At 38.6% G+C, this 288358-nt stretch overlaps 7 protein-coding genes, 2 long non-coding RNA genes and 1 pseudogene across 22 annotated transcripts; 4 read left to right on the top strand and 6 right to left on the bottom strand.

The window, feature by feature from the left end:
- Window positions 1–10023: 10023 nt before the first annotated feature.
- Window positions 10024–27294, top strand: thop1.S (thimet oligopeptidase 1 S homeolog). Its single transcript, XM_018243600.2, has 13 exons — window positions 10024–10172; window positions 12441–12641; window positions 13640–13788; window positions 15462–15569; window positions 16075–16177; window positions 20238–20398; window positions 20486–20621; window positions 22532–22898; window positions 22992–23193; window positions 23268–23454; window positions 23578–23706; window positions 24637–24773; window positions 26651–27294. Exons 1-13 carry the CDS (start codon window positions 10160–10162, stop codon window positions 26807–26809), a joined length of 2052 nt encoding a protein of 683 aa, XP_018099089.1. The 5' UTR covers window positions 10024–10159; the 3' UTR covers window positions 26810–27294.
- A 9147-nt stretch (window positions 27295–36441) lies between these two features.
- Window positions 36442–37502, top strand: LOC108706199 (annotated as a pseudogene).
- Window positions 37503–41361: 3859 nt separating this feature from the next.
- LOC108704666 (adenomatous polyposis coli protein 2-like) lies at window positions 41362–72688 on the bottom strand. Of its 2 annotated transcripts, none has more exons than XM_041579898.1 (16): window positions 72585–72688; window positions 71336–71408; window positions 61761–61919; window positions 58976–59060; window positions 58697–58856; window positions 57452–57560; window positions 56932–57033; window positions 55442–55525; window positions 54264–54341; window positions 53689–54067; window positions 53402–53491; window positions 49963–50102; window positions 49790–49867; window positions 49578–49694; window positions 48688–48902; window positions 41362–47887 (listed from the first exon to the last, which is right to left on the bottom strand). In XM_041579898.1, exons 2-16 carry the CDS (start codon window positions 71339–71341, stop codon window positions 42739–42741), a joined length of 6951 nt encoding a protein of 2316 aa, XP_041435832.1. In that variant the 5' UTR covers window positions 71342–71408; window positions 72585–72688; the 3' UTR covers window positions 41362–42738. The 2 variants fall into 2 exon arrangements, with proteins under 2 accessions (XP_041435832.1, XP_041435831.1); XM_041579897.1 differs by having other exon boundaries at window positions 56932–57045.
- A 7538-nt stretch (window positions 72689–80226) lies between these two features.
- LOC108706840 (gap junction beta-2 protein) lies at window positions 80227–81523 on the top strand. The gene is made up of 2 exons (XM_018243602.2): window positions 80227–80265; window positions 80809–81523. Exons 1-2 carry the CDS (start codon window positions 80227–80229, stop codon window positions 81454–81456), a joined length of 687 nt encoding a protein of 228 aa, XP_018099091.2. The 3' UTR covers window positions 81457–81523.
- A 10466-nt stretch (window positions 81524–91989) lies between these two features.
- rps15.S (ribosomal protein S15 S homeolog) lies at window positions 91990–105933 on the bottom strand. 3 transcript variants are annotated; one of them, XM_041573338.1, is made up of 4 exons: window positions 105835–105933; window positions 95859–95944; window positions 93363–93597; window positions 91990–92139 (listed from the first exon to the last, which is right to left on the bottom strand). In XM_041573338.1, exons 1-4 carry the CDS (start codon window positions 105916–105918, stop codon window positions 92026–92028), a joined length of 519 nt encoding a protein of 172 aa, XP_041429272.1. In that variant the 5' UTR covers window positions 105919–105933; the 3' UTR covers window positions 91990–92025.
- Window positions 105934–108392: 2459 nt separating this feature from the next.
- dazap1.S (DAZ associated protein 1 S homeolog) lies at window positions 108393–133087 on the bottom strand. Of its 11 annotated transcripts, XR_005963616.1 has the most exons (14): window positions 132911–133087; window positions 129254–129294; window positions 128904–129070; window positions 126111–126176; window positions 124780–124893; window positions 122872–122920; window positions 119802–119884; window positions 117992–118142; window positions 116227–116256; window positions 115992–116141; window positions 115686–115862; window positions 115267–115324; window positions 111591–111690; window positions 109262–109392 (listed from the first exon to the last, which is right to left on the bottom strand). XR_005963616.1 is itself a non-coding variant. In NM_001088619.1 (13 exons), exons 1-12 carry the CDS (start codon window positions 132937–132939, stop codon window positions 115287–115289), a joined length of 1083 nt encoding a protein of 360 aa, NP_001082088.1. In that variant the 5' UTR covers window positions 132940–133055; the 3' UTR covers window positions 108721–109392; window positions 115267–115286. The 11 variants fall into 11 exon arrangements, 9 of the variants coding, with proteins under 9 accessions (XP_018089868.1, XP_018089854.1, XP_018089860.1 ...); NM_001088619.1 differs by lacking the exon at window positions 111591–111690 and having other exon boundaries at window positions 108721–109392; window positions 115992–116129; window positions 132911–133055; XR_005963617.1 differs by lacking the exon at window positions 115267–115324.
- On the top strand, window positions 132973–152528 carry gamt.S (guanidinoacetate N-methyltransferase S homeolog; the record flags this gene model as incomplete). The annotated part of the gene is given in 7 exon segments (NM_001087223.1): window positions 132973–132993; window positions 145219–145466; window positions 146691–146836; window positions 147143–147206; window positions 147304–147371; window positions 148488–148598; window positions 152031–152528. Coding segments are annotated over 6 exon segments (702 nt in total). The 3' UTR covers window positions 152172–152528.
- Window positions 152529–154405: 1877 nt separating this feature from the next.
- ndufs7.S (NADH:ubiquinone oxidoreductase core subunit S7 S homeolog) lies at window positions 154406–167228 on the bottom strand (the record flags this gene model as incomplete). The annotated part of the gene is given in 9 exon segments (NM_001095461.1): window positions 154406–154648; window positions 157062–157150; window positions 157288–157334; window positions 157694–157873; window positions 158912–158982; window positions 158985–159029; window positions 163746–163814; window positions 163915–163951; window positions 167082–167228. Coding segments are annotated over 7 exon segments (540 nt in total). The 3' UTR covers window positions 154406–154550.
- A 21435-nt stretch (window positions 167229–188663) lies between these two features.
- LOC121399365 lies at window positions 188664–198918 on the bottom strand. The gene is made up of 5 exons (XR_005964958.1): window positions 198186–198918; window positions 190860–190971; window positions 190065–190129; window positions 189233–189303; window positions 188664–188731 (listed from the first exon to the last, which is right to left on the bottom strand). It is a non-coding gene; the product is annotated as an uncharacterized LOC121399365 (long non-coding RNA).
- A 73-nt stretch (window positions 198919–198991) lies between these two features.
- LOC121399366 lies at window positions 198992–218121 on the bottom strand. Its single transcript, XR_005964959.1, has 4 exons — window positions 217244–218121; window positions 215332–215406; window positions 212593–212720; window positions 198992–199214 (listed from the first exon to the last, which is right to left on the bottom strand). It is a non-coding gene; the product is annotated as an uncharacterized LOC121399366 (long non-coding RNA).
- Window positions 218122–288358: the final 70237 nt, after the last annotated feature.

Below are 288358 nucleotides of genomic sequence, written 5' to 3' on the forward strand. Positions count from 1 at the left end.
TCTGGACATTCGCATCAATGGTGCAAACCAACTTCTTTTGGGCCAGAAAGGTGCTATCAGAATAGTTCTCACCTGCTCTGCTTTTATCTTTTGAAGCACCCTGGGTATCATAGGGATCGGAGGAAATATGTATACTAGGTGAAAATCCCACCTGAAGGACATGGCATCTAGGAAATCTGGACGATCCAATCTGTTGATTGAACCAAACATCTCTGTTTTGCGATTCTGTCTCGTAGCCATGAGATCTACAGCAGGAATTCCCCAGTGAGCTATGATCCTCTGAAAAATGCCTTGATCTAGGGACCATTCCCCTGGAGCAAAAGTCTTCCTGCTCAGACAGTCCGCCAGGATGTTGTCTTCCCCTTTTATGTGTACAGCCATCAAGCGAATTGCATATTTCTCGGCCCAAGATAAGATCTTGTAAACCTCCTGACTGAGGACTGGAGCTCTGGTTCCCCCTTGTTTGTTCAGATATGCCACTGTAGTGGAGTTGTCCGACATGATCTTTAGATTTGTGCCCTTCAAATGATGATGAAATGCTTGAATAGCCTTGAATACCGCTCTCATCTCTCATCTCTGAAGTTTGATGACATGGAACTCTCCATCGGATTCCATTGACCCTGAGCCATCATCTCTCTCATGTGAGCTCCCCATCCTATCTGTGATGCATTTGTGGTAAGAACATTCCATTCCACCTGATGGAAATAAGACCCCTTCGAGAGATTGCCTCTCCGAAGCCACCATTCCAGATGTATTCTTGTATCCTTGTTCAGTATAATCTTCTCCTCCAAAGATGACAACTGACGATCCCACCTCTTTAATACTTCTGACTGCAGAGGTCTCATATGGAATTTTGCCCAGGGTACTGCCTCTATCGCTGCTGTCATCAGGCCTATTACCCTCATCAATTCCCGAAGAGATGATTGAGGTCTCCTGAAGATCGTCTGGACTGCTTCCATCAATCTGTCTACTCTCTCCGCCGGTAGATATATTTTCATCTCCTCTGAACAAATGCTGTATCCCAAGAACTGAATTGTCCTTGATGGGACCAGGACAGATTTCTTCCAATTGATTATCCATCCAAGATGTTGCAACATCTCTATAGTCTGCGCCAAATGCTTCTTCACTAGAGAGGCTGATATTGCTGAGATCAACCAGTCGTCCAAGTAAGGAATTATCGAAATTCCCTTCTTCCTCAATATTGCTACCACCAATACTGTTATCTTGGTAAAAACCCGAGGTGCTGTTGTAATTCCGAAGGGTAATACTCTGAACTGCAGGTGGATCACTGAACCCCTGATTAAGACCGCTATGCGTAGGAATCTCCTGTGATGTTGACAGAGGGGTACATGCAGATAAGCATCTTTGAGATCCAAAGAAACCATGTAGACTCCTCGTTCTATGATGCTTTTTATCGATTTGATGGTTTCCACCCGAAAGGATTTTTTCCTGATAAACTGGTTTACGAACCGTAGATCTATAATGGTTCTGAAAGTACTGTCTGGTTTGGGCACTAAAAATATCTTTGAATATGTTCCCTGGAATCTCTCTCCAAAAGGAACTAGTTCGAGAACCCTGGAGTCTATGAAGTCTAGAACTGCTTTTTCTATAGCCAGCTGTCTTTCTGGTTGTGCTACTGTAGTGAGGAGAAATCTGTGAGGGGGAAACTGTTGAAATTCTATCTGATATCCGTGCTGTAAAAGCTGGAGGACCCAACTGTCCGTAATGGTTTCTTCCCATTCTGGAAAAAAATCCTGTAATCTTCCTCCCACTGCAAGAGCATTTCTGGCGTCAGAAAGTCGACTTCTTTTTCTGGCAGGATGACCTATCTCCTCCTTTATTAGATCTAAATGGAGTCTTTCTATAGGGTCGAAAGGAATCCTTCTCCGGTTTTCTTTCCTTCTGAAAATTCGTCTCCCGAACTGGAGACCTTCTCGCTCTAAAAAAGGATCTCCTGTTCCTTCTTAAGTTTTCCTGAGGCAAACGTTTCCCTTTAGAACTTGACAAAGATTCCAATAATTTGTCTAATTCTGCTCCAAACAAATGCCCCGGCTCAAAACTCATTGTGCATAGACTATTTTTGGACACCGCATCAGCTGACCAAGTCCTTAGCCATAAGGCCCTTCTAGCTGCTGTAGATAATGCCATCGCCTTAGCTGATAATTTAATACCTTCCATTGTAGCGTCACAAAGGAAGTCTATCGCCATATTGATCTTGGAGAGTGATTGTAATAACTCCTCTCTAGCTATACGGTTAGAAATGTCTTCATCTAGTTGTTTCAACCAAAACCTAGTAGATCGTGCAACCCCCGAGGCTGCAAGTGCTGGTTTACATGCAGCTACTGCTGTGGCATAAGCTCTTTTCAAAATGCAACCCGCCTTTCTATCCATTGGATACTTTAATCCAGATCCATCCTCTACCAGAATGGACAGTCTAGCTATGGCTATATCCACCTTGGGAGGTGCTTCCCATTCCTGAAGTTCCTCCTCTTGTATTGGAAATAGAAGCTTATGCCTTTTAGTTATGGTAGGTGCCTTCTCTGGCTCTTTCCATTCTCTTTTCATAAGATCTTTCATTACAGAATGGACTGGAAAGGTTTTTGACTTCTTTACAACGTGAGAAGTTGAAGATTGTGCTTCTGCTTCCTCAAAGGAATCTATAGTGGATCTGACTCTTTTAATCAGTCTAGCCGTATTCTCAGTTGCAAATAATGCTAACGATTCCTCCTCAGATGATGAATCCTCTCCGGAAACTACAGGAGAATCTATAAACCCTTCTGATCTAGAATCTTGAAATTCCACCATAATCTCCCTCATTGTGGATTTTATGAAATCCTTTATCCATGCAGAGGAGGGTGTATTCTCCGAATCCTGTTTCTGAGCAACACACATCATGCAGTCTGCACACAGTCTCTTGTCATAGCCTTCAGGAAAAGGTTGATCACATGCTCTGCATTGCAAATGTTTAGACTTCTTAAGTCTTTTGGTATTTGGTTCATCTTGAATAGGAGTGGACATCTGTAATACAAAACATATGTATCAGAATTTAGATTGTAAAAAAATCAAACTACAAGATCCCACTCATTCACACTACCTTACAGTCTAACCCAGGAGGCTGCAGCCTAGGCAGATAGAGACGCTTGAATTCTGTGTCTGCAAACCACTTTGGCGCCACCAGAATTCAAAACCGCAGTTTAAATCCCCTCACTTCCGCATTCGCGATGACGTCAGAAGATCTCGCGGTACTCAGTGCACGCTCTTAGCGTCGCGTACATTATGCGGCCGCCATCTTGGATTAGGGCAGTCCTTGACTACCCCGACTCCACTGCAGCCAAACCTCAGGGAAGATATGCCTGCGCTCCCCGGATCTTCCACCCCTAGGGCAGTTAATCCTACGGTCCTCAAGTCCCCTAGGAACTTGGAAAAAAACATCGTGCTTGATTTTTTCTGAAAGAAAGAGAAAAAACAACAAGTTGATTAGAACTTCTACTTGCCTACCATAGGACAAAAAACACTATGGACTGATTGAGGTAACTCCTACTTATAGGTGGGGCCATGGTAATTATTAACTCTTTTTTTACTTGTCCTACCAGTCAGGGGAACAAAATATCTCTCATGGTTGCTGCCGTATGGGACGTAAGGGAAATAAAGAATATTGGCCTGGAATATAGTATTTGTACCTGGACCAGGCCTCTGTACTTGGTCCTTTGCTTTTCAACTTGTTTATTAATGATCTGGAGGTTCTGGTTCTGTTTCTAGTGATGCTGATGATACTAAATTGTGCAAAACTATAAGTTCCATGCAGGATGTTGCCACTTTGCAGAGTGACTTGATTAGATTATAAAACTGGGAACAAACTGGAAAATGAGGTTCAATGTTGATAAATGCAAGGTTATTCACTTTGGCAGAAATAGTATAAATACAAGTTATACACTAAATGGCAGTGTGTTGGGAGCCTTAACTGAGAAGGATCTTGGGGTTTTTGTGGATAAGTTGTCTAATTCCGGGCAGTGTCATTCTGTGGCCATGAAAGCAAATAAAGTACCGTCTTGCATAAAAAAGGGCATTAACTTAAGGGATAAAAACATAATTTTGCTTCTTTATAGGAACCTGGAAAGGCCTCACCTGGAGTATGCAGTGCAGTTTTGGACTCCAGTCCTTAAGAAGGATATAAATGAGCTGGAGAGAGTGCAGAGATGTGCAACTAAACTGGTTAAGGGGGTGGAAAATGTAAATGATGAGGGTAGACTGTTAAGGTTGGGGTTGTCTTCTCTGGAGAAAAGACGCTTGTGAGAGGACATAATTACTCTTTATAAGTTCATTAGAGGACATTACAGACAGCGGGAGATCTATTTTTCCATAAAATAATTCATCGGACCAGAGGCCACCCCTTTAGACTAGAGGAAAATAACTTTTATTTGAAGCAGTGTAGGTGGTTCTCTACAACGAGGACAGTGAAGTTTTGGATTGCCTTGCCAGATGTTGGATTTGGATGATTTATTGGACAAGCATAATATCCAAGACTATTGTGATACTAAAATCTACAGTTAATATAGATATTGGTATATATAGTGGTATATTTATCAAAAAGTTAAGTTAGAGATCTCCACAGTCCACTAGAGTGAAATTCTACCACACTTCATTCATTTCTTTGACATTTTTAAAGGAGCATTTTTTCAAAGGGTGAACTTTCACTTTTACCCATTGATAAATACCATAGAAAATGGAACTTGTGTTTGAAATGGAATAACAGAAATGACAGTGCCCTACCAATACCAATGCTTGACATACCTACAGTTAATATTCTGTGTCACCAATATGTTACAGATTAAATGGAGGTCTGAAGTTTACAGGAATGTGAACCTTCAATAAACAGTACATGGCATGAGGCTGTAGAGATTTGTGATAAACTGCAGGAATCTCACTAGCACTATTAAGTGGTTATTTACTAAAATCAGAAAATGTTCTCACTATTTTCTTAACCAGTAACATCAAAAATTGTTTTGGTGTAATAAAAATATAATGTAGTGTTGCCCTGCACTAGTAAAACTTCTGTGTTTGCTTCAGAAACACTACTACTGTTTATATAAATAAGCAGCTGTGTAGCCATTGGGGCAGCCATTCAAAGGATAAAAGGCTCAAGTTACACAGCAGATAACAGATAAGCTCTTTTTTTTTTTTTTTTTTTAATAGTTGCAAAAACAATTGTATTTCCAATTATAATTATGAGGAAGGAAAGAAGAAAAATCAAGAAAAGATGGCTCTGCAGATCTGGTTTGTCTGAAAAGCATTGTACCGTAAACCTGGTAACTGCTGATTGATTCTCTGATGTCATTGTTGTCATCTTCTGTCCTACAGGAAAACAGATAAGCTCTTTTATCCATTATTCATCCTGTGTCATATAGCCTTTTTTTTTTTTAATTTCCGCCATTGCTACTCAGCAGCTTGTTTAGATGAACTGTAGTAGTGTTTCTGAAGCAAGTTGGTCAGTTTAACCAGTGCAGGGCAACACTACATGATTTTTTCATTACTTTAAACACTTTCATTTTTTGGCGTTACTATTCCTTTAACCACTTTGACCAAATTCTGTTCACATTTTTACAGTATCTAGCCATAAATTCACTTGAAAAAATCTGGTGTGGGAAAATGGAGAAAATCTAAATCCAATTTTTTTAGATTTGATGCCCGAAAACAAAATTATTGTATGAAACCCAGCTCAGATCATGATATCTTCTAATAGTAAATGGGACATCTGCCATTGACTGCTACTTGACCTTGACAGGTTTAAGACTGAGACTTTTTTGGGGTTTAATAAATCATGAAAAATTTTAATTTTTTTTTCTTGAAAAAATAGTTTTTCCCCTTTAAAACTCCAACCAGAAAAAAATGGAGTTTTGTAAATAATAGTATTTGTTGTTCTTAATATGTTGCCAATGTGTCCATAAACTTTCCAGCTTGTATGGTACAACTGTGTACGGGAGCTGAATGCCCTTAAAAGAGAACTAATCCCCAATAACATGAGTAAAATATGAAATATGGGTAGAAATTAAGTATTTTATTACTGCACCAGCCTAAAGTTTCAGCAACACTATAAAGGATAATAAACCTTTAAAATAAGTGAATGTAAAATGGATGAGAATAGTATTATAATCATTTTTGCAATTTACATTCATTACAGGTATGGGACTTGTTATGCAGAATGCTCAGTACCTAGGTTATTCTGGATAACGGATCTTTCCGTTTAAATCTTCATACTTTAAGTCTACTATAAAATCATGTAAACATTAAATAAACCCAATAGACTGGTTTTGCTTCCAATAAGGATTAATTATACTGTATCTTAGTTTGGCTAAAGTACAAGTTACTGTTTTATTATTACAGAGAAAAGGGAAATAATTTTTTAAAATTTGGTTTATTTGGATAAAATGGAGTCTATGGGAGACAGCCTTTCCGTAATTCGGACCTTTCAGGATAGTGGGTTTCAGGAAAATGGGTCCCATACCTGTATTTATTTTTAATTTCAAGAAAGGGACACATGCACCTTACCTCCCAACGACCCCTTTTTCTGCAAGATAGTTCTGATTTTAACAGCTCAGTCCATAGTCCCGGCTGCCATGTAATTAGAATTAATTTCTGGTCAGCCTTGTGTTGTGACTTTTTTATTCTAGATATGCAGTATATTTTGAGTATATATTGTGGTGTCTAAGCTCTGTAAGTGACCGTAGCACAGAGCATGCACTGTGAATCAGCAGAAAAGAAAATAGGGAGATACTAGGTATATTTTTGGAGTCTCGGGTCTTCCCTGCTAAAGGGCTGTGCTTGGCTAGTAACTAAATCACAAAATATAATGCAAAATATAATATGCATTAATAGCCATCATCTAATAAAAATACCATCCTTTAGGACATATTTTCCAAAGTGATGATGATGGGTGGGGTTTAGCACTTTTCTAGTAAAAAAGTGTGTTCCTATCTTGTTTATATATATATATTTATATTTTTACCTTAAAGAGGTGGTTTACCCAGGGGCGTAACTATAGAGAAAGCAGACCCTGCGCCTGCAGGGGGGCCCAGGAGGTATAGGGGCTTCACGAGGCCCTAATTCATATACAGTTTCAATAAATATTGGTAAAACAAGTCAACTGCTAAAAATTTTGGGGGCCTGAAAAATAGTTTGCTGTGGGGCCCAGTAATATCTAGTTACACCACTGGGTTTACCTTTAAGTTAACTTTTAGTATGTTATAGAATGTCCATACTTGCAACTTTGAAATTGGTCTTCATTATTTATAATTTATATATAATTATTTGCCTTCTTCTTCTTCTGCATCTTTCCAGCTTTCAAATGGGGGTCACTGGCCCTGGCAGCCAAAAAACTACTGCTCTGTGAGCTTACAATGTTATTATTATTGATACTTTTTATTTCTTATATTTATACTCAGTCCCTATCCTATTTATCTTCTAGTCTCTCATTCAAACCACTGCCTGGTTGCTAAGGTACATAAGACCCTAGCAACCAGATGCTAATATTCGAAACTGGAGAGCTGCTGAAAGCAAAGTTGGGTAAACCACATCTAAAAAATGAAAAACTATTGCAACTTGTTTCAGAAAATCAAAGTTTATGTCATACTAAAAGTGAATTTAAAGGGGACCTGTTACCCTAAGAAATAATTCATGTTAGTTGAGCAAAATATAATGTATTTATATTACACTTATTATTTAAAATGTGTTTCCTTCAGTCTTTCCATTCTGTGGACGATGTTATTAAAACAAGTTGTCTATCACCTCAAAATCTTGTGTATGCACCAGAATGGGGGACCTAATGCCCATACATAGTGCCTGACACAATTATAGAGCATTAGATGGGGGGGGGGATGGTAAGGTGGGGAGGGCAGTGACATCTATGCAGTGCTGAATGGAAAGTGAAAGTAACTGACTGCCCCACCTCTATGCCTCAGGCATAGAGGCGGGCAGGTAATATTTGATTGACACCTCAGATATTTAAACACCTTTATAATAAGTATGGATGCTTTAATGAAAAAAAGAATTTGGTTTCATGTTTAATTTGCAAATTACTTTTATTATACAGGTTTTTATGTGTAGGTGACAACCCCTTTAATGGTGGCAGCTTAATTTGGCAACAGCTGAAGTTCTATAATAGTAACCTCTATGCACACAGACATGTAACTACAATAATAATATTGCTGTACTTTGCATACATAGAAAATGCTCAAAAACTTGAACTTTGAAGAATGTGCATTTTTATAGCCCTACCATATAAAAATCAATTGTACACAACTATAAGAATCGCCTAATGAATGAGAGATTTAGTCCAATACAATTGAATTAACAGAGAGTCACAGTAGATATAGCCATTATAGGCAGATCTGAGGTATAAACAGGGCCACTCCTGCCAAGAGGCAAGGTGAGAGGCTAGTTTCAGTGGCGTAACTACTCGGCGGCAGGCCCTGGTACATGATGGGCACCCGGGCCCCCCTGACAGGCCCTTCCCCCTATGAATTGCACGCCAGAGTGCCAGCCGGCAGGGCCAGGCCCGGATTTCTGATGCCAACGCCTCCTACGCGCATACCATTTTGAGCACCAGATCGGTTGTATGGTGGGCCGCAACGCTAGTGCAGAGAGCACTGCGATTTAAAAATCTAAATTTTGGCTTTTTACATTACCAGGAGTGGCTTTTTTGCTGTCCCTGGTAACTTGCAGGCTGCTACCACCTGAGGCAAATTTCTCAACTCGCCTCGTGGCAGCAGTGTCCCTGCAGGGGCAGCAAAAAGCAGACTCTGGTCTGATAGATGCAAAGATAAAGCCATACGATAACTATATCAATGGGTGACTGTTACTACAATTTGTCGGACATAACTTTAGTACGATTGCTGTCACGTCCAGAACATCATCTGATTTGTTCTTCTACTACTTTGTTTAATCTGAATCTGGTTAGTGGCAGGTCGGAAGATTGTGACGTCTGATCATCAGTCAGGTACAAGGCTAAAATCTGCACATCTATGGCCAGCTTTAGCACTAGGTGGAGTAATGAGAAAGGTTCTGAACACAGGAAGGGAAAGATAAGTGGAAGAGCAGGGGATGAGGGGAGAACAGCAGTCTGGTATCTCTGTGCAGATTATTCTATTTCTGCTACACCCTGTACTGGATCATCACAGTATGTTGGTGCCGGCAAGTCCACACTCACACACATCACTGGCTGCGGACCTCAGTGTGGTGGACTTAGCAGGCCGTGAAGGTAACCATGGGGTTACGCTGCACTGGCTGCTGCTCTCTAAGCTGGCGGCCAATCAAATAAATGCCTACAGGCCCCGATTTCTAATTGGTCCCCTCCCCTAGGCCAGTGCCCATTCCCTGCATGTGAGCACGTCCCTTGCTCGCAAGTGCGTGCACATGAGCCAGTTTGCGATTAGGGTTGCCACCAAATGATGGTTGATCCCAATGTTATTCATAGGGAAAAAAGATAAATATACAGGAAAATATATGGGCAACCCTATTTGCGATGGGGCACTGGGGATTAAGCATTTAACAGACTTAAATTGTTGCACGTCCCCAGTGCTCCTCAAAAATAGAATGCGGCTGGGCGGCATGCTGCACCTAAAATGTTGCCACCCTAAACATTGCCACAAATCTGGGCCTGATTGCCTTAAGTCCCACACCATTGCAAGTCCCTGAATTAAAATGGCAATTTTAGTAAAGTCAGGACAATGCTTTAGCCAGTATGAATTATAAGTCACTTTCAGGTGTTACTACTAAGCAATACTAAAGTGTCACATTCTGTAGCGCTGTACAATAGGACAGAGGTGTTATTATGCAGTAAGAGCTGCATCTGCCACAGCTAGAAAAGGGGGAAGACAGGCTAGAGACTGACAGAGTTGTAGTTGGACCATAGCTGGAGTGGATTACCAATAAATGGACACACTAGAGAAAGTCAGTGCTGTGCAAACAACATTGCTCTACCTCTACGTATATATCCCCAAAAGCTCTGGGTAAATTTGACGGCTCTGTAGCTTTAAGATGAAAGCCCTCCCCCGGCCGCCTACAACTGCTGTCATTCATAATATGCGCCATCCTCCCTCTTCCCACACTGCACCGCGCCGGCCCCTGTACCAGAACTACGAGACAGATTTGGAAGAGAAAACACATGGCGCCTACAGGTAGCGAAATCTTTTGGCTTAGCAAAATCCCATGGACTTGTGTGGTGTTCTCGATTGCAGTTGGCTATCGGGCGTACAGTTTACTAACCTAGCATAGACATTTTATTTGAATGTGGCGCACGTACCATGCCTGTCCTCTGGCAAACCGGCTAGACGTTCCCACTGGTGGGCAATGGAATGGGTTGGGTTGGGTTGTACAGAATCATTACTCAAATGGAGATGTGCGCCCAAACAACACAATTGGTACATTCTTACATCACTGATCTGCTCTAGGTGCATACACTAGAAAGCTGTCCTTTCCAATACATTACAGGCATTCCCTCTTTGTGGATGATCTATTACACGTATGGGATCTCTTATCTGGGAATCTGATGACTAGAAATCTTAAAGGGATACTGTCATGGGAAAAAAATTTTTTTCAAAATGAATCAGTTAATAGTGCTGCTCCAGCAGAATTCTGCACTGAAATCCATTTCTCAAAAGAACAAACAGATTTTTTAATATTCAATTTTGAAATCTGCCATGGGGCTAGACATTTTGGCAATTTCCCAGCTGCCCCTGGTCATGTGACTTGTGCCTGCACTTTAGGAGAGAAATGCTTTCTGGCAGGCTGCTGTTTTCCTTCTCAATGTAACTGAATGTGTCTCAGTGAGACATGGGTTTTTACTATTGAGTGCTGTTCTTAGATCTACCAGGCAGCTGTTATCTTGTGTTAGGGAGCTGTTATCTGGTTAACTTCCCATTGTTCTTTTGTTTGGCTGCTGGGGGGGGGGGGAAGGGAGGGGGTGATATTACTCCAACTTGCAGTACAGCAGTAAAGAGTGATTGAAGTTTATCAGAGCACAAGTCACATGACTTGGGACAAAATGTCTAGCCCCATGTCCGATTTCAAAATTGAATATAAAAAAAATTGTTGTATATAGTCACATGTCTTGGGGCAGCTGGGAAATTGACAATATGTCTAGCCCCATGTCAGATTTCAAAATTGAATATAAAAAAATCTGTTTGCTCTTTTGAGAAATGGATTTCAGTGCAGAATTCTGCTGGAGCAGCACTATTAACTGATTCATTTTGAAAGATTTTTTTTTCCCATGACAGTATCCCTTTAAGCTGGCCATAGACGCAAAGTTTCGATTGTACGAATCCTCGATTCGTACGATTTTCGAATTGTGTCCCGACATTTGTCGTGCCACTCCAATCGGCCGTTAAGTCGATCGGACAGGTTAATAATATCTCTGCGTGTATTGCCCATCTGATGATCTTTTACTACTTTATTTGATCTGAAAGTGTCAGGTCGAGAGATGGGAAGTCCGATAAGTCAGATCGTTCGAGGATTCGAACAATCAGATCTTTGCATCTATGGCCAGTTTTAAGCTCACTATAGATGTGCGATCCAACAAAATTGATTGTGCCAGTTAGAAGATTTAAATCGTTCACAGTGAAATGTATCCATTGTCCAATTGTTTGGGCCAAGCAGGCAACTACACACAGTTTTCCTAGCTTTAACTAGATGGTATCGCTTGAAATGGGCTTTTTAGTTGATGGACAAATACATTTATACATTTAAACAATCTTTTCAAGATGAGCTTGGTCTTACAATAACGAAAAGATCTTTTAAAAATCTTAACATCTATGGCCACCTTAAAGGAGAACTAAAGCCTAACTAAAGAAGTAGGTAGAAATGTTGTACATTATGTTTTGGGCTTCTGTACCAGCCCAAGGCAACCACAGCCCTTTAGCAGTAAAGATCTGTGTCTCCAAAGATGCCCAAGTAGCTCCCCATCTTCTTTTCTGCTGATTCACTGAACATGCTCTGTGCTGCTGTCACTTACTGAGCTTAGGGACCCACTCACAATATACAGTACATATAGAATAGAGATGTCGCAATTTAAGGCTGATTAGTAATTAATACAGATAATTACTACATGGCAGCACAGAAACCAGTGCAATTAGCATCAGAATTTAATAATCAGCCCTGTAGCATCAGCTTATATTACACACCAGACACATTTTCTGCTGGATAATTAGTGACCACTAATGAACGTATATTTGACTATTCTTATTTTTTTACATGTCCCCTTTTTGTATCAGCAGTGGTATAAGGGTGGTGTTCCATGAATGAATCAACCATATGAGTCTGTAGTGTTGCTTGTAAATATTCCATGAGTAGTAACCACAGCTACCTAATGTTTCCTTTACATAAATGTCACATTTAGATACACTGCAAGCTCATGTTATTAAACATTGTAACATTGCCTTGACCTGCAGGCCACATGATGGAGTCCCAGTTTAAGAATGATGGAAATCGTCTCAGGTGGGATCTGACTCCAGAACAGATTGAAATAATGACTGGTGAGGTCATTGAGCAAACAAAGAGAGTTTATGACCAGGTTGGAAGCCTAGACCTTAGCAGTGTCACCTATGAAAACACACTAAAGGCCCTGGCTGATGTGGAAGTGGAGTATTCTGGTATGTGTATATTTGTAAAAATTCAGCTTGTCTGTGTTTTGTGTTTGTTTTCAGTTGAATCTTTACTGGAAATAGTAGCAGTCAGTCTATTTTTTTTTACGTATTGTATTTATATATTTCCAAATCAAAGAGCAAGACTAGCAGAATTGGATAGAAAATGATTACAATTCAGTTTGTGACCTTTTACCTTTAAAAATGTTATTATATTTCCTCTTGTTTTTTTTCTCCCTCTCAAACCCTCTACAGCTTGATTAATCAAAGAGAGAGTTAGGGGGTAGGATGGTGAACTCAGCAGTTGTATACATAGCTGAATGCCTAGAGAACTCTATTGTGTTTGCAGAAACATTCTAGAAGTGTCATGATGCCAGGGATTACAGGTTTTACAGTATGGATAGGGCTGTTATTTATTACCCTCAATTAGCTCCAGTCAGCTAAAAAAATAAATAATTGTGCTACACAGGGTATACATTTTTTTAATTGTTTGATTTTGCTTGATTTCCTTGTATTTAAAAAATGTCTTACTTCCTTAAAAGTTAGAATGCACGTCAGGTGTACAGTCAGAAGTGAAAGATGCAGTTTGATTTCTCTTTTCCTGGCTACAACTAAAAGATATGCCCTTCAGAGCAGTTAAGGTGGCCATACAATGGCCTGCCTGAGTTTATCTAGACACAAAACAGCCAGAAATCAACTGGGCATCTGTTCATTAATGTAACCCTTGTCGGCAAAGGGGGCAAACGTTGAAATCAGCCTAATTTGGCCCAGAGCGTGGGAGGTCCAGATCGGCTCATTTGGCAACCTTGGCAAACAAGCGGACAATCATTTGGCACTGTATGGCCAACTTCAGTTACACTTCAGGCTTTTCATCTGTACCTTAACTAGTTGACTCTGATATTCAAGTTATGAACTGCAACTTCTTGTAACTTCATCTTGGGGGGAGGGAGGTTGACACCTTTTGCTGTCAGATTTAATGTGTTCTTTTGCTTTGTATCCTATTTTAGTGAAGAGGAGCATTCTTGATTTTCTGCAGCATGTATCTCCCTCAAAAGAAATCCGTGCGGCAAGCACTGAGGCTGATAAGAAATTGTCAGAATTTGATGTTGAAAAAAGCATGAGGGAGGATGTTTATAGAAGAATTGAACACTTGCAGGTAAGATGGTTATCACTGCAAAATGCTTGTTGCAAAAAAGTACAACAAGCATTTTATTTTAATACTGACATGATTTATTAACTTTCATTGTACATGAAATGGGTTGTCCGTTGGTTGCGGTACCCTGTTATCAATGGTCAAATATTAATACACAACTGATAAATAAACAAGCGGAGGGGGGGGGGTTGAAACTCAAAAGAAGCAAGAATACATAAAAAAAGAAAAAGCGTGCATATTATTAGCATATGTTAAAAATAACAATAGTTGTATGGTGGTGGGGTATTATTGTTATTACTTCTATGTTGGTTTTAGAATATTTGGATTACTGGCTTTTCCTTGAATATGTCCCCTCGTCGCGAGTGTAGGGCCAGATACAGCTGAGAGTCATTTTCATGGGCTAACCAAGGGAGCCATATTTTCATATAGGCTGCCATATCATTCTTCAATGTATATGAAAGCTTTTCATTGGTGGCTATACCAATTTTCTTTGTCATACAACAAGCATTTTATCGAACCCTTTTGAGTTAGGAGAAAGATCAAGCACTGCCATATGATTACTATGGTCTAAAATCTGTATATCACTTTTGCCTAAAACCAATATCCTTAATTCATTCTGTCATAGAACCTTAAAGGGATACTGTCATGGGAAAAAAATTTTTTTCAAAATGAACCAGTTAATAGTGCTGCTCCAGTAGAATTCTGCACTGAAATCCATTTCTCAAAAGAGCAAACAGATTTTTTTATATTCAATTTTGAAATCGGACATGGGGCTAGAGATATTGTCAATTTCCCAGCTGCCCCAAGTCATGTGACTTGTGCTCTGATAAACTTCAATCACTCTTTACTGCTGTACTGCAAGTTGGAGTGATATCACCCCCCTCCCTTTTTCCCCCCAGCAGCCAAACAAAAGAACAATGGGAAGGTAACCAGATAACAGCTCCCTAACACAAGGTAACAGCTGCCTGGTAGATCTAAGAACAACACTCAAGTAAAAACCCATGTCTCACTGAGACACATTGAGTTACATTGAGAAGGAAAAACAGCAGCCTGCCAGAAAGCATTTCTCTCCTAAAGTGCAGGCACAAGTCACATGACCAGGGGCAACTGGGAAATTGACAAAATGTCTAGCCCCATGGCAGATTTCAAAATTGAATATAAAAAAATCTGTTTGCTATTTTGAAAAATGGATTTCAGTGCAGAATTCTGCTGGAGTAGCACTATTAACTGATTCATTTTGAAAAAAACATGTTTTCCGATGACAGGATCCCTTTAATACCTGTTAATTATAGGGCCGGGCTGCAAACACGGAGCATTAGTCAGAGTTTCCTGATTACTATTTCAGGTTTGGGTAGGGCCCTTTTTTTTAAGCTGTTTATGTAAATCTGTATGTACAGTGTTTATACCAATTTATTGTACAGCACTGTGTATAAATATGTGATGATAAACATATACTAAATAAGTTTGCCCTACTTGCACAGGACAGGACTGCTTGTAAATGGATATGGAAAATAAGAATGACCATTATCATTTATTTATATAGCATCAACAAGTTACATGTTTGCTTAACATTAATTGATAACAATTAGGGTCCTGCTCACGAGCACTTATTTTTTTGTCTCTCAATTATAGAAACTTTTTTATTCTGACTCTTCTGTATTATGACTCCTCTATAGACCATTATACCATCTGATACTCTAAAACCTGAAGCAAAGCGATTCCTAGAAAGACTGATCAAACTGAGCCAGAGGAATGGACTGAATCTCCCTTCAGATATCCAGGAGGTAATACGTTTTGCTGATTGCTGAATTATACAATACAATAAATGTACATATGAACATTCATGTCATATAAAATGTCTTGTATAAACTCTTTTTAGAACTATTCCGTGCCTCATATATGATTAACAAGTAAAGATTGCTGCGGAAAACTATACCAAGGTCTATCATTGCAAAAAAACTTTTATTAGTTTGTAACGGCCAGTTCAGCCTCATAAGGAGAAAACTATGTTTCGTCACCAACACATTGTAAACAAAAAAATGTTCTCCATAATTACTTCCATGTCTTGATTTCCCAAAATCTTCAGTACGTCATAGTTTTGAGATTTTACTGTATAATGTAATTGTCTGTTGAATTTTTTAGTTTTAGTTTTCCTTAGAAGTTATTTATACTAGATATGAAGGTTTTGTGTTTAAGCATTAACTCTGACTATAGCATTAATTTTATGTGTGGGGCATGCTATTTGTTCTCTTGATGCACACTACAATTTCCAAAACATTTTTATTTCAGAAAATTAAATCCATTAAGAAAAAGATGAGTACACTCTCCATTGATTTCAATAAGAATTTAAATGAAGACATCACATTTCTCACCTTTACTAGGGAAGAACTTGGTAAGATTCATTGGAACATTTAATTTCAGTATGTCAATCTGATGAATCCCACACTGGCTATTTCTGTTCTCTATTATATATGTGGAATCTTCTAGTTTGTCTGTGCAAAGAATCCCTTTCAATGCATAACTGGTCTTATGCATCCATGTAGGAGCCACTAAAATTCTTGCCTCAGCCGAGACTTTCCTTTTGAATGAATGGCAACATTTACTGATCAGAAGTAGCTGGTCATGTTTAATGTCTCGGTTGAAGAAAGCAACTCCTTGTCAATCATGGTACTAAATGGATAAATATAGATATATACAATGGCTTTTCACTGTGTATAAGAAAGGTGTCACTAAGTTATAACTAAGAATGTCGTTGATTCCAATTTATCATGTAAATATATATATATATATATATATATATATATATATATATATATATATATATATATATATATATATATATATATATATATATATATATATATATAAATTTTGTATCCAGCTAGAAGTTTGGCTGAATTAAATGATATATTTCCTTACTGGTCAATATGCAATGAGTTGTGCAGCAAAGCCTTGGGAATTCCGGGAGCAGGATAAAAGGCAAAACCCTGTTTTTCGGACAACATCCACATCAGTAATTCATACCCACATCTTTTATAGTTCCCATCCTGCTGCAGGGCCTAATTACCATCATTCTGTTACGGCTTGGCTCTTAAAGATGATACCCAAGTGTCATCTGAACCATCATATTAGCACCATTCTGCGTTGGGATGTTTGCATGCCTTTTTTTTGTTTTGTTTTTAATAGAGCATACTGTTAAAGGAGAAATAGAGGTATTTACAGTATATAGGTTAGTACTCTAGTGAGACCTCCCTCCTTCCTGTTATGCCTGTCTGACCCAGCTCTACATATTGTGAAATTCGGACATTCCTGCTGGTCAATTTGACCGTCGGTGCTCTCTTTTTGCTTATGCATTGACCCTTGCCTGCCAGACTTGCATTCACTCATGACTTTTTGAGCCTTGGACATTCTACCTGTCTTTTCTAAATGTGCCTCTGCCTACCTTCAATTAAACCTTCCTCTGCCTGCCTTTATCTCCTGCTTAGTAAAAGCAACTTTCAGTTGTGTAACTCGTGCCTGCCTGTTTTCCATCCAGCCTCTTACTTTGTATTACCTATTACAAATGCTGAGATCAGTGACCTCTAAAACACCGCAGTGGCTACCTGGTGGTTGTGCCAGTATGACCGTGACACCACCTCCTGAACTGAACTACTGCACCCCCAAAGTACTGGCCTGTTTCCCTTACCTGTTCCAAAAAATCAGAATAGCTTAATCTTTTCTTCCAAGTATGTGCCAGCAGACGAAGCAATGTCCAGATCAGCTTCAATAGTGTGTGCTGCTTGAGCAAGATGCTGGTAAAGAGTTTATGCAGTGTGAGAATGCCCAGCAACCCCACTTCACTACTCTGCAATTTTGGAACAATTAACGCAAACAGGCCAGTTGAGGGACACAGTACTGCGGTATGGGGGACTGGGGGAGGCCTCACCAGGGCTAATAACATTTAAATAGCGAAGCAGAGAACCTAGCCTGATTTCGGTGAGACAGGCTAAACAGGAGCCAAAACGCCCTTCACGTGCAAGATATGCAACAAAAAGCCTTATATATAAATACCTTTTGTTCTCTCCAACTGTGCTTAATCTTTTCAAGTTTACAATCTTTACCAAGTTTGACATTTGTCTGTCATTTTACACAAATAGGCACATATGTAAAGGTGCATCAAATAGTGGTGTTTTAATGCCATGCATCCTACACAAAAAGGAGTGGCTCACCTTTAGGTTAACTTTTGGTATGTTATAGAATGGCAACTTTTCAATGGGTCTTCATTATTTATTTTTTCTCTGACATTCGTCTGTGGGACACAGGGACAATGGGGTTTAGCATCTATCAGTAGGAGGCAGGACACTAGAAGAATAAAGTGAGAGGAGGCCCCTCCCCCTTCGCTATACCCCCACTAACTGTAGGAGTGAGTCAGTTTTTCTAGTGTCCTTCAAGGAGATGGGACCTGCTCCACGCAGGCTGGATTTCTTTGGCCTTATGGCACCAGGGGCTGTCCTTGAGGACTCTGGCCAGTCCCACTACAGGGGTCTCTCTCTCTCACTCTCTCACTCTCTCTCTCATATATATATATATCCGGGGGAGTGGTCTCTTCATCAGGTTATATTGGAAAGATGGGGAATGCCAGAAATAGATCTCAAGGCCTCACAGTTTTGTGCCCGCTATCGAGACCCTCTAGCACTAACGGCACATGCCATGACAGTTCCCTGGCGGTTCAACCTAGCTTATGTATTTCCTTCATTACCTCTCCTTCCAAGGGTAATCCGAAAAATCAAGAGAGAACAATGCAGAGTAATACTCATAGCACCCCGGTGGCCCCGGCGAACTTGGTTCTCAGACCCAATTCTCATGTGCAGGACCGAGCCATGGACATTGCCTCTACGTCCGGGTCTACTGTCGCAGGGGCCAGTGTATCATCCCAACATCAGGATGTACGATGATTGCGGCCAGAAAACCAGTTTCCGCCAAGTCATATTACAGGGTCTGGAAATGCTTCAAAGACTGGTGTCGAACTAATAATCCTCCTTTTGACACATACTCCATTACACAAGTTCTTGAATTTTTACAAGCTGGCCTAGAAAAAGGACTCTCACTAGGTTCTCAAAAGTCACAAGTCTCTGCATTATCTAAACTTTACCAGTAAAGACTGGCACTTAACTCCGATATCCGCACTTTTCTTCAAGGAGTCAAACAGATTAATACTCTGTTCAGGAATCCACTTCTCCAATGGGATCTGAATCTAGTTCTATCTGCTCTCCAGAGTCCTCCATTTGAACCACTGGCATCCATACCTATGGAATGGCTATCTTGGAAAGTGGCCTTCCTCTTCGCTATTGCCTTAGCACGCAGAGTGTGTGAATTAGGAGCTCTGTCATGTCAGCCACCCTTAGTCTTTCACCCAGACCAAGCAGTGCTTCGTACTACGCCTTCTTTCGTACCAAAGGTCAACTCAGAATTCCACATTAATCAGGACATCACAATTCCTTCCTTCTGTCCACAACCGAAGAACCCTAAGGAAGTCTCATTGCACTCTCTGGATCCAGTCAGAGCACTCAAGTTCTATCTGAACCGTTCCAAAGAATTTAGACAATCCTCTTCGCTCTTAATTCTTCACTCGGGTAGCATGAAGGGCTCCCCGGCTTCCAAAACCACCATTTCCCAATGGATACAGGAGGCCATTCGCAGAGCCTACGTGGCAAAAGGAAAAAATCCTCCTACACGCTTAACTGCTCACTCAACCAGAGGCATCAGTACTTCCTGGGCCTTTTGGAACCAAGCCTCGGCTGAGCAAGTTTGTAGGGCAGCAACTTGGTCTTCCCTACATTCATTCACAAAATTCTACAGTTTTCAAGTATTTGCAGCATCTGATGCACACTTCGGTAGGAAGGTGCTGCACTACTGTAAAAAACCTGGCCTCAGTTCCTCCCTCCCAATAGTTTGGGGGACAGCTTTGGTATGTCTTCATTGTCCCTGTGTCCCACAGACAAATGCCAGAGAAAAGGAGATTTTTTTGTACTCACCGTTAAATCCTTTTCTCTGTAGCAGTCTGTGGGACACAGGGCTTCCCGCCTGGAAGAGGCCAGCCAGATTGTTTTTTCTGCAATGGTTGACTTATCTTGAAAATAGTTAAGTACTCAAGTTATATTATTCTGTTGTTAATCAAAACTGAGTACTCCTACAGTTAGTGGGGGTATAGCAGGAGGAGGAGGGGCCTCCTCTCACTTTATTCTTCTAGTGTCCTGCCTCCTACTGATAGATGCTAAACCCCATTTACTTCAGACCCTCTTCTATTCATATTCTAGCCTCTTATTTAAATCAGTGCATGGTTGCTAGAGTAATTTGGAACCTAGCAACCAGATTGCTGAGACTGCAATCTGGAGAGATGGTGAACAACCCCTTTAATTTGAAAATGGAAATTTTAAAATGTCTATGCTAATTATATAGTATTATTGTTCTAGGGGGTCTCCCAGATGATTTTCTGAATTCCTTGGAGAAGACAGATGATGATAAATTAAAAATAACACTAAAATATCCACATTATTTCCCCCTGATGAAAAAGTGTTTTATTCCTGATACTCGACAGAAGGTGGAAACTGCTTTCAATTCCCGTTGCAAAGAGGTTGGTTTGAGTATATTTATTTACTCCTAAGATTAATATTAATAATTTCAGTGACTTATTGTCTTTTTCTCTTATCTCCTTTCCCAGGAAAATAGCAGGATACTTCAAGAGTTAGTGCAACTAAGGGAACAAAAAAGTAGTCTTCTTGGCTTTAAAACGCATGCTGATTTTGTTCTGGAGATGAACATGGCAAAGAGCAGTGGAACTGTGGCTTGTTTTTTGGGTAGGGATCCATCACATTTTATAATGTAAATGTATAAATATGCATACTACTATCTTTAATTCACATTAAAACAAGTATTCCACCTATGATCCACCAATCTTCCTGTTTACTTCCCTGAAAATATTGCAATATGTCACCAGACATCAGTCATGTATTTCATATGGCCAGGAAACTGTCTGCATTATAACTATGACCATAAGCAACTTTCCAATGTACATTCTCTTGTAACTGCAGTTACAGCAGTGTTTATTTTTGTTCTCTGGATCTGACCCTTTACAATGTGACAAAAGGAAGTTCTCTTCCAGGTCTTTTAATTAGCATTTATCAGCTCGCTAGCAACAGTGGGCCTCATTTATTAATACTGGGCAAATTTGCCCATGGGCAGTTACCCATAGCAACCAATCACTGATTTAGCTTTTTAAAGCCAGCTGCAAGTAGAAAAATTAATGCAAGAATTTGATTGGTTGCCATGGGTTACTGCCCATGGGCAAATCTGCCCAGTGTTCATAAATGACCCCCATTGTGTGAAGAGGCAAAGCCAGGAGTGCCTTTAAAGGAGAAAGGCTTCGTGCATTTTGGGTGCCAAATGTTAGGCACCCCCAAGTGATTGTATTGACTTACCTGAAACCCCGGGCCGGTGCACCTATCGGCAGAAAACTGCACTGGCCAGGGGTTATACCAGTGAGCGATCCTCTTCTGTCTTCTTATTTCGTCAAATTTCCCGAGGCAAACTCATGCGCAGTTGAACGAAATAGCCAACTTTTTACTTAAAGTACGGCTTTTTGTTTTACTGCGTATGCGCAGTCACGTGAAGAATGAAGAAGACGGAAGAAGATCGTTCTGTGGTGCTCACTGGTATATACCCGGGGCGGTGCAATTTTCTGCTGATAGGAGCACCAGCCCGAGGTTTCAGGTAAGTCAATACAATGACTTGGGGGTGCCTAACAAGTGCCCAAGTGCACCAAGCCTTTCCTTCTCCTTTAATCAGTCAGCTAGAGCCTATTTTTAAAGGGCTTCTTTATGATTGCAAAACTGTTTCCCCCATCAGAGATGCAGACTAAACAAGCCCACACTCAGATTGGTAGAAACCATTACATTTTGGACAGAAAATGCCGCTGGTGGCTAATGTGCTACCTGAACAAGCTGGAGTGCAGGCTTTGTTAGCTTCCACATTTGGTAGGGGAAACAAGTATGCCTTTTTAAAGAAGAAGGAAAGGTATAATCACTGGGGTGATTACGAATCTTAGCCCCCCCCCCATAATTATAATGACTTACCCGATACAATGGTCTGTTCACTTAAAACTTCAGCTGCCTGAGGTATTTCCTGTAGGAGTTCATTAACCACAATTCTTCTGCTTCTTTACATTGAGCCCAGGCAGAAAGATGAGTAGTTGAGTTGAAAAAGTTCACAGTTGAGTGTCGCTGATTTGCGTCTTAAGTTCAGCCTTTCACGCTACTGCACATACTTCTGCCTGGACCAAAATAAGGAAGAGACCGAAAAAGCCAGAGAAGATGACAATAGTAAGCTTTTACAGAAATACCCCTGACCCAGTTGTATTTTTAAGCCAACAGGAGCACCAGCCTGGAATATCAAGTAAGCAATTATTAGAACTGGATGGACACCCCACCCCAGTGATATCTTAACTTCTTTAACTGCAATTAAATTTACAAATTGCTATAAAACCATTAAAATGTGTAATGAATATTGGGAGGTTTCTTAAAATTACAATTCTTTCACTGTGCAAAAATGGAGGCAGGCCCCTTTAAATATAAATGTATTTATAAAAATGAGAATTAGTAAAGGATCTGAATGCTTTTACTAGGCTCTGTATATCATATTGTATTACCAGAAGATAGGTGTCCTTTATTGACAATATATTTTATATATTTGAAAATATATTTTTTTCCAGAGGAATTGTCTCAAAAATTACAGCCACTGGGTGAGCAGGAAAGGTGTATCATGCTAGAACTTAAGAAGAAAGAGTGTGAAAAACGTGGGCTGAATTTTGATAACCAGATTAATGCCTGGGATATGCGCTATTATATGAACCAAGTTGAGGAGACCACATACTGTGTGGATCAGAACTTCTTGAAGGAATTTTTCCCAATTGAGGTAGTAACCTCTGGTCTTCTGGCCATATATCAAGAGTTGTTGGGTTTGAACTTTGTATTGGAGAAAGGTGCTGCTGTTTGGCATGAAGATGTGTCTTTGTTCTCTGTAAGGGATGACGCAACAGGACAACTCATAGGAAAGTTCTATTTGGACTTACATCCACGGTGAGTTATTCCTGACTTTTGTTAGAAAACATTAATGTTTTCTATGTGAGAAAAGAAACCAAATAGGTGTTTTTTGTCTTTATCCCTCCGTAGGGAAGGAAAATATTCACATGCAGCCTGCTTTGGGCTCCAGCCTGGATGTTTACTGCCTGATGGCACCAGGCAGATCTCTGTGGCTGCTATGGTTGCCAATTTTACTAAGCCCACACAAGATGCTCCCTCTCTTTTACAACATGATGAAGTAGAGACATATTTCCATGAGTTTGGGCATGTTATGCACCAGTTATGTGCTCAGGTAAGTGACCTTGCCATTTTCAGTATAAGAAGTATGTTTCTGATATTTAAACAATGCTTTTGTCTGTGTCACAGGCAGATTTTATACTGTTCAGTGGAACACACGTGGAGAGAGATTTTGTAGAAGCTCCTTCTCAGATGCTGGAAAACTGGGTTTGGGAAAGGGAATCTTTGCAACGCATGTCACGCCATTACAAAACTGGTAAAGCAATTCCTGAAGAGACATTGGAGAAGCTTATAAAATCCCGGCTGGCAAACACAGGTGAGAAGGGTATATTTGCAAGTTGTGTCCATATACACACAAGGTGTAAGAGTGCCTGGCTTTGACAAGCAATTATAAATATACCATGTGGATATATTTGTGACTTTCAATTTTATCTTTCAGGTCTCCTAAACCTTCGACAGATTGTTCTTGCCAAGATAGATCAGGTGCTGCACACCCAGATTGGTGTAGATCCTGTTAAAGAATATAGCAGGTTATGCAATGAGATACTTGGAGTCCCAGTTACACCTGGTGAGAGACTTTTCTTTTTTTAATAAGTATACCCTTAATACAGTTAACATGCAACAAAAATTATATGTGCTAAAAAGGCAACAACATTACCTCCATTATCCTTCATTGCTGTCCTGTGTTTGTGCTGGACAGTAGGAGTAGGGGTGGAAAATAATTTCTGAGCAGTGCACTGACATATATAATTATATACATTAATATTGTATAACATTGCTTCATTGCTGTCCTGTGTTTGTGCTGGACAGTAGGAGTAGGGGTGGAAAATAATTTCTGAGCAGTGCACTGACATATATAATTATATACATTAATATTGTATAACATAATTACTGACAGGTATTCAAAAAATGTAGTTTAAAAAAAAATCCTTGACTATATAGATCCTTTCTTGTATTGACAAGAGCCAAGTGTTTTTTTTTTTTTGCCTTAACTGAAAGGAGAATGAAAATCAGCAACACATTTGTTATTGATCTTGGAGACCAAACACCCTCAAACACGTTTAGTAAACTCAACAAATCACTGTAAGCATAAGGCCCACCTTAGTAGTCTGTGCCAGTACCTTAGTGGCTCCCATTTTGGAGTTTTTCTGAATCTGGCAATGCTGGCAGTGGGGAAATGCCATGCTCATTGGTGGGAAGACTGATGATGCCTGCAACTTGCTTGCACGGATGCATCAGTGCAGCCTTTATTTTGGACCTGCTAAGTTGCCGAATAAGCAGTGAGTAATGTCAGAAAACTATCAAGATTAGGTTCAAGGTTGCTGCCACCATTTCCACATGGGAAGTGTAGTTATTTTACAGGTACAAAGAAAATTACACTGGAGGGACATTCTAAAAGGGCATTTGTTCTCTTTTAAAATCAAAAAAAGATCTTTGTGTATAATTTGTGCCTGCAGGCTGCCTTTCTGTGTCTATAATCATTTCTTTTCTTTCTTAGGTACAAATATGCCAGCCACGTTTGGACATCTGGCAGGAGGATATGATGCTCAGTATTATGGATACCTGTGGAGCGAGGTATATTCTATGGACATGTACTATGCACGCTTTAAACAGGAAGGAATCATGAGCAAGAAGGTAAATGTTCTTATATTTATAATATATATATTTGTGTATATGAATACAACTTAAAACAACCGGAAACAGTTGGGACACTGCGTAAAATGTAATATGATGCCAGCAACGACTGATAAAGTTCAGTAATGCTAAATAAAAAAACATTTGGTGGATTATCTCACCGATTGGCAACAGGTCAGAAACCTGATTTGGTATATATAGAGAGGATCCCAGAGAGGCTGAGTCTCTCTGAAGTAAAGATGGGGAGTGGTACACCAGTCTGTGAAATGCTGCAAGGGCAAACATTGCAACAATTAATAATGTTTCTTAAATTGCTAAGAATTTGGAGATCTCATCATATAGAGCACATCATGTTGTTCAGAGATTCAAAGAATCTGGAGAAATCTGTGCACAAAGTACAAGTCAGAAAGCCAACATTGGATGACTATGAGCTTGGGGCCCTCAGATGCTACTGTGTTAAAAGCAAACAAGATTATGTAGTGGAAATCAATGCTTGGGCTTAGGAATACTTCCCAGAACCATTGTTTGTGAACATATTTCATCGCTGCATCCACAAATGGAAGTTACAATTCTACCATGCAAAGAAGAAACCATAAACAGTTGTGTTCAGAATAATAGCAGTGCAACATCACTAACCTGATCAATCAGTTTTTGGTAGAAATTATATTGTCAGTAATATTCGTTTGAGTTTTAGACTTTCAAATTTTTTCTTAAATAACCTTCCAATCGAATTTCGAGTATATATTCGAATTTATTAGAGTAAAAAAAATTCAAACGAATTTGAAATTCGACCTTTGATAAATGGGCCTCCAAGTGTTGTTAAGAGAAGAGGTGATGCACACAGTGGGAAATAGGCCCCTGTCCCAAATGTTTTGCTAGTATCAAATTCAAAACCAAGCATATATTTTTCTGTCTTAGGTCTGAGGTTAGACCTCACACATTTCTTTAAAAACCCAGAACTTACGTTGTGCTCAATGGCGTGACTATTAAGAAAAGTTAATATACCAGTATTGTTGCATATAGTATATTGGCCCAGAGAGAAAACAATTACTTGGCTAAATGGTGTTACTTATTGTTCACTTTATTTCTATTTCCCCTGTTCCCCCTTCTCTCTCACCCCCCCCCACCCAACATCTGTATGCTTTGTTACTGTATGTGGCTAATATCAAGAGTAAAAATACAAAATCAAATTTAAAACACAGTAAATTTAAAACCCGGAACTTTGTTGAGTGCTGTTATTTCATGTTGAAACTAAGATATACTTTTGTGTGATTGTACATGCAACCACTGCACCTTGAATGTGAGATACACAGGGCAACAAAAATAAGACACTTTGGTTTGGTAGAAGCTGCCTTAACATCTTTTATAACAAAAGCTGTATATTCAATGGAAGTTCTGCAAAAAGTTTTCCTTATTTATATAAATTTTTCAAAATGCTAGTGTCTAAATGTTATTCTGCCAGGAAAATTAACTTAAATCGGCTGTATTAAAATGCCTAACATCCATTATTAACACTGTACTTAACAACTCTACTTGGAAATGTTATTTCTCCTTTTAATGTAAACTATTGATGTTTAGTACAGGTATGGGATCCTTTATCCAGAAACCTGTTATCCAAAATTACAGAAAGGCAATCTCCTATAGACTCCATTATAATCAAATAATCCTATATTTTAAAAAATGTCCTTTTCCTCTGTAATAATAAAACAGTACTTTTTACTTGATCCAAACTAATTTATAATTAATCCTTATTGGAAGCAAAACCAGCCTATTGGGTTTATTTAGTGTTTACATGATAACAGATCCCACACCTGTACATAGAAAAATTTTGGTATTCATTTGCTTTTACATCTGTTTTTTTCCCCCCAATTCTTTAGGTTGGTGCAGATTATAGAAACTGTATTTTGAAGCCAGGGGGATCACTGGATGCCACTGACATGCTAAGGAATTTCCTAGGTCGTGACCCAAAGCAGGATGCGTTTCTTCAAAGTAAAGGACTGGCTAATATTAATACTCCTGCGCCTCTTGCTAGTTGATCGATTAACATACAGCACTATCTGTAATGACTTGAAAGTAGACACAAGACCAGGGTCATAGAACTGATTTCACAACATTTAAAAGTTGATTTATGGACAGACAATTTTGTTTTCAAATTAAGAAGAAATGTGTTCTTCAGTAAAAGCTGCAGTGCTGGGATTCCCTTTGTAATTGTAAGGCTTGGTTGCTGAACATTTGGATCAAGTGCAATATGATTCTCAGCCCTTTTATCATATTGGCCACAGATTTGGTTCAGTGGACATGTCGAATAACATGTTTAGCCAGCTAACTGATTTCTCTTTATGCAATCAAGACCTAATTCCATTTAGATGATGGTGACACACCATCAAAGGGAACAAAAAATCTTAACACAGTATTTGATAACATAAGTGTAACAATTCTAAATCTTCAGGCTTAGTAAATTATTTCCATGGTGTATCCCTGCTCAATGAATATAATTCCCATTAAAACACTTATTTCACAATTGTCATTCTTCTTTTTGTAGCCAAGAAAGCAATTATATAAAGATTAAATAATAACGGCATATAAGCACTAAATGGGTAAACATTTGGATTTTTGTGTTTTAGGCAACCATTATTATAGCAAATGGTGCTTTCATAAACAACTAGGTCTCAAAGTCTTACATAATTGTTCTAACCATACCAGTTTCAATGCAAATGTTCTAGCCTTTCGAGGCCTTTTAAGCTATTTGCACTACATATGGTTTCACATCTATCCTCTGTTTTACAGCTTGTTGACTTTTACACAGCAGAGACATATTTAAAAGTCAGTTCAGCAAATATGGCTCCAAATGTATAATACATCCATATTCCTGACTGGTTTTGGACCACCGATAAATTCTTTTGTTTGATGAATAACGGGACAGCAACCTTGATTTTTGAAGCAAATATGTTATTATGATTACAAATACCTTTTAAAGGGGAACTATCACGAAAATGAAAAATTAATATTAGTTTCAGCATTCTGAAATAAGAAACTTTGTAAATACAATCAATTAAATATTCTGCATAGTTTCTGAAATAGTCAAGTTTATGTTCACTATCCCTCTCGCAGCATCTGCTTCTCTTCATTCTGTCTTCATGAAACAGTACAGAATATTTAATTGTTTGTATTTAGAAAGTTTCTTATTTCAGTATGCTGAAAGCTTATATTAAATTTTCTTTTTTGTAATAGATCACCTATAAGGGAAGTTACCTATACAAAAAGCATGCACCACCATAAAAATAATCAATAGAATGTGCTGCACTAATAACGGAAGCAGCCATGGGTATAATATAAATAACTAATAGTCAATGATAGGCAAGCATTGCAGAATCCTTAGGAATCATTTAGGATACATTACACGTCCCCAAAAAATATTAAATGTATTGAACCAACTGCAGGTGGGAAAGCATTATAGCGGTGATAGGTACACTTCAAGCCTTAAAGATGGAGAGCCTTGCTCAGATATATTTTTCCACAGTAAATAATTGTGATGTGTGAATGTACAATATAGGTTAAGCTTAGACTGCTGGACATTTTATCATCATGAGTTCCAAAAATATATATTTAAGCAATCGATCCACATTGATGAATGCATTCCAAGTATTGGTAAACTGCTACAAAAAGACAGATGTAAAAAATGACAGATGTCCAGGCTGCAAGTTTACTTTCACATTTATAATCAGACAAGCAGAATTGCTTGTATTTGTCAAAACTATTGATTTTTCAGCGCATGAAAGATTAAAGCCCAGCAGATACTTACCACCAGCTGCCAGCATAGTTTAACATATTTTAAAACTTCCAAATACTAAAGCATTTGCCTTCTGGTTTTTTTTTCAATTGCATAAAAGCCTTGGATCATTTTCCATCATCATTCATTTTAAGGAGAGGAGGTTAAGACCTTTTAATGTGAGGCACAAGTGGTATTTGTGTCTCCAAGAGCATCCTAGTGTGAAGAAATGTTTATAGCACAGAGCAGTCGTCTTGCTTACTTTGCTTCGGTTTATATAAAAAAATGAGCTGAGGCACATGTCATTTAGTGACTCGACAGTTATTTCATGGAATGTGTTAGGCAGATTTAAATTCCTATAACTTGTATATTCCAGGATTTTTCAGATAGAAATGTTCGTGAGAGCTCGTAGCAATTGTCCAGCAGACGCATAATCCACAGAAAGGCATGTCACATGCTAGGATTGCCTACTGCAAACTGCAGGATGTTGCTGTCACTATACTTGTCCCTTCAAGACATGGACTCCAGTATATTCCAATGGACACAGAGAACAGAAACCCATGTTACTTTTAAGAGATACCTTTCTTATCAATCTTTTATGTTTCACATTTGTGAACAGTATGATAACAGCAGTGTGATTATCCACCCTGGTATTGTCTGATGTCCTTTTAATAGTTTGACTAGTGCCCTCCTGAATCTGCCATGCTTTCGAAACAGCACAGTACATATGGAGGCATGCAGTGCTGTCTCCCAACGCTAAGGACTGTTCCCTCCTTGCTAGCAGTTTGCAGCAAGTGGAACATTTACTCTTATAGAATCATGTATAGTGGCTGTTCACTCCTTGCTGGCAGTTGCAGCAAGTGGAACATTATCCATTGTCATATGGATGCATGCTTACTGTCTGTTCCCTCTTTGCTGGCATTTGCAGCAAATGGAATTATGACTTCAGAAGTCTTGGACTCCTAGCATGTAGCCTACCCTCCTTGCTGGCTGTTGCAGCAAGTGGCCAGGCGCAGACCCATCCAATACCCGTGCCCTATGGTATGGGGATAGATAGGAAGGCGCCATTGTGCAGAGCTATCTATTTAGCCCATCGGCTGCAGCGTAGTGCTCCCCAGGCTTACAATGCCTGAGGGAGAAAGCGATCACTGACAGGGAGAGCAACGGCTGTTTTGCATCGAGAAGGCGCCATTGAAAGAAGGGCACCGCGCCTCTCTTGGCGCATGGGCGCCGAAACATAACGCGTGCAATGTCATGACGTCATGGCCGCCAGTTTTCTGGCTGAAACTGCACGCAGCCTGCTCTATCTCACACGGATCAGTTTATGAGTTAGACGCGCACGCCTGTTATGCTATTCAGCCTGTCCCAGCACTTCAGCAGCATTACTCAGAATTCTTCACTGTACTACAAACCAGTATCTGGTAACTATTCCACTTTATTAATGATGGATAGATCAGATTCATTGAAAGACTTAAGGGATGACAGTCAAGCTGTTAAATCTGTTAAGAAGTCAGCAAAAAAGCCCCAGAAGGGGTTGAGATGCAAAAAATTCAAGCACTCACTTAGGAGGTCAGAGTCTGTCTACTGTACGGATTGTAAACCTATGGAACCACCAATTCTATCTCCACATAATATTGAAACTAATTCAGCCATAATGGAGTTACAAGGCATAGAAGGATCCTTATCTCAGGAACCAATCAGTTTACCTATAACTGCTAATGCAGTTCCACAGATCCCTCCTTAGGTGGGAGACTTCTTAGAATGGTTAATAACAGCACTACATCCAATTAATCCTCAACAATCTAAACGTAAAGCACAGTGCTCCCCTCCTGACATGTCAGACACTGAGGAAGGCCCATCCTCGCATATTGATGCATTTTTCGTTCAGGACTCCCTAAAGATAGACAACAAACCTGGGAAAATAGTACACCACAGATCATTACCGATTTCCTTGCCTCAGGCTTTGGGAAAGGTCTGGCTCTAAATACACTGAAAGCGCAAATCTCAGCCTTGTCAGTACTTTTCCAATTTAAATGGGCAGAACAACCTGATATTCACCAGTTTTTACAAGGAGCCTTGAGACTTAGACCACCTTTTCGGAGCCCTACGCATTCATGGGATCTCACAAGTAGTACTCTCAGCTCTTCTAAAGAAGCCCTTCGAGCCTCTCCATACTTGTGACATGAAATGGATGACCCTCAAGGTGGCTTTTCTTATTGCAATCACTTCTGCAAAATGAGTGTCTGAGATTGCAGCATTGTCCCATACTGAACCGTGGTTGGTCATACATGCAGACAAGGTTGTCCTGAGGACAGTTCCTAGTTTTCTTCCAAAAGTAGTGTCCGCTTTCCATATCAATCAGGACATTGTCCTTCCATCCTTCTGTCCTAATCCTACTAATGACAAAGAAAAACAACTACACAAGTTGGATGTTGTCAAAGCAATTAGAATCTACAAAAAAAGAACGTCTAAGATAAGACGTTCAGATGCACTTCTGGTCTCATACGCCCCGATGCACAAAGGCTTAGCCGTGTCCGAACAAATTATTGCATACCTACTCATACCTACTCAGTCATGAATTGATACCATTCCGAGTGGTAGCTCACTCGACCAGAGCACAGAGTACCTCTTGGGTGCTCCACAATTTGGCTACTCCAGAGCAGATTTGCAAGGCGGCCACATGGGCCTCACCACACTTTTGTCAAGTTTTACCAGTTGCACATTTTTGCTTCTAAAGTTTTACAAGCTGCAGTTGCCGAGAGGTGCACTTAAATTGGCATGTGGGTAAAAAAAAAAAGAGAAAATAAGACTCTGTGATACCCACCCAAATTTTTAGGGACAGCTTTGGAATGTCTCCTACGTCTGCACTGACAGGAGGGCCGACTAGAGATAACAGAACTGGGGAACAGAGGTGGAGCCATCTTATATATCCTGAGGGAGGGGCCAAGAGACCAATTCTTCTATCCTGCCTCCAGAGGTGAACCTGGACATAACCAATAAGTCTGCACTGACAGTTCGGGCCTACTAGAAAATAATTAATTGTAAGTATAAATCCCTTTATCTTTGGTATAAAGGGAGCCGCTATACAGTGCTTCACATAGTCTGTAATAATTACCAGACTAAATAATCTACTCTCTGCTCACACACCACTCAACAAACGGCTCCACGGTAGAGACCGTAAAGAACACCAAATTCCTGGGAGTCCACATCTCTGATGACCTCACCTGGACCACCAACACTGCCTCCATCACCAAAAAAGCTCAGCAGCGTCTTCACTTCCTAAGACGACTGAAATGGGACAGCCTTCCGCCTCCCACCCTCACAGTCTTCTACAGGGGCACCATAGAGAGCGTCCTGACGAGCTGCATCTCCATCTGGTACAGTAGTACCAGCACTGCTGATTGGAAAAGTCTACAGCAGACTGTCAAAGCAGCTGGCAACATCATTGGAGCGGCTCTTCCATCACTGCAGGACATCTTCCACAAGCGCTGTGCAAGAAAGGCCTCCTGTATTGCACTTGACTCCACACACCCCTCACACGGACTGTTCATGCTTCTCCCATCCAGCAGACGCTTTCACAGCATTAAAGCCCGAACAGCCAAGCTGTGCGAAAGCTTTTTTCCCCACAAGTGATCAGACTCCTCCGCTCACTGCCTGCCCTCCCACTACATTCCAGACACACCTGAACTGTTAATTTATTTGCACAATTCTAAAGGTTTACACATGTATAAATCCAATTCTGCCAATATATTGAACATTTCAAATGTTTACATATTTATTGTGTATTCTAAGTGCCTTTTTGTGATATGTATTAGCTGGAGCCACGTTGTCTCGTCTCACTGTGTATTTGTATACTGCTGAGATGTTTACTTTGACTCCTTGTTACTTTTAGAATACCTCAAAACACCTTTGTTTTCAATTGTGTTTGTTTTCTGCATTTCAAGTTTAGTTTAAAATTCTGCTTCTTACTAGTAAATTTAAATTCAGAATATACAGAAACTACAGGTACCATAATGATTTATTTAAAAATGTAAACATTCGAGAGCCACTGATGTTAACATTAGACGCTTATATTCAAATATGCAAACACATCATGATAATAAAGGCTCCAGAGTCGTATTCTCCCTTGATACGGCCAAAGCATTTGACACGGTCGAGTGGGCTTACCTTTGGGAGGTGCTGGCCCGCTTTGGCATCGGAGCTGGCTTTATTAGGTGGGTGAAGGGGATATACAAGTCGCCAGTGGGCCAAGTCAGAGTTAACTCATATCTCTCACAGATCTTCGAACTACGTAGAGGTACGAGGCAGGGATGCCCTCTGTCTCCCTTCTTGTTTGCGCTCGCTATAGAGCCCCTAGCTATTCAAATCCGTAACAATAAGGAGATTGTAGGTTTGCTGAAGGGCCAGCTAGAAGAAAAGACATCCCTCTATGCTGATGACATGTTGGTGTATTTGGCTGATCCTGAGGCTTCTTTGTCCACCCTGCTTCAAGTGGTAAATGAATATGGGACTTACTCGGGGCTTAGAGTAAATTGGGAGAAGTCTACTATCTTTCCGATTGATGAAATTGCCACTCAGGACCGAACTCCATCTAGATTAAAATGGACCACCTCGTTTAAATACTTGGGTATACTTATCTCTAGAAACCCGGCTAATTATATACGGGACAACCTGGAACCGGTTCTCCAGGAATATCGCAGGAAAACTACCTCTTGGGTCAATTTGCCTCTCTCTTTGGTGGGGAGAGCCAACATTGTCAAAATGATTTTCTTGCCGAAATTCCTGTATCGCCTACACAATGCCCCGAATTACTTACCCCAAAGCTGGTTCAAACAATTAGACAAAGTTACCAGCTCTTTCATTTGGGCGGGTAAGGCTCCCCGCATTAGCCTAGCAGCTCTTCAATCCCCAACATCGAAAGGGGGGCTTTTTTGCTTTATTATCATGCTTCTCAACTGGTGTATGCCCACTGGTGGCTAGTGCCTGACTTGAATAATCCTGCCCTGATAGTGGAGGCGGCGAGCGCCTCCTCGCTGGAGGCATTGGCTAATCACTTATATAGGGGTCCGCACTCTGCCTTCCCATGCACCGCCTCCATGATTCCAGTCATGAAGATCTATGATGTGTATATGAGGAAGCTATACCAGCGCCCAGAAACTTGGTCCCCGGGCACCCCCCTCTGGGAGAACCCAAAACTTCCCCACTTTAAACAGCTTACTGATGCCGGACTCTGGGCCTCTTTGGGTGTTAAGTATCTGGTGCAAATTGTCGAGGGGGGGCAGCTTAAGGCATTCCCAGTCCTTAAGGAGGAATTCCAACTACCAGCTAGAATGATTTTCCGATATTTACAACTGAGTCATGCATTTCAAACCTGGGCTGCAGAAAGTGGTTTCCTGGATTTATGCTATTTTACTAAAACCCTTGGACTCCCACTTAGAGAGGGTGCGTTTGAAATGGCAGGCTGATATTCCAGGAATACATGAGGAGGCATGGAGTGAGGTCTTGGAGCAAATTCCAATAGTCAATATCTCGAATAGGGACAGGCTTATTCAGATTAAATTCTTCCATAGAACGTATCTGACCCCTCATAGACTTGCTAGGATATATCCGGGAACCCCGGACACTTGCTACAAATGTGGGACTGAGGCGGGAACTTTGTACCATGTCTTTTGGGAGTGCACTCACATGCAGAGATATTGGGGGAAGGTCTTGGGTTTTATTCAGGAAAATTTTGCACTTCCCAATATCCTTTCGCCGGAACTTTGTCTCATGGGACTTATTGAACCTCTCACTCTTCCCCCGTACCGTAGGCAGTTTTATCTGCAAATGTTATATTTTGCTAAAAAGGCCATTATTCTCGCGTGGAAAGACACAGCTCCCCCTACTTTAGCCAGATGGAAATCTTTGATTAATGATGTTCTGCCACTGCAAAAAACAGTATATCTAGCTAGAGGTTGCCCTGGTAAGTTTCGGGAAATATGGGGTGACTGGATTGACTTGCCGGATACTGTAGTTCCACGAGTGTAAATGTGGGTGATACCTGATTCTCCCTTTCTGCAGCTATGCGATATTTGTAGTAAACTACTTGTCTAGAATTATGCACTTATGGACCCAATGTGATTGTACTGATGTGAGACATTGCAAATGTTTGTCTTGTTAAATTGAAAATTGTTAAATAAAAACTTTTAAAAAAAAAAAATGTAAACATTCTCAATTCTCATAATTACAAAAATTTATTAAAACATATGTATGTAAATAAGAATTTAACCCCATATATAAGTATATTATTTCTATAATTCATTTAACCACAAAAATCCAGTAACTCCAACCCCCCCACACACGCAATAACAAAGATCTTAACATATCTGGGAATTTTGGTTTGTGCTTATACGTGCCGTTAAGGTTACTTCTATCAATTGGAACAAATTCCTATAGCTAATAAAAAAAACCTAGAGCGAAATTTTTTTTTAAAAAAAATCCAAATATTGGTTTTTAAAGAAAATTTTATAAAATTAAAAATTCTTCATTAAAAACCTGCAATTTTATAGTTCTCTCCTTGAACTGTAAATAATTTAAGGGACGAGCTTGTAACATTAGCTATTATACAAAAGAAGTATCCTGTATTTTATTTGTTCATTTACAAATGCAGGAAAATAGATTTCTTTTTTATGCATACTTTTAAATGTCACAATTTACATGAATGAATGTACTTATTTGGAGCATCATAGTTTCAAAATGAACTCCACTTTTCCAAAAATTAGCTAGGGTTCAATACTCTCTATGGGTCATCAGACACAAGTGGATACATTTGATAAAATAATGCATATATCAGCACTTGGCTTATGTGACAAGCGATCCCTGTTAAAGCGGATGGCTGGTAGTTTTGAAACAAAACCAATTCACAGTTTTTGCAACAATTGTTTCATCAAAACTATAAAATGCAAGCCCTGGTATACCTCATATACTTTGGTAAAAGCAACTCCTGTCATACTACACTTGCTAACAATAGCTATATCCAGGTATTATCCACGTCCTTGAGATCGTGCTAATAGCTGCATAATCATGGCTTTGAGAATAAATTATAACCAACACTTCTATGCAATAATGTAATATATACATTCATGAATTAAAGAAGGGATATACTCATTACATCACATACCAACAGCAGGTATTTCCCAGAAATAGACTTTTTTGAATTACTTTCCATTATTTATTTTTAACTGTATTTCCAAAATCTAAGTTTAAAGTTGAATGTCCTTAGTGTTTCAGTCTGGCAGCTCCGTAATTCAGGCGCAAACTCTAAACTGCTACAATTTTGCATCATTTCGTTGATACATTTCTCAGAAGCATCTCTGGTGTATTTGTAACTATTATATCAATTCGAACAGCTGCCTGTAATGAAACCCAGAGATTCTGTTCAGCAGGGACAAAGATAAGAAATATATCAACTAAATGTATCAATTTAGAACAGACTAGAGACAGGAACATTAAACTTTACTTACATTTTGTGAAAACAGTAAAAAATAAAAGATGGAATGAAATTGAAAAAGTATTTGCTTATGGTGAACAAAAACAAATCATCTGAAAAAAGTGTCTGGAAGGTGAACAACCCCTTTAAATATCTACTGGCATAGCGTAACCCCCTCTTCTCAGAGTCTTCTGGCATAGTGTAACCCCAGAGCTCAGAACTGTGTAATCCCCTCTCAGAATTTATATACTAGTATAGTGTAATCTCAATCTCAGATTCTACTGTCACAGTGCAATGCCCTACTGTCACAGTGTAATCCCCACTCAGAATTTTCTGGCACAGTGTAATCCCAGCGGAGTATATACTTGTACAGTGTAATCACCATTTAAAATCTTCTGAGTGTAACCCCCCTCTCTCAGAGTCTACTGGCACAGTGTAACCCCCCTCTCAGAGTCTACTGTCAGTGCAAAGTGTAATGGTCTAACCCCCCCATGCAAAGTGGTACATTCTGAAGCATGTCCGCTGGGCAAAGTGATACGTTCTGACACAACCCTGCTGTGCAAAGTGGAACGTTCACACCCCCCCCCCCCATCCTGTCAGGAGTGTGCCGGAATGTACCATGTTGCTTGGTGGGGTAGAGTTGGAATGTACCACTCTGAGTGAAAAGGGTTTTTTTCCCCTGGGTCATTTTTTGGTCTGTGAGTATTTTTGGTTATGACCTCTAGAACCAAGAAGCGAATTGTCCTACCCACCTGACCTGAGCCACCCAGCATTGAACAAATTCTTCAAGATGTCCATGGAACTGCAGCCTCTGACCCAGTGTTTATCTGTGACTTTAATGATGGTAAGTAGTGCTGGTTGATCTCCAACATACCTGTGGTGATGGTTCAGTCACCCCTCCTCCTTTTTTTTCAAATTATGTTTGTCTTACAGATTCCATGCTTTCCAATAATGCTACCGAGGGGGAGAAGCAGTATTGGCAGAGCTGTAATTATGTAGATATGAACAAAAAACTAAAGGAAGTTCTAATCCAACTGAAGACAAAATGTGATGCATTGAGATCTGCAGGTGAAAAACTAGAAGAAGGCATCCAGAATTTAAGAGAGGCAACCGTGTGAAATATCTCCAGAGGAAGTTCCAGTAATGTTTTGGGGGGAAAGAGATATCAGTTTCATTGCTTCATGTTTTGTTGGGAATTTGGTTTGACCTTGCATTGCAAATATACCATTGATGTTGACTGAGCATTGATTTGAAACATGCAAACTGAAGGGACTGGGCCATTGGCCATGCTAACAAGCTGCTGTGTGGTGCATGTTATACAGTTTTATAGCTTCAGACATGTGCCTCTGTTTGTTTATTTTACTATTTCCTGTGCTAATATTTAGTTAATGCACACTTGGCCCCCGGGATTACCAACATGCATTCAGATTCACTACACTGGCCACAATAAGAACCATAATAAAATTGCTGGAGCACTGCTGACTCCATGAAAATTCTACAAGTGGTTTTTGGGAAGATTTATCAGTAGATAGTATTGACTTTCTCCATGTTCACCGAGTGTTAAGTAAAGTTTTGATGGGCATTTCCTACTTTATACACAATTTTGATATTTCATTGGCCATTGCTTTGAAACATGCAAATGAAAGGAATGCCATTATAGCCCATACTAATAAGACAGTGCTGCAGAATACGCAATAATGTATATTTAGGTCTCAGACATGTTTGCCACTCACAACTTTTGTGACTTCTCCCTGTGGTGTAGTTTAAATGATGCACATGTGGCCAAGATAATCGACTTGTTAGAGCAGAATCACTACATTGTCTAAAACGAGCACCGTGGCAAAATTTCTGGGACACGGACAATTACTGGGACAACTCATGTCATCCAGTCCAGCCGAATATCATTTCTTATTGTGTCCACTACCTCCCTACCTGACCCCTGTTTCATGCATGTCTCTGAATGGAATCTAGTGAACTTCATAGATCGAGAAGATGTTAAAGTTCTGCCAATCAATGTTGGAATAGACAAATCACAACGACCCCTTATACTACGTTTTCAGACTAGTCATAATTGTTTCCAGGTACTTTGAAAAGAAACTTCTTAAAAGCATGAAACTGAGAAACCATCACTGACTGCAAATGGGGACTTTTTTGGTACTGCTGTTATTTTTTTCAGCAGCCACTAAAAGAAACATACATATAATTATTTAACAAAGCATTTTTATATATATAGAGAACGCCTATACTGTGATTGATAGATCTTATTGTCACAGCAGAATATAAACCAGACCCCCATTGTCCAGAAGTATTTGCATTTGGTCTTCCTCCTCTTCTTTGGTCCATTGGAAGGAAGTGAGTCTGCACTTCTAAGAAATTCAGAAACTGAATGATACATTTGATGAAAGCCTTGCCAAGGAGTGATAGTATCCATCAGGAACCCTAATGTAGAATCCAGGAGCTGGTAGTTTAAAAGGCTACAAGTTTTTATTTAACATTATGATTAAAAACCACAACAGCCTTATGTGGTTTGTGTCTTCGGGGGACACTTAATCGGCCTATGAATATGTGTCCCCTGGAGACATGAAATACACAAGGCTGTTGTGGTTTTTAATAATAATGGGCATGAGCAACTGGACCCACGTTTGAAGCGGTAAGCTTATACTATAGTCCAGTAATCAGAACTTTTTATTTTCCTTTTTGATGTATAAGGAGTGATAGTATGCCAAAACCATTAGGAAAAAAAAATACTTTGTGATATAGTAGTGTGTAGTTTTAGGATGCTTTGTAAAAAAAAGTTACAGCCATTTTTATACTTGTGGGTGAGTCCATTTGTTGTACCATAAACCATATTTATGTCCTTTTCAACTTTATTTTATGGCATAGATTCTATTCACTCTCAGGATCAGAAACTGTGTTCCCACCAGGCTAAGCAGAATCAGTTAGCGTTGCACAGATATACTTGCACAGTGCAAACACCAATTAAGTAATGCCTTAGGGCAATTTAATAGCAGGCATTTTGTCAGCCCTGCAATTGCTCAGTTCCAGTTGTAGCAAAATGCTAGCAAATCACTCTAAGACCTGCAACATAAGCTATTTTTTGCTTGAATTATGTAGCAGTGAGCATTTTCAGGTGTGAAAGCTTTTATTAATGGCAGTGCCAGAGCAACTACTACTTGGTCATCTAAATGTCCCATGTGTCACTGCCCTTAAAGTTTAAGTGGCTACTCATATTCAAAATCTTTACAGGAATTTAGACCCTGATACTGGATGGTTTTGGTGGGGTGGGAAAACTGTAATTTTAATTTATAGTAAAAACTCTAGCTTCTGCATTGTGTGTTATGGAGATAATTTAAAGCAGGCGATTCAATTGTTGATCAATTGCCCTATTAACATTATAGCGATATATTGCCATTCTGGTAATGTACATAGTTCTGTTGCATTAGTTTTTATTGGTGCACACTATAATACCGTATGTCATTTGAGAATGCTGTTTCACTCTCTTAGCAATAGGGATTACTGGTGTAGATTGAATCTGCTCACTGGGACAGACCTTAACCCCACTATACCTCCCAACTGTCCCTTTTTCAGAGGGACAGTCCCTCTTTTGACAGTTCAACCTGCAGTCGCTCATTTGTACTGGAAAGTCCCTATTTTCTCTGCACTGAACAGCCATAAAAAGAAACAAAGAACACAGAGAGCACAGAACAGCTAACAGGTGCAAATAAGATACTTTGTAACAATGTTGGGACACAAAAAAACAGTTCAGATAAGGAGAATTATTTTCATAACCTGCCAAATTTTGTAAAATGAACATAGTAATTAGGGGGTGTGGCCACAGAAAGGGGCATGGTCAAAAACACACATGTATAATTCAAGATAAAACCTTAAAAAAATATATTGGGAGTATTTTCTCCACTGTAGTGAAACAACCTGCAGTTCATTTGTATCAGACCTCTACTTCATGTACTGGAAAAGCTGCCTCCAGGGTGTTCTGAGGGTCAGTGTTTTTATATACATGCCAGATCAGAGCTACCTTCCCCAACATTCCCACTCAAAAAAGCAAATGTATTGCTTTGGAATAGTTGTGGCCCATCCACACTGCACTTCTGTCCCCTACTTCCCCTTTTAGGGCTAAACTCCACAGCGCTTTTGTAGGATGGTGTTGGGTTGATAAACTCATCCAACAAAACGGATGTAGTTGCAATATAAAATATAACGGATCTGATATAAAAATCTGATGCATAAACTACATGTACAAATGTTTCATCCGATACGACAGGGCTTTCTGATGTGAACACTGCATGGTGCATCTACATCTGACAAGATAAAAATGGATGTTGTCGGAAATACTTTTTTTTCCTCATTGGAATATATTGACTTTCAGATGTAAATGCATGAAGAAAAGACTCCATCCAACTTTATCTGATCTGACTTTACAGTCTAGCCTATGGGGTAGCATCCTACACAGCCACATGCAGGGGTCTCTAGCCTTTTTTACCCGTGAGCAACATTGAGATGTAAAAAGAGTTGGGGAGCAAAATAATCATTATAAATGTTTCTGGGTGGTACAGGTATGGGATCTGTTATCTGGAAAACTGTTATCCAGTAAGCTCCAAATTATGGAATGGCCATCTCCAATAGATTCCATTATAAGGTAATAATTTAAATTTCTAAAATTGATTTCCCTTTTCTTGTAATAATAAAACAGTAGCTTGTACTTGATCCAAACTAAGATATAATTAATCTGTATTTGAAGCAAAACAACCCTATTGGGTTTATTTAATGTTAACATGATTTTCTAGTAGTTCTGAGATTGATCATTTGGTAGCCTCTATGTGGACTTACAGCCTACAGGAGGCTTTGTTTTACACTATACCTCCATGCCAGGAATTCAAAAATAAGCACCTGCTTTGAGGCCATTGAGAGCAAAATCCAAGGGGTTGGTGAGCAACATGTTGCTCATAAACTACTAGTTTGGAATCACTGCTATAGAAGAAGCCAACCCTGCTGTCTGGGACCACTGCGACTGTGGGGTCTGCTTCCTCTATCGTTTCACCACTGCAAACATGGATCTATGACTGCAGTCATAGCCAAATTTGTAGGCACCTTTGCACTTTATCCAAATAATGCAGTTCTTCTAGAAAATTATTGAAAATAAAATTTGCCATTAAACTTAATTTTGTAAGCATTAGTAAATATATAAAGGAATTAGTAAGCTTTGTAAACAGCCTTATTGAAAGATGACCCAAACATTTGTACATTAACAAAATGTATATATTATTTGCAAAAGTAACAATAACTTACAGATTTTGTTTTGTTTTTTAACTTTGGGTACCAATAACCAGGCAACATTTTATTTTCATAAATGGTGGATTTTATTAATTTTTACATTTCATACATATAATAAACTCAAATGGCATTTGAATTTCTTTTCTAACACTGGAAAATGCAGACATAGTGAGGAAAATTCTTGTTCTGTGCTAAGGTTACACTTTCTCAAGTCTCTTCAATGCATGTAAAAAACCTGGAATTGTTCATGTTCCTCCCTTCCCATATATATTTGGGTTGAATAGTTTCAAAAAGGGAGCAAGATATACCCTGAAATTGACTGCAGGCAGGAACAGTTAGCTCATTTAGTTTCCTCGTTGTCCAATTCACTGTCCATGAGGCGTAACAAAGATTAAGAAGACACTGTAAAATGGCTGAAAGAATGAAAGAAGGAATGAAAGCTGAGAAAGCGCATGGTTAAATTAAAAATATTCTAAGCACATGGAATTTCAATATAATAAGGAAAAAAAAAAAACCCAAGTGCTGCAACAAATGCTCATAAAATGGCCAATGATCGTTATTCAAGTTGCCTGGAACGCCAGCTAATGCCCAAAGCCATTCATTGTTGGAGCTTTAAATTTGGCAATAAGAAAAAGTTTGAACATTTTTTTCATTCTCTGCTCTTATAGTAGTTGGAATCTTCTCATAAGCAGAGCTGTGGTTATACTTTGTTAGGATAGCCAGTATGTGTAAGAAACATGTAGCTACACTTATATTAAGGCTTTGCTTGAAGGATTATATGTAGGCATTTTGTCAATAGTTTAATCAAGGTGCATTATGGCAAGTACCAACATTTCACCTGGACCACCAGCCTTTAATGTTGGTACTAGTAATAAAGCACTTTGGATGTTATAAGTCCTGTGAAGTGCGGATCGCTCTTCTTTTTTGGATATGTCTTGGCATATGGACTGCACTCAGGCCCAGTGACTCATAAGTGTTTGCATTTACTTGCACATTTTATATTGATAGTTCTTGATTGCGTCCACAGGAAAGGGAATCTCTTTTAGCACACATTCATACAGGAAGAAAATATGTTAATTTTACATATAATATCCACATTTTCACCACTATCCTTTAATAAAATAACTTGTGCTCCAAGTTAAATCATATGACAAAACATTTCCATTTCCTGGCAATTAATTTGCTTCAATACATGTCAAATGTGCAGATGTGTCAAATTTACATATCCATAAAGTGCCGTTATTTGCATTACACATTATAAAGTCAATTCCAATAAGAAATATTTATTATTCCAAAGTGCACAGGATTCATGGATCAGTGACAAGACAGGAAAGGATAGTTTTAATATTTGGGTTCTGCACTTATGAACCATGCATGCCTTGGGGATGGCAATAAACTCTGTTCCACCAGCTAAGAAAAGTAGACTGTAATTGCTTCACTTATTCACTAGTAACTTTCCCTGCAGCTTCCTCTGTTACTGTCAAGATTGGGCTGGGCACATAGTTAAAAGGTGTTACACGTGCAGCACGGCTGGGAGAGCTATGCCTACTGGTAGGTAGGTTTACAACAGCAACTGCACTTTTTCCCAGCTCTGGCAGTAGCGATGAGGCTAAGCCAGGTCTGTTTCTACTTCCCATGGAGCTGCTCTCTAGAGTGGGTGAAGTGCTGGAGTTAGTCTTTGTGACCGTAATGTCTTCAGTCTGTACTACAGCATCACTTGTTTTCCGGCGTGGCTCGGATACATCATCAGTAAGTGGCAGAGCACATGCTGGAAGAGTGCTCCTGAGAATATGGGGGATATCTTCATCTCTAATTCTTCTCCAGGTTGCTCTGCCTTGGCTAGATGCAGTGTGAGTTCTTGGGACTCTTGTGCCCTCAGCTTTGGAACCATTATGGTCTTTCCTAAACTCACCACGTGGCCCTGGGAGATTTATGTGAGGAGAAGAGGAGTATCTCTTAAATGGTTCAGGAGGGGGAGGAAGATTCCTAACTGGAAGGCGGGAGGGACTTTCAGAGCTTGTTCTTCTAGGAGGGCAGTTAGGAGAAGTGGTCATTTTTGGCTTAGTTTGTTTGTGGACTTTTAGTTCCTCACATCGAGAAGAACAGAGAAAAACAGCAGGTAGAGCTGAGTTTTTGTTGGGAGGAATATGGTGTTGTCTCTGTGACACTGACAGGTCAGAGTGTTGACGTCTCATACTTCCTGAAGCTTCCTTGATGAAAGTTACCTGGCGTAACATACCAGATTCATTGCTCTTAACTTGGTTAAGTCTGCTACCTTGAGGACTTAATCTCCTGTTGGGACTCTGCCGAGGGCTGACAGTTTCTATAGCAAGTGGTGAAGTACCAGGGGGGCAACGTGGTGTAGGCTTTTTCATATATGGAATTCTTACAGGGGACTTCTGAGTCTTATTACCAGGAAGAACCTGGGTATTTTTGGACCTTTTGGAAATTGCCTCTTGTGCTTTATGTGAAGAAGTTGCATTTCGAGAGGAGCTAGAGGAGGATGCATTTCTGATACAAGCCGGGGGTGTAGCACTTCTTTTAGGCAATGTCAATTCCACTCCAAGGTCTGAAGATTTCCCTAGGCGATGGAGGCTTCGAGATCGCACAGTGGTCGCCACCTTTGTTGGATCTTCAATGTGAGGAGTTTGATTTTGAAGTAGTTTGGTTGATGATTCTTTCTCCTTGGCTGGTACGTAAATAACTGTACGACCTCGGAGAACCATAGGGATGTTAGATGCTTGCTTTTGGTTAGAAATAACTTTTCTTTCTCTGACATTTTTAGCTTCTTGATTACAGTTTGTGTCAGCTTTGTTGAAATTCTGGATCCTGTTACGCAAAGGCCATTCTCTGCTTTGTTTATGATTTACTTGTAAAGGTTGATGTGTCAATGTTGATGGGCTAGACATAAGAGAATCAGATGAAGGGCCTCTTGATAGAGATGAAGTGCTCCCGGAGATAGAGGAAGCAGCTTGGTGTATCCAGCTGACAATGGAATTAGCACCTTCTTTGATTGCTTCCCAGTCTATGTTGTCTAAATCCGACATCTCACCTCCGTCTGGTGATCTGTCTTCAACAGAACTTTGTTGAAGATCACTTTTACCAGAGAGTTTAATCTTGTGTTTCCTTTTGCGGGCTGAGGTTCTTCTTCTCCTAGGTAATACTGAAGAGGAGCATATTTCCTCATCTGAAGTTCGACTGACAGAGGAATCTCTATTTCCAGCATGAATACTTAGACTCCTGCACTGAAGCCTAGCTGAATGTCTTTTGAATTTATCTACCTTTTCTGTGGCACATAAAAGTTCCATGTCACTGAGTGAACTCATAGATGAACTGAGAGAGTAGAAAGGGATGGGTTCATCCTCTATTAAATTTGAGAATGTAGAAGTAGAATTGCTGGATTTGCTAGCTACTGGAAGCTTATCGGTTTCTCTCTTTGACACTCGTTTATGGAGACTTTTTCTAGGAGATTTTGATGGCTCCTGTTTTATTTTTGGAGAATTTTTGTTTGAACACAGTGTATCTGTGTCCTCCTCGTAAAAACAATAAACTGCCTCTTCAGTTGGTGTGGTGTGGCAGAATGACTGAAAAGCTAAGTTTCCATGGACATATTCACACTGATTCAAATCCAGTTTTGATGGATGACCAGGAGAGACAAAAGTCATAGAATCATATTTTACTTTACCCTGTGGTTCAGGGCCTCCAAGGGTTGTTGTTTGTTGTGCTTTTAATGGATAAGCTGGATTAGTGGGTCTCTTTCCTTTGCTATTAATTTTGGCTTGGTTTGCATAGTGAAAATGTATCCTCATCTCCTCATGATCTGCTACATTTTCCATTGTGTATATTGGTTTTCTCTTTTTTTCCAAATCACTATCTAACATGGTCCCAAATTCTCTTTTTTCTTTCTGGATTCTCTGCCTTTCTTTCAGATCTTGGTCTTCTTTAAGAGGGTAATGTAATGTTTCATCACTAAGGGATGCAGCACTGGAGAAGTTAACTGGTGTCCCCTCTGCTGAATCAGTGTAAGAAGAGTCATCCTTAAGCAAGTCTTTCTTTGATTGGAAGATCTTTGGTTCTGTCAGCTGTGTATGTGCTGGAACCAACATATATACTGGGAGATGAGTGGGCTTTGTACTTGATGAATTAAGTATATGTCCTGAAAGGACTGATGTTTTAGCATTACGTAAATGAGAGGGCATGGCTGAATTTATGCACTCTTTTAAAATATCAATATCATCATCGGAAACAAGTTCGAGTTCAGACTTTGACATCATTCCCAGGATCCTTTCCTCCATATTTTCTGCTTGTTTCTCATGTGCAACAAAGTTTAAACAATTTTTGTCAGAAAAGGGAGGAATGAGTTTCAGCTCCACGTCTTTCTCAATGTAATGTTCATGCAAAGGCAAAGCACTCAGACTTGAGGCACAAGAGAAATTTTCTGTTGGTTTTTCCACTGTGAAATAAATCATGGAGTCAATATCTCTTGGAATCTGAAACCTTTCTTTAAAATCTGTTATTTCCATGAACTTTTTTACATTGTTCTCCCACTGTATATTGAACTGGCTAGTCTCTCTTTCTGGGTGCCCACTAGTCTCAAAGCTTGGAGTTTTGCTCCTGCTTGGTGGCATGGTCTGTCCAGGGCTATCTGGCAACTCACTTGGGCTTATTGTTCCACTAATCATCTCACTGCATGGATCACTCTGAATAGAACTGACAATGGAAGGACTCTCAAAGCTACCAAGGGAACTAACTGAGCTGCAACGACTCATCACCAAAGGAGTTTCCTGAATATAATTATCTGAAGAGCTGGAAGGAGTCATGTCCTCATTCCTAGAAGGTGAAATGTCCCGGAAAAAATGTTTTTCAGGTTTTGGGATAGGAATAACCATGGTTTGGGATGTAACAGGAGAAACTGCTCTTTGTTTTACTGCTGAATATTTTATTTCTTTGTACTTGCTTTGTATATTGCCTTCCTCCATCTCTAGTATCTCTAGGGATGAGTCGCTGTCTATCTCATTATCACTACGGCTTTGCCCATCCAGTATGTTATCTCCCGATGATAGAGAGGAAAGAGAACTGCATCGAGAGAAACTTATTGGGGTTCCCTCTACTGCATATTTTTGTAGTGATTCCTGTTCTGTTGAGGAGTGATTAGAAGCATTTTCAAAAGTCTTTATATAAGAGTCAGGTATCTGTGATGTGAGCAACCATGATTTTTTTTGTTGTACACTACTTCCAGGAACCCCTGACACATTACTCGATACATTTCCAATGTGCTTATATGAAGGAGATAGCTTTATGGTGTGCACCAAAGGATCTGCTGGTAAAGGGCTACTTGTGTTTTTTACAAAATCTTCAGTTTTCTCAGTACCCTCTTTGTTCTTCAGACTTTTAAGTGATACACCTTTAATTGCTGGGTCGTAAAGCTGCCTTTGATCTTCTATGGGAGGCACTTCTTTTTTCTGGTGTTCAGCTAACTCATTTCTTTCTGGTTTGAGGACCAAAACACTCTTTAGATCCAGACGACTTGGGCGTTTTTGATACCTATGCAACTCATCCTTGTAATCCATAAAGGTAGCTCTGCTGCAGGGTTTCATATGTTCCTTTGGACAGTATCCATCACTTGTGCTGCCACTGTTTAAACTGTCATTAGAGAGGCTTGTGTAAGCAGTTTTCAAGCGCAATAGAGCTTGTGCTCTACTTATATTATTTCGCCTTAATAGACCACTGTTGTCTGATAATCTACAAGGAGAACAGGAATGAGCTCTAGCTTCATGTAGCTCATGTGTACCACAGGGCCAGTCAATGCAATGATCCTCTGAGCTCAGGCTAAAACTGTCATCTGAAGATGTATGCATTGTAGAAACATCTTCAAAAAGTCTGTCTATCTTAGATATTGCAGAAGGCATTTTAGTTGCCAATTTATCAGCTGTTGAGACATTTTCATGTGGTTTCTTAATTTCATTTTTACGGCTGTCAACCTTCTCTAGCTCTCCTGCTCTCTTTAGGGACCCTGTTCGTGGAATGTTCTGCCCTTGGGTATAGGACAGGTTAAGATACATAGAAAGTACAGAGGAGTTGCCAGTTTCTGCACTGATGGACGTATTTGGAATTTCATCATCATCAAAGCAACCAGAATCTGATGCATAATCCTTAACCAGGCTTTCAATGTGCCTCAGTGGACCCTTCACTGGCTGTGATTTAAGGCATTGTTTGTCCATAGAGTCAATGGTTTCAGCCAAGTGCCTTGCATCCAGCTCAGCTTCCAGCGCCTTCTGCTTCCTCATATATAGAGAAGGCATACAGGAACCAGGAGAGATTACAGAAGCATCCTTGTACTTCAGAGGGCGGTGTGCAAGCAAGTTTCTTAGTGCAGCTGCACTGCCCATGGCAATCATCTTGTGCTTGGAGTGAATGAGGTTTCGTAACATACTGACAGCTCCTAGATCCCACAAAAGCTCCTGATCCTGAGCACACCGTGCAGATAAGTTCCATAGAGTTCCACAGGCATTACTGACTATGGTCAAGCTGTGAGACTTGAGATGCTGCAGAAGAGTCTGGAGACAGTTGTGATCACGCAGGATCTGCCTGTAAGACAAAAAAAGGCATCAAAAATATATAAAGCTAGTATAAATGTCAGATGCTGTTCAACATATTCAACTTGTTTTTGACAATTATATGTGACTGGACTGTGCAATATTGACTGTTACAACGGTGCTGCTGCCATGAGATTCAAGCGGCCCCATCATGTTAAAGAGCTGAAATTCTGATTTAAATCAGAGTACATGAAGTAAAATCCAAACTACTTGCAAATGCCCTGCATGGAATTAAAATACTTAGGATCCGTGTGTGTGTGTGTGTGTGTGTGTGTTTATGTTTCTCTATATGTATAGAGATATATGATTCATAGACAATAAGGTATCCATTATCATAGCTTAGGATTTCAACCTCCACCTGCAGGCTGTGAGAAATTGTACTAAGAAAATAAAATAGTCATATGCCCATGCAGACACAAAAAAAATGGGAATGGGTGCTCTAAAATACATACAGCAAATATTGACAAAATTTGTTAAGGTACTTGCATCCACATATCCTTCTACGTTTCCACGGGGGTTGCCAATACATCAACCCTGTCTCTTCTGATGTGCCTATTGGTGCTGGGGAACCCTAAAACTACCTTCTACCCAGGGCCTGGTAGAAGCTCCAGGGTTCCCACAGGAGGTTGCCCCAATAGGTGCAGCAACTTATGCCCAGTGAATCGGCTGCAAATGCCCCTTTGAATGCAATGCCTACACCTAAAATTGTGCACACAATTGTATAGACATAAGTAGGAGCGCAACTGCAATTACCCTAGAATTATGGGGGAAGAGATGCATTTCATTACTAACCTGTAATCATCACGTGTAGCAATCAAACTGGATATATTACGCAGGATTCCTCCACCACTCTCAATGATTGACAACGAATTGCTCTGGCACTTGTAGGTCAATGTGCTGACTAAGAAGCCCAGCGATCCCTCCACTGAGCAGACAGAGGCCTTGTTCTCAGTGCTGTGTGCAGAGAGATTCCACAGAGCACTGAGTACACTTTTCAGTGTTGACTCCTTTACAAAAAAAAAAAAAATTAGATAAATTAATACTTATACATTCAGTAAACAGGTAATATTCTACAAGACAAAATAAGGTCTGTGTTTCTTCTCAATCATGATTTGGTCTCTTAGTCCAGTGACTTGGTAGGTATGTTCTACACAGTATTTGCATACCCTCCTATATGTATTTCCGTGACATAGTGGAAACGTGGCATGGCCAATATTTCTAAACTATTTTAAACTAATAATGTTGGGAGATGTGACTCAGTAGGAACCTTCATCCTGATTTTTGTTGGGCAGAAGTGAGGTATAGGTTCATGCAGTGATTTATTATTGGTTATAATACATTTTAGACATTTATAAATAGGGCAGACATTGTGGTTGCATTTTCATAAAACCTGATTTGCTTTCATAAAATTATACTGCTATAAAATACTTGCCATTTTGAGTTGCACAAATATTTAAATTATTCAGACTCTTGTTACTAATTGTCCACCAATCCATAGTAACAACATTAATGAGCCTGAAAGTGCAGAGACATAAACTTGTAATAGTAAATCCCACCATAGTTTTATTCATATTAAAAGAGTATTTTATGCATAAAGCTGTACTTTGTTGTTCCTGCTGCTCTGCACTGACATTTTAAATTAAACATGATTAAAAAAAATGCAATGCCTTCAAGATGCTTACCTTATTGGCCCGCAAAGCGCATTGCATTAAGCTGATCACACTGCCGACTTCACGCAGAATTTTCTTACTATTAATATCTGCCCTCCATGACAGATTTCTTAAGATACTGGATGCCACCTAGAACATATGAGAAATTAACATTAGTAAAAATATTCTCACATCCCCCCCCCCCAAAACTCTTCTGCTTCATTTTCTTTTTAATTTAATCTCACCTGCTGCAATTCTTCATTTTCAGATGCCAGATGAGCTACAATTGCCTGCATGCAACCTCGGCGGGAACATAGTGTCGCCTGTTAAAGAATGCAGGACAGGTAATGTATTTGCCATATAAAGAAATAAACTATGTCTTGCAGTATCTTGTGTTATATGTTAATGATCCTTCTACCTTGTTCACTACATCCCCGAAAGTAAGATTAGTGAGAGCCATTCCCGCATAGCGCCTTAAGGCTAAGCTAAGGGGATCACTTGTCATTCTGTTCATCAGATAGTCCATCTCAAGGAGCTCAGCAATAGCCTGTAGGCCACCTAAATTAAAAACACAAATTGCAAATACATTTCTTAAAAATATCAGATACAAAAGTGATTGGTTATTAATGAAGTCAGTTATAAAACCTTGACGGGTGCTGATGTGTATAGGACTTCCCCAACTCCTGTAACCTAGGTCACTTATCTGGACTCCTTGGGTGGTAAAACGTTTGTTTTACACAAAACTCCAACACCCCAACACTAAGCTGCAGAAGTAACATTTTGCCTTCACTCCAAGTGTTCTGTCCTCTGTCGACACATGCTTGAGTGTGCCAGGCAGAGTGCATGTAAGCATGCTTTGCTGTTTACAGCTGTTATGCGCCAAGCCAATGGCAGCACATTATACACTTGTATTATACACTTGTATTATTGTTAAGACAGTACTGCTGCATATTAATGTAAAGTAAAGTGGTGAGTTTCTCAAAGAACAGAATAGACATAACGCACTTAGGAAGACCAGGTTAGTGACTGGGGTATGCATCATCAACCCCAAAGTTTTAAAGTTGACTTTGCCTTTCAAATAATACTGTAATAATATAGTATACACCTTTTTGTCCTTCTATTTCAATACATACACAGGGTATTATAAGGCAACTTACTGTATAAGTTTTTGGATTTTCTATATCTGTATTTTTAAAAAATATAAATCTAATAATATAATATGGATCAGTTTCTGTAAATAACCTTTTATATAGGAATATTTGGTTCTACTATTTATCCAGTCAGATGTGCTTTGTTCTTCAGACAGCAGTGTAAATAAGAGTCAAAAATTAGTGCCAGAAGATATATTTCATCACACAAACACAAAAAGGATTGATATTGTCTCCGGACCTAAAGAAATATTCCTCCCTCCAAAAACTGCCATAGTTTATAAAGTATTAAACAATGTTTTTGAGTAATAATTTTCTAAATATACTGTTAATGGTGAATAATCTATGCTTACTGCTTGTTTGTTCCCTATTAGTTTGCACTGGGAATTTAAAAATGAAAGGGTTGTTAGAGTCTGGCACCACTGTTGAGCTTTAAAGGCAGTTACACACAGAATGCTTTGTGGCAATTAAACTCAACTACATTGACGATAAAACATCCTTAGTTTTCTCTCCAAAGGCTAACATGCAAATCACTGCTGGGGAAATTTACAAAAGTTCTGTCTGTCATTTCCCTAACACCCCATAGCAGTCAAACTGTAAGGTGCTAGGACCATGTGGCTGTGGTTGTCCTGGTCCTCAGCAACGTGTGTATGCCAGGATTTGTGCGTCGTGTCATCTGTGTGCATGTGTGCGTCGAACTCTGTGCATGCACACAGTATGTTTAAATAGATGCCGAGGCCTGCACTTCCTTGAGAAGTGATCGTTGCCTTCCAGCGCATTTCTAAGCCTTTGTTTGTGATCTCTCTGCACCTGTTAAAGACCCCAGCCTAAATTTAGCTGCTGTATCCTTGCTGACCTCTGCCTGATTCCGGGTTTTGATCCTGAGCTGCCTGCCCTTGACCTTGGCCCATCCCTGACATCCCTATGGACATCATAAAATTTCAGCTATCCTTGACTGGCCTACTGCAACTAACAGAAAAGCAGACCAAAGATTAAGTGACTTTGCTAATTCTTATCGAAATTTTTTTAAAGACCTTTCTCATGTGATAACTCCCATAATCTGCCTTACCAGCTCTTCTAAAAGGTTTCTATGGTCTCCTGAGGTGCAGCTTGTGTTTGAGTTATAAAGTCTTGTTTCACCTCTGCATCCATCCTCATTGACATTGACCCTGCTCAACCCTTTCTACTTGAGGTCGATGCTTCTGAAGTAGCTATTGAAGCTGTTCTTTCACAGAGACAAGCCCCTTATGGTCAACTCCATCCCATAGAGTTATGAATTATGATTTCAATGTTCATGAACTCCTGGCTATAAAATCTGCTTTTGAAGAATGAAGACATTTATTAGAGGGATCTTTACATCCAATTCTTGTTTATTCTGACCATAGACATTTGGAGTATCTTAAATCAGCGAAAAGTTAAAACCATGCTAGGCTAGGTGGGCTTTATTATTCTCACGTTTTAACTTCTACTTTTAGCTTTTAAGCCAGGTTGCAAGAATAGTAAGGCTAATGTGCTTTTTTGTCTCTTTATGGACTCTACTGATCAAAAAGATTCTGAAGAACCTTATATCTTTAAAAGTTATCCTTCTTCTTCTTCTTGAACTTCTGTCCAAGTTTAAGGATGCTTCTCAAGAAACTGGATCTCCAATCTCTAGACGTTTTTCTGATTTATTAAAATAAAATATTTGTATCTCCAGCAGCGTGGCTTAAATTTGTGTACGATAATCCCACATGGGAATCCTTCTCCATGGATTTATTGTAGATCTGTAAAATCATCTAGTATGAATGCCATCTTTGTAGTGGTGGACAGATTTACTAGAATAAAGTTTGAGGACCCCCGCAATAGAATATCAGTATCTAAACTCTCTGCAAACTCTCAGAAACATCTACTATAAAAACATCAGAAACATCTACTAATTATTCCTATGAGAAATCATTTGCAAAAACACATGGTCTTTCACACAGCTTAGAAGGAAATTTAACTCTTTGGGGGCCATTTCTAAAACAAAATGACTGGATCCAGTAAATTGTTATTTACAGGAGATCTGTTATATTCACTTAAAGGGGTGGTTCACCTTTAAGTTAACTTTTAGTATGTTATTGAATGGTTAATTCTAAGTAACTTCAATTAGTCTTCATTATTTATTTTTTATGGTTTATTAATTATTTGCCTTCTTTTTCTGACTCTTTCCAGCTTTCAAACGGGGGTCACTGACTCCATCTAAAAACAAATGCTCTATAAGGCTACCCATTTATTGTTATTGCTACTTTTTATTACTTATCTTTCTGTCCTGGTCACTCCTATTCATATTCAAGTCTCTTATTCAAATCAGTGCATGGTTGCTAAGGTAATTTGGACCCTGGCAACCACAATGCTGAAATTGCAAACTGGATAGCTACTGAATAAAAAACAAAATATTAAAAAATGAAGACCGATTGCAAATTGTCTCAGAATATCACTCTCTATATCATACTAAAAGTTAATTTAAAGGTGAACAATCCCTTTAATTATTGACATTTACTGTGTTCTCTTATTAAACTAAACATCCTCTTTCTGTCCTTATTTTTCCTTTCTTAAGGCAGATGACAATTTTTTATTTCTGTCTTTCCTACATCTTTTCCCTTTCTGTGTAAAATGTGGGTCTGTAAAAGTAAGTGATGGCCAGCAATGGTGCAAACTGATAAAATGGAGATTTATTGTGCATCATACCAAGCTCATTCATTGCCCTGCGATATTCCTCATCAAATGACAGCTTCATGATTGCACAGCTTGCTTGGCAGATCTGTGGCTCCACAGGGACTGGAAATAGAGTAATGGGCAGAGCTTGTTATGAGATAGAGACATTAAGGGTTGGTATAAAGAATTGTTTAAAAACATTTTTGCACAGTTCTTTTGACTGCTCGTGGTATATGCCCAATATAATTCCATCCTGTATATTATAGCTGTATGCTCTGAGAAATTCTTATGGCTTATACAGTTAGACTAAACTTTTGTACCTGGGTTGCACTCATGTATGTTCCCTCCTCGTTCATGCTCTAGCATCCAGTCACAGCAGGTTTCTGTGTAAGAACGAATCTGTTCCAAGATGTGCAGAACTCTCATCTCCTTCTTAGCCTGTCCTTCGTCTGGCTGAGAAAAAATAACATTGTGCAGGGTAGCATTTGCACGCATCCTGGCATCCTTAAATGCAGAAGAGTCTTGTGTACTTTCATCTCGCTCTGCCTCATGCAGGATTTGAATTAGCAAGGGGAGGCAGCCAGATTTGCGCATGGCCTGACAGCTGTCCTGGGAGCTGGACATTGCCAAAAGGGTACGTGACATGTCATCCTTATCTCGGGTAGCCAGCATAGAGAGCAGCCAAAATACAACTTCCACCTGTTTGGGAAAAATATGCATTGTATTATGCATTAATAAATATGCATAAACGCATTATATTGTTCAATCAAACTCTTTAATGTATTTATTTACATTCCACTTGTGTACCTTGTGTTATTTCTTCGTGTCACATAAGCATATTGTTCCTATATTGCACACTACCCTGAAAATAAAATCCTGCTTTGCACCAAATTACCTTGCTTTCTTGTTGCCCTGAGTTGTCATCGGGAGGAACAACAACCTCTGTATTCATCTTGTCTGCCATGCATTTTTTCTGTGGAAAAAAGTTATAAACTGTGCAACATCTTATGCATATACTGTGTGTGTGTATATATATATATATATATATATATATATATATATATATATATATATATATATATTTGTCTTTCACATTAGGTCTCAGCAAGTAAACTGAAAATTTAAATTTAATGTGCAGAAAAATGCCAATTCACACCATGTCAGTGTACAAGGTTCAAGCAGTTTGCATGCTATTACCTGACTGAGGCTTCTAATACATTTCTAACAATTGGCAGTAGGCTACAAAAATACACATGGTTACATTGTTAGTGAAATCTATAATGAACATCCCATTGCAATCAAAGGTGCAGCTGTAATAGCAAACATAAGTCAGTTGATATTGCCACCACAAAGCGTAGAATGTTCCTTGTAATGAACTTCATTGTGTTTACTTTCCATACTGAGTTGTAATGTTCTAACAAGCACAACAATTTTCCTGGTGTAATAACCCATAGCCAACAGCCAAATGTTTGCTTCCAGAAAGCAAATCAGCAAGTTAAATCTGCTGTATCTGAAACAAGACCCTGCACAAACTTTGTACCTGTGCAGTGGGGTAACTAGAGTGCACCCCCATCCTCCCACCCACTTCCTGCTCGCCTCTGCCCCGCCTACATCCCTCCTCCACCCGCCCATGCCTGACCCCGCCCACCTTGCGTCCCTTTCCTCGTCACAGGTAAGAGCAGCTGGGGAGGTGTTTTTTTTTTTTTAATTAGCTATAGAGGAAGCAGAACCCGCAGCCCAGGCCCCCCTGTGACTGTGGGGTCTGCTTCCTCTATAGTTGTGCAACTGTACCTATGTTTCAATGAGATTCCAGAAATGTGTAGAGTTTGACCCAGGTTAAATTTTGTAAGGAGATACTATGTTCTTCCTATGCTTGTGTGTGTTTCCTCATGCTACTCAGGTTTCCTCCCACACTCAAAAACGTATGGGTAGGTTAATTGATAAAAGTGACCCTATTGTGTGTGAATGTGATAGGGACCTTAGACTGTAGGCTCCACTGGGGCAAGGAATGATGGGAATATCATCTTTCTAACTAAAGGACAATAAGAGAAGACTTGAATTTTCAAGTGTTACCTCAACAACTTGATGCTCTTTCACTTCTTTACTTTGCATTTCTTCCAACTGTTGGTCTATTTGCTCTAGGTGAGATGCCCGAATCTAATAATGGAGAATTATTTTAGAATCAGTCACCAGTTCTCCTTCACACTCAAATTTAGCACCTTGGATTTAGAATGCTAGCTGCAAGAAAAATTGCCCACCCTTGACCTCCATTAGTGCAATAACATAACTGCTACATATAATATATACTCTGGGCTCATAAAAAAAAATAACCTGAAACATTACACCTGCATTAATGACTCTAACATGTTCTTCAAAAATATTTGCAGAGGTTGTAAATAATATTCTGTTTATAAATATGTTCCACAGATTTTTTTTAGTTCAGGCTCCACTTTCAAACAATTGCCCAGGAACTCTTTAGCTCCTAACAGGACCACCATCAGAAATCGCAGGGCCCCATACGACAAAATTTCCTGGGCCCCCTGGGCTGCACCCACCGCAAGCCCTACCTACAGGTCCGCCCTCCCCACCCCCACAGGTCCGCCCCCCCACCACACAGTAAAAAAACAAAAAAATATTGGTGGCTAGGGTTCCCACATGTTAATAAAAAGATATTGGTGGTCAGGGCCCCCCATAAAAAATGATTTGTGGCCAGGCCCCTCCCATTAAAAATATTGGTGGCTTGGACCCCACATGAGAAAAGAAAAATTGGTGGCCAGGGTCCACCCCCACATAATGAGAAAATTGGTGGCCAGGGCCCCTTAAACATCCATGCCTTCCTGAAGTCAGCAGCTCTCAGAAAGATGGGGGGGCCCGGCTAATCAAATAAGTGTGGCGTGGCAGGGCCCCCCTTACCCTCGGGCCCCCTACAACTCTCCCCCCTGTCCCCCTCCTGATGGCTGCCCTGGCTCCTAACAAGGTTACAGACATACACAAAAAAAACAGATCACAATTACTCTAGGACAGCAAATAAATCTTAACCCCTAATCTCAATTGACCTTCAATCTATATTTCCAGGAATATCCAGCACACAAACAAGCATTTTCAGTACTTCTCACACTAATTAAACATAAGGCTGCCCCCCCCCTTCCCATGGCCAAGGTTATAGAATATTAAAAAAACAGACGTATAAGTAATTCAATAATGATTATTAAACTGTACCATGGGCAGCAAATAAGTCTTCAACTCAATTGACCTTCAAGCTAAATTTCCAGGAATATTCAGGAGCACAAATAGGCTTTCTCAATATTTCTCAGACTAATTAACCTAAAGGCTTCTCCCTTCTCATGGCCACAGTTATAAGACTCCAGGGTTGTGGGGGGGCTGTTCCACAGTTTTAAAGCAACTGGTCTACAGGCATTACTTATTGTTTTTTGTAATTGTATGTACTAATATATACTGTATATTGGTTTATATAATATGTATATATAAACTGGAGGTGCAGCCAAGTTTTCTATGTGATAAAAATAGTTTCCAATGACTTGCTGAAGTGTTGTTGACCTGACCTGTGCTCTCTGCACCATCTCATCTGCTGTTCCAAATCTCTCTTCCAAAACACAATGCAGATGATCTGATTCAAACTCAAGCTGCTGTCGGATAAGGTCAATCTGTAAAGAGAACTAAATAGTAGGGAATACAAAGCATAAAAAGAGAGGAATAGAAATGGGGGTGAAACAAGGAAATATAAATTGTGCCATTATAAATTAATATCTATTAGAATGCTTATTTAAAACCATGCTTAGGGTCAAGGATTTTTTTGTTTTCTGCTTTTCTATGTTTTATTTGAAGCATTATTCTTTGACATTCAGACAACAGACACGGTTTTAAGGGCATAACAAAATTTAACTGCATTTGAAAATGCTTTGCAAACGAGAAGTATATTTCTTAGGTCTGCTCATCCTGTACATAGTATTTATTTGAAATAGCTTAAATATATATATATATTTTTTTTAAATATGACTACCCTCTAAATCTGTCACAATAAACTAATAGAATGTTGGCTTCAGCAGCCTATGAGAGTCTCACCGTCTCAGTACGTGGCAATTCCTCTAGCCGCTTGGACAAACTTTGAATTTGTGAGTAATACCACAATTTTTCTTTTTCCTCCTTATCAATTTCCCCTAAAAGCGACAATCTACAAATAAAGAGCAAGCAAATACAATTTAAATGCAATTAAATTGTGAAAAAAGGCACATATATGCTCTGTATAATACAGTGGGTTTTGTTCTTACACAGCAAAATAAACAGGGGTCAAATTCATGGCTCTCTCTCTACAGACCAGTGGCGTAACTTCCCGTCTCCGCCTACTTCCAGCCCAGACTCCACCCACTCCCCCACCCAGACTCCACCCACTATCCGCCCCATGCCAATGTGATCTGCTTCTCAGGCGCAGGTAAGATAGCGGCTGGGGAACAGCCCCCACAGTGGCAGAGAGGGCACTGTTAAATTTCCTGTTTATTTAAGCAAACGCTTGATTGCTCTCAGGTGGAAATCCGAACACCCACCCAAGAAAAAGCAGTGGATAGAATTGGTGAACACCTCAATACCCCTATATCAAATCACCTATATGCGTAGAGGTTGCCCTAAGAAGTTTGAAAAGATCTGGTCCCCATGGTTATCCGAACATATGCCATCACTGTTACTCCACACAGATGTAGATCTTGGGAATCCCTCGCCAATCCCTTGAGTACACCCCCCCTTTTTTTTTCTCCCGACAGAAACGACAAATTCCAGAACAAGTTGGGTAAATGTTTTTTGTTTAATTTTTCACTGGATGTCTTGCTTTTGATTACGACTCTACTCCATAACCTCATACTGTAGGTTGAGATACTCATGTACATCCTTGTTGACGCATTGCACCGATTCTGATTTATTATTTTTCCTTCTTGTCTTTTTTTTTCTTTATCACTTTTATTGTGTGTATTGTTTGTTTTGTTTGAAAATTCAATAAAAACAACTTTTAAACAAAAAGATAGCGGCTGGGGAAGGGGAGTGTTTGTTGGCTATAGAGGAAGCAGACCCTCTATAGTTACGCCACTGTTACAGACTGAAAACCGTTCTCAGTGGAAAAAATTGAATAGATATGTTCAGTCAAAAATAGTGTATTTGTAGCTGCTAGATGAACTAATATAAACTTTAAATGTAAATAAAAAGTTTACACATTTTAACATTACCAATCCTTTAAGAGGCTGCTTACTTGTAGCTAAAAGGGGTAACCAATGGTAATTATCATGGATTTTTTATATTTATTTACATTAAACTGATTCTCACCTTTCTTTCTCCAGCTCCTGCATTAGAAGTTCACTTGTTCGGCTTTCATCCCTTGCTCTTTTTTGAGGGATCTCCAAATGCATGGGGGTGGCAGGGATATCTGGGCCAATGGCAGGTGAGGTATATGGATTATAAAGACCAGGCATATCATCCTGCAAAACTGTAAAAAAGACAGTCTGTATTTAAATTATTGCTCAAAAATGTGATTAATCCATATGGTCCTACAGCACATTTATGTAATAATTGGAACAATTATGCAATTTTGTGACTTTCTCTTACCTTTAAATTGATCCAGCATTTCAGTGTGACCTGCTGACCCCCCAACATCCTGTTCAAGCTTGACCTGAAGATGCTTCAAAACTTCCTAAAATAGATAGAGCATAAGACAATAAATATATATATATATATATATATATATATATATCCTTGATAAAGGCCCTAAGGGGGGCCGAAACGTTGGACACTATATTAATGCAATAAAGGTGACATGATTCACTAAAAATTTGGAGTGAATTATACATTAAATATTTGATCCAACACCCACAATAACAGAATCCAGATAAGAGTGAGGCTGCCGATGGATACACACACACACACTGCTTACCATGAATAAGCTTTAAAAGGTATCACTACAGAGATTAACTGGCCCCTGCATCGTTTACGCCTCAAATTCAGACTATAAACTCCTGCATTGTTTACACATATAATCCCCCCTGCATTGTTCACACTTGTAACATCTATATTGTTCATTCCCTAAAACTCTGTACTGTTCACACCTGAGACCCACATTGTAACTGTCCGCATAGTTCACCTCACCTCACCTGTTCACACCTTATATGGGGCACCAGCACTGTGTCACTGTATGTATTATATCGTAGAGTGGTCCTGATAGGTTTCCCTGTCTCCTGCTCTGTTCTGCATTCCCTATGTTCTGCATTCCCTATGTTCCCTGTGTGTGTCATACTCTGCCTACCGATGCTCCATGTGTGCCATACACTGCCTGCCCTGTGCTCCCTTTGTGTGCCATACTTTGGCTGCCCTATACTCCCTGTGTGTGTGACATACTCTGCCTTCTCTATGTTCCTTGTGTACCATACTCTGCCTTTGTGTGCCCTACTCTGCCTTCCCTATACTCCCTGTGTGTTCCATACTATGCCTGCCCTATTCTCCTTGGGTGTGCCATACTCTGCCTGCCCTATGCTCCTTGAGTGTGCCATACTCTGCCTGCCCTATGCTTCTTGGGTGTGCCATACTCTGCCTGTGAGTGCCATACTCTGCCTTGCCTATACTCGATGTGTGTGCCATGCTCTGCCTGTGTGTGCCATACTTTGCCTGCCCTATGCTCCATGTGTGTGCCATACTCTGCCTGCCCTATATTCTCTGTGTGTCATACTCTTCCTGCCCTATGCTCCCTGTGTGTGTCATACTCTGTCTGCCCTATGTTCCTTGTGTGTGCCATACTATGCTTGCCCTATGCTCCCTGTGTGTGCCGTACTCTGTCTGCCCTATGCTCCCTATGTGTGTGCCATACTCTGCTTGCCATATGCTCTATGTGTGTGTCATACTCTGCCTGCCCTATGCTTCCTGTGTTTCTCATACTCTACCTGCCCTATGTTCCTTGTTTGTGCCATACTATTCTTGCCCTATGCTCCCTGTGTGTGCCGTACTCTTCCTGCCCTATGCTCCTTGGTTGTGCCATACTCTGCCTGTGTGTGTGTCATACTCTGCCTTCCCTATGCTCCCTGTGTGTGCCATACTCTGTCTGTGTGTGCCCTGCTCTGCCTGTGGAACATAAGCCTGGTAGAGATTTGTTCTGGGGGTTTGTTAGCATTTGAAATTTGTTGTTATGGGCCCCTACAGGGCCATCATGTGCTGAGGGTGCTGTGTTTTCCACAGGGGAGGAGGAGGCATATGGATTTAAGGGTATGTCTTAATGTGACAACTTTTGGATGTCTGGGAGGAAAGGCTGCACCGTATGATGGCTAAAAAAATGTTCACTTTGCACCATGTGTTGTGTTAGTAAACAAGCATTATTAGCCTTTATTTTACTGATGACAGTCTAAGTCAGGGATCCCCAACCAGTAGCTCGTGAGCAACATGTTGCTCTCCAACCCCTTGCATGTTGCTCTCAGGGTCCTCAAAGAAGGGGCTTATTTTTGAATTTCAAGCTTGAAATTAAGTTTTAATTGCATAAAAACTAATTACAGTCCCAAGTATAGCTTCTTGTAGGCTGCCAGTCCATATAGGGGCTACCAAATAGCCAATCACAGTCCTTATTTGGCACCCCAAGGGACTTTTTCATGCTTATGTTGCTCCCCAACTCTTTTTACATTTGAATGTGGCTCACGGGTTAAAAAGGTTGGGGACCCCTGGTCTAAGTCCCCTATCACAATAATACAATTTGCAAGTGTCAATTTCATCAAGAATCATTTAAACTACCTGTATGTTTTTGGAGTCCAGGTACTTGCCAATGGAACTATTAGTGGTGTCATCACCCATAACAAAAATTGTCATGCTTCAGTGTTCATTACTAATTAAGATAAATGATTCATGACTGCTTAGTAACCAGGACAATCTGTAAAATTACTAGCCAAACCTGCAGCAAATGATTTTCTAATCTGTTTGGTGCCACTCTTTACATGCCAGAATCTATGGCACAGAAACAACTTTTGTTCTCCAGCCTATGGTAGAATCATATAACACCCCCCCCCCCATAAAGCATCATCTATGGAAGCATCTCGCTCCCCACTTTGCTCTCTCTGTATTGAGATGTGGTAAGTGCCAATAAACAAAAGGTTACTTGGGGCAGTTGTGTTACATAGGAACGTTTGGTTTCTATATAAGGTTATACTGCCACATTTGGAATCATTTTGGTCCTTTTTGCCAGATGCCAAAATAAAGTATGCTCCATCAGTAGCGTCATTCATTTTTTTCATATTCATTATTGTATATCCATTATGTAGTGTTTACTCAGCTCTTATTTTTGCAATATTATTTTCTTCTCAATCTTAGTTTTGTATGTTCTCATATTCCCACCTCATTTAATGTAATTGGCTTTGCTTACCTTCATATCAGATGTGTCATGTTCAAGTCTGTTTAGTTGGCTGCTATTATCCTGCAGCTCTCTTCTTAGGTGGGTATTCTCCTTCTTAAGATCCTCCACCTGACGAACAAGCTGGTCATAGGAGGCAGCAGTTCTTGCCAATCCGACCCTTGCACACACCTGTAAGGATCATAGAGGTTACCTATAGTTCCTCCCATACAAATATAAACAGAGCAACACTGTTTTTTATGCAGTATCTAGCATATTCATCATTAAGGTAATAGAGGTATAGGATCTATTATCTGTAATGCTTTGGACCTGAAGTTTTTCGAATAAGGGACTTAAATGGGTCTACATACCTTAAAGGGATTCTGTCTTGATTTTTATGTTAGTATTTATTTCTAAATTACACTGATTACACTGCAAATAATTCACTCTACTGTATAAAATAAAACTCCTAACCCAAAAAGTGTATATTTTTTAGTTGTTATATTGGTGTGTAGGCAGCCATCTTAAGTAATTTTGCTGGATCATGTGCTTTCAGAAAGAGCCAGCACTTCAGGATGGAACTGTTTCAGGCAGGCTATTGTTTCTCCTACTCAATGTAACTGAATGTGTCACAGTGGGACATGAATTTTTACTATTCAGTGTTTTACTTATATCTACCAGGGAGCTGTTTTCTGGTTACCTTCCCATTGTTCTGCTGCTGGGGGGGGGGTGGATGATATCACTCCAACTGCATTGCAGCAGTAAAGAGTGACTGAAGTTTATCAGAGCACAAGTCACATGACTGGAGGCACCTGGGAAACACAATATATCTAGCCCCATGTCAGATTTCAAAATGTAATATAAAAATCAGTTTGCGCTTTTGAAAAATGGATTACAGTGCAGAAGTCTGCTGGAGCAGCACTATTAACCAATGTCTTTTTGTTCTACCACCAATGTGTATTCATGCAGCTCAGTTACCATCAAGTACAAGTATTGTTTTTATTATTACATAGTATAAGGAAATTTTTTTTATAAATTAGAATTGCTTAAAATGGACTCTATTGGAGTTTGCCTTCCTATGCAGAGCTTTCCAGAAATTGGAGCGAGTGTGCCGGGGGGGGGGGAATACAAGCATTCAGTGTGTCCGTAGTACAAGACAGGCAACAGCCAATTGCAGGCAGGGAAAAAGGCATCCCAATATATACAACTAGACTGCACTTCTGGTTAAAGTTTGCTGATAGGATTCCCCTAACGTATTTCGGGAAGGATTAAAGGAGTTGTTCCCGTAATAAACCTGTTGACATTGTACAGGACTCAGCTAACAGGCAGGAAGGATTGTGATGGATGCTGGTGCTGCAGATTCCCCCTCCCCCCTCATAGACTATGCATGCAGAAAGAATGCGGGCCAGGTAGGCCATGGTAAAATAGGTGGAACCAAAGGGGCATAAAATTTGCCGCTCCCTTTTCAGCCCCCCCCAGCCAAAACCATGTTCTGCAGCCTATGGATCATAGCTATGTTGTTTTCTAGCCATCATGCATTTAGGCACTAATCTATCTATCTTGGCAGAGAATGTGTTAATCCATGACTGATCTCTCTGGCAGAGTAGGAATTAATCAGTTCTATAGCAGTGTATATGTGATGTCACTGTCTGAGGATAGAAATCCAATTCAACCCCCTTTTTCTAAACTGTTCTTACAGACAGAAAATCAGTGATAGTCAACATCTAAAAGATACCATGGTAACAGCCAATCATTATGCAGTGATCAAACTCAAGCAATCAGATGAGACAAGGAGAGACAATCCATGCCCTGTTACTAAGTGACAGTTTGTTTTTCTCTAATTTACCGTCATGAAAAAAGTGGGATATTCATAGCTCATTACATAGTCTCAGTTTATGCAAATCCAAATGAGGGGAGCATACTACCTCTCCAAACACCACTCTCCGTGCTGCACGAACCATCCGTCCCCCATCGGAGAATATCTATACAGCAAAGAGCAATTTACGGAGCATCCGGAGGAGTGTTAAAAATTCATAAACTTTAATGGTCCATATTAAAAAATTTCAGCATGTAAGCATACAAATTAGTGGATCATACACGTTACACGTTTCGTAGCGTCTCGCCACTTCTTCAGATCACTCCTTAAGAAGTGGTGAGACACCACGAAATGTGTAAAGCGCTATCATCCACTAATTTGTATGCTGACATGCTGAACATTTAAAGTTCATTAAAATTTATACATTTTTTAACACTCCTCCTGATGCTCCGTGAATTGCTCTTTGTCTCATTATGTAGTCTAAATGACCTAACCATTGCAGACATTTAGGGACACTTTTCGCTATTTTTACAGGTCTCATATCTTAGGGATATATCCATACTATAAATGTATCAAATATAACCCACACTCTTTTACAATGCATACAACAATAACAATAAAGTTACAATTTTAAAAAATGGAGGATGTTTAAAAATGCTGTAACGTAGAGCATTGCAAAAAAATAGGTCAAGTCCATTTTTAAAATTAAAAATCTATGGCCCTGCAGCTATGCTGATACACAATTATGGTTCATTCATGTAAGAAGATATACAAAGCCCTGGCACAAGCCTGGATTTAGTGAACATCTGCGGTACATGTCGAAATGAATGAGTTTCCCTAAATTAGCTGTCACTATAAAGAATTCTCTTGGGCCCTGACATCTAATAACCAGTGAATGCCCTTCATGGGGATATGTCATTATGTTTTAACTTTAGTTGTTTAAAAACAATGCTGTAAAGCATTTATTTCAAAATACCTGGGTCATTGCAGTAAAAACATTGCAACACTGCCCCTGACAAATGCATTTTTCATAAAGGATAAGGTGCAAATAAATTTCCAAGGCAGAAATAAAGTGTGAGGGGGGGGCGGATTGCCAGCGTTCCCTGGGCAGCTCTCAGCAACAAAGAAAAGATGTGTCCAGGCAGAAAACAGAACAAGGCGTCCATTATAATAGGAATAAAATCATCTGTGTTAGCGCCACCTCCTCTCACACAGAGACAGTTCTCTCCCAGCCTCTTCCCTCAGTCTCACATGCCTTAGCTCACCAGATACACATTAAAGCATTTGCATTAGAAACAATTAGAGGCCATCCTGGGACTAAGGAAATGCACATAAAGAATGCAAGAGTTTTGAAATGTGAACGAATGTTTCAGCACAATGGATAGACTCAGGGCCACAGAACCTTAGGGAGCTATTTGCAAAGTTCAGCAATATGGAGACAAGCAATTTCTATTCAAAATATACTGAGCAAGACTAAATGATACATTAGAGCAGGTACAAAAGTCCACCTTGTTAGAAATGATTAGAAACTAATTGGATCCTATGTTCAGTAATTTGTCTTGCAGCAGATAAATGAACAAGATTCATAGACAAACAAAACTAAAATATGTGCAGAACTATAGGTTCCACGCATCAGAGCACATTCTAAGATAACCGGAGTCAGACTGGGAGATGCAGACTATAAATGTGTACTACACAGACATCTTACTTTCTATATCTAAACCAATGACATCCCTTCCGTATTTATATGACCTACTGCAAGACTTTGCAACGGCTTCAGGCCTCAGAGTGAATGACAATAAAACCGAGGCCCTTAACATCAATCTCCCCCACAATTTAGTAAAACTCCTTGAGATTAACTTTCAGTTCCAATGGCAGCCAAACAAACTAAAATACTTAGGAGTGGAATTGCATCGAGACTATGAATCACTATCACAATCTAACTATAATAAAATCTCTCAAAAAATATATCATATGTTGACCTCCTGGAGTAACCTCAAATTATCGTGGATTGGGAGGATTAACGCATTAAAAATGTCAGCTCTGCCTCACCGGCTGTATTTGTTCAGGACTCTCCCGGTCTCTCCGCCTGCTGGTATGCTAGGATCATTACAAAAAGCTATAAACAAATTTGTGTGGGACGGAAAAAAAGCCAGATTAAAATTTACAACAGCTGCCAGACATAGATCTAAAGGAGGCTTGGGAATTCAGGATCTGAGAAAATATTTTATAGCAGCTCTAATCAGTCAATTGATTAACTTACATAAGTTATCAGACAGACCACTGTGGACAATAATAGCGCAAGATATTCTTCTAGCAGGATCCCTCTAAAATTTGTTATGGACCAAATCCCGCACAAATAATATCAGCCATAATCCAATTATACTACACTCATTGAAGGTTTGGAAATCAATCCCTCAACCTAACAAAATTATTTCCCAACACACACCAGTGGCCAACTTTGGCCTCAATAATGATTTCCTGCCTGGGTCTACGAAGGTCTCTCTGGTGGGAACAAAATAACCTCTGTACTATTCATGCTCTAACCAGAGCCAACAAATTATTATCGTGGCAACAACTTCAGGAATCCCATAATGTTCCGCAAAGAGAATACTTCAGATACCTTCAAATAAGAAGTTACATAACACCCCTATGGAAAGAGAAACAGTTTCCTAACCCAACAATATTTGAGAAAATGTGCCTTCAAATACTCCCTCAGGAGAGGGCAATATCAACATTATACGATCACCTAACCCACCTAACCCCTCTGAAAGAGTTAAGGTTTATACAACTCTGGGAAAAAGACCTACGAATATGTATGGAGGAAGACCAATGGTCCGCATTATCAAAGACAATGTACATTACTCTATTAATGTGACAATACAGGAAACATCCCAAAAAAGTATTGTATCAGTGGTACCCGGTACCTTCAAAATTAGCAAAATGGTACCCCACATGCTCTCCATTAAGCTTCAGGAACTGCGGCCAGCACAGATCATTCATGCACATCTGGTGGGAATGTCCAAAGGCAGTCCGATTTTGGATCCGTATATACACGTTAATTACAAACGTTACAGGTTTAACCCTTAAAAAAGACCCAGGAGAGGCCTTAATTCTTAAAAGAATTCCAAGAAGAAATAAGTATCTAAGGAAGCTGATAATGCACATGTTCTCAGCCTCAAAACAGGTAATAGCAGCAGCTTGGAAATCCCCCATCCTAGACTTCCCTACAGTCAAAACTAGGTTGGATAATGTGCTCATATTGGAGAAACTAACTAGCCAGAAAAAAGACTCACAAAAATCTTTTAATAAAGTCTGGAATCCATGGCTAACATACAGGAATATCACAGTAAGCTAAGGTCTTATCCCTTTAGCACTTCCACTCTGACTTAGCGGAGAACCCAAATTCACCCAATGATTAGCCCACATTATGTAAGTGCAGAAAAATGACAGTACTCACATATAATGGAAATATATGTTCATTGTTAATTATTCTATGTTATTCATCTAAATAACTCAGGAAATCGATATATGTTGCAATGTGACTACATAATTCTGCAGTCTGGGAATTGTCCAGTAACTGCAGCCCCTTAGTAATGTCAATGCTACTGATTATGCTTTATTTTATAATTGAAAATAAAAAAGTGTTAAATTGAAAAAAAAACATAATTATGCCTCTTTATAGGTCCCTGGTAAGGCCTCATCTGGAGTATGCAGGGCCGTTTTGGACTCCAGTCCTTAAGGGGGATATAAATGAGCTGGATATAAATGAGCTGGAGAGAGTGCAGAGATGTGCAGCTAAACTGGTTAGAGGGATGGAAGACTTAAATTATGAGGGTAGACTGTCAAGGTTCGGGTTGTTTTCTCTGGAAACAAGGCTCTTGCGAGGGGACATGATTACACTTTACAAGTACATTAGAGGACATTATAGACAAATAGCAGGGGACCTTTTTACCCATAAAGTGGATCACTGTACCAGAGGCCACCCCTTCAGACTAGAAGAAAAGAACTTTCATTTGAAGCAACGTAGGTAGTTCTTCACAGTCAGGACAGTGAGGTTGTGGAATGCACTGCCGGGTGATGTTGTGATGGCTGATTCAGTTAATGCCTTTAAGAATGGCTTGGATGATTTTTTGGACAGACAGAATATCAAAGGCTATTGAGATACTAAACTCTATAGTTAGTATAGATATGGGTATATAGAATATATGTGAAAGTATGGAGGGGTGTGTGTATGGATGCTGGGTTTTCATTTGGAGGAGTTGAACTTGATGGACTTTGTCTTTTTTAACCCGATTTAACTATGTAACTATGTAAAAATACACACCACACATTTACATTCTTTTTTTGTTACACAAAACCCAAAGCATTGAGATGTATGCATTATATCCCAGGGGCATTGCAGCCAAATTGGAATCCTTCAAAGTCACAGGTTCATAGTGGGAGCACAGCAAGGTCTTCTGGTCCTAATGATTACTGAGGAGTAAATAGGCGCCTCCAGCAACATTAAGGCATTTGCAGAGAGGATTGAAATGTAATGGAAATGCTTATTGAATTTCAAGCCCTGGCAGATCCCAATTGCATCATATAATGAAATTAACTGTACAAGCCCAAGCATTGCAATAAAATTAGTTTTGGACAGAAACAAGGAACTGCAAGGCAAAACTGCAGCCACAACCTGCAGTAATCTACCAGCAGAAAGCAGAACTATATAAACAATAACCAAACAGTAGGAGTCTCTGAGTGAAATACAAATGGGAAGTTTGTACCACACAAGGAAATAAGTGAGGAGTGGATTGCCAATATTCCTTATACAACTGTAGGCTGGTAAAGGATGCCATGATGTATAACTGACAATTCTCTCATAATGTAAATGATACACCTAAAATCATATGCAACTTGTTTTCCAGCTAAATCACTAGCAACCATCCCTTACTTCATTGACTTCCATTTTAGTACATACTGACACCAGAACTTTGCAATATACATTAATCATCTAACCTGAAAACAACTCTTATTATATCAATAGAAAACAATTCAGGATAAACAATTTAAAGAAAAAAATATTTTAAAAAAAATTGCACAGTAAAAGTTAAAGGGAACCTGTATTTTTGCACTTTAAACATTTGTACCTATCTAGCAAGACCATTAGAAAAATAACAAATAAAACAGAACATCAATAAAATAAAATTTAAGCACAAAGGAAACTCTTGACCCACATGGCACAAAACACAGCAGCATTCAAATGCCATGCAAAGAAAATGGCCACATTAATTCTGCAAACATCTTAAATGTCAATGTATAAAGCAAAACAAATGTATGCATAAAATACAGTGAAATTGAAGCTAAATAAACACAATTTTAGAAGCCACAGGGGGTAAAATGGGTGTTGTTCACACCGTTGTTTTGCTATCTGTCAATAAAAAGTCAATAAATCATTTTTGTTAATTTAAACAGATGGGCAGCGTCTGGGGGCAGTGTTATAGTCCAGAGTGGAATAAATAGTAACTCTGCCCTGGTGTTTGGATCATTTATTGTAATAACTCATTTGGAATGCTTCTCCATATGCTCTTAATAAACAATCCCATCATTAATTACATCATCCCGTTGTTCTGAATCAGTGAGGGCATACCACACAGATACAAAAGAGCACATACTGTAATTTATCTCCTTACTGAGAATATACAAACAACCAGAAAGAATATCCATAACAGCCTCTCCATGACTGCATAGAAATTTACTTTTCAGAAACATTTAGGGGGTTATTTATTAAGCTCTGATTTTTTTTCGGAGAAATAAACCTTGATTTTTTAAAGTCCAATGGTGATAAAAGTCAGATGAAAAAAGTACTCCAACTCAGTCCTGCCGAGAAGATGTAAAAGTCAATGGCAGATGTCCTGTTAACAATCGGAAGATCTTCTGAGTCATGTTTCCGAAAAAACGTAGCTTTCAGCCGCAAAATCCGAAAACAATCGTAGGATTTGGATTTTTTTAATGATTTTATTGTGACTTTTTCTGCACAAGAAAAATTTGTGAAAATGTATTGATAAATAGGGGGGGGGAGTCCGTGCGGATTTGGTTGGAGTGGTTTTCAGAAACAACTGAGAAACTTTGTAGTTTGATAAATAACCCCCTAAGTATATTCTAAAGTGGCAGTGGCATAGAAATATTGCAGGATTGTGGGTCCTTTGAAAAAAAATATTTGTGCTGATCACCATGTCAAGGGTAAATGTTTGACTTTTGTCCCTATACTTGTACTACCTATGATTAAAATCTATAAGAGTGATAAAAAATCATGTGATGAATTATCACTTGCCTGTTGTAAGGTGAAAAAATTTTACTTGGTGTGAAAACGTGACTCTTTTTCTAGGTGTTAAAGCTGTTTTATACATCTCTGTATTGCTTCCATATATTTTTATAGGTGTTAATGCTGGCAATATTTTCCAATAAGACATTTTTTTACACCTTTTTGTAAATCGATCAAAAATACTAAAAGATTAAAGATCTATATACACTTCTTGCTTAGAATTAAGGTCAGAATAGGGTTTATCAGTTGCCATTAAAAACACAGAGACCTCCAATATGTGACTTATTAGCTTCTATTGAACTATAACATGTTATGAGATGCGGAGGTTATAGATGAACAGCAGTTATGGGGCAGACTGGATAGCCATGCGTTGCATTCACTGTTACTGTACAATTTTGTTATTTATGTAATATATATATATATATATATATATATATATGGGAAAGTATTCAGCTCTCTGTTTAGTCTGTAGAACTGTACCTTCCATTTACCCTGACTGTTCCCTGTTTGGATGCTTATAATTAAAACTAAAACTGGGTATGTAAGAATAGCCTTAATTATGCAGGCATAAACCTTTATAGAAGAGACAGAAAATGTATACAGTCGCCAAAGTTAAAATAAAGTTACTATACATGATGGAAAAATGCCCCCTTTATCACCATGAATGCCAGTGCAATTTACTAGTATTTCTCTCTAGAACTATCTTCTACACTTCCAATGATTTACTTGTAATAAACTGTGACTTGAGTCAAAACAATTCAAGCAGCAGACCCACTGATAAATACAGAGTTATAAAAGCATTCTGAAAATATCAGGCTGATTTTTGCATTTAAATAAATAATAAAAATAGAAGGGCTGACACACACATGCCCAAATGAAAATAGATCATAGGGGACAGCAGACTGGACTTACATTAAAATAATTTTACATTGTTGGCAGAACTAATCGGCAGTTCATATGATGAATCATTAAACTGGTACAGGGTAAAATAAATAATAAGTGGTGAGTTATTAAATTCACTAGGAGTTAGCAGTCAGAGTATGGGGAGAAACATAAAGTGTAAAAATGGGGATTAATATCTGCCAGAACAACTTCAACCAATTCTATACTGTATACTATATATTACAATTAGTTAATAAAGTTAAAGTGCTTTGTGAGACTGGACTGTTTTACAGGGAAACCTGGTTACATATGCATTTAAGCTTCATTAACACCTTCACAACTTTTTTGTAGCTGAATAGGGTCAAGCAAATCACATAAGATCTCATAAAATAAGAGTCCTGGGTAAGACAATATCAGTCATATTTTTATCTTCATTATTTTGGCCAATGCATCTGGAGCAAGCAAAACAAAGAAAGCCAAAAGCACAAATAGTGTCTTGTGAAACAATATTTCTCTCTGTGGTACCTCTTATACATAAGGTCACTGTTAATATTAAATTATATAAGAATCAATGGGCATTATATGTTTCCCTTTCCCTCATACCTCCATTCTGTACACGAGACGGCAGCTTGCCAATTGTTACAAACAACCGAAGGAATCCTCCTGGGGCTTCATCCTGTTGAAAAGACAATTCAGAATTTAGATTTACAAGCAGAAATAGTCCATAGTCCATTTACATTGGAAATAACCATCAAAACATTTCAATGGCTGCGACCTGACAGACAGCATGGACAGAGTTACTATTTTACTTGATGCTTTTAAAAGAGGCCTCACCCATGTATCCTGCTGCACTGTTAGGCCCCATTTATACACACAGCTATATCAATACACCCATTTCTGTTTCAACAGCTGATGCTATCATAAACACACATAACTCCCTGGGGAACAACATCTCCCCCAAGCAGACATAATTAAACCATCTGATTAAACCACCTATGCATTTAAACATTCAGAAATCTGTTTTTAATCTCTCTGATATTATATAACATTTCATTTCAAGAGCATTGTTCTGCTTGTTTATAATCATTTACCCTCATAAATATACCACTAGTGATCCTGTCATTAACCTTCAGTTGGTTGTCCACATATATATCACTATACCTTATTTCCTTACCCCCCACCCCAGATACAAACATTTAGCTGTTTTGATACTATGATTATACACCTCTTTGTATTTCTTTCATATCTTTTTATCTCAGATAAACTGCCCTATGGACACCTGGCGGTACTGCTGCACCTCCCTACTGTTTCAGATGCACAGCTCCCATACTACACCTTTCTGCTATTTCTGGCTTTTGTATGATTCAGTCAGTTAGCCTCAGTATTATACAAGATTAATGAACTTTAGTCATTGAAATACGCTTCAAATAATCTATACAAGTCGTCCAGCACTGGCCCTGTACCCCATTCCTGCACTTCCGTCTGCTATTGCAGTATCCAAGGGAGACTGCCTATTCACCTTTGGATTTCTTTGTCTAATAACAACATAAATCTGTTCTGCCCTGAGCAATAGGCATCAAGCCAAACAGATCTGCCATGCCCTGAAATCTCTTATCCCATATTTTCTGCCCCTAAATTCTCCTTGGACCTTTAAGGTAATAAAAAAAATCAGTTTATATTCAGGATATGGTATCCAGCTTACTCCATTATTAATCAGGATGGCTAAGCCAGAATCAGCTTCTATTTAATATGCAGCTCAGAAGAAAATAACAGCAGGAAGTAAATTAAATCTCCATATTACCAAATTATGCTTTTTTCTGTACATCAGAGAAAATAATATTCTGTTTCTCACCTGCTCTGATGCAAAAAACAGGAGGGATGCTGAAATATCCTATATCCACAGCGGAGTATTTTGCTGCCTCCATGTATTCCTCCTCTTCTCTCCCTCCTCCTTTCTCTCAGCCTGTATATTCCTCCTCCCTTTCCACTGCATCCCACAAGCCCTCCTCTGTTACTACCCCCTTACTGCTTCTGTATCATGCTTTCATTCCCCATTCCCCATCAATCTCTTACTAAATCCATTAATCCTTTACAATTATCTCTGTCTCTGAATCATTTCTTCTTCTTCCTTATGCTGTACATTATTTACTCACCTATGTAACCTTTGTCACCCTGTTTTTCCTTTCTCCAAATCCTCGATCTGTTTCCTACATGTTCTGCCTCCCCCAACCTCAGCTATCTTTCTCGAATGTAGCCTCTTCCTTGCCTCTCATCTTTTAATCTTTTAATATTGCTAAGCTTGTCTGTAATATTTTTAATCAGAACACAGAACATGACAGCAGAAAATGAACACACATATATACATAGTTGAAATGTATGTAATTTTTTTATTGTTTCATCCTTCAACATTTTCATCCATTGTTTCACCATATTTCAAAGCATCAAAGCAGAATGTCTCAAAAACATCTCAAACTCAGTTTACAACTCCTGTGGGGAGCTATAGAATATCAATGTTAACCTATGCTTTGCCAATGAGATTATTCAGAAAGCTCAGAATTACAGAAAGGCCATCTCCCACAGACTCCACTGTAATCAAATAATTCATATTTTTATTTTATATTTTTCTTTGTATAAACAAAACATTATCTTATATTTGATCCTATATTGTATATAAGTATAGGATCTGTTATCTGGTAACCCCTTATCCAGGAAGCTCTGATCTAAGGAAAGGTTGTCTCCCATAGACTCCATTTTATCCAAATGTTTAAAAATGTAGTTTTTCTCTGTTATAATAAAACAGTACCTTGTACTTGATCCAGGCTAGGATATAATTAATCGTTACTGGAAGCAAAACAGCCTATTGGGTGTATTTAATGATTTAACGATTACATGATTACATTTCTAGTAGACTTAAGGTATGAAGATGCAAATTATGGAAAGATCCATTATCCAGAAAACCCGGGTCTCAGGCATTCAGGATAATAGGTCCCATACCTGTGCTATCCTTATTTGAGGTAAGCAAAGTTTATTCAATGTTTATGTGTTTTAAAGTAGACAATGTATGAAGATCCAAATTACAGTACAAGCCCTTATCCAAAAAACCCTAGGTCCCGAGCATTTTGGATAATAGGTCCAGAACAGGTTATCCAGAAAGCTCAAAATTACAAGAAGACCATCTCCCATAGAGGTCCCATAGGGGAGTTAACAGATTTTTGGGCTGTGTTCCCAGGTTTCCTGTCACTCTTAAGCATTCCCCAATTAATGATTTTCCATGATTTCTGCAGATTAGCAGCAATAATGAGATGTGCACTTGCGCAGAACAGTTTAGTAATGTCAGCAGAGCAATGTGCGCATGTACAACATGGAATCTGTGGCTTCAGGAGTGGTTGTGAACATGCATGTGACATCACTTCCACTTCCAGTTCCCCGGAATTCAGCTACTGAAGATTGACAGCTCTGTTTTACACAGATAAATCTAATTTATTTATATTTCAAAATATTTCCTTTTTCTCTGTACAGGTATGGGATCTGTTATCCAGACCTGGGGGACCTGGGGTTTTCTGGATAATGGATATTTCTGTAATTTGGATCTTTGTACCTTAAGAGAGTGATATTCTGAGACAATTTGCAATTGGTCTTCATTTTTTTATTACTTGTGGTTTTTGAGTTATTTAGCTTTTTATTTAGCAGCTCCCCAGTTTCCAATTTCAACTATCTGGTTGATATGGTCCAAATTCCCCTAGCAACCATGCATTGATTTGAATAAAGGACTGAAATTTGAATAGGAGAGGCCCTGATTAGAAAGATGAGTAATGAAAAGTAGCAATAACAGTAAATTTGTAGCCATACAGAGCATTGGTTTTAGATGGGGCCAGTGACCCTCATTTGAAAGTTGGAAAGAGTCAAAAGAAGAAGGCAAATAACATACTAAAAGTTAACTTAAAGGTAAACCACCCCTTTAAGTTTGCTCGAAAATCATGTAAACATTAAATAAACCCAATAGGCTAGCTTTGCTTCCAATAAGGATTCATTTTATGTTAGTTTGGATCAAGTACAAGGTACTGTTTTTAAAAAAAGATGTGATTATTTGGTTATAATGGAGTCTATGGAAAAATATCCTTTCCGTAATTCGATAACAGGTTTCTGGATAATGGGTCCCATACCTGTAATAATAAAACAGAACCTCATACTTGATCTCAACTAAGCTGCAGAAATCCATTTTGGGAAACCAATCCTTTTAGGTATATTTAATGTTTAAATTATTTTTTGCAGATGTATGGTGATCCAAATTACAGAAAGATCCCTTATTCAAAAAAACCCTAGTTGCCAAGTATTTTGAATAATAGATCCCATACCTGTATATGGTAACAAGTAATGTTATCAAGATGACACAGAGCATGCTAATAGGCTGAATAAATACTGTTAAGGTTTATATGTACTGTATGTATTTATTTAGTTGTATAGCACCACAGTTATACACAGTACTTTACAAGATGTGAACACAAACAAGGTATAGATATATTTAGTAATACAGTAAAAAATAGACAACTTTATGCTTAAGAGCTTTGAACTTTCAGTACCCAGTTAGGATGAGGTCCCTGCCTCAAAGGATTTACAATCTGTTGGAGGGTTGAATTTAATATACTTGTGTCTCTTTTAATTTCCAATATTTTCACAATATATTACCATAACAAAGAACTACACCAAAACGCAATAAAACTTGTAAAGATAGCTGTGCTAACAAAATTCAAACTTGTGAGCACTTTGAAGGTCTGAATCATTACTAAAGTCCTATAGATATGCCGAACCTTTAGGCTGGTGCAGTAAATCCAGTATATTAAATTTGGCACTTTTACCCATATTAATTTTTTAAGGTTTAATTCTCCTTTAAAGATGATATATTTCTTTCCAAAGGCAATACATTGAGAACAGCAATGGTTTAATAATTAATAGTCATAACTTGAAATGACAACCATGCCTATTCTTGGTTTTCAGCTGCAAACCTATTGTCATTCTATTCAGTGGAAATAATAATCTTACGGGGGAATGTAATAAAAGTCTGTTACAGAAAAACTATTCGCAATGCAAAAAGTTAAGCCTTTGCGCGAACTTTGAGAACCCGGACACTGTTTAGCGACCACTTCCGACAGTGGAAGATCATTTGCGAATTCTACAGTTTGTACCAAAGCGCAGTCAATGTAATAAAACTTCTTACTGAAAAAGTCGTCATGTTTGCTCCAAAATATTACGACACCTTTAAGCACTTCTAAAGAGTTCGCAATTAAAATTTGCAATGCGCTATTTTAAGTCCCAATGCATTAACAGTTTAAGGAACAATATTGCATTGCAAGATGTAGATTTTTAGTCTTATTGGTGTGAATTGTTTTGCTCTTTGCATCTTTAATTACATTCCCCTGTTAAAGTGTTAATGTTCCTTTCCTGAAATTTAGTCCATAGTCGATATTGCCCAGGAGTTTTAGTGCTTCGTTTGTTCTGGATTGTTAAATCCAGCATAGCATCATTTTAGCTTGGGTAACTGGTTAGGATTGGTTTTGTTGAGATGAAAAGTTAGGTTAGGATTGGTTTTGCTAAATGAGCATTGGGACAGCCCTGTTTGGTAATATTTAACTTTAATATAGGTAAATTGGCATAGGATGTGTACTTTAATCAAGCAGTAGTGTGGTCTGGTCACAAAAAGCAATATGTACAGGTATGGGACCTGTTATCCAGAATACTCGGGACCTGGGGCTTTCTGGATAACTGATCTTTATACCTTAAGTCTACTAGAAAATCATGTAAACTTCATAGTACCACATTTAAAAACGTTTTTGTTCTGTGATGTTTTCTAAAAAGTCTTTTCCCTCCGCCAGATCAATCTTCCCAATAGGTTAGATACAGTTTACATCCACTTATTAGCTATCACCACGAAGCTCAATGTGATGGTTCCAACAGGCAGAGAAAAAAGAAAGCGTGTCAGAGGTTGACACAGTAGGCGTGTGTTGTGTGAAGACAAGGGAGTACACATTTTATTTGAACCTTTTTTTTTAAATATCTCTTTTATTTAAACATTATCCATAGATATAAAATACAGTCATTGATTAAACAGCTATATCATAACAGTATAATATTTTAAGATAACAGCTAGAATTACAATGTAGGTATTTCACTTTGGGAATAAGGGAGTCACCAAATAAAAGAAATCGGAAATAAACTACTGGTACAGTTTCCTATTGCTCTACTCACTCAATGTATTCCATGGAGAGGGAGAGCATACTTCTGTATGTTTGACAATCTGGTCCATTAATAAAGCAGTTAAATACAACATATTATGCATTGTGTTTAATCTTTCTACTATTCCATGAGTCGTGATGGATTTTAGTAACCATTGTTTTTTCTAAATTGATTCTAGCCACTGCTTATTTTGTGGCTTATTTAATTCTTTATTAGGGAGAGCTAATAGAACTAAGCGGACATCTATATGGGTTTGTCAAATATCTTTTCAGTATGTGGGCATGTAGAAAGTTTCCAACATTTTCATAGCCCCGAAAGCAAATTGGAGAAGTGGAGAAAATCATAAGCCTGTGTTGAGGTGGTAGTATCACTTAGGCAGGAAATGTGATAAGGCAACTGCATCAAGCAATTCTGGTTGCCAAATAATAACTCATAACCTATGAGTAACCTTGGTAGAAACTTCTGGACAAAAACTTCCTTAAACGTACTTGGCTTTATATGTAATTATATATGTCAAACATCTCTCCTCTAAGACAACCCTTTTTTTTCTTTTATTTTTGAACAACTCGCACTTTCTCTATCCTTTTATTTAGTTATCTGAAACTCTACACCCTATCATTTAACTTTTCCTATCTCATTAACTGTAATGTGCTTATGGAGCTTTTTGGCTATGTATAATGAGGCATCACTAACCCAGGCATTTTGCTCAGGCATACGTGTGACACAATCCTTACCTGGACAGCATAAATTGTTTAGTTAATTTTGCTTGGACTACTGTCACTTAAACATTTGCCAAGCCATACTGACCATCAGTGTGCTCATTTATGTTGCATGCATTATTTACTGCAACTTCTTCTTTCAAGCATTGACAATCTTACTTAGTGGAACTGTGCTTATTCAGCCATTTGCCATTTCTTAATGGGCTACATACACTAAAGTATTTTCTATCCTTGTATGCTAGGTATCTTCCATATATCTTCCACCAAATTATTTCCTCCCTTCCACCCAAAACAACATTTCTGGTGTATTCACCATTTGAGAACAAAGCAAGGCCATTATACAAAGTTTTTTTTTTTATAAAAGCAAACTAATAGCCTGCATGGCCTCATTTTGAACATATGGAGCGAGTTGAGCAAGTTTGGTATATCAAGTGGGTGTATAGCACTCAAAAGCATGCATTGCATTTAAATAGTTCCCCACTACTATTCGTGGTTTCTTACCTACCCAAATAAAAGTATTGATATGTGCTTTTTAAGGTTTTGATGTACAGTGGCAGGAGTTGTATTTGAGGAGGTAAATGAATGATCCTGATGAAGGGAGGGTTTTCCCATCCGAAACATTGATACTGTTGGTTACATAATAAAAGGGGTAAGCTCCCCAGGAATTCATTAATTTCATTTAAAGTTGATTCTAAAACAGCATAAACAGTGACGGAACAAAAATTATGTTTAATCTGCTTTCAGTTTGTTAATACAGTAATTTTATTATGACAAAATATTTAGTGGTGTTTTATAAACAGGTAATACACCCACAGGCAGTAGTCAAGGCAAGTAGTACTGTGCGTGCAGCTGGTGGAACAGTGCTTTTATTTTTCCACCTGTTGAGGGCTCTGACCTGTAAGCCATAGTTACCATGTATTGTTATCAGCAAATGAAAGGAACCTTCTTGGTCTCCACTAGTTGGTTAGCAGTACACATTAGTGTCAGGTTTCCTTACTTTCTTGCAAACTCCTTTGCTGTTCTCCCACATTCTCCTCCCAACTGCAGCTTCTGTTTGTGGATAAACAAACAGCAAAGATCTGAAATGAGGAGGAACCAGGTCATAAAGATCATGTATAAATATAAACCATAGGCACAGACCACAAAGTGGAGCAGACATATGAATAAGTGTGGAAGGCACAGTTATAGAGCCCTTGCATCAGAAACATTCTCAGAAGATCTAGAGCAGTGATCCCCAACCAGTAGCTCGCGAGCAACATGTTGCTCTCCAACCCCTTGGATGTTGCTCTCAGGGTCCTTAAAGCAGGTGCTTATTTTTGAATTCCAAGCTTGAAAGCAAGTTTTGGTTGCATAAAAACTAGTATAGTGCCGAGTAGAGACTCCTGTAGGCTACCAGTTCACATAGGGGCTACCAAATAGCCAATCACAGCCCTTATTTTGCACCCCAAGGGACTTTTTTATGCTTATGTTGCTCCCCAACTCTTTTTACATTTGAATGTGGCTCACAGGTAAAAAAGGTTGGGGACCCCTGATCTAGAGAATATTGCTCAGAAGGGATCCCCATAATTCACTGCAATCAAAACTATACAAATTTATGTGAATACAGGTAAGCATTATTATTTATAGAAGGTAGTGCTTAGCAGAATCTCTTTGTGCTGACTCTGTACTTATATCACTCTTTAATTATAATGGCCCCTGATTGCTCTATGGGGGTGTAATATGTGTATATACTGTACATATATAAAGTTTAAATATACATTTATAACTATAAAGTCAGTTGAGCACCTGCACTCAAACTCACTTTGAATAGGGTGCTGAATCAAATAGAATAGACACATGAAGGAGATCAGCACACTGTTTTGTGAATATAGTAATGTTTCATTTCCAATTACTGTGCAAATACTTGATAAATGTCCCAGCGAAGAAATAGAACAAATATCTCACTATATTTCCATATATTTCACTATATACACAAGATGTGCTGATCTTCTTGTTGGTAAATATAGGATATTTATGGTTCTTGTGTATTATATATCTGTGTCAGGCCAAGAATGTGGTGCGCCTAAAGCAAGCTGGTGTTTGCACCAACCACACAAACCCCCAACCCCCTGCATGGGAGAGATAGTGATGAGTAGTGGAGCCTCAACATGTGCATCTTCTGCATGACGTTCAGTGGCTTTCTCGGCATGGGAAGTTTAAGTTGAGGGGTAACTACCATCACCTTTCTAGACAGGACAGGGTGTGCCCCTGGAGATGTGCCATTGAGGAGACTCAAAGGCAGTTTCGGTTCATAACCCAGTGTCAAAAGCCATCAGATGTTCCCTAGCTACAGAGTTAGTTTTCTTCTCTGAAGGTGGCCAGATATCTTCGCATGGAAAAATTGACAACTCTGTCTAAAGTGCTCACCATACCTACCTCATTGTGTCTGTGTTTAAGTACTTTCTTTGGCAGTTCCAATGCAATCGTCCAGACACTTCTGTAAACAGTATATATAGTAAGGGCAATTGTAAGTGAGCTGACCAAGCTTCACATTCCAATACCATGATGGCAGACCACCCATTTGCCACCCTTATTTTTCTTGTGGTTGGCTTCCTTGCCAGTTTTTCTTGGCCTCGGTTTGGCTCACTACCAATAGGGCATTGCTCAGGTACCATTGTGCTCCTACCAGGCATAGGGCATTGCTCAGGTACCATTGTGCTCCTACCAGGCTTTCTAGGAGTTTTAACTTTGTTGTTCGACTTTGTTCTTACATGTGACTGGGATTTTTGTTCAGGCCACCAGGAGCAATAAATTCTTCTGGATGTATATATTTCTGCTTCTTCATTGTTCCCTCCTGGAAATCCATGGCAAAGGAATAGACTCTTCATCAGACTAAGACTTTGTCCCATTGTCAAGCTATCGATCAGGACATTTGGCCAGTGGACAGGGGGGGGGGGTTTCTAACCAGTAAAGGCTACTTGCTTATTTGGCCTGTAGGTTATTAGATGAGCAGTCAATTTTCATGTTTTAATACATTACCCCTAGAAAGCTATGTGGCATAATTCATCTGTAGTGTCTTGACTGTTGACAGACTCTGCTATAACGTACATTTCTCAGTACAAAAATGTTTTTTTCCACATATTCCAGGAAATGGAGACAGTTGTCTGCCTTCTTAGCGGAGCATCACATTTGATTTCAGAACTGGGCCAAGCAACCTTAACTATTCTATGTTTCATCCGCTTTGGTATCTTGGCTGTTGGAAGTCAAACACTGTGGAAGGATGAAGAGAAGCACTACACTTGCAATTCTACCCAACTACTTTGCCAACCCACTTGTTTTGATGAGTACTCCCCCATCTCTTCGTTTAATTTATTTTCTCTACAGCTTGTTGTTCTCTTCACTCTCTCGCTGTCGCTTGTCTGCTATAACCAGTCTCGCCACAAGAACAGAGAGGGCAGTCTACTTAGCCACTTCCAAGGAAGAAATCAATTGAAACTACACATCCTTCACCTCCTAAGTAGGATGCTCATTGAAAGTATTTTCATTTTCACCTTCTTTAATGTGTCTACAGGACAATCCGGGGCAGCACAGTGTCACTCAGCGCACTGTGAGGCATTTGTCTCTTGCCTGGATCTAAGAGAAGGAGCAAAAAAAATGGTCAGCCTTGGTTTTTGTACAGCTTCTGCTGTGAGTGGTATGATCTGCTTAGGAGAACTTTTGAGCAGTCTGCAAACCATCTTTAAGGCAAAAAGGACATCACATACTAAACAGCCCTATAACAAGCAGCTTTGTTAAAGGATAAGTAAACCTTAAAAATAAGTGAATGTAAAATTGACCAGGGTGCTATTTTAAGCACTTTTTCAATGTACAATTGTGTTACAACAGTGCCACCTGCTGGTCATTTAACAAACAGTCTGACCACCAAATAGTCAAGGAACTTGTCAGGAGAAAGAGAGAGGGCTGGTGTGATGTTTTTCTGGTTAGGAAACATCTGAGAAAGGTTTCTATGTTTTCCCTAACCAAAAAAACATCAGAGCAGCTTCTTTCTTATTCCTGACATTGTCATTGACTACTTGATGGTCAGACTAGTTGGAAAATGACAAGCAGGTGGCACTGCTGTAACAAAATTCATTGATGTTAACAGTACATATAACCTTTAATATCTTGAAATTTATTTAAAATTTATGTAAAAACCCATCTAGTCTGAGGAGATTTTACTAGGGATGCACCAAATCCACTATTTTGGATTCGGCTAAACCCCCAAATCCTTTGTGAAAGATTCGGGCTGAACACCAAACCGAATCCTAATTTGTATATGCAAATTAGGGGTGTGAAGGGGTATAACATTTTTTACTTTGTTTTGTGACAAAAAGCCACGCGATTTCCCTCCCCGCTTGCGTTTGGTCGGACTGAAGGATTCGCCTAATCCGAATCCTGCTGAAAAAGGCCGAATCCCGAACCGAATCCTGGATTCGGTGCATCCCTCTAGTTTTTACATATGCTAGATGTCTCCATTAATGAATACCAACATGCATCTGAATAGGTAGATACAGCAGGTACAAAAAGCTTTCAGGGGATTTGATATTAATTGTTTTCAGGCCCATTTATAAGCTGTTCTATATGTACGTAGTATTTATATACACACAAGGCAGAAGGACAGATGGGAGAACGAATCACCACTGTAATGAACAAAGTCCAGTTCAACATCTTAAAATGTGTTCTGCTTCTGCTGCCTACTGACTTTTTGTTCAACTAACCAGTAAATACTTTATAATAATAAAACTTAATAATCTGATGACATTTAGTCGGGCTTATTTATTATCAACATTCTGCAAACTTGCATCTAATCAGTAACCCATAGCAACCAGTAATTTTTTTCTAGCCTGCTGAAGGTAGGAGACTGCATTAAAAAAATGATATGGGCTCTCTCTGGATGGTTTACATTGGCACCTATTCAATCATTGTCCTAAAGGCCAATTTTATCAGATCAGCATAATAGGGCTAACATGGCAAAGTAATTGCATGTGGCGTTACCTGCGTGATTTATTTGTGAAATGAAACATTTTGGGTGCATGCTTCCTCATCAAGCAGGGGCCATGAGGTGTGCCCTCCAAACATTGCACTTTAGAAATAAAACATGCAGGGGTTTACTCCAAATGCAATTGCTTTACCATGCTGGCCTTTTTTCTACATTTGTGAATTTTAGTGCTGGGAGGTAGACAAACCTCCAGACTGAGCACCAAACTGTATCAGGCAGAGGGTTTGGGTGCGCTAATGAGTCCCTCCAGGTGTATGACCACCTTTAAAGAACAAGGAAAGGTAAAGTTAATCCTTACTGTATAATCTTTGCCTGTCACAACACTGCACGGTTTTCCTTATTGGTAGCATTATTGCTTTCACTAAAGCTGCTCCTTTTCTTTTCATCACAACACATATGGCCCTAGGCCAGTGCCTGCAGAAAAATGTGGTGAGACTAAAATGCATGCGCTTAAGAGAAGTACAAGAAAAAATTACAGAAGAATCTAAAGTGCTGCAAAGTAGTTTTAATTGGAAATTTTTTTATGATATAGGGGGCACTGATAGAGTAGCAATTTGGGGAGAAATGGAGAGCCACGAGGAGTATCTTTATTGTTAACAGGCAATGTCTTTCCTGGCCATCCCCCGTCAACATGGAAATTCTATACTTATGGGTATCTCCTGCTGCTTCCCAGCCTGGACAGAAGAAATGGTTAATTTCACCACCCCATAAAGCCCACCCCTTCCTATTCCTCCTCAGTCTTTTCTTCTGTCCCAGCCTGGATGCAGTAGGAGATTGTTCCCTCTGTACTTCAGGTGAAATTTATACTCACACTTAAGATTACCGGGCACAGTTCTTAGGGAGATTCTCTTTGCCCGAAGCCCCTATCCCGTGTGGCAACTGCGTTGTCTGGAGGGGGATTTCGGCGGAGCTGGATGTTGTTGCCGCATTTGCGGTTCAAGTTGCGCTCCAGTGTGCGCGATGACGTCATCACTCGGCGACGGCTGAGAATTTAAAAGTTTGGCGCTAAGTCGCAGCGCTGCCTTGGATATTGGCGTTTATTCTGCCTGTGCAAAATGGATCCAGCTGCCCCGAAGAGGACTGCTTCCAAGGTGATAGTGTGAGTACTCCAATCTACTGATGTTGCGAAAAGAAATCTCCCCTATATAGTGGCTTATGTATGCCCTTATTTTTTATAGTGCCTCTGCTGAAGAGCCTACTAAAAAGAGAGATAAGCAAGATGCTGAGAAGAGGTGCCGAGCATGTGTTAATGTGGCTATGAGAGATAAGAAATTTTGCCAAGACTGCTTTGATGATTATCTGTCTAGGCAGATTAACCCCTCTGTGGCCAGGGATTCTCCTCAGGATATGCCTATTCCTTCAACATCTGCCACTTTGCCTGATCAGCAGTCTTTGATGTCATGGATTAAAACTGCAGTATCTCAATCTCTTAAAGAGACAGTTCTCTCTAACCCAGATTTGTCTGTATTTAATAGAAATCCGTCTATTCAGGAGGATTCTTCGGATGACAGCTCTTCATCTGATGAAGAATTGCCTAGTGATGAAATTTCAGTATTCGATCAGAAACATCTTACTCCCCTTATTAGGGCTATTAGGCGCACCTTGAATCTGGAGGATGCAAGTCAGCCTTCTACCTCCCTTCTATTTTCTAAAAAAGCGAAGATGGCTTTTCCTATTCATATGGAAGTGCAGGATTTAATCCGTTTGGAATGGGAGAAGATTTCCAGGAGAATTCCAGCGGAAAGAAGGATTGAGAAATTATATCCTTTCTCTGATGATATTCAAGATACTTTGAATAAACCTCCTTCGGTGGATGCTCCAGTGGCAAGATTGTCGAGGAAGACGGCGTTGCCGATAGATGATATATCTGCTTTAAAAAATCCCATGGATCGCCGCATGGAAACTGAGCTGAAAAAATGCTAAATTTCAGCAGGAGCAGCCTGTAAGCCTTCTATTGCATTGGTGTCAGTTACCAAGGCACTTTCCCTTTGGGCAGAAAACTTAGAGCAGGCCGTTAAAGATCGAATGCCCAGAGAGAAGATTCTGGAAGGTCTTGAAGATTTCAGGTTGGCCTCTAATTTTTGCCTGCAAGCATCCTTGGATTTAGTGCAATTGTCTGCTCGCTCAATGTCCTTTGCAGTAGCAGCCCGTAGAGCCCTTTGGGTAAGATCTTGGTTTGCGGATACCGCTTCCAAAAATTCGCTTTGCAAGATGCCTTTTGAGGGCAAGAAATTATTTGGCAAGGCCTTGGACGACATTATATCAAAATCTTCTGGGGGCAAGAGTACTTTTCTGCCGCAAAGTAGAAGATTTCCTGATAACTTCAGGAGGCGGCCAGAAAGTTCCTTTCGAAGAAGAGATGATACTAGAGGATTCAGATTCGGAAGAGATTTTAGAACCTCGAATTGGCGTGCAGGCCAAACATCTTTTAGGGCCAGAGCTAGACCTCCAAGGTCCCCCAAGTCCTCTTCAAAGGGTCAATGACGGTCTCTCTACCCATCCTCCTGTAGGGGCAAGACTTTTGGCCTTTCAAGGAGTATGGGCCAAGGAGTTCTCAGACACATGGGTAGTCACTACAATTCAAAGAGGCTACCAATTAGAATTTTCTTTAAAGCCTACGTTAGACCATTTTGTTGTTTCAAGCATACCCATAGATCCAAAAAGAAGAGAAGTCCTTTTTCATTATGTTCAGCAGCTGCTGATGAAACAAGCAGTTACAGAAGTTCCTTTCCAAGAAGAAGGAACAGGATTCTATTCTCCTCTTTTTCTAGTTGTCAAGGCAACAGGGGACTTTCGTCCAATTTTGGATCTCCGAAGAATAAACAAATTTCTAAAGTATCAACCCTTCAAAATGGAGACATTGGCGACCATAAAGAGGGTTATTCATCCAGGGGATTGGCTGGCATCCTTGGATCTGAAGGATGCCTACCTTCACGTGCCCATTGCTTTGGAGCATCAGAAATTTCTGCGGTTTTGTCTTCAGGGTCGGCACTACCAATTCCGCTGTCTCCCGTTTGGTCTAGCAACCTCGCCCAGGACCTTTACCAAGATTCTTGTGGTAATAATAGCCAAGCTGAGACGGGAGAAAATCGAAGTCTACCATTATCTGGACGACTTGCTACTTGTAGCCAGAGATCCAGAGAGCTTATCTGCCAACCTTCAAACGACCAGGGACACTCTGGAGAAGTTTGGGTGGATCATAAATACGGCCAAGAGTCAGCTTATACCAGTTCAGAGGATGATCTACCTGGGCGCTCAGTTGGATACAGTCCTGGGCATAGTATCTCTTCCATTGCGGAAGATCCGTCATATTGTACTTCAGGTCGATCAGTTGCGGGGGAGGTCCTACACCTCAGCGAGGACATTCATGAGTCTTTTAGGTCTCCTCACTTCAACGATAGGTCTGGTGAGATGGGCCAAATGGAGGATGAGACCGGTTCAACTTTCGTTTCTCAGGCAGTGGAATCCAGTTGTCCAGGATTGGTCTCGGTTAATCCAGATCACCAGAGAATGCCGACAATGTCTTGTTTGGTGGACGGTTCCGAGCAACCTTCGGAGGGGATTCCCTCTCAAAGAACCAGTTTGGATGGAGATATTTACGGACGCTTCTGGTGTAGGTTGGGGAGCTCACCTACTAGATCACTATGCTCAGGGAGCTTGGGAAGAGAATCTATCCGAGACCCCATCCAATGTCCTGGAGATCAGGGCGATCTCACAAGCACTTCGGGCATTCGAGAAAGTCATCCTCGGTTCCTCAGTGAAGATCAGGACAGACAATGTCTCAGCTGTAGCATATGTCAAGGGCCAGGGAGGAACGAGGAGCAAGACCCTTCTCAGAGAGATGATACCAATCATGCAGTGGGCTCAAACTCATCTTCAGGACCTTACTGCTCAACACATTCCGGGTGTTCAGAATTCATGGGCGGATTGCCTGAGCCGTCACCATTTACCGAAGGGAGAATGGGAGCTGAAGCAGAAGGTTTTTCTCTGGATAACATCTATTTGGGGCTGCCCGCAGATAGATCTGATGGCAACAGATCGGAATGCCAAGCTTCGGGTCTTCTTTTCCAGAGCCCCTTGTCCAGGAGCAGCAGCACTGGATGCCTTCTCCCAGAATTGGAAGGATCTGTTTGCCTATGTGTTTCCTCCAATACCGGTAATACTAAGAGTATTACAGAAGATTATGAATACGAGAATGGAGGTGATAGCAATTCTCCCCGACTGGCCCAGGAGGCCTTGGTATCCGCTCTTGAGACGCCTATCAATTGCGGATCCGTTGCCAATCCCACACTCCAGGGACCTCCTACTTCAGGGTTCTCGGAAACATCCCAATCCAGTGAGTTTCAAGCTAGCGGCTTGGATATTGAGAGGAGGATCCTGAAAGAATATGGTTGTTCTGGCTCAGTCATTGAGACCTTGGTTAGGGCTAGGAAGAGTAACACCAATTCTAAGTACCATAAGGTTTGGAGGACCTTTAGTTCTTGGGCTATGAGTAAACTCCTGGATCCTTTGACACCTTCAATAGCAGTTATATTGGAGTTTCTCCAGGAAGGTCTTCAAAAGGGGCTGAGCCTTAGTACTTTAAAGGGTCAAATTTCAGCTTTGTCAGCAGTTCTGGGAAAGAGATGGTCCAAGGAACCCCTAATAGAGAGATTCTTTCAAGGAGTGAAAAGAATCCGGCCTCCGACTAGGCCTCTTTTTCCTTCCTGGGATCTTCCGCTTGTCTTAAGGGCCTTATCGGCTGAACCTTTTGAGCCTCTGGAACAGATATCTTTCTAGTAGCTATCACGTCAGCTCGCAGAATCTCTGAGCTCCAAGCTCTTTCTGTGGATCCACCTTATACAATCTTTCATGAGAAGAAGGTGCACCTTAGGCCAGTTCTTAATTTTCTTCCTTAGGTGGTATCGAAATTTCATATTAATGAGCCGATTGTTTTGCCTTCATTTGAGAATCTTACAGCTTCCCAAGAGAAAGATCTGTCGCTGGATGTCAAGAGATGTTTGGAAATCTACATCAGAAGAACAGAAACTTTCAGGAAATCAAGAATGCTCTTTGTTATTCCCGCTGGGAAAAGAAAAGGGGAGCAAGCCGCTAAGTCTACTCTAAGTTCCTGGATAGTCAAGGCTATATCGAGATCATATAAAGAGCAGGGCAACTCTCTTCCCAAGGGAGTTAGAGCACATTCGGCCCGTGGTGTGGCAGCTTCTTGGGCAGCGGAAGCAGGAGTCTCCTCTGAGGACATTTGTAGAGCAGCGACCTGGGTCACGCCCAATACATTCATTAGGCATTACAGATTGGATGTGATGTCTTTCTCAGGCCCAGTTTGGGCAATCTATCCTTCTTTCAGCTACTTCTGTATAATAAATTGATCAGCATTAATCCCGCCCTTGTATTGATTGCTTGGGTATATCCCATAAGTATAGAATTTCCATGTTGACGGGGGATGGCCAGGAAAAGAGAAAATTAAATAATACCTACCGGAATTTTCTTTTCCTGGCCATCCTCCCCGTCAACATGCCCGCCCTATTGTGACTTTATAATCAGACTGAGGAGGAATAGGAAGGGGTGGGCTTTATGGGGTGGTGAAATTAACCATTTCTTCTGTCCAGGCTGGGAAGCAGCAGGAGATACCCATAAGTATAGAATTTCCATGTTGACGGGGAGGATGGCCAGGAAAAGAAAATTCCGGTAGGTATTATTTAATTTTCTCTTTTCATCCTCCTCTAATAAACAATCTCGGCTTTGTCTAGGTGCATCCTTTGCCATGTAATCTTGAGTAATGTGTCATGTGATTACTGTGACGATTAATTTACCTCTGTTTGGGCCCTTACATGGATATTTCACTGTGCAGTATCCTGCAGTGGATTCCCACCACATATATAGCAAAACAACCGTGTGCAAGGGCCTTTGAAAATGCAGTGCACCTTTTAAAGAAACAGTAATACAAAAATATGAATTCTTTAAAAAAAATAGCAATCATTGGTGCCCTGCGCTGGTAAAAATAGTTTGTTTGTATCAGAAACACTGCTATAGTTTATATACCTGTAAACAAGCTGCTGTGTAGCCATTCGGGGAACCATTCAGTCTGAAAAGGGAGAAAAGGCCCAGGTTACACAAAAATGTGTGTTATGATATAAACTCAGGGAATAAATTACTGTGTCCTTTGTGCCGGTCTTAATTGTTCTGTGATTGTGAACTTTTTTATGAGCCTGGGTGTGTGGCTGCACTCTTGCTTTGGCTCTCATATAAAATAGAACAGATACAAAGCATAATGTAAAAATATATATATATATATATATTATTACTGGTCATTTATAAGCAGGTCTCAAAGTTATCAATAGACAAACTTACGGTGCCTTATAACAGCTTGAACCTTCACAATATACAATCAGCCTAAAGCCAGTGACAGATGTTACAAGTGGCCAAATAAATGTGTTCAGAATAATGGCAGTCCAATGTCACTAACCTGATCACTGTTTTTGGTAAAAATTATATATAGCAAATAATTTACTAGTAGGTGTAGTAGAGTAATAGAAAACCAACAGACCCAACAGTCATGACATGCATGCTCCTGATTCTGTGTAATTGAATCATTAATTGAGTTGTTCAAAATAATAGCAGTGTTCAAACGTCAGTGTGGAGTTCTCATTCTGTGAAAAAACAGGTGTCAATTTCAGCCCTTGTTTAATGAATGAAGGCAGCAAATGTTGTGCATGTGGTCATAGTGCATTTCTCTCTATCATTTTACTCTCTGAGTAAAATGGGTCTTCCAGAAATTGTTCAGAAGAACAGCGTACTTTGTGTATGTAAAAAGTTAGTGGAGAAAACATATAAAGAAGTGCAGGAAATGATAGGCTGCTCAGCGAAATGATCTTAAATAATTTCGAATCAAATTAAAATGGCAACCAAACCCTGAAAGACGTGGAAGAAAAACTATCATTCAAATGGATCGATGAATAGCCAAAATGGCAAAGATGGTCAGCTCCAAGATGATCAAAGAAGATCTAAAGTTAAACCAAGCTATTAACCAGAAGCCCCTGTTAAGTCTCATTGTGCCGAAGACACAATGCCCTTGAAAAGGGAGTTTCAACAAGACAATGACCTCAAACACACCAGTAAACAAGCAACATTTTGGTTCCTGGCCAACAAGATTGATCCAATCCCCAGACCTTAATCAAATAGAAAACTTGTGGAGTGACATCAAAAATGCGGTTTCTGAGGCAAAACCAAAAGAATTGTGGAATGTAACAGGTGCCAGCAGTTGGTGGACTCCGTGCAACACAGATGTGCAGCAGTTCTCAGAAACACTGGTTATACAACTAAATATTAGTTCAGTGATTCTAACTGAAAGGGAAAGGAAAGCAAAATCTTGAAACATTTTCAATTCATACATAGAATGTTTGAGTTTTCCCTTTTTTACTTCTTGTAAAGATATGACAAATTCAAAATTTTTTTTAAAGTTTTGATTTGGAATAGAATGTGCAGTGTACCCAATGCATTTGCATGTATGGAAATAAAAGCTATTACAGGGATTTTGAGTTAATACACACACACACTGCTATTATTTTGAACACAAGAGTATCCACCTTAATTTGCTTTGTTTTTCCAAAAGTGCTGGAGCTCCTCTTCAGTTTCTTATCTGGTGATGCAATTCCAAGCAAGGTTATCTACGATCAGACAGGGTCACAGGATTGTTGTATATCACCATGGTAAAAATGGACTAAACTGACCAACAAATCCTGCTAGCTTTAAGTGTTAAAACAGTAAAGCAGGAGTGCCCATACTTTACTAATATGAGGTCTACTTTCAGTGATTATGTCCCATTATGATCTACATCCATAAAAGTATTGTTAGAATTGTTACATGGAAAATATTAATTATATTGATTTATTAGAGAATTTAGATTACTATATTTAACTTTATGTAACCTTGACAATTATCTGAATGAAAATCATGATATAGGAGGGTGATATAGTCAAGCTGTTTGTTGACAAGTGTTTTGAGATCTAATGATCACCAGCTAAAAGTCTACTGGTCCCGATCTACCATTTGGACACCCCTGCAGTTAATTACAACGTGCAGCTGAAACTTACCAAGGATTCAAACTGAAACATAGGTCATTTCATAGGACTCTGCAGACAGTAAGAGATGGGAGGGAGTTGGCAGCTGCATGAGTAAATGGGACATTTAATATCTGCAATGCACAACTTAAGTTCTGCCAATAAAATCATACATTTTGACACTGCTCAAAATAGACCTCTTAATCGCATATATTCTAGTACAAAAAAGTCGAGTTAAATATTAAAACTGCCAGATAGGACACAGCTGTATTGAAGGCTTAAAAGATCTGGCAGAAGACCACCTTCAAATAGTAAAGGAGGGCAATGGGGAGGGCAGAGCCTAAAAATGCTAAACAGTATAAAGAAGTGTGCTTCTGTGCATCTTTCAGCACCATTATTCCCCAATGTACAATATCTAACCCTTTTGCCCTGAAGAAAACTTGAATCAACTGAAGTATAATGTGGACAGTGGCAGCTAGGCACAGGGTCAGACTGGGGTGGTGGGACACCTGGAAAAAAAAAAAAAAACCACAATAGACCCTCTTGCACTCCCTCTTCTATTCGCTGCAGCACCTGGAGCGCACATGCCTGCGCACGCAGAGGGGGTGCAGGAGATATCCACGGCACAGAATACTTTGTGGCTGGGGGGGCAAAGGGGGACTGTGTGGTGCCCCCCCAGTCAGACACTGACTGGGCAATTTGGTCTCTTATTTTTGGTTTTTGAATTATTTAACTTTGCTCAGCAGCTCTACAGTTTGAAATTTCAGCAGGACCAAAATTTAAAAAAAAAAAAAAAATCACCTGCGCTAAAGCGCACGCAGCGCTGCATTTTCCGAAGTCGCCCAATGTTTCCGCCATGAGGCAACTTCGGGCGACTATAATGAAAAGTCGCCTGTGCTAAAGCATAAGCGGCACGTTTTCTGTAGCCTATGGGAAGACACGCTGAGGCAGTTCTCCCCGAATCTCCTTGTGTGAACTAACCCTAAAACAGTTTGCCTTGTCAAACAAGCTTAGCACCATAAACTGGAAACAGCACAGATTTACCTACATACCTTTACATAATACCACTTATTATTGCACGTGGTAAGTAACATGTAAAATAGCTGGTGTTCTGAATGTAGTGTTGTGTATAAAGGGTGGAGAACTGTCTTTGCCAACACAAAATAAATTTGTTTTGCATTTTTGCTTGTATTAAAACATGTTAAAAATAGTAATCAAAAACACAGCAAATAGACTGGAAATTTCTTTATTTACACCACTAGATGATTACTTAAGCGGAATGAAGCGAGAGGAGTGGGTGGCACCAATACCAGGTCTGCCGTGTTTCACAGGCTTGTAGGTGATGGAAAACTCGCCCAAGTAATGGCCAATCATCTCAGGCTAAAGGAGGAAGGATAAATATCAGTGACAAATCTCAAGACACTATGCATTTGTTAAGAGGCAACAGACCATATATTCAAAGTGACAAACCATCACCATTAATAAAACTGTGCCCTCAAGTGGGGGAAAAAAAGCCCACCACAAAAAATTAAAAAAAAAAAAAAAAAGACCCCCCTTATGGAAATGTTGCATTTAATAAATATTGGGCAAATTTTACAACACTTATGAGATGTACCAATATGTATCTCTTAAAAAAAAATAAAAACAACACTATTCCTGTTAAATAATTTTCCATGCTGATAATAGGTTCAGTGTAATAGCAATGATTCAAACAGGAGAGTAGCAATTACTTAAAGCCTTCTACTTTGACCAGATTCATCAAAAACTGCAAAGATTAAGCCAGTTTGGAGCACCAAATTGTTTTCCCCAGGTGTCCCTTCAATGAATAAAGGGCCACACAAGCTCAGGGTAGAAAGTTTGCAATTTAGTCACTGGAGAATGCAAATGGCACAGTGATTTCTTCTTTTGGTATTTTCTAGGTTCCAGACTCAATATTTTAGCACTAGTAAGTTGCAAATCTGACCCTTTTCTCCAAAAATTTTGTGATACCTCAAAAAAATCATGGAAATGCATTGAGGCCTATAAGTTGCAATTTTGACAGGCAACCATTTTTTCATCCATTAAAGTATGTGTCATTTTCTCTGTGAAACTTTGTGAAAAATTGCATTCATCACTAGTACATAACTCACACACAATCACAAATTGGACATGTGCAAAAAAATTTGTGTACTTGTCCACAGAAAATCTCAAGTGTCATATGCAATGAAATTTCAGGTAATGCAAATTTAACAGCATTCTATAATTTACATTTGCAAATAAGGGTTACACTTGGTATTATGGAAGAATTCAGCTGAAACCAAGAACTATGAGAGGTCACAGCCGAGATGAAAAGCAGTACAATTCCAATTTCCATGTGATACATCACTGTGCTAAATAATCAAGTGCACTTTTGACTGCAACGTTTGTTTGCAACTACATGGGGTCCAATTTGACACTGGGGCCCAATTGCTTGAACTCCCAACTGCAGACATGTGTACAACTAAAATGTAATTGCCAAATATAATTTCCACATTGTGTCAATGGGCGCAGTTATGAGAGGTTCCTTTAGGAAAAAAAATTCTTCTTGACCTCAGAGTGTACTGGGGATTTTGCAACAAGCTTACCTTGATTTCCACCTGGTTGAAGGCTTTGCCGTTGTAAACTCCCACCATGCTTCCTACCATCTCTGGCAGGATGATCATGTCCCTCAAGTGAGTTTTAATGACCTCAGGTTTTTCCATGGGTGGTGCCTCCTTCTTAGCCTTTCGCAGGCGCTTCAGAAGAGAGTTCTGCTTGCGACGGAGACCGCGGTTTAGACGCCTCCTCTGCCGAGCACAATAAAGCTGCATAACCTGCTCACTAAAAAAAAAAAAAAAAAAGTTAAAAATTTAAATAAAAGGGTTGGCGTGCATTTAAAGGGCTTGCATTTCCCAATCTGCACATTATGATAAACATTGGCATAACCATCTTAAGGACACAGTGTTATGGCTGAACACAGAAACTTAATGGTTTGCCACCCTTAAACAAAGAGAGGGGGTTACAAAAAAATTTGCAGAATAAAAGAAATGCAGGTCATCCTTATAAGAAAACTGCCAAATAACACGCAACAATCTTGCTATAGCGTATACCAGTTTAATCCATAAGAAATCAGTTGCCAGACCAAAGTGGTCAAAAATATGTTATTTTTGGCCCCGTTGAGCAAAAGCCCTGAGCTTCATAAAAGCAACTTTTTGAATTGATACAACAATGTCAGAGATACTGCTAAGAAATGTTACTATGGATATTTATATCAATTAATGTAGTGAAAAAAGTTCAGAATCTGCTCCTGGATCACTGTGCTGCCAGACTGAAACACTAGAGACAGGAACATTAAAAATGTACTTACATTTTGGAAAAACAGTAAAAATAAAAGATTTAAAGAATTGGAAAAAAAACCAAAACAAAAAAAAAACTGTGGTAAAGAATCTGAAAACCCCTCAACTGAAAAAGGTGTTTGAAGGTGAACAATCCCTTTAAGAGTAAATTGGATTGTATTAATGGCTGAAGTGCAAATTTATTGCAATTCAACTGCAAAATAAATTATACATGGGGATGGAGGTCATACTGGCTGATCCAATTCTAGAAGAGCAAATGCAAAAGTGATTACAGGCAAGAGCAGAGTAAGAGTGACTATCAAAAAATTAAGCAAGGCAGTTGACCTGACTGTTTACTCTTCGAAAGGCCCATTCATTATCAGTACAGGGGGAAAATGTGTATAATTTTTCACAAATTGCTACGGTTTGGAGATAAAGTACACACTCATCTGTGTTACACAACCACACCCTCTTATGCGACAGCTATATTTAAATCTGCAATCTCTACTACTCATATACAAAATAATCTCTTACATTACTTTTACATGCCAAATACAAAATACAATGGATTGCAAAACAGACTGCAACACTTTTTTTAGCCACTGATCACACACTGGCAGATGTTAACAGTTCTTTTAACGTTGCAGACTTGCCAGTACTTAAAGGGTAAGTAAAGTCTAAAATAGAATAAGGCTAGACATGCTGTATTTTGTATAGTAAACATAAATGTGAACTTACTGCACCACAAGCCTAATCAAACATATGATTTATGCTTTCAAAGTTGGTCACAGGGGTCACCATCTTGTAACTTTAACATCTTTGCAAGACCAAGACTGTGCACACATGCTCAGTGTGGTCTGGGCTGCTTAGGGACCATAAATCAAAACAGCACAAGTCAAATATTATCTGCCAGAAGCCTATACAGCAAGACTGATTATCAGAATAGGCAGACTGCAATGGGTCCTCTGTTGTCATGTAATCTAATGTAGATTTTAGAACTTTTGTATTGCTTAATACAAACTTTCTCCAACTCTGCAGAACCAATGGCTGCAGCAAAATAATCCTCCAAATAGAATCCCGGTTTCTGTTTAAATCTGGCACCATGATCTTTGTCCCTGCAGCTGGAAACAGTAAAGGGGATGTAAAGGCAAATAAAATCCAATACAAATCTACACAGACGACGGCTGCTCTACAGGAAAATAAACAAAGCTGCTTGAGGTCTGTATGGCTGGGAAGGCAGGGGCTCACCATGCTGTTCATAAGTACAATTATTTCCCTGCAGAGCAGTTAGGGACCGCCTGACAATTCCTATCCACAGCAATAAACTACATACAGTCAGGTTAGTGGAGACGGGTTTCTTTTTCATTAAAGTAAAAATGGGATTTTATTTTTTGCCTTTACATGCCCTTCAATAACTACTACTACCAGGCTTATATACCTCAACCACTCCTCTTCCAAACACTATAATTTCAACTATTGTCCAGGGCGAAATTTAAAACTGGCCTTCAAATCTGTTTTTATACCTCTCGCTTTCCTTATTGAGATGTTTCTCCATCCCTTCATTAAGATGTTATGCTGCAATGACCAGAACACCATTACAACCTGTTTCTTGCAATGTCTTGCTATATATCCCACCAATAAAAAGTACTGCAGAATACTTACAGAAGTGTAAAAACTAATAGACCAAGATTTAAAGAAATTCAAGGGAAGAAACAGGAGATGATTATAGTGCATTATAAAGTAAAAAAAACAAAACAAAAAGCTTACTAGGACATATCGAGTAGCTGGTCGAGGTCCACCCCTCGATAGGTGAATTTCTTGAAGGTCCTTTTCTTCTTCTGCTCAACTTCCGCCTGTAATAGACAAACAGTTAATCACCACTACACAATATCCATTCCTCAGATGTGACCAGAGCTGCCATTTGTGAGAACCAATGTAAACTGCCAATAAACCAAACGATGGGCCTGCCAGTGCCTACAGTTTGCCCAGACATGTGACTGCCCTCCAATTGGCAGCCCAATAGAATATGGAGAAGCCGCACACCACACACTCCCAAAGGTTCTTATCCTGGTGCCCAGTGATAGAGGAATCGGCAGCCTCACAACAAGGGTAAGAAGAATTTCACCGGCACACAGGAATTGTAGTAGCAGGGCAAGCCCTTGCAATTTTATTATGCAGTAGTGCACTACTGCATAATAAAATTGCAAGGGCTTGCCCTGCTACTACAATTCCTGTGTGCCGGTGAAATTCTTCTTACTCCAATTGGCAGCCACAAACAAAATGCTTCTCCAGTACATATGTTTATACACAAGGCTACCGATCTATCAGGAGCTGTTACAGGCGATGCCATTTCCCATACAGAAGGAAAACGGAGCAGGAACCAACAAGGCGCGAACACAGAAGCAAAAGACAGAAATTCATTGACAGCCTACAGCCAAAACCTACATCTCTACAACCCGACAATATACACGGACTACGGCCGCCTAACTAAGGGGAAAAGTGAATACTACAAAGAGGATGGCGATAGATTGTATTCACGCTGAATGTTCAGCACCCACCATTTTGCCAGAAGAACTGTAAAGAGAAAGATCTCGTTCGTGAGCAGGCAGATATCGCGAGAAAGTGGGAAGGTTCCGGCGATTTTACAACGTCATTTCCGTTCAGTCCCGAATAGAATGACTGTTTCTCACGCTGCAATATGATCTGCGAGGGTGTAGCTATGTATTTTTGTACACAATGGATGTGGAGTTAGGATGATGAGAAAGCCATTGCAATCCACATTAGCAAGGGGGATCTTTTACATCTGGAAGGACTGTGGGCTATGGCAAATGGAAATGGCATTTAGTCAGGGGTTGTTCACCTTAACATTAACGTTTAGTATTATAAAGTCAGTCATACAGTCTTTTTAAATTATTTACCTTTTTGTTTAACAGCTTTCTAGTTTCAAATTTCAGCAGCTATCTGGTTGCTAGTGTCATGGGAATTCACCAGAAACGAGCTAATTTGTGGTTAAGAGTGAAGTTTATTGACATGTGTGTATTCTGTACTCACAAGAGGCAGAATACAGAACAAAGTGGGGGTGTTATACTCCTTTGCACAACACACTTACAAGATAGAAAACCAGTGATGATGAAACAATGGTGTGGGAGCAGTATGTAGGAACCTTAAAGGGAATTGTACCTCCAAATCAGGCCTCAACCATAAAACAATGAAACCATACCTCCCAACATTTTGGAAGTAAAAAGAGGGACTAAAAAATTTTTTCCACCCGTAGCGCAGCAATTTTTTGACCACACCCCTTTATGTGGCCACACCCCCTAATTACCATGTTTGTTTTACAAAATTTGACAGGTTATGAAAGTTTGAAAATATTTCTCCTTATCTAAACTGTGTTTTTGTGTCTCAGAATTGCTACAAAGTAACTTATTTGCACCTGTTAGCTGTTCTGGGCTCTCTGCTAAAAGCCAATTAAGTGAGAAACTTTGTTTCTTTTTCTGGCTGTTCAGTGCATAGAAAAGAGGGACTTTCCAGTACAAATGAGGGACTGCGGGTTGAGCTGTCAAAAGAGGGACTGTCCCTCTGAAAAAGGGACAGTTGGGAGGTATGTGAAACCATACATAGTACTGATAAGACCCCGCTCTTGAGATGTTACACCAATGGTACAGCAATGAAGAGGTCATTTATAACCGCTTCACTGTGTCCTTGATGGGCGACTTAGAACACAACTGACTACTGAAGGGGAGGCATAAATCTGCAAGGAGTACTCTGTGTATACTGAGTCAGGCCTGCTAGACAAAAGTTAACCCTTACAGTAAATTTAATCATTACACTAGCTATCTGGTACCTTAGCAACCATGTAGCATTGGATATAGTAAGACAGTGGATGATGAATGGGGGTCTAAATAGAAAAAAAATTATACGTAATAGTAGCAAAAAAATATGTTGCTTAATTCATTTTGAGGGTATAATTTCTCTTTAAAACAGAAGACAATAAAAAAAGACAAATTAAAAAGTTATAGAATAGGCCATTCTATAACAGACTAAAAGTGACATTAAAGATGAACATCCCCTTTAAGTACATAGGAAGTGATCTGCAGTGAGTAGTGGATGTTAATACTGCTACAACAATTAGTGCCAGTCAAAATGCTCTGTTTTTGGTTGATACTAGCAGAGAACATGCTAATTGTATGACATATATAGGAGAAAACCTTATAAAACAGAGACCATGAACTACTTGTAAAGTATATCCCAATAAATGGTGCTTAGTCACTTGGTTATCTCCAGTGAGCCTTGGGGTGCCCTGCATGTTGCAGAGACAGTTTTCTTCCAATAACCAATCTGCATTGTGACACATAAAATCTGATCAAAATCTCTTCTACTTTAGCCCTTAATCAAATTGCATTGGACTAAATCACTCACTCCTCATGATTATTTTAGTTATAGTGTACAATTGATTTGCCCATCTTTTTTTATACCTGCTCATATTTAGTTAATAATACAAGTGGAAACTAGGAAACAACTACTGCAGCGACCAACAACAACAACCAACTTTAAAAGACAGCAACAAAAAATAATATTACCGGTAATTGTGGAATGTGCAAATGTTTGGACACATTTTCACTTGTCTGGTGATAAACACTGTTTTTGCATGGTCTCTGACCATAATTACCTCATTAGGCTTCTAGGAGATACCTATTAAGAATTGCAGAGTTTTATAAAAATAAGATCTGAAAATTAACTGACACCTGGAAAGCAGGGGCAGGCTATAGAAAGATGGCAACACTTCCAGCTTGCAATTGTCTATAATGCTATCAAGAAAGAACAGGCAAATGATTGTTTTTGTTCACCTTTAAAGAACAGGCAAATGATAGTTTTTGTTCACCTTTAAATTTTTATTTAGTATGTTACAAAAAAACTTTTCACAAAATCTCTTTAGCTTGGCTCGAAAGTTTTCCTGTCTTTTAGCCGTCCTCCTCTGTTCTTCCTCTCTCAAGACAGGACATGGTGCAATGCAAAACCCATTGCCATAAACTCTTACTCTCTGAAGCTCTTGTTGCCAGGTTTGGTTTACATTCAGTTAGCACCAGTGCAATGAAAAAACACTTTTCCTAGGTATCCTACTTTAAGGAGCAGATTTATTAAGGGTCGAATTGAAAATTCAAATTTTCAAAACTGTCAAATTCAACTAGGAAACTATGCAAACTCAATTCGAGTTTTTTTTTATAGAAAAATTTGGATTCGATTTTCGAGATTTATCATACTCTGGCCCTTTAAGAATTTGACTATTCGCCACCTAAAACCTGCTGAATTACTGTATCAGTCAATAGGAGAGGTGCAGTGACCAATTTGGAGATGTTTGGAGCCTTCCTGACATTCAAGTTTTATTCAAAGAAAAAACTCTATTTGAATTCAAGTTTGCGGGTCGGTAAAATTATTCAGAGTTTGAAATACTCTATTTTTTTAAATGTTTCCCCAATCAAATTTCAAGTAAAATCAAATTCATGTGAGTAAAAAAAAAAAAATCACATGAATTCGAATCTGGATAAATGTGCCTCTAAATATACTGTTTCTATAAAATCTATATATTAGGAATGCACTGAATCCAGGATTTGGTTTGAGATTCAGCCTTTTTTGAACAGGATTTGGATTTGGACTAATTCAAGCATCTGGCCAAATCAAGGGAATTTTTGTCATACAAACAAGGAAGTTGAGATTTTTCTACACTCTTTTCTCTTTTACCCCTTCTAACTCTAATTTGCATATGTACATTAGGGTTTGGATGGGAAATGCCTGGACATATGTTGTATGGGACTATAGATTGATTTTAGCTCTCTTCATCTCAGAGGGAATGCAAACACTTCCCAAAACATATGTATCAAAAATAACTGCTCTCTGTAATTTACACTTACATATCATTTAAACAGTATAACAATATAGGAAACTCCGTCATAGTAAATTTATTTTACAGCACATGCTCCAACATATTTTGCAGCACTGTGCAATAGAATTATATGGATTCCATACAAGTACAGACTGAAACAGGAGGTAAAGCAGCCCCTTCTCATTAGAGCTTACAATCGAAAAAGAGACATGAGTAAGATGACATGTGTGCATTAAAGGAAAATTCTGAGGGATAGAGAAATGTAGGGAAAAGTATGCCGGAGAATTTAGAAGAATGCTTTGGGAAACTATACAGAGGGGTGAGAATGAGGCTTGCAGAGGAACATACACTGACATTCCAATGGATCTGTCCAGTACTTTAGGGGGTTATTTACTAAACTCTGAATGCAATAATCATGAATTTTCGGAATTTATTAAACCCCAAGGATGTAAAAGTTTGAATCTGAAAATCCGGCATCTCAGACCTGTTGAGGTTGCATATAAGTCAATGGGAGAAGTCTCCAATGATTTTTTGATGTGCGCTGGGTTTCATGCAATATCCCGAAGTTTACAGAGTTTTTGGGTGAAAATTCCAAACAAAATCGTGAAAACCGGATGAAAAAATCAAATCGTATTTCTTCCCTCGAAGCAAATTTTTGGGAAAATGTAATAAATAAGCGTAAAAAATCCGAGCTGATTTAGTTGGAGTTTGTAGCAGAAAATATTGAGATAAATTCGGACTTGATAAATAACCCCCCTTATAGATGAGCTCTGCAACTCATCTCTAAAAAGAATGAATATCATCAAAGCAATCAAGAACATCCGGGCAGCTTTCATCTTGTTTAGGGTTGGAATGTCCCACTTGAATACTGGTGAAAATCCCAGTATAACCTCTCTGCACCCAACCAAAACAGTTTCATTTTTTTAAAAGGCAAATAAAAATATTTCATGAATTCTAATGTGGAATGCATGGCCACCTTTTAGTTTTTTTGCAAAATTTTCATCTATACAGGAGGCAGAGTGAGGCAAGTAGCATGGGAGAAATGGAAGAGAAGAAAAGTTTGTAGTTTTCTGCTTGTGCTAGTGAGGTATTGCTTTAATCTATCATTTTTTCTGCTGTGATCATACTGGCGTGTGATCAAACTGGGTTTATTGTACTCGTTTTCCATTTTTACAGTAATCCTACAGGTATTACTGGGGTTAATATTAAGGATCTAGGTACAGGTATGGGATCTGTTATCCGGAAACCCATTATCCAGAAAGCTCCGAATTACGGGAAGGTCGTCTCCCATAGACTCCATTTTATCCAAATAATCAAAATTTTTTTAAATTATTTCCTTTTCTCTGTAAAAATAAAATAGTAGCTTGAACTTGATCCAAACTAAGATATAATGAATCCTTATAGGGAGCAAAACCAGCCTATTGGGTTTATTTAATGTTTACTTGATTTTCTAGTAGACTTAAGGTATGAAGATCTAAATTACAGAAAGATCTGTTATCCGGACAACACCAGGTCCCTAACATTTTGGATAACAGGTCCCATACCTGTATTATGTTTTTGGCAAGTAAAGTGATAGCTAGACAATAACAAAATGACAAACACCAATTAATAAGAGAAGTGCCAATTTAACTTGTGCAATCTTCAGCTTCATCACATAGAAGACATCCAGTTAATGTCAAAGTAAAATGTGTGTCATGCAAATGGAAGTGTATAGACACTTCTCATAGTACATTAGTGTAATATAGTAGAACCCCCATTTTATGTTTTTCAAGGGACCAGGAAAAAATTCAGTAAAATCCAGGAAAATGTGAAATCAGGGAAATACTGTATGTTAAAGTAACTTTTTCTTCAAGTACTGAAAGGATGTGCAAGACATTTCTGTCAGTCACATACACAACCTAAAGCAATAAGTGATTGGTGCAGGACTGTATAAGGGGCAGACTAATTGGAATTGACCATTTACAGGCAAAATATACATCTGGTTAGTATTTTAAGTAGGGATGCACCGAATCCACTATTTTGGATTCGGCCAAACCCCGAATTCTTCGCGACAGATTCGGCAGAATACCAAACCAAATCCTAATTTGCATATGCAAATTAGGGTTGGGAAGGGGAAACATTTTTACTTCCTTCTTTTGTGACAAAAAGTCATGCTATTTCCCTCCCCACCCCTAATTTGCATATGCAAATTCAAATTTGGTTCGGCCTGGCAGAAGCATTCAACTGAATCCGAATCCTGCTGAAAATAGCCGAATCCTGGCCAAAATCTGAACAGAAACCTGAATTCGGTGCATCCCTAATTTTAAGCCTCTTTATTTCACAAATAATATCATTCATAGAGGGGAAAAAAGCAGTTTTTTGGGAACATCAGGACAAAACATTACTTAAAAAGAGGCAAATTCACCCATTGAAATGCATTATAAATTGGTGGGACCACAGATAAAATGTAAAACGCGGGAAAACTTAAAATCAGGGGACAGGGGCGTAACTATAGAGGAAGCAGACCCTGCGCCTGCAGGGGGGCCCAGGAGATATAGGGGCCCCACGAGGCCCTAATTCATATACAGTTTCAATAAATATTGGTAAAACAAGTCAACTGCTAAAAAGTTTGGGGGCCTGAAAAATAATTTGCTGTGGGGCCCAGTAATATCTAGTTACGCCACTGTCAGGGGACGTAATCGAGGTTTCACTGTATTGGTAAATTCATGAATGAAGTAACAGTGATGTAGTGCAAACCATTATTTTGCAGCATGAAATAAAAACAATTTCCTACTCACAGAAATAGGTACATGTCTAATATATTCACAGTCCATAACAATCCCAGTGATTTACATGATTTGGCAATGAAGTTTGACCTATTTTTCCAGGTTTAACATTATGCTATGGGAAAACGCTCTTTTTTCTAAGTGTTCCTATTCCATGAAAATCACTGAAGGAGAAATGTTAGATATTTTGTCTGTAACGCCTTTTTATATATTGCAAACATGTTTAACCATTAAAAACATAAAATGCTCTTCCTGCCAACAATGTAGATGCTAAGTTATTGGTATATATATATTTATAGCAACACACGGTTAATGATATACTGAATATACTGTAGAAAATGTGTTACAGGGTTTACAGGAAATAAGATTTGTAATGCATTGGCCTTATTTATAGCGCTGGCATGTTTGCATAATATGTGCGCTAGTAGAACTTGCAGTTGAAGGTCCCTCTAACAGAGTCAATTTCATTAGAAACCTGCATCATTTTCGATTATAAGGGCTGCTGGGGAAACGTATGTGGTGCAGTCTGAAGTCTCCTTGCAAGTAAACTTTGGGCAACATCTCATCATGGGGCAAATTCACTAACTTCCGAAAATTCTCCAGCGATGGCTTCGCTCACAGCGCAACACTTTGCCAGGCGTAGATTTGCCAGGACAATGCTAATTCACTAAAATCCAAAGTTGTGTCCAGGGCACCAAACGCTGGCGAAGTTGCGCTAGTGTTGCCTAATTTGCATATGGCAGGAAGTTAAAGTTGAATGGACGTATATGTTGCAGCAAATACATTAGCCCGGGAAACCTTTTTAAAATAAAGTTGTTATATTGCCCTACACATGTACCCCACGGTATAGTTTATGTGCCATATGTTAGGAAATGTAGGGGGGAAGCCGGTTACCCCAACAAAAATTTACGGTATTTTTCAGCCTTTCACCCTGAAAAAAAAAAAAGGAAAAGTCGCTAGCGTTTTTTGGAATAACTATTTTTCGAGGAACTCCTATCTACTCTATTGCACTTCGCCTGGTCTGAGGTGGCGAAGGCAAGTCTGGCGCAAGAGGTAACATTCAATAAAATCCGCATCTTAGTGAATTTGCGTAGTTACGTCCATTCGCCAGAGCACAAATTCGCCAGGCGTTAGACTGTAACGGTACTTTGCTCCCTATCTCCTTCACTAGCGAAGTTACAACAGCGACTGTTAGTAAATCGGTGAAGTACCGAAATGACGTCACGCTGGAAAATTTTTGCCCGCATTAGTCACTTCGCCCTTTAGTAAATTTGCCCCCATGTATGTCACCCCAGTGGCAATTTACGTTAAGTGGTGGAGCGGAAACAAAGGACGTTTTGTCACCCCCTGTAGCCAAGATTAATGGTGGGCAACAAAGTATTCCATCTGTCATTGCCCTAACAGGAAGTCCACGCAGACATGATACTTGCAGGTGATCCCCAGGTTGGAACTGAACACAAGTTCCCAGAATTAAAACAGAGTTGCTTTCCCCTGAGCTACCATACAGTATTCAGTAAAAGTTACTTATGTTTACCAAGTCTAAAGCTGTGCTGCCTGTACAGTCATTTATGAATCAGTATTGCAATAAAGTATCTTGATGCAAAACAGTGCAAAGTGGTTGTTCACCTTCAAACACTTTTTAAAGTTCACTTGGTTTCAGATAGTTCACCAGAAATAAAGACTTTTTCCAATTACTTTCTGTTTTTTATTTGTGACCGTTTTTCTGAAGTGTAAAGTTTAATTTTTCACCTTCTAAACCAGCACTGGGGGGCGGGCTCTAACTGTTTTAAATGTATACATTGTGTTGATTCATTTGTTATCTTTGTCCCTGCTGAGCACAATCCCTGAGTTTCATTAAAGAGGAACTCCACAAAAACATAACTTGAGCTTTTTGAAAAGTAAACATAATTTCAAGCAACTTTGCAATATACATAAATTAAAAAATATGCAGACTTTTCATGATTTTAATGGTTTCTGACAGTTCCTAAGCCCCCTGCTCTCCTGCTGATCTCTCCGACTACGGTTACTTTGTATCAGCAGCCAGCTGTCCTTAGACTGCATCCTCCAAACCCCACAATTCCCTGCACACATGATTTCAATAAGGAAAGGAACATCACAGTGCAATGCATTGTGTGTTATGTAGTTCCTGCATGCTGTCTGTAAGCTGTGGAGTAGTTGTTACAATTTGTAATATCAGTGTTTAGTCCCTCCTTCCCTGTCAGGATTTCAAATGATGCAGAAAGAGAAAAAGAAAAAAAAAACAGCTGGATTTCAGCATAAAAAATGGAATTTATTCATACTTTTTGAAGAAACAGGTAACTGTGATGGGTGTATTAGGAGTTTCTGTGTTATGTGGGCCTCTTTATAAAATTTTGGTTTGGAAGTCAGCATTCCCCTTTAAAGGCAGCTGTTGGAATTGATACAATAGTTGTAAATATTCCAAAGCTACTGCTGAGGAATGTATCAACTAATGTAGCAAATTTTAATAGTTCAGAATCTGCACCTGGATCACTGAGCTGCCCGACTGAAACACCAGCGACAGGAACATTAAACTTTAAAAGGGACATATAGTATACATTTTCACAATACATCAAACAATGTAAAATATTTTTATGCAAATAAAACTTGCTTCCAAGCCTGGAATTCAAAAATAAGCACCTTCTTCGAGGACACTGAGAGCAACATCCAAGGGGATGGAGAGCAACATGTTGCTCGTGAGCTACTTGTTGGAATCACTGGCTCTTTCTGCTTAAGTTACAAAGCAGCAGCCACTGAGGGAGGAGTGGGCATGTCTGTGCAGTCCTTCCCTGCAGACATCTATTAACTTATTAATATATAAGTTAATATATAAATTAATATATTAATATATAAATTAATCTATAACTTATTAACTGCTTGTTTTCCCTTCCCTGATCCTTTCTGTCCCTCTCTGTCATGTTCCTTTCCCCTCCTCCCTGCACTATTCATTTCTCTCCCTCTCTGCCCTGTTCATTTAAAGGACCAGTAACATCATTTTTTTTTATTAAACAAATAAAAATTACAGCCTGCATATAATACCCCTGACCTAATAGATATTCCATATTCACCCTCCTTTTACCTGAAAAGTCCCCAGTAAAAACTCCCCTCCATGGTCTGACCTGACTTTAGAAAAACGGCGATTTGGCGACCAATCTTCACTCATTGCAGTACGTGCGCGTCCCAGGCAGTGCTCCTCCCCCCAGGACTTCCGGCAGGAACCCGGAAGTCAGAGGAGCTTCAGAGCAAAGCCGGCAACCAGCGCAGACATTCTCCCTTTTCTGGCCGTGTATTTTTTTTTTTTTCTTTTACTTTGTTTTACGAGTTGGTGAGGGGAGTGAACGCTACAGTGACAGCAGCGATGGTGAGAAGAAAGGTGACGGCAGTGAGAGAGGAACATGGAAGGGGGAGGAAAGTTGCAGTGAGAGGCACACAGAGGGGGGAGAAAGCTGCATTGACATGGGACGCTAAGAAAAGGAGCCGGCAGTAAGAGGAACATGGAGAGGGAGGAAATGAGAAGGCGGCAGTGACAGGAACACAGAGGAGGGGAGAAGGCTGTATGAGGGAACGGCAGTGAGAGGAAGGGGGGGGGAGAATGCTGCATTGAAAGTGGATGCTCAGGAAAAGAAAAGGCTGGGTGAGGGAATGTCAGTTAGAGGAACACGGAGGGGTAAGGCTACATGAAAGGAGGCAACGGCTGTGTGACGGGGAAAGCTGCATAGACAGACGCTGAGGGAACAGTAGTGAGAGAGGAAGTGACGTCATGAAGACCAGGAAGAGGCACACAGCTGCGCGCACGTAGAGGAGAAGAAGAAAGATGAAGCTAGAAGATGGCGGAGACCCTTTGGACGCCGTGGGACAGCGTCGGTTTGATTTTTTTCGGATGTCTTACTGAAACAGCAGGAAAGAGCAGCATATTGGGGGTAAGTAATGTATATTAATTATTTTTTTTTGTGAATAAAAAATGATGTTACTGGTCCTTTAACCCCCTCCCTGCATTGTTTGTTTTTTGCTCCCCTGTTCATTTAACACCTCTCTGCCCTACCCTTCACTGCTTGTTCCCTTGCCCTGGAATAATTGGGGGAAAAAAGAAAAAGCAAACTTCTGTTTAAATAAAACAATCTGCTACTAAGTATTTAGTTAGTGTAAATAGCATAGACATTTTCTACACAGTATTATGTTGTATACAAAAAGCAATCATTTTCGGTTTTCCATTGTAACTCCCTGCATTTGTTATTATATGTTATACAATTCCAGAACATCAGCTGCATTTATTCCCTTGCAACTCCCTGCACCTCAACATAAATTGTTCCATAACAACTGCATTTTTACCTTGTAACTCTGTGTACCTGATCATAAATTGCTCCAGAATAGCTGCATTTATTCCCTTGCAGCTCCCTGCACCTGATAATGAACTGTTCCACAACAGCTGCATTTTACCTTGCAACGCCCGCACCTGATCATAAATTGTTCTAGAACAGCTGCATTTATTCCCTTGCAACTTCCTGTGCCTGACCATAAACTGTTCCACAACAGCTGCATTTTTCCCTTGCAACTCCCAGCACCTGGTCATAAATTGTTCCAAAACAGCTGCATTTATTCCCTTGCAACTCCCAGCACCTGGTCATAAATTGTTCCAGAACTGCTGCATTTATTCAGTTGCAACTCCCTTCACCTAAACAAATATTAGTATATAACCCCTAAATGTATCTATTTTAACTAATAGATAATCAATCCTTATTGGAGGCAAAACAATGCTATTGGGTTTAATTAATGTTTAAAGGAACAGTAACACCAAAAAATTTAAGTGTTTTAAAGTAATGAAAATATCATGTAGTGTTGTCCTGCATTGGTAAAACTGATCTGTTTGCTTCAGAAACACTACTATAGTTCATATAAACAAGCTGCTGTGTAGCAATGGCGGAAATTGGAAAACGTCTATATGGCACAGGTTAACTAATGGATAACAGTTAACATCATTAGACAGACAGAGCTTATTTGCCATCTGCTGTGTAACTTGAGCTTTTAAATTAAGCCCATAAAGGAGGTTTCTCATTCACCTATCACAACAGCTCTACTACAAATGAAGCTGGGTTACGAAATACAATGCCAAGGAGAAGTGATGATTGATACATTTGTCTTATATGATGGATTTAAAAACCATATACAGTTCTGGATTAACAAATCACTAAAAGAATCAATGAGGTGTCCATGGGATTGTGACAGACCTCATTCCTAACTCTGAGAGGACCCCATGGGCCCTTTCAACAAAGAAGTGAGAAACAGTGTAGCATTATAAATCCAATTTTTTCCCCCAAATAGTTACCAACGGATATGGGCAGAGAAGGGAGGGGAGATTAAGAAAGTGAAAGAGGATATTGGGGAGAAGAGGAGAGGCCACTGTACCAACTATTATATTGTGTTCATGGTGTTTAGTTATAGCACTACCAGTTGTAACAAAGTACCTTGTTTTTTGATCAAACCTTGCCAACAGCTTTAAGTAAATGGTCTGAAAAGCAAATGTAGAATGCCGAGAAAACAGCAAAGTAAATACAGTAGACATGGAAATAAGGATATTTTTTTCAAACATTATTCCTATTCAAATGAATCATTGCCAGTATGTAAAGGACATCACAGTTATTCATCCAAAAGGATTATTTGCCTTTATTCAAACAAGAGGTATACACTTTTTTGTGCAAAATGCACTGTACACCTTTATCCTGAGGAAATTACATCTAGAAATGGCTCTGCTACCCCAGAAATTTTGCGGATATGATGTCACAGGCTTGGGGACAAAGTCTTTCCATTGGTAACCTCGGAGCAGTTGGCATTTCCAGCCACTCAATCTCAAGTAACAAAAGCAAGAATTACTCAGTAGGAAGTCTGTGAACACAGAGATGCTGACCAACTGCACCCAACAACCCATCTCCCCATTCCCTCCAAAATAATATTAAAAAAAATAGCTTTTTTTTTTTTTTTTTTTTTAGAAGCAAGGAGTTAAAATCTGAACTCCAGTGTCACCGGAAACCCTGCCATTAAATTAAAAAATAAACCTGAATACATAGTAGAAAATTCATTTTTTAAAAATTCACAATCTGTAAATGTATATATTTTCATCTTTAAACATAAAAGTTTACTATATGGTAAAACAAAGGCTCAGAAATATCCCTCCCAAAACAAAAAACTAAATAAAAAGAACAAAAACAAACCCCAAATTAAACCTGAAGAGTTCCATTAAAGCTGCAGATGTTTTCAAACCCTGTTTGGAACCAGTGACTCATTGGCTTTATTTGTGCTGATGGGTCAGAGAAAGATCTGAAAACTGTAGTTCAAATACCCACAGCTTCTCCTTCAAACATAGAACTATAAGTCTATAAGCAGGATGTGTCTTCACCACGTGATTGTCACAAGTTCAGAGGTGGAAGCATCAGCTCATCGCCACTTTGCACAATTCTGCCTGCCTCATATTAACGCCTGTAGGGATGGAATCCTTGTACATTGTGATTCTGTCCTCTGCCCAAACCACTTCCCACGGCGGCTGGGCCTCCCGATGCTGGTGTGGAGGGTCCTGTCGTGTAAGGGGGCTGCTGGTTGAGGTCCGGGAAACTTTGCCCAAACCCACTCATGTCTTGTCCATAACCTATGTCAAAAAAAGAAATAATGAATATGGAAACATTCTATTGAAAAACACTTGGTATGGAGGCTTTATACAACCACATACTGTATAAATACAAATCTACTCTACACACCCAATATATAAAAAAAAACACGCAGTATATCGCAAAAGTATTCAGACCCTTGACTTTTTTTCATTTTATTGAACGTCTACACCCAAAAGCAATGATCCCCAATCAGTAGCTCTTGAGCAACATGTTGCTCTCCAACCCCATGGATGTTGCTCTCCGTGGCTACAAAGCAGCTGCTTATTTTCCAATAAGGCAAGTTTTTGTTGTTTAAAAACCAGGTGCACTGCCAAACAGAGCCTCAATGTAGGTTGACAATCCAAATAGGGGCTACCAAATGGCCAATCACAACACTTATATGGCAGCCCAAGAATATTTTTCATGCTAGTGTTGCTCCCCAACTCCTTTTACTTCTGAATGTTGCTCACGGTTCAAAAGGTTGGGGATGCCTGCCCAAAAGTAAACTAAGCTCATTTTTTTGTGATAGTCTACTTTAGATTATAAATAAATATAAATAAAGCATGCTGTTTGCATAGGTATTCAGTCCCACACATTTGCTGAAATCAAATCTTGAAGTATTTTAGTGTGACTATGCATCAGCTTTGTATATTGTACACAGGCAATTTTGGGAATAGCTCCAATTTGTACCCATGCATCTCAATTTTTAAATTATGCCAGAGATTCTCAGTGTAGTACATTAGAGAGCTTTAGGAGTTTGAGCCACTCTAGAACACTGTTTTTTAGCCAAATGAGGGATCACTGACCAGCTTAAAGATAAGCCTTTTGTCTAACTTTACATTTTTAGCGGACTAAAAAAGGCATTTACCTGTAATCTGAATCATCCATAGTTATTCCCTTTTATCAAGATACATAGTTCCTGCTAATATAAAGAAGCTCCACAGAATATACTACCTTCACTTATATTGCGTTGAGCAAGTTTGTAATTGGGTCCTTATTTTTTGTTTTATAGATTTTAAATTAAGTCTTTTTGTTCAGCAGCTTGCAGACAACTTCTCTTGTAGGAGTGTCCCTATAGTCACCCATAGTAACAGCTCCATCATTAGTTTGCACATTAAATTGTTACCCAATGTCCTCAGATACTGGGGCATGACAGGTGCAGCTGGGATGCCCCTGGATCACTTCCTGCAGTTTGGAATTTCAGCTGCTTAGGGTAAGGTCACACTGGGATATTCGGGGAGATTTAGTTGCCCGAAATGCTTCCCTTCCGCCTGCTAGAATGAAAAATTGCTTGCAGCATGGCACTCGAGACACTTTGTTTTCCAAAGTCCCCCAAAGTTTCCCCGTGAGGCAACTTCGGAAAACGAAGCACCACGAGTGCCATGCCTGCAGGCAATTTTTCATTCTAGCAGGCTGAAGAAAGGGGGAAGCAGTATGGGGAGATTAGTCTCCCCAAAGAAGAGGCGATTAGTCTCTGGCCGACTAAATCTCCCCGAATCTCCCAGTGTGCCCCAACCCTAGCTGGTATAGAAGGGGTCCCCAACCTTTTTTTTTTTTTACACATGAGCCACATTCGAATGTAAACAGTTGGGAAGCAACACAAGCATGAAAAATGTTCGTAAAGGAGAAGGAAAGGTTAAAACTAAGTAAGCCTTATCAGAAAGGTCCATCTAAATATACCAGTAAACCCTCAAAGTAATGCTGCTCTGAGTCCCCTGTCAAAAGAAACACTGCATTTCTTTCCTTCTATTGTGTACACATGGGCTTCTGTATCAGACTTCCTGCCTTCAGCTTAAACCTTATTGCCCTGGGCAAGAGCATGCTCAGTTTGCTCCTCTCCCCCCCCTTCTCTACTGTAATCTGAGCCCAGAGCAAGGAGAGACTCAGGCAGGAAGTGATGTCACACAAAGCTAAAACTGCAGCTGCTATCTTAAACAAACAGAGTTTCTAGAGCTTTTTACTCAGGTATGGTAAAACATTCTACAGAATAAATGTAGCATTCTAGCTTGCACTATTGCAGCTAATCTATTGCCAATAAAATGCCTCTGTAGCTTTTCCTTTCCTGCCAAATAAGTGTTGTGATTGGGTGTTTGTAGCCCTATGTGGACTGACAGAGAAGGCTCTGTTTGGCATTACATCTGGTTTTTATGCAACCAAAACTTGCCTCCAAACCAGGAATTCAAACTTAAGCACTTGCCTTGAGGCCACAGGGAGCAACATCCAAGGGGTTGGCGAATAACATGTTGCACATGTGCCACTGGTTTGGAACCCACTGCCCTAGAGAAACAGGACAGGGCCTAAATAGAAAGATACATATAAACAATAAATGTATAGTCTTAAAGAGCAATAATTTTTTGCTTCAAGGGCACAACATACTAAAATGTGAACTGCACCTTTAAGATAAAATAATTATATCAATAGAAATATGGAATTAATTATAGCATTATTATTTATAGCAGTTGTTTTCCAATTAAATAAGAGTATGTCAACGAGTCTAAAATACTTTTGCAAGGCACTGTACACACATACATACAGTTTGACTATTATTCCTAGAGTTCCCTAACAGCTATTGTTTGATGGAAGGTAAATTTGTGGACGAGTCAACTATCAATTATATCTAAGGCTAGGTTAACATCCATAAAAACAGATGAAAGATGTAGGGGGTCAATTATTAATGCCGCAGACACAAAAGCAAGAGTATTAAGAGGTGCTCATTCAACAAGCAATTGTGTCAAGGGCATAGCTCTGCTGTGCAACTTGCTTTTTATTATTAAAAAAACAAAAAAAAAAACCGCATGAGGTTCAGAGCAAAGTTCTGGAGGGCAGGCATAAGGAAGCCCAATGCTTCCCCATAGTCAATAAGTCCTGTGGACCCCAATGCCAGTAAATACTGGTTATATTATTTATTTATTTTAAAGAATAGTTAAACACATTTTTTCAAAGGAATGACAATATAATGTACTGTTGCCCTGCACAGGTAAAACGAATGTGTTTTCTTCAGAAATAACTATAGTTGATACAAATAAGCTGTTGTGTAGCCATGGGGGCAGCCATTCAAGCACAGGATACACAGTGGATAACGAATAAGTATAATACAAAGCTTATCCATTATTTACTGTGTATCCTGTGCCTTTTCAGCTTTGACTGGCTGCCCTCATAGCTAAAAAACAGATTTTTTAAATTAACTATAGTAGAGTTTCTGGAGCAAACACACCAGTTGTACTAGTGTAGGGCAACAGGACATTATAATTGTATTACTTTTTTGTGTGTTACGGTTTCTTTAAATGATTTGAAGTGTTAATCTACATGAAGGCAGAGGCACACTGGTTGTTTGCAGAGAAAACAAGAGTTATTTTTTGATATGCAAAAAACTTTTGTAAAAGGAGTATTCTTAATCTTCAGTAAGAACATTTAGAGGCAACCTGAGACTCTTATGATCAGAAATGTAATCAGTTCTGGTAAATGTTTTATCAAAAAGAATGCAATGTAGAAAGGCCTACTGTATGTCATAAGGAGTTTTAATCATTGCTACTTGTTAAAGCAATGTAATTCCACTAAAACTGGAAGCCCCATGAGTCTTCTGACAACAATGATTAGCTCTCAAAAACATGTGGCTGTGCTTTTTTATATTAAATATTAATTCATACAATGTATGTCACTTTTCTACAATTGATAGAATGCTTGCTTGACTTTACCAATAAATAATTGTAACCATTTTGCTGGAAACTAGTTGTTAGACAACATGCTTTGTATGAAAAATTAAGAAATGTAGGTTCTACTTTGGCAGAATTCTGTAACTCTCCTTGTCAACCATGAGTAATCTAAGCAGATGGCATGGTAGTTATACCAGGCATCTCAGATATGGAAATACCATTACTTAGGAAGCAAATCCATCCAAACAATTCATTCTTAAATCAAGTAGTTGGCACAATGTAGCTGAAAACTAGTCTTTCACATATAGGATGAGTGATGACTAACACATGCTTTTTTTTTTTTTCCATTTCTTAGAGAACTAGTTTTTAAGGACTGTAGCTGTGAGAGGACTGTGTTTAAGGACAGTAAGCTGTGCAAAGCACATGAACAAACAGTAAGAAGTGGAAAGGAGCTTCATGGTGCGTAGGCTGTCATGGTGTGTCAGCAGATTGTGTATCCGATCCTCAAATAGAAGGTTTGGGAAATGGTTTGCAAGAGTCAAATACAGACTATAAAGGTTTAATCTGTGGAATCGGTTATGTCTGTGTAATAAAGCAAATAATTACATTTTTTGGTGGTTCAGATAGTATTTATTTGCAATCGTAACCGAATGAGGCAGTATATTCTGCTTTTAACGGGCTATTCATTGCATCTTTGTGCACACTAAGAAGGGTTGCTGTTAATGCTGTGCCTAGAGCACTCCATTACTGGCTGTTTTCAGCTAGCAATGCCCCTGTTGTCATAAAGAAGACCAAGCCCACTGTCTGGAAGGACGTTTCCTGCTGGGTGACATGCTACTGGATTCATGGTCCTCTGTGCACCAACACTGGGAAACACAGCTTGAATTATAGAAGCCCACAAGAAACTCTGTAAACACCCAGCCAATAAACAATAGCGCATTAGGCAAAACTGAAACTTGAGTCAGTAAAACACATTTATACTGTATAAGCTACGGAAGTTATATCATTTGACAACGCATAGCAAAAAGATACTTAACGCAGTAATATGTACTTTAAAAAAATATATTAAGCGTTTAACAGCACAAGGGAACATTCAGAAGGAGAAAAAAAAAGTTAACCTATATTTAATCCGTTGCTTCCTGAACATCATGCAGTATAAATCAAAATAAAAACCTGCTGTGCTGGAAGTGTGTATACAAATGAGTCTCACCTTGTGGCAAGCAAGTAATGCATGATAAAATGCGATCATTTTAAACAGGTACACCAATCAAAACTGCTTTCCAATATACATTCATTAAAGATTTGCAATGGTCAAAGTTATTTGTAGAAGATATTGCTATCAAAAGCAGTGTTTATGTTTTCTGATTCCAATTCCCTAAGTATGAAAAAACTGTAGGTGTACTTTCTTCAGCTGGTTTCAGGGGCCAAAGGCAGAAGCATAGAGATTGTAAAAAGTCAGACATACTGTATTTTGCTTTTAACCCTCTCCCTGCTGACAATTTCAGGAGGTTAAATGTGTTTCCCCCCCCATAGTGTAGCCCTGGACACAGAAATGTATGTACTATGCTGTGGGCAGAAAAAGGTTAAATTGCAATAACATTTGCAAATAACTTTAAAACCAATCAACATTTTAATTCATGTAATAGGAAATGTTGCCTAAAATTGCACTCTCATTATGAATGGGGACCTCTGATTTTTCTTTTCTGTAATTTTATCTGTCTCTTATAATGAATAATGAATGAATGTGCTGAGTAACTTGGTGGCACTATATAAATATATGATGATTGTGTGAACACAGAATTTGGGTGGTAGGCCACTTTAAGGCCCATAAAAGGAGTTATATTTTCACAATATCCTATTTTTAATAGAAATTATGAATACTGTAGTAATTAGGATAATTTTATATGGAGCATTTAGGTGTATGAAAGAACTGGATATACGTATGTCATGAACTTAATTTGACATTCATCTGTGGGGATCAAAATACTCAAAAATCACTAACTTCCTTTAGAATTAAAACAAATAAGAATTCAAAATCAATGCTACAGACTAGTTAAACAGGACAATAAGCACATACTACAAGATGCAAATGCCACTAGGCTCAAAGGTGTAAGGCCACCCAAAACTCTCAATTTAGTACTCAGGCTTTTGCCATTTGCAGATGCTTCCCTTAGTTCTGCAGCATAAGGGACCATCTAACACTACCTACCATCTTCTTACCTTTGATGGACTTCGAGAGGTCAAATCCACTCGGACAATTTCACAAAGCAGGCATTTCCTGGAAAGAGTGATTTCTTCAGGCTTTTTATGAGGCATGGTTTAGGCATGCAGTATAAACCCCACTTGATCTCCCACACAGCAAGGCAGGAGGCTTGGTGTTTTGCAGAATCAGACATAGAGCTGTCTGCCTAGTTTTACAGCACTGCATGGCATTTGAGGTCTCAGGTCATACAAAGTTTGAGGAGCAGAAGTGCATAAAGCACTTCTAGCTTCAACACAATATCTGGAGGACTACAGGACATGCTAGAACCCCCTCATATGAATTTTTAAATTTGCAGAAGCATGAGGGGTCCCTTTCCCACCCACTGAACCAACGGATGTAAACAGGGACGGAGTTGGTACAGAAGGACAGCACTTACCAAACTGGCTAAAAGGAAAATCCTGCTGACCACTGGGGGGTTTGCTCAGATCCTGAGCTGACTGCCCTGGGGGAGGAGGGAACGCTAACGGTGCTGCTCCTGGTGTACCAGGAGGTGGTGGAACTCCTGAAGAGACGAACTGATCAGGAGGGGGAGGGGGTGGCCCATAGCCATAGCCTGCAATAAACATCAAAGGACACAGAAGAATACACAGGGATTCAAGTACATTTTTGAAGGGCATAACTATCGTACAAAAAAAAAAAACCCCAGAAGACAGAATGGCCAGAAAAACAAATTATCACTTACCAAAGGGAGGCGGTGTGGCATATCCAGGAGGAAAGCCCTGCGGTGGTGGGAAAGGTCCAGGGGTTGTTGACACTAGGAATGGCGCAAAGGAAGGTGGTGGAGGAGGACCCCCCCGGCCTGCAGGTTGCCCATACCCGCCTGTGGAGAAGACTGCATTAGGAAGAACCAAAGCAGAGGATGAAGTGAAGAGCTCCTGTATAACACAGAAATCTCATATTCAAAAGTAAAAGCTTACCAATCGTCTGTCCTGTTGGCATCCACATACCTAAAATGACAAGCATAGAACAGCATTTTAAACACAAATCTCATTAAAGTATGCATAGCATCGAACGAAAAATATATCCTATATAGTGCTATTCTCACTTTCACTTAAAAGTTCACATAATTACAGTAATATTAATTACTTGCTGAAAATAAAAAGAAACAGTGTATTGCACAACAATAAACCCACATTGGTGGCAAATGAATTATAATGGCTTTATTTATATTTATTCTAATATACTTTATGTATGGAGATCTAAATTATGGAAAATACCCTTATCTGGAAAACCCCAGGTCCCAAGCATTCCGGATAATAGACCCCATACCTGTACTGAATTACATTTAAAACTGAAAGACTAGTAATATCAGGCTTACTGTTAAGTCCTATTACAGTTTTAGTAGTAAGTGGTCTCTTATTTCAAATCCAATAGCCAACTGTAGACAGACCTTCATAGTGTTTAAAAGAGAAGTTACATCAAAAAAGTAAAATTTCATGTAATCTAATTATATTTCATTAAAATACTTTTACTTTGAAGTGATAAATATCTAATATATATTGCTACAATAAGAATAAAAACTGACTTTTTGATTAGGTCACACATTAAAGGGATACTAAAGGGATAGACTTGTTTTATAGCTGTGGTTCTAATCTAGATACACATACATGATCAGAACACAAACTATGCCTAAACCAGTAACACTAATGGAATCTAGGGGAACAAGTAGAAGCCAGTTTTCAGTTCCTCAAGCACTAAGGACCACTGTAGTAGATCACAACAGTTGCCAGCTTTTGAATAAGTGATCTCTGACCTCTGGTTTTGAAACTGCTTTAGTAAACAGCTGTTTCAAGTTCCAAATATAGTTCTGCAACAGAACCCCAATGTCATTGTCAGATTATAATGATAGTTAAACAGATTTTGGCACAGAACCTGTCCTGACTGCTTTTTTTTGGGTAGAGTAACGAAAATGGGAAGAGATATAGAGGAAATTATCTACTACAAGCAAGAGACAGTTTTATCAGCATAAAAAAAAAAGTGGATACTGCTTTACTTATTATGCGACACTCTGCTTATACCAACCAGTGGTTACAGGTATAATACATAAAGCCAATTCTGACAAAAGAACTAGACTCGAAAAAAGAGAAAATGGACAGCACTCTGGTTAAAAATGTATTGCAGCAAACTCAGGATAGGTGTAACCTAATGCGTTTCGGGAACAATTCCCTTAATCATAGGCTGGACTGTAGTTAGTTATCCATGCCAATTTATGTTCAACAGAAATGTCAATATGTTAACACAAGCACTGGCCATTCACGAATTTAGCCATTTATGGTGAGAACTCAAAGCAGCCTGCTTTTGACGGACAAAGAGAAGTTCTGGCCTTAAAATGCTTTTCATCAGGACAAATCAACAAATTCACACCATGGAGTGGCTTTCATTCCAGGACATCAAAATGCCACTATTTGCTGAAAGCCAATGTCAGGGGAAAATCAACTAAATATTCACAATAAAGATACAGAAATCTCAGCTGTTGACGGATCCTTACATGACCATCTAATAGCTTCCTATGAAACAAAATACATATCTAGATATAGCATTGTTTCGATTCAGCTTTGATATTAACTAATGTTCTACCATAGTAATTGTTCTGCGTGGCATGTACACAAAAATAACAGTACAACTGTGCTATATGTATTATGTGAATTATCCCGAGATAGCTGAAAAACAACTGTGGAGTACCTTGTGGACTGTAGCCCTGCCATGTTTGAGGAGGTTGCCCTGTCCATCCATTAGCTGTGCTTTGCATTGCTCGGCTTCCCCATTGGTTTGATCCAGGAGGTCCTGGAGTTTGGCTTTTGCTATCACGTGGTTCTGCCCGTTTGACTTCAACCTGAACAAAATGTGTTATTAGTTAAGGAGGAGTTCAGTGGTTCTTGCCACCAGCCCACCCCTTTGACCCAAATTGTACTTACAATTAAACTTAGCACTTTACAACTTAACTCCTTTACAACTTAATTCTAACTATTTAAAGGACATTATTTAGGTCAGTAAAATGATTGTTAGGTACAATAAATGTATTCCATTAAACTCTGTAGAAAAGATATTAGTGACAGAGTGGTTTGGGTGAAAAAATGTTTTTTCCTATACTGCTGTGCCTTGTGGGTATCAGCAAATCTTAATACATCAATGGGCTAGTAGGTTTAATGTTGTGTAGTTTAGCTGTCAGTAAGTAAAACAGCCTTGACTCTGCCCATACCTGAGAAATACACGTCTGGATTGGAGAGAGGGAAACCGGTGGTTGTATCAAATATCTAATGGAAGATAATGACTTACCTTCCCCAGGCTAACGCTTTAAGAATCTCAAATTAAATAACTCGCAAATAATGTCAGAGGATATGGATGTGGTAAGAGAATCTTACACTATATCTAACAAAAAAAGTAAACAAAACATGCAAGTAATACAAAATGGACAGTTTGCTCAATAGGAAGCATAGTTGACATACTGTGTTGATAAGTCACATCATACTGTAATTTCCTGATTCAGCTAGCCATGCTGCTGAGTGAGCTGTGAACCCTGGAATGCTCACCAATTTTAGTGATTTCATTGCAAATAGAAATGGAAATTACTGTACATGAGATCTCTTCACTGTATGAAATCTTTATAGGACACAATATAAGACATAATCCAGTGAGAATCACTATAACCTGGTAAATCTTTGTTTTTCCAGCAATATAAATGGCTTGATTTCATAACAGTAAGATGGGTCTAATTATTAGCTTAAACACACATAACTATATGGCCATGCACTATGATGCCATTAACATTTGCATAATGTTATGTTTAAGTGAGAGACAATGATGCCAGTATTTAAAAACAGTCCAAGTCTAACCCTATATTAAAAAGTATAGACTTGTAACGGAGCATGGAAGCATATCAGGGCATATGCTGGAGTTCCCCCTAAATTGTTTGAAATTACTGTTACAAAGGAGTGTTTTTCACTCATAATCCCCAGCAGGATTCCCTGTGATATAGTTTGTATTCCTAGGACTCCTCAAGGAGTAAGGCTCAGCTGCTTTTGCCCAAAGACCTGACAACACAGTATGAACAGATCACTTTACTGCAGAATTGTTAAACTACTTAAAATATGTTTTTTGTACCAAAGATTCACAGTAAGTGACCCAATAATGAAACAATAACAGCAACCAGTCCTTCTTGAGGTCTCCTTTAGAAAACACAAAACATGGTTTTGGAAATGCTGAATAGTTCTACAACATGGCATGCCCATTAAAATATCTGTAGAAAGTATGACATCAGAAGGAGTGGTATCAAACTAAACCTCAGGCAGCGACGGTGTCCTTGGTGGACATTAGGAATTTTTAATAAGTATACTCAATGTACTTCATTGGAAGAATCCTTTAAGGGGGAGGTTTTTTTATTTTAAAATGGGACTTGTGCCTTTGTTATACAAAAAAGTTGCTAAAGAGGAACACTAACTGCTGCCCAAGATTTAGTTTCATCTTAAGGTAAAATAAAACTACAACTACACACTTTTTTGCCCATGATGTCGTGAAAATGCATGTTGACAGCCTGGTCCACTGATTGTTCGTCCTCGAAAGTTATAAATCCAAAACCTAGCCAACGACGGAGAGTGAATCAAGGTAGCAGGGTGTTGTGACACAAAACAGGATGATGAACAGTATTAGGAGCAGAACCAAGAATTTAGCAGCAAGATCAAGGCCACAGTATTAAATTCAAAGCTAATTTGGGACAGACCACATATGCCATAGAAAGCAAGAGGGTGGCGAGATAACAAAACAAACAAGTTTAAAGGGATTCTGTCACGATTTTTATGATGTAATTTTTATTTCTAAATTACACCGTTTACACTGCAAATAATTCACTCTACAATATAAAAATATTTCCTGAACCAACAAGTGTATTTTTTTTAAGTTGTAATATTGGTGTGTAGGCAGCCATCTCAGGTCAGTTTGCCTGGTCATGTGCTTTCAGAAATAGCCAGCACTTTAGGATGGAACTGCTTTCTGGCAGGCTGTTGTTTCACCTACTCAATGTAACTTATGTGACACAGTGGGACCTGGCTTTTTCTATTGAGTGCTGTTCTTAGATCTACCAGGCAGCTGTTATCTTGTGCTAGGGAGATGTTATCTCCTTACCTTCCCATTGTTCTGTTGTTAGGCTGCTGAGAGGAAAGGGAGGGGGAGGACATCAATCCAACTTGCAGTACAGCAGTAAAGAGTGACTAAAGTTTATCATGACTTGGGGGCAGTTGGGAAACCGACAATATGTCTAGCCTCATGTCAGATTAAAAATTAAATTTAAAGATATCTGTTTGCTCTTTTGAGAAATGGATTTCAGTGCATAATTCTGCTGGAGCAGCACAATTAACCGATGCATTTTGAAAAAAAAAAACAAACAACATGTTTTCCCTTAACAGTATCCCTTTAAGCTCTTTTCTAAAAATTTAAATTATCCTCTGGTTACAGCAGAATACATGCTTCAGCTGCCTTGGGGATTTTTGCTGCTTCCTCCTTGGTTAGCATTTTGCATTGCAGCTAGTGCTGACAGCAGCCATATATTGCTCTAAGGCGTTAAACAGAAATACAATACCTAACACAGCTAAGGACTCTCAGAGCTTTTCCAACATAGTTGGGGAAGCCCAGAGTTTGTCCTGGAGAAAGAAAGCTACATGAATACACAAAGATACAGGCCAAGCTGAGTTCCAGCAGGACAACACCTGCTGTTAGCAGCATGGGCAAAAGATGTAATGAAATATTTAAATAGAGAGAGAGGTTGGCATTTCCCACATGTAAAGGCTCAAGTACAAACAAAGTTTCAGTAGTCTATTGATAAAAGGAACCTGCATATACTCTTCTTCTAATAACAGATATATTAAACAGAAGTTGATCTTGGGGGGAAAAAAAGACATATTGTAATCAAGTTGAACCCTTTGCCAAGTATATGCTACCTAACTTTCAGTTAATTAAGAGAATAGCAAAACTCCTATCTGAAGCAGTCTACACTGCCTTTCTGACCCAAAAACAATGGGGTCACTCACTGGATCAACACTGTGCTAAGAGTACTAGTATTAGGGTAAGGCCAGACGAGGAGATTCGGGGAGAGTTTGTCGCCTGGTGACTTATCGCCACGTCTTTTGCGCGACTATCTCCCCGAACTGCCTCAGTGTCTTTTCCCCATAGGCTACAGCGCAAAATCGGCTGCGCTAATGCACACGCGGCGATGCGTTTTCAATAGTCGCCCAAAGTTGCCTCAGAGCCTCAACCAAATCCTGAAACTCTCACGAACATCTGTAAAGAGAACAGCCTGGAAAGAGATAAGGAATCCTTAGCCATCTAAAAGCAGGTAACTGCCCACAGCAACAATGAATTCAGACTGGAGTTATGTGAAGTGATGAAACATTCCTATACCTATGCTAAATGGACTTTCACTGAAATAAAATAGCATGGCTGTTGGTCATTCGGCATAGGAAATTGTTAGACAATAATGCATAATGCCCAATCATATTTTTAAGCAGAGCTCCCTGGTCTATAGGAAGTCTTCTGTGGTAGGTGTTGGCAATTAACACGCTGTATGAAAGAATCAAAATGTCTTTGCTTGCATTAGGCAGAAAGATTACATTTCAACATCACAGCTTGGTGATATAATGACAATTCTAATGCTAGTATGGCATTGTATACAAGCTTACTATGACACTATCACTGCTAATATTCCAAAAATGTATTTTTACAAATGTAGGTACCAATGGAATTTAGGTAAGGATAATAATAAGGCACTGAAACTTTGTTTGTACACAATAAAATAACCCCATCCCTGACCTAATCCTGAAATGGCCTGTACCTGAGTGATAGAACTTAAACCTAGAGAAAAGAGAGCTAAAGAGATAACATTAATCACAGTCAAACAAAACAAAAAACTCAATACTTTACTGTAACTTAAATAGGACTTAAAATGTAACATGAAAAAACTATGACTTAGCATAAAATATAAGTTGTACTCTATATGTCAATATCTTAATGAAGTGAAGAGGACAACATTCAGATGGCAAACAATTTTTACAGCATGTAGGAAAACATTCAATGGATGTACTGCAGCCAGCATGTGGCCAGGCCCTTATGTAACAAAGCAAAGGCATCAAGGGGAAACTCAAACTATCTTTCTTAGACACAATGCATAATGCCTACATTTGCATTGATGTACTGACAATCTCTCAGAGGGCAGATTCAAGGTGTAGATTGTCCACATGACATGTTCAAAGAAACCAAAAGATGATAAAAATAAATAAAAACAAAACATTTACAGACCATGCTTCTAAGACACCGTTTTAAATTATTAAAATTGCACCAGTAGAAGGACATGGGCTCCTGCTATGGGAGTTGATATTTTTAATATGCTTTACAGTTGCTCTCATTGTGAATCATAAACCTGTTCAGTGCAAAATGGTACGAAGGCTTATGCCCCAGGAAATGTGCAGTCAGGAAATGTGCAGAGCTTTTCTATATATTTGTAAAATTCTTTGCCATCTAAATAGAAAAATAACGGTAAAGTAGCTCAGCAGCACATTGGATTAGCCTTTATTTACCTCTTGGCCTCTGTTTTTCGGCATCATATATCATAACCACCTCAGTTACCTGTAAAACAAACAGACTTAAAATTAAATCCTGGATCAACAGATTCTTTGATAGATTAATTAAATATGCTAGGTGCAGATACACATCTGATTATAAGCCTTAACAATCAATTGTTTTCAAAACATCTTCATTTTTTAAATTCAACTCTGACCTACACTCAAGATATGCTGCCTGTATACTTTGCTATGCTCTACTAAACAAGTTTAATATTGCATTTCCCAAATCACAGATGCTTCACCCACTCACAAAAATGGGCTGGAACGACCAGCAGTCCATATCTGTGCAGTGGACACCAGAGATATCCCCAAATAAGCTGTAATTGACAGCTGATAATTTTGAAGTAACCCCTAACCCTTAAGTGTACTTCTAATCAGCCCATACTATGACAGTTACATTATCCATCACTTTACATGGATATCTGACTCTGGAAGTATTAAACATCACATACTGCCCTATGACTCCAAATCTACCCAGACATGCCACAGACACTCTGACATACCTCCACTGCCTGAATTTGTTAGGTCATCAGACAGGACAGGGATAATTTGGAGAGTTCATGTTGGATTCTGCATTCAAGTACTAGTAATTTTTACTCCTAGAATTATTTAGAATATTAAAAAGTGCTTCATCTGCTCTAAAAGTACTATAGGTTCTGTCAAATGTGAGTGACCAAAACTATTTCAAGGTGCACAACTAAATAATATTTTTTTTTTCCCAAAAGAAACTTCATTTAAAAGTATGTCGTTTTTAGCATTGGCGTTTCATGACCTTTAAAGTGTCTTAAACAGTCTCCCAAATCTATGCCCCCCTCGATGCTCCTTCCATACATCTACTTCGTTCAAAATTTCCCTGTATGGACGCCATCTTCTCCTGTCTTCAAATACGCTGTCAGTTTGCCAGCACAGAACCTCCTGGAGCATGCACGGTTGAGGAGGTTTCTTAACCTGGTTTCAACATGCTCCTACAAGATCTAGATCAGCGAACGGACAGAAGAGGATCTGAAGACATGAACTCCATTGCAGTTTTATGGCACATCCACACTTTTAAAAGAAAAAGATGTCGTGGGAAGGGAGTTTGATGGGGGTTGGGGGAGAGGGCCGAGTTATCCTTTAAGACTTAAAGTGATACTGACACACAAAAAAAAAAAAAATTGTTCAAAAGATTAATCTACATTAAAAGTTACATATAGGTCATGTTGATCATTTTTTGCTGATAGTTCTGCTTTTGTAAGTAATTATTACTTGAAGTTCCTAAACCCGACTGTTTTGCCAACCTCACTGTCCCATCTCAGCCTGTAAGTTAAGAGTTTCTAATGCTAACGGAGTACTGCTGCACAAATATGGCAGCCCCTCAGAGGAACATGGGGGTAAGAAAGGTAATGTAAAAGCATTAGGCAAATACTTCTATGGCAAAATAACAAATAGTATGCAAAGATGTTATGATGGATATAAAAAAAAAGGTTATTTTCTGGTGGCAGTATTTCTTTTAGACTGAAGCAAAACACACCATCCAGCAGCCAGATTGCCACAATGACTTGCATGCTTCCTCAAGTCTCTAAATCCGTTGCCTTTGGCTACACATTTGTCAAAAGCAGTAGTACAGTCAGAACATAGCTACATAAGCGGCGATCATTAAAGTTAGTATGAAAGCTAATACAATAATGCAGAGTTTCCGTATAATAGATCCCATACACCAACTTTTAAATTCACTTTGGGCAGATTACAAGGGGAAGAGGATGACAGTGCAGCAGGCAGTTCACACAAGCAGCTTTTATAATGCAACACCATAAAAATGTATGTTATAGAAAAGCAATGAATTCTTTCTTGGCAAATAATTATGTAGGGTGAAACTTAACTTACCACTCCAAATCTATTAAAATATTCCTTCAGTTCAGTTTCTCCACAGTTGTGTGGAATTCCTCCCACAAAAATTTTGTTGGACCTACTGTTTTCAGTTCTGGGTTCTTTTTGCTGCTGTAAAAATACATTCCAGTTAAATCTTTTAGCAATGTTGAATTTCATTCCACTGAGTATTTTAAGCTACAGCAATGTATGCTTCCATCCCAGTCAACAATGTTCACAGTTTAAATTGGATCCATTGAATCCCATGCATGTCTCTAGAATGCAGAATATATATATTGCATCCTTACTACCAGTCACCCCTGGGCCTTGAATGCAAACATTCAAGGGTATCTACTAAAAGGGCACCTATCACAGCCAAAATCAAACATTAAAAATCTGACCAGTACAACCTAAACACGTTTAATCAAACTACATATATAGTTTTTTGAAACAAAAAATAAAATAAAAAATACAGATTCTAAAAATCCCTTACTTTGTCAAACGGGTTCTTTTACGGAGGGAGCCCATACTATGACTATAACAAAGACTATAACATGCAAATTTCAGGAGCATGCCCAGATTGTAGCATTGCCTTGTACCCAGAATGCCTTGTTTTAGTAAACTTCTCCACTAGTATCACGTGATTTCCCTATCTTGTCCCCTGCTGGTGATGTTATTATGCAAATGAAATGCACACTAACTTCCAGAAGGTGGCAACACTACTGAACAGCAGCTAACACAAAGGTTTGGCTCATTTAAATATAGTTTAGAAGGGTTGATAAGCAGCCAAGGAATTTCAACTGAGCATATGCGAGATTTCAGAGCTACAGTTGGCTGAGAAAATAGGTAGGAGGAGCCAGCCAAATCCAAGATGCCTGCCTCAGCTACAACTGCAGTAGAGATAAGCGAGATCTTGCAGAAGGTATAGTGAGCTGATGATTTACATTATACAAACAATGCTAACGGTTTTAAAAATCGGATTTCTTGAACTTCACCATAGTGTATTTACTTAGTAAATGATTTAATTATAATTGGTGCCCTTTAAGGATAGAATGGGATATATAGATAGATAGATATATAGAGATATAGAGAGATATATATATATATATATATATATATATATATATATATATATATATATATATATATATATATATATATATATATATATATAATACATATTTCCCCTGTTTCTAAAAAAACAAAGACAATCAATTAGTTCAAGGTTGACAAGGTCAAGGGGTGGGTATACAAGATCCTTTTAACAAGCACCTTTAAATGCATTGGGACAAATGCCCTGCATTTTTTTTTCTATACTCCCAATCTACTAATTATTCACATATACTTACCCAGCCTTCTCGTGGCCGGCTTCTTTCAGGCTGCATTCCTCGAGGGGTACATGGCTTTGGATCAATCTGTGTAACAAAATGCTCAAGTGTTAGAATAATGCATTGGCATGTAATGACTGTATATCATTAAGAGAACTAAAGCTTGAAGGAGTAGGGTAGAAATGCTGCACAGTATACAGCTGATTCACAGGAAACCCTTTGGCTGCTGTTTTACCCAAGCTTAAATGCCCATGTGGCTTATTGTATGAGGGACAGACTTCACGTCCCGTTAGAGCACAGATGAGAATACATAAATTGCCAATTAGGACTGGCAAAAAGGAACAAGCAGTTGCTTCCCACTTTTTGTAAGTGGGCCACGGTATACATCAACTCAAATACCAGGTGCTGTAATATGTGCCTAGTCCTAGACGAGGGTGAGATAACAGTGCTTGAGGAAAGAGGCAATATGGATAAGGAAATTGGAGACAGTTGCCCCGCAAGGGTTAAATAGGGAATACAATTTTCAAGGTTTTTTTCGCTAAATTTTGTTTTTAATTGGTTTTTAACATTATGTCTTTCAGATGTTTTTGAACAAGTGATTGGGCCTGTAACCTATACAGAATAAAAAAGTTCCTACTGCACTTTTGTGACAATTATAACAATATTGCATCAATGACATTTGTAACAATTTGTATGAATAAGATGTATCTTTATGTCAATTTGTAGCCAGTAGGTGGCCAACTTAAAATATGCATCCTATATACAGTATAAAATTCCCAATACATGGCTAATTAGTAATTACTTAAATCTAATTACATAGCACCCAAGAAACTAGTATAATATCAAAATTAAATAAGCAGCACAAAGCACACTGGGCATTTGCAGTGTTACTAAAATACCGAACAAAATAAAAGATGGTAAGCTCTGATCACAACTTTGAAGGCCTGGATTATTACAGTTATGGTGCTGCTGGATTTGGGCTGCAGTCCTTAGGAGGGATATAAATGAGCTGGAGAGAGTGTAGAGACGTGCAACTAACTGGTTAGAGTGATGGAAGATTTAAATTGAGGGTAGACTATAACAGTTGGGGTTGTTTTCTCTGGAAAAAAAGTTGCTTGAGAGGGGACATGTTTACACTTTACAAGTACATTAGAGGACATTATAGACAAAAGCAGGGGGCCTTCTTACCCATAAAAAGGATCACCGTACCCTTCAGACTAGAAGAAAAGAACTTTCATTTGAAGCAGTGTCGGTGGTTCTTCACAGTGAGGACAGTGAGGTTCTGTAATGCCCTGCCGGGCGATGTTGTTATGGCTGATTCTGTTAATGCTTTTAAGAGGGGTTTGGATGATTTCTTGAACAAGCATAATATCCAAGACTATTGTTATACTAAAATCTATAGTTAGTGTATGTATATTTGGAGGGGTTGAACTTACTGGTCTTTTTTCAACCCGATCGAACTACGCAACTATATGTAACTATATATGGTATGGTATGTTCAGTATATAAAATGTGGCATTTTGAGCCATTCATTTTAAGAGTTAAATGTTTTTGTAAGATTTTCTTATTGATTTTTTTATATATAACAGAGAAACAGAGAGAGCAGAGAGAATGGGAAAAGGAAAGAAAGGAGGAAAAACAAAGTAAAGGTAGAAAGATTAATTTTCCATAACCCATTTACTGTGTGATTGCGACACTACCGGCCAAACAGTTAAAAAAAAAAACGACCATATTTTGTAAATGTTGGGTTACGTAAATGAATGAACAAGCACAATGGGAAAATATGCTTTAAAGGATCACTATCACCTGAAATAATATTTCCTCCTGAAAACAATGTTTAGCAAATTAGATTAGTGCTTAAAAAGTGTTTATAACTTTTTATACATCAAGCCACATCAACTGACAAGGGTGAAATATTTAAGGACCTAAAGCACAATACTTGCACATGAAGACCAATGTCTCACATGAACACTGCATATCAGCATGCACATGGTGTGGATTTTTCTTAACAGTTCAGGCCGCATTTGTTTTCTATCCCAGCAGAGAAATGCCAAGCATGATGTTAGCCTAAACTCATATACAAATACTGGGCAAGACTGCATCTGTGCAGTAACCCACAGAAACAACCAAGCTGCAGAATTAAATAACTACCAGGATTCATTTATTTTAATGAAATATAAATCCATACTTCTTTTACATAATTCATAAAAAAACATTTAGCATAGTTGCAAAGCAAGTATTTTTCAAAGTAATGCTACTGAATGTATGCAAAAGGCTTTTACAGTTGTAGTACTTTATTATCAAGACCAAATTTTCCCAGCAGATGCACATTAACATTGAAAAAAACAGCAATGTTGGAAGTAAGACTGGTGACCTGAAAATGTCCACCATTTAATTACAAATACTGCTTGACCTCTGAAACTAGGTAACACAGCATCTCATTTTTCTTTCCCTCCCATGGAGTTTTATCACCTTGTAGACACAGGGACATTTTCTTCTTCCTGTTTTACAACCCTCATTCCTTTACCATTTTCTTATGTTAATGTAGAAGTTAACACCTCGATTAATTTAATTAGCGATACAGTAAGGATAAACAATGAATTATTACATTAGATGGGATGATTTATGCACAGCTGTTGAACGAACGACAACAAAAAGGAAAGAAGCAAGCTGGAGTGCCTGTAAGATCTGTACAATAGTAAAAATACTCAACGGTGAAAAAATAAAATATCCTTGTGTCTAAATAATTTAGTAGTATTAGGTAGTAAAAAAAGAGAAGTACTTTACATACAGTCAAAAACATCAGACACTTACATTCCGGCCATCCAGTGTGTGTGGTCTGCTGGCTAAGACTGTTCCTACACAATTGGGATCCTTAAATTTGACAAAGCCAAAGCCTCTTGACTGATTTGTTGTTTTATCTTTCATTATTACACAGTCTACGACTTCTCCATACTGAGAAAAATAGCTGCGCAGGGTTTCTGCAGAAAGTACAAAAACATATTTACAAATACAGTGTTCTTGCATATTTGGCAAACATTACAAATAAAGCAGGGCCTGAAATATAAATGCTATATTCCAGCACAAGTTTTGTGGTATTTAATATTTATCAGAAAACAAAGATGGTTATATTAGCAAAATTAAATAATGGCAATGCAACTCACCCTGCGTTGTGCTCCAGTCAAGGCCACCAACAAAGAGCTTTCTGTAAGAGAGATGAATTTAATAAAAAATACACACTTTCTTTGAGACTACACTGTATCTTACAGTAGCCCAATCACACTTCAGTTCCACTTCCTTATTAAACATCAATTCTTCCATATATTTTAGTTATGCTTTAACACCAAAAGGGTGCATTTTTTTAATTTTTGGACAAGATTTATTCAGTCACATCTTTTCTAAACTCACACAACTTAATTATGACAGGAAGTCACAGGATTAGAATACATTAGAAGCCACCCCATGCATTATGTTATAACATGTTTAAAATAGAACAGGGTTGTGGATCTACAAAATGAAGAAAGCAACTGGAAGGCATATACAAATATATTAAAATAACTGATTCTTAGATTGAGCAGCACAAATTGAACATGTATAAAATATTGAACAGCATATGAATTCGTTATTATTTTACCTACAAAAGTCTACAACTACAAAAATCTCTGGAGCGGTCACACCATCATGGCTGCTGTTTTGGATCCTGACCATCAGTTTAATTAACAGGTGCTCTAAACAGCATTTATCAAACAAAGACTAAACCAGTCAGACCAGTTTTGAGTCAAACCACTGCGGTTATTGGAGTAAAACTTCAGATGTACGTGTACAAATAATTTTGATTCTAACGACTTCATAAATTGTGGGATTTGGTCATTCACGTACCAATAAGAAAGAACCCTTGTGAAGTCCACAAACTACCCTGCTCCGTGGACTTCTTAACACACAAACAGGTACAGTGCAAGACATGCTATTTATAAAGTACATGGTTACATGTAACGTTCTGAAATTCAAACAGTGTTAATCAGGACACCATGGACACTAAACATGGCAAAATGCCCCATGGGTCAAGCAAATGGCTAGCAAATTAGATTTCTGTCTGTTACTTGCTATTAAAGATATGGGATTGTTTAATCAGAAAGCTCTGAATTATGGAAAAGGTCATCTCCCATGGACTCCATTTGATTCAAATACTGTAAAGATGATATCCTTTTTCTCTGTAATAATAAACCAGTTAACTTGTCTTTGATCCAAACTAAGATATAATTAATCCTTACCAGTAATCTTGCTTTGTGTGTTTATATTACCAAGAAACAATGTACCATATGCATGGAGAAAAGCATAGGTTCATACTAAAAAAATCACACCCACAATAATGTTCCACTTTATTCAAACACCTTTCACACATAAGATTTCTATTTTTACAATAATGTACCAAGATTAGAGGATACCAGTTGCACCACAGCTCCCAAAAACAAATACAGATCATAACAGTGCAGAACAAGTTCCTGCTCCAGTTGATTAAGATGCTTTAAGTTCTGTACAGTTTACACAGCTAGTGCTTTATTGCTGTCTTATTCAGGAATAAAATTGAGAACAGGATATAACTGCAGTTAAACTTACAGGTGTACCTTGGAAAAATTAACAGAGCATAAGGATACCTGCAGCCTGCCTCAATGTAGCCTTGTCTATTAACAAAATACTCCATAATGTAAGAGGCAACTAAAGCACCAATTTAAGAAACTTGGCATGGTCTGGACCAATTTTTACATCTTAAAGAACCAAGCAGATACGCTCATTCCCAGGTACAGAAGCCCTATTCAGACAAGTTTATATGGCAAACAATCCATTTCCTAACTTAACTGCTTCTTAGTTTCACTGACTAGGGCCAAAATAATTAAGACAATGGACTAAAGCCTTCTTATAGTCTGACATCATTAAGACACACATTATAAAAATAATTTGGAAAGCATTATTGACCTTTTAATATCTAAATCCACCTCTCGAATTGCCCTTTGCATATCTAACATCTTCCCAAGTGATAAATTCAGATCAGCCCATGTTCTCTTTCGTTACTTATAAGGTCTATCAATGCTACATCATGTACGCACACATTAAAGAGGTGATTCACCTTTGAGATAACTTTAATATGTTATATAATGTCCAGTTCCTATCAGCTAGTCTTTATTGTTTATATTTTATTGTTTTTAAGTTATTTCCTTTGCTCTTTTTCCAGCTTTCACATGGGTGGTCACTGACCCCCCCCCCCCCATCTAAAAAACAAACAAATGCTCTGTAAGGCTACAAATGTATTTTATAGCTATTTTTTATTACTCATCTTTCTAATCAAAAACCACAAACAAAAAACAAATTGTTTTAGAACTACGTCATACTAAATGTTAATTTAAAGCTTAACACCTCTAAAACAAAAATGTAGCTTTAGCTCAACAGTGCTTTTGGTAACAAGAGAATACCTACTGAGACTGCAAGCACAGACATTAAGATGAGCAACGCATTTTATCAAAATGGCAGTCAAGGTGGATTTCCACACTATAAGCGATTCATTGGTTGGACAAATTAGGACCTATGTATTTACAATACAGAAATGAAGTGGTTAATCCAGACAATAACCATTTCCTATTGATCCAGGTACTTCCTCTGAGTTAAAACAAAACTTGGTTTACACCGGGAAGTGGAGAGACTGTTTACCATTTTTCTCTAAAAACACAATGTTATGAAGCCTGGTTCTTTGATTTTCAGCAGAACGCTATATTATTGCTTGAATGAAACTGGCTACTTAAAAGAATATTGTGCAAAAAATTAAAAAAAACATCCCCAGAGTATTTCTAAAGAGGGAATGTAGCATTCCACTCAGCCCCCAATTATAGTGTAATTCAACAACTCAGTATCATTTTCCAAGGGGAATTTACAAACAACATGTTGGTCCAGATCTCAAGGGAGCAGAGTTTTAAACAGCTTAAGGATGCACAGACCACACCTCCATCTGCTGAAAATACATTTATGCAAAGTCTGTTGCTAAATGATTAATCCACTAAACCAAACTTACAAGTTAACCAACCTGCATCACAGAGCAACCATTCCCCACCTAGTTTTATGGTTTAAGACTATTCCCTACAATACAATGAAAGCACTTAAAATGGAAAGGCAGACGCCTCCCAATATTCTGGAAAAACAGACATATTAAAAGTAGGGGGATGCAGTTTAGTTGTGCAGCACTGCCCAGACGCTGGATTTAAATTGCCATCATGGCTGCACATACGTCACATCCGCCCCCTCCCCCCTAGAATTCTGCAGGCACCGACCCCGGGTGCCCACTCAGCATTTCCAGCCCACTCATTTACTCGGACCCTAACAAAAATTCCATAATTTGCTATGTGGTAAGAATAGGTCGCTTATATTTTTTCTCAATAGCCACTCATAATTATTAGCGCCTATATTCATTTAGGCAAACCCTAAGGTGTTAGCACAATTTTCTTGAAAGGACTACTTCCTCCCACAACACCCCACAAGATCCAGGCCTCAGCCTGGAGCAAGGTGACAAGCTTCGAGAACCTGGCAAATACCCACGTGTCACCCACAGATGTTATCCGACTCAAGGTCTTGTGACGTAACAATCACCTGAAATCGTCCCCTGCCCCCCACAACCAACACTTCACCTAAAGTCCTGCTTTCCATTCCACTTACAAGCTACCCTCCGGCCTTTCCCTGGCCCATCATCTCCTTCAATTTGACTCAGGGTCAAAGGCCTACAATTACCCTCAATTTCCATTTGCCCTGGCCTATATGCCTACTTCCCAGCCTCTCACCCGATCTCGTCCCCGCCTTGGTTGTTCATAACTCCGTCACCCCTCTCCGGTCTCTGCAGCTTCTCCTACCAAGCCAGCCAACGGTAAGACGGCGCTAGACTACGGGGTTTCCATACAGGGGGTGGAACGGAACGTCATCACGTACGCGGAAAGCTGCAATGTACGACGGGAAATGTAGTACAACTCGTTCTGGTTTCACGTTCTGATCTACGCTAGCGTAGTTCTAATCTGACGTCAAACTGACGTTGAAGATTATTTGCTGGTGTAGCGAAAAATACAAAAGCTAATTTAAAGGAGCTGAAATTTAGACGAGCCACGTGTATAAAACTGCGACTTCTAGAAATTCCCCAATAGCCGGGCTGTGGTGGGTTAACTTGGAGCTGTAGTTACATTTCTGGAGGTGTGAAGTAGCGAGAGGCTGTTCTTGTAAATGCACAACGTAACCCTAGACGTTTAAAGGCTTTGTGCACCTTTAAATTGACTTAATACGACGTAGAGCGAGGAATTCTGTCGCAAAATGCAGGGTTTTTTTTATTTGTGCTTCTTGGGTTATTTCGCTTTTTATTCAGCAGCTCTTCGGTTTGCAATTTTGGTTGCAATGCCCAAATTTCCCTAGCAACCATACATTGTTCTGAATGAGAAACAGAACAGCAATAACAACCCATTTTTACAGTGACATTGCTTTTGGTTTTTTTTTTAGATGGGGTCAGTGACCCCCATTTGAAAATGTTTTGAAAGACTCAGTAGAAGAACAAAGTGAATAATTCAAAAACTATATAAAAAATAGTCTAAATTAAATAAATAATTAGCCATTCTATAAAATAATAAAAGTTAAAGGACCAGTAACAAATTTTATTTAAAAAAAAAAATTATTTTGTACTTACCAAAAAAAACAAAACACCAAGACACTTACCAATTCTCCTCTTGCTCTCCTCTTCAGAAACGGCGACGATCCATCGAGCGGCGCAAGCAGAGAATTGGCAAGTTATTTCTTAAAAAAGACTTTGCGAATTTAATATTAAAAGTGTCTTGGTGTTTTTTTTTTTGTTAAGTACAAATACATTTTTTAATTTTTTTTTTTTATGTTACTGGTCCTTTAACATAAAGGTGAACTACCACCCCCCTCTTTAGTTTTCCTACAGACTGTAAGTTGCAACATATGGTAGCAGTTTTATTATTAGAAGGGTTCAATTACTGGTGTTGCATATAGAATATATATTGTAGATTTTGTTACATCACACAGTGGGGATTGGCTTTGGTGTCTATTTTGTATAATTACATTTGATTTTAAATAAATGCAAAATATATTTGGCATAAAATTAAACATGCCTTTATTATCTCGCCATTTATTTTACACAGCATAATAAATATGCCCATTACAGATGCTGTGTCATCTAGAGTTACAGTATATATGCAGTAGCATGTCCGTGTTTTGTAAAATGTAACATAATACATTTATAAGAATGCATTTCTCTATATTTAAACAAACAACAAACAAAAGTCCAGCGTGGGCCCATGAAGGCCGGTCCCACTGTTTTTTTTCCCAGTGTCCTGCCAGCCCAGTCCGACCCTGTTTCCAATTGTATATGCTTAATTTAGATACACCTTTACTTTTATTTATACACCTTATTAGGTTTTACCACATGCATAGCATACAAACAACTTTGGTGCAAAAAGTGCAAAACTACTGTATCAAGTGCTATGATCCCTAATCACAGCTATAAAGAAAATGCCCGGTCCCACTGTTTTTTTCCCAGTGTCCTGCCGGCCCAGTCCGACCCTGTTTCCAATTGTATATGCTTAATTTAGATACACCTTTACTTTTATTTATACACCTTATTAGGTTTTACCACATGCATAGCATACAAACAACTTTGGTGCAAAAAGTGCAAAACTACTGTATCAAGTGCTATGATCCCTAATCACAGCTATAAAGAAAATGCCCGAAAGGTGGGCAAGGACCCCATATAAATCCAGGCTTAATTCTGAAGATTCTCCAGAACAAGAAGGTCTGCGACCCCTCTTCCAGAGGGATAACGCATCACTGAATATCAAGTAAATGTAACTTTTACTTTTGGGTTTAAATCTATAACTAAGTCTATATCATTGTGGCTTTTTATTTTATTTATTAAAAAAGCTACAAAACAATCCATAAACCTAAAGTTTTAAAGAAAACTCAACCCCCCACAAATAAAAACCCCTACCCAGTACCCTACATAATCGCCTATAAGTGCAGGGTAAGTGCAGGGAAGCCATCTTCTGGCTCTTTGGTATTCTTCCTTTTCCTTCCCTTCTGCAATCTCCGTCACTTTTGTTGCATGTGCAGTTGCTACAACCCAGAAGACTGCTCCAACTGCGCATGCGACAATACAGCGCTTGCTTCCTGGAGAAATCCGAAGAGTGCCCACAAGTTCCGCTGCACTTACTCTGCACTTATAGGTGAGTAAAGGATGAGGGGCACTTATGGATGTTATCACCTATGCGGGGGGAGAGCAGGGAGGGGGGAATATGTAGGGTACTGGGTAGGGGTTTTTATTAGTGGGGGGTTGAGTTCTCCTTTAAACAAAAGACAACAAAGATGAAAACAATAAGATTATAACAGCTCAGCTGGACTTCACATTAGTGAAACAACTATGCGCTGGGTTTTATTCTTACAACAAGTACTTTATTATGAACATATTGAATTTTTTTTTCATTACAATTACAATTTATTAGGAGTTGAAGTTGGTACTTTTTATAGACTCTTGACTCCAATTCCAGTTGCCCAGAATTGCTTTTAACTCTGACTCCACAGCTCTGGTAATGGGGAAAGTCCTTCTTATCCAAAGTCCTACCACTCTGGTAAGACTTATTTAGATTGTAAGCTCTATGGAGCAGAGACTCCCTTCCTACCATCTCTCTAACTACATGGCTCTGTGTATATTTATTGTATTTGTTATGTAACTTGTCCTCCCTGTGTGCACTTTTATATATTGTACAAGGCTGTGGGTCCTTACAGCAGTTTACAAATAGAGTCATGCATTCATACATACTATACAAAAGGTGAGTATCACCTTTAAAGCATACAAATCTAAAAACACAAAAGTTGAGCAAAAATTGAGTCAGTGAAAATGACTCGGATACATAATATAATTTATATGAGAATAGAGGTAGTCATACAGTATTGTTATGAATAGTAGACATACAGACACAAGTCTGTGATGAGTTAACAAAAAAGAAAACCGGTATACTCCCAGAAGCATTCTGTGTTCCATGTCTTAAAAGACTGAAAAAAAAGGTATAATATTGAAAGCATGACATGCATGTTAACCTAAGGAGATTCATATAACTATAATTCCTGATGAGGGACGACTGTCCTCTATTGAGAAAGATTCACTTTCATCTGGTATGGTGCCTATGGATTGGAGAAAAGCTGATGTTATTCCAATATGTGGTTGGGCCCCTTTATAGTATGGATTTGAAGACCCACTCTATTAACAATAGCTGTAGAAAAATGATAAATGATGTAAGTGATTTATAGGTCTATTGTGGAAATTGGAAAGGGTTAATGATCCCTGGTAGCAAGTCCTACTCTATTTTCCACTGTATTTGTTCTTCAAATTACGTTTGCATGACTGACACAACAACATTTTCATATACCTTTAGCATCAGGGGAGCTGCGCCAATGAGGCGCAAAACTGCATTATATGGTATTATACATAAACATTGTGTTCTAATGTTCGAAAAAGACTGTTTATCCTCTATGCATGTTATTTTTAGTGAAATAAATAGGTATAAAATACTAACCAGATGCATACTTTGCCCTTGTTCTGTCTGTAAAAAGTCAAGTCCAGTTAGTGTTCACCTCATACAGTCATTCACAAATCACTTATCGCTTAGGTTATGCATGTCAGAGAGGCCTTGCACATGCCCCCCCCCATTGTGCAACATTAATGCTGCACAGATTAACCCTTGTCATTAACACATTAAATGCTGTATTTCAAAGTAAATCCCTAAAAAAATGGTGGTTCTACTGTTTGTCTACTTTAGTGTTTCTTACACTATCTCTCAAGGTTGTATTGTATCCCTGACACATTGAAATGTTTTTGTACAAAAGGAATAAATAATTAGAAAAAGGTGGATGACATATTTTTAGTTTTGAAAGTTTATTCCTCTGGTTAATTTGGGCCCCCCTCATAAAATGGTTAAGAAATACTGATCTAATGATTACAGTATGGAGTATAAATATTGCTATTAATATTTATGGCCAAAGGGCAATACATCAACTAGCATAAGGTAGAATAGTCTCCAATGATACAGTTCAAAACTGTAATAAAAAGAATTGGGTTGTGGCTGTGCTAGAGCCCTGTGCGGAACCAATTTCTAAGGCCCAAACCTGCAGTCCATGACCCAAACCGCAACCCTCATATTTACCCACTTTTGATCCGCAGCTCGACCCAGATCCCGCAACTGCCTTATATACGCAACCCGCTGACCACCCGCAGACCCGCGGCTATACCCGCACCTGAAAATCCTCCCCTCATTCAGCAGGGTGCCCACTTTATTTGCTTGTACCTGACCCGCTGCAGGACTCTAGGTTGTGCTCAACTTAGAAATGTATTGTTAATACCTATATGTAGTTAAACTGCTGTTCGGTTGCTTATCCTAGCATCATGGCAAGATAATGGTCTGAAGGTCACTTTTTGTTTTTGGTTCTTTGATCTAGAATTCAAACACTATCAAGTAGTTAAATAAACTATATATATTCTGGTCATAGGTTCTCTCTTTGGTGAAGTCACCAAACAAAAGCACAGTCTGATAACAGGTGCCATACACTATTCATCATTGCCTACATGATGATGTTAATATTGATAATGCCAGACGATGTGGATCTCGGCCTGGAGAAACACAGGCCTATGATCTGCTCCTCTGCTGCTTGATGTGCCTGCACCCAAATTCATTGCCTCGGCTCTGGTGCAGACAGACAGGGTCGGACTGGTGGGGGCAAGGGCCACTGGGGCTGCTGCCCCAGGGACCCCCACAGCGCCGCCACACCCCCCTAAAGGGGCCATCCCCCCTCCCCTAAGCGTGCATAAATTAAACTTACCTTCAGCGTGTCAGCGGCCTGGGGGAGTGAGGGCAGGTATTAGATCTGGGCAGGCATTCCCCCTTATATCTCTAATTTATACAGTTATCTATAAATTTTAAGCAACCCTGTTTGTTATACCTTCCCCAGATCCCCAGTGTGTGCCTTTTCTTTGAAGATACAGCACCTTGTTCTTTGATTATGTGATTTTTGCCATAGGCATTTAAAAAAACATTCCTTCTAGCTCTGAATACCAAACTAGCACTATGTTTCCCCACCCTTAGTTTCCTAAAGTTTGATTCCTGTGGGATATAACACTAGGAAGGTGAAATACGAATTTTGAAATTCATCGTGTACTGTCCCTTTCAGAATTCAAATTCGACTATTCACCATCTAAAACCTGCTGAATTGGTGTTTAAGCCTGGGGGACCTCCTACAATCAATTTGGAGTTGTTTGGTGGACTTTTGGAAAAAAACCTTTTGGTGAAAAAACTCGAATCGAATTTGACTTCAAGTTTTCAGGTCAATCCTATTCACCCGAAATTTTAAAAATTCAAATTTTTTAATAGTTTTCGATTGGTCATTTTTTTTGTCGAATTTTAAGTTTATGGCAGTTTTTATAAACTCTAAATTCAACCCTATTAAATATGCCCCTGGTTGTGATGATTCCTACAGACAAGTCCCTTTGCATCCGTGGTGCCTAGTTTAGCACTATAGGTGCCCAAGTGTTGCCTTTAACAAATTAAATTATTATAGGAATGCTATCTTCTTTCTGGTTGCCTTGCAGTACTAGTCTCTGCTGAAAGGTAACGCCAAAATGGTTTCTGCTATTCTCCATAAAGTCTTCGTTCACATACAGTCCTTCAGTGACACATAAAATGGAAGGTCTCAGGGATTGCTGATTGTAAACATTTTGGGTGATAAAATTTTACAATTTCTTTAGAGATAGAGATAAGTTAGAGATTGGGAGATATACTGATTAATTTAGTTTATAGAGGTTATAATGGTGAAAATAGTGGACATATAACCCTCTCTGTCTGGCCAATATTGAAATTGCAGTTATGCATATCTCCCAGGCAGCCTCCCCCCCCCAGAGATGGGGCATCGGGGCAGCTGTATCACTTCTTCCCTGGTAGTTATACCACTGCTTGGCAACTTGGAAATTCCACTGATCCCAAGAATGCCACAACGTAAACTTTTTTTTTTGTGGCCATATTGCAATTATATAAGTACAATTGTGACATTCGATTATCAGTTATATTATACCTTAAACATTGTGTGTACAACTTGATTGGAAAACAATAAATAAAGTCTGACAAATACATTATTTTTTAACTACAGTGTCATACACCATATAGAGCCAAAACCATATATATCCCCATAGATCTTTTGTTGGTGAACGATTGATTTCAGTGCAATCCGACCAATCCGTCAAATTAACGTTAAGTACTGGGAATCGATTGATCGTACATCTTATGATTTTTTTTCGACATCTGTCAGGAAATTGATCGGCCAGGTAAATTTATCGGCCCAGTGCAATCTATCAATTTTGCAGGGCCATGCAGGCAGCTACCCTCAGTTTTCCTGGCAATATCGCTTGAAATGGTCTTTTTAGTTGATGGACAAATCGTACATTTAAACGATCGTTTCAAGATAATCGTGGTCTCACAAAAATGAAATGATCCTTTAAACATCTTTACATCTATGGCCAGCTTAAAGGGAGCCATAGACGTTACAATAACAATTTTTCCTAGAAAAGATCTTTCCAAGAAAGATTTGTTTGTTTCAACACGTGTAGAGCTGAATCGTCAGATATACAGGTAGAAACAATAGAATCCAGATCAAAAATTTTCTGCCAGCCCGATCAACGAGCTGACTGATATCCAAGTCCAATATTGGTCGGCACTTCTCCCACCATACACGCACCAAATAGCGTACTAAAATTATTTATGTATGATATTATCGGTGTGTCTATGGCCACCTTAAAACATGGAGGGGTTCATAAGCGTAAAGGAAAACTATTTATGTTAATTTTGTTATTTTATGTTAAAATATTAGACCAGCCTTGAAAATTCTTAAGAACAGGTTGTATTCGTTAATTGGCCTGCGTTAACTAGCATTTTCCAGATATGGTTATGTAACCATGATTGATCCGCCATGTTTACTTTCCCAGTGTCACCCCTTGGTTTATATTGTTTTTATTTGTTTTTGTTTGCATATGCACGTAAGATTGTTTGTGAGTTGTGGTGTTCATTGTACAATGATTGTGCAAGGAGGAGTAAAAGATTAAGGTTAATGGCACTTGTGGAGCTTTTGGTTGTTGAGTTATTAACCAACAAAAAAAAAAAACAGCACCTCCCTCAGAATCCTTGTCTGACCCACTGAAAGTCAAATAGTCCATGTAATGTATTGTGCCTACATAGACAAAGCAACACTCAAAATGATTAAAATGATCATCAAAGATAATTAAATCATGTATATTATTTAGATAAATTGAAAACAACTGGCCTACCATTTTCTCCACCTTTGTGTAACACACTTGTCAGACCATGGCATAACCTATCCTGATATGCACTAAATTGACATTTTAGATATTACTGACTTGGGGCTAATGGGTACAAATATCATCATGAGTCTGCTATCTTTATTTTTAATTCCCTGTTCTCAGTCACCAGTGAAATATAGAGTCTGAGCCTGGGCTACCCCTGAGGATGCAGGAACAGCTATTTGACGTAACCCTCTAAAAACCCCTATAGTTTCTGCCCTCAACCGTGGCTTTTCACCTTTTTTAGACTTTTAGACTCACAGGTGTAAAATATATTTAATATTGATAAAAATACTAGTTTATTCCAGTTTATAGATAAAACACATTGAATAGAATACAGTATACTATTAGAATATTCAGGTCCTTTTGCTTTGCATCAGTTCTGTTAGGGCCCTGAAAATTAGCCATTAATCATTTACAAGCATTGTCCCCCCTAGAACTGGGATTCACTGAATCCTCAATTTCATTGTAGACCTGTGGAATAAACTAGATATTTCTGGGCCCCACAGTAAAAAAAATTTCAGGCCCCCAAAATGTTTAGCGGTTGACTTGTTTTACCAATATTTTTTAAAGTGATACTGACACTCAAAAACTACTTTTTAAAACATGAATGTACATTAAAAGTTACCTATAGGTCATGTTGATCGTTTTTTGCTGAGAGGTTTGTTTTTGTAAGCAATTGTTAGTTGAAGTTTCTAAATCTGACTGCCAACCTGACTGTCCCATCTCAGACTGTCAGTTAAAGTTTCTAATGCTAACAGACTACTGCTGCACAAATATGGCAGCCCCCTCATACAGGAACATGGGGCATCAGACAGGTAAAAGCATTGTGCAAATAATTTATGGCAAAGTTATAAGTTGCTTTCAAAGGCAATATTATGATAGATGTAAAAAAAGACTTTAATTTCTGGTGTCAGTATCTCTTTAAAGTTGTTTATGAATTAGGGCCTCATGGGGCCCCTATACCTCCTGCCCCCCCCTGCAGCCACAGGGTCTGCTTCCTCTATAGTTAAACCCCTAATAATATAGCAAATTCTGTGGTTATGAGGGGAACGGGGGCCTGGGCTCTAGTCCTGCAGATAGGGTTGCCACCTTTTCTGGAAAAAATACCGGCCTTCCTATATATTTATCTTTTTTCCCTATTAATAACATTGGGGGTCAATAATAATTTTTACTGGCCAGGTCGGTAAAATACCGGCCAGGTGGCAACCCTAACTGCACATTTTTGTAGAAGAGCACACTATCTCACACTGGGGTCTGTTGGCCCACACTTCTGGTGTAGAGAACAACTCCCATGTGATAGTTAATGGCACATGGGACTTTTGTCACTGGCAATACATTTTTTTTTTAGTTACTGCAGATGACAAGATGTCCCTTGTTTCCTTCCCAATATTTAACACTCAAACCATCGGTGATGAGATATACAGTCATATGAAAAAGTTTGGGAACCCCTCTTATTCTTTGGAGTTTTGTTTATCATTGGCTGAGCTTTCAAAGTAGCAACTTCCTTTTAATATATAACATGCCTTCTGGAAACAGTAGTATTACAGCAGTGACATTACGTTTTTTGGATTAACAGAAATATGCAATATGCATCATAACAAAAATTAGACAGGTGCATTAATTTGGGCACCCCAACAGAGATATTGCATCAATACTTAGTTGAGCCTACTTTTGCAAATGTAGCAGCCTCTAGACACCTCCTATAGCCTTTGATGAGTGTCTGGATTCTGGATGGCTGTATTTTTGACCATTCGTCCATACAAAATCTCTCCAGTTCAGTTAAATTTGATGGCTGCAGAGCATGGACAGCCTGCTTCAAATCATCTCATAGATTTTCGATGATATTCAAGTCGGGGGACTGTGACAGCCATTCCAGAATATTGTACTTCTCCTTCTGCATAAATGCCTTTGTAGATTTTGAAGTGTGTTTAGGGTCATTCGCTTGTTGGAATATCCAACCCCTGCGTAACTTCAACTTTGTGACTGATGCTTTAACATTATCCTGAAGAATTTGTTGATTTTGGGTTGAATTCACCTGACCCTTGTTAACAAGGGCCCCAGTCCCTGAACTAGCCACACAGCCCCACAGCATAATGGAACCTCCACCAAATTGACAGTAGGTAGCAGGTGTTTTTCTTGGAATGCGGTGTTCTTCTTCCGCCATGCAAAGCGCTTTTTGTTATGACCAAATAACTCATTTTTTGTCTCATCAGTCTAAAGCACTTTGTTCCAAAATGACTGTGGCATGTCTAAATGAGCTTTTGCAACTCTGTTTGTGGCATGAGTGCAGAAAAGGCTTCTCATCACCCTGCCATACAGATGTTCTTTGTGCAAATTGCGCTGAATTGTAGAACGATGTACAAATACACCATCTGCAGCAAGATGTTCTTGCAGGTCTTTGGAGGTGACTTTGGGTTGTCTGTAACCATTCTCACAATCCTCTGCATATGCCACTCCTGTATTTTTCTTGGCCTGCCAGACCGGGGTTTTACAGCAACTGTGCCTGTGGCCTTCCATTTCCTGATTACATTCTTGTTGAAACTGACAGTTTAAACATCTGATATAGCTTTCTGTAGACTTTCAAACCATGATATGAGACATACCAGTGACGGAACTAGGTGGGGGGGCCCTGGTGCGGGCCGTGCAGCCGGGCCCCGCCCCCACCATAGTCCGTGCGGCTGCAGCCGAATACAGTGGCGCACGTGACTGCTGGGGGGCCCTGTGGGGGTGCGGTCCCTGGCCCAATTGCACCCCTGCTCCCCCGGTAGTTACGCCACTGAGACATACCACTGTTATCTTTTTTTGTTGAAAGTGGAGTCAATTATTATGCAGGCTGAGAGGGGTTCCCAAACGTTTTCATATGACTATATGCAATGCTTTGGTAGCGCTTACCCTAGGCACCACCCTAAAAACAGCACCCTAGCCTCAGCGTACCCCCTCTTGTGTTGTGCATGTGACATCATGTGCACAACGTATGAATTCACTTCCACCGACACACACACAATATGCAATCCTACCCCCTTAGCCCCCAGCTTATCCACTGGCAACGAGTATTTTTGTAAAAACATTTTTTTCATGATCAGGTAAGTAAAATGCTGGTGCAGCACTTATACAATTACAAAGAGGAGCATCAAGTGGGGAAAAATTTAGCAATTTATTTTACTAGGGGGTACCTAGCAATTTTGGCACCCCCTCCAGTCTAAAGCTGGCCATAGACGCAAAGATCTGATCGTACGATTCGAGGATTAATACGATTTTCGGGCCGTGTGTGGAGAGTCCCGACATTTTTCGTCTGATGGAGATCGGTCGTTTGGTCGATCAGACAGGTTAAAAGATTTGTCGGCTGCTGATAATATCTCTGCATGTATTGCCGATCGTACGATTTTCAGTGGGAGACTGTTACTAGCTTTGGTCGGACATAACTTTTATACGATTGCTGTCAGGAGCAGAACATCGGCTGAGCTGTTCTTTTGTACTTTATTTGATTGTAATGGTTAGTGGCAGGTCGGGAGATGGGGAAGTCCAATCGTAAGTTGATTCGTACAATCGGATCTTTGCGTCTGTGGCCAGCTTAACAGGCTTTCCTTGTCCTTTAAAGGTAAAATGTGACAATTATTCATCATCAGTCAGCACAAAACAAGTGTCTAAGAGCAAAGTATAGATCTAGAAAATACTTAGATCAGTGAAGCAGTTATGTGATAAAGAAAAAGTGCTTATGTCACACTATTTCTTGCTAGCTTTATGTTTCAACCTACATCATGGATATGCACTTCATAAAACACATATAGACATGGCTGTTATCTATCACTAATTTGCCCTGGCAATCAAATCAGTTTGAAAATATGAACAGAAGAAAAAGAAATGGTCACTGCAACACTTCTTTTATCTTGTAAGCAATGCTTTATTTGATTATTGTTTAGGGGGGGGTTTGGGGGACTGCACGGGGGAATTGGAAGTTAATCAGTACTGATGTTTTGACTCCTGTCTAGAGCATTTTGAGGCTTGTTGATACTGGCATGATTTCATAAAAAAAACATTTTAAAAGACCCAGGAGTAAACTTATATTCTTCCACTATGGTGTTATATCTATTTATTTAATTAGACTTAGCAATAAAACCATCTATATGATGAACTCCCTTCCTAATATCTGTAAACCTAAAACAAGCAGCAACTGGGTAAGCGGAGGAGCTCATTTATAAAGATTTCTTTGCCTACTCTATCCCAGGAGGCAAGGTAGGTGAAGGCAATACAGTTAAAAACAACCCAATCATCAATTAGCACTTCTTATGGACTTCTGTATTAAAAAAAAAAAAATGGTATTCTAATAATCTACCTCACATGGCCTAGTCATGGAATAGCCTCAAATGCCCTGTGTAGCTCAAAAAATATCAAAAACCATATATGAATACATTAAGAAAAAAAGCATATTCAGCACAAATCCTATTTCTTATACTGGAGTTGAAGAAGAGTATTCAATACTGCTCCTATAGCAGCTATTAAATACTTTGACAGGCAATAGTAAAGCTGTTTAAACTAAGCTATTCCCTCTCCGTTTATACCGCCCTCTGACCTATGATTAGTAGCAGTCACACATCTTACAGACAAGGCCAAGCCCCTTTCATTTAGTGACTTTTTCTATGGACACGTCCCAGGCGGACTCTCCATTCATCCCCTGATTCTTGTCTCCGCCCCCAGCCCTGAAGCCTATATTATTCCAGTGGGAGCACGCTTCTCTCTCTCGCTCCTTTGCCTCCTTTGACCAACCGAATCAATGTCTTCCGACAAGATCTTCGCAGAGGGTGAGAGCTGCAAGTCCGCCTGGCACGATGCAACTGCGGGCTACGATGAGACCGACACTCACCTGGAGATCATGGGCAAACCGGTGATGGAGAGGTGGGAGACCCCATACATGCACAGCCTGGCGACTGTGGCGGCCAGCAAGGGTATGAATATGTAGTCTATTTCATACTACTGATTTAGGGGGTGTTTGGGAATATTGAGACAGAGGGTGTAATACTTCTGCAGTCAATGTGTTGGAGAAGCCTCTTAACATTAGCCTTTTATGCAACACCAATAATTTTTTTATTTTTTTTTGAAAACATTAAACACTAATAAAAGTACCCTGTGAATTTTTATATAGCAGGGATCGATCAGGCCTGCCCTGTTCCTTTTGGAAGTTCCCTTGCTCTGAGGTTTTCTTGGGGAAACAAGCATGTAGCATTTGTAGGAGCTGTAATATGTATGCCTTAGAATGGCAGGGAGTTGTCACATTTAGGAACAGCTGTGCGCTGAAGGGGAGGGGGGAGGGATCTCCAAGCTCTTTTTATAGTTCCTTAAAGTATTTCCTTCACTGCATGGATTCAGCATTTAGAAGGTCTCTTTGTAATGACACTAGGGTTTATACTTTGATCAGAGCTTGTTTCTCCCTCCCTTCGTGTTCTTTGTACTGTTAACGAGAACATGCTGTTAGTTAGAGGGCAATAAGTGAGTTTGCAGTTATAAAGATAAATTAATCCCAGTGACATTATTCTAGGCAACCTTTTCTTCTTAAGGACTGGAATATTCAGCATTTTATTGTATACAGGGCATTCAGTTGACCAAACTGTCCATTCAGTATATTGTCCTGTAGCCATGAACCCCATTTGACCCTGTTTATCTTCCTGTGTAAGAAATAAACCCATTGTATTCTACACAGCATATCTGTTATCTGCAGAGTCCCCTTTTTATGCTCACTTTTTAAAACCGTGGGTTTAGAGATGTGGGCGGTCTGTATTTTCTTTAATATTCTCTGTAACGTGTGCACACAGTTTAAGGGCAATGGCAAACACCACATTTTATTGCCTGCATTTATTTTACTCCAGAAAATACCCTTGCATTCGTGTCAGTGGGAATCAGCAGTGGCCTTTATTTTGCTTGTGTTATTGGCTCTTTAAAGTGCACACCATTGCAGTGCATCTTGAAAAATTAGTTTAGAAAACGTGGGATTATATAATGTTCTGGGTGTATCATGTCAGGAAACAGGGATACACCTGATGTACCGGGGTGTTTGCTTTTATCAGTCAGAAATGCATTATCAAATATGGAGCTGCATATTCTTCTGTCATTTTATTTCCCTGTGCTTTTTTTTTTTAAAGCCAGCTAAATTTTATTTCATGTACTGTCTTTAGGTGGCCGTGTGCTGGAGATTGGTTTTGGCATGGCAATTGCAGCCACTAAGCTGGAAGAGTACAACATCGAGGAACACTGGATAATTGAATGCAATGATGGTGTATTCAAGCGGCTTCAGGAATGGGCCACAAAGCAACCGCATAAGGTGACTGCTATATGTTTTTTAAAGGAACAGGAATTCAAATTATGTTTGCAATATATTTACCCGCCTTTATTGTTACTTATGGCATGGTCATGAATATTGAGAATCAGTGGAGTATCTACATATTAATGGGCCCCACAGAAATCTCACCAATTCTAGCAAGGTATATTGAATTGCTCCCTAATTAGAACCTCACCGGGCCCTTTAAAGTCCTAGCCCCCCCTCCCCCCCTGCGACTGTATGGTCTGCTTCCTCTGTAGTTACACTCCTGTTGAGAATATTTTATAAATCTGTCCTATATTTTTTCAGATTGTGCCATTAAAAGGGCTGTGGGAGGAAGTAGTGCCAACATTACCCGATGGACACTTTGATGGTAAGCACTGCAAAAATGTTGTGGTCAGCATATATGCCGCAGTTAAAACGCCTCTGTTACAACCTGACTCATATTGCACTTTTCTCTAACCCTGCAGGAATACTTTATGACACATACCCACTTTCTGAAGAAACATGGCACACACACCAGTTCAACTTTATCAAGGTAATATTAATATTCCTTTTAAAAGTTTACATTTTTGAAATACTAAATATACCCTGAGCTGCCATTTTATTTGAGCTGCCATTTTATTTGAGCTGCCATTTTATTTGCAACTATGGAGTTTTGGAAGTAGTAGGGCACATTTACAAAAATACCAGAAAAAACAGAAATTATTATTTTTTTAATTTCTTAAATTGTTTTCTGTTCTTTGCTGCTTTTCTAAAATGTAGGGTTTAAAATAGAATTATGGCTTTTCTTCCCTCTTGTACAAGCAATGAAAGCTAATTTTTTCCCTTCCTCTGGATCAACTAGCAGTTAGGCAGGTTATATATAGACTAAAAAGGTTGAATTTGATGGATGTGTGTCTTTTTTCAACCTAACTTACTATGTCACTTGGTGACCTTATAATGCAATAAAATTAGATACATAGGTTGGCACATAAGAATCCAAGCAACCAATGTATCATTTGTAGCAGTAGTTCGACATGCTCAGTAGGGGCTGAAGATTATGCAGCTGCTGGGACACAAGTTGTAACAGTTTTGTAAATTGGAGGATGTAAACAAATTTGTTTTTAAATCTTAAATGTTAGAGAAACTATAAGCAGAAAACAGAAAGCTACTGAAAAAAACATTATTTGTTTGTGCTACTTCAACTTAAGTCTTAAAAAGTATGGACTCGTAAGTACGATTCTGGTATTTCTCAAGATGACTTTACTAAGTCTGTCTAAATAAAAATTATTTTATCCAGTGTAACTTTTTATGAGGTCTGTCATTTGCAGTCGGACTGGGACACCAGGAGCCCAACCAAAAACCGTAGACATGGGGCACTATTTATTTTCCTCTCTTCACTCAACCTCCATTCTCCTATTCTCTTTTTACATACTATAATCTATTATTCCATCGATTTAGCCTCTTTGTTCCCATATAAATAGGGAATGGCCATGAAATAGGACAAATGTTTAGCAGCATGAGGGCCCACTGACACCTGGGCCCACCAGAATTTTTCCTGGTATTCTGGTGGGTCAATCCGACACTGTTTGCAGAGGTTGGACTCAACCTGGAATTTGTTAATGAAAATATTTCTGTTCTGACACATCAGTAATCCACATTGTTTCTGCAGAGTCATGCTTATCGGTTGCTTAAACCTGGGGGGGTCCTTACCTATTGCAACCTGACATCTTGGGGTGAACTACTGAAGACCAAATACAATGACATAGAAAAAATGTTCAAGGTAAGTAAATGTGTTTTTCCCAGCGTTTCCCTTCACTTTATATCTAGTGGGATCACCTTCTTAATTTGGTCACACTGCAAAGGCCAAGGAATGCAATAGTACACGTTGTATGAAGGAGGCCATAAACATCCGCAGTACTGTGCTGCAACTTTTTATTCCAAAATGTTTGCTGATGCTGTTAATTCCAATGCACATGGCATTTATAAGTAGCAGTTAGTGATGCCACAAACGGGGCCCTGGAACTAATGTCACATCCATGCTGGTAATTCCAGTCTTCCCTTTTCTCAAAGTGTGTATTTAAAGACAGCAAAGACAAAAAAGAGATCCCCTCTTACTATAGGTTGTATTATCTAGGGATGCACTGAATCCAGGATTCGGCCTTTTTCAGCATAATTTGGATTTTGTCGAATCCTTGTGCCTGGCCAAACTGAATCCGAATCATAATTTCCATACGCAAATTAGGGACGGGGAGGGAAATACGTGACTTTTTGTCACAAAACAAGGAAGTAAAGGTTTTCTGCTTCCGGTTTTCCGATTAGGTTCAGTATTGGGCAGAATCATTTGCAAAGGATTTGGAGTTTCAGCTGAATCCAAAATAATGAATTTGGTGCATCCCTAGTTTTAACCAATGCTAAATAATCAAAGTCCATATCTATAAACGCTATCATATTTTCTTTTACTTAATTGCTGTAGAATTTAATGCCATCTTTTTATTATACCAACTTGTTTGGTGAACTCACCAAATGAACGGATCTTTACATGTATGGCCAGATTTAAAGGAGACGGAAAGTCGTTTCACACTTGGGGGTGCCAAATGTTAGGCACCCCCAAGTGAATGTATTTACTTGCCTGAACCCCTGGGCCAGTGCTCCTATCAGCAGAAAACTGCACCGGCCTGAGGTTATACCAGTGAGCATGACGGAGCGATCCTCTTCGGGTTCTTCTTGCTTCTCGCGGCTGCGCTTGTGCATTAGCGTGAAATTAGTCAAAAGCTGAACTTTAACTATAAAAGCTGGCTATTTCATTCTACTATGCATGCGTCTGCCCCAGGAAATTTAAAGCAAGAGGAAGCCGGAAGAGGATCGCTCCGTGGTGCTGGTGCAGTTTTCTGCTGATAGGAGCATTGGCCTGAGGTTTAACATTTGGCAAGCAGGGGTTGACTCAGTCGGCAGCGTCCCACTAGGTACCAGGGGCGGCAAAAATACAGCTCCTGGTACTTTAAGAGCCGAATTTCGCAGTTAGGCTCTCTGCGCTAGCGTACTGGCCCTCTCTGCCGCCCTCGTGGACCCCTTCAGGCGCAAAAAAATAAGTGCACGGGGGAGGGGGCGGCAGAGGGGCCAGGATCGCCCCTGCCCCCCCTTCTCCTTTAAAGAGCAGACCATTTCTAAATTGGGAGGAGATTACAAACGCATAGGTTTTACACTAGAAAGTACATTCAATTCTGGTGTGATTTCTACACAATTATTCTAATTGTAGAACCTTCAAAAAAAAAAAACCAAAGAGTGGTTATTTAATTACAAATACAAGCGAATATAAACTTAGAAATGCTCAGTGGAGCACCTTCATGTCACTATACTTACTTCAGAAATAACTACCCTGAGGTTATTTGCCTTTATTGTGGTTGTGGCAACCTATTTCAGAACAAGATCAGTTTTTAGACTTCCCCATCTAGATAACTGGTTAATAATATCAGTGTTAATAATATCAATGTGGATTAAAAGTGAATAAAGCTCAAAATCCGTATAAAATATTTCCATAAACGAAAATGCATTGGGAGCACTGCACATTCTTTTCCGACTGAAAACATAAAGAAAAATGTATCAAATTCGTGTTATTACTTTAGTGAAGAAAATTGAATATTAGGCTGTTCCAAAAAATAGCATTCTTCTTTACAAACTCAAACATTCACTGTATGAACTAAAAAATGTTTCAAGATTTTGCTTTCCTTTGAATCACTAAACCAGTGTTTCTGAAAACTGCTGCACATCTGTGTTCCATGGAGTCCACCAACTTCTGGCACCTGTTACATTCAACAATTCTTCTGCATTTCTTGGTTTTGCCTCAGAAACAGCGTTTTATATTGGACTTGTTGGTCTAGAACCAAGATGTTGCTTGTCAACCTGTATGTTTGGGGTCATTGTCCTGTTGAAACATTTCAAGGGTATTTCCTCTTCGGCATAAGGCAACATGACCTCTTCAAGTATTTTTATGTATTGAAACTGATCCATGATTCCTGGTATGAGAGAAATAGGCCCATATCATGATGCTTGTCACCATGTATGACTGTCCTCACACTGTACTGTGGCTTGAATTCAGTGTTTGGGGGTCGTCTCACAGTGGCTGTGGCCCCTAGACCCAAAAAGACAAATCTTACTTTCATCAGTCCAAAAAATGTTGAGCCATTTCTCTTTAGGCCAGTCAATGTGTTCTTTTGCAAATTGTAACCTCTTCAGCATGTCTTTTTTTCAACTTTGTGGGGGTTTCTTTGCAATAGCTTGGCTTTACATGTGTCTTCTAATTGTAACAGTACTCACAGGTAATATTAGACCTTCTTTAATCTTCTGGGAGCTGATCATTGGTTGAGTCTTTGCCATTTTGGCTATTTTTCTATCCATTCAAGTGGTAGCTTTCCATTTCTTCAGGTTTTGGTTGCCATTTTAAAGCAGGTTTTGGTTGCCATTTTAAAGCATTTGCAATCATTTTAGTTGAGCAGCCTATCATATTCTGCTAATTTTTAGTGTTCCCGTTTCTTGCATTTCTGTCTGGCAGCTCAGTAATTCAGATGCAGACTCTAAACTGCTACAATTTTGCAAAATTTAACTTTAAATAAGGGCCGTAATTGATACTTTTTTTAACAGAATGAATAAGCTCACTAATTGAACTCCACAGTGCTATTATTTGAAATAAGCTATTATTATTTTGAACAAGCCTCAATTAATGATTCAATGGCACAGAATCAGCAGCATACATGTCATGACTGTTGGTTTTCTATTACCGTTACTCTACTATACCTACTAGTAAATTATTTTTCATGTAGAAATATAATTTCTACCAAAAACAGTGATTGATCAGGTTAGTGATGTCAGATTACTATTATTCTTAACACAGCTGTATACAGGTATAGGATCCCTTATCCGGAAACCCAATATCCAGAAAGCTCCCATAGACTCCATTTTATCCAAATAATCCAATTTTTTAAAAATGATTTGCTTTTTCTCTGTAATAATAAAACAGTAGCTTATACGAAGATATAATTAATCCTTATTGGAAGCAAAACCAGCCTATTTTTTTAATGTTTAAATAAATTTCTAGTAGACTTAAGGCATGAAGACCCAAATTACGGAAAGATCCGGAAAACCCCAGGTCCCGAGCATTCTGGATAACCGGTCCCATACCTTTACCATACTTACAGACTTTTTTTTTTTTTTGCAGGAGACTCAGACTCCACAACTAGTGGATGCTGGTTTCAAGTCTGAGAACATTAGTACTACTGTAATGGACCTGGTACCTCCTGAGGATTGCAGATACTACTCCTTCAAAAAGATGATCACACCAACCATTACGAAGGTCTGAGAACTGTGGAACCTACATTTGTAATTAGAAGATGAAAAAAAATGGTGACACTGGTCATCTGCTAAATGATTACTGGACCTTCCTCTGTATGAGAGACTGTAAAGCCATCGGGACAGAGTTGTGAATCTCCCATTTTACACAGCAAGCACTCTGCCAGCAAAGTCCACCAAATGATCAATAAAGCCATACATGTTCGGAACATGAAGTGTTTTTCTCCCCCCCCCCTCATAATGCTTTATATGAAAAGCCCTGTTGTCCTCTTAAGAGGCTAAACCACTGCTCAGTGGTTGGCATAGCCAGTAGTATAGGTTAATCACTTATGTGTGAGGCATGTGAAAAATAAAAAAAAAAGTCCAAGCTGTCCTGCTACTTTATAGCACATTGTATTTACATTTGCTTCCATTAAAATGTTAGGATTTGGGTTCTACATGTAAATTGGCTATTGTTGGATAGATTCTGTCAAATTCAAAGTGGCTAAGTGTCCCTCATGCTATTAGATAACAAGTGAAAGTCAAATATAAATTCCAGGCATCTCCTGAACAGTCTGATGCCCAGTATGCATAAGATATTTATTTGATATGTAGAGGCCCCAACATTAAAATAGTGCACATGAATTGTAATGGCTGCTTGAAAAGCAACATATTTACTGCAACTTATGTGGAGTAAAGCCACAAGAAAGTTCACCTCAGAAAAATATATATTTTTTGGAAAGTATCCAAGTGTTTTCTACTCCAAACTACAAAGCTTTAACGTTTTACAGAATTTCAAATTTCCCATATTTGAACATCTTCTTTCTTATGTCATCAGGTGTAAAGGTAAAACATTATAAACAGGAATGCCAAGGGTCATCTAATTAGTATATGACCTGTATTTATACCAGTACAAATATGTGTAACAAAGACTCCACAACAAAAAACGCATACAGATATGCAACTTTTTATCCAGAATGCTTGCAACCTCGAGTTTTCTTTCTGTGATTTGGATCTCTATATTTTAAGTCTCCTAGAAAATAGGCTGCTTTTGCTTCCATTAAGGATACATTATATCTTAGTTTGGATCAAGTACAAGGTATGGTTTTATTGTTACATTTTTATTTTTTTTGCTAAAAAAAAAATACCGGTATGGCATCAGTTATCTGGAAACCAGTTATCCAGGAAGCTCTGAATTACAGAAAGGCAGTCTCCCATATATTTTATCCAAAGAATCCACATTTTTCAAAATGAATTCCTTTTTATCTATAACAATAAAACAGTACTGCGTACCTGATCAAAGATATAATTAATCCTCAATGGAAGCAAAACAAGCCTGTTTATTTTATTTAACGTTTACACAATTTTCTAGTAGACTTAAGGTATGAAGATCCAAATTATGAAAGATCCATTATCTGCAAAAACCCAGGTCCCGAACATTCTGGATAACAGGTCCTGTACTCGTACCTCAAAGATCCATTATCTGGAAAAATCCAGGTCCCGAGCTTCTTGATAACAGGTCCTATACCTGTACCTGATTCACAATTCCTTCCACAGTCAAGTGTATAATTTAAGTATCTTGTAACATTGACAAACATTATGGTCAGTTTTATACAGAACCATTTAACTTTTTTTGGAATTTGGGAGGAAACTCACAGAAAAAAAAAAACCTAGCACCCCACTGCTGCCAAATTGCAGATTTATAAAAGTGTGGACAAAAAAAACTCACCCACTTTCAATTTATTCCTTTGGGATTTTTAAAAGTGTATTTATATCAAATGGTAAACTCTAACTTTCACTGATAAACTTCTAAAAATCCCATGAATAAAAAGAAAGTGGGTGTGGGGGAGTTTCAGTGGTGAGTTCTTATTTCACACTTTTATAAATCTACCCTCTAAGAAAAATAAAGTATAATGAAAGCATACAAAAAGTCACTGTATTCCCTGGCTCCCAGGCTTTATTTGTAATTTTTCTGTGGCAATGTCTACATTTTGTAAAACGGCTTTTTAGTCACAAATTTATCATAAATGTAGTTTTACTCAGTGAGGGACAGGCCAGAGCTGAATGCAACTTGATGCATTTTAACTGTTTTCGGAGCTTGCCAGTGCCTCAGTGAGTATATGAATAATCCACTGCAAGGGGATACAGGAAGAAACATCTGTGTGCATAAGCTCTTATACCTTATGGACAGTATTGTTATCACAATGAACAGAGTGTTTTTAGTTGTGTTGCCACAAAAAATAGTAAAAAAAAAACATCGCTCACTGCAGCCAACAAGCCAGTTTATTAGTTTCAATTTATAGGTTTGTGATCCATTTAACGGCAAATAGAGGTTTATTACATAAAATGCTACATTATAGCATACGAGTTTATACAAAACATCAGTTTGATAAATACAATCACTGTTATTCTACTTCCGATACCAGACCCGTAGTCTCTTCTCCCGTTTTATCTTCTTCTGCAGCTGAAGAATTCCATACAATAATGCCTCTGCTGTTGGAGGACAGCCTGTGAAGAAATAAATAATAGAGGAGTAATATAACCAGAAAAATTAGGTTAAGGGCAGGAGCACACGGGCAGATTCGGGGAGATTTAGTCGCCTGGCGACTAATCGCCTCTTCTTTGGGGCGACAATCTCCCCGTACTGCCTTCCCTTGCACTTGGTACTCATGGCGCTTCGATTTCTGAAGTCGCTTCACAAGGAAACTTCGGAAATCTAAGTGCCGCGAGTGCACTGCAGCAGGCGATTTTTCATTTTAGCAGGCTGAAGGCAGTTTGGGGAGATTGTCGCCCCAAAGAAGAGGTGATTAGTCACCAAACGACTAAATCTTCCCGAATCTGCCCGTGTGCCCCTGCCCTAAAAGAGGAAACACACACACACATATATAGTAATCTAATTGTTTAAACAGAATAGCTAGGTGTCTGCTTATCTGTAACTGCTGTCCTGCTGATTCCTACAAAGAAGTCTGTATCAAACCAATTATGGGTTGGGTTAAATTACATAAATTAAATGAGCTCTAAATGTTATCAAGGAAAATAAATAAAAAGTAACATAAAAAAAAACCCAAAAGCAATAACATCACTTCAACAGGATAAGATGCACTAGAGACTTGCAAATAGGTCTGTTTCCAGTTGGAAAGACTAGTGCAGACTACTGCCCAAGTAAAGATATTATTCAATTATTTTTAACCCACTACAAGCCACAAACAGATATGTGTTTAAACAAAGGTTGCTTATGATCATCTTTTTCTAATAAAAACATACTTTGAGAAAAAAAACCTTAACTTTAATTGTATTCATTTTCGATTATATTTATTATTCTTAGAACTCCCGATACCAGAGTTTTCATCCTACAATCAAGATGATGGCTGCATGCTTTCCAAGTATATATTGCCAGGCCATTGCAACATTATTTTTATGTTCCAAGCAAACTAAAACTTCAGTGCAGTCATGCTACACATAGGAAGACTGTGTAATGATTCTGGGAACCAATTCAAATAGAACAGCACCCCCTTTAGCTAATAGGAAAATCACATGCTAGAGCTCTACCCCTAATTGGTGCATATGAGAAAGTGTCTTTATTAATGTTTTGAGGTAGAGATAAGGCAACTTATCACACATACACTCCACTGTTGTGGGCTGATCTGCTTATAATTACAACTTTGTACTTAAAGGGGAATTAAAGACTAAAATAGAATATGGCTAAAGTGCTTTAAACAAACTAACTGCACCAGAAGCCTATTAAAATAAATGATGGATGCTTTTCAAAGTTGGCCTCAGGGGGGTCATCATCTTGTAACTTTATTAAACATCTTTGCAAGACCATGAACAAGCTCATTGTGGTTTGGACTTTTGATGGGAGGCTAAGCTTAGGGATCACCATGAATTATTAAAACCGTCAAAGAATATCTGCCAGAAGCTGATACAGCAAGACTGATTTATAATCAGAATACGCAGACTGCACTGGGTCCTGTGTTGTCATGTAATCTAATGTGGATTTTTGTATTGTTTAATACAAACTTTCTCCAGCTCTACAGAACCAGTGGCTGCAGCAGCAAAATAATCCTTCAATAAGAATCCCAGTTTATCCTTTTAAATCTGGTTCCATAATCTTTGTCTCTGCCACTGGAGTTGTAAACAAAGGGGATGTAAAGATAAAAATAAAATCCAATACGAATCTCTACACAGTCGGCTACTGCTCTACAAGGAAACAAACAAAGCTGCTTGAGTTCTGCATGGCTGGGAAGTTCCCCCTCTCCTCCCTGCTGTTTGAAAGTATGATGTTTCCCTTCAGAGTAGTTAGGGACTGTCTGAAGTTTCATATCCACAGCAGTCAGGGCATGTAAAACGAAGTGGGAATTTTGCTGCATACAGCCAGGTTTCTAATAAAAACAGTAAATATGTTCTAATTAAAGTATAAAAATGGGATTTTATTTTTTTGCCTTTACGTCCCCTTTAATAATTGGTGGATTTATACCTTAACATGAGGAAATTAGGTCCTTCTCCTCCAACCTCAGCTCTCACTCCACAAGAGCTAACTTGGAAAGGAACCCACCCAAAATATCACTAGCTGGTCATTCTAGCTGGTTAGTAAAGCAGAACTCAATTGTTGATAAAGGTGTTTTTTTGGTACAGTATTTAACCAGTATCTGGCATAGGATTCCTAATTATTTGTTGGTATTTGGTTAGATAACTGAAGCCTAAAATTCCCACAAATAAAGCATATTTTGTTCATTAATTATTTATAGATTGAATAAGATTGTAGAGAGTAATATTCCACAAGGAATGCAATACAGACAGAAATGGGACTGCAAGAAAGGAAGAGGATTCCAGTGCGATCATACCATAAATCTATAGCAGTCTGAATGTGTCATATTTAAAATCATTTTTTTAACACTCTCAATTTGTTTTGACTTATTACCTGGGACATAGATATCCACGGGGACAATCCTGTCACATCCTCGAACCACCGAATAAGAGTAATGATAGTAACCTCCTCCGTTAGCACAGCTGTAGAACAATTAAAATTAAAAACCAATTACCCTCTATACTTAGATATATACATGCATATTTACACAACAATGTATGCCTTACAATCAGTGCTACGTAAAAAGATTTATTTTAATCATAGTCACAGAGTTACTTACCTGCCCATGGACACAACATAACGTGGCTCTGGCATTTGATCATAAACCTAAGGCAAAATGTTTGCATTAATTACCAATGTCCAACACTAAATACAGCGTTTTGATGTAGAGTGGAATGCTTACATAAAGGTCTGCTGAATTATGCTTGTAACTATCTGCAGAAGAACCATCCACCCCCCCCCCAGACAATGTAGATCTCTATAAAAATATATTGCATAAAACTGTGCATATGTAAAACACTGCCTTGTGTCAATAAACCAATTTCATAATGGTATTTATTATAGTAGAAAGTGCCATTGGCTAAACCTAAACAATAAATTGCCATTTTAAGAAATAAGATCAGCCTCCTCAGTTCCTAAGATTCACGCAACAAAATTGAGAGACATACAATACTACATATCCTCACCTTTCTAAGAGCTGGGGCCATCTTATTGGTGAGGGTTCCTGCCACGATCATAACATCTGCTTGTCTGGGACTGGCACGGAAAACTACCCCAAACCTGTCCATGTCATAACGAGGGGCAGCCATATGCATCATTTCCACTGCACAGCATGCCAAGCCAAAAGTCATAGGCCACAGGGAGCTCTATGGATAAGAGAAACCAATAGCAGACAACACTGTAAAAGGATCAGCAATCATATTTTGCAATATCTGTTTAAAGATATACTTAGATTATAAAAGATCACAGGATAGGGAGGAAGCATGAGTCTGATTAATGAAATTAGGAGAAAGTGCAAGTGAGCAGAGGGTAAGGATGAGTAAAGAAATAAGAATATTTAAACGTAGTAGATTTTATGACCTTGAGGTCTAGAAATAACTATTTTTAGAACAGTCTTTTAAATTCTGTTACCAGTCTTTAAAAAGGAGACCAAAGCTACTTTAAAGGGGACCAGTCACACAAAAAATTATTTAAAATCCTATTTTATCACATTAGTCAAGCAAAATGAACTTTAATTACACAATTTAAATTATTTCAATCTTGTTTTCTTCAATCTGGGAATTCATAATTATAGCAAGCAGGCAGGAGCCATTTTGTGGACACTGTTATTAAGGCAAGCCTTGCATCATCATCTTTTTTGTGTCCATCCCCACGCCCTGGCTACACAATTAAATGGTTAAGAGAGCAGGGGAATGTGTGGAGAGCAGCGACATCTTGGAAAGGGGCAGACAATATTTGATTGACAGCTGAGATTTTTACATGAACTTACAACAGCTGTGAATGCTTTCATAAAAAACAGAAATTGGATTTCATGTTTAATTTGAAAAGGACTTTTATTATACAGATTTTTGTGTCTGGGTGACAGGTCCACTTTAAATCACATTGTGCTCCTGCATTAGCCTCTGTCCACCCTCCGGAACCACTCACCCTAATAAAGCCCACTCCCCTATATATTATGAGTGCAGCAGGCTTGTGCATGTTATTGGACACCAGAAAGCCAGGAGAAGAAGTGAAACATTCAGAAATGGTGGCAGCCAACCCTGCTAACTCTCCTTTCATCATATCATAAGGTGGGGGTTACATTAAACTATTGGCGTGCATTTGGGAAATTAAGTGGTATAAAGGGTATTTGTTTGCTCCTTTAACTAATTATAATGAGGTACAAGTTTCTGCAAGATCATTACCCTGCGTGCCCAGTTCACCAGCTCATCCAGTTTTGTTATAACAAACTCCCCCTTGTTGCTCGGCAAAGATGTTTTTTTTGCAGTGACTGCACTGCTCTTCTGTCTGACTGGTAGGAGGCTAAGAAAGAAATAAGACAATTACACAAATTACATTTTCCATTCCAGGCACTGAAGGGGTACATAGGTGTGTATGTATATATATATATATATATATAAAAAGTATACACAGATATAATTAACCTATTGAAGGAAGGAGTTCCTGTGATGTCATGCACCAAAATGAGGCTGTTCACTGATTGGTTAATTTTTTTTGCTTTTAACTATTTAAAGTGATTTTAAATAAGATTCTGGGTCTTGATAAAGGTCCAAGCAGGGGACCGAAACGTTGACCTGTTCTTTTTAAGATGATTTAATAAAGATGAAGATATTTTAAATTCCCAGTGTGCATTCCTGATTCTACGGATTACTAAACATTTGGCATGGAATAGCACCTGGGTATATTATACCTCAGCGTCGGCGTGCTGGAACCATTGGAATCCATATATATTTGATGCCAGAACCAGGTATCGGTTACAAGCACCCGCATTTATTTGCCTAAATTGTGTACGAGAGTGATACCTTTCAGATACAGCATGGAAGACCACATCGATCGTTGTTGCACTCAGAATGACTATGGAGAAACATGGCATATTAGTGAAGCTGATGCCGATAGAGTCCTGTGGCAGCAGAGCCAAAAGGATCTGCCGTTTAAGAATGCAAATGAAGACACCGTCCGAGAGTGGGAAAGGCTAAAAAAGAAAGAGATCGATCTCGATCTACATGGACTTTTCTTATCGGATTATTTCCGAGCAAAACAAATCCCTCGAGGATTTCGTATCCGGAACGTACCCACCATAGGGAGATCTAATCCCGAGTTTTGCAAAAAATGGATTGGTGTACTCAATCGGTGCTCTTATGACTTAATGATATTGGTCATAGAAGAGGTTTCTGGAGAATTAACAAGGATCAGAAAAGCGATAGCCACACAAGAATCAGAACAAATGAACCTGTTTCAAGTTGACAATGCTGACTCGATATTAACCCAGGCCAAATCACAAGTGGATAAATATAAGCAAGAATTGTTACAATTCAAACGAGAAAAGTTACGCCGGGTGAAGGAAGATTATGCTAATTTTCGAGTTTACAGATGGCTGACAGGTGAACGTGATCCCTTCCCCACATACCGGATGAGAAGATTTCCTAGGCGTAAACTGAACAAGCCCCTCAACTCAGTGGATACCAGTTCCGGCGACTCGGAGGGAGATGACTCACAGCTCGCCTCTACACAGCACGTAGGCGTGCAGCGATCCGACGCACCCGCACCAGGAACATCCGCTACTGCTTTTTTAGATGTAGCCGCGAACGATCGTCCCCCCTCAGGAAGGGGCGCCGCAAAAGATTTCCAACGCGGCGGGGTAAGAAGAGGTCGCTCGCGCAAAACCTAGAGGTGCCGATCTTCAATTTGTCCTCGCACACGCTGACTGAGGCAGAGACTTCACTCTTGGGTAAGGGCCTTTCTTTTGTGCCTATGCATCGCCCCACACTGTTGGACTATGAAATAGATACGTTTAAACTGTGCAGGACTGTATGCTTAAAGGAACAATTTAACCCTACTGAACAGCCACCTGTGGATGCCCCAACTTTAAAGCTTAAAAGTCTGTATGTACCTCCCTTAACCAATCCAGCCATTAAGTTATATAAACAGGCTGTTGATGGTGATATTAAACAAATTGTTTCTGAACATAAATTTTGTGATAACCTAACTAAGGAGGAACGTATAGCTATTAAATCCTTAACAGGTGATGCCTCTATTATCATCCGTCCAGCGGATAAAGGTGGGAGGATTGTATTGTTGAATTATACAGATTACCGTACTGAAATTATTACTCAATTAACTGATGTGTCTGTGTATAAACGCTTATCAGGTAATCCTATAATTAACTTCAAAAAACAGGTTGATAGTGTCATACAGGATGCCTTCAATGAGGGTGTGATTACAACGCAGATTAAAGATTATTTAACAATGGACCACCCTAAATGTCCAATATTGTATACCCTCCCTAAAGTACATAAGAGCTTAACAGCTCCACCCGGGCGCCCAATAGTGTCGGGTCGTGAGTCTTTGCTATATCCGCTGGGGAAGTATATTGATAGCATTCTTCAACCTGTAGTTCAAAGTACTTCCACGTACTTAAGGGACACCCCACATCTCCTTAAATGCTTAGACAATATAGTACTACCAGATGATGGCCCTATATTTTTAGCGAGTATGGATGTGGTCAGTCTGTATACCATAATTCCACACACTGAGGGTATCGATTGTGTGAGACGCTCTTTGCGTGAATTTGAAGCTTATAATGGCCCTCCCATAGCTTTTGTCCTGGAATTATTGCAATTAACTTTACATCTTAATTATTTTCGATTTGAACAGGATTATTTTTTACAGATTGCAGGGACAGCAATGGGAGCGGCCATGGCACCAGCATATGCAAATTTATACATGCATCAGTTTGAGACTACTAACATTATTCACGATTATGGTGAGAAACTATTGTTCTTTAAGCGCTTTATCGATGATATGCTGATAATATGGCGGGGGTCCCTTGCTGAATTTAATGATATGGTAGAGTGTTTGAATGGTCTACCATCCCCAGTCAAATTTACTTTTAATATACACGAGGAGTATGTTAATTTTCTGGATGTGCAGATTTTTCGTAAAGGGACAAGGTTAGGGTACACCCTATACCGTAAAAAAACGGACAAAAATGTTTTACTTCACTATAATAGTGACCACCCCTGGGCCACCAAGTGTTCCCTACCAATTTCACAGTTTTGTAGGGTATTGAGGAATAATACCGAGGAGGGACGTAGATCTAGTCAGATCAATGATATATGGGAGCGCTTTAGACAGAAAGGATATCCCGTTAAGGTACTTAAGCGAGCTTTAAAAACTGCTAAGGATAGGACGAGTAATTCAGTTACAACTACTAGGGAGCCTCCAAATTTAATATTTAGTACCACATACAATGGAACCTCTAGAGAGATCTGTAAAAGTATCAAAAAGAATTGGAATATTATTAAATCTGATCACTGCTTGTCTGCAAAAATTCCAAATCCACCAATGGTTGGATACAAGAGAGGAACTAACTTAAAGGATTTGTTAGTTAAAACTGACCCATTGAATTGTTACCAAGGAGTTAGTAATAGTTGGCTCCCAGACAGAAAACATGGATGTTTTAGGTGTCCCACCTGCACATCATGTCGGTTTATGAATCCAGGTAGTAGTTTCACACACCCACATACAGGTGAACGATTCGCTATTAGACATCATATCACTTGTTTAACAACTCATGTCATTTATTTGATCACCTGTCCATGTGGTCTGTCATATGTAGGGAAAACTGATCTAACGCTCAGGTTGAGAATGGATGGACACAGGTCTGCAATAAGTGTGGCGTTTAGAGATGGTAAGACCAATAAGCCTGTAGCGAAACATTATTTAGAAATGGGCCACAGACTCCCTACATTTAAATATATTGCGATTGATCATGTCCCCCCTTAAGCAGAGGAGGAGACAGATCAAAGGTATTACTACAGAGGGAGGTCTTTTGGATTAAAAAATTAAATACTCTTTCACCACATGGATTGAATGAATATTGTTCCCTCTCCTGTTTCCTTAGCCAGAGATAACTTCTGTAGTTGCAACATTTTATATATATATATATATAAAGTAAAGTATATGTATATATATGTAAAGTAAAGTAAAAACCGGCACTCACGAAATGGAGGTCAAGCGTGCCTGGGTGCAGTCCAAGATCGGTAACATCAATTAGAAGTGGTAGAGATCGCACTCACATGTCTTAATATAGAAAAAGAAAATTTATTGTGGACAAGTGCTGACTTTTCGGCTGAGACAACAGCCTTTCTCAAAGTGAAAAAAGTGTCATACACACGGATATAAATACACAGTCATTTCCTCTGCCCCCGGTGTTTTCTCTTGTATTGATTTTGTTCCCTCCACACTGTGTATTTATATCCGTGTGTATGACACTCTTTTCACTTTGAGAAAAGCTGTTGTCTCAGCCGAAACGTCAGCACTTGTCCACAATAAATTTTCTTTTTCTATATTAAGACCTGTGAGTGCGATCTCTACCACTTCTAATAAATATATATATATATATATATATATATATATATATATATATATATATATATATATATATATATCCCACAGTGCCTGCACTCAATTCAACGGATGAAGCCAGAGGTGCACGATCCAAAATAGAATAACACAGTTTCACTAAACTATAGAGAGTGCTGATCTTCTGTTTTATTTATATATATATTTATTCACCTTTAAAGCAATACCGACACATTCCTATAAAAATCAAACACAGCTAACGGATCTTCTGCATTACTTCAGTGACTCTGGGCTGGGGGCAGAGCGATCCTTCCATGGCTGCAGTCCTGTTTTCATTTGTAATTAGCCTATGGAAGGATTGCACCCCCCCAATCCAGCATCACTTAAACAACACAGAAAATCATTTAGCAGTGTCGGAGGGTCAGCTGAACGAAGGTTCGCAGGGCTGGGGGCGGCTTTAGGGGGACTTTTAGTGGAAACTATTCGGCGTGCAGCAGCTCCTTGATATGGACACGTTCCTATGATTTTTATAGGAATGTGTCGGTATAGCTTTAAATGAACAAAGTGTTACAAGGAGGTTAAAGAGCCACTATAAAGTTATTAGACATTGCCTCATTTTATTGATATACCATACTAGAAAGATATAGAACTTGCCTGGTGGCATTTTCCGTTTGAGTTGGTGGATTCCAGAACCTTGTGTGTATGGCAGCCAGAGAAGCAGGCCTAAAGAAGAAGAGTTAATTAGATGGAGCAAATAAAAATAATACATTGAAAAGAAATTTGAAGGAAAGCAAGCAAGCAGAGGTTAAGAGAGAACACTCACCGAAATGAGGGCGCACAGAGCCGAGACAACCAAGGAGCTGTAAAAAGATACAGTTGGATTGAACTTCAATGCAATTGTTCTCATGCTGCTGACACAATCTTAACAAATGATATGCACTTTCTTAGTATATGAGAGAGAGAGAGAGAGAGAGAGAGAGAGAGAGAGAGAGAGAGAGAGAGAGAGAGAGAGAGAGAGAAATTTCCCCCCCGTGAAAAATTGACATTTGAAGGGTACTCCTCAACTACAGAAAAGTAAATGGAATTTAACACTTGAGGTGCCACAAGTAAATATTTGCATATAAAAGGGTGGATCTTACCATAAAAGTATTAAAAGCATACATCCACTTAAAAATGTTTTGAGTGAAGGCAGGGAGGTGGAATTCAACAGCACATACAACAGGCATAATAAGGTTTTAAAAAATATATATTTTTTATTTTACAAAAGTGTACTTAAATTATACTTATATGTACTTTATATTTAACTATATATAAAGTCCTTATTTTGCTTTTAGTTTAAAAAAAGGACAAGGTTTCAATGAATACCATCACCGTACAAATATTACTTAAAGGAGAAGGAAAGGTTAAAACTAAGTAAGCCTTATCAGAAAGGTCCATCTAAATATACCAGTAAACTCCCAAAGTAATGTTGCTCTGAGTCCCCTGTCAAAAGAAACACTGCATTTCTTTCCTTCTATTGTGTACACATGGGCTTCTGTATCAGACTTCCTGCCTTCAGCTTAAACCTCATTGCCCTGGGCAAGAGCATGCTCAGTTTGCTCCTCTCCCCCCACCCCTACCTTCTCTACTGTAATCTGAGCCCAGAGCAGGGAGAGACTCAGGCAGGAAGTGATGTCACACCACATTAATACTGCAGCTCCTATTCTAAACAAACAGAGAGTTTCTAGAGGTTTTTACTCAGGTATGGTAAAACATTCTACAGAATAAATATAGCATTCTAGCTTGTACTATTGCAGCTAATCTATTGGCAATAAAATGCCTCTGTAGCTTTCCTTCTCCTTTAAAAAAGAACAACCGAGTTGTACAATGTTCCTACTTTACAATATTTATTATGGTCATATAACAATCACTACAAAAGTTAGAATTCAGACAGTGTGACCTCATTGCTGTTCAGCCCTATTATGTACATACACAATTAATTATAAAGCACTTTTTGGTTATGCAGCCCTTTGATAGTAACTGCTTCCTCTAGATGTATTTATGAACCACTTCATTATAGGACGTGTGGCAAATACCAAGCATATGCTTATATGATTCCTCTATAAACCCCTACCAAAAAGAAAAGAGGAGGAAAGGTAATAAGCGTGTTAAAGAGATAAGCATAACTAGGTGTAGATTTAAAATTTCTCAAAAACTCAAAATGGATACTATTAGTTTCCATGAAAGAAAGTCATGAAAGAAATCTCTTGCTCTCAAAATTGCTAACAAAATCCTTGGTGTTATCATTTTTAGCAAAAATATGCACGCATTCCAACCAGTTTGGGAACTCTCCCACTTTTTCATAAATTTGGTCTATTCCAAATATCGAAAATTCATTTGATTTCCTGCAAGTTTTGGAACAGAATAGGTAGAAACAATGTGGTCAACAGACATATAATGGATCATATTTTAAAGCAAACCTGTGGTTAATCGAGAAATAATCTTTGTATATTATAATTTTTCAAGTTCAGTTTATGTAATGTTGAATAAGATATGATGACTAGCAACATGAACACAATACACTTTCACCAACTAGCTTTAAAAAAAAAAAAAAAAGGCTTCAAATAGAATCAAGCCTACCCTGCATGGGCACCATTGCTACAACCAACAGAAATAAGCAATAGCTGAGTGTACGGACACAATAAACTATATTGAAATAAATCACTGCCTAAACAAAGACAAGAAAATAAAAGTAAAACTATTACAAAAATTACATACAGCATATGTTTAGGCCAGCTGTATGCTATAGTAATAAATAGTACCTATTTTAGAAACAAGACATTCAACATATTGAAGGGTTTCATTACGCCTAATTAGAACAGACTAAGATATCTGCATGTCAAATTATATTGCAACCATTTTTCGTGGGGGCTTTTAACAGCCTGATTATGTAAGTTTAGCACCTCTATAATTGTTCTTAATATCTAAATGGTATACAAACTATATGTCTACCTGGCAGTATAATGGCTCAGCCGTGTAGCTGGTGCACTTGGAAGGGCAGCTTGCTCTCACCAAGACAAAAAAAATATCAGTTCTAACATTTTCTGTACCTGTGTTGTGTGTAAAGTCACATAGTCCAGCATCACATTGACCAGGTTATTCCTGAGACCTTCCAGTAGTGATTAAAGAGGCAGTATACAGCTATATACACATTTCTTATGCTGAAAATACATGATGCTAAAAATACATTATGCCTATTCTTTCAAAGCTGTAATAGAGTTTTATTTTGCTTTCACATCTTTCCCATAATTATCTGACTTGGTTTAATGATTATAAGCCTTGCATAACCAAACTCACCCCTGCACACCTCTAATCTAATGATCTACCTTGTATGTACCAAACATGGAATAGGTTCAATTTCCTGTTTATTTTATGGATTACTAAAAAACTGATTTTTCATTACTTTAAAGAAATAGGCAAAAAGTATGTCCAGCAAAAGCCCTGATTCTGAACTCATGCTGAACAGGGAGTAAGTATACGGCCTCTTTATGAACATAGCTGTAAATAATCCAAAATGTTACTAAAACCCCTGATAGACAATTGTCAAAGGGGAAAAACCTTCTGGAGGAGTTTTTTAAAACCTCAGTACTTCTTGAAAAAAAACAAAAAAAAACGTTTTGTCAAGAGTTTTATATTGTGTCAAATAAATTAGGTATTTAATTGCAATTGGGAAGTTTTCCTTGTAATATATCTAGCACTGTGTGTACAGTAACAGAACTGTTGACAATACCGAAACACCAGCAATTTTCAGCAATTTCGTCTAGCAAACTTAAGCAAATGTTATTAAGTTCATGGTCAGCAATTCAACTAACACCAGAGGCAAATTGTTGCCAGCTCAACCCCCATTATACAGGTTAGGGACAAACAAAAAGCACTGGGTCCGAGCAGCGACATTTTGCAAACCAGTATCTTAAAAGGGCAATAAATACATAGCACAAAATTCAGCAATACCTATTTGGGAGAATAAATGACCTGAAAATTATACAGTACGTGTTCCTAAACCCACAGAGATGCGTTTCAGTCTGTTACAGCAAAACGATACAACAGCTGACATGGCATGCAAAAAAACATGTATTACGCCGGTGAGAGATACCTCCCATAACCTCCGCGTTAATAGGAAGCACAAGCAATCCAATGACCCTTTTACCTGTCAGTGCCGCCATGTTGGCTTAGGACGCCCCTGAGAACTTCCGGCGCGTGCGGTTGCCAAACCCCTCCGGAAAATTAAACTCTGCTTTTGAGTTCCGGTATTACCAGAAACTTACATGGATAACCAGGTTTCATGTAATGCCGGAAGCTGACGATAAAACTCGGCTGACTGCTTTTAGTTAGTTTCAGCACGACATTGTCCTAAAGACTCTAATTTACGTCATTTCATCTCCCTCATATCCTCATACATATACACAGATTAAACAATGCGAGTGCCAGTGTTTCCTAAACTGTGTGATAGTCCCATATCTAGGATTACAAAAGTATCTGCCATAGTCAGACCCTGGTGCCACCTAGGGTTGCCATCTGGCTGGTATTTTACTGGCCTGGCTGGTAAAAATGATGGTTGATCCCAATGTTATTAATAGTATTTTTTCTGGAAAAGGTGGCAACCCTAGCGCCAGGCCGGGACTGGCAACCTGTGGGTTCTGGCAAATGCCAGAAAGGCTGCTATAAGGTCCCATAGAAAGTCAGTATTTAGTGGGCTGGTGGGGGCCGTTCGGGCCTCTCTGTACCTGAAATGCCAGGACCTATTTTAATTATCAGTCCGGACCAGACTAGCACCACCCCGCCATGAAAACATTTTGACTGCTTGCTAATATAAGCAGAGTGCATAGTTTTTATGTGTCTTAAAATCCCCAAAGATTTGGCACACCCGAGAGAACCATCTGAATATATCTTGAACCATCTGAATATATATAACTATGAATATGCCTTCTAACATATAAGAGCTCAATTAGGGTTGCCACCTGGCCGGTATTTTTTTTTCCATTAATTAGCCATTTTTTCACACCTGGATTTTTGGTTAGGCCACACATAGGGTTGCCAACTGGCCAGTATTTTACCGGCCTGGCCGGTAAAAATGATGGTTGTTCCCAATGTTATTAATAGGGGAAAAAGATAAATATATACAACACCCAGTATTTTTTTTACAGAAAAGGTGGCAACTAGGGTTGCCACCTGTCCGGTTTTGACCCGGACAGCCCGGTATTTTGAGGGGCTACCCGGGTCTATAATTCCTGCCCGGTTTTCCAAATAAGGAAAACCGGGCGGGATTCCCTTGATTGACACAATTGCTGATCGCCACGTCATAGCCCCACCCACTGACGTCACGGGTCCGCCCACTGACATCATAGCCCACCCACTGACATCATGGACCCGCCCCCACCCGGTCTCAGCCAGACATAAAGGTGGCAACCCTAGCCACAAAGGCCTAGAGCGGCAACGGCATGCTAGATGCTGCATCTGAAATGGGGACTGGGACTGGGACCCATGATCCCTCCCGGCCCCAGTGACAGCTTTTGTAGAACCACAAAGTAGGTGAGGGAGGTGAATGGTGGGGCTGTATGAGCACAGAGGGGAGGGAGGGAGGGAGGGGGGGGGTTGTGATCATCCCAGGGGCTGCACTTTTTTGCAGTATGAGAACTTGTTTTGGATGTGTGCACTAATACAGTTAGTATTAGACACTGGATCTGTTATGTGAAATGCTTAGGACTTCAGGTTTTTCAGACTCAGGACCTTTTACTAAATTGATGAAAATTCATTAAGACTAGATATTGTACTGGATTTATGCAGCTTAGTTACCGTCAAATACAAGGTGTTCTTTTATTATTACAGAGGAATAGTTAACAAATAAGAAGTATTTGCATGAATAGCATTTTATGAATCCATCCCACTGGCGATTCACGATTCACATTCTTGCCAGTGGGAAGGCATTTCAGGAAGATTAGTCCCCCCCAGCAGCGAAGAATTATTGCAACTAATCTCCCTGTGTATCACCAGGAAAAAACCTCATTATTTTTGTATATAAGGGTGAAGACACACAGAGCTACTAATAACAGCTACTTTTTGTGGCTACAAAATATCCTGCCATAGACAATACTGAGAATTGCCACTGCTAAAATATATGTAGTGTAGTGTAGTGTATGTAGTAAAGCCAGTTATCACTATTGTATATTTTGTAGCCATGACAAGTAGCTGCTGTGTGTCACCCTAAAGGTGGCCAAACACTATTAGATCCCCTCATTTAGCAAGGTCGCCAAACGAGCGGATCTTAACCCGATATGCCCACTAACATTTGGGTGATATCGGGTGATGTGGTCCTGGATCACAGAAAAAAAAATCAAACTTGACCAATCGATATATGGCCTGATATCGATTGGGAACCCCCAGACATGGGCAGATAAGCTGCTGAATCGATCTAAAGGACCTGTGCCCGTGTATGGCCACCTTTAGACAGGGATCCCCAAACTTTTGAACCAGTAAGCAACATTCAGAAGTAAAAGGAGTTGGGAAGCAACACAAGCATAAATTTTATTCTTGAGGTGCCATATAGGAGTTGTGATTGGCTATTTGGTAGCCCGTAAGTGGATTGTCAACATACAGGAGGCTCTGTTTGGCAGTGCACCTGGTTTTTATGGAACCAAAACTTGCCTCCAAGCCTCGAATTCAAAAATAAGCACCTGCTTTTAGGCCACTGGGAGCAACATCCAGGGGGCTGGAGACCAACATGTTGCTCATAAGCTAGTATAAGTTAGCATAAACTAGATAGTATAGTAAGCATAAGCTAGTAGATAGTATACACTTAACGCGTTTCGGGAACAACTCCCTTAAAGACTATGATTAAGGGAGGTGTATCCTATCAGCAGCCTGCCATAATATAAAATGTTTCCAGAAGTGCGGTCAAGTTGCCTATATTGGATTTAGACATTTTACCTGTATCTGACTATTCAGCAGTAAACACTGGCAGATGTTCGGTGCCTTCAAAGACAAGTCTATCGCCATACATGCACCGAATATTGATTGACAAGATTTAGCCAATTAGATCAAAGATATACAAATGAAGCAGGAAAGGGAAGGCATGCACAGTGCAGATTCAGTCCCGAATGTACTTATTCAGCAGCCTGCATATCTTACTCTGAGTGGTGTCGTCAAAGAGAGAAAGTTTGAACAGAGCTGATCCAAAGCTTCTGTGGTGTGTATCTTTTAAAGGAAACATTTAAAATAATAAACATAAATAAATGTTTTTTATGAAGGGGTATTAAATTGAGACTATTAGGGGCAAATTCACTAAGGCGCGAAGCGCCGAACGCTAGCGGTTTTTCGCTATCGTTTGCCATTTTCGCTACTGCGCAAATTCACTAACGAACGCTGGCGTAGTTTCGCTAGTGTTACTTCGCAACCTTACGCCAGGCGAATTTTCGCTAGCGACGAAACTACGCAAATTCACTAACTTGCGCAGTGTAGCGAACTCTACCTTTTACGCTAGACTTCCTTCGCCACCTCAGACCTGGCGAAGCGCAATAGAGCAGATAGGGATTGTTTCAAAAAAAGTCAAAATTTTTTCTAAGTCCCAAAAAACGCTGGCGTGTTTTCTACATGATGGCTGATAGGCTTAAAAAGATCGAAATTTTTTTGGGGCTCCCCTTCCTCCCCCCTACTTTTCCTGACTCATGGCAACTTACCTAGACAGTGGGCACATGTGTAGGGCAAAATAAAATTTTTATTTGCAGATTTGAAGGTTTTCTAGGCATTTGTAGTGCAGATACGTTTTCCTCCATTGAAATTTGAATTTCGCGCCGTATGCAAATTAGCCTTCGCTAGCGCAACTTCGCTTTATATAGCGAAACAACGCTAGCGCAACTTCGCAAACTTACGCTACCCCTGTGCGCAACTTCGCATTTTAGTGAATTTGCGGAGCGCTGGCGAAAATTCGCCTGGCGAAGTGCGGCGAAGTGCGGCGAAGAGCGGCGAAGTTGCGCCTGGCGCAACTTCAATTCTTAGTGAATTTGCCCCTTAGACTGTTAGAAAGGTGAACAACCTCTTTAAAGGAGAACTAAACCCCCTTTAGGCAAAAGTCCCCACTGGCCCCCATCCCTGCACAGTGTTACCCCTGAATTGTATCCACTCTTGAAATACTCTGCACATAGTCAGCGCTGCGGAGTTCATGGGCACCATCTTTCAGCGCTTCGGTATTCTTTCTTCTTCTGCAATTTCCGTTACTTTTGGTGCATGCGCAGTTTTAATGAACCGGACGATTGCTCCAACTGCGCATGCGCCAATACAGCGCTCACGTAACAAAGAATACCGAAGCGATGAAGATGGCACCCCTGAGCTACACTGCACTGACTCTGCGTGTGCGGTCAGTATTTTAAAAGGGGACACAATTCAGGGGTCTGAATACAGAAAGTTTTGGTCCTCGCACACCCTATCTTATAGGCTAAACAGAGATGCCTGGTGCTCACTGTTGGAGGTCCGGCCACCTCCCAATAGACCTTGCAAACAAAGAAATACAATGGCACACAGGACTTATGCAACACCTTAAGTGTTTATTGCAGAGTGCGGTGCAACTTTTCGGGGTGAACCCCTTTGCCTCGTTGCACCGCACTCTGCAATAAACACTTAAGGTGTTGCATAAATCCTATGTGCCATTGGTTTACACAATTCAGGGGTAACACTGTGCAGGGGTAGGCAGGGAGGGGGGCCAGTGGGAAATTTTGCCTAAAAGGGGGGTTTCGTTCTCCTTTAAGACAGGGCTGTGGTGTCGTTACATAAATCCTTTGACTCAGACTCGCAAGACAAGAACTCTCCAACTCTCAATTTATACACACAGAGAGGGATTACAGTAGCTCGCCATAGATATTATGAACATGGAGACAATTGCGGAAACATTCTAGCAAACTCCCTGCGACATATACAATGACGCAACTACAGTCATGGTATCAAAACTAAAACAGGACAAATGAACTGTAACACAGACCAACTATCAGTGCAAAACTAGAACAAGACATAACAATAGATGAGCTAACAGAAGCCTTAGATAATTCCCCATAGGTAAATGGCCTCTCTGTCATATTATAAAACTTTCAAAAAAACATTGATGCCACAACTCCTGGGGGCACTTAATCACATACACAAGGGGGAACAGTTTAGCCCACAGTCACTAGAAGCCCACATCTCCCTAATCTTAAAACCAGGAAAAGACCCATCTGACCCAGCTAACTACCACCCAATCTCAATGATTAATGGAGACGTCAAACTGCTCGCCAGTGTTTTATCCAAAATAATACAAACCATGCTGCACAAATTAATACATCTACACCAAGTCAGATTCACTCCAGGCAGAGAAGCTAGAGACAACATAAACCTATCCTACATGGCAAAAAAATATATAATCAAAAGCCCTATTACTCTCTATGGACGCTGAAAAAGCATTTGATAAGAGTAAAAATTCATGACAGCATGTCTGTCATACTATGGTTTCAGCAACAACATGATGAACTGGATTAACTCCCTATACCATTCCCCCAGAGCCAGAATTAGGGTTAACCATTTCCTTACAAGAAATAAACTGAAGCCCTCTCTCACCCACACTATACATATTAACATTAGAGCCACTGTTCTGCAAAATTAGATCTAATCCCACAATAGAGGGCATTCCTATCCGAGGTCAGCAACATAAGGTGGCAGCATATGCAGATGACCTCCCTTTTTTCCTGACAAACCCCAAGCACTCCTTAACTAGCTTGGAAGAAGAGATAGAAGCATATGGAAACCTCAGTTTCTTTAGAATTAACCCTAAGAAATCCTTTGCCCTAGACTGGAACCTCTCAGACAACATAAAAGTGAAACTATAAATGAATTTTCAATATAGCTGGGCTAAACACTATGTCTTACTTGGGAGTGCAAATCACAAATGATTATTCAAATTGCACATCTCTAAATTACAATAAAATAGCCACTAAAATAGCAGATCTAACAAATGGAAGGACAAACCTATCTCATGGACCGGCTGAAACCTTTCCACCTTACAAAACACTCTGGAAATATGGGACAAACTTAAATGATGATGAAGATGATGAAACACCCCCCCCTTGATACCACTAATTAATAACCCGGATTTCCCCCCAGGCATGGACATATCGCATTTTGCGAACTGGCTAATATTTGACAACCTACAGCCGATACATTTATTGATAAAGACCATTTCATGAAGTAAAACCTCTCACAAAACGACCACTACAAATTTATCCAAATCTACTTTCACAGCCTAGGTGGAAACCCCACACTAAACCGGCCCCTAACTACTTTTGAACAATTATGATCACAAAAAGACCCCCTGGCGAGAGCACTCTCACGACTGTACCAATGCCAGACGCCCCTATTGGGGCAGAATTATACAAATCTGCTAAAAGTTCAGGAGCTGTTCTATTTCGAAGAGCTATCCACAGTGACCAAGGCACAATTTACAAAGTTCTCCCACAGGTGGAGTAGAAGGATTCTTTTTAAAGACTCAGACACCTTCCGTCAAGAAATGGAAGCTGGGCCTAACAATTAGGAACCCACTACAGCTAGAGAGAAACCCCCCTGGCCAACTTTTTATTTTGTTTTGTTTACTCCCCCCCAAAAAAAGATACAGCCAATACACTAGGAATGTATGATAATAGAGGGTCAAGACCCACTGACTGAAATTGGGTATTCCAAAACCAACTAACAATATATAGCAGGTTAACCTTTAGAACAACCCATTTTAGAAAACTAAATTTTGGGGTTAACGACTGCTGGGTGTTGTACCAAATGTTAACTGTATATTAACTGGATACGTGTATAAAATCATAAGCATGGTGTTATAAACTGGAAGAAATATTTATCTACCGTTCCCTCATCCCATCCTATATTCTTTCTGTACCCCCTATCCTCCACATACCTTGAAATATTCAATAAAAAGTTATTTGAAAAAAAAAAAATCTCAACAAGTAAAAGCCGCCTAGTTTCTATAGAATTGGGAATTATCTGAAGAGAAACACTTTTTCCACCTGAGACTTTTTTGATAATGACGTCTAACTTTTCACCAAAGAGCATATCCCTCTCAAAGGGGAGCTGGCATAAATTTGTTTTCGAAGCTGCATCCGCTGCCCAAGGCTTCAGCCACAATGCCCTCCTTGCTGCCACTGAAAGTGCCATGGACAATTTAGGTCTTTTAACGTTGGATGAAATTGCTTCTTCTATATTCAAGAGGCAAACTTTAACTGCTCTAGAAACAGAAGTTAGCGCTACCACTGGCCTGCATGCCACAAAAGATTTTTTTAGATTGAATTCCATTTTTTTCAGGCTCCCTGAATACTGCTGCATCATCCACCTGTAATGTTGTCTTTTTAGCAAGCCTAACCACGGCTGCATCAACCTTGGGAGGAGCATCCCAAAATTTTGCATCCTCATCATCAAAAGGATATTTTCTTTGGAACTTTCCAGCCGTCTGTGGCCTCTTCTCTGTCTTCTTCCATTCTGTAGCTATTATCTCTTTTATCGAGGCATGTACCGGAAAGCACAAGGATTTCTTCTTTAAAGAAGGGAAAAGCTTGTCTGCCGAAGATAACTTAGAAGGCTCTGTAGGAAACGTCAAGGTTTAGGGCATCACAAGGTTTGACGGACTGCCTTAATTAGCGGCTCCACTATAGTTAAATCAAAATTCGACTCATCTTCTGAGTCAATCTCCCCTTCTTCTGAGCCTAATGGAGAGCGAAAAACTGAAATATCTGAAAGTTCCCCTTCAGAAACCTCCGAAAGTGAGTCTGTCTGTCTTGAGTATGCATGCCTTGGCCTTTTCATGGAACTAGGCACTTCTTGGAATCCCTGCACTACTGCCTGTTTAATGACAGCTGCTAAAGAATCCGTAAAAGCTTGACTTTCCTGAGAGCATGAAGGTGTTCGATCTTCCTGAGTTTGAAAGTAGTCGTCTTCTCAGGTGTTTTATCTTTTTTTCTCTGTGGCAGGAAGGATGCATAATACAATAAACAAAATGAACACAAGATAAATCCTTTGAAATTTTGGCGCCAAAAGAAACACTTCCGTGTTTAGCTATAATGCTGTGATACAACATGCCTTGTCCTTATTCAAAATGGCGTTTACTTCACGGTTTTTGCTAGAGTGTAAAACCTCCCCTAATGGCAATCCAGCGTTTCAGGATGACCGAGCCTACCTTCCTCTGTGACTGCCGTTTGCAGTCATTCCTCCCCACAGTAACGCACTGGACTTCTATGTCGGGACCATACTTCCTATGACGGAGACGCTGACGTCACTCCGGCGAAACGCGTAGGGCAGCATAGGTGGACGGTGGGAGATCTAGCTCCCATCCGCTCTCCACGTAGACAGGCAGAATTGGGCCCAAGGGAATGGAATTGGAGAGGGAGGGTGTAATGGCAATACCTTTACTAGATACTACCCTCTGATGGTTACTTTTCATTTGAAACAGCACTCTCTTTTCTAGTGGTGATTTCCCATTCTCACCGTCCACTATGCTAAGGGTTTTTATTTCTAAGTGTTCTTTTTAAGGCAAAAGTCCTTCACTGATCACACTATGTGATGCAGTGAGTCTGGTCCTGTGAGTGTGTTGTTTGCAGTGTGGGCTTGGCCCAGTGATTTGTAGTGTTTTTTAATACTTTATATTAAAGGTGAAGTTTTAATAGTGTTCTTCATTGTGTTTTATTATACAAAATTTGACACTTTATCCTGAACTGGTTTGCAAGTGGGTTCTAGAATGGGGGAGGTGCCGTGGGACTAAAGTACCTGCCCCTCATACCCCCTATCTTTTGTTGTTGTTTATTTAAAGAGTCCAGATTTAAATGGTGTCATGCAACATTCAGACTTTAAAGCTGATAAATCTGCCTCCCAGTGTGGTCGTGTTAGTGCTGATCAAGCCTTAAAACTCAATGTATGATCTAAACCTGATTTAAGCATTTAGCTTAAATATAACCCAACAATACAAATACCTTTATTTACTTGGCCTAATAGGACTCTACATAGGTATATGCCTAGCATATGTCTAGTTTCACCAAAGCCCCCCAAATCATCTCCAGCACAACACCTTTCTCCCACTTTCCCTGGATCCTGGTTCTCATTATCATAACTTGGTGATGTCAGAAAACAACAGATCTCTGCAATAGCAGCCCAAGTTCCTCCCTCATGTCTCTCTGCCACCAGCCTTCTTAAAGTAGAACTAAACACTAAAATTAATATGGTTAAAAATGGCTTATTTTACATACTGAACTTGTTGAATTTTAAGAGGTTTTCGTATTTTTTGTCATATTGTTCAGTTTGAAAAACCAACATATTGTTCTCCGACGTATTCTTAGAGCAGAGTGGGCGGAGACAACAGACAATCCGATTTCATCTATAGACTGTCAATGGTTTAAATTAAAATTGCTGCCATTCTTTAAATATTAATACCAGGGTCCCCATACTTCGCAGAGTGAGTCGCCAGGTAACTGCAGTTCAAGGTTAGAAAAAGTGGGCAGAGCCACCAATCAGATTTTACCTATTGACTTTTAATAGGAAAACTGAACTTGCTGCTGTTCTCGCAGTATTAATGTCAGGGTCCCCAAACTCTTCACAGTTGGTCACTAGGGGACTGCAGTTTTAGGTTTGGAAAAGTGGGCAGAGCCACCAATGAGATTTCACCCACTGAATTGTATTGGTTTAATGGGGCCTGTCAACCAGACATAAAAAACTGTATAATAAAAGTCCTTTTCAAATGAAACATGAAATCCAAATTCTTTTTTTTTATTAATGCATTCATAGTTGTTGTAAACTTATTTAAAGATCTCAGCTGTCAATCAAATATTACCTGCCCCGCCCCTTAGACATAAAGGTGGGGCAGGCAATTACTTTCACTTTCCATTCAGCACTTACTAGATGTCACTGCACTCCTCGCATTCCCCCCCTCTCTTCACCATTTCATTGTGTAGCCAGGGTATGGGGATGGACATTTCAGCCTCTCCACAACTATCTAAACGGCACTTTTTAAGATAATGATACTGCCATTTTATATTGTTTTTGCCTTAGCCTTCTGCTTGATTCCAGCTTTCAGACAGTGGTCACTAACACCCACAATCAAAAGAAAATATTGCCCTGCCATGTTACAGATTTAATTTTGCTGTTACTTTTTATTAGTTATTTTTCTATTCAGAACCTTTTTCTATTCATATTCCAGTATTTCATTTACACCAGTGTTTGGTTGCTATGGTCAGATTAGCTGCTCATCAAGATGGAGAGCCGATAAACAAAATATTCTTAACATTTCAATATCCACAGAAAATAAAAAAATCAAATACAATATGAAAATTTTCTCAGAACAGTCTTGCATCATGCTAAAAGATAAAGATGATCTGCCTCTTTAACATACAGGGACAACTAAAAATCAAGCTCATGTTGTATAAACTCACCCATCCGAATCCGATAGTCTGATATCATTTCATTACACCAGTCAACAGCATTACCATAGCCTTCTCTGGCCTTTTCCTACAATAATAATAGGAAACCATTAGCAAATTTCCTTTAATAGAGACAATAAATATAAAATAAATAAATAAATAAAAAAATGAAGCCAAGTATAAATGACATCTCAGTATGGTAGCCACTAAAAATACATACATTTTTCTACATAGTAAACAGTTACTAAATCTACAGAAACAACCGAATAAGAAAAACATGCATTCATCATACACTGCCATAAATTCTCTAAGTTTACTTCTGTAAAGGTGCAGTTCTCCTAATACACTTGTACACAACCCCACATCCTTTCCTTTTTTCAACAGATTGAGTCTCTGATAATGGCAATTAAGAATGTGGGTTACACAGACCAAACTCCATGCACTGTTACTGTCACTTAGCTTACCCTTTTGCTTTATTGTTGGGGTCTGCCAGTGTCTCATCAAGAAATAGCACACTGGCTCTATGATCCTTCCGACGGATGAATTTGACCTATAAAAAGCATGTATGCCAAGAATACATTTGAAAAATGTATTTTAAATGCAAACTGAACAAAACATACATTCTAAGCACTTACCACTGATGGCCAATAAGGGGATTTCTGGTATTTACACCAGGCAAACATTCCAGGCTCAAACGAAACAGGATCTGAAAAAGAGAGAAGAAAATGAAACTTTTAGTGCAGTTGGTACTTGGCTCAAAAATTCAGAGTGTTCTTAAGCCAAGAACTGTCTTTATTAGGTGGGCGAGGCAGTGGAATGGTGGAAGGCCTGTAGAGAATACAGCATGTATTCCATAAGCCTTAGTGCAGCAGTTCCCACTCATATACTCTCAAAACTAAAATCAGTTAAATATCAGGTAAATGTCCTCAAAAGCTCAATTCACCGGACTGCTGCTGCTTATGTCTAGTTACTGCCTGTGATCAACTAGTGCATGATCTGGCAGTAGTTATGTAGTGCATAACTCTGAGGGCAGAGACACACGGGAAGATTCGGGGAGATTAGTCACCGGGCAACAAATCTCCTCTTCTTACGGGGCAACTAATCTCCCCGAGTTGCCTTCCCGTCGGCTAGAATGAAAATCGCAAAAGCTTTGCAGTATTTGGGAAAAAAAAAAAATCACAGTAGTTTTTTAAAATACCTGGTTGATTTAAGAAACTTGGCAGTTCCACTTCTTCTGGATTCTCCTCTGGTAAAATGGAATTATGTGCAGAACCTCTTGGGGAACTTAGATCCATATCAGAGGAAGACAGTCCAGGAGAGAATTCTAGAAAGAAGAGTTCAGTATCTTGGCTACATAATTATTGTAATGTGACAATATACACCATGGAAAGATTTTATTCCAAAAAAAACATGCAACAAAAATTCAAACATCCTTATTTCATATGCATGGAGGAGATGTGGGTAGTATTGATGCTTTGCAGTAAAGAAGTCCAAGGTATGATTCCAGTAAGGGCACTATCTGCAAGGAATTTTATGTTTTTCCCACATCTGCATGTGTTTCCTCTTGGTACTTTAGAACACCTACAGCCACCATGCTCGATTGCTCGACTTGTGTCGAATGGAATTGATTATCAGTTACACAAACCACATGCAAACACAGGATACTAGCTTAAAAACAATGGAATCATTTAAGAATTTCTTTTAATATTTTATGACATCTTTACAAAAAATGGAGAACTATAAAACCATGATTCAGTTACTTTCACACTATAGTTTATTTACCTTGCTTGTCTTGAATATTACTTTTATTCACCAGAGTTTAACAATTCCCTGCAGGTTTTGCTAAACCTGGTTGTATGACAGTCTCAAACCATACTTCTTGTTCTGTGGCTTCAGTTTGCCTGCTCCTTTCTTTATTAGCCCATTAGTGTTCTTAGCCTCACAATTCTTTGCAGCACCCATGCACTTTGGTGAACATTTACTTAATAAATTCATAAAGTTTCCCTTGGAAACAGATGCCTTCCTAAACTTTACTCCCACAGAAGAGATCTCTGACTGAGGTCTAGTACAGCTAGGATCTAACTGATCCTGCGCAACTTTGGAAGGTTTCTTTGTATTTTTGATGGAGTTTTTTGTTTGCTTTCTTTGTACACAAGTTGCTGTACAACCTTGCATTTGGGTGTTATCTGGTGATGAAACTGTGCCAGTTAGTCTTTGTGTCCCAGGAAATTCTGTTTCTGTTGAAACTGTGTCCTCATTTGTTTTTAGACTTCACCCTCTCATTCTTTTCTTATCAGGGGATTCCTTTGTGCTATTTGTAGCACCAGCACTGTCATTTTCTTTCTTCATACTCTTTAATGTTTTGTGCTCCATTTTCTCATATTTCATATTCAGTCTTTTTCTCTTGCTTTCAAGGGGTTTATTTTTCCTATTCATGGTACAGGATCAATTTTTATTATTGTTCTTCCCATTGGTTATTTCTTTATCATTAGACACTATTTCCTCGGAGGATGTACTATTTGTTTCATTGTTACAATGGTTATTTACTGAACTCAATGTAGTGGATGCTTCATTCAAAATATCTAATGCAATTCTGAGAGTTTTCCGATAGGTCAACTCCTCTACAGGTGTATTAGTGTTTTTAGATTTTAGATGCTAGAAAACAAAGCCAATAGATGGTTAGACAAATAAGATTATTCCTTATAGCAAACACTTCCATTTAATTTTTTTTAAATTATTCATGTCAGACAAGGTCGTTCCTTACTGCCACTGAAATGCCCAAGACTAATGTGCTGCCTCCCACTGTGTATAATGAAAACAGCCTGTGCCGCCTTATGGGGGGGGGGCTTGGCTAGAAAATGCTCTAGAATGCCAAATGAAGAGGCAGTTCTCTTTATAATTAATGAGAAGTGACATGGAAATTTCCTCCACATATGATATATGCTGGCCAAGAAACTCCATCATCTGTTATAAGTCTAAAATAAACATATCAAAATACTGTAAGTGTTCACTGTAAAAATAAAACTGGGTAAATAGATAGGCTATGTGAAATAAATAATATTTCAAATATAGCTAGCCAAAAGTGTAATCTATAAAGGCTGGAGTTAACAAATGTGTAACATAATAACCAGAACACTACTTCATCCTTTGCTGCTCTCCAACTTCATATTTATGTCCCATATGCCCTCCCTCCTTCAAGTCAGTTTTTGATTACTGACTGGTAACAGGTTAGAGATCTGCAAAGGAGGAAGTAGTGTTCTGGCTATTATGTTAGAAATCCGGTCACTTCAGCCTTTATTTTTTAAATTGCACAGGCTATCCATTTACCCAAGATTTGCCTAAGTTCCAAGATTTTCCATTTTTATTACTAGGAGTCCCCACATTATTCTGATAATTTTTTTTTTAAACTTCTCTTTATTTTTCACGGTATATCTCCATACAAAATAAAGGCATATATTGTACATTACAATCCTATTGTCTCATCACAAAACGTCTTAAGATACAGCATTATCACATGTACAATCAATACCTGAGAATACAGTACAACTATTAACTAGGTCAACTAGGTCATGTAGAGCAACCAGGTCACCAGGTATGTCCGCCTATTACATATTGTGGTCAAATCAACTCAAATTTACTCAACCCTCCAGAGTCATGAGGTAGCCAATGGGGCCGGTGTCGGAAAGACTGCCAGACAGACCATATTTTATCGAACTTCGAGTAATTGTGTTCGTTCTTGGCTGCCATCAACTCCATACTAGCCCTGTAATCAACTGCCACCAAAACTTGTTGAAAATCGAGCAGACCAGCAGTTTTCCAGTTTTTAGCAATCAAAAGTGTCGTCGCATTAAAAATATGGAACAAAAACTTCTTCTGGAATTTAGTGATCGCATCTGGCAGGTTCAACAATAAGGCAGCATCCGGTGTGTGAGGGACCCCAATTTGTAGATCAACATTTATCAGGGTGAAAACATCGTTCCATAGGTCAATTACCAAAGGACAGGACCACCACAAGTGCACTAATGTCCCATGATGCCCACAACCCCTCCAACACAAAGGGGAATACATCTCCGACATTTTGTTTAATTTTACTGGCGTAAGGTGCCATCTATAAAGCAGTTTTTTATAAGCTTCAATATGGTTAGTACACCTAGTAGCACCAACGAGGGTTTGCTGAATTTCCTGCCATCGATCAGGTGAAAGTTCTACATTAAGTTCTTGTTCCCATTTAATGATATGGGGATGCTTATGGTCTGGTGGCAGAGTAAGTAGAAACTTGTAGCAGTCCGAAAGAACTCCTTTAGCCTGACCCCCAATTTTACATAGATATTCAACCCTGGACCTCTGACGTAAGGTTTTATATGATGGTGAGGCTCTGCTTAGAAAATGCGTGAGTCTGAGATATTTGTAATAGTCCTTCTGACACAGTTGGTATTTGTTCTGAAGTTCTGCAAATTGTCGGTAGACATTTATCAAATATAAATCAGAAACTGTCTGTATACCTTTTTGTACCCAAGCTTGCAAATCTAGATCCTACACCAAAAATTTCACATTCAGCAAAGGCATATTCGGTGAAGGGAATTTCTCCAGATCCCTGTTAGTGTGTAGGGAATCCCACTGAAGAATAATGAACTTGGTGGAGGGCAATAAACTTAAGTTCCTAGGTCTGTGCTTAGCTGGCAACCATAACAATTGGGAAACGGTTAAATTAGAAAGGGTACCATTCTCAATGTCCAGCCATCGTTTACAACCAGGGGGACTATGCATTCTCACTGCAGTCTCTAAGAGGGAAGCCCTATAGTATTGCAGCAGGTTGGGTAAACCCACCCCACCATTGCTCGAGGGTTGATGCAAGACTTTGGCTGAGACACGGGGTCTCCTGCCCCCCCATACAAACGAAGTCAATTGCGCCTGTAATGACGTTAGGAACTTCCGAGGAAGTTGAATTTGAATGGTTCTGAAATAGTACAGTATTCTGGGTAAAACATTCATTTTAGTAGCTATAAACCTACCCACCCAAGATGTATAAAGGGTTTTCCATCTCTGATAATCAGCCAGTAACGTTTGTTGTAAAGGGACAAAATTCAACTTGAAAAAGTGGTCAGGATCTTTGGGGAGTTTTATACCCAAATACGTAAGAGAGTTAGGCTTCCATTCAAAGAGAAATTTACCATGTAGGCATGCTAATTGCCGGTCGGGGATGTTAATTGCTAGCGCCTGTGTTTTGCTCGAGTTAATTTTATACCAAGATGCTTTGTAAAAGGCATCTAATTCTTTCAGTAAATTAGGGATAGCTATGTGTGAGTTGGACAGCGACAAAATTATGTCATCAGCGAAAAGGCTTATCACTTGAGGGCCTATATTAGTGGGGATGCCGGAGATGTCCTGATTCAACCGAATTTTGCATGCCAAGGGTTCCACAAGAAGTGCAAAAATCAATGGGGAGATGGGGCACCCCTGCCTAGTGCCATTGTTGATGGGGAAGGCGTCAGACAGGATCCCAGATGCACAAACTCTAGCAGTAGGGGAGGTGTACAACATTGAAATTGCTTTAAGAAATGTAGGGCCTAAGTTGAACTTGCACAATGTGGCGTCCATATAACCCCAGTGAATCCTGTCAAACGCCTTCTCCACATCCAAGGACAACAGGACTGATGGTATATGATTTTGCTTGATAATGTATAACAGATTGTGAAGTTTCCTGGTATTATCTGCTGCTTGGCGTCCCTGTATGAAACCCACCTGATCTGTGCTAATGAGGGAGGGTAATATGTTGTTAAGTCGCAGTGCTAGTATCTTGGAATAGAGTTTTAAGTCGGAGTTGAGCAGCGAAATAGGCCTATAATTTTGGCAGAAATCCGGCGACTTGCCAGGTTTAGGTATCGTTGAAATGTGTGCCTGTAAAAATTCAGGTTTAATTTGTCCTGTATCAATTATATTCCTAAAAAGCGTCAGTAAATGAGGGGCAAGTAGATCTTTGTATGACCTATAATAAGCGTTCGTGAAGCCATCTGGCCCTGGTGCCTTTCCCATTTTTAGGATCTTAATTGCTTGGAAAACTTCTGAGATGGAAATTGGGGCATTAAGCTCCTCCTTTTGTTCTAGTGTGGGCTGCGGCAAATTACACGAGTTTAAGTAGCTTTCTATGTAATCCTGTGATGGTTGTACTTCTGCTGAATTCGTGGATAAGTTATAGAGGGAGGTATAATACTGTGCAAAGTGGTCAGCTATACCTTTGGGGTCAGTGATTTTGACATTATGGTCCATTATATGGCCTATTCTGGACTGGGCTTGTTTGACTTTAAGTTGGGTAGCCAGGAGTCTAGTCGCTTTGTTACTGTTGGTATAATAAAATTGCTTAAGTAATTTCAATCTATATTCAGTTTTATACATTAGTAGACTACTGAGTTCCCTTTTATGGTTTTGGATTTCGGAGTAGAGTGCAGTGGTAGGGTTGGAGTGATACGCAATAGTCGCTGACTGTATTTTCTGTTCTAAATCAATTCTCTTAATATCTCTTTGTTTAGGTAACCTAGCTGATATCGCAATTAGGTCTCCCCTAAGGGTGGCTTTGTGCGCTAACCATAAAGATTGAGGATTTATTTCCGCTGACTGATTGAATTGGAAATACTCCTTAATCTTCGACTCCACCTGTTGTGTATCTGGATTTTGTAATATAGCATCATTAAGTCTCCAGGGTGTTAAGTGGGATTTTTGCCTATAAGCATCAAGATGTATGCCAATTGGTGCGTGATCAGACCAGGACTGTATGCCTATCCAAGCCCTGGAGATCAGGGTCAAAGTCTGTCGGTCCGTAAATATTACATCAATTCTTGATGACATGGCGTGTCTGGGGGAATAGTATGTGTACTCCTTATCTAACGGGTGCTGAGCCCTCCACACATCGACAAGTGCCAAGCTATGAAACAATCCCCGTATTTTAGCAGCTATCCTGAGCTGGGATGGTGTAACTCGTGTATACGGTTTAAAGGTATCATGGATGGGGTCTAATACTATGTTAATGTCCCCCGCCACAATACATTTCCCTGCCTTGTGTTCTAACAGGCTTGTGAGCGTTTTCGAAAGAAACTGTAACTGGTTGTCATTGGGAGCATACAGGTTAATAAGAGTGTAAATCTGATTGTTTAAAGAGCAAATAAGCATAATATATCTACCCAGGGGGTCCGCAAATAGCTGAAGTTTTTGGAAGGCCAGTCTGGCACTCAATAGAATAGAGACTCCTTTCGTTTTTGAAGTGGAGTATGCATGAAAATTGTGTGGGTATTTCTTATTGTAAAAATTAGGATGATTGGACCGTTTAAAGTGAGTTTCTTGATAAAATATCACATCTGCTTTAGCTTTGTAAGCTTCATTCAGGGCCAAATTTCGTTTCTGTGGGGAATTCAAGCCCCTGGCATTAAAGGACATGTCAACCATTTTTATACTTTTTGTATGAATGCAAACGTTACCTCTGCCCAACCCGAACCGCATTGTTAGCGCACGGAAATTCTGCTCCTGTTCCCTGCACCATCGCGTTCTATCTTCATAGATCTAAGCTTTTACCCCGCGGCCATTTTGTCCATGCTATTCACTTCCTTGATTTATTGCGCATGCGTTTCTGTACACCAATAGATGTTTTATCCCTCTGAAGATCAGTGATCTTTTATCCCTCTGAAGCAGTGAAGTAGTTAAAGACTTTGGCTCTCTTCCAAGCTCCCTGCAGTCAGCAGCAGAAATATGAGCAAGGAGCTGGGGGAACAGAGTTAACGCTGACAATTCTAAAGTCGCCATAGCAACCACCAATGCTATTGCGAGATTGGTGGATAGCATGGATAGGTGTGTCATCAGAGCTCAGTGTTGCTCCGCGGCACAAAGTTTTTTTCCGACGCTGATTCCCCTGCACTGCGCATGTGCTAGATTGTGAATGAGGAACTGCGCATGTTCAGAACGCCAAGCAAGAGCGCTGATTCTGAAGGAAGGGTGGAGAGTGGCAGATCGTGGAGGAAACCTGCAGGACACTTAAATCAACAAAGCTCCTTTGTTGTTAACGTAAAAAGGACTGGAATGCTAGGTATGTGACTAATTCAATTAGGCTTTTTACTGAATAAAATCTTGTTTTAAGGGTTGACATGTCCTTTAAGTGAGTAAAACTTCGAATTGATCAGCTATTTGCTGAACCCCATAAACATACATATGCATACATTTGACATTGAGAATGAACATTCGGACAGTGACCTGGTGACCATTTATCTGAAATAGAAAATGAAAGCAAACATTGCTGAACTGTAGCGAAACAAGGTAGGAGGAAAAGGAATAATAGAAACAACATTGTAGATATGCAAGATGGTTACCAATGTCAGACAGGAAAAAGGGTGACATAGTTACCATCCTGTGGCACAGAAAAAGGTGAAATCTTGGCTGTGCCGAAATCTTGTCTGCAGGCGATCAGCTTGTAGACTAGTGGGGGGGGGAGAAGATAAGAAAAAAGGGAAGAGAAAAAAAAAAGGGATAAAGTGAACACTCCGTTTCTGGAGCCATTGCTTGGAAAAAGAGATAAAGGAAGGACATCCGCCTTAAATGAAGGTAGAGGTATATCTTCCGTTACAGTTCTGCAATCAGGCTGTGTGCCATTCTGTAGACAGCTTCTTAGTGGAGGGTGCTTGCGAGGACATGTTCTTGGGAGATGGCGGTCTAGTCGGGCCTAGGTTCCAACGTTGCGTAGCTTTAATGGCCTCATCCGGCGTGGAGAGAGTGACCGGCGACCCATTCTTGAGGACAATTATCTTTACCGGAAAACCCCAGCGATAGGGGACTTTATTTTCCCTGAGTATGGTAGTCGCTTCAGCAAACGCCTTTCTTTTCATCAAAGTGGCTTGCGATAAGTCCGCATAAACTTGGATATCTGAATACTTGGCCGGCCAATTATCCTTTTTACGTGCCGCTTGTAAGAGTTTTTCTTTGACCTTGAAAAAGTGAAGCTTAGTGAGCACATCTCTGGGGGCCGCCTCCGGAGCCGATCTGGGTTTAGGGACCCTATGGATCCTGTCGATGGTAAGCTCTATGGCAGGTGTATTTGGCAAAATCACCTCCATTAGGCCCATAAGATAAGTTTCCAAGTCCTGCGGCAAAACGGATTCCGGAATACCTCGAAGTTTTAGGTTATTCCTCCGTGATCTGTCCTCTAGATCAGCTACTTTGGTAGAGAGGCGATCCACCTCTTTCCCCAAACTCACTTGCGTGTCAGCCAGGTCATTGTGGGCCTCGGTGTACTCCGCCATTTTGTTTTCCATGTGCGCAGTGCGTTCCCCCAGGTCCTGTATTTCTTTCCGTATGTCTCGTGAAAGCTGTTTAATATCGGCTTGCAGTGTTTTCTGAAGGTCGATCAGCATAGACTTAATTTCGTCCGCTGAAGTGCCGTCTTCAGATCGAGTCAACGCGCCGTCACCTTCCTCGAGTAGGTTATCAGGAATGGCGTCATGCTGTGCCTGCGCAGCCTGTGATTGCGAGGAAAAGTACGCAGTGACTTGCTGCTTTCTTGGGGTTCTGCTTGGGCGCCATGATCCAGGCTAAGAGCTGTGAAATAGCAATGCAGAATAGTGCGGAGTCCTTGCTGTGATTTAGCGTTTAGGCGGCTCGAGTATACGGAGCTACTGTTTCAAGCGTCCATCTTGTGCGACGGGTAACTCCGCCCCCCCTATTCTGATAATTTCATGGAGTTTATCATAACTGTGCTATACTCGGAACATCTATAGTAAAGTAGTTTAAAGAGCAAGTCAATACCAGAATAAAAATTTTCGAAATAAAAGAAACATAATTCTAAGCAACATTCATTACAAATTTTCATTGCTTTAAAAGTTATTTGTAAAAACAATTGATATTGAAAGCAGCATTGACTTAACTCCCAGTTAACTCTGAGTTACTTTTTAAACAATGTTACAACATTGGTCTTGGTGCCCCAGCAAAGATAGGTCTGTTAAAGGACCAACAACATACATTTTTTTTTTTTGAAAAAAAATTGTTTGTATATAACGAAAAAAACCTACCAAGACATATTTAACTTTAAAATCGCAAAGTCTGTATTAACAAATAACTTACCGAGACTCCACTTGTGCTCCTCTTCAAAAAAGGCTATCCATCGCGCGACGCACAATTTCTCCTCCCTGGCTATCACCTACAGAAGACAGGGAGGAAAAATCGAGTGCCGCACAATGCCACCTTTTCTGAAGAGGAGTGCAAGCAGAGTATCGGTAAGTTATTTGTTAATTAAGACTTTGCGATTTTAAAGTTAAATATGTTGGTGTTTTTTTTTTTCGTTATATACAAACAATTTTTTTTTTAAAGAAAAATTTGATGTTACTGGTCCTTTAATCAGCTGCCTTATTTTCATTGTATCAACATTCTTAGACATCAGGACAGAGAACAGAAAGGGACAAACACTGCTTTCAATAGCTATACATAGTGTATACAAATAACCTAAAAAACATAGAAAATGTGTAATGAATGTATATTGCAAAGTTGCTTAGAATTATGTTTTCTTTTAGTAGGCAAATTTTTATTTTGGGGTTGACTTGCCATTTAAAGTAGGCAGCTCTCTTTAATACAATAAATTAAAAGGAGTGTAATTTTGGTAAGTGCTCTAATTGGAATTAGATTACCTTTCTAGGTTATCTTTGGTAACCTCTCACCTGACCCTACCCTAAAAAAGGCACTCCTTATATGGGGGGAGGGCAAAAAGTTTCTTTCTTTTTATTTAATTTAGTTTAATTTTGTGAGATTAATGCTACAACAAGAATAAGATGGCTGAACTTCACTGATAAACAAACTGCAATAAAAAACAGGACTTGTATTTCAAAGAAAATGTTTTTACATGTACTGATACAGTTAGTCAGGACAAATTTATTATTTTTAGCGTAACTTTAAATGATAAACACAAATAAATCTGACAAACTATAGTAAAAAGAAGAATTGCAGATACTGAGAAGTAACAACCTTACATAAAATGCAGATTCAACAACAACAAAAATATCTTGAAATGAAATTTACTTTCCATGCATTTATCACTGGATCATAATATGGATAGACAAGTTGCTGGTAAATATAGTACAGGAAATAATCACCTAATTCTGCAGCAATATTCTCTACTTCTACACCATGGGTTTTGTGTCCTTGTACTGCACATGTATCCTATAAAAATAAAATGTTTGGTAAGTACATGTGCCTCAGCATTGCAACACAATGCAAATTGTTCTAAACAAGACGTAATAGCAGCAGGAATTGGGACAATCTTGATCATTTTTGTCCAAGAAAAAAAAGCTTGCAATTAAAACAAACATATAAAGTAGATCTTGCTGTATTGCAAATGCTGGAGGGCTACCAATATACCCTACAGTTTCATAGCAAAATGTTGACATTCTCGAAAGGTGCGAAGAGAGTTCCACTCTCCATAAACAATAGAATGTTTCTAAAAAAATATTCACCTGCCTGCATTCAGTAGCAATTATAATTACAAATAAGTTAAAATCACTGAACATTTTTAAAGACCGTATGATGAAAAGTAGCTCATAATTACATTTTGTTCCATTAGCCAAAATGTTATTTTTGGGTTTTCACTCTTCTTAAGGTGTTGAGAAACTTCAACACATTGCTGTAATCAGAACATTGTCTATTAAATTTAGTATACTTAACAATTCATCCACGCAGAGTATCTCTACATACATCTTGCTGTTTTTGGTTTGCTTGTTGGGTTTGGATAAAACCTACATTATAAGGAAGATAAAATCTCATTATTCATCTAAAATGTTTACTGACTCACTACTAAACGCACTTAATGACACAACAAAGACATATAATCCTACATTTTAAAAATGTAAGAACAATTGCAAATTTGCTTAGATTATTCATATCTACTACTAGATTATATATATTTTAATTATCCCTTTAAAGTGGACCTGTCACATACTAAGTTGTATAATGAAAGTCCTTTGCAAATTAAACATGAAACACAAATTATTTTTTTCCATTAAAGCATCCATACCGGTTATAAAGGTATTTAAATATTTGAGCTGTCAATCAAATATCATCTAGCCCGCCTCTATGCCTGAGGCATAGAAGCGGGGAATTCAATTACTTTCACTTTCCATTCAGCACTTCCTACATGTCACTGCACTCATTACATTCCCCCTTCCCTCCTCAGGCCCTATATTTGTGTAGGGCACTGAGCATGGGCATTAGGTCCCCCCTTATGGCGCATACAAAAGATTTTGGGGTAATACACAATTTGTCTTAATAACAGTGTCCACAAAATGGCTGCTTGCTGTGGTTGTGTAATTCCAAGATTGAAGGAAACAAAACTGAAATAATAAATATAGTGTGAGTAAAGTTTATTTTGCTTAACTAACACGATAGAAAAGAATGTGGAATTATTTAGTAGGATGACAGGTCCCCTTTAAATGCAGTAAATTGAAAACAGAAAGATAGAAGTACGACCGTAGAGGTAGATTCTGTGTTTCCAAGTTACCTTTTGAGCAGGTATCCTGATTAGAAGGTATCCTGAGCAGGACCCCCCACTTGTTTAATGGCAGCCTGTGAGGCAGCAAGATTAACAGCAGCGAGCATTTAAAATGTCAGTATGCACCTAAAAACATCTTTGCTAAAAATGAGCACCATAAATAGCAGTTGTGTTTAGATGTTTTCATTATTTTAATTAAATCCATATTTTTGCCCTTATATAGTACTAATTTGAAAGTTGGGCTATTTTCACTGAACTTGCCCCCCCCCTTATAAACAGGACAATTTGATGAGAGTGCCCTATCTACCCTTCTCTTCATTTTTTATAAAGTATGTATTATTTGCCTTCCTCATTTACATTTTTCATCTTGCAAAAGAGGGTCAACTCCCCAGCAGCCCAAAAATCTATTTCTGAGTGAGACTAATATTTCACTGTTTTATTACTTATCTTTCTATTCTGGACTTTTCCTATTCCTTTTCCAGTCTTTGCTTCCAACCACACTACCTAGTTACTAGGGTAAATTTGACCCTACCAACTATAGATGCTAAAATTTCAAATAAAAAGCACAAAAATAAAAATGAAGACCAATTACAAACTGTCTCAGAATAGAATACTAAATTGTCTACATCAGATTAAAAAGATATTTTATAGCTGAACTACCCCTTTAAACTTGTGACAAGAGACTATCATGAGATGACAACGTTATGGTGTTCCCTGCATGGATTATTTATGGCTCCATACCTTCCCTAACATGTCTCTTAAAGCTATAGTCCTATGTTATAAAAGGAGAACATAAAGGCATACTTTTGCTGGCCAGAATTGACTATTCCATTTGCAGAAGACATATCCTGGGGAGCTCATGGTTAAGCTTCATGTGTAGTTTCATTCAAATTCAGGCTTAGCATTTGTAGAGATACTGCAATATAGAACAAATATACTGTATAATAAAGTGAGGAATTCTGTTAGTAAACACATTCTATTCCTTCTTTGTCTTGAAATGATTAATAGCCCAACTTTGCAGCATTATTTTCTGTAACACACAATAGTTGATGTTATAGTACTAAGACTTTCCTCCACAATAGTGCAAGTTAGAACGCTGTATTTATTCTGCAGAATGCTTAGCCATACCTGAGTAAACAGCTATAGACACTCTGTTTGTTTAGGATAGAAGCTGCCATATAGGCTTGGTGTGACATCACTTCCTCTCACTGCTCACTTACAGCTCTGAGCTCAAATTACAGCAGGGATGGGAGGAGGGAGGGAGAGAGGAGCAAACTGAGCATGCTCAAGCCCTGCACTGGAGGTTAAGCTGAAAACAGGAAGTCTGATACAGAAGCCCATGTGTACACAATAGAAGGAAAGAAATGTGGTGTTTCTTTTGACTCAGAGCAGCATTGCTTTCAGGGTTTACTGGTGTATTTATATAGACCGTTCTGATAAAGCTTACTTAATTGTAGCCTTCCCTTCTCCTTTAAAGGAAAACTATACCCCCCAAACAATGTAGGTCTCTATAAAAAGATATTGCATTAAACAGCTCATATGTAAAACCATGCTTCATGTAAATAAACCATTTTCGTAATAATATACTTTTTTTGTAATATGTACCATACATGGGTAATCATGTCTAGAAATCTGCCATTACTTCTACATACCGCCAAACAGTCTCGCTTTTTTCAGAGCAATTTCTGTTTTCCTAACATAGAACACCGTCCCACAACAATGTTTAAATGTTTTCAGTTCCTTGACTCTCTCCTGCCTCCCTAATTCTAATATAATCTCGCGAGACAGTGACGTCCCAGTTCCAATAAATAAGCGCCGTGACGTGATACGTAGCAGACAAACAAGCGGGTAGACTGTGTAGCGAATGACGCGGGCATCGGCTTTCAATTTTTCTCTGCTCTTAGCAACTATAAACAGTTTTTGCCGTGGCTTTTTGTAAGCCCTACCGGTTGCTGCCAGAGTTCGCGGACACAGTATATGATTATACTAATGCATTGTTTTCTCTGCACTGTAGAGGAAACCTGTATTTTATTTCATAAGTAACAAAGAGAAAACGCTTTATTTTACTGGTGGTTGTAGACTGAGATTCATGATATTAATTAATGTACACGACTCCACACAGCCCCCATAAGTAGTGACTTAAGGCCTCGAGCACACGGGCAGATTGGGGAGATTTCGTCGCCTGGCGACTAATCGCCTCTTCTGCCAGGTGACAATCCCCCCTGCCTTCACTGTGCCTGTGCTTCGATCTTTGATGTCGCCCAAAGTTTCCTTGTGAGGCAACTTCAGGCGACATTGGAAACCGAAGTGCCACGAGTGCATTGGCGCTAGCGTTTTGTCATTATAGCAGGCGGCACGCACGGCAAAGGCAGTTCGGGGAGATTGTCACCCCTCAAAAGAGGTGATTATTCACCAGGCAACCCAAATCTGCACATGAGCTAGCTCCCTATGGCATCTTACAGCAGCCTTTCTGGCCCCTCCCAACAGTACAATATTTTTTGTCTCTGCTTAGATCTACGACTTGTGTCGTGGTACAAAAGAAATCCTTTTCTCCCAATTTAACCCAAAAAAGCATTAGTAAAACTTTGTTTACCTTGCTCCTCTCAGTTCTTGAGCCCGTAAGGTGCATAGGGGAAGAGTGCTGTTTTCACAGAAAGGTTAGACTACGCCTGCTTTCACCCAGGGTTAAGGTGGCCATAGACCTGCAATATCGGACGAACGATCGGACGTCCCCACCTCCCGACCTGCCACTAACCTTCAGTTTAAATAAAGTAGTAAAAGAACAGATCAGCCGATGTTCTGCCCCTGACAGCAATCGTACGAAAGTTTATGTCCGACAAAGCTGGTGACAGTCTTCCACTGAAAATCGGCAGATCGGCAATACATGCAGAGATATTATCGGCAGCCGACAGAAATCTTCTAACCTGTTCGATCGACTGAACGACCGATCAGCATGGCACGACAAATGTCAGGACACTCCACACATGGTCCAAAAACCGTACGAATCGAGGATTCCTACAATCGGATCTTTGCGTCTATGGCTGGCTTTATTATAAATTTGCAGTTGTTTTGAGTTCTAGTTCAGTGAAGACTAGGGCCATATTTTTTATAATTTAGGGATAAAGATTTGGTAATTTGCAAAAAGATAATGGATTGCATTGACTAAAATTAATAATGAGTTTTTTTATGACTGGCAGAGGATTCCATTGTCTGTGCCAAGGGACATTTTTCACACTTTAGGGATAAAAAAGATAATATTTGAGAATACAATGAGGTGTCATCAGATCCAAGGGGCTAATTTAGGAGAGGACAGTGAAATTGATCTTGTTGCTCATCAATCCCTTGGATGTTGCTCCCAGTTGCTTCAAAGCAGGTGCTTGTTTTGGAATTCCAGGCTTGAAGGCAAGTTTTGGTTGCATAAAAACCAACATGTACTGCCAAACACAGCCTGTCCACACATGGGCTATCAAATAACCAACCACAGCCCTTATTTTACAATAGGGACATTTTTCATGCTTGTGTTGCTCCAGTATATATAAGACCTTCCAATAGCCAATCACAGCCCTTATATTACAACACCCAGGAACATTTTTCATGTTTGTATTGCTACCCAACTCTTTTACATCTGAATATTGCTCATGGGTAAAAAGGGTTGGAAATGCCCTCGTTTAGGGCATTTTAGAGGGTCCTAGTTGTTATGTGAAAACTATGGACAAACATTTTGCAATTTAGGATCAGAAAAGCACTAATTCAAGAAAAGATAATGGGTGACATAAACTATCACAGTGACATTTGGAAGGTCCCAGTGTATTTTGTGCAAACAGGGTCCATATTTTTTCACAATTTAGGAACAAAAGGGCTACTTAAGGAGAAGATATTAGGTGAAATTAACCAAATGAATCCTGAATTTTTTAATCTGACATAAGTAAAAAAAACATGGTAAATTTTTTTACATTTAGGGAAAAAAAGACAAATCTAGCTGAAAACAATGGGTAAAACTGAGAAAAAGTAATTGATGCCTGAATGTTCCATGGCCTTTTGCCTACCCCTTAAACTACCATTGCCATATGATATACCTCTTTGAACAAAACAGACTGACACATTAGTTTTGGAAGATTTGAAGGGACCAGAGGTCACCGGTTTATTAACTGCAATTCAGTCCTCTCAATCACAAATGCTGCACCACACCAATTTTTTCTCGAGTATCCACCAAGGAAGAGCCAGGATCTCCTGCCCTGCTTTACCTGGTTTCTCTCTTATCTGCATGCCCCATGGTGGTCTATACAACAGGTTTCCCTGCAAGCCTGACTGTACGATCACAGCCTACTAGCCTGAGCATAGTCCCACTCTCTGGCATTTTCTCTGGTGTGCCGCATTCCGCCACCAAGAAGAGGGGACTCATGCTCATTACTGTCACCATTGCTGCGCTCTTTTTTTATTTCTAATCTGTGCCTCTGGCCCAATACCTTTTCAATACCCTCTTGTATGTTAGCATTAAATATGTCTAGGCTTATGTTACAATTTTGCATGTCATAAGGTGATAGTGTTGCCACCCAGCCGGTATTTTACCGGCCTAGTCAGTAAAACACCTGCCAAGGCCGTGGCTTGTATTACAAATTTACTGGCAATGTAGTTGCCCCTTTTGTGGCACAACACCGCGGCTCTGCCCCTTATTGCGTCACGGCCCGCCCCTTTAGTTCCCGCCCCTTTAGTTCCCGCCCCCACCACTGGCCGGTAAAATTTTCTTGAAAAGGTGGCAACCCTAGATGGTGACAACACCCCTCCCCTCTTTTGACGTCTTATGTACGGCTTGTGATAACTGGACGTCCATCTACCCAAATCCTTTATTTGTTTTCCTAACAAGCCAATGCTGCTGCTCCTATCCTGAAGGATTGTGTACCTAGCTTACTTACATCCAGCCCTACCACTGAACATATCCTTTTAAAAATTGCCCTGGATTGATATCTGGACAATGCCGTACCATCCTTGTGCATCAAAAAGGGCCTTCCCCTGCAAGCTATGAATTCCCCTACTGCTGGGCAATCCCTAGGCAATCCCTAGGCAATCCCCCCCTTTCTGTTCTGGCAAGGTTATCCAGCTACCCTTCCCCCTCTGATCAGTCTTTTGACCTTCTGATTAAACATAGTACTGCCTTCATTTTTTATGGCCAATGAATCCCTTAGTTAGTCAGTTGCCTTGGGTCCCCAACTGCATACAGTTTCGCTGGGAATGGGTCTCCTTGCTTCTGTGCATGTGGTGCTGCAGAGAAAAAGCTTCAAATCTTGACAATGCATCAGCAAGTTTATTTTTTACTCCTGGTATATGTGTATATGTGTGGCTCTGAAATTTACATTGTTCTCTAGACAACTCAATACTAGCCTTCTAAGCAAAGTAATGACTGTACCAGACTGATAAATTATTGATTACATGAACTACCCTCATGTTATCTGTCCAAAAAAAAACTACTTCCTTATTCCTCTGCTCCTTACCCCACATCTCCACTAATGCTATGATAGGAAACAGCTCCAGGAAAGTCAGGTTCTTTGTCAGTCCCTTGCTCTGCCATTCTGTTGGCCATTTCTGCACGCACCATCTACCCTGAAATTAGGCTCCAAACCCTGTACTACTTGCTGCATCTGTAAATAGCCTTAACTCCTGGTTGGTTTGTGCTGACTGTGACCATATCTTGACCCCATTTAACTGCAAACACCCAACCTGGAGAAAAGTCAGTTTTGTACAAGGCTCTACCGTTTTCTCTTTAGCTATTGGTACTCCTATATCCCCTAGCAGTGCCTCTAGTTCATTCAGCAATTTCTTGCAGACTGTTGATCCACTAGAGCCCACTACTAAATTCATCCAGGTAATGGGCTATGTCCCTTTGCCCTGACTTTCTCTCCAAACACCAATGTATAAACAACATGGAACTGCACAACCCATAGGAAAAAACAACCTGTGTATTTAAAACTTTCTGGGTTTAAAGGCAGGAGCCTGGAAAGCTGACTCTATGTCCAGTTTAGCCATTTTGGCATTTAAACCTTTCTCTACATCCAGGGTCTGGTCAAATGACAGATACTGTACTGAACATTGTTCCTTATCAATACCAACATTTACTGAACTGCCTTTTGGGTATGATAAATGCTGTATCAGCCTGAATTTACATGTATCTTTCTTAGGTACCACACCTAATGGGGATATGATCAAACCTTCTATGGGGGGTTCTTTAAAAGTCCATATCATCCTCCCCAGTTTTACCTCTTTCATAATCTTTCTTAGGTACCAGACCTAATGGGTATATGATCAAACCTTCTATGGGGGGTTCTTTAAAAGGCCATATCATCCTCTCCAATTTTACCTCTTTCATAATTTTTCCCTTTATTATTGCTGTGTTGTCATAAGCTGATTTAAGGTTCTTCTTATTCTTTGCTCCCTTTACAACCTTCTGAATTGGTATCCTAAAACCTTCTGTAAAACCTTCCTCCAAATTTTGCTATAACTTTGTTGGGAAACAACCAGGGTATCAGGTTTTCAATCTTAATTGGGGTTGGGGCCCTTTCCAGTGTTGTTTCCAAAAGGAATTACGTGAAGCTACAACCTCCTTCTTTACACAGTCAATTGCCAGATGCTTTCCACCACAGCAAGAACAAACATGCCTGAATCTAAATCTTGCCCCTTTAACTCTTAGCTCTTCTTAACTCTTCTCATTAAAGCCCCAACACTCCTTTCTGCTGTTAAAATGGTTTGCCTGTTTCTTGCTTGCTGGCCTATCTCTCCTATCGCTGCCCACCCATTCCATCCAGACCTCCATGTCTTTCTGCCCAAAACTCAAAGGGGCAAATTCACTAACCGGCGAAAATTTGCCAGCGACGGCTTCACCACCATCGCCACACTTTGCCAGGTGAAACTTCGCTCAGGCAACGCTAATTCACTAAGTTGAGAAGTTTCGCCGCTGGCGCCGAACGGCTGCGAAGTTGCCCTAGTGTTAATTCGACAAGCATAGCGAAGTTGCGCTAGTGAACTTACATTTCAATGGACATATATGTTGCATCAAATACATTACACTACACAAGCCCAGGGAACCTTAATAAAAGAAAATAGAGTTGTTATATTGCCCTACACATGTGCCCACTCTATAGTTTATGTGCCATATGTTAGGAAATATAGGGTCGTCTGGTCTGAGGTGGCGAAGGCAAGTCTGGCAATAGAGGTAACGGTCAGTAAAATCAAAAACGTAGTGATTTTGTGTAGTAACGCTCTTTCGCCAGAGCAAAAATTCGCCTCGCGTTAAAGTGCGACGTTGCGCCAAAGTTTATCTCCTTTGATAGCGAAATTGCGCCAGCGACTGTTAAATAGGCAGTGTCGAAATGACGTCACTCTGGTGAATTTTTGCCAGTGTTAGTCACTTCGCCCTTTAGTAAATTTGCTCCCATGAATTGTTGTCCTCCAGCTCCTCTCTAAATGCTCTCATAATTAACCCATACATTGCCACTGTATGTGGTAAAAGTATTATAAACAGTATACATGTGCTTCACCAAATTAACACAATCTGGATGCTCCATCATAAAGCAGCTCATAAATCATTAACCCTTTTATCCATTCAGACAAGGATTCATTATTAACTTTACTCTCCTCTTTCTTTTCCTTCATCCTGTAAGCTTCTTTTGTCATTTAGAATATATCCACATACTTTACGGCTCGTATTTTCTTAACCACTTTTTTTGTTAAATGCTTTTGTATTGAGGAAATCCCACAAGAATACGTATCCCCTGCTGAAGCCACTTTTATCCTTTACTCTTTGTCCATTTCCATCCCGTCTTTGGCTACCTTAAGCTCTTTCCTAAATTCTTTAGCTTTCAACAACCTCAAGTATTTCTGAAGCGATTTGTATGTACCATCCCCCTCCACTCCACTATCTGACTCAGACGAATCTGTATTGGAATCTAAAAATTATTTTTAATGTACTCCCTGATGATGCCATTGTCGCCTTGTTAATCAGGAATACCATTTGCACCTGATGAACCGGCTCCTCTGTGCTCTGTCTGCTCTCTGTCCACACCTGACCCTGCTGATGTAGTTCTGCAGTCTCTGTTCTCACTTGGCCTGTGCTGTCGATGCCATTCCTCCCTGTCTTACCTTCTCGTTTGTTCTCTCAGTCTGCCATCCTTGATCCCCTTGTGAGAGTGCTCCATCAGATGCCAAGCCTTTGCTGCAGTACAAATATTGTCCTTGTGTCTCAATTCTCTGTTGCTGGCTGAACCTGCAATTAAACAAGCATACTGGGGGCCGTTAACCCTATCCTGCCTAATTCCCTCTGGTGACCTGCTCCTGCCCCCGGGGAGCCTGGCTCTGCTATGGCTGCTGGGGACCCTATGCCGCCTGAGGGATACAGTCGGGATGTTTGGTCTGGGGCTTCTGGGGTGGCTATGTGTCTGGGAGCAGACATGTGTACAGTGCATACTGCCGGTACTATGGGGGATGCTGGCACTAGCCCTTCAGTGGCGTGGGGGTGGGCTTTCCCTTGCTGCTCCCCTTCTGCGTGGCATGCTGAATGGCGGTCTCTGCCCCCCCCCGTTGTGACTCCTGTCTCTGGGCCGTTGTACTCACTGTACTGATGCTCCTGTGATCCCACTGCGAAGCCTGTGCGGCCAAATGATTCAGAGCGGTGCCTGGAGTGATGTCTGCTCCTAATCCTGCGGCTATGCCTCCTTTCCCTTTGTTCCGGGCTGTAGTTGGACCGGCAAGCAGGGGAGCCCCTTCCTCCAGTAATGCTTCGAAAAGCCTTGTCTGGTCAATGTCTAGGCCGCCATCTTGGATCCCGCGAGAGTTTGGCCATTCCAAAATGGCGCCGAAGCGTTCTCTCTGTTCATTCTGCTTGCGGCTGCCATTACAATGAGGAATGCTGGGATATGGTTAGGGATCTGCTGGCCCGAAGGTGGGAGAGGTTGAATGATTGGGCTGGTGGGTGGCTCGACATCCTGGCTGGCTGCATAGGGGCGCTGGAAGTAGCAGGGTCAGGCGAGCAGGCTTGAGACCAGGGCTTGGAACATGCTGCACTCTGCTACATCCTCTGTAGCGCTGCTGGGGATGTTGATTTGTCCCTGAATCTCTTTGGGTGACCTGCTGTCCTTCTATGCTGTCTTAGCTCCATCCCGCAGTCAGTACCTGAAAGTACAAATATAACAATATGTTATCTGCCTACCCTTGCCCTGACTGCACCTTTTAACCCCTTCTAACCCCCACCCCTTTACACCTCCCCCCCATATACTCAGCCCCCCCTCCCTAGGCAGTGCTGGCCCCAGGCCCGAGAACAATAGGCCTCATATGCCTCCGTCTGATTAACTGCAACTTTTTAGAGTTTTAAAGCTTTTGTTAATGGTTGCATCAGTGTGTTCCAGTTTTGCAAACATGGACCACATTTTTCAAAATTTACGAACAGTACAATGGCTAATTTAAGGGAAGGTTGGATGAAACTGACCAAAAGTTTTGTTTTCTTTAAAACTAAGTCCGAAGTGTGGAGGTTCCCTGTCAGTTCCAGGACCCCAAAAGGTGTTCGTGCATGCGTGGCGCTCACCGCGGGGCCCAGGTAGGGTTGCCACCTTTTTGTAATTTAGTTACCGGCTGGTGGGGGGCGGGAAGAAAAAGGGGTGGGTGTGACGTCAAAAGGAGCGGGACTATGATGTAAAAAGAGGCGGGCCACGGTGCAGAGCTGTGTGACGTCGAAAAAGGCCAGGGCTATGACAAAAAGTGGCGGGCTGGCAACCCTAGGCCCAGGAGGTATGGAACCCGGTGGGCCCCCGATGGTCCAGTCTGACCCTGAGTTTAGAAATACATACAGCTTCTTCCCTTATGGTGTACCAATAATAATTTCACCATGCACACTTCTATATGGTTTCATGGATAGCAGGGTATTGAAAACATGGCCTTCCCAATGAGCATATCTAGGCATCAGTCAAGTTAGTAAATTCTGGAGCAGCATGTAAAGTAGATTTTCATAGAAATATGGTCCAGTAATCCAGTAGATAATTTCAGTATTCCAAGAACGATTTACTTGTAGGAATGGAACAAATAGAGGCCCATAAAACCTACAGCATAATGGTATCTAGGCACTATAACTTATAATATGTGGTTACCATGCTAGTTATGTCCATGCTAATTGCAGGGGCAAGGGAATGTGATAAAATCTGAATCATACAAATTTTTCATATTTGATGGCCATAACTCCAGCCTTTTATTATGGAAAGAAACCCAGCGCAGATGAGGATATCAACGGGACATCAGCCATTGACTTCTACATGAACTCAGCTGGTCTGAGTTGGAGTACTATTTTATTAGGGATGCACCGAATCCAGGATTCAGTTCGGGATTGGGACAGGATTCGGCCTTTTTCAGCAGGATTCCGATTCGGCTGAATCCTTCTGCTTGGCCGAACCGAATCCTAATTTGCATATGCAAATTAGGGGTGGGGAGGGAAATCGCGTGACTTTGTCAAAAAAAGTAAAAAATGTTTTCCCCTTCCCACCACTAATTTGCTTATGCAAATTAGGGTTCGGATTCGGTTCGGGATTCGGCCGAATCTTTTGCAAAGGATTCGGGGGTTCGGCCGAATCCAAAATATTTTTTATTCAGACTTTTAACCATTGGAGTTAATAAATCTTGAAAAATTAGATTTTTTTGTTTCTAGGAAAAGTCTGACCAGAAAAAAGCGGACTTTGATAAATAACGCCCCAAGTAAACCCCAATATGATTTTTCTGCCTCCAATAATGATTAATTATATTTTATCTGCGATCAAGTACAAGTCATTGTTTTATTGTTACAGTTAAAAAGGAAATTTAATTTTTTTTTGGAGCTTTTTGGATAACGGGTTTCCTGATAATGAATCCCATACCTCTAAAATGCACACAGTGTACTTAATTAATTGATTTAATATTTATGGAAAAAAAGATATGCTTCCTCACCTTTTGTAACGATATTGATTGTGATGTATGTAACTCCATATGTTCTATGTATATAATTCATGTGATTTAGTTGTGTAATCACATTTACTTAACAGTACTACGCAATATATTGGCGCTATATAAATACATGTTAATAATAATAATAATAATAATATGCTTACAGTACAATAACAATGTTTCATCATCAAATCACAAACCAAAAAGTATGGAAGAAATGTGCTGATGATACATACCGTATATACTCGAGTATAAGCCGATCCGAGTATAAGCCGATCCGAGTATAAGCCGAGGTACCTAATTTTACCTACGAAAACTGGGAAAACTTATTGACGCTAGTATAAGCCTAGACACAACTACAGCCCTGTCTCCCAGCAGCGCACATTCCGCCAAAGAGATCCCCCCAGCGATCAACCGGACTTCTTTGCAAAGTTGATGGTGACAGAGAATTGCCAAACGGATTACTGTGTGCATTGTCCCACTGTCCCACTACCATGTGCAGAGGGTGCTGTGTGATATTGCCATCACTGTTAATCTTTTGTATAACCAACAGAGGGTGCTGTGTGATATTGCCATCACTGTTAATCCTTCATATAACCAACAGAGGGCGCACTGTTATTCTTTCATATAACCAACAGAGGGTGCTGTGTGATATTGCAGTCACTGTTATTCTTTCATATAACCAACAGAGGGCGCTGTGTGATATTGCAGTCACTGTTATTCTTTCATATAACCAACAGAGGGCGCTGTGTGATATTGCAGTCACTGTTATTCTTTCATATAACCAACAGAGGGCGCTGTGTGATATTGCAGTCACTGTTATTCTTTCATATAACCAACAGAGGGTGCTGTGTGATATTGCCATCACTGTTATTCTTTCATATAACCAACAGAGGGCGCACTGTTATTCTTTGATATAACCAACAGATGGCACTGTGTGATATTGCAGTCACTGTTATTCTTTGATATAACCAACAGAGGGTGCACTGTTATTCTTTGATATAACCAGAAAAGGGCGCTGTGTGATATTGCAGTCACTGTTATTCTTTGATATATAGTTACATAGTTACATAGTTACATAGTTAAATTGGGTTGAAAAAAGACAAAGTCCATCAAGTTCAACCCCTCCAAATGAAAACCCAGCATCCACACACACACCCCTCCCTACTTTTAATTAAAATTCTATATACCCATACCTATACTCCATACCTATACTAACTATAGAGTTTAGTATCACAATAGCCTTTGATATTATGTCTGTCCAAAAAATCATCCAAGCCATTCTTAAAGGCATTAACTGAATCAGTCATCACAACATCACCCGGCAGTGCATTCCACAACCTCACTGTCCTGACTGTGAAGAACCCTCTACGTTGCTTCAAATGAAAGTTCTTTTCTTCTAGTCTAAAGGGGTGGCCTCATGGTACAGTGATCCACTTTATGGGTAAAAAGGTCCCCTGCCATTTGTCTATAATGTCCTCTAATGTACTTGTAAAGTGTAATCATGTCCCCTCGCAAGCGCCTTTTTTCCAGAGAAAACAACCCCAACCTTGACAGTCTACCTTCATAATTTAAGTCTTCTGTCCCTCTAACCAATTTAGTTGCACGTCTCTGCACTCTCTCCAGCTCATTTATATCCCTCTTAAGGACTGGAGTCCAAAACTGAACTGCATACTCCAGATGAGGCCTTACCAGGGACCTATAAAGAGGCATAATTATGTTTTCATCCCTTGAGTTAATGCCCTTTTTTATGCAAGACAGAACTTTATTTGCTTTAGTAGTCACAGAATGACACTGCGCAGAATTAGACAACGTGTTATCTACAAAGACCCCTAGATCCTTTTCATTTAAGGAAACTCCCAACACATTGCCATTTAGTGTATAACTTGCATTTATATTATTTTTGCCAAAGTGCATAACCTTGCATTTATCAACATTGAACCTCATTTTCCAGTTTGCTGCCCAGTTTTCCAGTTTAGACAGATCACTTTGCAAAGTGGCAGCATCCTGCATGGAACCTATAGTTCTGCACAATTTAGTATCATCTGCAAAAATAGAAACAGTACTTTCAATGCCCACCTCCAGGTCATTAATAAACAAGTTGAAAAGCAAGGGACCTAGTACAGAGCCCTGCGGTACTCCACTAACAACACTGGTCCAATTAGAAAATGTTCCATTTACCACCACTCTTTGTAGTCTATCTTTTAGCCAGTTCTCTATCCAGGTACAAATACTATTTTCCAGGCCAACATTCCTTAATTTAACCAGTAACCTTTTGTCTGGCACTGTATCAAATGCTTTAGCAAAGTCTAAGTAAATCACATCCACTGCCATCCCAGAATCGAGGTCTCTACTTACATTCTCTTCTCGTAAAAAGAAATTAAGTTAGTCTGGCAAGATCTATTACGCATAAAACCATGCTGGCACAAACTCATAGTATTATGATTTGCTATGAAGTCCAGTATCTTATCCTTTATTAACCCTTCAAAAAGCTTTCCTACCACTGACGTCAGACTAACTGGCCTATAGTTTTGAGGCTGAGAACGGGATCCTTTTTTGAATAGAGGCACCACATTAGCAATTCGCCAGTCTCTCGGCACTATGCCAGATCTCAATGAATCCTGAAAAATTAAGTAAAGAGGTTTGGCAATCACAGAGCTAAGCTCGCTAATTACCCTGGGATGAATACCATCTGGCCCTGGACCTTTGTTAATCTTAACATGTTCAAGTCTCTTTTGAATTTCTTCATGTGTGAACCATGCATCATTAGTTGTATTACTAGAATTGGGAGTGTTAAGAAGGAAACCACTTACTGGTTCCTCATTTGTGTAGACAGATGAAAAATACGAGTTCAGAATCTGCGCTTTTATTTTGTTTTCATCAACCAGCTGACCCCCCTCTGATAGTAAGGGTCCCACCCCTTCCTGCTTCATTTCTTTACTATTAACATATTTAAAAAATAATTTTGGATTTTTTTTACTGCTTGCTGCAATATCCTTTTCTATAGCAATTTTAGCTTGCCTTATAGCTTCTTTGCATGATTTATTGGCCTCCTTGTACCTTATAAATGTTTCGGCTGTACCAGCTAACTTGAAAGCCTTAAAAGCACGTCTTAAAACCAATATAACCAACAGATGGCGCTGTGTGATATTGCAGGCACTGTTATTCTTTGATATAACCAACAGAGGGCGCACTGTTATTCTTTGATATAACCAACAGAGGGCGCTGTGTGATATTGCAGTCACTGTTATTCTTTGATATAACCAACAGAGGGTGCACTGTTATTCTTTCATATAACCAACAGATGGTATTGTGGGATATTGCAGTCTCTCCCCAAGTGAACTGTTGGTATAGGAATGATTAAAAGTGACTGCAATCTCAGCTACTGCCCGCTGACCCGATTATAAGCCGAGGTAGACTTTTTCAGCACATTTTGGATGCTGAAAAACTCGGCTTATACTCGGGTATATACGGTACATTTAATATGTTTTCAAGCTCTGCGGCTTTATGTCTTCAAGAGCAGTCCCAAGGTGTCAAAACAAAAAGGTGTCCAAATTGGTGTATTTATGCCAAAGAAGCCCTGTCCTGGGGGTACAGGAATCTGTGTGTGTGTGTGTGTGTGTGTGTATATATATATATATCAATGGACATTGATTACAGGTAATGCTAGAATGCACATATAAAATAAAATAAGTTAGGGACCGCCATTCGGGGTTTACCTTGACGTGGTATGGTGGCTTATCAATTTTATGATCATAACTTTGTAACAAAATAACCCCTATTTGGGTACATATGCAATAGCATTTATTATACTTATATATATATACTTAAAAGCCTTTAGAGTGCTCCCACAACCCCCCTGTTTTGATATTGTATATTTAGCCGGAAGCTGTGGCATAGCTTCAGTGGTTGTAGCACCCCATACCCCCCCTTTAAACTAGTGGTGATCCTATGCTTTTAAAATTGGGCGTTTGTTTTGGGAATATCTCTTCTTAAAAAGCCTGATTGCTGGCTGGGGAGGATTTAGCCCTCAGTGAAAAAACAGCGTTCAATGGACATTGATTACAGGTAATGCTAGAATGCACATATAAAATAAAATAAGTTAGGGACCGCCATTCGGGGTTTACCTTGACGTGGTATGGTGGCTTATCAATTTTATGATCATAACTTTGTAACAAAATAACCCCTATTTGGGTACATATGCAATAGCATTTATTATACTTATATATATATACTTTAAAGCCTTTAGAGTGCTCCCACAACCCCCCCTGTTTTGATATTGTATATTTAGCTTTAGTGGTTGTAGCACCCCATACCCCCCCTTTAAACTAGTGGTGATCCTATGCTTTTAAAATTGGGCGTTTGTTTTGGGAATATCTCTCCTTTAAAAGCCTGATTGCTGGCTGGGGAGGATTTAGCCCTCAGTGAAAAAACAGCGTTCAATGGACATTGATTACAGGTAATGCTAGAATGCACATATAAAATAAAATAAGTTAGGGACCGCCATTCGGGGTTTACCTTGACGTGGTATGGTGGCTTATCAATTTTATGATCATAACTTTGTAACAAAATAACCCCTATTTGGGTACATATGCAATAGCATTTATTATACTTATATATATATACTTTAAAGCCTTTAGAGTGCTCCCACAACCCCCCCTGTTTTGATATTGTATATTTAGCTTCAGTGGTTGTAGCACCCCATACCCCCCTTTAAACTAGTGGTGATCCTATGCTTTTAAAATTGTTTGTTTTGGGAATATCTCTCCTTTAAAAGCCTGATTGCTGGCTGGGGAGAATTTAGCCCTCAGTGAAAAAACAGCGTTGAATGGACATTGATTACAGGTAATGCTAGAATGCACATATTTGGGTACATATGCAATAGCATTTATTATACTTATATATATATACTTTAAAGCCTTTAGAGTGCTCCCACAACCCCCCTGTTTTGATATTGTATATATATATTTATATATATTCTTTTGTTTCAATATATATATATATATATATATATATATATATATATATATATATATATATATATATATATATTTAACTACATACCGGTGCACTCAAAAATCCTCAGGTGATAATACAGAAATTCAAAAAAGAACCGCACTCTCAGGACTTACTCAAAATGTAGAAAATAGTATAAGTTTATTTCAACGTTTCGGCTCAAAACTCAAGCCATCATCAGGAAGTGAAAAATACAAACAAACCCCCCTTATGAGTGCTCAATCTGGCGCAGTAACGGAACTAGGTGGGGGCGGGCCCTGGTGCGGGCCGTGCAGCCGGGCCCGCCCCCACCCTCGTCCGTGTGAGTTTTCTCTCGCGCTGCAGCCGACTCCAGCTGGCTGCAGTGTGCGCGATCTGCCGGGGGGGCCCTGGCCCAGTTGCACCCCCTGCTCCCCCGATAGTTACGCCCCGATATGGCGACAAAATTACTCTGTGACGTCACCATATGGTGTGTATACTATTGCAAACATGTCAGTGACGTGTCCTATTGCCAGGACATGCAGATGTAAACATGTGCTTTAGCCAATACATAACAGAGTAGCCACATCATTTAAGCTACAATATGCAATCTTTGGAACGACCAATACCCCTTGTGTAAAGCCGTGAACACCCAGTGTACAGTGTTTTTAAAAAAATTGACATTAGGCATCAATGCGGCATTATCGCACATTATAAATCAATATTCCGGTATTCACAGTACTGCCTACCCTACTAGAGTATGCATCAAAGTAAGAACGGCCAAATGCTTACTTATTTTGTCGCCCTGAGCAGCGTCGCACATCCCCACACTGAGTGCAATCACTCACTCACTGGATCTCTACAATGCCCATCAACGTTTGGAGCCTCTGTAAGTCATTCCCTGTAACCGGTCATCCTCCGTACTGGCCACGCCTCCTTCTGCACCTTCAAACGAATCGCTCAATGAGCCGGCCAACATATACTGCGCTCCAAAACCCTCTACTTGGAAAATTAAAACCCTCTACTTGGAAAATTATTCGGGTCCGCAGTTCCCCACTCTGACTCTGTCCTTCAGGTCATGCAGTATGGGACACCGTCAGGCATCCAACACATCAGTCCCCTTGGACTCAGTCATTTATGTGGATCTTTCTATCACCATACCTTGTCTGTAGGTCCATAGGTGCAAGGAGAGTATAAGGCACAATCTGGGTATTCTTATATTCAAATACTGGGGTATATCGGCTCAGCATATTGGCAATCACCTTGAACCTTCACTGCCAATGAGAGTGCTGCTTCATGGGGCGTGTTATTGCCACGGGCCTGCCTACAACGTTGAAATAAACTTATACTATTTTCTACATTTTGAGTAAGTCCTGAGAGTGCGGTTCTTTTTTGAATTTATATATATATATATATATATATATATATATATATATATATATATATATATATATATATATATATATATATATATATAACAAACAAGGGAAAGTTGTGCTCACCACTATTTTTTTAAAAACATTAGGCGGGGGTGCAATGAGGGTGTGACCACAAAATACATATAGTCAACTACAAGAGGTCCTCTGCACTCAACCCATTATCAATATATTTAAGACAGAGACATTTTGTGCATACTGCTACTAAAAAATGCCTTACCCTTTAAACAACACAGGGATTGTTTGTCCATATATTGCAATATATTTAAGCTGGCCAACTACGTCAAAGTCATCCCATATCTGGCCAGTCCTATGCTTAATTTTCATCTGATTCATTAAGAATTCAATTGCTTAATTATACATTTTACAAAGGGACTAAGTTTTACCTGCAACTTACTAGCTGCTTTCAAAGTAAAACTCCCAAAAAAAGGGCAGCCAAGTTTGGGAGTTTTACTTTGAAAGCAGCTAATAAGTTGCAGGTAAAACTTAGTCCCTTTGTAAAATGTATAATTAAGCAATTGAATTCTTAATGAATCAGATGAAAATTAAGCATAGGACTGGCCAGATATGGGATGACTTTGACGTAGTTGGCCAGCTTAAATATATTGCAATATATGGACAAACAATCCATGTGTTGTTTAAAGGGTAAGGCATTTTTTAGTAGCAGTATGCACAAAATGTCTCTGTCTTAAATATATTGATAATGGGTTGAGTGCAGAGGACCTCTTGTAGTTGACTATATATATATATATATATATATATATATATATATATATAGATGCAATCAGAAGCACTCACGGTTGCAGTGATCAAAGTATCTCTTTTATTGGAGTGTCACAAACTACCCCACATCAACGCGTTTCGGTTCTCTCAGAACCGTCGTCAGGATGCACCCAGTGGTCATCACATGATGTATAAATACAAACATCCACCAATCAGTGTGAAGCATCAATTAAATATTCATGTCAGTGAACCAACATATCATTAAAATGTTAATCACAGTTCCAATACCCATTGAAAACATATAAATAAGTGATAAAATCGTATAAAAACTGTAACAACGTGTTCCTAGAATTGTCATAATAGCGTGAGGTATAGTGTCCCCACTAAACATTGTGCATGCAAGTATATGTGATAAAACCTTTTTATATAGTTATAAATTTTTAAAAACATAGTAAACTGGGTTGTCATAGATGCCTCAAAGGAATAACCACTAAATTGGTTCAAAATTTCTCAAAAGGTGACCACTTAGAAAAACAATGATGCCGGTAAAAACTTTGTTACCGGCAAAGCTGCATATACATCCCAGCCAACCTACAGATATTCGTTCACCTTGAGGTGTAGATCATCTCAAAAAATTTTTTTTGAGATGATCTACACCTCAAGGTGAACGAATATCTGTAGGTTGGCTGGGATGTATATGCAGCTTTGCCGGTAACAAAGTTTTTACCGGCATCATTGTTTTTCTAAGTGGTCACCTTTTGAGAAATTTTGAACCAATTTAGTGGTTATTCCTTTGAGGCATCTATGACAACCCAGTTTACTATGTTTTTAAAAATTTATAACTATATAAAAAGGTTTTATCACATATACTTGCATGCACAATGTTTAGTGGGGACACTATACCTCACGCTATTATGACAATTCTAGGAACACGTTGTTACAGTTTTTATACGATTTTATCACTTATTTATATGTTTTCAATGGGTATTGGAACTGTGATTAACATTTTAATGATATGTTGGTTCACTGACATGAATATTTAATTGATGCTTCACACTGATTGGTGGATGTTTGTATTTATACATCATGTGATGACCACTGGGTGCATCCTGACGACGGTTCTGAGAGAACCGAAACGCGTTGATGTGGGGTAGTTTGTGACACTCCAATAAAAGAGATACTTTGATCACTGCAACCGTGAGTGCTTCTGATTGCATCTATTTGTTCTCCTTTGAGGAGCACCCGGGACTTGATTTATTGAGGGTGAGTGCCGGTGAAGCATTTGATTATATATATATATATATATATATATATATATTGAAAGATAAACAGCACATGTGTGATACCAAATAGATTAGGATTACTACAGTACACACAGTATTATTCCTTACCTTAACTTTGTGCCTTGCATTGAACTCCAGTACTTTATTTTGTGTATAGTCCATGTGGGAATACTTAGCTGCTTTTCCAGTTACCCATGGGTGTTGCAAAGCTTGATTTTTTAACCTGTTTGAAGAACACAGAAGAGAGCCATGTGCTAATAACCACTTTTTTTTCAATTTCTGTCAATCGCAACAGGTGATTGTACCCCTCATTTTATAATGTGCTGGTGGAAGCAGTATTTTTTCAAGGATAGAATATGATTAACTGAAGCAATAGACCAGTGGTTAGGCAAAGGGGATATCAATGCACCTGGGAAGCACATATATGTGTATAGGGGTTGGTGGTAGGTAAGAACCCAGTACATACCGTATATACTCGAGTATAAGCCGAGTTTTTCTGCATCCAAAATGTGCTGAAAAAGTCTACCTCCACTTATACTCGAGTCAGTGGGCAATAACTGAGATTGCAGTCACTTTTAATCATTCCTATACCAACAGTTCGCTTGGGGAGAGACTGCAATATAACACAGCGCCCTCTGTTGGTTATATGAAAGAATAACGGTGCGCCCTTTGTTGGTTATATGAAAGAATAATAGTGACTGCAATATCACACAGCGCCATCTGTTGGTTATATGAAAGAATAACAGTGACTGCAATATCACACAGCACCCTCTGTTGGTTATATGAAAGAATAACAGTGCACCCTCTGTTGGTTATATGAAAGAATAACAGTGACTGCAATATCACACAGCGCCATCTGTTGGTTATATAAAAGAATAACAGTGCCCCCTCTGTTGGTTATATAAAAGATTAACAGTGACTGCAATATCACACAGCGCCCTCTGTTGGTTATATGAAAGATTAACAGTGACTGCAATATCACTCAGCGCCCTCTGTTGGTTATATGAAAGAATAACATTGACTGCAATATCACACAGTGCCCTCTGTTGGTTATATGAAAGAATAACAGTGACTGCAATATCACACAGCTCACTCTGTTGGTTATATGAAGGATTAACAGTGATGGCAATATCACACAGCGCCCTCTGTTGGTTATACGAAAGATTAACATTGATGGCAATATCACACAGCACCCTCTGCACATGGTAGTGGGACAGTGGGAGAATGCACACAGTAATGCATTTGGCAATTCTCTGTCACCATCAACTTTGCAAAAAAGTCCAGGTGATCGCTGGGGGCGTCGCTTTGGCGGAATGTGCGCTGCTGGGAGACAGGGCTGTAGTTGTGTCTAGGCTTATACTCGAGTCAATACGTTTTCCCAGTTTTCGTAGGTAAAATTAGGTACCTCGGCTTATACTCGCGACGGCTTATACTCGAGTATTTATGTACTTCCTGGGTTCCTTGAGATCCCCTTTGCATTGGTCTAGTGCGGGAGTGCCCATACTTTACTAATGTGAGGTCTACTTTTAGTGATGTTGTCCCATCACAATCTACATACATAAAAGCATTGTTAGCATTCGGGTCCATGGAAAATATTACTTAAATATTATATTGATTTATGAGAGCATTTATAGTGCTATATTTAATAAACAACTATTTCTTATGTAACATTAACAGAATAAATATTTGAAATAAAGCATGAAACAGGAGGGTGATTTAGGCAAGCTGTTTGTTGAAAGCTACTGATCACCAGCTAAAGGTCTACTGCTAGATCCCGATCTACCTTTTGGGCACCCCTGGTTTAGTGCTACATTTTATCATATTTAATGATAATTTGAAATAGTTCTGTTTGGTTATTACTTTTGGCTTTAGGGGTGGGTAGAACAAGTAAATGGTATATGGTTTATTTGTTGACTGATGCTTGATATGTCTACCTGCTTGTAGTATGTGTGGCGGAATCATTGATTCTTCCTGTACCCAGGTACACAGGTATTTTTTATACATTTGGATTAACATTCCACTGATCATTTTTTTAAATTATATTTTAAATGATGTTACTAATACATACCAATGATATGAATACTCCAAAGTGTAATTCGTCCAATATTGGGAAATGCTAGAGAATCATATAACAATAAATACACAAAACTTTATGCTAGTTTTAGATTTTTTACACCATCCTATGCCAAAATGTTTCTGTATCATAACATAAAAGGTGAAGTAGGACGTTTTACACTGAAATTATTAATGTAAGCAAAATATATTTAACATGAAAAAAAAAGTTGTTTTGGCACATTGTTACACTTTCAGATAGTACCCTATGTTCATTAAAGTGTTGTGTAGAACAACAATAATGAACAATTTAAAGCCAAAATGAACAAAAGCACAGTGGTTACAAAACATGCCATTAATCTTCCTTGCACTGATTTTACTTTACCTTTTTTGAATACCTCAAGTTATGGTTTCTAGATATAATTTAACATTCCCTGAAATACAGACCATTACATTGAAACACATTCAGGACATTTTCTAGTGTTACTGTCCCTTTAAAATATAGGTAACAGTATATAAACTAGTCTATGTTTCAGATTTTTATTTAACTTTTATTTTTTTGCCTTGCAAGAATGATCACTAATCAATTTTAATAATTTGGGAAGGCACATTTATCGAAGGTCGAATTTCAATTTGTTTGAATTTTTTTTTTAACTCTAATGAATCTGAAATACTCGAAATTCGATTGGATAGTTATTTCATAAAAAAATGGAATATCTAAAACTCGAATGGATGTTACAGATCCAAAAATTCGAATCCAATTTGACTAAACTCGAATCGAGTTTTTTCTCTGAAAAAAACACGAATGTCAGGAAGGCTAGTAACATATTCAAATTGGTCACTGGACCTCTCCCATTGACTTATACATGAAGTTGGCAGGTTTTAGGTGGACAAATTTGAATTTTTAAAGGTGCAAGGTTTAATAGAACTCAAAATTAAAATTCGAAATTATAATTGAATCGAGTTTGGATTATTCACAATTTGAATTTGAGAGTTTTGACCATAACATTTTTTTTCAATTCAATTAACATTTTCAATTCGACCCTTAATAAATCTGGCCCTTAGTTATTGGATTATATAGAATAGTGTACGTTGTAATAAAGTTGAATATTTACTTACCAAGTCCTTAGCATTTAGGGAGATTTCATCCCAACAGGGATACACAAAAATCAAAGTCACAATTTAGGATTTTGCTGTATATGTATTGATATCCCTTTGGATCAAAAAATGGTTCAAATCCACATAATCTAGTAAAAACAAGAGGATACATTTAAAATAGCATTTTATGCATATTACCTAACCAATGAATATGGCTAACAAACACACACACGCATTCCTATAGATTCCTATTGTATGGCTAATATTGTGTGACTTCAGCACAGTTCTCTACAATGCATTTTTTATAAGCCCATTCTATCTTTCAGGAGTCTTACATACAAGAATTTTGTCATGTGGTACCCTCCGGTGGTTTTTATAAATTCCACCACAAAAGTCTAAACTATATAATCTTCTGCAAGTGTTCATGCACACCACAGACAGCGAAAATAGCTTAAAGGGGACCTGTCACACGAAAAAATAATTCATATCATGTTAGTTGAGCAAAATAAACTTTACTTACATTATATTTGTTATTTAAATTTTGTTTCCTTCAGTCTTGGAATTACAAAATTACAAAATCACAGCAAACAGACAGGAGCCATTTTGGTAACACTGTTATTAAGACAAATTGTGTATCACCCTCAAAATCTGGTGTATGCACCAGAATAGTGCCCATGAGCACCTTACACAATTATAGAGCCTGAGAAGGGAAGGAGAAATGTGAGGAGTGCAGTAGCATGTAAGAAATGCTTAATGGGAAGTGGCATAGAGGCAGGGCAGATAATATTTGATTGACAGCTCAGATATTTAAATGCCTTTATAACAGGTATGGATGTTTTCATGAAAAAATAATTTGGGTTTCATGTTTAATTTTCAAAGGACTTACATTATGCAGCTTTTTTATATCTAGGTGACAGGTCTGCTTCTACAATGAACTGCTACATAAAAGAAAATTACAAAATGTATGTAATAACTCCAACTGACCAAATATCCACTTGTGGCCCGTAAGGTGAGCCAGAAAAATTTCTGGTGCTGAAAACAAGGCATTAAATAATATGTTAAATATGACAGAATTTTAATTACTTGTACAACAATGCATTGTAAATGATTATCAGATTGCTATTAAGGGACCTTACACAGTGGCATTTATAAGTATGTTTTTTAGAAGGTTTTTGTACATTCACCCACATGGCAAACTAGGAGTTGGCTGACCCTATTCTTCTGTATGGAAACTGTGCCAACAGCAGTGCACTCAAATGCTGATGAAATTGAACATGTATGATCTCTGTTTAAGTGCTCTTCTGTTCATACAGTCATCATAATGAAGACTTGGGTCAATAAACTGCATTCCCTTATATTGAACTAATGCCACTGCATGGGAAAGCTAGCTAGCTTGCTAAATTTAATTGTAACCCTATGTTTTGCCCAGTAGATGACAAAGGTTAAACGCTTACCTTACAGGTTTTTTATGTGTCTATAGACAAGAGGGATTAATCAAATGTGGATGAATGCAGCAAACATGTTGAAACCAAATTTCCAGCATTCAGCCTGCACAGAATGTAGGAATGTGATATGGTTAAGGTTCTTTACAATATAGAAAGGCCACTTAAAGTTTAATTTCACAGGGTTTCACAGGGCTAGTCCGTTCACAGTTGGTAGAGGAGGTTGTTTCCCTTTGGCTAGAGTTCCCTGTGGTCTTGTATCTTTTGATCCCACCTACTGCATGGTAGGTGGGATCAGGGGTGGATTGTACTCAGAGCCTGAGGTGTAAGTAGGCCTCAGTAGTAGTACATAGCAACTATTCTGGCATCGGTCAACTATGATGTCCAATTTTGCATTTTTATATCTGGTACACACTTTTGGAAGTAACAAAGTGAGGCAGGCATGGAGAGGCAATAGCTTGGAGGAGGATATGTTCTCTTTTAATTATAGATTAAATTAGATCTTAACAATGTGTGTATGTAGAGTTATATGGCATGCACCACTTCCTCAATAATTGTAATGCTATAGACTAAGTAGAAGAGGTGTGTGCTCGGACTATGTGGGAGAAACTAAACAACCTTTACACAAACGTATGGCTCAGCACAAAAGAGACAGCTGTTCTCATCAGGACTCTGGTCAGCTATGTACCTAAATCTAAAGGAAAAGGGACACACATTTGCCACATACAATGCTGTTTTAGCACCTCTCCCTAGATGGTTTAATTACACCTCACAGCTCCAATCAACATCTTACCTCCATGAGGTCTCTGACCCCATGCTGGTTTTACTAAAAAGATTATGCTGATTGGAGTAAGAATCCAGGGTATTTAACCACACATATTTTTGTACAGGTTATTCTGAATTGAGAAAGCCAGTCCCACCACTAGCAAAACATCTTCAAGAAAAAGGAAAATAAAGCAAGTCCAGTTGATTTGACATATTATTATATATATACCATGACATGGATGAATGAGAACCTTCACAGACATATATATTACATATCATTAAAGTAAATCAGCATAGTGCAATTTATGAATAATACATTAAACAAAGCAGTGAAATTGGAGTTTTTGTAATCAAGTATTTGGAGTACTTAATTAGTCTTCCTATTCAAAGGTGTGTGCTGGAAAGAATGCACCTCTGGTGCTGCAAAGATATCAAAATAGCTTTACGCAATTAACTTTCCAAGTGAAATCTCACGAGGTAAGTACACACATAACTGACTATAAAACATGAAGTATTTTTGCTACTGTAGCTAAATAATAAATATGCAACTCACCACAGTATCCTGGAGTGCCACATATGGTCTTCATGGCCACCTGGTCATCACTAATTTTGGACAGTCCGAAGTCCACTTTCAAATGTTGATTTTTTGAGAATTAATAGTATGGAAAAGAAACAATATTCAGTGTATAAAGTGTCATTATAAATTCTTAGCATTACTTCTGTCTTGCATTTTATCTACTTATAGGATAAACTAAGGGCACGACTTATTAAAATGTGAAATAAGAGTTCACCACAGAAAAACTTGCCAATTTTCTATTCATTCCTATGAGTTTTTAGAATAGTATTTATTGATGGGCAAACATTAGAGTTTACCATTTGATAAATACACTTCTAAAAATAAGAATGAATAGAAAGTGGGTGATTTTTTTCTGCCGTGAGTTCTAATCTAACAAGACAAAACTGTCCCTATGATTTTCAGCAGTGGACTAACATTTGCTTGGATACCATGTAATTCTCCCACACTTGATTAAATACCTTTCCATAAATCATTAGAATAACCGCCTATAAATCATTTAAAATGTTGGAAAATAAGGGAAAAAAGCATTTTCACTCAGTTACCCTGGATTGGCACCTGTGTTTTACATGTGGCAATTCTAATAGATCAGGAGGAGAAGTTATTTTGGGGTGCTTTGTCTCCCGCCTGTGTTTGCAATTATAATAGTGATTTACCTTTTGAGCACAGTTTTACCTTTTGAGCACAGAGTTATTTGTAAATTGAAATAATTGTGCTCTACTCCATCTTAACCCATTTTTATACAAGTCACTTCCTTGTTGGCCCTTCTACTGTTGACTGTCTTTACTTGCCGCAGCTATGATTGTTAATCAGAAATACCCAGAGTTCCTTCTCTATCAAGGATTTGCATATTTTTACATTCCAAGCACACCCCCTTAAATTTCTAAACATTGAACCTTATCTGACACTTAGCTGCCCAAATTGCCAGTTTCCAGATTTTCCAGGTCACTCTTAAGGGCAATTTCACACTAAGAGCTTTGTCATCTGTGTTAAAAATTCCCTAAAACTGGAAACAAATCTCAATGAAAATGCCTTGCCATACACTAACCCTGTAATCGCCTCAAGTAAATTACATTACAATACCTTTGCTTGTATATCACAAATCCACAAATGCCAATTTTGATAAACAGATTTGTGATGCCCTTATACAAGTCAGAAATACTGTATTCTGTAATGGGTAAAGCTGCGTTAATATTGTTCCCCTGTTTTAAAATAAAAAAGTTGCAGGCTGAGTGATTTTAAACAGGTCATGGTTCAAAGTATATTCCAGCATAGTTTACAACAGTGGATATATTATTTTCTATGATACTTAAGTTGCCATGATTCAGGTGGCCTTACATTTAGCACTATTTATAACTGATAAACTAATTACTGTTTATAAGCATACATTTTACAGGATATTCATGACTTGCGTATTAAGTATTAAATACAGTCTATAAAGTTGATAAGAGTTTTCATAGATATATTTATGTGCACTTAATACTGGGTGCATGCTGGTTTTTTAGAATAAATACAAATTATATTTTTGAGAATGCAGAATGAGCCTGGAGCAATGGTAACCTTGCCAATAGGGTTGCCACCTCTTGCTGTAGCTTAACTCTGGGTGGGGGGCGGGTTGATGATGCAGAGAGACATATTGGTGATGTAGCAGGGGTTTTGCCGTTGTAGGGGTAGTGCTATGACGTGGTGATCGAAGATTGGCCACCATGTCAGTCCTAATTTGGAAAACTTGGCAGGTCGTATTGACCCAGGCAGCCCTTCCCAAAACTGGGCTGTCTGGGCCAAACCTGGACAGGTGGCAAGCCTACCTGCCAAACATTTTCCTTAATAACTGATAGTAGTGGCTAGCTGCTGCCGACAAAATTGTGCCATAGCACTGAGCCTTTCTTACCAATTTTTAAAAGGGAGTCAGGAGTAATGTCTGCATAGAGACATATGGTTTGAGATCTCGTTGAACAACTCCATTTCCATGTAGATACTAAAAATGTTCAAAGAATTTTTTTTTCATTCCTAATCCAAAAAAATCTGCAAAATAGAGAACAATAGTTTCCTAAAAAATACAAAAGCCAGATAGAATATAGATTATGCCCCACAATTCTGCATAGTGACAGGACTTTGTGTTTAACCATTATTGGCTACCTCTTTACATCCCCATCTTATCACAAGCCTGGCAACAATGGCCCCTCAAATGTTGATGAAGATGACCTGTCTCCCACATTGTGTTTAGAAAAACAGTAGAAATTCTGGGAAGGAAAGTTTGCTTCTATAATGTACAGTATATTGTATGGACTATTTTCACCTGCCAGGGATTTAAAACACAACCAAGGTGGCAGCTGATCCCAACAGAAATTGCACATCATCTATTTTGTTAAATTCAGTGGCTCCCATACCCACAACCCTAGCAGCAGCTGCTGGTTGGACTGTGCCTTTATGTTGTCCCTGTGTTTAATAGTGTACTCCATAGCAGGTTGGACTGTGCCTTTATGTTGTCCCTGTGTTTAATAGTGCACCCCATAGCATCTTGTCAGTATATACCCTATTATTATCATCAATCAGCTTGTGTCAGCATTATTTGTTTCATTATAAAAACATAGGCTTTCGGGTAGAGGTCCCATTAAACTGTAACAAAAATGGTAACACGCATTAGATACTGGTGGTGTCTTGGAATCCACTCTACTGGCATAAACACTAGAGCCCAGAAAGAATTATGGAGAATTTGGGATTTTGTCAAACACTACTGTTTTTTTTTTTTTTTTTGGCAGCATACAGCTTTTTGGTTCCCTTTTCTTCACATTTAAATACTGTAGAGGTAGACAAACATAAACATAGATCAAATGTCTTTTATAATGTAAAAATATTAAGTTAATGTAATATAAAGTTCAAGTTTCATCTTCATTAGGCTTATTCTGGAAAGGCTTTTAAGTTTACTATATAATGAACTGTTATTTATTAAGGCACAAACATTTTCACTGTACATTAAAAACAGAACTAAAAATGTAAATTCATTAAACAGCGCACTCATTCCATGCAGAGCTGGGTAAGTTCTTACCATAAAGCAAAAAGTTTTGTTAGCCCAGCTCCTTAGTGATTACCTTTTCCTTTTAAAAGGGTACACGCACCATCATGTATTCATACCTTCACATGCTTTGCATTCTGGATCCAAGGAATTCGCAGCACTCCCAATAGTAATATAAAACCACCTTTATTTTCACATATGGCACAGTAACGTTTTGGACCTTACTGGTCCTTTTTGAAGCTGACAAAGTATAATCAAGTTATCCACAGCTTCCTTATATACACTAAATTACATAGCCCTCTAGTGGTTAACACATTATATTAAAAAATACATACGCCAGGGTTACACCAGAATACTGCATACATCATAATAAGTCTCTTTTTATATAAAGGGGAGCTAACTTAGCTTTCCATCTCCACTTGCATTTGTTGATTCTTGACCACTGGGAAATAAAAATACAAACAAAGGCAATAATTAAAAACATGCCATAACTATATCAAATAATTTAGTTCATACTCCTTGTTTAAACCTCCAGGTATCAAAGTTCCCAACAATCTAATCCATCCTGCTTCACATTTAAGTAGCTGTTTAACTCTATCACCCCCTCTTCTTAATCTAGGGATCTGCTGCAGTACTTGAAATCTCAGTTGCGCTACTGTATGACCTGTATCTACAAAGTGACATGCTACTGGATTTTGCCTCACATTCCTTTTAATGTCAGACTTGTGTTCCCCAATTCTATCCTTTACCTGCCTCATTGTCTGGCCTATATACATAAACCCACACAAGCATTTTATAGCCTATACAGCATAAGTTGACAAACATGTATGATAACCTTTTTAATTTTAATTGCATTACCCATTTGGGGAGGGTATATTATATCCCCTTTTACACAGCTGTTACAGTGCCTACATGACAAATGGGGAGGTGCCAGTCTTAATATTATATAATGTGCCCTGACTAATCTACAGTATCTCTCAATGACTGGGCTCTCTTGAAAGACAGCAAAGGTTTTTTTTGAAATACAGTCACATTAGGACATACTACTTTTAAAATACCTCAATGTCTCTTTACTATATCACCAATCTGCTTAGATAGAATATTGTATTTGCTAGTAAAAGTCACTCTTTCACCTATTTTTGGTTGAACAATTTTTTTAGTATTAGATATTACTTACCCTTTATATTTCTCCAAGACCCTCCTAGGGTACCCTCTATGCACCAATGTATCCTCCATTTCATCCAGTCTACTTGTTAGATTTTCACTCTCTGACACAATCCTTTTAACCCTTGAGAACTGTGACTTACATTAGGTATTGATCTTATTATATGAGCTGGATGATATGAAGAATATAATAACAGAGGGTTTTAATCCGCAGGTTTTACACACAGATCGGTTACAAATCTTCCTCCCTTCTTGTATACCATCACATCAAGAAAATTAATTTTAAACAAGTGAACATGTAATGTAAAGTTAAGAGCTGGCAAATATCCATTCAATTTGTTGAAAAAAGCAACAAGGGTCGAATGTGGTCCCTCCATACTATAAAAATATTGTCTATGTAGCAAAACCATGATCTACAATATTGCTTACATTTATGATTTCTATACACAAAACTTTCCTCAAAATTATTCACAAAATTTTTTGCATACATAGAGGCCACATTCGTCCCCATTGCCGTTCCATACTGTTGTTCTTACCATAAGCTAAGGCAGCACTTAACTAGTTGAATATAGTCACCAATATGTAATTTAATTGCTGCTAGTGATATATACATTTGGCCTAAATTTATTTGGGGGGATATATACACTGGGGCAGAATTGGGTATTTAATAAAATGGATGGGGATTATATACATCTGTGCAGAAAAGTAGAGATTCCAAAAACTGACCAATAATAAGGCTATACACACACTATATATATATGTAGCATGGACCAGGAGTAGGCGAAAGAAGAGGTACATGGCTTGTGACCGTTTATTGTTGTGCCCTAGGCACGTGCCTCTTCTGCCTACCCCTGGTTCCAGTGCTGTTGATATGGTTTGTACTTGATGGTTTTATCTTATTCAGCAGTCGAAGGATACCTCTAAATGTTTTGGATAGGGATACAGGAAGGGATTGAAGAAGCCATAGTGATGCTTTTGGGTGGCGCCAACCTTGCTTAAGGTGGGGGCATAGTGCCAAGTGTATTTACGGCAAACTAGCTGACCGGTGAAGAATGTACTTCTGGTGGGCATTGGTCTCACAAGGAAAAGGTAACCGATTCCCGGTTCTTACTTGCCCACCTGACCCCTCCCGTTGGGTGGCCGGTGTGGCAGGTAGCTTGGTTTGCATGGAGTGAGTAATGGCACCAAGCATTCCATAGTAGTTACTAAAGATATTCAGTTATATACATTTATGTTTATGATATTAAAATTGTACTTTATTGATATTTGTAAAATTAAATTTGCTATTAAAGCTGTGACCTTTTCATTCCCAAGACTGGTGTATTTTTATTAATGTGGGGGTAACAACCAACATAGTGGGGTAAAGAAGGGGTGATTCAATAGCCAGAGAAGATGTAGTTGTGTGCATTCCCCACCCAACTGTTGATGATGCCAAGTCATAGCTCATTATGCATTTAATATAAAATGGGATCCTGTAGGGCAAATTGACCTCACTGTGAACAGCAATTTACCCACTGTTTGTTTTGTACTTAAATTATGGCAAGCAAGAGTCAAATTACCTGTATTTCTTCCTAAAGCCTATTGATTACGAGGCATTATATAAAAGAGGGCTGCACATGTAAATAGACATTGACAGTGCACTGGCTCCTAACAAATAATACTTTTATTTTCTTACAGTGCAATATGAATGCTTATTCTGTGTGGATTAGTGTGGACTAATTATAGTTCTAATTTTGTTGCAAAATTGTTCCTGACTTAAAATAATAACAACATTCCAGCTACTGTTTGCATTTTTCATAAGACATTCTAAATATAAAATCATACTTACTTGCCGTACTTACATAATGCATTCGACTACCAATTTTCCATCTTGGTTAAATGCAGCTCAGGTAAAGGACTTATACTCTTCTATACATGTTTTCCGTATTCACTGCAGGAATAATATTCTTCTTTCGATACAGATATTCAAGAGAGAAAATGCCTCTTGAAAATAATTGCAATTTGTTTTAATTTCATCTCTTGTTAATCTTGTAAAATCCAATTGATTTGTTTCAATTTCACTTGTCACAGTTATCCCAGTGATACTGTCTTTTTCTTTTTTGCTGCCTTGTGTACCAGATCAGTTCCATCCCATCACACACCCACCTCTGCTCCCTCCCTCTACCACTGATTAGGAGATTGAATTTATAAACTCTAGCTCCCTCCAGTGTATCTAACTTTGTATCTAGTGTATCTGTGTATCTAGTGTATCTAACTGGCGAGCTGTGTGTTGTCATCTGTTTCCCCTGTAGCAGCAATCCCCTATTCATTCAGCATCTGACCTCAGCACTCTAATTTGTTTAAGCACATTGCAGGTATGGGACCTGCTATCCAGAATGCTCGGGATCTGGTTTTCTGGATAAGGGATTTCCTTACTTTCTCTAAATTATGGGTTGGCCGTCTCCCATTGACTCAATTTTATTTAAATAATCCAAATTTTTAAATATTATTTCCTTTTTCTCTATAATAATAAAACAGTACTTTGTAGTTTATCCAAATGAAGATAAAATTAATCCATATTGGAAATAAAACCAGCCTGATTATTTATGTTTAAATGATTATCAAGTAGATATGAAAATGTAGGTATGAAGATCCAAATTATGGAAAGATCCATTATCCGGAATAGCCCAGGTCCCAAATATTCTGGATAACAGGTCCCACACCTGTATCTAAAATCTGCTAAAAATACTTTGAACATTAATTTAACATCAAAGGATTGTTTTGCTTTCATTAACTATATCTTAGTTGGGATCATATACTAGGTACTGATTTATTGTTATAAAAAAAAAGGAACAAAATGTGAATTATTTGATTAAAATAAGGATCTGTGGAAGATGGTCTTTTCGTAAGTCTAAGCTTTTTGCATATTGAGTTTCCAGATAATGGATCCCATACCTGTTATCTTATTTTTATTGCAGCAAAATAAATAAAATCGCTTAACTGGTAGGGTTTTTTTTTAAAGGAGAACTAAGCCCCCCCATACCAAAAGCTTTCCTAAACTTCTTGCCATTGCCCCCCTCTCCCTCCCCGCGATGTACATTAGTAAAAAAAAACCTTTAAAAAAAATCTGACCTTTAAATGCAGTGAAGTGTAGCGGAGCTCCTGGTCACCATCATCAGTCACTTCACATTGTCTTCGGGTCTCAATGTCGACATGCGCATGCGCAGTTGAAACCGGTTCCTGACTTGGTCCAACTGCACATTTGTTATTCAGATGGCTTTGAACCTAGACCTTTCAATCTCGTTCTAAAGCAGGTAATACAGTTGCATAAAATAAAAGCAACTACTGGCTTATCCTACTGATTGGACATTTTCTTCTTGAAATCATGTGTAGGTCATGTGACTGCATCACCCAGTCCACCTTGGGCACAATAAGTGATCCATGATGGCACAGAAGCTTTTGTTTTCACAATGGTAACATGCATTTCTTTCAAAAATTCACAAGTGGACCATTAGTAGCTTAGACTTCATACACTACTACTTTCCCCACACACTGAATTGGAAATTATATTATTTTACATAAGCACTTGCAAGTTACCTTGCCTAGTTAAACCATTAGTGTTCCAAAAATACTTGTATTTGTGATGCAGTGTATTTTTTCAAACTTTGTAGTCTCCAACAAAATCTTGTTTGATTTGTTGATCCATTACAGTATGTACATTTGGGGCACCTCCAATCGAGCTTAAATCTTGCTTTGGGCCAAGAAAAGGTTGCATGCTGTATGTAACTGGAGAGCGCTGACTCACACATTGATTATATTTTGAAAATTGAACTTTGAGGGGACATTATGGCCAATAGCCACTAGGCATATAAGTATATATTTTATATTTGTATTGTCAATTCCTTTTATTATTATGATTGTTGTTAACACAATTTATAAGCTAGGAGCTGTATTTCATTGGAGAGGCCCCTTTCCCCTTCACACCACTATGGTTTTAGGGTAGAATGAAGCAGTGCTGGATTTTTTGAGAGAGCGCCCAAAGGTTGGCATCCCTTGCCACCCCCCTGCTTCCTACAGGATCCCGCACATGCTCATTCTATGTTCCTTCATCCAGAGCACAGGGGACAGGGTGTGTGTAAATTTAAAGGGGCAAAATCGCCTGTGAGCCTAGTCCCAGATGTAAGCAAGCATCCGGTGTGGCTGGGCAGACATGCAACCAATTCGGGCCTGGAAGGAAGTAGTTTTTTAATGCAAATATATTAAAAGTTATATCTAAATAGTTAAGTGTGATGTTTATTATCTTGTATAGAGTGTAAGTCAATCCTTTTTAATTATGTCAAATATTTTTGAGCCTTTATAAATATTCAAGCAGAGTCATATATCTTTAAAGTGATGCGCAGCGTATGCACAATAAAGAAATAATGTATGATCCTCACTTAACTCCCAATTTGATGTGCATTAATGATGCATTTAAAATGTTAACTTATTGGTCACTTCATCCCTCCAGCAATCTTACTTTCTATCTTCCTGGTAGATGATAGTGGTGAACCTGAACAAGCATTTGCTTTCTTTTTGTGCTTTCCTTCAGATTTGCTGGATAAGTGAGAAATCAAGCCAATGAAATAATGTGTAGGGAAGGACGACCTGCAGCTGTGAGAATTGCTATAGCTGGTGAGCTGAAAATAGGACCATTTAGCCTGTAGGGAGAGATTAAACTGTAGAACTGCTTCTAGACTGGGTCTCTTTATCATGGCACATCCTAATAAAATAGGGCACAGCAAGAAACGCTTTTGTTTTCTGGCCTCATTTGCAGAGAAAAAGGTTTATTTTTCAATCTGTCAGCGGGTTTACAAACACACACATATGAGTTTGTGAATTTTTAACTACTGTATGTTCATGTTCATTTAGGTATAAACATGTTAAAAAGAGCAAAGATAGACAAATCTTGTTGTTGTCACTCAAACATACTTTATGATAATTATGGCAGTATACAATCAATTAAGGGTCAAGAGAACCATAAATTTATCTTAAAAACAGAGGTATCAGTTTAAGGACAAGTGCTAAAAATAGTTAGTACATTGTAAGTTGTCCTTTGGGTACCAATAGAACTACTTATGAAGAACAACACTTTTTCCACTCCTGAGATACTGAAGAACTAGGTGTTAATTTTAGTTTTACCTTGGCAGCTCCAAGTGTTCTGAAACCACTCAAACCTCTCTATCAACTTAATTGGTATTGGTGAGTGGATGCGAAATGAAGAGAGGGCTTTTTACAAACTATGCATTTGTGAATAAAGGAAATTTACCCTTTTTCCTAACTCTGTCCTTGATCGTTAATCAATTTCTCAAATATTTTTGGGATGTACATTGACAACAGCTACTAGTGCCCCAAGTATTGTCTTGATGATATAGCATAACATGTTTCTCCAGGTATAGTAGCCTTTTGCAGGAGATAATTTTCTGACAATGTTGGTATGTAAGATAATACCTCTTATATCTTGTACTACCCGTTTGTTCCTAATTTTATGGATAGTGTAAGATGAGAGACCTAAAAAATGTACAGCACTTTCAGAAATGGTGTATATTATAAACATAACTGTGCATAGTCATTTTGTTATTTAAATCAGAACTGTTCAGGTTGAAGCAATCAGATCTAAAAAAAACACAATTTTTTTCAAGTTTATAATCTAAAAAATAATATAATTAGAGTTTGCTATTTCAATTGTACGAATTTGCCAGTCACAAAACTTGAATTTATTGACTTTTCGAGCGAAAAACAGCTTCCAACACCCCAACTCTTCCAAAATTTGTGAAGGTTAAAAACATTTTCAATTGATAAAAGGGACAGCTCCCCTTGACATTTACATGAATTCAACAGGTTTTAGATGGAGGATTCAGGCGGAGGATTCAGGCTTTTAGCAGCTTCAGGGCATAATAAATCTATAAAAAAATTCTAGTTTTTAGGATTTGGAGCTTAGAGACAGGGACACCAAGGCTTCGGACAAAACACAGGTTTATTAAGCACTGGGCATTCCCAACAAAAGGCAACAGAAAAGAAAGTGTTCAGGGTACAGATTAACAACTTCAATGTAGAACATGCAGGGTACAGTCCAACAACTTCCAAACAAAACATTCAGGGTTCTCCCCACCCCTCTGGTCGCTCACCATCAAGGGAAACTCTCACCCTCTGGAACTTCAGGGCCTTTGGGCTTCTCACTCAGCCCTGCTGGCTTCCCCTCCTGGGACTAACTAGCCTCTGCCAGTCCTTTCTCCTCTCCAGAGATTTAGGCTCACCAGCCTCTGCCACACTCTTGCTGGCAGCAAGACTCCTTTTGCCAGGCATTGTCTTTCCCTGCAGCACCTACTTCCCTCCACTCTAGGAGGTATCTGGAGAGCCCTCAGGTGTATTCTGAGTATTGCAACACATATAATGCAGTTTAAATTCATTCTTTTCAATGAATTTTCCTCTAAAACAGTGGTGTCACAATATATATATATATATATATATATATATATATATATATATATATATATATATATATATATAATAGTTCAAAAGTAATGAGTGCACACTGGGAACCTTTCAACAGGTTATTTAAAAAAAAACCCATAATAATAACGAATGGAAAGGAAAGATAACTAGAGCTCTTGATCTAAAACACTAATTGTTGCAAATTGTTGTGAAAGATGTTACAAAAAAAGTTATAAAAACTGTTAAAATAAACTTGCCATCTCATCCTCCAACGCAAGGTATTTTGGATAAAAAAGTTAAATACCCTGGCCCCATTAGGTCTTAATAAAAATTGTCCTTTAACATGCTTTCTGCAGCAGTGATGAGATGGCAAGTTTATCATTATACCATAAACCCACTGATAAAAATGTTATTTTACATTTTTCCAGTTGTCATCCCAATTCAATGGAAAAAAGCCAATATCTCAATTATGCAGTGTGCTAAGGAACAATTCAGTCAATAATATTTGTGAATTGCAGCTGAGATGTGGGACCGTTTTAAAGATAAGGGCTATTCGGATAGGATGCTAAATGATGCCTTGGTCATAGCAAGGGATTGTTCCCAAGGATTGACTACAGTAAAAGGCAACCAATCCAACATGGTGTTTAGTACTGAGTACAATCAGGGCACGATGAATATGGGTAGGTTTGAAAGAAAACAATGGAATATCATTCAGGTGGATAAGGAGCTGGCTAAGATTATTCTAAATCCACCATTGGTTTGTTACAAAAGAGGGTACCAATTTACGGGACTTATTGGTTAAATACGACCCGGTGCCATGTTTCAGTACTAAAAAACAAACCTGGTTGACTAGTGACAAACCAGGTTGCTTTAGATGTCCCACTTGTACTTCTTGCCGTTTTATGTCCCCAGGTCAATCTTTTTTACATCCACGAAACGGTTTGGGATTCGGCATCACATTACTTGTAGTACTACACATGTAATATATCTTATTACTTGCCCGTGTGGTCTGTCCTATGTTGGGAAAACAGATCTGACTCTTAGGCTTAGGATGGACGCACACCGGTCTTCAATAAGTACTGCATTTAGGGATGGTAAAACAACTAAACCTGTAGCGAAACATTTTTTGGAACAGGGCCACAGGCTTCCGACTTTTAATTACATCACGATCGACCATATCCCACCACTTAGAAGGGGTGGTGATCGTTCAAATATTCTCCTCCAACGCAAGGTATTTTGGATAAAAAAGTTAAATACCTTGGCCCCATTAGGTTTCAATGAAATTTGTCCTTTAACATGCTTTCTGCAGCGGAGATGAGATGGCAAGTTTATTGTAACAGTTTATATAACATTTTTTGTAACATCTTTCGCAACAATTTGCAACAATTAGTGTTTTAGATCAAGAGCTCTAGTTATCTTTCCTTCCCCTGTGAATAGTGATACATTGTATACTAAACCATTTGTGGTTTGCCTATTAAAAAAGTTTTTTCAAGATTCTGTATATGAGCGGTTACAGGTTTCTGCAGTCTTGTAATTTATCTTGTAATTTATCTAGTTAGTGAACTATACACTACAGCGATATGTTTTTAAAGTGATATTATGTATAATGCTTTATATTTTGTGTTTTCTTCACAGAGCTCTATTTACATCTATTCTTACACGGTTAATAGTATACATGTTGGTGATTGGTCTCTTTCTTGTGTTCACATGATTCCATCTGGTGTACATGATTGTGTGAGTGCCTTGTGTGAGTCTATTGATTTTAAAACAATCATGGTCTTGATAAAGGTCCTAGAGGTGGACCGAAACGTCGGCCTGTTCTTTAATTAACTTAAATAAAATAATGTTTTTTTCAAATAACCTGTTGAAAGGTTCCCAGTGTGCACTCATTACTTTTGGACTATTATTGATATTATTGGAGTAGCACCTGGGTATTTTGTCAAATTCGGTGGAGTGCGGATAAACAAAGTTTTCTCTCTCTCTCTTTCTTTCACTACACTAATAAAAAAATTAGAAAAAAAATTGAGTTTTAATAAATGGCCCTTGAGTGTTAGTGGTCCTGTCCTGGTTGCAGAGAAATGCAAAACCTTGCTGTAAAACTTAGTCAAAGGCATGTTTGAAGTTATACCTAGGGGGTTATTTATCAAAATCTGAATTCTTATGATTTTTTAAATTAAAGTCAGACCAAACTAGAATTCACGATTTTACCTTATTTATTTTTTTAAAAAAGCACAAATAAATCAGTCCTGAGAAAACCCCACAAAAAACTTACAAAAATTGCATTGTACAATATTTTTGGAGTTTTTCCCCGAATCATTTGATTTTTCCGGGATTTTTCCCAAAAAGCCTGAATTTTTCAGATTTTTGCCCGAAAAGTCCAAAATAGTTGGCTTTTCAGACTAATTCCAGTGCAGACCAAAGAAACTTCCAATTAGGATAGGGACCTCTCCCATTGACTTAAATACAACGTCGGCAGGTCTGAGATGTTGGTTTTTCTGATTCTGACAGTCCCCGAAAAATTAGTTTTTCAAATTTTTTTTTAGTTTTTGCCATTCAGACTTTGATAACAGATATTGTCACTTCTTTCATTTGCCTACAAGTATATATAAAGAAGTGGTAGAATTGACCGTCTTATATGCTTCAGTTGGTAGCCTTGGTAGATTCACATCCTTAAATATGATACTAGGCGGAAATAGTCTGACATAATAATTTGACCAATACAAATGTTTAGGTTAAGGTTAACATTTGATATTAGAAGGAAACCACTATTTCTTATATAAGTCTCTATTAGTTTATTACATTGACTTGATTTAATGTTCAAATCTGTAAATAAATGCCTATTTACATGCCAGACTTGTAGTATAAATACATATTTTTTAACAAATAAATATCTGCATATGGATTTCTAAACATACACCAAGGTGCAAAACAAGGCACTGTGATCATTAAGGGGCCAATTCACCAAGCTCGAGTGAAGGATTCGAAGTAAAAAAACTTCGAATTTCGAAATGTTTTTTGGGCTACTTCGACCATCGAATGGGCTACTTCGACTTTGACTACGACTTCAAATCGAAGGATTCGAACTAAAAATCTTCAACTATTCGACTATTCGATAGTCGAAGTACTGTCTCTTTAAGAAAAAACTTCGACCCCCTAGTTCGCCATCTAAAACCTACCGAACTCAATGTTAGCCTATGGGGAAGGTCCCCATAGGCTTGCCTAAGTTTATTTGGTTGAAGGATAATCCTTAGATCGTTGGATTTAATTGTTCGATCGAACGATTATTCCTTCGATCGTTCGATCGAAGTATTTGCGCTAAAATCCTTCGATATTCGAAGTCGAAGGATTTTAATTCCCAGTCGAATATCGAGGGTTAATTAACCCTCAATATTCGACCCTTGATGAATTTACCCCTAAATGTAATGAAACAGTCAATAGAACATGCCATTAACTTGTGACACTTGACACTTATTCTTGGTTCATTTCCCTCATAGGAGACATTAACAATAACAAAGATAAAATGTGTATAGAAAATGGATCTGCACACACACTGGTTAATGCAGTCGGGGAGTATCCACTTTTATTCAGCCACCAAACATTCAATGTTTTGGGGGGGGGAACACCCACCCTTCATCAGGATACAATTATTGCAGTAGCCAATTTAAACCCAACTTCCCACGCCTTCTTTTCCCATCATGCAACTTTCCACAGTATTTAACTCTTATGTGGAATACAAGAAATTTAACCCTTATGTGAAATACAGAGAAACAATCAATTTTGATAAAACAGGTTACAAAATAGTCATCTTCTATCTCAAAGTGTCCAAGTGCAATAATTATTATACTGTATATAAATATTGTATCTAAAAGCTTTTAAAAATTCACATCCATTTAACACCACATTGTAAAATTCCATGTGTTATACAAATATTATAATACCTTACTGCCCTCGGAATTTTCTAATTACCCTTAATATTCTAAGTGATCATTCAGCAGTTCTTATCTGTAAAAAATAGAAACATGTAAGAAGGTTAAAAAAGTTATCACTCATAAGAAACACGTATAACTAAAATTCTCATTAAGGCCCTTTGGTGTAAGTGTGTTCAACTGCAAAATCCAAAAGGCCTCCCGTCTTAATAATGACCTCTTATCTATCTCACCTTTCTGCCTGTGTATTACTTCCAATATTTGCCATCTGAGTTGTGCAATGTTATGTTTTGCCTCGAAAAAATGTTTCGCCAGTAGGGTTCCAAGTGCCATCCCACCGGCGATCTGCATTCTGGCCGGCAGGAGGCAGTTCAGGGAGATTCGTCCCCCTGAAGAAGAGGCGATTTATCACCGGGCAACTAAATCTCCCCGAATCTGACCATGTGTCTCTGTCCTAAAAGATAAGAACTTGCTAAATAATTGATAGTGTATGCGTTGATTACATTACTTGAAATACTGTTTAGTTTAAGACAAAATAGACACAACAGAGCCAAGTCACAGAGCACACATTCCCTGCTGCAGAAAAGACATACTTTTATAAACTGCATGAATTATTTATAAATTTACATTGTAGGTTTAATCTTGCCGTGATCAGCCCATATGTTTGCCTGCAATAATCCATAATATTGGAAAATGGTAAATAAATCTGTACCAACACATATTCACTGACAATTAAACAAATGAGTTCAACAGATAGAAAAGCAATAATTCTGGCTGAATGTTTGTCTTTATAATTGGGGCTATTCCTTAAGGCATCTATTACCTGTAAGACTGCAAATCACGGTTTAAGTTTTTATTTAGTTTACTGATGTTTCTGAATGTATAGCAGTTTTGCTTAGACTGTGTTTCTGAGTCACAAAAATCTCTCTTGGGTCTTTACTGCAAGAGCCAGCAAAGTATCTGTTCTAGCAGATTTTCTACATGAATTTGTAACAAGCATCAATACTGTCAGGCAGAAAGGATGTCTTGCTTGATTGCCAAACACTTAGAAGCAAGGCTTTTTTATATTCCTCAAGAATCATATAGTGACCTCAAATCAAAACTTAATTTCATATTTCCACCTCAAAAAATGTTTTTGGCTTTTACTTGGAAATTTCTAAATGTGTACCTATAGTCTTTGGCTAGTTGTGTTCCTCAAGGAACTGTCATTTTGAATATTCTGTGTCATACTCAAATATGTAGGTCTGATTAGAAAAGCATGTTGGTAGGCACAAAATTAATAATTGCATGTATTGTTCCCCAGCACGACAGCCGCACTCACTAGGGGCACTGATGCTGGCATCTCTGCCCCTGGCCAGATGACAATTTCTCATATATGACAACCTGCAGCCATCTGGACTGAAGCGGGTACAGTGTGTATGCAGGCTGGCATATCGTACAATTACTCTCACAAAATACCACATATTAAATGCCATCTGCTTTGGCAGAAAATAGTGAGGAAGTGGTCTTTCATGGTCTGGTAATTTAGTGTTTACTGTTGGGCACAACTGTGTGTTATTTGAAAACTCAGTTGACAGGCTGTGTTTGGCATAGAAAAGGTAAAAGTTCAAGCAGCAAATGTATGTATGCCAGAATATAAATAAGACACAGAATGCTTTAATTTGTGATTGGTGCTTCTGAGTCAAAAGCTTTAATTTTATTATTAGAAATTAATTCCTGGTGCAGTCAGCTTTTCTTTCAATTGTAGTCATTGAACCATGCACCTACATGGATTTGTCAGGTGGGTGAATGTACCAATTCATCTTTGTATTACAGTATTTATAGGACTGTATTGCGGTCCTTAGACTATACAATCCCAGCATGTCTGTATCACTAAAATAAATGGCTCTTTTGCTAAGTATTGGAGGCTACAACAGGCAATAATGAGCAAATCTGTATAACAAAACAGAAGAGCTTTGTTTGAAATAATAAGTCTGTCTGGGTACTAAACAAGCAAAAGAGAAGGTGCTGTAGTGTTCGGGAAGTATTTCCTTCTATGTTCTTTGTCCAGTTTCCTTTCGGTTTGTCTGTCTTGCTAGACCATCACTCTTTCCATTTTATTCCTCCCTAAGCAGCAGTTTTATTGCTCTATTCAATTGAGAAATACAGTGCAGGAAATGTTTGTACTTCATTATTTATTAGTGTACCTTTATAAAAAGCAATATATAAATTCTCCTTCAGGAGGACCTGAAATATAAAAGTACTGCATCTGATGCATCTACCACTCGTTGCTGCAGTTGCTCTGAAATTATAGGAAAAGTAGACTGCATTGTGGGTAAAAAACATGATGACGTGTCTGAAACTGCCCTTTCCACATTGCACTTATTTGTACTATTAAAACAAACAATAAGCACAGAATTATACTCTTTGCATCCTAAGGGATGATAAAAGTGAAACAAGTACTAAATGCAAAGCACAAAAACACATTGAGAAATTAGTATTAATACATATTTAAAAGGCAGCATTTCTACAGAATTCCAATGTAATAACAGGTGGGATCTAACCTTTGTATAATGTACTATAATAACATATGTGCTTTAATTTGCTAACTTCTAGTAGGCTGGTAAAAGAACTGATTGGTGACTATGGATAACTGCACTTCTGCAGTTTAGCACTTAGGTTAGTAAAATAGACCTTGTTAGTATATTGATTTAGAAGAAAGGATGGACTAAACAAACTAAAAGCATGGCAAAATTGTTGATTTCAGTGGCCAATTCCAAATCCAGCAGTAACAGCAATATGCAATAAAGATGTACTGCAAAATAGAATCTAAACAGCTTGCTTCATTTTCTCTAGGACTGACATTGCCTTATGAGTACATACATGAGGGTTAGATGTGAATGTGAAAAACAAAACATTGCATAGCTCGTAACTTTTCTAGTAGTTTTCTCTCTCACCACTGGGTGTCACTATTGTAATATGTAAGGGTTTTTATATATTTTTTAATATTTTTTTTTAAAACTGCTTTAATTCTACCAACCAGTTATTTGAGCTGGAGTAGTTACTGGAAGTGCCTAGGGCAGGGTTTTTAGTTAGTGTTAGCATTTTGTGTAATGTCAGAGCATTAAGTACTTTATATTATGAATAGTTGGCACAAGGACATATTGACTGTTTGCTCATACCTCCCAACATTTTGGAAGTAAAAAGAGGGACAAACATTTTTTTCCCCGCACGTAGCACAGCAATTTTTTTGACCACACCCCTTTCTGTGGCCACACCACCTAATTACCATGTTTGTTTTACAAAATTTGACAGGTTATGAAAGTTTGATAAATATTTCTCCTCATCTAAACTGTGTTTTTGTGTCTCAAAATTGTTACAAAGTATCTTATTTGCACCTGTTAGCTGTTCTGGGCTCTCTGCTAAAAGCCAATTAAGTGAGAAACTTTGTTTCTTTTTCTGGCTGTTCAGTGCATAGAAAAGAGGGACTTTCCAGTACAAATGAGGGACTGCGGGTTGAGCTGTCAAAAGAGGGACTGTCCCTCCGAAAAAGGGACAGTTGGGAGGTATGGTTTGCTATATATTCTGTAGGTCCCCCCACAAGATTATAATACATGACTTTTAAAATGATTGGTGTTTTAAAGTCACAACGGACTCCATGATTTTAAACTAGATTTAACGATTTGGCTCTTAAAAAAAAAGAACATTATATGACAGTGATACCCTAGCAATCACTGGGGTATCTGCTAAAATATGAATATTCCATTTTTTGCATGCATAAGTCATCTCCATGCACTGTCCATATTCTTCCTAGCATTAGCTGGATGAAAAACTGTTCTTTTTTTAAAAGAGGTTATCTCATGAATCCAACCTACTGTGCCTATCATAAAATTGTTAATCTTGTGAAATCACTTTCTGCACTTCTGCAAGGTGAGATTAAATTTCTGCTGTGCAAATGAAATGCTTGTCTGTCCTTAACCCTTCTTATGTCACAGCACTGGACGGCATAGTGCAGATAGGACGTTTTTGCAGTTTGCCACAGAATTGTATTTCTGATAGAATCATAATTTTTACCTGTATTTATTTGCTGTGACTTGCTCACTGTAAATATAATTCAAAATATAGATTCAGAGCTTCCTGGGTTAGGCCTTGCTGAATGCCAGCAAGGCCTAACCCTGATTTGCTGTTAACTACAGGAATACTTATAGGTACTTTACTCAATATTTCAATACCATTACCTAAATAGAGTTTGCCATTTAAAACTTTTGTAGAATGCCAGGAAACCGAAACTTTTTTTATTTTGGAAAAGTAAAAATAGTTTAGTATGGATGCTCAAATGCAATTTGAATGTGTTTATAAATTTTATATTGAGGATAAGAACTCAGCATTGATAAGCTGGATTCCATATGATAAGGTGCACGTCTCTGGCAGCCACTTCCGCCCGACCTTAAGGCACAATTTTCAATTAGACAACACCAAACAGTGAAGTAAAAAAGGGCTTTTCTTGGACAGATATAAAGCAATGTTTCAGGATAGCAACAGCCTTTCCTCAAGCTTTCCTCAAACTTTATATTTACTGTTTTGTGAGATTCTTCAGTAAACAAATTTAGAAATGTGCAGCTTTATATTTAATGTTCTGTGAGATTATTCAGTCAACAAATTTAGAAGTATTTGCAGCTTTTTTTCCCCTTATCATTTATTAGGCTTTTACAAAAACACATAAAATGCATGTCAGCAGTTTATATTATTTCTTTTATTTTTATGCCACATTTTATGTGATTTTGTAGCCACTACCAACAGCAAATATTGCAGCAGCAAAATTGCTTGTGTTGACAAAACTTTAAAGAGAAGATAGGATATCATTACTTTAACCTTTAATGAGGTATATAATGTGTATCTTTAGGTCTTCTTGCATCTGGCTTCTGGCTTGGTAGAAAAGTGGTGTAAGACATGTAAAAAATAAATGTGATTGTGGAGGGTCTTGTTTTGTATTCATTCTTTGCCCTAGTTTAGCAGCTGGAAAGATTTGAAAAATCCCCCCATTTTAGGCAGCCTAACTGCATAAATGACATAGGACCAATATGAAATGTTCCAGATCTCCATTTTGGCAGCTTCCGGCTAGAATGCTTCATTGACAGAAAGACGGCTTGTGCCTGGAGCCAGTAGAATATGGCCCATCTATTAGTATCATTATATTCCTAACACCTTCATTGCCAGGGCTTTACATTTATACTCATTAATGTAAAGCCCTGCAATATGTTATTGTTTGCTTTTGCTGTGAAACTGTTAAATTGCTCATGCATCAAACAGGGCTGTCACAGTGTACTATGACCTCACAAAGCAGTAGAGGTTTTCATGCAGGATATTACAGTTCCAGCAAGAGCAATATAAAATGCTATAATTATTCTCACCTCCCCTTTGTGCAAACCTGTTAATGAATTTCTTGCCCATAAATTGAATGGCATTCTGGAAAGCATTAAAGAAAATGGAATGAGGTCAGGACCGCATTGACAAAGATGTGAGGAGTCAGACAAAAGCACAGAGACATGTTAGTGTCTGACACAGAGCAAACGAGTGTGACAGGTTTACCTGGCATAATTAGCTTGAGCTTGCTCATTATATAATAGCATAGGGCAAGTCCAGAGTCCCATTGGGGAATCCAGTCCTTTGTGTTCTGCTCCTGTCAAGATACTCTGTATAAAATTAATATTCCCCCAAATAACAGAGGAGAGAAGACCTTCCTCAACAAATGAACAAGAGAAACTGAACAAGGGGAGGCTTTAATAAAAACAGCAAAATGTGTATAACCAGCTAACTTATCTGACATCGCACAAAAGGCCACAGATGCTGCAGCTTCTGAAAGCAAGTCCTTTAAAGGAGAACCAAAGCTGAACTAAAGAAGTAGGGTAAAAATATTATAATTATGGGGAAGATTTATTAAAGGTTGAATAGCAAATTTAAATTTTTGAATTTTATTTGCTCAAAACTCTCAAATTAGAATTGTGAATTATCCAAACCCGATTAGAATTTTGAGTATATTCGAATTTATTAGAGTTAAAAAATCTCACATGAATTCGAAATTTGACCTTTGGTAAATGGGCATCTATGTTTTGGGCTTCTATATCATTCCAAATGCAGCCACAACCCTTTTGCAATAAAGATCTGTCTCTCCAAAGATCCCCTTATAGCTCCCCATTTTGTTTTCTGCTAATTCAATGCACATACTATGTGCTACACTAAGGGGCCGATTCACTAACTTCGAGTGAAGGATTCAAAGTGTTTTTTGGGCTACTTCGACCATCGAATGGACTACTTCGACCTTCGACTACAACTTTGAATCGAAGGATTCGAACTAAAAATCGTTCGGCTATTCGACCATCCGATAGTCGAAGTACTGTCTCTTTAAGAAAAAACTTCGACCCCCTAGTTCGCCATCTAAAAGCTACCGAACTCAATGTTAGCCTATGGGGAAGGTCCCCATAGGCTTTCCTAAGTTTTTTTGATCGAAGGATATTCCTTCGATCGTTGGATTTAAATCCTTCGAATCATTCGATTCGGAGGATTTAATCGTTCGATCGCAGTTTTTGCGCAAAATCCTTCGACTTCGATATTCGAAGTCGAAGGATTTTAATTCCCAGTTGAATATCGAGGGTTAATTAACCCTCGATATTCGACCCTTGGTGAATCGGCCCCTATGATAACGAGCTTGTGAACCAACACACAAGATACTGGATATATAATGTAAATGTTACAATATTAGGCTGATTAGTAAATAATTCAGATTATTGGTACATCACAGCTCAGAAACCAGAACAATAAGCATCAGAATTTAATAATCAGCCCTGTAGCGACAGCTTGTATGACAGTCAAACCTAATTTTTTACTTGATAATTTGTGACGACCCCTAAGCTTAATTTCTGAACAGCTGCTCAAAGCCCACTGAGCATGTACATGTCGCAGACACTCCTAACAAAATTCAAGATGGGAAGCTCCTGTGAAAAGTTTAAAGCCCTGAATCATTACTACTATAGAAATGCTGAACCTTTAGGCTGCTTCAATAAGTTCAATATATAAAATAAGACATCTTTAGCCATATTAATTTGTAGCGTTTCATTCTCCTTTAACCTCATGCCCATTGCTAAATACCTCCTAAACTAACTCAATTTCTACCCCCTTATTATAGATAGAAAGTGACACTGATACCTGTAAATATGAACAAAACCATGTAAGCAGTATCTTGTAGGGGAGAAAGAAAAGATCCCACTGATTCAAAATTATAAAAATAATTACTGGTACCTTTTACTATGGAATGCAATATTCATATTTACTTCATTATCAATTTCCCATTCATATTTTGTCAGTGGTAAAAGAAAAGACAACAAATCCAGCAACTGCTTTGGGTTCTGAAATTATAGGGTCTCTCTTTGGGATATTGATGGTACACAATTTAATTTTATATGAGCTAAAAAAAAAATCTGGACCCCAAAAAGTCTATGAGGTGAAGCCTAGTAAATCCTTTCTCATGAAACTGTATGATGTAGCACTCTGACAAAGCAGGTAAAACTAATGAACATATACATGGACATATTGCCATCATGGTTAAATGCCAATTTGATCATCTTTATTGAATCTCACAGGATAATATTAATTCTGTATAAAATTCAAACCTGTGACCTGTGTTTGTGTTTCAGTAGATAGCAGTTCCTTTTTCTTGCACACAAAGTAAGTAACAACGTTTCTTGGATGGTTAATATGGAGTACAGGGAATCCTTGATCATACTCCAATTTACCAACTAAGGGGCAAATTCACTAAGATTCGTAGTTGCGCCAGACGTAACTTCGCCGCACTTCGCCACACTTCGCCAGGCGTAGTTTCGACAGCGCTCCGCAAATTCATTAAAATCTGAAGTTATGCTCAGGGGTAGCGTAAGGTTGCGAAGTTGCGCTAGCGTTGATAGTGATGGTTAATTTGCATACGGTGACAAATTCAAATTTCAATGGAGGAATACGTACAATCACTACAAATGCCTGGAAAACCTTCAAAACATCAAATAAAAATTTTTTTTTGCCCTACACATGTGCCCACTGTATAGTTAAGTTGCCATGAGTTAGGAAATGTAGGGGGGAAGGAGGGGAGCCACAAAATTTTTTTCGATCTTTTTCAGCCTATCACCCATAATATAGAAAAAACACCAGCATTTGAACTTTTTTTGAACCAATCCCTATCTACTCTATTGCGCTTCGCCTGGTCTGAGGTGGCGAAGGAAGTCTAGTGTAAAAGGTAGCGTTCAGTACAATGCGCGTGTTAGTGAATTTGCGTAGTTACGTCCGTTGCGCAAATTCGCCAGGCGTAAGGGTGCGAAGTAACACTAGCAAATATACGCCAGCGTTCGTTAGTGAATTTGCGAAGTAACGAAAATGACCAACGCTAGCGAATTGACGCTAGCGTTAGGCGCTTCGGCGCATAGTGAATTTGCCCCCAAGATACTTCAAGGTTTTTAGACTTAATTTAGATTTAATAAAGTTAAATATAGTTATAAGCCAAAAAGAAAACAAGCCACACTCATGGGTCTTTAGCAAATAAATAAATATTCATTTAATAATTTACATTTTTTTCTAAAGACCCGGGCAGCTGTTTTTTATACATCTGCGCACATCTGCGTTGTGGTTGTAGTAATAGTTATAAATATATATACATGAAAACACTGCTGTACCAGCAATTCAGAAAGTTGTGCCAAAAATATCCAGGACAGCAAACCTCATCCTAATTAACATTTAAGCTGCTGGGGAGAAAAAAAAATTCTTAAATTTTTGCCTTAAATGACATTTATGCTGCAAATGTAAACCATATCCACTGCTTTTGCCCCCCTACTCAGGTTGCAGCTCAAAGTTTAGTAACCTTTGGATTAGGGTGACAAACATTTGCCTATAATGCAGGTATATTAAGAAAAATGGCTAGCGCTGAAACATCATCTTAATTTATCATTGTTCGAATAACAATTCAATTTAGGTTTTGCCAAGTAGCTCAGAGTTCCTTATTTTTTAAAAAGCAAAGTAAGATATTAAAAATGTCAGGGCTGAATCAGCCTTTTTGTAAGATTGCACAAGAAATTCTCCATCTGGGATTTGTGCCTTTGTGGCCATGTGTGACATATCTAAAATACAATCAGGACATGTCAAACAAAATGTTACATGTTTTAGGAAATTTTGTAGCTTTGAGCTGTTAACTTGCTATAAGCTATATCCATAATTTTATATGTTACAATGTTTTAGATTTAAACATTTGTGAAATTACTTATGTCTAAATTCAGAAAGCCATGCAGGTTTATGTCTCATGTAAAGAGGCTTGCTGAATTATGCCCAGTTAAAAGCCTGTAAATTAAAGTTTGTCAGTGTAGTCATACCTCTCTTTTTTTAAATAACACATTTGTCATATCACTTTTTGAACTCAGTCGATCCAAATAGGGGCTTTCTAGAAACTCTCTTAGGGACTTTAGTCTGTAATGAAACATGCAGCTGCTTATTTACATGAAGATAACATCTGATTGAGATTTTCATTTTAAATTACTTACAGAAAATTAATTTTCAGAGATTACCAGCAGCCAATATGAGAATGTTATATCGGGAATAGAAAATGGATTTGAGGATCTCCCCGTATCCAGCCAGAATATCTAAATTTCATCTAGTAACCAAATTCCTTCCTGAAACATCTTCCCATTTTCTCATTAACTTAACACGACTGGTTCACCAACTGTGACAAGCGCTTTGGGGGATCCCATCTAGAGTTGGTGAGGAACCCACACGATAACATTTGGATTTAGATTACACGGCAGAATTTTTTCAGTACTTATTCATATTTATAACCCCCCCACTCTCCGAGCAGAGTGAAACACCCCAGGCTATAACTGTTAGCCAAAGGATGGCTGAGAAGGAGAGTTATTTTATATTTCAGAAGGCAAGCTGCACTTAGATACTCCTCATGTTGTCTTGCTCATTGCTAATCTATGGCTTGGAAATGGAACATGCCGTGCTTATTTCAGTTGCTCTTTCCAATTCAGAAGCAATTGTAATGTTATTGTTACTATAAATAATTACTTAACACCCAATAACCACATATGGAAGATAGAATGAAACAAGCAGCAAGCCTATAGTCATATATAAATACACCAAAACTTGCACTCGTGCACCTGTATTAGACACTGAAACAAATATGTTTCCAGCACAGCGTTTATAAGCTGAAGGTGGTTATAGAAGGGTTAATTACCATTATTAAAAATGTATTTTTAAAATTGATGTTAATTAGTGTTAAAAAAATTCTGTTATCATTAGTGTATATTATTTTTAATTTCAGTGTATCATTGAAATTATTTTTACGCCAGTCCAATGGTAGGTGCTGCGTGTGTTTTATTCTTCTATATTATTCAAATATATATGTTATCTCCCAGCAGGAGAAAAGAGATACCAGCATTGCTCACAATTATAAAGGTTAATTGGGTCAAGTTTTAACCACAATTTAATAGAGCACTTACTCCTACTTTCTGAGAGATTCTCATAACATATAAGTGATTGCAGAGCTAAATTTTTAGGTACATTTGTTTGTATCTACTTTTATGCTGTGTATAAATTTAAAAAATGTAAGCACTTGATATGTGTAATCTCTTTCTCTAATATCTGATTGTGCATATGATTGTTATATTCTCCCTTTAAGCATAGCAAAACAAAAGCATTGCTCCCCAAAACATGTCATTAAATATTAGAAATATTCTACAGAAATAGGTCACTTGATAAGTTGGTCTAGTCCCCTATGGGGTATGCTAGGGATCCCAATTCTGTTATAAATTCATGGAAACTTAAATTGGTAGAAGGATCTGCACTCTGTATCATGAGAAAAATACAACTTTATTCTCAATAACTGTGCATTCCAACATTTCGGCCCCTATTGGAATTTGAAACTTCGTAATTTACAGTGATTGTGAATAAACCTTTTCATGATATGGAGTGGGGATCCTTCTACCAATGTACTTTTGCACCCAATTTACACACAGCTGGTACATTTTTACTTCTTTACCAGTTAACAATCAAGTTTGTTGCTGGCGTGTTTGTCTTAGATTCTGATCGAGCTTAAGCCATTTGTGGGGGTTTTTAGAGGAAAAGCAGATGAATGCAGGAGAACTTTATTTGAAATACATTTGTCTTGATTATGATCACGTGTTTAACACGTTTTTCTGTAGTGCATCTAAAATTACAACAGAACTCCCTAAGCTTCTTATAAAAATCATTTATTTACTGAGCTAGACAAAAATGCAAAAATCACTTTGCCTACATCTTAAATTCCATATTAAAAAAACAAGGAATGCTAAACACAAAATAAATTCCATTGGTACATTGGTTTTGGAACTTTTATCTTCAGTAAACTTATGACAGCACTTTCCCCTGCAGCAGGGGCTGACATCGGTCCCCTACTTTACAGCCCCCTGCATTCCTTCTCCTCAATTGGTCTGTCTCCAGCGATGACAAGTGGTCACATGAGTATCTTAGTTGCTGATTCATTGCAGCACTTTTACAATGGAGGCCATGAATATGAAGAAATCAGCAAAATAAATAAATGAAGGAAGGACTTTCAATAGGGGTTTTGGTGCCTTGCCATATAACTTATATTATTTTCCTTTTTCACAAATTTAATAAAGCTTTTGCGAACCAAGAAAATGTTTAGCGACCACTTCCGACAGTGGAAAATAGATTGCCAATTTTATAGTTTGCTCCAGTGTGCAGTGAATGTAATAAAACTTCTTACTGAAAATATGCAATTAAAATTTGCAATGCAATAACAGTCTAAAGAAATGTTACATTGCAAAACATGAATTTTTATTCTTATTTGTGCATAATTTTTTTTTTCTTTTATTCTTTTGTTTTTTGCGACTTTTATTGCATTCGCCTATGGTGGGAAAAAGCTAGATTTCTTTAAAGGAGTTATGTTACATTTTTACATATCATCCTCATCTAATAGGCAGTGGTGAATAATAGTAGGTGCTTGCTTTAGTTGTAGAATAAAAGTATTATTTCCTATAAAAATAGGAAATAAATTATTGGAGCACCACATCCTTCCTCTCTGGTCCATGTCTGTGTCACAAAAGGACAGTGAGTGGGTCCAAATTCTTTTCCTCCAGCAGCAGGAGTGCTGTGCCAATGAGGCGAGTTGAAAAACTTGCCTCAGGTGGCAGTGCTGAACAGTTTTCGAAGGACAGCAAAAAGCTGCTTTTGGTACCTTAAAGAGCTGGATTTTGTGTTTAAAATATTGAAATTCAGGTTTTCTAATGTGAAAGAGCACAATTACTCCCTCTGCACTAGCTATGTGTTCCCCCCCAAGCAGGAGAGGTAAGCGAGGGGGAAACGGCATTTCAGGAGCTGCCTCGGGGCAGCTCCTACCTTAAAATAATTGCCCCTGTCCAGCAGCACAGAAGGATGTGGGTTGCCAGTCACAGCTCTACCTTTAGCAACAGTATACTTCATCACATATTGGTGCACCCTAATTTGCTAATTTAAATTGTGTGCAAACTAGGGAGACTTCCAAAAGAATGGCTATGTACTGCTGTAAACTTTCCCTTATGAGTACAATGTTACTGCATGCTACTGCGGCAGTTATATATTCATCTTGGAGGCTATGGGCATAAAGTGCAACTGAAAAACATGTCAGTTTTAAGCTAGAAGGTTAATGCAGGCAGCAAGCTAATAACAGTAGACAGACCAAAACAGGAGTCAAAATGCAGATATATCGAAACACTGGGCTATGATCAAGCACTGCAGGCAGGAAAATGTCAGCACCTGGTCTAAACAAGGTGAAAATGCGAACAGAAACAGTAGCAGATGGTTATGAGGACTACTAACGCACAGTGTGTTACAACTGAAGCTCAGTCACCACATACAGCATGGTTCTAAACTGTATGGAGACAAAGAGGCCTTACTTTGCCCTACCCTTAAAGGAATTGTTCAGTATAAAAATAAAAACTGGGTAAATAGAAAGGCTGTGCAAAATAAAAAAAATGTTTCTAATGCAGTTAGTTAGCCAAGTAATGTAATGAATAAAGGCTGAAATGGCTGAATGTCTAACTGTTACGATCAGCACCCAGAATCCAGAACCAATGCTAGGCTCCCTGTTCTCGGCTCTTGCTTCCGCCTTTAACAGCCGCCTTTCACCTCGGGAGGAGCCCTCGGCTAATTGGATGCCGCCAGATCTTAATAAGAGAGGAGCCAAGCGAAGGCACGATCGTTAAACAAAAAGTCTTTGGGCAAAATCAGTCAAATCAGGCCTGGTCGGTGCAGGCAGAATACAAGCGAAGTCGGACAGGCAAGGGTCAAAACCAGTAGATCAATCAGAAGAGTCAAGCAGGTACGGGTCGGATTACAGATTTCAGAATAGTCAGGTAACAAGCCAAGGTCAGGATCACAGAATTCGGATTAATCAGGCAGGCAGGGCTCAAAAACAGGAGACAGGTATCAGAAAAGCACCCAGGAACTATCAAAGATGAACCAACAACGGCAATTGAAAATAACACAAAGTACCCTTTAAATATTTGAATTTTGCGCCATTGTGCGCTGACGTCATATCGTCAGCGTCAAATGCGCCTATTAAAGGAGTAAGTGCGCGCCGCGCACGCCCTAGGGAACCGGCACGTTACATGAAGAGGAGCAGTGTTGTGGGTGTCCCCGCCGACCCCCACAAAGTCCTAGACCACCAGGGTGAGTTGTAACACTAACATAATAGCCAAAACACTACTTCTTGCTTTGCAGCTCTCTTGGTTTCCAGGCAGTAACCAATCAGTGACTTGGGGGAGCACATAGGTAATAACTGTTTGCTTTTGAATCTGAGCTGCATGCTGAGGATCAATTGTGAACACACTGAACAGTTATGTCTCATGTCTTATGCCTTAAAGGGATCCCATCATCGGAAAACGCATCAGTTAATAGTGCTACTCCAGCAGAATCCTGCGCTGAAATCCATTTCTCAAAAGAGCAAACAGATTTTTTTATATTCAATTTTGAAATCTGACATGGGGCTAGACATATTGTCAATTTCCCAGCTGCCCCTGGTCATGTGACTTGTGCCTGCACTTTAGGAGAGAAATGCTTTCTGGCAGGCTGCTGTTTTTCCTTCTCAATGTAACTGAATGTGTCTCAGTGGGACATGGGTTTTTACTTGAGTGTTGTTCTTAGATCTACCAGGCAGCTGTTATCTTGTGTTAGGGAGCTGCTATCTGGTTACCTTCCCATTGTTCTTTGTTTGGCTGCTGGGGGGGGGGGAAGGGAGGGGGTGATATCACTCCAACTTGCAGTACAACAGCAAAGAGTGATTGAAGTTTATCAGAGCACAAGTCACATGACTTGGGGCAGCTGGGAAATTGACAATATGTCTAGCCCCATGTCAGATTTCAAAATTGAATATAAAAAAAATCTGTTGCTGACTGACAGAGTTAGAGAGCTGAAAAGCCGGAAGTAGTGTTCTGTTCTGTTAGACATCCAGTCACTCCAGTCTTTATACATTACATTTTTGGCTAACTAACTATATTAGAAACATTTTTTTATTTTGCACAGCCTATCTATTTACCCAGTTTTTATTTTTATACTGAACTGTTCCTTTAAGGGTGGCTTCTGGATGCTTTCAACAGCTGAATGCTGCTTTATTAAGGGAGGAGAATGAACATTTTACTTGGGTTTTCACTGATGGTACTTACCCCATATTCATTATTCTTCACCATCTACTAAAATTGGCTGTGAATGTGCTTATTCGTGGCTAGAAAGAATAGCAGAACAGGTAGGTTCGAGGAGTGAAATAAGAAACATTGCATGAATATTATAGATTTGCTGAACCTGAGGTTCAATTGTAACTTGATTTACAATCCTTTAAGTAGGAAAATGACTGGTATACTTGTGAGTTATTTTTTTGGAAAAACAATATAGATTTAGATTACAGGTGGAAAACCATACTTTCCAATTAACCATGAAATTAGAATTAGGTCTCCTATTGTCATTATCAAATTTCATTCTAACACCTGACATGCACTAAAGGGCATACTTTCACTAGCGAACAATTCGCCACACTTCGCCAGATGAAAATTCGCTACCACTACACTAATTCACTAAAATGCAAAGTTGCGTCTGGGCTGCCGAACACTGGCGAAGTTTTGCTAGTGTTAATTCATCAGCATGACCATTTCATAGAGATCTTTCACTAGTCACTTCGTTAGTACTCTTACGCTTAGGTCAATTTGAATAGGGCAGGTACATAAATGTCATATTTATTTGTATATGAATGTGACCTAAAACATAATCTAGTCCTAAAAGTAGACAAAGAAATTCAGTTGAACAAATGAAACAAAAATTATTATATTTAGTCATGTATTTATTGAAAAAAGAATGATTCAATAACACATTTGCTTGTGGCAAAAGAGTCTGGTGTTTTCAGTCAATGGGATACCCTGTTTTAAAGAACAGGGATCCAGCAAAGCCTGGAAAAAAAGCATTTGTGGATGTGTTTCATGGCTCTCCCCCAAAAATATTGCTGACTGTCTACAGCAACAACAGATCGTGTGAACACACCACAAGAATACTGGAAGACTGTTTTGTGAACAGAAGAAGCCAAATAGAACTTTTTGGCTTAAATGAGCAATGTTAAACTGCATTCCAGAATAAGAACCTTATCCCATCTGTGAAACATGGTGTTCTGGTTTGGGCCTGCTTTGCTGTATCTGGGCCTGGATGGATTGCTATCATTGATGGAACAATGAATTCTGAATTATACTAGATGATTCTAAAAGAAAATATCCCACTGTCTCAAGAGACAGTGGGTCATGCAGCAAGACAACAATTCTAAACAAAAGTCGTTCTACCAAAGAATGGTTAAAGAAGAATAAAGCAACTGTTTTGGAATGGCCATGTCAAATTTTTGATTCAAATGAAATGTTGTGTAAAGACCTACAGTGAGTGGTTCATGTGAGAAAACCAAAAAACCTCCAATAGCTGAAGCTGTTCTGTATAGAGGAATGGGCTAAAATAAGAGTCAATGTGCAGGACTGATTAACAGTTACTGCAAATGTTTAATTGCAGTTATTGCTGCATAAGGAGGTCACACCAAATACAGAGATAATTTCATTTGTTTAACTAGGTTTTCTTAATCTACTTTTAGGACTTGTTTGAAAATAGGATTATGTTTTAGGTCACATTTATATAAAAATATAGAAAAGGGTTCACAATCTTTCACGCAGCACTATAGATATGTTATGTCTTGCCCAATGTAACACAATTGTGTTGCCTCTTGGCTGGTATTTTACAGCCCAGTTGGCAAAGAAGATGCTTGATGCTGGTATAATTGTTTGCAAACAAGTAACAATGAACAATGAGTTTGGCACTAGGAGCTGGTAACATGCATTTTAATATTAATTTCTGTAGAATGCATAGTCAATAGCTAGAAAACTAATTTAAATGGAGCTGTAGAAAAAAGCTTGGATTCAATTGCATGCATTGTTATTTAAAATTGGAGTCTATTGGAGTCTATAAGAGAAACATTTGAATAAATAAAACATTTTAAGACATAACACCCTCACATTACAATATAATGTATATTAATTGATTTGGGATAAAATTATGCCCATTAGTAAAAACCCTTGCTTTTGTATATTTCGGTCTCACCGCCTGTTTTAATTTTGATCCTTTTTTTCTTTTCATGGTTTGGTTCTATAACAGGGAGTTTTGTATTCCTTTTCTAGTTCCAGCCCTTTCTGTATAGTAGAATTTCCTCACTTTTCCCCTGAGTCAGTCACCTTTCAACTTTGGAGCATGACCCCTTGTTCTAACAGATTTTCTTTCAAGCATGCTTCAGCCCTATACTGTGTTGAGTGACTTAATATATTTGAACGTTTCAATCAGATGCCTAGCCAAAGACCCTTCCTAATATAAAAGCTATGATCATGTAGACCTTTATGATTAGAGGAAAGGCCTTTTCACCTTTACCAGCATAAAGAGCTTTTTACTTTGCAGGAGCTGAATTCTGGTATACTTCAACAAATAAGGCCATGATTGCTGATTCATGACAGACAAAAGAGAAATAAAGTAAACGATGTTAGTGCGTAAAATTGGGGAAGCAAAATACTGTAAAGGTATAAATATCCTATATATAAATACATTTTTGTTTAAAATTTTTTCACATTAAAAAAAAAAAATTGGCATTACATTACATTATTCTCCCTTTTTTATTACCCCACATTTATTAGTGCTTTTTTTTCTTTACACTTGATTTTATAAATGCAATGGTTAAAGCTACCTCAGCCAAGAATTTTAATTTCTTCCACTCTCATAGTTAAATCGGTCACAGACAAATGTAGGTAGTGGTGTAGAAATAATAGAAAAAAAGTTTGCCGATGCTGCCAAGTGGCAAAAAAAACAAACAAAAAACAATGAGATGATTTTTTTGAATTCTGGTTTCCAAGCTTGAATTTGTTAAATTTAGCAATGGGAGAACATGTTGAATATTTAAATAAATATATATATAAATATATATATATATATATATATATATATATATATATATATATATATATATATATATATATATAGATATATAATATTGTGTACATTATATTCGTATAAATGATACTTAGGGATGTTGTAAGTTATAATTGATGTTAAGTGATGTAATTTTTGTCATATAACTCACTGAAACTTGTGTGTATTATTAGCAATAATATATTTGTTTTTGTAAAATATGAAGACATTACAGATCTCATGCCTTTATATGGCCATGGAACTTCTTAGTGACTTAAAATAGCCTTATATTTGATAAAAGGGGATACATGATTCCCTATATGTAAATATATCATATGACAGATTAAACATGCAGTAAAATATCAAAATAATAACCAATGACCATTACTATCATATGTTAGAAGGGGAAGTATACACCCTTTTCAACATTTGTTCAACGAACAGGACTTCTCCTAAAGATACTTTCTGGCTATTGTCTTAATTATCAAATTATATTGTTTTTGTTATTTATTTGCCACAGAGGGCAAAATCACAATTTTAAACTAAAGTCACATTCTACTTTCTGATCTTAAAGCACAATCTAAACAAATCAGTAGACCACTGTATAATGAGCTGCTCATTATCTGAAAGCCTGACAGATTGTAGCTTGTGGAAGGGAGGGGTTTATTTATACAGACAGTTCTCAGTGGACTGCTGATTTTTTTTTTTATTGTTCTCATAGGGATTGGAAGTAGAATATGTCTTTAGGGTACAGTCACACATGGTGTATGGATTGCTTGTCTCCGTCTGAGTTTTGTAGGCAAAAGGAGAGAAGCAGATCAGCCCCTATATGCTCTTATGTTTAGCTCCATTGACGCACACACAGTGTTGGCCTAAATGCAGTTACATGGAGCGGAGACTGTCCTGAAAGGTGCAAGAGCAGGCATTTTCAGGTTGATCTTCTCTCTGTTTATCTGCATTCAGGCTTACACTCTGCTTGTCAGCGGAGCTACACATGGGAGCGTATAGCACCTGATCTGCATTTGCATATAAATGATATAGTTTTAAAAAAATACATAGAAACTATAGTAACATTGTTTGCTTGTGTGGACATTTTGGGTAAGGGGCAGGGCAGTTCCACACTGTTTTCCATGTTTCTCTACTTGTCATAAAGCCGAAAGTAGACATGAAAAGTTCTGCATGCTTTTTTAATTACAATTATACTTTTTTTTTTTTTACAAATAAATTAGTCTGAAGTCTCAATGCTTGTCTGTCTGCCTCACATGTAGTATCACAACAGATTACTCAAGTTCAATACTATGCATAGTATTATGGAAAGTTAGGTGGAAAAACAGTACCACACTACACTACCAACAGATCCACAGGAAATCAAATACCCTACAGCAGACCAGCTGTTAATTTAGTCTCACAAATATACAAAACCGTACTTTCTCCATACTTCTGACTTCATACTCCTTTCTGATTGATTACAGGCCTCAATGACTTCCTTTCAATGTTTGTGAACAAATGGCTTTTGCGAACATGTGCAGTGTATGTAATAAAACTTCGCAATCTCAAAGGGGTTTTTGTGACAAAATATTGAATGAAACTCCAGAGCAGGTGTTAATGCTAACCTTTGCTTAGTGATAATGTAATATTCACTAGAGAATGATTTTACATTGCAAACAGCGCTAAACATTCGCAAAAATGACATTTTAAATAACTGCTGCGATTTTTGAATTACATTCCCCCCTAAGTGTATAAATATCTATTATCACCACTGTAGTTTGGGCCATGCTTTCTTGGATTTCAGTATAGATTCAGCTTAATATAGCTGTAAGACAAAGCAAAGTCAGTCTCATGGCAAAAAAAACCCTTACCATTAAGTGATGGTTGATAGGTGCAACTATTCTGTCAGTCAATGCGAAATCAACCCTTAATTCATACCTAGGAGATCCCTAAAGCCACGCGAACAAGATTTTTGGGGGAATGCATTTGAGAGGCAGAAAGGAGGTTAAATGTGATGAACTGGTAATTAATTCATGCTTAACCTCCATTGAGAGGAGATACTCTGACGGACAAAGACATGTTTCTGACAAGTGCCAGCGGCAGAGCAGATAACTCTGGTTAATAATCAATAAGCTCCGGGCCAGCATGGTATGTACTGTTGGAAGTGAGAGCGATGCAAGAAATCTGTGGGGATTAGTCCTTGGAATGGAAATGCTTTTTATTTATTTCTTTATTTTTGTTTATTGTTGTACAATATGGTATATATGTTTGTATGTTTTATTTATTTTCTTGGATTATGGAGTGCGGTTCTTGTAGTTTTCTATTTTCTTTGCATTTGTTTAGGATCAACCAATGCTCTGATGGATAAGGAGGACTCACCTAATGGATAAGGAGGACTCACCTAATTCATGTGTATTTACAGCAAACTCAGAAATATTTTATTTGCATTTTCTTAACTTTTGTCCTTTGTGCTTTTATATTTTCTGTTTAAAAAAAAGGACCATTTAAAGAAATTGTTGACATTTTCAGCAAAAATAAAGCACTTTGAAAAAAAAGCTTGGTAACCCAGGGCCCATTTAAATAATATGGCCTCTGAATGTGCAAACATCTTTGTTTCTGTGATGTTCACATGTATAGATAAATGGGGCAAGCACTAAGCAGCGAAAATGCGATAGCGACTCCTTCGCAGCACTTTGCCATGGCACCACTAATTTACTAAAATCTAATCTGGAGGCGAACGGTAGCGAAGTTGCGCAAGTTAGTGAATTAGCGTAGTTACGTCGTCACTTCGCTATAGAGCAACTTCGCCTGGCGAAGGGTGCAAAGCAGGGCCGCCATCAGGGGGGGACAGGGGGGACTGTTGTCCCGGGCCGGATGTTTTGGGGAGTTAAGGGGGGCCCGGCCGTGCTGCACTTACTTGCATTTACTTGCACAGCCGGTCCCCTGCATCCGAGCTCCGATGACTTCTTCTTGTGTTCTGATTCGCCAGTGAAATGTAAGTCCCGGTAAAGCCACATTCTGATTGGTTGGGAGAAGTTTGAACCTCCCTTCTATTTTATCCAATCACCATGCGCCTTTACCGGGACTTACAGTTCACTGGCGAATCAGAGCACAAGAAACTGAAGATACCGGCATCTGAACTCCCTGGCTAAGGTACGTGCAGTTTTTTTTTTCTTTTAACTTGTGGGAGCCCTGACCAATTGTTTTTTTAAATGTGTGGGGGCCCTTTGCTAGTTTTTTTTTTTTTTAAAATGTGTGGGGGCCCTTTGCAATTTTTTTTTTTTTTTTTAAATGTGTGGGGGCCCTTTGCTATTTTTTTTTTTTAAAAAATGTGTGGGGGCCCTTTGCTATTTTTTTTTTTTAAGATGTGTGGGGGCCCTGGCTAATTGTATTTTTTTTTTAAATGTGTGGGGGCCCTTTGCTATTTTTTTTTTTTTTTTAAGATGTGTGGGGGCCCTGGCTAATAGTTTTTTTTTAAAAAAATGTATGGGGACCCTGGCTAATTGGTTTTTTTTTTAAATGTGTGGGGGCCCTTTGCTATTTTTTTAAGATGTGTGGGCGCCCTGGCTAATTGTTTTTTTTTTTTGTAAAAAATGTGTGGGGGCCCTGGCTAATTGTTTTTTTTTTGTAAAAAATGTGTGGGGGCCCTGGCTAATTGTTTTTTTTGTAAAAAATGTGTGGGGACCCTGGCTAATTGTTTTTTTTTTTTTTTTATGTGTGGGGCCCTGGCCACCAATGTTTTTTTTCTTTAACCACCACCTGACCACCAAAACTTGTAGGAGGGGTCTAGGCACCAAAGTTATTTTTTTAACTTGTAGGGGGGCACTTCATCTTTTAATGCCTGTGTGGCGAGGGGGGGCCCCAGAAAATTTTGTTGTACGGAGCCCCGTGATTTCTGATGGCAGCCCTGGTGCAAAGTAGCGCTAGAGTACATCCACTTTGCTAGCGAATTTACGCCAGTGCCCGTTAGTAAATCGGTGAAGTTACGAAATGACATCCCGGTGGCGAATTTGCGCTAGTGTTAGGCGCTTTGCGCTTTAGTGAATTTGCCCTAAAGACTCTGTGCACATTTATATTGTAAAACAGACCCTGTAGTGATCTTTTTGTTTTTTTTGACCTCTTATTCTACTTTTGCTTCTCACTCTTCTGTGTTTCACTTCAAAGTAATATTAATACAGCAACCATGATAAGTAGCACAGATGTCCGAAAGTGGGAATGTCTTTTCAACAGACTTGACTTAAGCACAAAATCCATGTCATTTCCTTACGTAGCATCAATTTGACAACTCTCCACACTTAAGCTCTTTTTCTTTCTTCAGTGTGAATCTACATCTGAATCACCCAATAGTACAGGCCATTCATATTATGAAGTGCAGTCGAAAACATTGCCTAAGAAATACAGAAAAGGTGAACACCCATTACTGTTCAGGACATCCTATTTGATTTAAGTTGATTTAAGAAAAGGCGTGTGGATATTAAATCAGTGAGAGTTAAGCTAACTTTTATCTTGTCCCAAAAACTCCTTTTGAAACAGTGCTTGCAAAATGGTTGAGCAACCACAGAGAACAAGAGAGTTAAGTGGAGAGGGGATTTGGTTGGGACCATTAAGCTTGGAATTATGAAAAATCCAGGGAGGAAAAGCTCAATGGCACAAGGCACCCATGGGGACTTCCTGAAAGGTTTTAGAAATTCAAAGCAGGTCTCGGAACCTCAAAGCAATGTCAGTCAGTGTGCTGGGACAGGGATCACTAAGACTGCAACCGAACAATAAAGGATTGTCTCAGGAAGGTGGGAAAAGAGGGCCTCCGAAGCGCTCTCTCACAGCAGCGGTTCCGCTAGTCAAGCATGCGTTCCACATGAATCATTTCTGGACAGAGCCTGGGCATAATCCCCCCATTCTCTCTATGACAACTTGACTGAGAATTTTGGTGTGAGTGACAGGAGGCAGCCGATTGACAAGGCAGAAACACTTTGCTTTCTCCCTGTGACGAACAATATAAACTTACTTAGAGATTTTTGGAAATAGTTAAACAAATAATGATCAACTGAGTGGGAAACAGAATAGGCCTCAGTTACATGGTATGTGTGGATATTAGGGAGGGATGAATTCAAGTTTTTTACTGATAAACTTTCCAGCCATTCTATTCAGTGTTGGTGCTGCTCTCTACAAGGATGAGCTGAGTTCTTGGGACACTGAGACAGAGAAACAAGAAAATTATTTTGCTGTAAAGAAGAAATAGAACTGCCACATTTTATTCTATTCTGGAAATATGCCTAAGATCTTCCTGCCATTTCTTATTTTTCATTTTTTTACTTTTCATTTTTTGCTGTTAGTTACAATCTGTATTATTGTAAAAGGCACACAAAAAAATTAAATTCCACCAAGCTGCCATTATAAATTGCCCTCTGATTCTTACATGCATTTGGAATTTTGCTCGTAGCGGAAGTGTTCAGTGAAATTTATAAAGGAAACATGGTACTTACTAACCTTTCTGCTATGATTTACAGACATCCTAGCAGTTTCTCTTTAATAGTAAGTTACATTTACGTTAAAATTTATTTTAATGCTTTAATGCAGAATGGGTGGGGGTGGGGCGGGCATCTCAAGCGTAGGAAGAATCAGTTTGCAGAATTTCAGTGTAAATGTGCAGCCCAAAGAAACGTCTGCTGAGGTTGCATGTTCCAGATTGGTCCAGACAGCATCTGGTTTTAATTGCTTTGCTTCCACAGAATCTTTATTTAAGGCATGGATTACAGTTTAAAAGCTGGTCGCACTCGCGTGTTTTTATGAAGAGAAATATAAAATACAGCAATATTCTTCTCTGTGAAATAACATTTTATCCATGACATGTGTGTTTAAAATAAGTATATCAATTATATTATAACAAGCTTAACACAATCTTTTAGTTGTGCAAAGGATTTCAAATTACAGATTTTTGACATAATATTTAATTCCACTAAAGGATTTTTTTTATGTTTAATTTAATACAAAGTATGAAGTCATAGCTGAGATGTAATAAGTTAAATGATTTACAGCCTCCAACATCATGTGAAAATGCAGAAGAGATGACTTCTGCTCATGATTGCTGAGAGGCCGGACCCCTGGTTTATGATTTGATCTTCTAACTACATCATTTCCATTAGAAAGTAGCTAAGGCCAAGATATCTGAGCTTTTTAAAAATATTTTATCATTATGTGTCACTGTTACAATTATTCATTTTATGTATGTATAACTACATTTATATAGGGTTACTGGCATACACAACGCTGTATTATTTTATAGTGTAGAAAAGTACACACTGGGAGGCCAAGAATTGTAATAATAAATAAGTTTAAATATACAGCGATTCAATGCTATGTGGCAAGAGACACATTTCTCACTAAAGATCTTAATTTTGTAATATCTTTAAAATTGCAAAGAGTTTCTTTGGGCCACATCCGATACAGGGCGTGCAGATTATTTATAATTTTTTTAATTTTTTACCTTCGGTAGTATGTGTCATGTCTGTCTATAATGTCTTAACATAGCTTAGTTTAAACTATGATTATATTATGCCACTTTACATTGATGGCCTTTAATGTTTTAACTTAATAAAAAGCATAAAAGAGATCCTTTATTTTTTTTCAATTAAATACAGCGATAATCTGTGAACCATATAATTATTTATTATGCTGACTGGGAAGTGGGCTTTAGTGTAAATAGTCTGCTTTAAATGCAAGTTGTGGAAGTTGTTCAAGCAGGAAAAGAACAGTGCAGGTAAAAACGCTGCTCCCTAATCATTGTATTATAGGGTTTTTACAACTATAAATGCAGCAGGATTAGAGAAATACAGTGTTTCATTTAAGAAAAAAATCTGCAAAATCTGAGAAGTGGAAGTGACTTCCCTAAACCTCCACATGTTTAATTGAGTTACAGAAAAGTGATCACGTTGGCATTTATATGTAGACATGGGCTCTGTGCTAGAAACAGCAGTAGCATCATTGGTTATGAATGTCAGAGGTGCTCTGTGAGTAAAATTTCTCAAGTGCCATCATCAATTTCTTTCTACTGAGATAGCGAAAGACAGTATATACAAACCAGATCATTACTTATAGTTTAATATAAGGAATGAAATAATATTATAGTACTAAAGGGTTTCGTCATAAATAAAAAAAGAACCCCTTAAAATGAGTTTAAAGCAAACATTTTTATAACTGAATATATATATCGAGAGAGAGAGAGAGAGAGAGAGAGAGAGAGAGAGAGAGAGAGAGAGAGACATAGAATCGGACAGCGCACTCCTGGGATTTTTTAAAGAATTCAAATTTTATTCCATGTTTATTAATCAACGTTTTGGCTCCTATCATGATTAAAATATATATATATATATATATATAGATAATGCAAGGATCAGCACACTCGTTTGTAGAAAAGCAAAGTGTATTTTATTTCAACACAGCATTGTGTCCAACGTTTCGGTTCCTCCTGGGAACCTTTATCAAGGATGATAAAGGTTCCCAGGAGGAACCGAAACGTTGGACACAATGCTGTGTTGAAATAAAATACACTTTGCTTTTCTACAAACGAGTGTGCTGATCCTTGCATTATCTGTATCATTAATTTGATCCTGCACCTCAAACTCATACAAGTATCGAGTGCTGATACCCACAGGACGCATATATATATATATATATATATATATATATATATATATATATATATATAAAATTAGGAATTGTATTGCCAATCCTGAGTTCTCTGACCACAAGCAGAAGATACATCTCTAGGTCAGTCATCATTACCCTAATTATTTAACTGGCCTTTTGAGATGAGTTCTCATTTTTTATCATTCCCATCCCAAGGAACAAGCTAATAATAATTAGCTAAAATATTTGAATAATTAAATCAGCTTTAAAGCCTGAGTGAGACAATGTCTCTGTGTAAGAAGTTTCATTGTTAATTTTTGCACTTCTGAAAATATTACTTATAAAAGCAAATTTGAAATCATAAGTTATCTTTAAATTGCACATGTACAGTTATGTTGCTATGTTCTATTTTTCTCATCACATTTATTTTAGCTAAATTTTATGCATTTATTCTGGCACCCTGAACAACAATAATGATGACATTTTAAGTTTTAACTATTATTATTATGCATCATGGACCAGCCTTGTGTTGTTCCAGAGGTTAGTGCATAATTGTTTTTTATGTATACATGCTGCAGGGTAGTATATCTTTAATGACACTGTATTTTCATCCAGAGTGTAGCCTTGGTATTATTTTGTCCAGGTTGCATTTTATGACTAAAATCAACAAGAAGCATCACTTTTGTCTTCTTTTTGTTTTATCTTGCCCGACTCTCCTGTTGTAGTGACACATGCCTACTCAGAAAGGCAGACAGTAAAAAAGAAACTAATTAAAAATTGGAAGTGTCTCACATTGGAGCATTTGGATGTGTTCAATAGTGAAAACGAGCGTCGTGTTGCAAGAAGATCAATTTTACAGTTACAGGAGCAGAATAAATGGAGGTGGTGCATTAAGGGAAATGAAAAGACCCTAAAACATTGAGCACAAAGAGAAAGGGCACCAAGATAGTGGTGGCTGCTCTGAATAGCATAGGATATGGCCTCGCTGCCTGCTGCTTCCTTCTGAAATATGTTTACTTAATGTTTGGGATATGTCATACATAATAATATCACTGTGAACAAAATGAGGTGGTAGATCTATTGCAGACATAGAAGTTCATTAACTGCTTGAAAGACACCTAGTCTGTGTGCATATCAAGAGCCAGAAGACAGAGAATGCGGCATGAGGCTAACCAGCTGTATTGTGATGGAAGAATTGCTGTATGTACTATAGCGCCTACCCCTGCTGAATGGAAAAATGCATATTTATAAACCTTTAAAGTATGCTTCTTTTATAAGCAAGGCTATTGTATGGCATGGCAGAGAATTAGGACTTGAATTAAGCCTTGATTTCATTACTTGGAAAGGCAACAGTTAGTTTAAAAGGTTTAAAAGGAAATGATAAATAATTTATCATTTCAATTGGCCTCATTCTTGACTTAAATAATGAAGTGTACCTTTCATTACACCACCAGATTTCATACAGTTTTTATATATATAACCGACTGCTTCTGTTTTATTTTCTCAAGTCATCTAAACTGGTCAAATAAATGCCTTACTATGAGGCAGTTATAGAAAATGATAAGCTTATATCTTCCATGTATAGAGCTCTGCCATAAATCAATCATCCCAATTTTTCTCATTGTGTGTACTTTTCAAGGAGAAAAAATATTCATTTATTGTATGTTTCTTTTCCAGTCTTACTTTTTTTTTTTTTTTAAAGGTCTCTTTTTTATTTTGTTAAAACAAACAAACAATTACAAACCTTACAAGATTTGGCAGACTAGCGCACATTAGTTATATGCAAACAGGTATCAGTTAGTTTGTAGCTGGTGATGATGTCCAGGGATCCCAGATTCTTTCAAATTTGTCCAATGCTCCTCTGGATAGGTAGGTCAATTTGTACAGTTCCAATTGTGCGTTAACTAGGTTTTTCCAATGATGAATGTTAGGCGGCTGAGAGTTCATCCAATGCATCGCGATAGTCTTTTTCTCATAAAACAAAAGAAGTCTCAGTAAAACTCAATTCAAGGGGGGCACTGAGTGTACAATTCCCAGTAAACACACTCTAGGATCTAGGATTCTTGGGAGGCATAGCGCCATGAAGGCTGTAATTTGTGACCAAAACACCTGTATATATTGACATTCCCACATTAAATGCAGAAACGTGCCTGACTCCCTGTTACATCTTAAACAGTTCGGGGAGGCCAATTTCCCCATGTGGTGTAGTTTTACCGGGGTAAGGTACGTTTAATGCAGGATTTTAAAGGGTACAAGTCCTTCCCTAGTGCTTACAAGGGGTCCCTGCATGATGTCCGCTATTTCCTCCCAGTCTTACATTTTTAGCCCTTTTTGCTACCAGTTATTCTATGCCTTTCCATATGCCATTTATGCATATAAAGAGGCATTACCTAAAATATAGTTGTCACGTGCAAAACAATTGTTTTTTGTGAGCAAACAATCAACATTAAAGAAAATATGTCTTCATCCAGAATTTTCACTTTTGTTTAGTTTTGCTGCATTATCCTATCCCTGTTTCTGTTAGAACAAAACAATTCTTTTCACAGTAAGGGGGTTCTTTATTAAAGTCAGAATGCCAAAAAATTCTATTTTTTTTTACTATAAAATACAAAAAAAATCAGGGTTTATTATTCCCTGAGGATGGAAAAAGTCAGAATCTGGGAATTAGGCATCTCAGACCTGCCAAGGTTGTATATATAAGTCAATGGGAGAGGTCCCTATACTATTTTGACGTTTCTGTGCTGGCATTAAGCCAAAAATCCGACTTTTTGGGCAAAACTCCGGTTCAGGCTTTTTTGCGATTTTATCGAGTTTGTCCCCGATCTGATTAAATTGTGCTTTTTTAATTACAAAAAAGGTCCAATCGTGGATTCTAGTATGGTCAGACTTTTTCATTTTAAACATTTAAAAATTCAGAATAAGGCCCTAAATGTCCCAATCTAAATCCAGTATCTTTCTACTTCATCAGGATTATTAATTATTGGAAGGCAGTAATAAACTGGTGGTTTTATGATGGTGTTCTTTTAGGCCTTTTTATACATTTTCTTGTCTGTAGGATTACAAATATTAATTATCTGAACCATAAATTTGTAGTGGAATGTCACTGTGGTTTATTGGTACACATTTATTTACCATAGTTCCCTAATTTTGTTTCTTTTAATGGGAAAAGCCTAGCCAAAATGCTCAATTTGCTTACTTTAGAGGAAACAAAGGCTGTAAACAAACTTTCCCTATAATGTCCTTCCCATAAGAAAACTTTGGTGGCAGATCGTTACATGGTAATGATACTGTACCTTATTTAAATGAGTGGACCCAATCTCCTAAATATGTAGTTAATAGAAAAAGACATGCTGACAACAAGTTGTATTCCAGTCCCCTTTACCAAAAGGAAAAATGTTTTTTTCATCAATGGCAATTAAACTGTTTGATAAGGGACAAAGCAAGTTCAGATTATTCAAGAAGTAAAATACATTTCTATATTGAGAATGTCCCTTAGGATCACTGCACACAAGCCCATTTTCATCAGCTTTTAGTGTGTTTTCAGATGCAATGAAAGAGGATGAAAATGAAAACCACAGGTGTTCTGGAGAGACACCTCTCTGAATGAAAATTGGGAACATCACAAAATAGCCTTTCAAAAGAGAGTGCATCACAATGTAAAGTAATTGCAACAAAAAACCGTTTGGGAAAAAAAAACATTAAGGGGGTTATATATCAAAATCCAAAATTTTCTGATCAAATCCTCAATCACTTTCCCTCCTATTTATCAATAAATTTTCACGAATATCTATTGTGCGGGAAAAGACATAATAAAATCGTGAAAAAATCATACGAAACTTTCGGATTTGACTCCCAAAACCTACAACTTTTTCAGATTATCGCCTGGAAACCATTAAATCTTCAGATTATTGAACGAAACCCAGAGCAAATCATGAGATCTTCCAATTGTAAAACAAACATCTGCCATTGACTTTTACATGAGGTCTGAGATGGGGCACTTTTTTATTCTGACTTTTGACACTATCAGGGGTTTAATAAATCATGACAAATTTGAGTTTTTTTTCTACAAAAAATGGCGTTTTCCCCTTCAAAAGTCCAACCAGAAAAAACTGGACTTTCGTAAAAAATCGTGTAAATGTATACAAGGTATACTCCTTCACTGTACAATTTCAGGCTGGGCACATACCACATGGCAAATTTCTCAAAAATTAGTAATAATCAGCCCTATTGTATTTATTAAGCAAGAATAGCCAAGTTCAGCATGACAGATGTGTTTACCCTTTGTCCCCTCCATCAATTTATCTGGAATAAAGCTAATCAGTTCACATTTAATTAGTAAGGAATGAATGCTACCATGTACATAACTAGCTAGGAATGAGAATTAGGGGTATGCAAAGTAGGCAAAGCACTCCTCTTGGCAGCTGCTGGCACAGGTACATATTTGTGGGCAATATCTTGGCTGCTGCTTGCACAGGTAAACAGATGATTAGGGGCAATATGATGGATGCTGGCACAGGTACATATTTGGGGATAATATTGTGGATTTTTTGGCAGCTGCTGGCACAGGTACAGATTGGGGGCAATATGAGGGATTGGCTGCTACCGGCTCAGGTATATGGGGCAATATGGTGTCTGCTGGCACAGGTATACAGATGTTTGGGCAATATAATGGATTTTTGGCTCCTGCTGGCAGAGGTACAAATTAGGGGCAATACGATGGATTTTTTTGGCTGCCATTGGCACAGGTAAAGATTGGGGGTAACATTATGATGGATGTTTTGACATATGCTGACAGGTACAGACTGGGGGCTTGGGGGCAATCTGAGGGATTGACTGCCATTGGCACAGGTACAAATGGGGGCATTATGATGGGTGCTGGCACAGGTACAGGGGGCAATATGAATGGTAAGGTGGCAAATTGTAATGCAGGACGGGGTGGGGTGGCGGGGGGGCACTGATTGAAGCCCTTGCCTAGGGTGTCAAAATACCTTGGCCCAGCCCTGAGTATGTGCCTGTGGAACCATAATCCTACTGTTTGTCATTTACAATTGGAGAATGGTACTGAGCTCATCTTTGAGATCATATTGCTAACTTTTCTAGTGCAACAATCTTTGTTTTCCATTACAACTCAAATACTAAAGGACCTTACCGCAAAGCCATTTAGCTTAAGATCCTCCAGTGTCCAAGGTGTTCCACTTCGCAACCAAGATGGCAGCCCCCAGGTCCGCGCACTGATGTCATTTCGCATGCACTGAGAGTGAAAATTCTAAGTAAAAGGAACGCGAAGATGCGGGTTCAAGTTAAAGATAGGAGAAAAGTTAGTTCTAAACAACTTAAACATATATATTAATTACAAATTGTCAATGATATTAAAGCTATTCATAAATTTAACAACAATTCAAAGCAGTAATAAACTCTTTCTGAACTACCAGTTCCACCTTTAGAAACAGTGCAGCAAAGCAAATTTGCTACAAGTCAAGATTCCACACAATTTCGTGGATGCATATTTACAGATCTGTAATTCTACTGACTTCTACATTGTTCCATGAGACAGAAAATACAAAGAATTTTAAAACTACTGAACATTTTTAACAAATGTGTGAAAATTTGATAATTGTAGTGGCTTCTCTTTTATGCAAAATCAAATTATTAGTCTGAACAGAAAGTGCAGCTTTTCATTGTTTATTCTGCATTGTGTACTCCAAGACACTGAGATATTTAAAAATTACAATGAATCCAGGGATCTCGAGGGCCCAGTGGTGCCATGCTTACATCAACTGTATGTACATGTTTTAGTTTACAAAAAAGTTCTTAAAAGGAAAAATGTAGCTGATTCAAGTAATATTTTCCCTCTTGGATTGTATTCTAGTTGAGGAAAATTCATGGAGGATAAATATTATTTATAAATAACATAGATTATTCCTGTAAACGCTGTCTGAAACTTTCATCAGAGGAAGCACAGTCTATTTATTTCCACAAACAAATCAACCAAAATGATAGTGGGTGATGACTGTCCTTCTACTGTTTCAATCTCACAATGCTAACCCAACCAAAAAATGTTTTGTAACATCCTTTGCTACCGTAAATATATATGCCACATTTGCCAGGGTATGCTCCATCATAGTTTATTGACACAAAAGCCAAAATAACATTTTCAGTTTCCTTTCCCCTTCATCTAATATACTGTACATGCTAGTCATTAAATCATCCCATTTCAGTAGATGAGCTTAGTCTTTTTTAGTTTATTTTCCACCCCATAGACCACAGTCTAGAACAGGGGTTTCCATTTTTTTTTATCAAGACCTTAATTACTTGTCATTACATACTTACCCATATTAGCCAGGCATTACTTACTTGAAAAATAATTGGAGAAATATAATTTGGTCTACAGGCATGTACAAATACTACTGCACAAATATTACTGTAGCATTAGTGTCATTGATTATATAGTGATTGAACTATATAATAATATATAATACTAAAATAATTTAATATAGGTATGGGATCTGTTATCCAGAATGCTTGGGACCTAGGGCTTTCCACATAACAGATCTTTCCGTAATTTGGATCTTCATACTTTACGTCTACTAGAAAATCATTTAAACATTAAATAGATCAAACTGGCTGGTTCTGACTCCAATAAAGATTAATTATATTTTCGTTTGGATCAAGTACAAGCTTCTGTTTTATTATTACATAGAAAAAGGAAATAATTTTTTAAAATTTGGATTATTAAGAAAAAATGGAGTCTATGGGCGAAGACCTTAACATAATTCGGAGCTTTCTGGATAATGGGTTTCTGGAAAACAGGTCCAATACTACTATAATAAATGCTTTTTTGCAATTGAACAGAAAACAAAACCCTAGAAATGAATATGACAAAAATGCCATATTTTATATGCTGAACATACAGCACTAGCCTAAGGGGGTTATTTAGTAAGATCCAAATGTATCATGTTTTATCCACAAATGAACCCCATTTTAACTTTTTTTTTTTTTCGAATTGTAGGTTATTTGTTAATATTCCCGATTAAATCATAATCATCCTACAATTTTTTCAGATTTGCGGTCTGTAAAGTCCGAATTATGTGGTATTAATCATACAATGTATTCTTAAAGGTTTTCACAAAAAAATCATGATTTTTGTAAAAACTATGAAAAAATTGTGAAATTTAAATGAACATTCCTTTCCAAACTTCCTGTTTTTTTTTATCCAACAGGAAGTCCTCCAGCGGCCATTTTGGATAGTAGAGGAGAAGGAGCTAATTTTGGAAGCTGCCTTGGAATTTTTTTTTAAAATGGCCCACAAGGGGAGAGAAGAGGAAGGTTGGAAGGAATGGGGGGAGGAAGTTAGTGATGGGGGGGCTCAAGACTTGTTTGAGGGGGGCCAAGAAGAAGGAGTGGAGGGAGCTGCCTCTCAACCAAGTCCTGAGTCCCAGGGGCAGGGGTTAGCCAGTGGGGGGGGGGAGAAGTCTCTGGGACTGCAGCCAGGACAGGTGTAGGGTGTGGAGGGCAAGGGCCACTGAGGAATTGGAGGAGGAAGAGGAGGATTCCTCATTGCCCTTGCAGGAGGTCACCTGGCCTGGCAGCGGTTCCTGGGGCAGGGTGCAGTGTAGGTTAGGTAGGGGGGAGGGGACCCCATTAGTTAGAGGGAGGGGGAGGAGACCCCATTAGTTAGAAGGAGGGGGGACCCCATTAGTTAGGGAGGGGAGCCCAGCAGGTAGGGATAGGGAAGGCCAAGGGGAAGAGACCTTGGGGCTAGAAGGAGAGAGGAGGAAGAGGAGGAAGAGGAGGAGGGCCCTCCTGAAAAAATCCCACCTTTCACCAGTGAGAAGAATGCAGTGCTAGTGGATGAGGTGCTGCAACAATGGGACATGTTGTTTGGTGCACAGTCCCATCTGATCACTGCTGCCAGACGCAGTCAACTATGGCAGCAGGTGGCGGATTGTGTGAGTGCTGTACGCGCTGTGTACCATAGCGGACATGTGGCATAGAAGCGTTTCAGCGACCTGATGAGGTGCATCAGAAGAAAGTTTATGGTCCGGAGGGTGAACGTCAGGAAGGCAAAGGTCCAGAAGGCTGGTGCTTGGAATCCACCCCCCATCCGCCGCAAAGCCTTTGAGCACCACCTTCTGGACACCGTTGGTGAAGAGGTCTGCTGGTTGGATTGCTAATATCTGGACTCGGATAGGATATGTAAGTTCACATTTCTTCAAACACTATATTTTATATATTAATCACTGTCTATGCTTGTTTTTTTAGCTTTAACAGACATATTTAGATTGCTTGATCCTTCAGGTGCAACAGCCCTATAAATATTTTTTTAGATATTTAACTTCAACATTGTGCCACAATATACTTCTTAGTCCTAGTTAAATCCAATAGTGACTTACTTTCACCTTGTGGCAAAAATATTAGTCTTTTAAGTATCCCCCCCACATGCTCCTCAACTGTGGTATAGAATGTACAGCTGGTAATGAGCATTTTTGTGGTTGTGTCACATGAATCAATGTTCATTTATTTTCTACAGGCAATGTGTAATCCTGACTGTTTTCTTTTATACAATATTAGGCGCCCTTTCCCAAAAAAATCTGGGAAACACTTATAACATCTAATTGCTCTTACACATGTATAGTGTGTTTGGCTGATTACTAATTTGCCTAGACCTGTGTGTTGGCCTACTTGAACATACATGCACAAGAGAAGCAAATGTTTCATCCATATTTGCAACATGCCAGATTCTGTTTCTTTGGCCAAATCTGAAACATCTTTCCGTATATTGTGTGAATGTTATATGCCTTGTGCTGTGCTTAAACACAATTTCTGAACTGCAGTTTGCTTTTGAAATATCTTTTACAATGTATTTTACAATGTGGTTTAAATAACAAATTTTGAACAATATTATGCACTTTAACCAATGATGGTCTTCCGGGGCCTAAGACTGCAGCCTAGCACTGAGCAAAAGGGCCTATGGGTAAATGCCTCCTCCTCCTACTGGTCTTAGAAATTTCAGTGGGCAGCTCCAGAATGTCATCCTTCTCCTTTGCTATCCAAACTGAAAGTCCAAGCCTTAAAGGGCAACTGAATATTGTATTACTATGCATTTTAACCAATGATGGTCTTCCAGTGCCTAAGTCTGCAGCTTAGCACTGAGCAAAAGGGCAACTGAATGTTGTATTACTATGCACTTTAACCAATCATCAGTCATCAGTCCTTCAGGGCCTAAGTCTGCAGCCTAGCACTGAGCAAAAGGGCAGCTGGGTAAATACCTCCTCCTCCTCCTGCTGGTCTTAGATATTTTAGTGGGCAGCTCCACAATGTCTTCCTTCTCATTTGCTATCCAAACTGAAAGTCCAAACCTTAAAAGACAACTGAATGTTGTATTGCTATGCACTTTAACCAATCATAGTCCTCCGGGGCCAAGTGTGCAGCCTAGCACTGAGCAAAAGGGCAGCTGGGTAAATGCCTCCTCCTGCTGGTCTTAGAAATTTCAGTGGGCAGCTCCAGAATGTCTTCCTTCTCCTTTGCTATCCAAACTGAAAGTCCAAGCCTTAAAGGTACCTATTTCTATTTCTTGTGCAATTCCTTTATACATTTTTTCATAAAATATACCTTTGTCAGAAATACATCTTGTTGGATGTTTTTGAATATTTCTTAATATATTTCATAAAATACTTACTTTTGAAAATTTTTCATGTTTTATTTATTTTGGGTAATGATGATAATTTTTTCAAGTCTATTCTTTGTGAAAGGCAAAAAGGTGTAAAAGATCTTGGTAAAAGATATTGCTTCAGTCAATAAGTAGCCAATCATTGGTAGAAACACAGGTTATGGGATTTCACACATGCAGGGCAAGCGTCATTTCCCCTTTAAAATGTGAGGTCTTGTATATATGCCTCACTTCCCCTTTAAAAAGTGAGATCTCATATATTAGCCTTACTTCCCCTTTAAAAAGTGAGATCTCATATATTAGGCTTATTTCCCCTTTAAAATGTGAGGTCTCATATATTATTAGCCTTACTTCTCCTTTAAAAAGTGTGTTCTCATTTATTAGCCTTAGTTCCCCTTTAAAAAGTGAGATCTCATATATTAGCCTTATTTCCCCTTTAAAATGTGAGGTCTCATATATTAGCCTTACTTCCCCCTTTAAAAAGTGTGTTCTAATATATTAGCCTTACTTCCCCTTTAAAAAGTGTGTTCTCATATGTTAGCCTTACTTCCCCTTTAAAAAGTATATTAGCCTTACTTTCCCTTTAAAAAGTGAGATCGCATATATTAGCCTTACTTCCCCTTTAAAAAGTGGAATCTCATATATTAGCCTCTCTTCCCCTTTAAAAAGTGCATTTGGACATTTGAGCGTCAATATCTCTTTAAATAATCTTGTCTAAAATTAAAAAACCTGTTTCAGTGTGTAAAGGCTAATTTAAATTTAGAAAAAATGGATTTTAAAGAAAAATCACGAAAATATAGTGATTTCAACTCCCCCATCGACAACTCAAACCTACCGTGGTTTTTAGTTTACTTCAAAGTCCGAATTGAAATTGATAAATTCCAATGCCTTTACTGAATATACAATGTTTTTGGCATCAAGCTCCGATGTTCACGATATTTTTGTGAAAACCGGTTCTAAATTCTGAATTTATCACTAACAATTTTTTCTCAATATACCTTAGTAAATAACCCACTAAATGTTCTAAATCTCTATAACAGTGATGGTTCAGGCTTTTAGGATACAGGAGCTAACCATCTTGGATTTTGTTAGGAGTGTCAGTGACACTGCACATGCTCATTGTGCTTTGGGCAGCTGTTGAGAAGCTAAGCTTAGGGCGTCATTGCAAATCATCAAGCAGAAAATGAGGATTGCCAGTCACAGATGCTGCTGCTGCAGGGCTGGTTGAATGTACTGGAGCTGCTATATAATGAGAATTAATTAGTTGGTAGCCTTTTATCTTCTATATACTCACTATACTCACTCACTGTATTGGAAGTTGGTCCATAACCTCGGGCAACAGCATCACAGACCATGTGCAGTGAATCAGCAGAAAAAGAGAAGGGAAGCTTGGGGGGGCATCATCAGAGGACTGTCTTGGGCTGGTACAGAACCCCAAAAGATAAGGTGAAGCATTTGTAGCCAACTTATTGTTAAGCTTTAGTTCTCCTTTAAATAGACCCTATGACAACATAGCAGCAGCTACAAAGTCCACTTGAGTCTTTCCAGATTTACAGGTAAAAGTGACCATACACTTAAGCCATGTATAAGATCCCTCCAATGGCCCGTGTGACCGATATTTGCCAAAAGTACTGTATAACGTTGTTCCCATCCATTGGGACTCCATAGTCTTGCACTATGATTCAGTCTTTAACACACCAGACAAACAAGCATGTCTTTAGATGGCCATCTTTACCCTCATCATTAAAGGGCACCTGTTAGACTAAGAAGTAATTCCAAATAATTTTCCAAAAAAAAATGAAAAATTACCATTTTTCATCGTATATCAATTTATACCAGAAAAATATTTCATTTTACGGATGAAAATCCAACTGATTTGGAAAGCCTTATGTCTCTCGAACGTGCCAATACCAGATATGTATAGTTTTAGGGAGATTTAGGACTTCTGTACAGCAAAAACTCCCGGCAGTATATTACCGAATTTTGAAAGCACTAAGGCAGAAAACAGCATGCTTTAGATTCCAAGTCAAAAACTCCTGAAACCGTAGGTTTACCCCAGAAAACCATACATTTTTGAAAAGTACACATTCTGCCGATTACAAAATGGGTAACTATGTCTCTCTACTCCCAACTACCAAACATAAAAGCTTGTCTGAACATAGCGGTTTTTCAAAAAAAAAATTCAAAATTCTGAAAAATCATTTCAAAGGTTTTATTTTGCTGCTCTGCATATCCCAAACTATATTAGGTACCAAGAAAAAGCACCTGAAATATGATTGCCAGAGGTTCACTGAACAGTTTGATACCCATTATGCATAGGTTTACCAAAGTATCTGGCATTTAGAGACACCAATATGAAGTTAGCACATCCAAATTGATCAGGACTTTACTTCAGCTACTGAGAAATCAACACATTGACAGCATTTTTTGTGGGGTAAAAACACAGAAATATATGTTTACCCCCAAAACCCATATATTTTTGGAAAGTACACATTCTACCGAATCTAAAATGGGTACCCATGCCTTTCTGCTCCAAACTACTGAGTCGCAAGGCTTTCCCACAATTGTCAGTTTTGGTGAAATATGTGAAAATTGCCTCAAAGCTTCAACTTCTCAGCACCATATCACCCATGTATCGTTACGCACCAAGAAAAAGCACCCTAAATATGATTGCCAGGGTTCCTCCAAACAGTTTGGTGGCCATTGTTCATAGGTTTACCAAAGTATCTGGCATTTAGAGGCCCCAAAATGAAGTTAGCGCATACAAACAGTCCCGTGGGTAACTTCAGCTAATGAAAAATCAACACATTGACTGCATTTTTGTGGGGTAAAAACACAAAAATATATGTTTACCCCCAAAACCCATATATTTTTGGAAAGTACACATTCTACCGAATCTAAAATGGGTACCCATGCCTTTCTGCTCCAAACTACTGAGTCGCAAGGCTTTCCCACAATTGTCGGTTTTGGTGAAATATCTGAAAATTGCCTCAAAGCTTCAACTTCTCAGCACCATATCACCCATGTATCGTTACGCACCAAGAAAAAGCACCCTAAATATGATTGCCAGGGTTCCTCCAAACAGTTTGGTGGCCATTGTTCATAGGTTTACCAAAGTATCTGGCATTTAGAGGCCTCAAAATGAAGTTAGTGCATACAAACAGTTCCGTGGGTAACCAGCTAATGAAAAATCAACACATTGACTGCATTTTTGTGGGGTAAAAACACAGAAATATATGTTTGCCCCCTAAAACCCATATAGTTTTGGAAAGTACACATTCTACCGAATCTAAAATGGGTACCCATGCCTTTCTGCTCCAAACTACTGAGTCGCAAGGCTTTCCCACAATTGTCAGTTTTGGTGAAATATCTGAAAATTGCCTCAAAGCTTCAACTTCTCAGCACCATATCACCCATGTATCGTTATGCACCAAGAAAAAGCACCCTAAATATGATTGCCAGGGTTCCTCCGAACAGTTTGGTGGCCATTGTTCATAGGTTTACCAAAGTATCTGGCATTTAGAGGCCTCAAAATGAAGTTAGTGCATACAAATTGTCCTGTGGGTAACTTCAGCTAATGAAAGATCAACACATTAACTGCATTTTTTGTGGGGTAAAAACACAGAAATATATGTTTACCCCCCAAACCCATACATTTTTGGAAAGTACACATTATACAGAATCTAAAATGGGTACCCATGCCTTATTGCTCCAAACTACTGAGTCGCAAGGCTTTCCCAAAGTTGTCGGTTTTGGTGAAATATCTGAAAATTGCCTCAATGCTTCAACTATCCAGCATCATATCGCCCATGTATCATTACGTATCACAAAAAAGCACTCAAATTGTGATTGCCAGGGGTCCTCCAAACAGTTTGGTGCCCACTGTGCATAGGTTTACCAAAGTATATGGCATTTAGAGGCCCCAAAATGAAGTTAGCACATACAAATTGTCCTGTGGGTAACTTCAGCTAATGAAAAATCAGCACATTGTCTGCATTTTTGTGGGGTAAAAACACAGAAATATATGTTTACCCCCAAACCCATACATTTTTGGAAAGTACACATTCTACAGAATCTAAAATGGGTACCCATGCCTTTTTGCTCCAAACTACTGAGTCGCAAGGCTTTGCCAAATTTGGCGGTTTTGGTGAAATATCTGAAAATTGCCTCAAAGCTTCAACTTTCCAGCATCGTATTGTCCATGTATCATTACCAGCATAAAGCATCCTAAATATAAACATAGGGGTCTACTAAATAGTTTGATGCCCAATGTGCATAGATATACCAAACTATGTGGCGCACAGAGACCCCCAAATGACAATATGTATAGACATTTTCACGGCTGACGCGCTGGCTGCTGCAACATAACCACCCGGTGTGTGTATTATGCGACATTAGACCACCTAACAGTACAGAGACCCCAGAAAACCATATATTTTCAGAAAGTACACATTCTGACGAATCCAATATGGGTAAATAAGTGTTTCTACTACAAACTGCCAAACTGCAAAGCAATGCTGAACATAACGGTTTTTATCAAATTTCTGAAAATCGTCACAAAGCTTGAATTTTACCCCATTATATGCTCCACGTTTCGTAACGTATCAGCATAAAACATCCTAAATATGAACGCCAGGGGTCTACTGAACACTTTGATGCTCAATATGCATAGATATACCAAACTATGTAGCGCACAGAGACCACCAAATGACAATAGTGTATATACATTTTCACGGCTGACGCGCTGGCTGCTGCAATATAAGCGCCTGGTGTGTGTATTATGCAACATTAGACCCCCCTAACAGTACAGAGACCCCAGAAAACCATATATTTTCAGAAAGTACACATTCTGACGAATCCAATATGGGTAAATAAGTGTTTCTACTACAAACTGCCAAACTGCAAAGCAATGCTGAACATAACGGTTTTTTATCAAATTTCTGAAAATCGTCAGAAAGCTTGAATTTTACCCCATTATATGCCCCACATTTCGTAACGTATCAGCATAAAACATCCTAAATATGAACGCCAGGGGTCTACTGAACACTTTGATGCCCAATATGCATAGATATACCAAACTATGTGGCGCACAGAGACCACCAAATGACAATAGTGTATATACATTTTCACGGCTGACGCGCTGGCTGCTGCAATATAAGCGCCTGGTGTGTGTATTATGCAACATTAGACCCCCCTAACAGTACAGAGACCCCAGAAAACCATATATTTTCAGAAAGTACACATTCTGACGAATCCAATATGGGTAAATAAGTGTTTCTACTACAAACTGCCAAACTGCAAAGCAATGCTGAACATAACGGTTTTTTATCAAATTTCTGAAAATCGTCAGAAAGCTTGAATTTTACCCCATTATATGCCCCACATTTCGTAACGTATCAGCATAAAACATCCTAAATATGAACGCCAGGGGTCTACTGAACACTTTGATGCCCAATATGCATAGATATACCAAACTATGTGGCGCACAGAGACCACCAAATGACAATAGTGTATATACATTTTCACAGCTGACGCGCTGGCTGCTGCAATATAAGCACCTGGTGTGTGTATTATGCGACATTAGACCCCCCTAACAGTACAGAGACCCCAGAAAACCATATATTTTCAGAAAGTACACATTCTGACGAATCCAATATGGGTAAATAAGTGTTTCTACTACAAACTGCCAAACTGCAAAGCAATGCTGAACATAACGGTTTTTATCAAATTTCTGAAAATCGTCACAAAGCTTGAATTTTACCCCATTATATGCCCCACATTTCGTAACGTATCAGCATAAAACATCCTAAATATGAACGCCAGGGGTCTACTGAACACTTTGATGCCCAATATGCATAGATATACCAAACTATGTGGCGCACAGAGACCACCAAATGACAATAGTGTATATACATTTTCACAGCTGACGCGCTGGCTGCTGCAATATAAGCACCTGGTGTGTGTATTATGCGACATTAGACCCCCCTAACAGTACAGAGACCCCAGAAAACCATATATTTTCAGAAAGTACACATTCTGACGAATCCAATATGGGTAAATAAGTGTTTCTACTACAAACTGCCAAACTGCAAAGCAATGCTGAACATAACGGTTTTTATCAAATTTCTGAAAATCGTCACAAAGCTTGAATTTTACCCCATTATATGCCCCACATTTCGTAACGTATCAGCATAAAACATCCTAAATATGAACGCCAGGGGTCTACTGAACACTTTGATGCCCAATATGCATAGATATACCAAACTATGTGGCGCACAGAGACCCCCAAATGGATATATAGTAGATAAAATTTACAAGGCAAAACAAAATAAGGCAGTAAAGAGTTAAATGAAAAAAAATCCAATAAAACCACAAAAATCAATGTTTTTTTTCCAGAATAGTGTTATCAGCCGTCAGAATCACAGTTTGAATATTTTAGCTGGGCCAAACAGGTTATACGGCTAGAAACAAGTGAACACAACATATGCAGAGCTGAAAATGCAATAAAATGGCTAAAAATTCAATAAAATGGCTAAAAATGCACCAAAATACCCAAAATTGCAATATAATCACCGAAATAACATACAAAAGATATTGCACAGTACGGTTAGCGAATACGCTATTCGTAATGGCAATAAAACATTTTTTTCAGCCAAAAAAAGAGACGATGCGATAAGAAAAAAAAAAAAAAGCCACAATGCCATGTATGTGCGTGTGCGTGTGTACAAATGGTAAATTACATGTTATGTGCACGTGTGTGCGTGTGCACATGTGTGTAAGTGCAGTGAGTGTAAGTGACCCCCCCAATCCCCAAAAATGTATGTGTAAGTGTGAATCTAAGTGTGTATTACTGTAATAAGTGTGTGTTGGTGTGTTTGTGTGTGTAATTGTTGCACTAACCTGAAAAAGTCGCTGAAGACTGTTGCACACGATGTGGAGGGGTCCCAGGAAGACATCTGCGACGATCTGCGTGTTCCTGTGCTGTGGGGGCGGAGATCAACGGCGCAGTGCAGGCTGCAGCAGCAGGACACGTAAGTAACACGTGCCTGCTGCTGCTTTTGGGCCCCTGGGCGATCGCGCCCCAGGGGCCACTCGATCCCCTGCTCTGCTCGTTGTCTAGGGGCAGGGGATCGAAGCGGAACGGAGCGAGCGGCTCTAACAGCCGCTCCTCCGCTCCACAACCCGGAAGTGCTGCAGAACTTGGCATTTCAAGTTACTTTTCCACAGAACGTAGATTCTACGTTCTGTGGCACTTAAAGGGTTAAGCAAACACAGCAGTTTTACCAGTGCAGGGCAACACTGCATTATATTTTCATTACTTTAAAACACTTTTATTTTTTGGCGTTACTACTGTTCCTTTAAGCAAAATAAATTTTACTTATGCTATATAAATTCTAAATCTTGTTTCCTTCAGTCTTGGAATGACACAATCATAGCAAACATGCAGGCACCATTTTATGAACACCTTTTTTTAAGGCAAGCTTTGCATCATGCCAAGACCTTGTTCATGTACCGGAATGGTGCACCTGATACCCACACTCATGCACTGGCAACACATTTAGATGATGAGAAGGGAGGGAGACTGTGGGGAGTGCAGTGACATCTAGGAATGGAAAATGAAAGTATTTGCCTGCCTCACCTCTATGCCAAATGCATGTTTTTATTTAATTTGAAAATAACTTTTATTATATAGTTGTTTTGTGTCTGGGTGACAGGTCCCCTTTATATATGGTCTAAAAGAGTCCATGTAAAATGTAAGGGGTTGATTGAAATGTTTTTTTGTGATATAGATAACTGTCAACCAGTTCTTATTCTCTGGGTATCTGGAAACTATTTAATCAGCAAGGACAAAACTGTATAGCCAGGCACTAGAAACAGATTAAAGAAAAAATATTTGCTTGGAAGCTTATCTGGACATCAAAAAGGGTATTGTGTTGCCATACCATTGTACAAAGCCACTGCTCAAATTGTGTCCCTAAAGAAACAGAAAACAGCAGAAAACTGGCACAAAACATAATAATAACAATTTGTTTGAACAGTGTACAGCTGTGGCAAAATAATTTTCTAATCCCAACATGCATTCTTTACACCCATCAATGTCCTTGTTGTATTTCTTGTTGTATGTCTCAGTTCTGTGCCTTTGCTGTTTTAATCATTGGGGCACCCTGTGAGCAGTGATCTAATGCAGTGACATAGTAGCACATTTGAGCTCAAATAGCTTATAGGTATATGCTCCTTTTTTTGCTCCGTGTCTGTAATTCCTGGCTACCGGTATATCAGTTTTCTTGGTTCAGCCCTTGCTTCTTTTATCTGGCTTTCCATGGGCCTTGATCTGTGCATCACTGATTTCTGCTACCCTTGACCTGATTGATAAGTATACCAGTGTTCCCCTTATTGTTAACCACACCCAGATGCTCTAAGTAAATTAGACTCAAGGTCTGAACCACTGCGATAGCTGAAAAACTTAAAAAAAACTGTGAAAGGCATTGATCACGATGGTTGAGTATAACTTATATATGAAATGCACCACCTTTGTCAAATAGAACCAAACATCACTGAACTCAAATAGAACATTGATGCCTAGATACCCAGTTCTGCATACAAACTAACTGATACTTCTACTGATACATCATGCTAAAACATGCTAAACACAGCCATGTAGGTTACAGGCTTCTTTTAAACAAGAGCTTTTGTAATCTTTAAGTACACGTGAAGTTTCCTTTAGGCAAGTTTTTAACCTAGTAATAAGGGCTGAAGAGGAAAATCAATACATTCCGAAAGAAAAGTACATTCACAATGGAGGTTATAATCCTCCCTGTAGGCAGCTCCTATAATTTATGCATTTTCAGAAGGTGATGAAAAATTGTAATAGCATAATTCTTAGGAAGAAGGCCGCTGGTGCCTTGTACTATCTTGATAAGCCTCACCCTTCTCTCCTGATTTATATTCATTACTCATACCATCTCTTTATTAAACATTCTATGAATGCATATACTTTCTATGATTCCAATGAAGACGCTTCTCAATCATGTGTGATACTGATTGCACATTGGGGTGGTGCTCAAATCTATGAAGACTGTTGCCCTGGAGTCCACTGATTAGTAACATACATTGAATGGCAACATATGGCATTCAAATTCAGCAATTGTGCTAAATAACTTTCTTAGTTAGAGTGTCATCTGTTACCATTTGATGTATATTACTTCCTATGATTCCAACACCCATGTAGAAATGAATAGGCACCTTGATCAAAATACTTGTAAATTGTTTAGAGAATAAATTCAATTCATGAAAAAAAAGAGATTCAAATTTTAGTAAATAGGCTCAAAACTGTTCATAATTCTCTCCTATACTATACCACATTAATCCCTGTAAATATACAGTAGGTTTAGGTATTGTATTTGTGTTATGGTTCATGTGCGCCTCTTATACTTCTTCTCTGTGTCCCCAGCAAAATTATTTTTGGATGCCACCACATGGGTGATCAGTAAAACCTTCCTCCCCACATGTATACAGCCTATTTATGTTTTTTTGTTTCTGTGAGAACTATAACCCAGCAGTCCTTTAATATAGCCATAATATTTATTTTTGTCTAAAACTCATTTTCTCCCAAAAAATATGGCATGAAAATTATTAAAAGATCTGAATATAAAAAGCATGTACAAAAAAAAAAACCACAAATGACATTCTAAAAAATATGTAAACCTTAAATAAATTTTTCGGACAATTACTTGTGAAAAAAATTCAAAACCCTCTAAATGTACTAATGGCTAAAAAAATATGTCTGCTTTTACTTGGTTTTGCTTTGTAAATTTTCTAGAGAATAAATTCAATTCATTTTTCAAATTTTAGTAAATAGGCTCCAAGGTGTTCATAATTCTCTCCTATACTATACCACATTAATCCCTGTAAATATTATTTTGTATTTGTATTATGGTTCATGTGTGCCTCTTATACTTCTCTGTGTCTCCAGCAAAATTATTTCTGGGATGCCACCACATGGGTGATCAGTAAAACCTTCCTCCCCACATGTATACAGCCTATTTATGTTTTTTTGTTTATGTGAGAAATATAACCCAGCAGTCTTTTAATATAGCCATAATATTTATTTTTTGATTTTGTTAATCAATTTATCATTTTTGCCATTGTCTTGTTAATCAAGCTGCTTTACAACACTGTCACTGTTCAGTGTTTTATACTTTCATACTTTTGGCTATTTATACAGCAGCACAACCTTAACTCTACACTATATCCTTGATTTTTTGGAACAGGAGATACAATACTCATTGAATCCTGACTGATTCTCCCTTAGTATCAACAAAAGAACAGTGAAAGGATGCCATAGACTGCAGAGCTCTGCTGCGTTAGTGCTTTATTGTACACACGACATGTTTCGAGTCACATGGACCCTTTCTCAACTTGAGAAAGGGTCCATGTGACTCGAAACATGTCGTGTGTACAATAAAGCACTAACGCAGCAGAGCTCTGCAGTCTATGGCATCCTTTCACTATTCTTTTGTTGATGCTAATTGAGGTCTATACGGTGTGACCTTTGAAAGGAGTGCCTGCTATTGCAAAGATTGGGGATAAGCTGGTAATTCGTTTGTTGGTGATTCTCCCTTAGTGTCATTGGGAAACATTGCATAGGTCACACAGAGAAGTTTATAAAACTCACATTTACAAGTATATGCCTGTAGGGGTCTGCTAGAAACACAAAGACATGTAAAATCCTGAAAAAAATAGCACATTTTAGTTTAAACTGCAATATTTGCGTTCTAGTCTTATCTTGGTAGTTAATCGAAAAATATTGTAGATCATGTTCTGACTGTTGGTTTAGACCTGCGACTGATGACCTAGTGCCAGCAGTCTTGCCTTGTTCATATTGCTGCCTCCTTTGTTGCTTCAACTTGCTGATATCTTGTATTACTTGGCATGGACAACCCCTTGTCCTGTAATGTGCAATGGAAAAAACAAAACACTCAGGAAAACCCAGCTGCCTACATAGCATTAGTACTGAATATGTCTTTGTGGAAGCTGCCGCAATGATTGCTGTTATACACTTCACTGAACTAGCATCCACTAGTCTAGCAAACAAATTGCTTTGAAAAACATTTGCCCCCTGTCAGGTTCTGCTGGGATTCGAGCCAGCGACCTTTGGGTTTCTGGCTTGATACATTAACTATTTGGCCAGGTGAGCAGCCTGAGTTGCTCACTATATGTTACCTGGCCTCTGCAGCCCCAGCCCAGCAGCAGTCTGATTGGTTGCAGTCAGCCAATCTGCTATTCTGCTCTAGTCTCCTTCTGCTCTAGTCTCATTCTGCACTCCATCCACAGTTTGATCTGATCTACGCCCGCACCGTCCTGTCCCATCCAGTCTGTTCCTGTTCCACTCCTGCTCCATCCAGTCTGTTCCTGTCCCGAATCGTTGCCCTCTTCTTCCTGCCTAGTACAGTCCTGATCTTTGCCCTCTCCGTTCTGTTTTGCTCTGCACCTAATCCAGTCTGACCCATCTAATGTTCCGTAGGCACATACAGCTCCTTCCTCAAGGACTCATCCTTCCCCCATCAGTCTCCACAGCGTCCCCTACCTAATCCTTGACACCCCCATGCTATAGCAGTAGGGATACAAGTGTTCTTCTCAGCAAGAATAAAATGTTTTAGGGTTCGCTAGTGGTTAGTGGGCTCTTGATATCAGGTTCTCTGATGGACCCTTGGTGCCCCAGACCAACACTACTTGGTTCCTGGTATTTGCTCTGTTCTTCTCTCTTCTAGTATTGTTTTCCTTTTATTGACTCTGGTCTGGCTTTTTCCAATCTCATCTTTGTATGCACTGCACCCCCAGTCTATATCTTAAGACACACTCTTCTTTGAGACCTAAACGCTCTGTGTTCCCTATCTGTTACTCCTCTAACCCAGCTTGCCTAACCACATCAATCAAACCTAATAAACAAATAACCAGACTGCAACAAGATATTTGTGGAAACATTTTAGTGAGACCAGAGGTCACAGCTTTATTAAATGACATTTAGAAGTTCCTGTCATCAAAATGTTGCTCAGTTCACATCAGTGTAAGTTTTTTTTACATATAATTCTCCAAGGATGAGCCCAGAGCCGAATGCCCTGCTCTTCATGGTTTCTTTCTTCTCGTTGCGCCCCATGGTGGTCCATGGCACCGGTTTCCACGCAAACCTGACTGTACAATCACAGCCTGCTAGCTTGGGCATAGCCTCACCCTCTGGGATTTTCTCCATCCTGCTGCATTCTGCTGCTCCAAGTTCCAACGTAGGTTTAGCTCTTGCTAGTGACCTCTTTCCTCTTGAGTAGCTTGAAACCTATACAACTTAGTAGGTTGGAAGGGTGGGAAAACACAAATGCAAAAAATTGTATGGCCTCTTCCCTCCTAAGTTAAATGGGCAGGAATAATTTATTAGATATGCAGCATATTATTTGAATCATGCAACCAAGTTTGAGTACAGATCTTTGCTGTCATTTAAATTTCATGAGCTGGCATAGCTCAAATGTCACACAACCATTCAGGTAAGCCTCTTTTCGGGGAATACCAATGCAAATAAGCATACTTAAAAGACATCCAAGACAAACAATTTTTTAATTTTTAAAGTTATAGATTGTGTTATAGATTTTTATAGATAGATTGTGTGAACATGCAGTAATTGTTAGAATTTAGTATGTTACCTCCTTTTATAAATAACCCCCATTGACCTTAAGTGGTTAACTGGGATAGAACTTTGTAATGTTATGTGCCAGGTTAATTATTTAAGCAGGTGAGTGTCTGGGGCCGTGCTTGCTCCTGTTTGCTGAAAACTGCATTGGATCGAGTGACTACTGAAGGAGAACCAGGTTGCCATTTCTTCTTCCTAGATCATTTCTATAGAGCAGTTTGGATGTGCGTGCCCAGTAATGAAAAAATGAAAAACTTTTACAGTAGTGACCTGGGGCATAGCAGTTGTCTAGGGCCTCAGGTAAGCAGTTGTAGTCACTGGAGGGTACCAAACATTAGGTTAACCATATATATATATATATATATATATATATATATATATATATATATATATATGCTTTTAAGGCTTCCAAGTTAGCTGGGATAAGGTACAAGGAGGCCAATAAATCATGCAAAGAAGCTATAAGGCAAGCTAAAATTGATATAGAAAACGATATTGCAGCAAGAAGTAAAATAAATCCAAAATTAATTTTTAAATATGTTAATAGTAAAAAAAATGAAGCAGGAAGGGGTGGGACCCTTACTATAAGAGAGGGGGTCAGCTGGTTGATGAAAACAAAATAAAAGCGCAGATTCTGAACTCATATTTTTCATCTGTCTACACAAATGAGGAACCAATAAGTGAAGGTTTCCTTCTTAATAGTCCCAATTCTAGTAATACAACTAATGATGCATAGTTCAGACATGATGAAATTCAAAAGAGACTAGAACATGTTAAGATTAACAAAGGTCCAGGGCCAGATGGTATTCATCCCAGGGTACTTAGCGAGCTTAGCTCTGTGATTGCCAAACCTCTTTACTTAATTTTTCAGGATTCATTGAGATCTGGCATAGTGCTGAGAGACTGGCGAATTGCTAATGTGGTGCCTCTATTCAAAAAAGGATCCCGTTCTCAGCCTCAAAACTATAGGCCAGTTAGTCTGACGTCAGTGGTAAGAAAGCTTTTCGAAGGGTTAATAAAGGATAAGATTCTGGACTTCATAGCAAATCATAATACTATGAGTTTGTGCCAGCACGGTTTTATGCTTAATAGATCTTGCCAGACTAACTTAATTTCTTTTTATGAGAAGGTAAGTAGAGACCTCGATTCTGGGATGGCAGTGGATGTGATTTATTTAGAGTTTGCTAAAGCATTTGATACAGTGTTGGCCTGGAACATAGTATTTGTACCTGGATAGAGAACTGACTAAAAGATAGACTACAAAGAGCGATGGTAAATGGAACATTTTCTAATTGGACCAGTGTTGTTAGTGGAGTACCACAGGGCTCTGCACTAGGTCCCTTGCTTTTCAACTTGTTTATTAATGACCTGGAGGTGGGCATTGAAAGTACTGCAGATGATACTAAATTGTGCAGAACTATAGGTTCCATGCAGGATGCTGCCATTTTGCAGAGTGATTTGTCTAAGTTGGAAAACTGGGCAGCAAGCTAGAAAATGAGGTTCAATGTTGATAAACGCAAGGTTATGCACTTTGGCAAAAATAATATAAATGCAAGTTATACACTAAATGGCAGTGTGTTGGAAGTTTCCTTAAATGAGAAAGATCTAGGGGTTTTTGTAGATAACAAGTTGTCTGATTCTGGGCAGTGTCATTCTGTGACTACTAAAGCAAATAAAGTTCTGTCTTGCATAAAAAAGGGCATTAACTCAAGGGATGAAAACATAATTATGCCTCTTTATAGGTCCCTGGTAAGGCCTCATCTGGAGTATGCAGTGCAGTTTTGGACTCCAGTCCTTAAGAGGGATATAAATGAGCTGGAGAGAGTGCAGAGACGTGCAACTAAATTGGTTAGAGGGATGAAAGACTTAAATTATGAAGGTAGACTGTCAAGGTTGGGGTTGTTTTCTCTGGAAAAAAGGGGCTTGCGAGGGGACATGATTACACTTTACAAGTACATTAGAAGATATTATAGACAAATAGCAGGGGACCTTTTTACCCATAAAGTGGATCACCGTACCAGAGGCCACCCCTTTAGACTAGAAGAAAATAACTTTTATTTGAAGCAACGTAGGCGGTTCTTCACAGTCAGGACAGTGAAGTTGTGGAATGCACTGCCTGGTGATGTTGTGATGGCTGATTCAGATAATGCCTTTAAGAATGGCTTGGATGATTTTTTGGACAGACATAATATCAAAGGCTATTGTGATACTAAGCTCTATAGTTAATATAGATATGGGTATATAGAATTTAATTAAAAGTAGAGAGGGTGTGTGTATGGATGGAGGGGTTGAACTTGATGGACTTTGTCTTTTTTCAACCCAATTTAACTATGTAAATATATATATATATATATATATATATATATATATATATATATATATATATATATATATATTGAAAATTATTTGTAATTTGCAAAGTTTGTTGCGCTGAGACTTTTGTTTTCATAAGAACATAAGCACTTAAACTTCACATGCTCACTGGATATTGTATGTCAGCAGATGATTAGTATTTTAAATGATCACAACATATAATATATTCTCTATTTATTCTCAAATTATCGACATAATTGTAACATAGTTTATTTAGATTATTTAAATGTTCAAGTAACTTAATAGAGAAAGTTTGTGGTTACAAAATGTCGTGTTTTTAATTGTTAGTGATATGTTCTAGGGGATATACTTTATGTCTATTTTTTTATGTGTTTAAATGGGATATCCTTGATTATGAAAGTATTTAAAGTGACATACACAATTAGTAATTGCAATACGGATCATGTGACCTTACCAGCTGTCTTTTCCCGCTCTTGTGTATATTTAAGGCGGTCTGTGTGTACGTTTTGTTACTTTGAGAAAGGCCTTGGGGAGGCCGAAACGTCAGTCCCATGTAATAACATTTTTTTTATTTTATATAAGCCCTGTGAGTGCGGATCTTTTTGCAGCAGTTACAGATAATTTTTTGGTTCTGCACCCAGGCAGATTGAACAATTTAATCTAGAGTGCTGGCAACCCTTTGGATTTATATATATATCTATATATATATATATATATATATATATCTATCTATATATATATATATATATATATATATATATATATATATATATATATATATATATATATATATATATATATATATACACTGTATTCTATTTTTGTATACTGGTCTTTACCTGTATAATTTTGTGAAATTCTAATGTTTTAGTCTGGTTTGACGATTCATAATTTCATGTCACTGTGTATTTTTTCAATATATTTGTATATTTGTATAACAATAACATCTAAATCTGAATCTAAGTACCTTACCCCAATAAAATTTGTACTTAGCCTGAGAGGTGCAGCTCTTTGCATTCCCAGAATCGAGTTTAAAGACTCTTTCTAAAGACTGTTTATATAAAACCTGTACTACCTGTGTTTGGCAGCATTGGATACTTAATATTTTAGTACAGGGCTCACTTGTGGTTGCCAGATTTGCATTTTGCACCTTGTGTGGGGATTTTAATGTGGTGCAGGTTGAAGAGCTCATATGCAGTACATTGGGCTCTAAGGGCCACAGTTTTATGTCTTCTACTGTTTCTGCACTTGAGTCTTTCCCTGGAGAATTGGGCACTTAGGAGTCCATTTAGGACAGGAAACCAATGTAGTTATGATTTTTGGACTCTTCAAACAACATCAGTTTCTAAACTTCCCTTGGAAGTCTAGGTCTGTTGCTCTGCCTATAAAGAAAGTATGTGTTTCCATGCACACATTCATTGGTGTCTATTGCTTGAAGAAACAAGCCAATTATTTCCAATGGAGGGGGTTAAATGTTATTCACCTCAAACAGTTATCTCTGCAAAGCTTGTGGGTTTTTTATGTTGCAGAAAGTTCTCAGCTACCGATGAATAAGTGAGTTGCAGACAGGGGGCCAGAGCTCAAATGACTTTTATGCTAAACGACGTTGGACACTCTCAGGTAAGATATCTGTAAGAGGAGCCCACGGTGCTGCTGCAGGCAGTCAAGAGCTCATTCCATCTCTGTGCCAGAGTGGAAAGTACAGGAAATTCACATCAAATGACCTTCAAAAAGGGCTTATACTCTTCTAGATTGTTTCATGTTAACCCTTCCGAATATTGTATGGAAAAGCACAGCAAATCTATGCACAGCAAAAGATTTAGCATGAATCCACTGTCAGCAATACATATATATATATATATATATATATATATATATATATATATATATATATATATATATATATATACACACACACACATACACACACACACTGGTTTCCCATGAATAAACAAGAGGAATCTATTGGCCAGTTCACTTCCATCATACATTATCTACACTGCATAAAACAATATATTTCATGGGTTGTTTGTCAGATCACAAGTCGAATCTTGCGTGACCAGTTGCTTGACCGGGCTCAATGAAAGCAATAATGTTTTATTGATGGTTATGTTTTACATTTGTGCATTTTATCTAGATTTAAGTTTTCACATATGTTTTGTCAATTTATTAAGTGACCTTTCTATTGAGTCCATGCTTAGAGAAGTGTTGAGAAAATTAAATGGTAATTGTGTATTTTCATGACATGTTGAAATTATGCAACATACTGGGATGTGACAGTAGTGCCAGTGACACAGTGCAGGCAGCATGTCTGCCTGTCATCAGAGCCTCTGTCATGGGACATTGCCATTACCGTACAAATCACAAGTCCTCATCTCTGAACCTTGGAATCAGCCTTGGGTCACTAGTCGCATGTTGAAGGAGTTTGGATATTAGCGAAATGCCAGATGTTTCCATTTACAGCGGAATGGTGGATGGGGAGCTCTCCGTGTACTTCTGGACAGTTTTCCCTCATCAGATCATAGTATTTTTGGGGTGAGGTGATAGTTATGACACTGAATTAGAAAAATAACTTAAATCCTGGATTTTTTTTTAAAGCACTTCCTTATGGTTTCTGGATGTATTTCTTTTGAATGAATCCATCTGCCACTTTAAATAGTATTTAATTTTGTTTTATGGGAATAAAATGTAGAAGCAAGGGCACTTTATAGAAATAACAAAAAAAGTCTATTGAAAAGTGTTTAAATAACACATAATTTTTCTGAACGTACCAATCTATGTCAGGGTAAGTACTGAAAAATAGTGATGGGCGAATTTATTTGCCAGGCGTGAATTCGCAGCGGATTTGCGCGATTCGCCGCTAGCGAATAAATTCACAAAACGCCCGTGAAAATTCGCGGCAAAAATTCGCCGGCGTCAAATTTTTTTTCCCGAAAAAACGGACGCCGGCGTCAAAAACGGCCGCTGGCGTCAAAAACGGGTGCCAGCGTCAAAAAAAAAATTCGCCCATCACTACTGAAAAAGAATAGCACTCCTGCCATTCTATATTTATTTATATGATTGCATATAGGCATTGCTAAGAGGCACCCCTTCAATGACCGCTCTCCAGAAAATATAGTTTTTTTATTTTTGTGTTAGGATTGCTTCTCTTAAAAACCTTGTATCTTAGTTGGAAAATGTCATATTTTTGAAAAAGTAGCATGTCTGTGCAGCACTTTTAACCCCATATATACTGGTCTAATTGCTGATATCTCTGTTTAATGAAGAATCCTAACATTAGTATGTTAGGGTCTCAACAAGCTATACATCTTGATGTATAAAATGCAGCCTTATCAGAGCAGGAGTCTGTATATTAAACAGAAATCTCTTCCAAAGCCTAAACAAGTGAGGAGGGATACAGTAAGCATGTAACTTTTATGCAGGTATGGGACCTGTTATCCAGAATGCTTGGGACCTGGGTCTTTCTGGATAACCGATTTTTTTTACAATATGGATCTTCATACTTTACGTCTACTAGAAAATCTTGTAAACATTAAATAAACCCAACAGGCTTGTTCTGCTCCCAATAAGGATTAATTATATGCTTTAGCCTTTCCAAATGTCGAATCTTTTTGGATAGCAGGTTTTCAGATAATAGATACAATTAATAATGAATGGAGGGCACACCAAAACTTTCAAAAGTTAGCGAGAGGTGCAGAAACAAATGTTACCCCTACTGAAGGTAACCAATATCTATAATTAATCTACTTGTTTGCACACTCAAAATCAAAACAGAAACAATTTGACGTAAGGGTGGTTTGAAAAAAATTTTTTACTTTTTGTTCAGAAACATTTTACATGTCCATGTAAAATGTTTCTGAACAAAAAGTAAAAATTTTTTTTCAAACCACCCTTACGTCAAATTGTTTCTGTTTTGATTTTGAGTGTGCAAACAAGTAGATTAATTTCAGATAATAGATCCCATACGTGTATATGGTCAGATACAACATGCAGAGTCCACATGGGGTCATGTTACAAAGTATGTTACCTATGGAAGCTAGGAGGGTGGCAGTTCTAGACTATAGGAAGATAAAGGTCTCTCATGGCATTAAAATCCTTCCCCTTTAGTATTAGCTTTTTGGCTCCTCTTATTCTATGGCATCATTAGGGGTTTTACATTGGGTTTGGGACATTATAATGGCAGCACAATCTTTGGGGTCAGAAGTAGCAGATGCAAGTTATACCCACCCATCACTTTTATTGATATCCTCTGAAGATCTCCAGCTGGTATTTTACGCATTTTATGAAATTGTATTTCATTTTTTTTTAGTATTATTATAACATGTAATTTTAGAACTCAAACATATTCTGCAGCGCTATAAAATAAATGGGTTTATACAAAGAGCATACAGTATTACATACATAGGGACCAGTAACTGATACAAAAGGCGAAAAGGGCCCTGCCCAAAAGAGCTTATGTGCCTCTTTCTGTGTATTTTGTTTTCAAAATTATGGCCTTTTTATTTTTAAAAATTCAGCTTTTGCCCTTTTTTCAGTATATGCCCCCACAGTTTGCTTGTTATAGCCCCATCTGGCTCAGAATAGGACGGTCCCTTTCTATTGAAAAATGTAGCCTCAATCTTTGCCTGGAATTGCAAGGGTTAAATATTAAAACAGTGCCCATCTCTGCTACAGAGCTTCAAATTTCAACTTTACTGGTTTACTTTTGGCTCCTTTCTTGGTGCCTCCTATTATGGATTCACCATGAGAAGCTGTCACATCAGCTCTCTCTTTCCTAAATGTTATTGTGTCACATCATCATATCATAGATACTTATCTTATTATATGAAGACAGTTTAGCGCATTATAGCCTTTAGATAAAGGTACAGGCAGTGTATGGGTTCAGGAGCATCATACACTGACTCTGGTTCTGCCAAGTCCTTTTAAAACAGGAAAACAAACATGCAAAACCAAGCAGCAAATTCCATACAAATGATTACAAATCGGAATCATTATGAAAATCTTTATTTAGTGTGATATAATGTCGCTAAAATGCAAGTAACATTCTATATAATTGGTGTCTTTACTTTCCTCCTGATTTTTATGCAATCCATAAGCATCAGAGGTCGCAAAATATTACATTACTGAAAGAAAGATCAAGTGATCCTCAGGGTAAATAGAGTTATTTATTGCTGTGGAATCAGCACGGCAGAATGACGGATTCCAGCTGCGGCACTCCTCTGCACTGGAAAAATTGGTGACTTTATCCTTTTTGTGCCAACAGTTATGGCACAAAAAGGATAAACCTTCTTATAGCTTTCAAAATGCTCACCCAGAATGTAATAGGAAGAAAACTATCAAAGCATCATAGGATGAGTAATAACATTCAGCTGCATTACAATGGATATTACAATGGGAATATCGGAATATTTCCTTTTCAATTAGTGGCTGATTTTTTTTCAACAGATAACTGACCATGAAGAACAAAAAGATGTGAAATGTACACATTTCTATTTAGTAAACTTACAGTTTGTATAAATTTACATTAGGAAAATGTTTTGCAGTTTGTGTTTTGGAAACATTTGTTCTTGGGCTGATTTTACTGTATTCCCTGTATGTGGAACTGCTGAATATAGATGCACTTGAACAAAACAAAAACTTAAAAGTGCACCAATAGCTCAGAGGTGTTCAAACCTTGATACATGAAAAAAAAGTGCTTATTGCCAGCATTCTCTTGCATTTAAATGGTGCTAATTCATATGCAGTTGCCCATGGAGACTGCTGTTGCTCATTACAAGGAATTGAGGGGCCAGGGCAGCTTTTGCAATAAAGTAGACCTTAAACCAAAGACAGGAAAATATCAAAGAGAGGGCTGCTGAGGTCTTCTCTACAAATGTTTCTCTTTAGGTTCCCGCTGGGAATGCAAACAGAAACAGTTGCTGGATGTCTGGCAGACAGCGAAATCATTTCACATACAGTGACTGCAGGCAAGAAGGGCAAATGTGAAGGTGTCCTCCAATTCTGTATACTGAGCAGCTCATGCCCTGTGAAAGTTTCGCCCATATGCTTCTGTTGTAGCCTGCTTTCCTTCTTATCTTAAATTTGCACCCTAATACCTTGCAATTTGAATTTGATGAACATTTATTTTATTATTTTTGAGATTGTAAAAGGTCTTATAAAACCCCCTACTTGGCAACTCCGCCTGATCAGATAACCAGAAACAAAATTATACCGCTTTGCTCTTCTAAGGCCTATGTTTATCTGCACTGTGAATCTTGCCATGGATGATTGTTTAACCTGGATTTCTTTACTGCCCAATGCAAACTCACATTTAGTTATACTTAACCCCTCTTTACACCCCTCTTTACTAACTAAATACTGAGAAACAAACGTTATAAGTAAAGTTATTTATATCATTTTCTATTGTAGATTATCCCTACATTTGCAGAGATAAAAAATGAAAAAGGCACAAAAATAAAATATTCAAAAAAATAATAATAATCCCAGTTTTGTTTTAGTAATATTTTGGAGTATTTTTTTTGTGTGAAATGGCAGATCTTCTGAATGGCAGAAAACAAGAAATTTCATTATTTCTTCTGGACATGTTGGATCTAAGGATTAAGGTTGCATAAAAGCAATGAATGAAGTAGCTGTTGGACACAGTGTTATGACAGAAATTCCTACAGAACAGAAACATTTCATTTCCTTGGTTTCAATTATCCCACTGTTCTTAAGGCTGATGGAATGTTTATTAGTATTGCAAGAGTTGTTAACAATTTATTAATCCGCCTGAGATATCCCTTGGAATCTTGCAAAGTAAGTGATCGATATTTCATTTTATTTGTTTCCCTACTTGCAAACCTACTCCAATAAGAAATGTTCAAAGCTATGTATAGGAGCTAAACAAAAACACAATACATTTTGTTGAACCTGGATTGGCATCCTGCCTGCAGCCCACCAGTTACTGTTAAACAGCTTTGTTACCAGCATGTTAGATTGATGGAAGCTGAAGTTTACAGTCATTTAAAAGGGACACAGGTTGTCATTCCAGTTACATAGGCTACCTAAACTCAAAGTGGTCCTCTGTGGAATCTGATAAGTGCCCGACTGCCCATGTTCAAGAAAAAAGACAAGCTTGTGAAATTTGTGGAATGGGTGGCACTCTGCTTCTGAAATTCACCCAGTTGCACTGTTAAAATTTAGTATAGTTTAGTATAGTATTTAGTATAGTAGTGAAAAAGTATATTTAGTAAGGCATGTATAGCCTATATATGCCTTTACTAAATATACTTTTTCACTACTAAAAATAAGAAAAAAAAAAGAATATTATATATATATATATATATATATATATATATATATATATATATATATAGTCGTGTTCCAAGGAATGACGCACTCCAGGACTTCATAATGAGATCAAGCAAAGTGAAGTTTATTTGTTAATGTTTCGGTCCAGTCTGGACCTTTCTCAAGACATGAGACCATGTCTTGAGAAAGGTCCAGACTGGACCGAAACGTTGACAAATAAACTTCACTTTGCTTGATCTCATTATGAAGTCCTGGAGTGCGTCATTCCTTGGAACACGACTATCTGCACTATATATGACAGCACCCAGGCAGTAAAACGCTGCTGGATTGGAGTGCACCACAGCCTGAACTGTATACACATATATATATATATATATATATATATATATATATATATACATATAGAGATGAAAACATAATTATGCCTCTTTATAGGCCCCTGGTAAGGCCTCACCTGGAGTATGCAGTGCAGTTTTGGACTCCAGTCCTTAAGAGGGATATAAATGAGCTGGAGAGAGTGCAGAGACGTGCAACCAAATTGGTTAGAGGGATGGAAGACTTAAATTATGAGGGTCAAGGTGGGGTTGTTTTCTCTGGAGAAAAGGCGCTTGCGAGGGGACATGATTACACTTTACCAGTACATTAGAGGACATTATAGACAAATAGCAGGGGACCTTTTTACCCATAAAGTGGATCACCGTACCAGAGGCCACCCCTTTAGACTAGAAGAAAAGAACTTTCATTTGAAGCAAAGTAGGGGGTTCTTCACAGTCAGGACAGTGAGGTTGTGGAATGCACTGCCGGGTGATGTTGTGATGGCTGATTCAGTTAATGCCTTTAAGAATGGCTTGGATGAATTTAATTAAAAGTAGGGAGGGGTATGTGTATGGATGCTGGGTTTTCATTTGGAGGGGTTGAACTTGATGGACTTTGTATTTTTTCAACCCAATTTAACTATGTAACTATATATATATATATATATATATATATATATATATATACGTGCCTATACTGTAGATCTTAAATGGGTTACATAGTTACATAGTTGGATTGGGTTGAAAAAAGACAAAGTCCATCAAGTTCAACCTCTCCAAATGAAAACCCAGCATCCATACACACACCCCTCCATACACTCACATAATTATATATCCCCATATCTATTCTAACTATAGAGTTTAGTATCACAATCATCCAAGCCACTCTTAAAAAAATCAGCCAGCACAACATCACTCGGCATTGCATTCCACAACCTCGCTGTCCTCATTGTGAAGAACCCCCTACGTTGCTTCAAATGAAAGTTCTTTTCTTCTATTCTGAAGGGGTGGCCTCTGGTGCGATGATGCACTTTA

Source organism: Xenopus laevis, chromosome 1S (genome assembly GCF_017654675.1).
Source record: "Xenopus laevis strain J_2021 chromosome 1S, Xenopus_laevis_v10.1, whole genome shotgun sequence".
Classification (NCBI taxonomy): domain Eukaryota; kingdom Metazoa; phylum Chordata; class Amphibia; order Anura; family Pipidae; genus Xenopus; species Xenopus laevis.

What these genes read in the sequence shown, in the direction of transcription:
- LOC108706840 (XM_018243602.2), top strand. Translation starts at nt 80,227, where the DNA reads ATGGCAGACCACCCATTTGCCACCCTTATTTTTCTTGTG. An exon ending in CCACCCTTATTTTTCTTGTG is followed by an intron (nt 80,266 to 80,808) that starts GTTGGCTTCCTT and finishes CACATATTCCAG; the next exon opens with GAAATGGAGACAGTTGTCTG.
- LOC108704666 (XM_041579897.1), bottom strand. An exon ending in AAGAGCATCAAGTTGTTGAG is followed by an intron (nt 54,342 to 55,441) that starts GTAACACTTGAA and finishes TTTTTTCCACAG; the next exon opens with AAAAAATGCATGGCAGACAA. An exon ending in AAAATGAAGAATTGCAGCAG is followed by an intron (nt 49,695 to 49,789) that starts GTGAGATTAAAT and finishes CATATGTTCTAG; the next exon opens with GTGGCATCCAGTATCTTAAG.
- dazap1.S (XM_018234363.2), bottom strand. Translation starts at nt 132,939, where the DNA reads ATGAACAACCAAGGCGGGGACGAGATCGG. An exon ending in CGAAAAACAGAGGCCAAGAG is followed by an intron (nt 119,885 to 122,871) that starts GTAAATAAAGGC and finishes GTCGTTGGCTAG; the next exon opens with GTTTTGGATTTATAACTTTC. An exon ending in TTTTCCTTTTAGCCAGTTTG is followed by an intron (nt 109,393 to 115,685) that starts GTAAGTGCTGTC and finishes TTTTTGACATAG; the next exon opens with GTTATGGACAAGACATGAGT.
- rps15.S (XM_041573338.1), bottom strand. Translation starts at nt 105,918, where the DNA reads ATGAGTGAAGATTGGTCGCCAAATCGCCGTTTTTCTAAAGTCAGGTCA. An exon ending in CAGCTACTCGATATGTCCTA is followed by an intron (nt 93,598 to 95,858) that starts GTAAGCTTTTTG and finishes TTTTTTTTTTAG; the next exon opens with TGAGCAGGTTATGCAGCTTT. An exon ending in TCAACCAGGTGGAAATCAAG is followed by an intron (nt 92,140 to 93,362) that starts GTAAGCTTGTTG and finishes TTCCTCCTTTAG; the next exon opens with CCTGAGATGATTGGCCATTA.
- thop1.S (XM_018243600.2), top strand. An exon ending in CTTTACTAGGGAAGAACTTG is followed by an intron (nt 16,178 to 20,237) that starts GTAAGATTCATT and finishes TTATTGTTCTAG; the next exon opens with GGGGTCTCCCAGATGATTTT. An exon ending in TGGAGTCCCAGTTACACCTG is followed by an intron (nt 23,707 to 24,636) that starts GTGAGAGACTTT and finishes TTTCTTTCTTAG; the next exon opens with GTACAAATATGCCAGCCACG.